The 288,358-nt window shown below is 36.7% G+C and overlaps 14 protein-coding genes across 16 annotated transcripts; 9 read left to right on the top strand and 5 right to left on the bottom strand.

The window, feature by feature from the left end:
- Positions 1-29,202: 29,202 nt before the first annotated feature.
- LOC130425008 (RNA-binding protein 5) lies at positions 29,203-44,104 on the bottom strand. The gene is made up of 24 exons (XM_056751038.1): positions 44,080-44,104; positions 43,082-43,133; positions 42,208-42,315; positions 40,388-41,915; positions 40,023-40,112; positions 37,944-38,013; positions 36,816-36,889; positions 34,675-34,746; positions 34,313-34,595; positions 34,054-34,211; positions 33,468-33,568; positions 33,226-33,289; positions 33,089-33,143; positions 32,937-33,001; positions 32,708-32,831; positions 31,644-31,741; positions 31,290-31,559; positions 31,027-31,170; positions 30,857-30,925; positions 30,427-30,657; positions 30,277-30,351; positions 30,011-30,087; positions 29,846-29,897; positions 29,203-29,740 (listed from the first exon to the last, which is right to left on the bottom strand). The coding sequence occupies exons 1-24, from the start codon at positions 44,102-44,104 to the stop codon at positions 29,648-29,650; spliced, it is 3,978 nt and encodes a 1,325-aa protein (XP_056607016.1). The 3' UTR covers positions 29,203-29,647.
- On the bottom strand, positions 43,533-62,487 carry camkva (CaM kinase-like vesicle-associated a). The gene is made up of 11 exons (XM_056749724.1): positions 62,345-62,487; positions 48,653-48,755; positions 48,023-48,154; positions 47,767-47,841; positions 47,450-47,588; positions 47,152-47,272; positions 47,000-47,075; positions 46,509-46,645; positions 46,240-46,318; positions 45,631-45,718; positions 43,533-45,531 (listed from the first exon to the last, which is right to left on the bottom strand). Exons 2-11 carry the CDS (start codon positions 48,745-48,747, stop codon positions 45,262-45,264), a joined length of 1,212 nt encoding a protein of 403 aa, XP_056605702.1. The 5' UTR covers positions 48,748-48,755; positions 62,345-62,487; the 3' UTR covers positions 43,533-45,261.
- A 12,277-nt stretch (positions 62,488-74,764) lies between these two features.
- mst1ra (macrophage stimulating 1 receptor a) lies at positions 74,765-89,928 on the bottom strand. 2 transcript variants are annotated; one of them, XM_056751560.1, is made up of 23 exons: positions 89,718-89,928; positions 89,564-89,591; positions 89,048-89,120; positions 87,619-88,882; positions 84,359-84,532; positions 83,695-83,820; positions 83,302-83,472; positions 82,375-82,535; positions 81,289-81,424; positions 81,017-81,153; positions 80,673-80,843; positions 80,278-80,371; positions 79,977-80,186; positions 78,926-79,072; positions 78,697-78,850; positions 78,502-78,591; positions 78,230-78,427; positions 78,038-78,118; positions 76,801-76,982; positions 76,372-76,481; positions 76,107-76,272; positions 75,806-75,942; positions 74,765-75,411 (listed from the first exon to the last, which is right to left on the bottom strand). In XM_056751560.1, the coding sequence occupies exons 4-23, from the start codon at positions 88,807-88,809 to the stop codon at positions 75,219-75,221; spliced, it is 4,029 nt and encodes a 1,342-aa protein (XP_056607538.1). In that variant the 5' UTR covers positions 88,810-88,882; positions 89,048-89,120; positions 89,564-89,591; positions 89,718-89,928; the 3' UTR covers positions 74,765-75,218. The 2 variants fall into 2 exon arrangements, with proteins under 2 accessions (XP_056607538.1, XP_056607539.1); XM_056751561.1 differs by having other exon boundaries at positions 89,575-89,591.
- Positions 89,929-118,476: 28,548 nt separating this feature from the next.
- Positions 118,477-125,862, top strand: ip6k2a (inositol hexakisphosphate kinase 2a). Its single transcript, XM_056750734.1, has 5 exons — positions 118,477-119,473; positions 121,227-121,440; positions 122,833-123,005; positions 124,129-124,304; positions 124,603-125,862. The coding sequence occupies exons 1-5, from the start codon at positions 119,263-119,265 to the stop codon at positions 125,143-125,145; spliced, it is 1,317 nt and encodes a 438-aa protein (XP_056606712.1). The 5' UTR covers positions 118,477-119,262; the 3' UTR covers positions 125,146-125,862.
- Positions 125,863-129,911: 4,049 nt separating this feature from the next.
- sec61a1b (SEC61 translocon subunit alpha 1b) lies at positions 129,912-134,928 on the top strand. Its single transcript, XM_056751158.1, has 12 exons — positions 129,912-130,038; positions 130,739-130,806; positions 130,897-130,962; positions 131,117-131,195; positions 131,362-131,493; positions 131,759-131,868; positions 132,392-132,545; positions 132,635-132,795; positions 132,899-133,096; positions 133,366-133,557; positions 133,669-133,745; positions 133,836-134,928. The coding sequence occupies exons 1-12, from the start codon at positions 130,032-130,034 to the stop codon at positions 134,020-134,022; spliced, it is 1,431 nt and encodes a 476-aa protein (XP_056607136.1). The 5' UTR covers positions 129,912-130,031; the 3' UTR covers positions 134,023-134,928.
- Positions 134,929-135,276: 348 nt separating this feature from the next.
- emc3 (ER membrane protein complex subunit 3) lies at positions 135,277-138,489 on the top strand. The gene is made up of 9 exons (XM_056750566.1): positions 135,277-135,379; positions 135,958-136,148; positions 136,269-136,326; positions 136,419-136,512; positions 136,598-136,702; positions 136,825-136,906; positions 136,993-137,072; positions 137,335-137,417; positions 137,589-138,489. Exons 2-9 carry the CDS (start codon positions 135,994-135,996, stop codon positions 137,715-137,717), a joined length of 786 nt encoding a protein of 261 aa, XP_056606544.1. The 5' UTR covers positions 135,277-135,379; positions 135,958-135,993; the 3' UTR covers positions 137,718-138,489.
- A 537-nt stretch (positions 138,490-139,026) lies between these two features.
- usp4 (ubiquitin specific peptidase 4 (proto-oncogene)) lies at positions 139,027-150,469 on the top strand. The gene is made up of 22 exons (XM_056750859.1): positions 139,027-139,205; positions 140,644-140,771; positions 140,948-141,078; positions 141,721-141,847; positions 142,356-142,501; positions 142,610-142,668; positions 142,848-142,991; positions 143,474-143,591; positions 143,666-143,839; positions 143,932-144,090; positions 144,244-144,468; positions 144,550-144,633; positions 144,808-144,902; positions 144,996-145,178; positions 145,270-145,490; positions 145,659-145,880; positions 147,028-147,098; positions 147,399-147,514; positions 147,651-147,800; positions 149,376-149,479; positions 149,799-149,887; positions 150,134-150,469. Exons 1-22 carry the CDS (start codon positions 139,057-139,059, stop codon positions 150,254-150,256), a joined length of 3,018 nt encoding a protein of 1,005 aa, XP_056606837.1. The 5' UTR covers positions 139,027-139,056; the 3' UTR covers positions 150,257-150,469.
- Positions 150,470-153,021: 2,552 nt separating this feature from the next.
- Positions 153,022-154,203, bottom strand: gpx1b (glutathione peroxidase 1b). Its single transcript, XM_056750336.1, has 2 exons — positions 153,910-154,203; positions 153,022-153,640 (listed from the first exon to the last, which is right to left on the bottom strand). Exons 1-2 carry the CDS (start codon positions 154,129-154,131, stop codon positions 153,290-153,292), a joined length of 573 nt encoding a protein of 190 aa, XP_056606314.1. The 5' UTR covers positions 154,132-154,203; the 3' UTR covers positions 153,022-153,289.
- Positions 154,204-155,860: 1,657 nt separating this feature from the next.
- tex264a (testis expressed 264, ER-phagy receptor a) lies at positions 155,861-209,842 on the top strand. The gene is made up of 4 exons (XM_056751402.1): positions 155,861-156,387; positions 170,814-171,035; positions 202,664-202,844; positions 208,660-209,842. The coding sequence occupies exons 1-4, from the start codon at positions 156,130-156,132 to the stop codon at positions 208,968-208,970; spliced, it is 972 nt and encodes a 323-aa protein (XP_056607380.1). The 5' UTR covers positions 155,861-156,129; the 3' UTR covers positions 208,971-209,842.
- Positions 209,843-211,162: 1,320 nt separating this feature from the next.
- Positions 211,163-244,889, top strand: grm2a (glutamate receptor, metabotropic 2a). 2 transcript variants are annotated; one of them, XM_056751277.1, is made up of 7 exons: positions 211,163-211,877; positions 213,126-213,245; positions 220,516-221,210; positions 235,642-236,479; positions 237,678-238,741; positions 243,313-243,490; positions 243,891-244,889. In XM_056751277.1, the coding sequence occupies exons 3-7, from the start codon at positions 220,701-220,703 to the stop codon at positions 243,962-243,964; spliced, it is 2,664 nt and encodes an 887-aa protein (XP_056607255.1). In that variant the 5' UTR covers positions 211,163-211,877; positions 213,126-213,245; positions 220,516-220,700; the 3' UTR covers positions 243,965-244,889. The 2 variants fall into 2 exon arrangements, with proteins under 2 accessions (XP_056607255.1, XP_056607254.1); XM_056751276.1 differs by lacking the exon at positions 213,126-213,245.
- A 1,204-nt stretch (positions 244,890-246,093) lies between these two features.
- Positions 246,094-251,926, top strand: parp3 (poly (ADP-ribose) polymerase family, member 3). Its single transcript, XM_056749650.1, has 11 exons — positions 246,094-246,661; positions 247,631-247,818; positions 247,939-248,064; positions 248,215-248,394; positions 248,499-248,640; positions 248,965-249,185; positions 249,312-249,467; positions 249,816-249,896; positions 250,462-250,639; positions 250,813-250,956; positions 251,179-251,926. Exons 2-11 carry the CDS (start codon positions 247,639-247,641, stop codon positions 251,352-251,354), a joined length of 1,584 nt encoding a protein of 527 aa, XP_056605628.1. The 5' UTR covers positions 246,094-246,661; positions 247,631-247,638; the 3' UTR covers positions 251,355-251,926.
- A 1,503-nt stretch (positions 251,927-253,429) lies between these two features.
- Positions 253,430-256,652, top strand: gpr61l (G protein-coupled receptor 61-like). The gene is made up of 2 exons (XM_056750910.1): positions 253,430-253,822; positions 254,988-256,652. Exon 2 carries the CDS (start codon positions 255,069-255,071, stop codon positions 256,353-256,355), a length of 1,287 nt encoding a protein of 428 aa, XP_056606888.1. The 5' UTR covers positions 253,430-253,822; positions 254,988-255,068; the 3' UTR covers positions 256,356-256,652.
- Positions 256,653-263,473: 6,821 nt separating this feature from the next.
- On the top strand, positions 263,474-265,589 carry cav3 (caveolin 3). Its single transcript, XM_056750916.1, has 2 exons — positions 263,474-263,766; positions 264,824-265,589. Exons 1-2 carry the CDS (start codon positions 263,656-263,658, stop codon positions 265,163-265,165), a joined length of 453 nt encoding a protein of 150 aa, XP_056606894.1. The 5' UTR covers positions 263,474-263,655; the 3' UTR covers positions 265,166-265,589.
- A 1,467-nt stretch (positions 265,590-267,056) lies between these two features.
- Positions 267,057-274,435, bottom strand: oxtra (oxytocin receptor a). The gene is made up of 2 exons (XM_056750585.1): positions 273,514-274,435; positions 267,057-267,921 (listed from the first exon to the last, which is right to left on the bottom strand). The coding sequence occupies exons 1-2, from the start codon at positions 274,433-274,435 to the stop codon at positions 267,671-267,673; spliced, it is 1,173 nt and encodes a 390-aa protein (XP_056606563.1). The 3' UTR covers positions 267,057-267,670.
- Between the last annotated feature and the right edge of the window lie 13,923 nt (positions 274,436-288,358).

Genomic DNA, 288,358 nt, shown 5'->3' with positions numbered 1-288,358 from the left:
CCCCAAAGTACATTTGACTGGATTCGCTAACGCCAGAAGCCAAGAGAGGCTTGCCAGACTTGCCATGCTACGTAGAAATTTGGCTCATAAATGTTGACTGTGAGGTCACAAGTGTGCATTTATTGGCATTTTAAAACAACTTTAAATGTGGTTTACCAATCAAAATGTAGAATCTCAGTCGCTTTGCCATACGGTTTTATATTGGATGATTATAAACTCATAATCCAAAAACCAAAGTACGTTATATTATAATGGATAGCCTAATTATAGACTAATAAGCCCAAATGAGCCGAGAATGGAAGTATTGCAAAAAAAACTGGTATGCTTCTCTACACCAAAAATGTACAACGCCTCACCATTTGATTGTGAAATGTTGTGCTTCAGCTGTCAACATTTCCAAGTCAAACAAACCACAGCGCATACGTCTGACAGATCAATCCAAAATGTTTTGACACATTCCGAACACCTACACGGAAAAATAAACACATACACCATCCAGGTACTGTGTTTAAAGCGGTGTTTGTATATGCAGCATGCTCTCTGGGTCAATAAAGGTATGTCTTTATTGACCTTGGCTGTCACTATGTTTCTAACCTTGTGTTGATAAGAGAATAAAGTGTGTGAGGTGAGGGATGTCACGGGGGAAATTCTGGAGTAATTACTGTTTGGAGGTAATAAAGCCTTGCTTTAATTCCATTTCACATCACATAATGGGCAAGTGAAGCGTAGGTGGTTGATGGGAGAAGACAGGGAGTTTGGTGCGCTGCAGGTCTCCCCCCGGTCCCCAGCCGCCAGAAGGACATGTGCAATGATTAAAGGCGTCTGATTGGGTATCTCTTAGAACAGAAACCCATCAGCAACTCATCAGGTTCTTCATCCATCTCTGTCTCTTTTGGAATAGGTCTCTGTGTATCATCCTCACTCTCTCCGTTTTGCTTTTTCGCTCTATGTCCACCCATTTTTTCTTGGTCCCATTTTCTATGTCCCACTCTTTGTCACTTTTGACTAGTATAGTAAGGAAAAAAAACTACTGAGGTAGTCAAAAGTTCCCCAGATTTGTTTGGTTTGCCACATTCTTCAAAATATCTTACGTGTTTAACAGAACAAATAAATGTATACAGATTTGAAACCACTTGAGTGTGAGTAAATGATGACGGCATTAAAACATTTTTGGTTGAATTTCACTCTGTACCTACACTGTAAAAACAAAAGTTTTTTAACAGAATTTTACTGTTATTTTTTATAGTGCATAAAAATCCCATACAATACAGCGATTTTCCAGCAGCTAGGGCATCAGAAAAAACGTTTTTCATGTAAAATTTCACATTTCTTTTGAATTTGTAGTATTTTCCCTTTTTACCATTTTAAAAGAAACATCTGAATCTACAAAATGACAAAATTCAGTAAAATTACAGCTTTTAACCGGAATATGTATGTGCACAATAAGCACAACGTATCAAATTATTTTTCTTCTTAAATGCATATTATTTAAAGACACCTAATATACAGTAAGAGACAAATAAAATTGAACTATTTTTATATTATTATAAAGTAAACATACGTTCATTACATTAATAAGAAAATTACATTACAGCCCACTGTTCATTACAATGTGCATCTCTTTTCTCCCAGAGTTTACTATATCACTATGGAAACGACGTCTTGGATTATTTAGCTAGTTTTATCATTGCGCTTCTCTTTCATCTTCAGCCAATTTAATCTTTCTGACCTCAAAGAAAAGCAGACACTTTGTCTAAAACAAAGCAGAGGGAGGGTCTCAGCGTTGTACTACTGCTGCACGCCATGGAGATAATCAGCCAGGGACGCCTTTGTTCCTCAGGAGCGATGGGGGTATCTGACTTAGCATTTCTTAAATGGCACGCATACACTGCATTACACATCTCCAAAGCATTGCTATGTACAGTATGCACAGATTTATAGCATTTAACAATGCTTTCCCGAAAAAAACTGTCTGTGAATATTGGCTACACCTGTATCGAATAAAGACTCTCTTCAGGTACATTCCAAGGTGATGTTATTAAACTTGGATGGATCAAAAGTGAGTATTTTGTAAAGGTAAACTGAAATACATTTATAGAAAAAAAATACTTTTCCAAATTTTCTACATTTTACTATCACCTAAACAAAGACTCTCAAGAATGATGTATTAAAAATCATTTAAAAAACGGTATTATGGAATTATGCTATGGAATTGAATAGAGTCATTTTGTCCTAATTTTGTGTTCAATAGAGATGTGTTCAGTGGGGTACAGATTTTTTTTAACACAGCAGTTTCTAGAGCGAAGAAAGTACAACCTTGAAGATAGCACATTTTCTCTGGGCATTGCCTTTTATTAAATCCTCACATGAGAATTGAATGTGTAAGGGACACATGATTTCCCCCTTAAATGAAAGCAAAAGCTGTTTGCCAGAAGGGATCAATATCTTGCCCTGTTTGTGTTTGCTGTCCTGCATTGCGTGAGTGGATGTCTGTTATTGTTGCTCTTTCAAAGAAAGCAACAGGCAGCAGAGGATAACTATGTTTTGATTACACAAGACTGATATCGTTGCGAAGAGAGAAGACGGAAAGAGTCACGCTATAGGCTATCGTCTCATCTGAACCAAGAGTGATTGACTTACTCGCACTGATTGGATAACATCATGCTATCTGTGCCCATGAAGATGTGCTGGCTGTACTTCAGGAGATTAGGATTACACATCGGGTGAAGAATTTGAAGACAAATTCTTTTTATTGCGAAAACTTTCTTTCATTTATTATACACGGTTCACTTTTATATCGTATTATATATTTACACATAAAACATCTGGGATTCCAAAATCAATAAGGTTTTATATAACGGTTTGGAAAAAAAAAGATATACAAAACAAGTTCTTGTATATGTAAACTTTTAGTTTTTTTCCTAGCTTGCAAAGATGCTGTTTGGTAAAATGTTTAATAAAATGCTCTGATAACACTTTTGGTTTTATACAATGGTGTAAACCAAGCCATTAAAAATAATTAAAAAGAGGCATACTTACCAAATGCCTATACATTTGTTATATTCATGTAAATATTTAATTTTATGTTTTACTCGCTAATATTGCTAAATAAAAGATTTTGTTGCATTTAAGAAAAATACATTTTCACAACCCTGATTTGATATAAAATTGTTCAATTTAGCAACCAGTGGCATGAATTAGTTTCACAGAATCCAATTCTTGACAATTTTACGGATAAGAAAATATTTTATATGAATGATACAGAAGAGGCCAAAAGCTGCACTTTCACAAAAAAAAAGTTTTATTTGTAGATACTCTCATGCAGTAATAATTTGTAGCCATTCTCCCTGGTCTTTACAAGTCTTTTTTAATATCAAATGACACTATGAAGACAACATGAATACAGTTTTTAATACATTTTTCATAATATATTTAAATAAAAGAGGACAACTTACTAAAGTTAATCACTTGTGACCGGGACTGTAAATCAATATACTGTATCGTAGTGTATTTGTTGCATATAATAATAATTAATCTATCAAACAAAAACATAATTTTATAAGTGTATTGTTAGCTTTATAAAGACTATGTCAGTAAATAATGCAAATGACTGTATGCTAATGACAATAAACCCTCCGTCTCCAAAGGTCATATGCCAAAATGACCATTCCAAAAATGTCATGGGTTCACTGCTCTACAGTCTGTGAATAACGTTCAAGTGTTAAATCAAATCAGCTTCAATCAAAGTATGGCCAAAGTAAAGCTACTAACATATCGCATAAGCACCCAAAATGCAAAATATGTAAAGACTGATATGCTCTCGGTTTTGTGACTTCTCCTAAGTGCTACAGCTCTCATCCGTCTCTTTGAAATGCTCTGTAAACACACAAACTGCAAACCATTGGAGAGTAACTTCTGCCCAAGTTCTCCAACATTAAAATGAAGACAGAATTCTCCGCTTAAATGCGGGTTGTGCATGCAACCAGAAGTCGCTGCGCAGATGCAATCGGGTCGAAAGATTAAGTTGAGTGGCTCTCTCTTGTTCTCATCTAGAGATATGATAACTAATGATATGAAAACAATATACAATCTCAGACGGCAATCTAAATTAGCGGAACAAATCAGAATTAGAACCACAGAGGCAGACGGAGCTCGGGAAAAAGGGCGATACGGCAGCCCCCTAGACATTTCAAACGCATACGCCGTCTCGAGTTTCTTGTGAAGAGGATCAGAGAGACACCACAACATGCTCATCCCTTTTCCTGCACATTCCTGCTATGCAGAGCTCATAGAGTGGCACTGCGATCCGCTTTCAGCATCAAACAAGACTGCCAACGGGTCTGTCGTCAGCTGGACTTAGCTGCAGGGCCTGAGAAACTTGATCTTCAGAGTGTTGACTGGGAGGGGTACGAGAGTGAAGAAAAGAGGAGAGTCCATTGAAACCGTAGGGGGAAAAAGAGGAACTGAGGATTGTGGGAAATGGAAGTGGCACCTACAAAAAGGTGGATAGGTTTCAGGTCGGCCGTAATATTACGGGTCACTAACACTAATAAAAGGGTCAATGAAATGACAAAGTTACACAACAGAAGAAGATGCGTCCCCGTCAACTCAAACTTGATCCCAAGTCAGTGATCCCAAGCAGAAATGACATGACACGCAGTCTAAGGACTCAACATTGGCCTTGTCATTAAGGAAGTTCACTTAGGGATTGCGGAACACATCCCGTAGCTGATTTAGGATGCTTTAGCCGATCTTATCTGACTGATCAGCTTTGAAAAGGGATAGGGAATTCGGCACACCATCTGCAAGAGGCTCCGATTTCATCACAACTTGTTGCCTGGTACTAAATAAACTCTGGCATGCTGTGTGGACATTTTATCCATGTCCAAAGGACCGCTGACCCCGGTGAGGATCATAACACCCAGGGCCCCCTCCTCTCCATAGCCTTGGAGGAACAGATTCCCTGCTTTACTTCACCATTATGCACTCAAAAGTTGAAGCTCTAGACGACAACCTCCCATTTCAGTGCTAATGAGATAACAAGAAGAACCTGCTGCCCACCTTTTTTAGGACGGGTAAAGAGAAGGAAGGTCATAGAATGACAAGTGTAGGAGCAGGTCTTATTGACACCTTACAATCTCACCTCTTTTAAAAGAGTTCACTGAATATCATGTAAAGCACATTAAAAACAGCAAGGAAGATATAAAAACTATTTGACAAAATCAAGCAGTCCTTAAGAAAGGAAGAAAGGAAGATTTGAGTTTGTAGTTGTTTCTACAAGACAAATAGATTGGATACAGTGCAATTTAAAACTTGACCAATGTCTCGAAAAAGACACCCCAGTCTGCAATAAAAGATTTTAGTATGGACCAAAAAGAAATTTGTTTGTTTGTAAATCTTACATAAAGATGCATCCTTAGAGTCAACAGTATTTTCCCCTTTTCGTTGTTTAAGATATATCTGCAATTGGATAAAGTTGAAACTTACTGTAATTTAAACATTGTAACTAAGAACTCAGATTCTCCCAAAACAAAAAATAATAACTCTCTGAGCAATTACATATTCATCTTGGAAAATAACTACATCTTATACCGCCGAAGACTCGAGAACCCACTCCAGTTTTGACTATAATCATTATTTCTGTGTGTATTGGGGCAATTCTTGTTCAAATCTCAGGAATGACATGACACAACAACAATGTGAAAGACTGAGAAAATGCAAAGACACATGACAATCAGACTTATTCCATCATCCATTAATATTTTAACTGCCCCTACATGTAAAACCATAAGTATCGTGTTGTTTAAACATGAATATGAACTTGTTTTCTTTGCACTATTTAAGGAATGCAACCATTGCATTGCTTTCATTTTTTTTACCAGTTTGTCCTATTAGAATTTCACTAGTTCACAATATGAAACAAAAATGTTACTTTTACTTATATATTTACTTAAATAATTGTAATTGTCTCTTATTCCACAGCTGTATATTAATAAAAACTGACTATTTTTCTATTGGTTGCATAAACGTATCAAGTGCTGTACAGTATCATTCCTCTTTTTCATCAAACTTAAAAATCCACATCAATTATTTAAAGTTGACCGAATCCAAGGAGACAAGAATCAATTATTTTTCTTTGTAACAGCAACAGCCTTCACCGTAGTTAGAGAAAGTAAGTCCTGCAGCATGCCATGAATTTATGATCACATAGCTGTGGAACAATCGATTGCACATAGCACTGAGATGATGAGACTAATGCAGGGTTCAGATTGAAGCCTGCCAACTGATGCAGAAGGAGAGATAGAGGTGGTGGAAAAATCGATGGCCCCCGCCTAGGTCAACTGACTTCCTCCTATAATGAACCAACCGAGAAAGCGGATAAATGAGGTGATGGAGCATCATCGCGGTGAAAAGACAAAGGAGAACCACATTCAAGTGGTTGCTTCTTTGATTTACTAAATAATGAGGGCATGATGATGTCAATCAGAAACAATTAAAAGTATAACTACATTTAAGTATATCTAAACCATTTTAGTCTATATTTAACACCCACCTAGCAACCACATAACAATGCTCATGGAAACGGTCATGCTAAATCACTATTAATACAAAAATACTCTTAAAAATGCATACATTTTTAGTGCATGAGCTAAAGCAAGTTCTACTATTTCCCTTATCATTTCATCAGTGAAAAATATCACACATGTTTACCTTATAAAATATAAGGGAGAAAAATAAAATATTGGTTGGATTCCTGGAAATAAAATGTTGCCTCACATTGTTCAAAAGCAAATTGGCTTTCTAAAGGTAAAACCACTGATAAAGGTTAGCTTTTAGAGGATTTTACTTTACCCTATACCTGACAAAATATTACTTGATTTGCAGTTATTTCACCCTTTCTAAATCAGTTCCCCCTCAAACCGCCACCACCCACCACTTCCTATTTCTTTTAATCCAAACTACACGTTTCCTCCTAGCCGTCTTCTTCCTCTCCTCTCACTGGTCTGTGACCCATCAGTCAGGCGGAGGGTCTTGGCTCCTGTGCTCATTTAGATTTTAACAGCTCTAAGTTCCCCTGACAGCTGCTGCAATTGAAATGATACATAAATAACAACAGCTGGGTGTTGCACACACACACAGTCTGGAGAAAACCTCACCATGGCCATTCAACCACGAATCCATTTGCTTCAGGCTTTCATTGGTCCAGGAGGGACAACATTTATGTGAAAGCTTTTGTTTTACCAGGTTTTCTTACAAGAGAAGCCAAATAAACTTCATGTCTATTTTTCTGTTTCTTGTAAGCACTGTTGACATGTTTTACTGGCAGGTGGAACTTCTCCGAGGACAGCTATGTTTTTTGTTATTTCTTAGTCAAAAGACGTATTGTGCCTACATTGTGCCAAAGAATACAAGTAGATGGGAATACATTTATTCATTGTTATTTAAAAAAAAACACAAAACTGAGCAAGTTATAAAACTTGCTTGAGACTTAAGATGCACCGATATATCGGCCAATAATCGGTATCGGCGTGTTAAAAACAGCCGACGTTAAAGGCAGATATATCCTGTCAATCAAAAAGGACTGGAATTGGCAATGAATGTGTTCTCTTTAAACAGAAAATGTTAAGAAACATCAACAGTTTGATGTTCAATATCAACAGTCATTATATGAATTAATAACATTCAGAAAGTTAAGAAATAGGAATTTATCAGTATGGGCAGATATCACTGAATAATCTGTATCTGTGGAGAAATGTATTATCACTGCATCTCTACTTGAGACACCATGTCAGAATCTAAGATCACCAGCATCAGCTAAAAAAGATCAGTTTAAAAAAACACATGATAAAAACATTATAAATCGAACCCAGAAAGTTATCTTTCAATCTTGGCAGTTCTTTAGTCACATCTAAAATTTGCTCCAGCTTCATACTGTCTCTCTCTTACTCCTTTTCTCATTCACTTATTCTTAGTGTAGTTGCCAAGTGGAAAACAGTATGGTCAAGTTATTTCTCTTGTGAGCAAAACTTCACTCCAAGGCTACTGACACATGAGAACAAAACCTGGAACTGGTCCGCCTGCTGTCCACCCTGGGCCCCCACAAGCCCTCAGACTCCATGGAAGCAAACAGGGGTGGACCTAAGACAGACTCCACTCATAGCTTTTTGTTTCATTAGAGAAAATGAGAGGAAAACCTCTGTAATTTCTCACCGAGTCTGAGGAAGAGAAGGAGAAAGAGGAAGAAAGATCAGCTCGGTTGGAGTTGAGCCTCACTCTTTGTCTGAATTGGGGTGGGTGTTGTTTAGAGGAGGTGATTTTAAATATCCAAACACTCCCTCCTCAAGGACTCCCTGGAAACCAAAAGCTTCTGTCTCTATCATCTCCATTCATTTAGCATCCAGTCAAGTGGTTGAATTATTTATAAAGGCACCAATGGCTTTTAATGGCTGCTTGCAAGTAGTTTGTTGAGACTGAGGGAGGCAAAAACAGACAATAACCCACTATTCTGTCATTAGTGCCTTGAGAATACATACAATGATGAACACCTCACTTAAAGGAACAATTCACCCCACAATTAAAATTCATAAGTTATTCATCTTAGAGGGTTAGTTGTCTCAAAAATTAAATAGTATCAAAATTAAACCAATGCGTTTCTTCTGTGAAACACAATTGAAGATATTTTGAGAAATGTCTCATTGGTTTTGTGTCCATATGATGGAAGTCAATGGGTGACAGTTGTGTCTTATATCTTCTAAATATTCTGTTGAAGAAAGAGTGTGGCAGGTTTGGAATGAGACTTGTATGATTTTTGTTTGTGAGCCACAAAATGAGTTTTTTGCTGTGGCATAATTTCGATCTAACAAAATCATAAGAAAAAAAGATTTTCCTTGCTTTTTTCCTTGAAGTTCTAGAAATATCTTTGAATAGGAAAATTTAGCAATCAAGCTAAAATGGATAGTTGACCCATCATTTGTTCCAAACCTCTATAAATTTCTTTGTTCTGCTAAACACAAAGGAAGATATTTGGAAGAATGTCAGTGACCAAACAGATCTCATCCCCTTTGACTCATAGTATTTATATCTCTACTATGGCAGTAAATGGGGATGAGATCTGTTTGGTAACTGTCATTGTTTCAAATATTTTCTGTTGTGTTCATCAGAACACAACATTTATATTGGTTTGGAACAATCTGAGGGCGAGTAAATCATGACATCATTTTCATTTTTGGGTGGAGGACCCTTTTAACATCATATACTCTTTTCTGTTATTGTTTAGATAAATATTTTGACTACTGGTGTGAATGGTAAAAGAACACCTTTGTTCCCTTCAAGCCAAAAACACAACAGCCTCACAGTTGCCCTCTAGCATGGTGTGCAAACAATACACAAACATGTGAAATTCAGAACCTTCATTCCTATATACTAGAGAATAAAGTGGTCAACCTGTCAGCAGACAGCACAGCTGGAGATTCATCGAACATGTAAGGCAGGCAGGCAGAAGGCCAGACAAGATCCTACAAAAAATCTTACCATTGGGAAAACCCTCTCCATTCGCTTCACTATTTTCTTCGATATGACAAAGCAAAGATGCTGGTGGATATTTGTGGGAGGTTGTAATATTTTACAACATTGATAGAGATACACAGGGGACTGTGAACAGAAAGAGAAGCCAGATGTTTTCACTCTTACAGTTACGATTCCATTCTTCTTTAAGACTAAAACAATAAATCTCAGTCTAGTTTTGGATTGGGGTACCATGTTGTAAATAACCTTCACAAATGTCTGTCTATCTTGAGCTATGGGAGAATTTCTTGGCTGAATTCTAGCCTTGAGATCTGGGCCATAAGCACAATAAACATTGGGCTTCCTCAATATCCAGATTAGTGGTTGATTGATATGGGTGTCCGTAAATGATTACATACCCCCAAATCCTAAATATGTGCTTATATCTTTGCCTCAGATATTGTGAATGCTTCATGATTCTCTTTTATGTCATAAAAGCCCTGAACCTTAGGCTGTAACTTCAGATATCATGTTAGTAACATACTAAATCCCGCCAAAAAGCTGTGGAATTTGTGAACACGTCAGCCACCGAAGCAACATGATCTGAAACTCAAAGACTTTGACAGACAACAGCTATTTTTCCATACAATAGACATTGTGCACCTCGCAATGGCTGCAAGTTGTTACAACTAACTTTGCAAACCCCCTAGTGAATATTTGTCTGTGTTAGACAGCACTCACGGCACACAACGGCCATTACTTCATTGGTGCCCTTTAGAGTTGCCTTACCCCACAGAAACATCTGGATTCTCCTTTAAAAACATATAGGTGATGGAAGGTTACAGCTTGTGTCAGGGACATACCTGTCTTCATTTCCTTCATTTTTAACCTTTACGCTTTTCTCATGTCCCCGACCCCTCATATTCATGAACTACAGGTATCTGGGTATAAGGCTGGTGATAGATCTGATATTGTCCAGATGAAACAGTTTTGCAAAATCTTGCACAAAGACAAGCACAAAAAGGCTACATTTGCAAATTTCATTCTGTATTAAAACAACTGAAACAATTCTGGATACCGTACTTTATATTTACATTTTAATGTAAACCCATCACAACCATTGAATTATTGTAACGGTGGGATGTTGTGACTTTAAGCAAATGAATAAATAAACAAACTCTATGTATATTTTAACATTTTCGAAGCAGTCACATTTTGCCCAAAATTAGCAAAATCATATACTTGCCATTTTGTCATCTCAAGCTCAAGATGGGAAGCTTTTAAAACAGTATTGAGGAATTTCCATATATGCTGGACTGATATTGCTGTGTTTTATTTATTATTTGGTCAAAGTAATAAAGAAAAGATATATATTCAATTTCAAAAATATTTTTTATAAAATATCTTTTTATATTTGTTTCCTAATAAAATAAATGAATATGTTTGCACAATTATATTTTCGTGCGTAAGTGTAATTTCAAACATTAAAACATACACCTTCAGAAAAAATATTAATATAAAAAAGATCATGAGAAACATTCTTGTCAAGTGATCCTAAACTTTTGACCCGTAGTATACCTGGAGAGAGTAAAAAGAGAGATTCTTAAATAAAGAGAATCTTAAATCTCAAATTTTTTATTATATTTGATTAAAAATGTCAACATGTTTTCAGTGTCAAATAATGTCAGTCCACACCTGCACCAAGAGGTTGCATGAAATCCCTGAATAATAGACATTTAGAATAATCAGGTTCATGAACCAATGACATTTTGGAGTGGGTGTGGCTAACCAGTGCAAAGCTACAGAAACCATGAACGTCAAGTTTGAATTTAACTTAAATTGTGTCTGGGAAACTGGCCAGTCCAGTTGACCAGTGGGAGTCCGTTTCCTAGAAGACGCTGAAGTCTACACTCTGACTTACTTTGAAACCAGCTATATGGTATAAAAATAAAGCTGTCAGTGACTAAATTGAATCAGTGTTTGGAAAATTGTTATTGAATGTTTCTAATACCAGCGTTTAGACAGAATCCTTGTAATTTAAGGCCAACCGTTCGAGCTATTTTAAAAGTATATGACTACTTACAATAAGACCAGAGCAAATTACCCTGTACAAGCAGACACACAAAAAGCCACTAGACAGTCTGGTGAAGACTGGATGTGTTGCGCAAGAACTTACTGTGCTGTGGGGGCTGTATAGTAGATTGACAGAAAGACTATTGGTTGGGCAGATTGGGGGTTGGGATGAAGACGGGGCTGATATTTGAATAGTTTGATTGAGATTCACTTCCACTTCACCTCAGTCCCCCATCCACCACATTCACAATTGCAGATAATTTCACCTTTAATAAAAAAGCAAAGCAGCCAGTAAAGATGGCCATATTTAAGGGCAGCTATGAGGGTACCGCTAATCTTTTAATATAATTAAGGATTGAAAGAAAAATAATTCTGTCTTTTCAATGTCACAAACCACAGTCGGTTTTCCAACATGCCAAATGTGCAATAAAAAGTCTAAATTATAACTTTTATTATAACAATTGTCTCATGAATCTACCGCGTCTGTTCCTCTTAAGGAATCTTCTAGGAAACATATAAAAGAAAAAATGGGATCCTAAATAAAACATCCATTGTTTCTCAGTGAAAGAGCAACCTTTTGAGCAATAACATTTTCCATGCTCAATTCATGTACTGTACATGTCATTTGTCTTGTGATAATAACCACTAAACGTGAAAGAATGTGATAACAGTACATCACAAGGTTTGAACACAGAGGTCTCGGTCTAATAAGGGTAAAGAATTGCAATGAACATCTTCAACTAAACTTCTTTTTCATAATTATATAAATACAATAGCATATTTTACTTGTTTCGTCACCTAAAATGCAAACTGTCATATCACTTTATGGCAAACCATCTATTGTATTAATGAACGCCTCTCTCAGATTGGTCCCTCTGCATCTAACCTAATTTCAGTGTACATTCTTTACAGGCTGCGTGCCTTCACAGCGGGAACACCAGGCGTGACTTTCTAGAGTATCGTGCCTCAGGATACAAACTGCACAAACGTAACATCAGTCCCATCACGACATTTCACACAAAGACATCTGGTCTCCACATGTACTTTGAACGTGAGGTTTCTTTTTTTCTTTCTTTTTTAATGGAGGTAATGACCAGGATGAACGGTTACTTAATAAGTGTTGTCATGGACAGAGCGGTATCATGGAATTCTCATCTCTTGACAGGCTGAATCATGGCAACAGCAGATGTTTTGATATAGGATTAGAAAACAGTGGGGGTGTTTGAATCTGTCACTAACTTGTTTGGTTAAAGCTGTTTTTTTTGTCGACCATTGTCTAATTTGCGTAATACATATCGTATCACATCATTATTTGGACTACAGTGCATTGAAAATTTTCATATTTAGACACATATCTTCCTATAGTTTGTATAAATTATTTGAGTATTTAGGAAATACTGTAAATCTATAAATGTGTCCTGGTGTGACAGCAAAAAATAATAATAACAGTGAAGAAACAGAAAAAACTGTGAAGATAAATCTCTCTTATGCTAGCTTATATGAAAAATAGAATACAATAAAACGGTAGTATTTGTTTTTTAGGAAAACTTCCCAAAAAAATGATGTGATTTTTGTCAAAGTTGATATGCTGTCAGTCTTTCACATTTCTGGATGACTTAAATGTCTGTCTTTTGATTTATTAACTGTTACGAGCCGGCTTTTGTACATAAGAAGCGCATAGCAACAAATCTAGTGTCTTCTTGGATAAACCTGAGCCTTCATTTCAGTGAGAAAATGTTGCCAGTGCTGCACCACGATTGCGATGTCTCTCTTTCCCGGCGCAGGGATCGCCTTCTCTTGGCATCACTCTGTACAGTGAGCGGCAGCAGCACCGTACGACAGGTGACTCGTAATTAAAATTAGTACAAAACAGCATTTCCAACAACCTGTCACTGTTATTGACTGTTTGGATATATACATATATGAGATGGTGGTCTAGTGGGTTAAACCACTGAACTGGTAAATCAAAGGTTGCTGGTTCGATCCCAGCAGCCACCACCAGTGTGTCCTTGAGCAAGACACTTTATTCCATGTTGCTCCAGGGGGATTGTCCCTGTAATAAGTGCACTGTAAATGTAAATGTAACCAAATCACTAAATATAAATATACATATGAACACAATTCGTCAGTAATATAACAATGGTTACCATGAGGCTGTGTGAAAGAACATATAGCCGATCGGCCTTTTTATTGTGAGTCGTTAGAGGATGTCGCGTCATGAACTGACACCAAAAACTGAAAAAATGTCAATGAGAACGGATTATTGTTTTAAATATAATAAGTTGATATACCCCCATGGCCGTCTTAAATCTTGAATGGCAGCCTAAGAGTTTTTTTTACATTCATTTGGTGTTGTTTCCTTGCCAATTGTGAATTTTTTTATAATGTTGATCAGTAACTGCCTTACTTATCCAATATTTAGCCTTCATTATTAGATAATCCACATTGTTTTGGACGAATGGACAAATTACTCTTGAAGTACAATCATTGACAAATACTGCCATTTATTCTTGAAAAAATGAAGATGAAAATATGAATCCGGCGAATTATGGAAGAATCTGATAGAACTGAATTAATAGGTTGGAGGTGTGGTAGTGTGTGTGCTTGAAAATGGCAGTGAGTTACAGTATGCAGGAAAAGGTCTTAATATTGTTGTTGCTGGACTAGGAAAGCATAGTTGAATAATGTGGTGTAATTCCTGTATGATGGAGGATGTGTACAGGTTGTGATATTGTCCTTCAGGTTGTGATCATAGTTGTCAATGAAATCCTGACTAAAATAGAGCACTCTATAGACTAATTTAAAACTTTATTGTTTACACGTGTGTGTATAGGGGGGTTCAAGACCTTGTGCCCAAGGACCTCTGAATTCTTAATCTGGGCCTGGTCACACCATAAAACACATGTACGTTATATTCGTAAATTTTCACGAACGGTAATCTATTAATTTGTGTTCATCAACACGAATTTCCCTCTTTTTTCTTGTCAGTCAGCATGACGTTCCATCAAAGTACTTTAATACGCGCTATTTTTCATATTTATAAATATATCAATGCAATCTGATTAAAATTCATACCTAGTTTACAAGGTGGCTCATTCGTGAGACTTCCTATTTCCTAAGATCTTATTCATATGTTTTGAATTCCTGTGAGACTGTGTTGATATATGTAAATAATATAAACATATATATACACATATACTGTATATATACACATTAAATATATGGCTACTACACTGTATTGTCACTGGCAACCAACTTCCTACATAGCTGTGTTTGTTTTACATCCCTGGCTTCACCCTGTGGTTCCTTGCCTCTCAAAAAAAATAAACAACTTGAACTCACATCAATATTTCATTTCCGTTTGTTTATTTATTTGGTAATCATCCATGTAATAAGGAAAATAATGTACAGTTAGCGGGTCATTATCACAAAATAATCCCCTCGGGGGGCCTATCTGCTTTGTATTTATTAACAACCAGTATATTATCCTTAAGAAATTATATTATTTTAGCTAACAAGACTGATCTGTCATGTACACATGTTCCATTGACATCAAATGAACAAGACTGTTTTGTAGTTCTGACATTTTTTACTAGTTAACAATATAATTATTCACTGCAATCAGTAAGCCTCCATGGAGATACTGTGTTTAATGCTTTATATAAATTATGATAATATACCTAATGCACAAGTCATGGCACAATACCACGACAACTAATAGGCTCAGACAGTGATGTTTAGCTCAATTACTATTACTTCACAAAAGCCACTGGTTGCACATTAGTGTGTGAAGACCGCTTGTCATTTATATGTTTTTAAAAGTCCCATGGATCCACAAACAGACACTGAGAGGAGATTTTTAATGTGTTCGTCAGCGTATCTCTCTTACAACCTTCTGTCATGTCCCAGCATCTAATACTGCCCAGTAGTTGACCTTGGGTGGTGACAGAGTGGGTGGAATATATTAAAAGCCCTATCGCATCTGTCAACAAGAACACTAATGAGACGCCAACAGACGGACAGACAGACATAGCGTGTACACACACACATACACACAGACACACACCTGTGAGTAATGAGACATTAATGCACAACGCAATCACTTCCAAATGTCTGTCAGGAAAAAAGAAGGCACGGTCTGGCAGGGAAGATGTGCTCTGTTCCTTCACAAGAGGAGACTGCATTATTGAGCTGCATTATCTAACTGGCACAGACTGTCTGAAAAATCACAGTCTTCCTATAATGTACATTTTTAATATTTGCGACTGTAGACACAGATGTTAACCAAATGTACAATCTTTTTGGAAGGAATAAAGCAGTATATTTTCTATTAAAATTGGTGGGTTAGAATAAGCCAATGGTTGGGTCCAAAATGGGACACACATAACCATTGGGTTCGTTTGACTTATCAATTTCAATTGTGATTCTGCTTATCGATTCTGAATCTTATCGATTCCCAGTTTTGATAACAAAGTTGTACAAAGATATCAACTTGTATGGCAATGTCGCCTGCTTATTGTCTTGTTTGCAAAACAATGCATATATTTATGTTTCTTAAAGTATGTACAAATATGATAAAAAAATAAGTGATCCTCGCCTATGTAAAACTAGCCCACATTATCCCAGAGCATGTGGTTGGTTGCCAGGATGTTGCCAAGCGATTGCTAGAGAGTTCTGAGTATTTTATAGCAAGTTGCTAAATAGGCAATTCCGTGAAAATGTCAAACTTACCATAAAAATATAATGTTTTTATCAAAGGGTTTTAATATTTTAACAGCACAGATTTCAACATTTGGTTGTTCAAATACCCATGTGAGGTATCTCTTCCAGTTTTTAAAGCTTTTGTTTTGTTTTTTGTGCATGATTACTCAAAGTCAGGTAAGTGCCATTTTTCAGAATTGTCAAATCCATAACGCTACATATTCCTCATAGATGGGCACATGAAAATTTAAATAAAGTATATTTCATGTTCTATGAAGAGGCATCCCTTCTCCATTTGTTGGGTAGGGGGCTTCAGGTTTATGCATTTCAATTCAAAGAAATCCTACAAAGTTTGCCTTTTCGCAAAACCGTGTGCTTTTTGTCACATCCATAACGCATGTTTATTTCCCTTTTTTAAATGGAAAACTTGTGCATATAGACTGAGGCTTTTCTGATGTTTAAACTCTATCAACAAGGGTTTAGTAAGATATAACAAATTTTGCTAAAAATTTTATCATCTGACCATTGTTATGCCACATCTATACTGCAAAATGTCAGCCCTAATGCTGGAATAGCCCATATGGTTTCTTACGGTATCTGTGACTAAATCACTCTTTAAACTAAAGTCAATGGATGTTTTTGCCCATATTATAAATTGCTATGTGAATGTCACAAGTCCAAAGTAAAAGCATCCAGAATAAACGCGTGGACAAATATTCAATGGGAGTTTAGAACAAACCACCAACTGTACATTAAACTGTGCATGAACTATCTAAGAAACAAAGGTGAGTAAGGGCATAAGTGTATTGTGAGAATGTTAGTGCATGTCCATGGATATGTAATGAATTGAATGTGCATGGATATGTAATATCTCTCATTGTGATGGCCTGATTAATGTTGTGGTTGACAAGATTCCACATATTACACTCTTACACTGTTCATTGTTTTCTCTAAGTGCTGTCAAATCCGCAGCAACACTCAAAGGGTTTTTACTACAAAGCCTATGGCTTAAACATGACACTGTAACTCCGTTAAAGGATACTTTAGAGCCAGTTCAGTATTTCTTTACATTACAATATTTACTTTCACGTACTTCTGTAAGCTACTCTGATAACAGTATAGAGAGTGCTGGTAACCTACGTCGCTCCTTACACAGAAATGGAAGTCAAGCATATTCCGACATCGGGAAAGATGATAACGGTAATTAGTATCCTCAGCGTCGTTCATGTGAAACAATGACAGTTGACACATAAATTGCTGTGAAGTGCAGAGCAATTTCTGGCACCCATGTCAGAACACACTTATTCATGCAGATTACAGCCGATAGGATTCATATTCAAACAGCGCAGGCATTATAAGGACTGTTTTTGGCGAGAACATGGCATCAATAGAATAGTGTTGAAAAAGGTGTGACTGCGCAGCAAACATTTGTTATAAATCGGAAAGTATTTTACCTTTTACCTTTTCCAGTAATACAATATAAACTGCTTTCTTTAAGTAATATTAATCAGATTTATTTCAATACAGGTTGTTTCAGACATATCTTCCCTGAACACGCCCCTTTTTATATTGGTTTGACAACTCCTGTCCCAAAAAGTCTGTGGATTTATTTCCCATGGATTTGGGGCAAGTTTGTCCTGCTCCTAATAATGGAAGTACTATAAAGTAAATTAAAAACTTGCATGAGATGATGATGTCCATTATGTCTAAAAAAAACGCCTGCCCACAGTTTCGCACTGTCCCTGCTAATGCCAGATCACATTTCTCTGGAAGATTTATACTGGGGCAGCTGGGCAGTCTCAAAACCTGTGATCAAAAAAGCAGTAGGTGAGAAACAGTTGTGTAACAAAATCCAAACACCCAAATCAATCCATCAGGCTTAGAAAATCGCATATAATTATCCATGAACACGACTGGGTCGAGGCGAGGGAAGGTTTAGCCGAAGCACTAACAATCCAGAGCAAACCTGATACAGGATACTTCAATTCCCATCATCCTGAGCTGAGCTTCTGTTTTCTCCATATAGCTCAAGAGTTTATTTGGATTTCCATGTTGGCGCTGGCAGCTATAGTTGCCAGAAAGTCAACATAGGATGGAGTTAATTCTCTTTTATTTAATGATTGAGCTTAATGTTCTTAAAGATTCAGTTTAATGGCAGAATTGTGAGTTCTGTTAAACTCTAAAGACAACAAGCCACACTTTGTGCTTGTTTTTGTTCAGCCAAAAATAATAGATGGATGTCGAAATACAGGGCAGGTCGGTGCACGAGACAGACTTTATCGCAAGGTCAAAGCATGTAGTTTGTGAAATTGACATGCAATATGGTGTGAAGATTAACCCTAAAGCTACTTTTAATACCCCAGCATCAATTACATGTCAGACCGCAGGCACCACACTTGACACACAGAACAGATCTGCAGCGTGAAAGGCAAAAGTGTGGCACTCCGTAGGGGTGGCCTCCAGAGACCACTCTCTCTGTTTGACGACAATGCCCAGTTCAGGTTTCCAGAACTCACTGGGAGGTCAGAACCCGAGCAGGAAAAGTGGGGTCATTACCCTCTTTTGACCCCACAGACACCTCCCTTCCCTGATCCATCAGGATCGTGACACTCACGCTGCCATTCCCACAGTCCAGAACACACACACATACGTAACAGAGAGGGAGAGTTTGACCTCTCGTTCTATTTATTGTCTTGTGGCTTATTAGCACAGGTCCAGGTGAGGTCAGCAGCTCTTGCGATTCAATGCGACAAATCAAACCAACAGAGGCATTCACATTGGAAAAGCTTTTTTATGTCATATTGAATGCTGGGGCATGCCTACTGGTGGATCAATGGGCCAATGATACTATAGAGTTATATTGATAATATATAAATAATACAATAAGACAGCAAAGACATACAAAAATAATTCAAATCAAATGCTTATTTTAGAAGATGCTTACAAGAAAATAGAAAACAAAATTTATTCTGTCAGTAGATTTAAGGTGAGTTGAAATATCTAACTTTATTTCACAGCATAAATCAAAAATCTAACTTAACACTTTAAGATTCATTAACTTGAAAATCAAATTCACAGCTTAACAAACCTCTTTGCTTACAGTTTGTGTCCTTTACAAACTTTACCTTGCAAACTAAAAACAGACTAATCAATTTAAAACCTCCATAATAAAATTTAAAAAGATATATATTTTGGGCTGTTGAGTACACAAACACTCATCAAACATAATTAGGAAAGAGGAAACGAGATATTTACTGTTCGTCAAGGCTGGGTGTCATTATATAAACAGATCTAATGTGAGAAACGTCATTCTTTAACATGTGTTTGCCTTATGAGTGATGTTCGCTAATAAATTCCTCAAATGAATTATTCATGAATCATAAAGATTACTTCTGCTAATGTTTGATCTTCAAAATTTGTGGGGTTAATGTGCAAAAACAGAACTCTGTATTTAACAATTTTCAAAAATCATGTTTATTTTGCATTCCAAATAATATTAATATTCTAATTTATATAAAACACTACATGAAAACATAATAAACCATATTTTTTTGGCAAATAAACTCTTCATTCTTTTCTACAGTACAGTCATTTATTGTCTGGAAGCATATATCATTAAGAAACAGAAAGGGGAAACATGCCCATCTCGCCAGCTTACCATTGTCTCTATGTTACTATAGCAACAATACACAGGAAATACACAGATGAACGATTCACAGAAAAATGTTTCTTCCATTCACCGCAAGAGAGGTTTTTTTGTGTACAAAACAAAGCGAAAGGCATCAGTTTATGATAGTAAATAGGAATGCCTATTCTCTATTCTTACCTAAAGCCTTGGGCTGTTGTTTCAGCAGACATCCAGTGCAATTCCTTTCAGTTGAAATAATTTACTCCAATGAAATGTGGTATTATGGTCTTATTTTCTATCTTACAGGATACAGTGTGTCCTTTCAGAGAGGCTTTGTACAGTTGGCACGGATTACAAAAAAGGCACACAAAAAACCTTGCCTAAAGAAAATCTTAGAGAAGGTGTTGTTTCGTGTGCCGGCCTTTAATTGCGGTTATCATGCCCCATTTGCAATGATTAATAGTGTGATTTTCTAAATAACTGCCAGTAACTTTACATATTATGGGGATGACAGAAGTAAATCACAGATGGATTATGGCACAACATATACAGCACACAGGGAGGGAACAACACAATCTCATTGGAATTCGTAACTATTTTACAAAGAGTCTTAATACGATCTTATTTGTGCGTTTAGTTGTTTGTGCTTAAGTGATGTTATGTTTAGGGGTGGGGCTTCAGTACTGTTTCCTTCTCATAATTGTACTTAACATTGTCTTAATTTATATGAATTAGCCACCACCTCATAAAATAGTACATATAATTCATGTGAGATCAGGTCGGAAGGAACATGCTCATAAAACATGAAAAATACCAGCAAAAGAAATGTGTAGCAAATCATATTTTTTCATATCATACATTTTTTTGGGCTGTCTAGCGATTAATCACGATTAAATCGCATCCAGAATTTACATAACGGGTTTACATACTGTATGTCTGTGTACTGTGCATTTGAATTTTGTATTTCTTAAAACATTTAAGAAACAAATTAAATATTAGTGTGAATAAACATTTACATATGCACATTGTGAAAAGTGCTTTATCAATAAACTTGAATTGAACATATAATTAAAATGATTGGCAAATATAAATAAATACATGTAAACATTTTCTAAATACATACATGTTGTGTACATGTATTTGTACAAATACTCAATTAATATGTGTTTACAAATACTAAAATCACGATTAATAGCCCTAATATTTTTATAACCATTCTAAGGAAAAGTCTTAAATGTAAAATCTAACATGAACAGCAAATAAACAATTGCATGTTACTCAACTAGAATGCTGCAGACATTTGAACCAAAACTCAACGACATCATCTTCTTCGAACAAACCATCCAAAAAGCTGATTCACTTAAATGAATCAGACTTCCCAGTTTAATAAGAAAAGTGCTCACTGTAGGATATTTGTCGCTCGACTATTAAATCCGTTTGCACAACTGCAAAGTTTAAATGTTAACTTAACAAGTTACCTTACATGAAGTAAATTCCAAATCTAAAATACAATCTAAATACAACTATCTGTCTAGACGCTTGCGTATTTCCTCATTCATGGGCAAGAGATCCCATTGACCTCCTTTGAACTGTGGGACATCGACCTAATGCATGAGTGGAAAGCAATGCATTCTTCTTTAGCACTATGGACAGCCGAAAACTAATCCTCAAGACGGTAAATTTGCACACAACGTAAGTGTGTTTGCCAGCTGTCACAAGTGACAGAAAAAGTTCACACAACAACTAAACTAAATGCAAAAGTTTCATGTTTTGGTGAACTAAATTTGAACAAAAAAACAAAACAGTTAAAGCCTTGCCCACTCTCGTCACTTCTCTAAATGACATCCAAATGCCCTTTAGCAACCCATGGCAAAGTAACATCATGGTACTCGTTTCCGTCGGCCCACAATGCCTCCGAGAGAGCAACCTGACACCAAGCTTTACATAAACAATTGTCTGCAAGTTAAATGTGTTTAAGTGTCCATTAAGAGAAAGGTAAAGCATATCCTGCAGGGGTATTGGGAGTTCTAGTACAGGACCCTAAACGAAAGGAATCATACGCTATTAAGATATAAGGTGACCAAAATAACATAGATTATCTCCTACCAAGAAAAGCTGGTAATTAGAGTGTCCTTGTGCGTCTTCTGGAGATCACTTACACAGGTTCCTCATGCTTCAAATGTTTAGCCCTCAGCTAATATTAAATATATAAGCAAGAGCGGTTACAAAGTCTAACAATGGTAAACATGGTAATCTTGGAGTTCTCTCTACAGGGGTCTTTCACTGCTGTCATCTAAACGGAGGGTAATAGTTACTGTGCATCACTCTAATGGCATGCGTAAGGGTCTGCATTCTCATGCTAAAATTGCACGCCGGCCTTTCGACCCCAAGAGAGAAGCAGAGAAACTATAATAGGCTTTTAATGGCTTCTCACTATGACAACAATTAAGAAAATAGGTAATAGAAGAAGAGTGAACATATATGCTAATTTTAGTTGGGTTTAATGTCTTCAGGTAGTAACTAAAGGTTTTAAACATTTGATTTCTCAGATGTTTGTTGCAATTTAGTTATGATATGATAGTTAGTTAATCTTACAAAATATAAACAGTAGTGTTATTTAAATCATTTACCATTTTGCAAATGTTTTCTGTGAACCTTTAGAGATATTTAATGCACAGCTACCTAATGTCTTTCTCTCAACACAAAATAAAGTATAAGAATCTGGGAGGCCTGAAGAACTTAAATATTTCATTGCAAGGTCACAGTAAAGCATGCTGACCTTTGAACCCTTAATCTCAAAATCATTTCGAACTCCGTGACAAATTTCCTTGGATCTTCAGATTTAAGAAATGCTAATGCATTTGTAACATGAAACAAAAATTGAAGGGACAGGAGGCTAAAGTGACATTTGTTAATGGTACGTGAAATAAAAATGTCTGTTACGTGTAATAAAAATATATACTTTAATCTCTTCCCCACCACACATAAGGACACTTAAAAGAATCAGTTGAGATAAAGTTGCAAATCTAAATATTTCAATAATACTTTTAGAAACAAACATTTGCCCTCCAAAATGTTTATTCTACATTTACCAGGCAGAATATGTTACATTAACTTTATGGCCAGGGAGATGGGCATGTTTTGCCAGAGAACTGGTTTGAGTGTAAACCTATTGAAGGTGATTACTTGCTATTCATTACGAGAAAGAGAACGTTCTCCCAAAGCAATCTACATTTTTTAATGAGAATTTTCAAAAATAACCGAGAGGAATAAAAGTGTTCAGTGTGAAAGGTTAGAATAACTATATCACGCCCAAACCAGCTGGAAATAATCATCATACTGTAATATAATAAAACAGAACGATCACAATATTAAAAATCTAAAATCATACCCTTTTCCTCTTCCATGGGAAAATTACAAATGGCCACAAGGCGGAAAATTTAATTACTGTATCAACCCCTCTGTTTTTGTGTAATATTAAAAAGTCTGAGAAAAACTAAAAGCAAACATGATTAAAACCAGTAAAAGCCAGAATAACTTGCAACCGATTCCATTTCCGAAAATGTTTGCTCAAAAAAAGGTTAACCCCGAAGATTGGAATTTACACTTAACCAAATATACCTGTTCATTTACCACCAGGTAGGTTCGTGCAATGTAATACACTTCCTTTAATGCATACCACAAGGGAGCAAATGTTTAACCATTCCATGCAAGCGTACTGTGGTCAAATTTCTTATGTGTAAAGTTTAGGCAATGGTCTGAAGCTAATTACGAGACGTTGCCTAAGTTTAGTGGGCGAGTGTTGTAAGCCCTTTTCATCACTTCCTTGATTCACTGCACATTTAGGGGCCCACTGTGGTCAGGCATTACCTTTTAATGCAACAGTGGGGCCCCCATGTCTCAGTCATCATTCAGTCGCACACATACACACGCTCGCGTATGTGCGCACACTGATGGGGCTTTGCCATTAGTCAGTCGTCACACCGCAGTATTGCAAAACGATTGAGCAGCTGTTTGGGACTGTGGAAGAAATGCTACCATCTGGGGTTAACCTCCAGAGCATTACCACTTCCAGAATACATACAAACCGATAGACATAAGCTAATGTACATGGAGCGGCCGGCTTCCACCAAACATCCTTAATGTAACAAAACTTTCCTGAAGGAAATGTACACGTTGTACAAGGGTTGCTACTTGCTAGAGTTTTGCGTAGCGGCCCAAGTGGAGAGATTCCACCATGGCCAAGCTGTCTACAATTTTCTGGTTCCCTTCATATAAACGTATTGACCATTTCGCAAGATGAAAGCAATGGTCCGGAGGCACTCCGGGTTTAATTTTTATTTACTTTATTTCTAAATCTTACATACATAATAAAATCTTAAACATTTTGATTTGGCTATAATGTCGTAATGGTTGTATTTTGTTCAGACGTTTGAGCATTAAAAAACGGAGACAGGAAGTTCTTCTGGACCGGCGCTGAACCAGTGATGTTTACGTTACGTCATCTACACGTAGTCAAAAAGTGTTGAAAATTAGAACAATCTGGTGTATTATTTCATACCACACAAAGTTTACAATTCAAAGTACCATGTATAAACAATAGTAGTGATAATAAAATAATAAAATCCAGCCGGGTTTTTGGTGGAGAATATGTGGCGATAGACCTAAAATTTCGATTGCAGAATATAGTACGTTAAACTAATGGAATTGAAGATGAACTTGACAGCTATATGTAGTAATATAAAATTCCTTCTTTTTAACGTTTAATGTTAATTGTTTATGTCTCTTATCAGTACCATATTGTTCTCCTGACGTATACAAGTTTTTCGTCTGCTTACTTTGCCTGGTGATCATTGGGCGACAACAATTGTCAGATCCACCGACCTTGTAAGGACATTTTAACTAGTCAGGTGGTGCGAAATTAAATCGCAAAATGGCGCCAATCCGCTATTTTAATTTGCGAAGGTAACAAAAAAAGACAGAGAAGAGGTACGATGGTCGTGAAAGTTTTGTTTACATTATATTTTCCATACAAGGAACAGTACTTCACTAGAATAACATAAAAAACTAATCTTAAAGAAAAAAACAATTGATGGTCCTAAAAGTAGCGTAGGCATCGCCATGATTGACCATCAACCAGTGTGCGCCAATTGACCAATCACCGTGAAGTAATCCAGTAAACATTTTGGGCCACTTCTTTTAATCTTTTTAATAATTAATTGCATCTAATACTTACATTACCCATGGTTTTATTTCAGATCAATTAGGCCTACGGTTTGTATAAACAGTTTTAGTAAAATTGCCTACCTAAAAACTAAATGACAAAATGCTGTAACTGTAGTAAAACCATGGTTGGTTTTCGTAAAGAAATTCTTAAGGGAAGTGTAATTCATTCAAAAAAACAGGCCTATAATGTTAGTATTAGAAGTGTTAAATGAAGAACATTTGAGAAATAACAGAAATGAAATGTCCAAGGTCCTGAGCTGCAAAAACGTTCAATTTTATCTCTGTATGCCAGTGGGTAAGACATCTCTACCCCCAGTAAATGACAGTATGACAGATTACCGACTGCAAACACATTGTATAAACGGAAGAGCGAAAAATCTATTCGTTGTTCATGTTTTCGCGAAGCCCTTTCACCCAAACTCATCCCAGTATGGCACGATGACAGACTGCATACCTTCCTACTCCCCTTTATTTTCCCGTCTCTCTCCTCCCCAATGGCACTTGTAAAAACTAGAGGGATGGTGCCATTAATCTCCTGTCAGAGAAGATTACTCTTGATTCCAAAAGGCTAAACAAGGTTAAAGGCATGCTTCACTTGCTGAAAGGCTCATGTTAACAGTCAGAACTCAAAAAGTTACTCTGTTAGCATTTATCAATTTTTAACTGAGGGATGACACTAAACTTGTCTGATGAGACAAATGTGAATGTTGACAGTGGCTGTCTTTAGTGACAAAGAGCTCTTGAATGAATGTTGAAACAAAGGCTGCATGCGGTTGGAAAAAAGGAAAGATGTTTCAACGGTTTAAATGGTTTGTGTTGCTTGACAAACAAATTACTGAGCCTTCGCTGTCTGTTTTATGCACCTAGGCTGACAGCGATATATATAAGGCCTAGGGAAAATGTTAGGATAATGAAAATCTAAAGTGCAGTCTGAGGTGAAGATATGATAAATAAGCAGTTTTACATTGTGGGATGTCTGGATGAGAAGGTAAGCAGTTGTGGAAAAAGGACTAAGAACAAAGTGCAAATTCTGATTTATGGGGAAGTCAGAAAGTGTTTCAAGTCCGCCTGATGGATGCAATAAGGCCAAATGATGATAACTGAAAAAGAAAACAAATATGTTCAAAAGAAGTGAGAAATAAATTATGAGGAGCCTGTGGAGAACGCTGCTTGCCAGCCGGTCAAAGACTTGATAAATTGCTTTACCAAAAGAAGGGATCCAAAGGTTTTGAAGCCTTCCAACTGTACACATAAACGGTCTCATGATAAGTTTTGAATTAAAAGCCCCCATTAAATCAAAGTTTGGAAAAGAGATGTGATATTTGGCAGAAAATAACACTTTTATTTTACTCTTAAATTGAGGACAAAATGATAAGCAAAAGCGAGATGTTTATTGGATACTACTGGGCATCTTTGTAAATGTTTCTTTGTTTTCAAGATGTTTTGCTCAACACTTAAATCCCACAATATGTCTTTGGCTGGTATCATACAGTTATATAAAAACTACTTAAATCAATCACCGCGAGGTTTTGTTTTAGTAATCCAAAACTAAAAAAAAATCTTGCAAGTAGCAGTTGCAACATCTCAACATTGAGGGTGGTTTAGTCAGATTTTGGTGATATAATTATGACTGCATGCTTCCTGGGATCATTTTAAGCGAAATGACCCGCAGCTGCCCATAAATCACAAGTGACTGTACACTTTTACACAATAGGCTGCTTATTAAATTTAGTTTTGTGGATATTTTGTTAGAGGTTTTTGAATGTTTGAGCTGATGGTTTGGGAAGAGAGGAAACAGTCTATTCAGTTTTGTGGACAGCTTTAGACAAAGCAGTAAAAAGTCACGTTATTTTTATTCTTGTCTTGGTGAAATTAAATTGAATAAATCAAGGAGAATAATTTGCACATCAAGAAGGTCTCCGACAGCAAGAATGCAAAATAAGAAACCATATGAAACAGGCAAAACTTAAAAGCACACATAAACGACAAAGCACAGACGAGCTTAAACAGCTACAGAAATCAAATCCCAATTCTAAACAAAATTTATGGCTTCAATTAAAAGGCTCAAATAATTGGCTTCCTTTTAATTGAATGTTTCGGCTGTGCCCTCTGACTGTGTTGTTTTTTTGAGGGCCATCACAAAGACCGGTCAGGGACCCCGTGAATCTCCCGTTCTGTGGAAGAGATAATGAGGCCCCCCGCACGTTTTCCACAGTCGGCCCGCCTGCCTCTGAGAGCTCACCCAGCACGTGCGGCGGGTACAAAACCCCAGACGCCCACTTTCATCCTCGCTGGCCCCTCTATCTCCACTCTAATGGTCCGGACTCATCTGAAGGCCAAAGGTAATTTGATTCGCTCTGCAGTAATATAATGAGCGTGGTGTTGCTGACATCTGGTCCACTAAGGTGCAAGTAGACAACAGAGAATACAATGATGGATTATAAAAATACCGGGGACTGCAAAGCCATAGACACAGTGAAGAATCTTGCCTTGCGAGCGCAGAAAATATGGCAGGACTGGAACTCCCTTAAGCCTTTGCAGACCGCTTGCGAATGCGGGGGAAAGAAGGTCAAACCATGTAAACTATAAATTGTCATTATACTTTGCTGACCAAACAGAAACATTTGGAAGATTTCTGTGTGGATGTCAGGAGGGTCCACAGTGTCCTACAAGGAAAAAAGAAAGCATTCAGGGTGGAAGAAACGGTCAGCATTTTAAAATGCGTTGAGGCAAATGGTTGAATGACATCGGTTTTATCCACAATATTATTCTATAACGCTCACATTATTTTAGCGCCAACTGTGAAGTGAAGCGAACTAAAGTCAACTAAAATCCTATGATGTCTCACACCGAGACATAGTAACTGGACCATAGACACAGAAACAGTGCAAGAAGTATGTGTGGGAACTCTGAGAAGACCCGACGTGACAAAAGTCCTTCTTTTGACAACAGACTGGAACGGACATTTGCAAGCGTTCCTTTAAGGATGACTATTTAAGAAGCAATTACAGATGACAACAACCATGAGGAGGAAGGAAAGCATGCCGACCTTTGACACGGTCTACATTATACCATGACTACAGGCAACATCTATTTACACATCAAAGCAGAATGCGATAAAACACAGAACATTAAAATTTGTTCGGTCGAGAGCAAGTGTCAAGACTCCAAATACTATGCTTAAACATTAAAGCTTTTATCTGTGACTGAAAAAAGGTTGTGGAAGATTTTTTTATGGGTTGCGCTATCCCTTTATCATATATCTGATCAATCATTTAAGTATGACTGACCGAAACAAACAGTATGAGAGTCCGTAGTCCTCTTTCAGCAAGCTTTAACTAAATGGATGGAAAAGATCAAACAGAGAATGACCAGAGGGATGCTTGTCTCTTATGATGTATAAATTCAATAGTAAATGAAACAGATATTATGTACGCAAAACTATGTTAGGCAAAGAAAACTAGCAACTGTATATCTCACGTTGGTTTAGGAGTTGTAACTTTGGTCTACTTTATATATATATTTTTTTTTAAATTGCAATTTGCCTACACAAAGCATTTTGTACACAACCTTCATCATTGTATATACCACTATATAAGAACCACATTAAATAATGAAATGAAAACAAAGAAAAGCTTAAGGAATTATTGCCAGCATTTGTGTGTGTCCATTTTTTATTGTTAAGTTTTGAGGTGTGGCTTAAAAACTGAAATAGCAATGTTTGCCATAGTTATGCACTGCCACCTAGAGGAGAGCATTAAAAACAGTCCTCAGTGATTCCTGAAAGTTCAGAGAAAATATATATCTGTCTTTATCTATTAATTTACGCCATAGGTTAATTCTGGAAAAGAAAGATGTGATAAAAATACCAGAGTATATTTCTGTTGCTCCAATAATAACACCAGTAACACTTTACAGGACTTGGACCACCAACTTCTAATGTTTATCAATGTAAACACATACCGACTGTCCTAATTTATAATACAAATTATAAAAAATATACAAAAATAGTAAATATATTGAAAATGCAAATGTGACGGAAAAGGGGTGTTACAGGTGGAAACTTCAAAAAGCAATAAAACTTCCATTTAATTAGCAAAAATACCTCAAGTTAAATACACAAAAGATAAAAATCAGCAAGACTACAAAACTACTTCGACAGCCACAATGAGACGTTTATTGACTGACCACAGTAATGTTTTTGTATTTAAGGTCCTTAAGTCATTGGACAAATGAAATATTACAAACTCTCTACATTAAAAAAAAACGATGTCAAATTAGGAAAAAAATTAAAAGCCCTGAAGAATAGAGCTACAAAATTACACATAAGAGAAAAACATATGTTTGGCTGCTTTGAAAACGTAAATTAATTTTACACAGGCACACGTCACCAAATCCACAAAATAAAATTGCAGGAATCTACATCGCTTCACAGAGAAAAGCCTGGAATAAGCTGCCAACAGTTTTTCCCCACTGTGTGTGTATTCACAAATTCCTTTGTTAACAATTTCACAGTCAGTCCAGCTCATTGAAACGTGCAAACATGGCCTTCCGAACAGCCTGTTTGTATGTGGCGTGACTCCAGACGACAGGTTCTTTTTTCTTCCGCTTTGGTAAAAAAGGGGAGAGAAAAGGGGGAGAGGTTTACAACAAAGACAAGTGTCATGCTTTAATACATCAACTAGAATGTTTCTTAAAGTGAAAGAAACTCACCTCAGTAGTTTCAAGACCTAAACCGGGTCTTTCACTGCCTTTATGAGTGTCCCTGGAAAACCAGTACGTCATGTTTAATTTACAGGTCAAGAATACATAATAGGTGTTTTTTTAAAGATTTCTCAAAACTGAAATGAATAGTAGTCAGACAAAGAATTCACATACCTTGAGCTGCCGGCCCATGTGTGTGACTGCTTTTTTCTTTTTGTTTCAGGTGGACTGTTTGTCTCCTTCACTTTCAACTAAAGGACAGAAGGGTTCAAAGGTGAGACCCCCTTAATCAAATGATATTATACTACTGCAATAAAACAATAGAGAATGTACTTATAACCAAGTAAAAAATAAAAGGGCACAAGGTGACCCACTGCACATTTAATGCTAAAGAAACAACAGAAGTTATGTTAAGTATTATATGGGACAAAGGAATCTACCTCTTTTTCCTGGTTTTCTAAAGCCTCAAGCTCTCTCTTTGACCTTTTGATTTTGAGGTGAATCTCCATATTTTGCTGAAATAAAGACCAATGTCAAAAACAGATTCTGATATGCAAAAACAAGAACTTTCAGTAAAGAAAATGCGCCACCTTGTGCAGGTCTGAGAGCTGCTGATGGCGAATCAGAGAGTCTTTATTAGGAAACTGCCTCCTGCACAGAAGACATGCCATCTTCTTCCAGTCCGTCAACCTGTCCTCCTCCTTCTCCGGCTGGCTCTTGGAGGGCCGAGGGGCATCCTGCTTCTCGTGTTTCTCGTCTTCCTCATCGTCGCTGCCTGCCGCATAGTCATCCGCCAACATTCCCAGAGAGCCCATGGGCCTCTGCCAACACACAAGCGAGGTTATTGCTTTGATCTAGAATGACACTCGCTGTAAATCTAGTTTAGTGTGGGTTATTAAATAGCCTTCATCAATCAGGGTCAAGGTGTTGTGAATGTGCGCCTTTTCAGCTGCCTGTGAAAACTGAGCCTGAAGTGAGTGTGTGTGTGTGTATCTCAAAAGGAAGGCAGTAAACTCTCACCTTTGATGCCTTTTCGTCTTTCTTTAGAGGGGCGAGAGGTTTCTTGAACAAGTCATCTGCACCGGTGACCTACATGAATGAGGGAAGTAGTATTTAAAGAAAACTAAAACATAAGAAACTCACGGACTGGATATGTAGAATTTCGAAAAAAGAACACACAGATGTCTGACCTTTCTTTCAAAGATGGCAAACGCTGCATCAGCGGCCTTGGAGGGCCTATGGTCATCTCCAGCCTTAAAAACAGGTGAAGGAGATCGGACGCTCTCCTTCTTACTGTTCTGAATCTTCGCCCAGCGCTCCATGTCCTTCATTATCTGTTAAACAGACCCATGATTACCACAAAGACCTAACATCAGTGTTTGCTTATATCATTTATCACGAGGAACACAACAGTGCCCCGAATCCATCTGCCACTATCGTGATGTAAGCGCACCTTAAATGCTGCTAAACTTTTGGGTTTCTCCTCTTTTTCCTTCTCTTTCTTTTCTGTCCGTGGGGCAGGTTCTTCCTCTGCCCGCTCTGACATTGTCCCTGTAGCCGTCTGTATTTCCTCCTCTGTGATGGTCGTGGCCATAACCTCACCAAAAGCTGCCATGGGAATGGCAGCATGAGGGGCCGGTTCATCCGAGCTTTCGACTGGGATGTAAATCTTAGAGGTCGTGTCCCAGTACAGATACTGCTGATTCTGAGCATTGTAGAAATACTACAAAAGCACATAAAAATGACAAATTAAATCTGACACTGTACTTATTTATGAGCTTAAATAAAGGGCAATTTCTTTACTCACCCTTGAATTGGGATCATAGTACAAGGTAGTCTGAGGGTCATAGTAGAAGCCAGAAGTAGCATCATAAAGAAAGGCGGACAAATCTGGATCCTCTGATCCTGTAACAAAATGACAACAAACAACCCGCATAGATGAGACATTGACAGGTAAACATTGGTAATAAAAATTATATGTTTCAAATGCACTATTGAAAACCAATAAATATTCCTTAAGCAGCACAAACTGAAGCTTCTTGGGAATGCTTCAAAATATAAAGTCATGGCCTCCATTAACATAAAACATTTATAAATGCACCACATATACAATTGAATAGCTCATACTAGTTGCGATAATTAAATTTTCCCACCAGATAAACGACATGTAAAAACACTGGTTGTACCAGTGATACTTGGGCGATCTAAGATGCCGCCCTACGCATGATGCATTTTACTTATTACCTTTTAAAATAGCGGCAATTCGGGAAAGGCAATTGCTTGAATTAATGGTGGGTTCAATATCTTTCTTAATAAAAACACAACACTATAAAGAATTTATATAAAGAATTCACATTTGCTTATATTAAACACAGACCTTACACGCGAATAATTACACCACACATCAAGCAAAAAATAAAAATGTTTTTTTTACGTTATGTAAGTTGATTAACAAAACGAGAAATCACGTTACACATTGTGTAACAAACAAATAAGGAAACAAAGAAATACATAAGAAGAGTTTGACACAAAAACGTTTATGTTAAATAAATAAGAAACGAATAAGAAAAGAATATGAAACAAAAACGTTTATTTTAAATAAATGGCAAAGCACAGGCTTTTGAAAATAAGAACAAAAGAAAATTAAAACTTAAACGGCTCTTGACAACAGTGTTTACAATTTTCTAGTACATGTTCTTTGCCAGAAAAGCCTCCGCCATTGACTTGTCAGTCAGCACTTCACTCTTCACAGATGATGATAAATCGAATTGCTGCTGATCTTTGCTGCGACACCTGACTTTAACTAAACTAAGTGATTTTCTACTATGTATCACCTGTGACACCGACTATCGCAACAAGCCTAGCTCTTACCATAGCTATATGTATCCGAGGAATCTGCAGATCCAGAGAGAGGGGGGTTAGGTAAAGCTGTAGTCTGGTGCTCTGCTGTCTGGATCGTCTGTGTTAAGGCTGGTGTCTCAGAATACATCATACCCTGCACACAGCAACAGTAAGTGACAGTCCAAAAAAAATCATCATGCCACAAACTAGGATCATGTTTCCAAGCCTTGTGCTTTAGTAATTGTTTAAAAGAATTTACCTGCGTTATGCTTGAGTTCTGCATTGCAGCTGAAGATGAGCCGATGTCCACTCCCATTGGGCCCCCTACATTCCCAGACAACATGTGAGAAGATAAGGGTTTATTTAACATAAGGTGTAACAAATAACGCATGCAGAGTTGAAGAATTATACCTTGCATGGCAGGTGCGACACCGGCTGTGTTGGGTGGCTGAAGAAAATATTGTTGCTGTCGAAATAATACAATTATTACAACAGACGTACAAACAGGACACCTGATGGCTTCATGACTTTTGACAAATATGACCTACCATCATAACATCTGGAGGGAAACCCAGCAGAGATGTTTTTGGTTTATCATTCTCCCTTTTGTAGCTGTAAAATCAAATACAAAGATATTAGAATGAGAGCTTAAACCATGTTCATACCAAGGCTGCCAACATCTGAAATATTTCCCGTTTTTTATATTAAACTTCATTTTGTGACATACATCCCTGCAAAACCACACAATGTTGAACAGCTAACCATACTGAAATGAATAACTGACACTTACTTCTGGTTCTTCAAAGGCTTGGCCACCTCAGCATATACTCTGACGCCGTCGATCATGATAGGCCGGGGATTTGTGAGTAGCTCTACCAATCGCGTTACGTGCTGTGTGCAGGTAAAAATCATGAAGTAATACACTGATAAAATCTGGGATCAGGGATGTCAACAATGAAATAATGATCGATTATTCGACTGAATTTAAACGATTAAGTCAATCGACTGTATCAAACACAAATTTCAGTAACTCTGCAATCTAATTTTTAACAATCAAACATTTAAGAGCCCACTGACTATTAAACAGTAATACACAACTTGTACTGTTGCATACATTTCTATTATGTGAATTTGATAATGTGGAGCTCTTAATATATGCTTTTTTCTTTTAATGATTATTCGATTAATAATATTCTTGAAAATGTACATCCCTTCCTAACACACCTTCAGTATCATAGGCGCATTCCCAAAACACAAAGATACACTAAAAGATGTGACTATGCTACTTTTAGGGTATAATAGTCTTATCGACTGACAGACAGGATGCAAGCAGCACATCTCTATGTTTTAGAAGAGACACACATAGGACACCATACCTCATGAGAGTCCATATCGACAAAGCAGAAGCATTTGGATCCTGGTAATTTCCCTTTAACCAGACGGACATTACGCTCATCGAGGTAAGCGTACTGATCCAGTGCTTTCAGAATGGTCTCCACGGTTGTGGTAGGCAGTATGTTCTTAATGATCATTGCTAGAAACAGATATTTTAAGAAATGATATATTGTATTCTGGGTTAACTTTTTATATAAGTTCCTACTTAGAAAATATCATCCATAGTTACTCCACACTTACTCTTGCTCTCCTTGAAGATTGAAGAGTTTGGATGTGGTGATCTCTGATGGGTCCGGTCTTCAGCTTGTTGCTCCGCCTCCTGCTTTTGTAGTTGTTGGTCCACTTGCTGTTGCCACGCTTCAGGAGTCAAATTCGAGTTTCTCTGCCACGCGCTCTGCGAAACATGGTCCTGATCAGGAATGCAAGGGGTGTTCTCCTCCACCTTCAGTGGCACTGATGGGACCGGATTCGGTAACAAACCTCCCTCGCTGACCGGGGCAGCTTTAGCTTGTTGTTCATGGTGCTACATTTAAGAGTTGAAATCATCTTTATTGAATTGCACTAAAGCATGTCAAGCTAGCATGTCCTTCAACGAAACTCACCTGTTCTTTTGCGTTTTTGTCAGGCTGGATATATTTGAGCAAAGCAGTCTTGACACCAACCTTAACAGATCCCTGGAAAAAAAGAAATAGAGTAAGTGTTTCAATGCTCATTGGACTACCCCCAAAACCAACCAACCAACCAACAACATGGAAATGATCCTTTCCAGAATGCCCAATAGACATATGTGCCCATCTAATGACAGCCATGATGACAGCCGTGTTAGAGGCAGGCTTTTTTTAAGCCCAGCTACTGGTTTTTTATAGTTGTGTTAAACTCTACTTATTTAAACACACATGATTGTGTAAAAACCGGATTCAGCTATTCAAGTTATGGGTTCAGTTATTAAGAGTTTTGTTTAAGTTAAACAAAAATCTCAACATGGTAAAATCTTTAGAATCGCCTAGGTAATCTGAATACGTAAATAAATACAACCAAAATAATACGTGTCAAAGTGTTAACAGGAAGCAGATCTAATACATGGATACTATTGCAATCCTCTCTTGTAACATCTGTCCTTTAACGACTTATCCTCAAAAATTGCTGTTTACAGATGAATAGGGTAAAATACCGTCACCTTTAGCTCAAGAACAAAGAAATTTGTGAGTAATCCAATGTGATATGATCAGCCTTATGTCTTACCCACCATCATGCAATTTTCTCAGTAATCCACATCTGCTTGCAAGCTCTGGCTGTATTTTTGTTTTATTTATTTTGTGTTTTTTCTCTAAGTGCATCACCAAGTAGAATATATATGAAGCTTTCTATAGAGGGAAATTATACAGTACGTAGTTTCAAGAAGAAATAAGCATGAAAAAGATGGCTAAATCACTCCACGCAAAATCTTTTTATATCAGGGGGTTGGGAAATAGGAAAACAATTGTGCTGATATAACCAGTACAACCACAGGATAATCAAGACTCAGCAAATACCACAAGAAATTAAACTGAAGCAAACCTCAACTTCTTACATATACTTTATTTAGGGCTGTGCCACAATTACAAACCAAGCTTTCATTAGGAAAGCCAAAGGAATACCAAAAAAAGCTCAGGGAGCCATCTTACTGTCACACTGAAATCCCCAACAAACCAACAAGTACCGGCATGAATCTTTCTAAAAACCAAGATGAAACAACCATGTAGTCGGTCAAGCTGAAGTAAGCAGGAACAGAGTTTTCAACCGGATGCATTCCTGAAAACGATGGTGGCAGAGATAAGTTTCTCAAACTCAAGATGAATAACTCAATAGGACCCGTGGAAAGATGAATAAAAGCTTTTGGGTTAATGTGGAACAGGGATGCTGAACTCAAGAGCACGGTTCCAACAAGAACACATGAAGCAGTAGTGGTGAAAGTGCAACATTTACCCTGTTGCAAGAAACTCTCCACCAACAAATAACAATTTTGCTAGAACAACCGGTTCACGAACATGGCAAAATACCCCTTTAATGCCAGCAAATATGACAGACTATGAAGAGATGCTAGATTTAAAGAAAAGTCAGAAATCTGAAGATGAAATTCTGTTAAGTCCAATGTTGAACTGCCGAAGAAAATATGCCCAGCAAGATCAGAAGGTTGTTTCACTAGATACCAACGTATCACAGAAGAATAGGACAATGGAAGAGCGTAAGAGCGCAACATCAGGAGAAAACAAAAATATTAAACTGGCGTTTCATGAAAAAATTCAACAGGCTGGTACACTGCCCTCCGAGAAGAAAATGTGTCAATGTAGTCTTTTAAATACTGTACTTGCAAATATAAAGAAAAAAAGCGTTTGGCCATCTCCTACACCATCTTACTATTCACATAGTTATGCTAAATTGAAAAAATGCCTAGAAATACAATTAAAAAAAACGGAAATGGGTTTTAAAGAGCTGTGGTTGTACACAATCACTACAAAATCTGCCATGAAATTCTTCAAAACAGATTCAACACTGCAAGCAAAAACTGAATTTCTAAGTGGCTTGTTTTAAATCAGTCATACTTAATATGTGGGACATGGGTTGTTTGCTAATTGTCTGCCGTTTTCATGAGTGCCTCTATTTTCGTTTGCAATCTAACCCACCCCTCCCCACCCACACCCCGCCCCAAGCCTTCTTTCTGTCAGGTGACAAGAGTCGTTGTAGTGCGATGAGGATGGGCCACCTGGTTGGACTCCATGAAGTGGACAGCATCCTCGAGGTTTAAAAACTCCACATAGGCCGTATCGAAGCTGTAACCTGGGAACAGCATTTGAAATACAGATGGGTTTGAGTTAGTTAATGCAAATAACTTTCAAGAGAAATAAAGGCAACGGTTCGTATCACGAGACATATGCACAATGTAGAGTTGATAAACAAGTTGATGTACAATGTGTTTTGCTGGCTAAATTGCTAATTTTCTAGCCTCATGTCCATCATAGGCACTATCTGAAATTTGAACAGGTCTCTGCAGAGCAGATTTTTTGTTATGAATGTAACAAACTATAAAAATTGTAAATGTCTTTAAACAAAGTCTAAACGTAGTATCAGAACCAAGCTAAAAATGCAACAAGTTAAATAAGCAAAGTACAAGAATTAAAGTATGAGACATTTTACATGTCTGTTGTACGTTTGTAAGAAAATAATTTAATCTATAAATCTGAAAATAATTAATCTCTATTGAACCAGCAGGTTACATAGTTCATATAACACAATAACCTTCAAATTCTGGTAAATTCCAGACATGAATTCAGTTGAGTTACAAAATCATATTGCTTTATTTACAAAACATATAAATGCATTATTTCTAAATTAACAGAGCACTAGTTCAATATCATATACCCAAAACCTGTCATAAACTGTCATATTCTCAAAAACCCTTGAAATGAAGAAGGCACTTTAAGACTTTGACTTCAGAAGCACACAATAAACAACACTCATGAGAACAAAGACAGGAACCATTTGCTGCAACAGTTTACTGTTGGTTTTGGCATCTGACTTTTTTAAAAAGGGCAAAATATTGAGAAAATCCAAATAATCTGTAAATGTTCTGAGACATCAGCACACAACACCTTTAAAGATGGAAAAATTCAACGTCCCACGCAAGAACATTTGGAATGGGGACAGGGGACAACAAGAGACCCCGTAGCATGTTCGAAATATTGATGAGCAGTTTTCTTTATAAAGCAAAAGCGATTGAGATGCAGAAAGTACAATCAATGTAAGAGAGACAGCGAGCGTAAGGTTCGGGGAGCGAATGGCGAAATATCGGTTGCGAATCGATCAGCGATGCTTGAGAAAAACAAAATCTCACCTGGCACAACGTTCCTTATTTTCATGCCCTGCATTGGCACTCCATCGCGGACTGCAAAAGCATTCAGAATCTATAAAAGAAAATTAGATATTCATCTTCAAAGCAAAATGTCAGGTACCTTGACTCACCAAAAATATTTTTTTGCATAGAAACAGACAAATTATGCAAGTTTCAGGCATGTGATCAGCCTAGGACAAAAAAGAAGGAAATATTACCCAATTCCGATTGGCAATTTTGAAAATATCAGTTCAAACTATTTTTTTTATTTTTTATTAGTTTAACAGTCAACTAAACAATATTTAATAAAATAGGTTGATGCTTAGTGCAAATATCTAATGTCAAATAAGATGGCTTTCACAAATGGCACCCCTCCAGTAGTTTATGTTAGGCCTACTTTCATTAACAGACTTCTACACACAGCCACTAGATGGTGCATCTACATTCATACAGCGTTTGGCAACCATTAATCCCCATGTGATAAATGGTATATTCAAATGCTGCATGTTGCAGTTTTTGTTCATTTAAATGTATGCATTCAGTAGAGACTTTATACAGGGTATCTGCAGGTTTCTGAGAGTTAGATTTAAGACTTTTTAAGACCTTTTTAATACCATGCAGAATGAAATTTAAGACCAATTTTATACTGAGGTCGAGGGACCAGTTCAGCTCACAGAGGAGCGGAAGCATAAAAGGTGGAGCGACGACGCTGTTTCTGTTTTGTGTGGTCAGCAGTCGTCCGCGAGGGGCTGCTGGCTTATACCTTCATTTTTGTATTGTTTTGTTTATTTTTTTTAAATTGTTGAATGTTCGCCGGTTCCCGCCTCCTTCCCATAACATCTTACTTGATTACACATACCAACAAATTTGCAAACAGCAAACAATACCACCAATTACGATCATTAACACACATTGTTTATTGACATATTGAAAGCGTGAAAGAATAATAAATTGCAAAACATAGTGCAAAGACTGACTAATCGTTAGGCAGAAAATTGACAGCCAACAAAAAAAAAACTGCACAGCAGTAACATGAGGAATGTACACTGCATGACAATAACCTGAACATTGGGTTTTTACTGTACAGATCGGTTAAACATAGTTCGAAAAATGTCCCCGACAGCATCGTTAGCGTTATAGGACTGGTGCTTTGTTACAGTATGCAGAGACCACAGTACCTCGGCTCTGAGTGTTGCGGTGGCGCCAAACGTTGTTCGGATGTCTGTTGGCGTAGAAACCGCGGTGCTTGAAGCTGATGCAGATGCCGGAGTAAGGCATGGAGCAGTGCTCAGTGGTACTGAGGAGGGCGCAACGGAACAAAACTGAGAAATATCTGGTGTTCTCCGCCAGGTTTCCGCAGCCGCTTTGTGTTTTTCGCACTGCATGTGCGTTTCCAAAGCTTTGATCCCCATTGTTCCGAGTTTTAAAACTTTCTTGCAGAATATACACCTGACTTCGAAAGCATTGCCACAAACTGGTCTTAACCACGGCGCAAAATTAGGGTTATGTAACCAGTTTTCATTATATTTACGCTTCCCCATGGTTAAAGCGAGATATTGCTTATATCCAGTCCACGCGCCTAGCAAATAACCCCGCGAATTAATGCGTTAGTTGCGGTTCCGCCTATTTTTTTTTAGAAATAGACGTAGCCTAATAGTGACATGATTTTAAAACGAAAATAAATTTTTTTATGGTGTAGGTCTGATTGGATTTTTAAGACCTTTGAAGCGCGGATTTAAGACATTTTAATGCTATTTAAGGCCTTATTTTCACATTATGGAATTTAAGACTTTTTAAGGACCCGCGGACACCCTGTTATATTAGATAGTCACTAGATTGGCCATTTGCATAGTTTCAAGCCATTAAATCACGGAAGGTCCTATTTTAGTCTCTGTATAAAGATAATGTTATAATGTTAAAGCATATCATATAGTTCATCCCCAAACCCCCACCCCCCAATTCCTTCACGATTAAAATAAATAAGTGGTCAAAAAATACGGAAATCCATATTTATATGAAAAAAATCACATCCCTGGGGTTTTTTTAAGCTTTGAAGAATCCAGTGGGAATAACCAAGCTCACCTGTTGCATTGTGGCAGTTTTGGGAATTCCAGAGATAGCAATGGTTTTTGAGACTTTATCCTGGACACCAGCACTCCTGTAATCCTGGTCCTATGTTTTAAAATCCACAAATGTTAAAAAAACCATTACAATTTCAAACCAATCTACTCATACAACCAAGTTAGAGTTTTCAATAAGCATAAGGAAGTATGCCACAGGCTGTTTAAAAATATTATACCAAGTAGCTTGTATGAAGCATATATTGAGCTCCAGAGGTAAAACACACAATTACAGAAAAGAAAGTCATAATAATATTCTGATAAAACATGTAATCTTTAAGTAAAAATGTTATGAAATAGTTATTTGCACAAAAATGAAATTTCAACCTGAGATCCAGAGTCATCTTGTCTTTGAAGTGGGTCCAGTTTGGATTCCTTTTCAACTTTTTCAGGCATGTGAAGATCATCAAGATTGTACTCATATTTTCGCCCTGAACTGGTCCGGTAATCGATATCCCTATAATCCTGATCCTGTCGTTCCGCTCTGCCATTCTGAGATTCCTTTAGACCTGATATCAAACCTTCTCTCTGTGCTCCCTGATCTGAAGCCACATCTCCGGATCCCTTAAAGCCGCGGTCGCTTCCAAAATGAGGCTTTTGATTGGGTGGGTTCTTCTCTTGGAAGAACGGAGGTTTTCCCCCTGAAGAAGGAAATCTGTCATGTTTTTTATCCCTGTCACTTGGCCAGAGTTTATCACCTTCTCTGTTTTGGACATTTACAGCGGGATCCAATGGAAGAACGGGAGGCTTCTGACTGGCATGAGTTGGAGCTCTGCCTGCGAAATCACCAGGAACATTTCTGTCCCAGTTTTGGGATTTGGAGTCTCTTTCTGAGCGAGGAAAACTGCTTTTGTCTTTTTCCTGAAAACCACCAGACTGCCTGTCTCTGAACTGAGAACGTTCTCCATCTTTTCCATGGCTAGGTAAAAACATCTCTTGAACCTCTCTGGGGATATGCGGTGACGTTCTGCTCATTGATGGAAGAGAGTCTTGGTCTCTCATACCGTGTCTGCGCCATTCTTCCGAGGATGAATTGCTTTCTCTCCCTCTAAGGCCCAAGGGATCTCCTATCGGCTTTGGGAATTCTCGGTCTCTGATGGTTGGCTCTTCGGCTCTAGTCATAGATTCTGGGCCCCCATGATCTAAGGGCATATTAGGTCTTCCCCTGACATCCATGGGCATGCCATCATTGTCTCCAAATATCTGAGGTGGATGGTCTCTAAAATCGCCAGAGGCTCCCATTCCATTTCTCATATCCATATCGGATTCAAACCTTCCCCTTGGAAGTGAAGGACCAGTTCCACGTCTCTCAAAGTCCATCATTGGTCTATCTCTGGAAGGCACGTCCATGTTGAATCCATCTATGCCGCCCATCCGTGACCTCTCCCTCTCTCTGAAGTCCCCAAAATTGTCATTTCCACCCATAGCAACCATGGCCAGCCTTCTTCGAATATCCACAGGGGGGATCCCAGGAGTGTCCATTTGAAACCTCTCCCTCATATTCATGAATCCCTCATCCTGGCCTCTCATATTACCAGCATGCATGTCTCTTCTGCCCATATCCATGGGGGACCTTGACTGCCCCATAAATCCTGGAGAGCTCTGGAGGTTGTTCCTCTGATCCATTTCAAAGCGTCTTCTGAAATTCATGTCCATTTCATCTCCAGGCCTGAAGAAGTCCCGGGGTTGCTCTCTTCCTCTGTCAAGAAAACCCATGTCTCGTCCCCTCATGTCTGGTGGGCAGTCAAACGGCCTCATGTCCATGGGTGGTCTGTCCATGTTCATCCCATCTCGACCTCTAAAGACAGGTCTCGGTCCATCTCTGCCATCAAACATGCCTCCATGGGGTTCTCCACTGCAATAAAATTAAATGCATCAGCACAATTCAATTGGTCAGCATGTTTATTGCATAAGTCCTAACAAAAAACATTTATTTATTAAAGATGACAACTTATAAACATTTTTTATAAAGTAATAAAAACCAAATAGACTAAAGTATTTCAAGAACACTTACATATCAAATTAGCTTAAAATGGTGTTATCTACAGCAATGCCATTATTACATTGCTTGTTCTTACCCACTGTACAGAAAATATCAAATACATTTTGTAAATACTTGACTCTGTTTAAGTTTTAGGAACACTTACCGAAAAGGCATCCCTCCTCGTGGACCAGATCTTGAACCATTCCACATGATGTTCCTCCTCTCCTGAAACTCTCCTTCAGCACGAGTTTCGAGTGCAGAATATGCTTTGCTGGAAAAATCAAGAACATGCTGTTTAAATAAATTTGTTATTAACTTTAATTTACCTCACTAAACTTCCGGTGGTATATGGTACTTGACTGACGAACGGTGTTTTCAAATGCAAGAAAATCCAATTTTGTTATTTGCGGAAAAACTCCACAAAGAATTAAAGTAAGCAGGCTGCGATATAGTTTTTTCGATTAACTTCACATTAACATTAACGTACCTTTCTAAACTTCCGGTTGTAACGTTATATGGTAACTTAACTTACGTTACTTGACTGACGAACGGTATATTTACAATCGCATTCTTTGTTGCATTAGCAATAAAATGCATTTTTTTATTTGTACAATAACAACTCGACAAAGAATTAAAGTAAGAAGGCTGCGATTTAGCTTTGTCGACGGATTATGACGTTATCACAGCCTGCTAAAACAATACAAAAACTGAATAGCTAAATTAAAGACGAAAAAGTCAAACTAGTATTTGAATACACCGTCATTACAAAGTCCCATAAAGTCAAACTACGAGTTTAAGTTTTCACGTCTTTATTATAAAAAATGTAAGATGTTGGTTTATATAGCTACTGTGTAACAGTTAGCACGAATGGCCCTTATAAAAGAAAGCTATCATGCTAATGTTACACGTCAAGGCATTATACAATATAATAATTAACTACATAAAAAATGCCTTAACATTCGTTTACAAAAACGATTCTGCGAAGATGATCTTTGTTTTTTCCTTTTAAAGTATGTAAATCGATTTAAAATTCTCACCTTCTTTGCCACAATCTTTTCGCACGATTTTTCTGATTTTCCCGACAAAGCGCTTAACGGAAGTAGATGCGTTGCGCAATTTCCGGTGGCTACATGCTCACGGGAGTTGAAGTCTTTATTTAAAAAAATCCAAGAATTAAATAAACAAAATATTGAATTATATATAGAAGAAAAATCAGATATATATCGAATATATATTATATAGCAAAAGTAAAAAGAGGCGTTTTATTCACCATTTACGTAAAATAAAATAACCTAATGTAAAATACCTAGGCTATACCAATCACGCAATAAAGAAATGAGACTGAATTTACTGATTTATTTACAGACTATAAATCTTCCAGAGGCTGCAAAAGAGTGCCAGTGTTAAAGTTAAGGTTAATGTTTTCATTTTTATTTTTGTATTTCTTTATGTTAACTACAACGTCTAGAAAATAACTACGGAAACGTGCACTGTTCAAAACATTTATTCTGCACATCAAGTAACAAAATACAGAAGCCACAAACAAAGACTGACACATTAGGCTGAGCTTATACAGGAAAATGAAACCTTTTCTCAGAAAATATATTTCAGTGTTTACAGAGTCTGTCATTGCATCTAAAAGAGAACCACTTAGACAGGAGAAAATTATGAATAGAGGATTTAAATATGTTGAGTACATAGGGGTCAAACAAAAATGTCTTTCTTTAAAGTTTGTTTTACAACACTGGGGTTATACACATGGTAACATTAGAACTCAGAGCAGCTATACACAAGAGGAGTATATTCAATGTAATCACAGAGATTAAAACAAACAACAAATAAATAGGCCATTATGAACACTTGTCTTGTAGCAACAATGATAATTACAGTCTAAACACATCTTAAAATATCTTTCTGCACATGGACAGGATAAACAAATTCAGTGTTTTGGCAGAAAAACAACAATTTAACACAATGTAGCTGTGAAATCATGTTGAGAATGCAAACGACCATTAATAGCAGATTGCTTGGCTACCTGTATATGAATATGGCAGAAACATCTTATAGCAATTTCACAGTATTACAGCAATATTCATATTGCTTCCAGTTTGTACTGCAAATTAATAAAACCTTCTGTAAACTTTAAGGCTTCAAAGTATCAGAAAAAAAATGAAACCATTTATATTCCGTATAAAATGCAGTGTGCAGAATACAGACGCAAGGGCAAACTCAATTAAAACAGCTACATAATTCTTGTTAGATAATAATAAAGGAGAGCAAAGGTTGATTCAACAGTATATAAACAGCAAATAAGATAATGGTTATGTGATAATATTGATAATAATGAATGGATTTTAATGAAGTGGAAGTATTACAATATATTAATATCAAAATCGTCAGCTACTTATAGTAATCATAAGACTGACCAAAAAATTATTTAATTAAATATTTTAATATAGACTGTTTCATAAGACACACGTGCCTTAACCTCCGGTATATGTTTGGATATAATATAACAATAAGTTTTGAATTCATATTAATATCTAACTGTAAATCAATTATTTTGAATTTAATCAAAACTACTCAACAGTAATTGATACTTTGCGGATGTCTACCGGAAGTTAAGTTTGGGCCACATAACGTTTGTTTCTGCTGTTGCCACTGATTCAATCTATAATAAATAATACAATATTTTAAATTATATCTAATGTTTATGTTAATCATAATATTTTATAAGCAAAGTTTAAGCATCTACTTAGATAAAAGTACAACATACACAGTTAGCTGCTTAAATATTTTTCTCTCACTGGCAGGTTTCCGGTCTGCAACAAATAATGTTTTAAATGCAATAGAAATGCTGGGGGACAGAATTTCATATTAACTGTTGAAGATAAAGTCTAATAAATGTTATCCAGTAACAGGGACATGTTATGTATAACAGCCTTTAAAAGATGACATCAAAAGTTTTGAGAAAGAATGATCTGAAACAACTTTTAACAATATAAAATTTTGAAAAATTACTGGGCTGGGACTTTACTCCTTAATGTTTCTTGGATTAAAGCATTTCTTAACAAATGAAAATGTATAATGGTGATTACGCTTCTAAGCACAATTGAACATTGCTCCACCTTTAGTTTTTTAATATGAATTTATATATATATATATATATATATATCCTTGTGTATGTGTTACTATATTTCTTAGTATCGGCATTCTATTACTCCCTGCTCTCCCCACCAGGTTGCTGGGATGTTAATATCTCTCCATTGCACCGTGCGGGAGGCAAAACATCCTCTCCGTGGGTTTCTGGGTGTTCCTGGCTGACTGGTGTACTCCGGGGAGGTACTGATGTGGCAGCCAGGGGTACAGGGGTGGTGCTGGGGGTGACAGGACCTCCTGAAGCTCCTAATGCTGGACTAGAGGCCCCAGAATCGCTATGATCAGGAGCTCTGAGCCTTTTCATCATGGTGGTCACACGAACAGCTTTCTGAATATTATAATATATCAGATTATCAGATTATAAATGCATAGAAATTGATCATTTTTTGGTTTGAGATGAACGTGAGATAGAACGAGGTCATCTCACCTTCCATTTAGCTTTAGCAAAGTTTTTCTCAATCTGAGCACACACGCCATCTTTGATATTCTTGTCTGAGGCAGCGTTTCCAGATATCCTAAACAACAAACCAGACGATTTAAAACGATTAGAATAACACCTGAGACACAATTTGTGTTTCATCTTAACAACATAAACAAACGTTACTGCGCATGCACACTTTTGTGACTGATGAACTTCCGGTACACATTCACAAAAAATAGAGTGTCTGAAGATTATTTCAGATAATAATCAAAAGAAACCGAGAAGAACCTTATAGGCTAAACTTGTCTCTTCAATATTTTGAATGGAGACTCCGATACCAAGCTCAACCGCTAGATGTCAGTGTACCATGTGGTTTCTTTAAATGCGACCGAACTACAGGACCCATTCAACAAACTGTGTCATTAAATGAACATACAACAAAATTCTACAAATCGTTTAATTCATACAATTATTATGAAGTAAAATAATAATACAAATTAATATTAACATAAATAATATAATATATAAATAGTTATGTTATTAGACACTAGCCAAAGAAAAACCGGGGTCAGGAGCGCACGCATGAAACAGTCTATATTTGAAGAGGATCTATACCATTCGTGGTTGATGGCTTCCTGTGCAGTCAGTCTTTGGTCTTGATCCACCTCCATCAAACATGCAACTAGACTTTTTGCTGCAATGCAGATGGTTGAAATGTTACAGGATTTAATTTCAAGTACAAAGTAACGTTTTATATTGTACAAAAAAAAAAATGTTGTAATCTAAAAAAGGGTGTTATGAATATTTTATTTTCTTAATAACCTTAAAGTCCTATTAAAAACTGTAGTTTAAGAAATTCTGTACCAAATATCTGTGCATCAAACCTGAATCTGAGATGTCATCCCAATAGGGTGAGTCAAACTCGTAATCCCCAGACAGAATTTTCCGAAACAGATTCTTATCATGATTGTCATAGTCGTCATCATCTGTCTCATCATAAAATGGTGGATTTCCTGACAATCTGTAAGAGATATTCAATCATTCTCTTCAGTATTCACATGTTTATGTGGGATGAAGCAAATACAAATATAACCAACAGCTGCTTATTTAGGAGGGATAACTGGGGAAATTTCATACAAACTTCACACTTACACAGTGGCAATGATGATCGTACACAATATGACTACAGAAAATGGATTGCGCATGAATTCGTAGATGACTCCAAGCATGCATCAGACACGTGACCCCCAACTCTCTAGTTCTACCAAGTGTGCAGATGGAAACATTTGTAAACAAAATGCACATCACAACATATAATAAAGATGAAACATGAAACAAATGTGAATGTAACATGACTTCAATATGATGAACTCACAGGATGTACATGATCACCCCGATGGCCCAGCAGTCCACTGGTCGACCATATCTCTGTCTGCCAACCACTTCTGGAGCTGGATACACAGACAAAAGAAATGATAATATATCCCAATATAAAGTTTAGTTATGAAATAACTGAGACAATTTTACCAAGGTATTCTGGTGTGCCACACGGTTCTTTAATGAGACCGTTTTCCAGTTTGGCCAGGTGAAAGTCGCTGATTACAATTTTTGAGTTCTTCAGGCGGTTGTAATAAACAAGATTTTCGAGCTGTTGGAGTGACAAGAACATTGTATGTGTGAGACCATCAGACTTTACAGACTCAGTGCTGAGAGACTTTATGAAATTACCTTATGAACTTTAATGAAAATGTGAAGAAGTCAGACATCTGTTAAAGTGTTGCAGTGTAATTCTATGAGGTGACCATAAGATGGAAGTATAAATCACCTTTAGGTTTCTGTGAACGATGTGAAGGGAGTGGAGATAAGCCACAGCCTCCAGCACCTGCCGCATCACATTGCTGGTGTCGCGTTCTGAGTAGTAGCCCTGGTCTAAAATCCAGTCAAACACTTCCCTGCCAGTGGCACTTAAATAAAACAAAGAAAACATTCATGAGAGTCGAAAGACGGAGACATTCATTTATGTTAACACTATAAAATGACTAAGGCTACAAAAAGCAAATGTCTTTACTAAATGTATGAATGTGCATAGAAGATATCTGTTCACACTTTTACTTAAACACACAAAAATCCCGAAGCACTTACAGTTCCAGAAAGAGGAAGTACTCTTTTCTTGTCTCAAACACATCGACCAGCTGGAGGATGTTATGATGCTTCACCCTGCGGCGAGAGAGAGGATTGAGAGAAACTGTCAATGAAAGCACACTAGAAAGAAAAAAAACGATCAAGACTGTTTGCAAAAATAAAATAATTTGCATTAGAAAGTGTTGCATCATAAATGTAACATTAGGCACCATGTGCGAGAAATAGCTGATATAAATAAACTGCACAGGAATCGTACATTTTCAAGATGAGGATCTCATTTTTGGCAGCTTTCCGGACTTTTCTCCCATCCTTCTTCAGGAACTTTTTACAGGTGTACATTTTCAGAGTGTTTTTGTCCTTTGCTCTGAATATTTCACAAAACTCCTCCCTGTTCACAGAGATGAGAAACACTTATTTGAATGATCTGGTAAGTATTTTTTCATTTATTGTGTTGGAAAATACTGTTGTTAGCGTTTGTCCTCATATAACACGACCATTAGTGAGGTTATACAAGACTGTGCACCGTAGTTGGAGTTCCAATTTATCCAAAGTTGTTCAATGGGGTTCAGTTTTGGGTTTTGTGCAGGCCAGTCAATCATTTCCTTTGGGATTCTGAAACACTCGGTAAACATTTCTTTATAGACCTCGCTTTGTGCACAGGGGCTTTGTTATATGCTGGAGGAGAAAGATTCCTTCTCGAACCGCTGCTATAACTCGAAGCACACCATTTTTCTGAATGCCTTTGTAAGTCAAAGTATTAAGAATAGAGTTTGATGGAATTCTGGGTCTTGAAATTAGAAATGGAGTGTCTATATACTTCTGACCAAAGTGAATTGCAATATTACAATAAACATAAATAGCTTAAATAAATTAGATTTATACTCACGATTTTACTACCTGTCCCAGGTCATATTTATCAGTGACCTCTGAAGGACTGTTATAATCCTTCTTCTCTCCCAATGTCAAACAGCCAAATGGCATGGCTGCTTCTGCAAACAAATCCAACAAGTTATATATAACATAAAAAATATTGATGTTGTAAGTAGTTTATGCAGTGTTCCTGTAATTTATATGATAACGCATAAAAACATGATATTATTGTTATAAACGTAAAAACAAAACATCGCTGTATCAGTCTAACTACAATAAACTCCATTATGTTCATTATTACCAAGCAAATGACCATCCATTTAATGTTGAATACAGCTGATAACTAGATCATTTTTTTTGATGTTTCCATGCATTTTAATTATGTTTTGAAAGGATGTGCGTGCGGCCTTGTGTCGATGATGGTGTGAAATATTTACTGTAATTATAAATTTTGCTTTAAAATGCCCCTCCACATTCACTCATTGACAATTGAAACGCACGCAATTTTTATTTTGCTTCCATTGAGCTGCGAGACATCACCGCGACCCTGACTGTCTTCTCCAATCCTGAGCCAAACTCAAAGAGGAAGGAATAAATTCTCATTTAACTGAGAGCAAAAGAAAGTGAGAGAGAACGAGGGGGAGAGAGATTTGGCAGGCAGCGCACTCATAAGCAAAGATGAGTAATGCCTACAATTTGTTCCAAAAGTGACAATTTTCACTAGTAGCAGGAAGTAGCTCTGTTCTCAGAACATGCAGTTCTAGTGCTTTTTATGACAGCTCTGTAAGCACGCAGAAGGAATACAGGACAACAGAGATGACACTCATTTAACAGACTAAAGTTGTTTTATTGATATAAAATAGGACAATGTTGGATTTTGAAGTCAATATGAAACAATATGAACACAACGCATTCTACTGTTCTATATTTTAAGATATGTCAGGGTACCTTTTTTCAGTTAAGGCAGCTCTAATATTTATTTAGTCTACAAACATTTCTGGGGAACTTTTGGCAACCATTGTAATTTTTCCCACTGTTATAGTCAATACAGTGGCCAAGAACTGTTTGGTTACCAGCATTCTTGTATATCCAAATAACTTTTATGTGCTCATCGAGAAACAACTCGAGTGTGTAAATGATGATAGATTTTTTATTGTCCCTTTAAACCTCATTTGTAAAACCGGGCATTAATGTTTTAATGCTACTAAGTTATTAGTAACATGAAGGTTTTAGCATTACTTTGAACTAAATCCAGACACTAAATTTCCAGGTTTGTGGTTGTGAATATCATAAAGTCTGAAAGTCTGAAACGCAGCAATAGTCCACAGTACAACACAAAACATCATCTCCACTTTGGACAGCGTTTTTGAAAACCGAACCTTTTCTATGCGGTTTGGCCGCTTGTCCTCACAAAATCATAGGTTCAGGTCATGGAAACCGATCATTTTTGAAAATTAAGAAAAAGATTTTCAGAAGCCTTGGTTGTATCGAGGGTATACATTGTCGTCACTTTCCCAAGTGAACATCACTAAAACATGGCAGAACACGGCCCCTTGAGTGGTAAAATACTCTGGTTATGGCTGGTTTCAATAGGAGGAACAAAGAAACCGGTACTGATATACGCAGTTATTTGCTTGGATTAAAAGCAATGACAGAGATCCTTACAACTTACTGTACATTGGAACCAGGTGTCCCTGGTGAAATAGCAAACATTCACGCATTTGTTTTTTTAGCAAATTGCAGCGATTCATTCGCTTTTTTCTTTCTTTATAGTCACAGGAAAATTGCACAGGTTTTACACTGTGTTGCAGGGATTATTATAAACGATTTATCAGTGGACACAATCTTTTAATTTATTAATTTGCACTTGGAACCTTTAAACAAAAATATTAAGCTCCTCTCCCCCGACTCAACAACAACTCTTCACCGCATGACGTAAGCAAAAAAAAAGGTAGGACTGACCTGACTTACAACAAACTGATTAAAAAAGGGAAGGGCAAATTAAAGTCCGACCTACATTTTTTGTAATTTCAGAAGCCGATATACTCTCAGATATACGTCACGTCAGTGAAAAGAAGTCAATGGCAACTTCCGTTTCATGGTGAATTTAAGGAAACCTCTTTCGTGCTCAATCTGTTTGTACAATCAATGACACAACAACTTTATTCCACTCTAAACAAAGTACAGATAGCCATAAACGTGATTTAATCTTTCAACCACACAGTCGACGCGACTCGCTCGACTTGACGTTACGTGCATAGGGTTGTCGTGTATAGTGAAACCCAAATTTTGGGGCCTACCGGAACCGGTGTCATGACAAGTTCTGCCCCTTGTGTGAATTGTGTCCGCTCAGGTCACAGAGTGATTCTATTGGCTAAAATAACTTATAACTTATTTTTAGCGCCTGATTGCAATTCTTACAAAATTACGATTTATGTCGCTTTCCTTTGTTAAAATGACCATTGTGGTCTTTTTCACTAAATGCTTCATAAAGTAGATGAGGCTATGGGCAGTGAAATCAAACAAATCTCGTTCTTACTGTTATTCATTTATTTACTAAAAAACAAGCATGGTAATTTTTAAATATAAAAAGTTTTTTCGTGTTAAGCAGATGTTGACCCAGAAATACTTGTGTATATATTGTATCCAGCTTTGACCCAAAAAATGTGTCTTATATGTTTTTTTAACATGACATTTTGATGCTTTTATTTTATTCAGCGTATTTAGCTTGCTAGAAGCTAACGCAGCTTCTGTTAGCCATACAACAACATATCAAGATAACGGCATTACACAAACTAAATTGGATGGATCCTAAGCAGACACCGGCATCACATAAACAAGCAATTACATATCAGGCTGGTGTCATTATGCAATACAATCGCACAACTACTACTTATTTGTCATGACACACCAATTTGCCAAGCACTTTCCACAGAACAAAGTGGCACAGCGACACTGGTTTAAATTTTCATATGCTATATACATTTTAATACAAGCAAAACTGTAACAAACTTTGACAATGTTTTATATATTAGGGCATTGAGCTTTAACAACATTTACTAACAAAGACCTGAGACGAAACCCAGCGCAACAGTTCACATCCACCTCACGCCTGTGAACTGAACTCTGCAGGCTTGATCTTCCACTGCAACTCTTTTCTTTGATGTTACAGTACAGAAAGCATCCTATTTTCTCTCCTCCACTCTCCCAGAATAGTCTAAAAAAAGCAGGAGAGTAGACTGAAGCATCATTACCACCCTGCACCATCGACCAAAAAAAGTCCATTCCTGATATCCACAGTAAAGGAGGCATTACATAAATTACAGGCTGAGGGAGAGCCTGTTTGCTTTAGCCGTCACAGGAGCACAGAGGTCTCTAATTATTCTCCCCTTGGCCTCTGTGATTGCAGCAGGCACTGGCTCATGAAGGGCAATGCATGGTAATGTGATGAGAAAAGCAGTTTAAAGTCTAAAGGGAAAATGTTTAAAACTACACATCAAGAGATCAAATTGGCACCAGTGTATTTTGCAGGCCTTCTAACATTTGGTGCGAGCATGTTCCTGCAGCCCAACTTGTAGTGTGATAACTGGGTGGATGTTAATTGCTGGCAGCCTGCATCAGAAGTCAGGATTAAGAACTGTTCAAGTGCATCAGAAATATAGAGTTTTATCCAGATGTAAAGTAACTATACTTTCCGAGCACCTGTTACCCCAAGTGAGGTGTGCAATCTTTATCTCTTTAAAGCACAGTAATGACCTCACCCAGTTTATTTAAAATTGAAGAATTGCTCACATCAGCATAGAGATATCCGATAATCTTTGTAATTTTAGGGGTCACCTGTCATTGCTCTATTTATGCCGTAGTCTAGAAATCAATTGACTTGGTATAACCCCTCGTTTGTGATAATTATGCAATCCTGCATTAGTATGTGTGTGTGGTAGCTGTCTGCGCTCTCCAAAGCTGAACATTGGGTTTGAAGCCTTGGGCATTGTTTGTCTCTCTCTGCTGAGCTGCCAGCCACGTGTACATGTGCTGTCACTCATGCTTTTCTATAAGATGTGCTGTAAAGCCTACAGTAAGCGTTCCGAACTGAACCCGCCTAGTGAGTCTAACATCACGATTTTGGCACTGCCTAACTACGAGTGATATTCGGATATTGATCTTTACATTTGTGTATACTCATTTCTTTTATATCTCAATTGTTTTCATTTAACAGTAATGAGATATAATCTATCACACAATCATTTGTATAGCTTGATTTCTACAGTTTTTTGCCTCTAAAATGTTTGGCTTGAATAAAGACCCTGGAAATCATATGTGTCTCGAGTTTTCGAATAGATCTCAACAATATTTCACACTGTGGTGAGATTTGCCAGATACTGCGATCAAACGCGAGAGATTTAATGTCATCAAATTCCCCAGAAAAAAAGATCTTTGCATATGCTATTTTATTATTTTCCAAAATAATTTGAGTTAATAAATGATTATAATAAAATATACAACCGAACAAATAAAGAGATAATTTCAAAATTTGTTTCAATTTTTCTGAATTTACTCTTTATAGGTACGTTTAGATTCGCTTAATAGGACAAGGGATAATAATCCCACAATATCAGCACAGTTGAATTGCCCATTAGGACATTTCCCAAGCCTTATGGATGACAGGGGGAGCAGTCAAGAATATGAATAGAGGAAAGGAGGTCTGAGGTTTCATTGTGTTTGGGGGATAAATTATTATAGAAATACATAGCGTATTTATAATTACCTTTCCTTGCCATTATCAGAGAGACATCTCATGAGTTGTGTGTCCAATCCTACTTTCATTACATCCATTATCCTGGATAAAAAAATGCCTTTGGTAAGGTGATGATAATGTCCTTTGTTGTGCACCTTAGCCTCATTGGGTGTTTCAGAGCTGCATCGCAAGACACCCTCAGCCAAGGGATCAGACCTCGGTGTGTGTCGCATTGTTACAAGGTCATGTGGCAGCCCATGCTGTGTCCACCCGTCTCAACCACATCCATTGGCTTCTTCTTTCCACACCGCTGGCCAGTTCTTGAATATCCTCCACTGGACCCATCCTCCGAACCCCACTTCCTGTGTGAATTAGCTCAGCCAGCTTAGTGGCTGCAGCCTCAACAACACTTGCCGATCGCGGAGACATCATATCTCAAAACAACCATACTCGCCAACCCGTTGGCTAAGGCTGTTCTAGCCCCACTGTCACCATATTGTGTCACTCTGTTTCAACCACAGCTAGTGGCTGCTTCTCTTAGCAACAGTGGCAAGCTCTATGACTACCCTCCGTTGGGCCTGTCCTCTGATCCCCAATTCCTTTAACAGCCTTGTACTGGAATTCGAAAACAAAGCCCCTGCAAGCCCACATCCACCGAGAACACTTTCCATGTCCATCCCCGATCTTCTACCTCCGCTGCCAAGTTGGCATACTGGATATTCTTTATTTCAAATGCTTCATAAATGGCGTCTTCCCAAGGTACAATCAACTCAACTATGAGAGATCGCTCTGGCGCATCTACTTGCTTCCTCTTGATGCCGAACCTCCTCCACTACCAGGTAATGTTGTTCCTTAGGTGTCGCTTTTCGCCATGTGGGTGTGGTTGATGCCTACATGCTGTCATCACAACTCAAGAGACAACTTTTCACCTCGACGAGAAATCACGTTGCGTTTTAATCTCGCAAGATCTCGTCACACCCCTACTAGTTACTGTCATTTAGTTACTGTCATATAAAAGTAATAAGTTATATTACTACTTTTGCGTTACTTTTATCAAAATAACCACAAAAGCATGACTACCCTGCTGAAAAGAAGCCACCACATGAAAATCTAATGGTTTCCATTAAAACTCCACTGGAAACCATTAGGTTATTTTAATACCTTTTTGTAGTGTGTTTTGGATATAATTTGAGTATGATGTAATGGTGTCATCAATAGAACCCAACACATACCAGTAGCGACTTTTGTTTCCATAGGCTACAAAGCCTAAAAACATGCAGGAATGAACATTTTAGCATTTGAGTGTCAAAATCTGTATCAGGAAATATCCATGGCCTACCAAGACACACATTTTTTTAAATTAAACAACATATCTACAAAAATAATACTAGCTTGACAATAAAAAAAGCAAACAATGCGCCTCAATGCGTTGTCAAGCGCCCACAGTCATTGTTTTCAGATGCATTTAAATACTCGAGTGAACAAAAATAAGAGGCACAGAAAAGGTCCATAACAATCGCTGTCAGAATCGCAAAAGTAGACACACAAAAAATCAACTGGTGAATTATGGTAGAGTTTACTAGAATGCAACCTATAGCCTGATGACATTGTAAAACGCAGAATCTCTTACTACTTACACTTTGTTTCTATTCTTGTAGAATCTGTTGCAGTCACCTTACTTGCAGATTCCAGTAACAGGAAATAGTATTATAATCTTAGCATTTGAATCACTGATTTTTTTCTCTGGGTCGGAATGTGTTTGTAAGTCAGGGGGGAGTACGTTGTTGTAACACGTTGTTGAATTGAGATTGTTACGGGTATAATATTACCCAAATTTGATTAGTTATGCGTTATATTACTGTGTTACAGCAAAACCAAATATATAATGTATGCATATAATATACTTTAATACTTTAACACTGTTTAATAATATGTCAATAAATAAATAAATTAAATGATAAAATAAGCAATTCAATCCTCTTTTGCCTTGTTTCATTCTCAGAAGTCCAAATCCTGAAACATGTATTAAGTCAGTTAACATACGCAAAGTCAAAACAAGTAAAAGCTGAAAGATATGCATTATCTATGCAGCGAGAGATCATTAAAGCTTTTCCTGTTACAATTTGTCCTCTAATTCCATTATGATGTTCAATTAGCAAAGTGCCACTTTACCATTCCTGTTCCAAATTGGCCATCAAGCCAGCGTCACCAAAAAAAGTGTTTTATCCTCTTATAAAAACTCTGTCTTGCAGCAATGAAACAAATGAAAAGATATGACATCCAATAACTGCGAGTGAACAAATGGAGACATTTATTATCAAAACACATTCATATGCATGAGGTTGTTTTTAGAAATGGGTACTTAGTAATCTAATTGATGGTGCATCATGTTGTTGTCCCTCTTATTTGGCACGACCACAACATTCGGCTGAGCATTGGCCATGAAAGCTGAAGCTTGTTTTGAATCAAATGAAATGTCTAATCATATATGACAAATGACGTATAAGCAGGGACATAAAGTGACTATTTGACAAAGCACATTGAAAACATGATTCCTCTTTGAGACATACTTAACTGTGGAGATAAAACCCTCACAAATGTACATAATGCAGGATAGGGAACCGGGAAGCTAATTTCTATATTCAGTGCATAAAATACTTCTTTACAGTAAGCTCAACACACAAATACTTGTTTATCATTCTCGCCACAGCAAGAAAAAGTGTATTTATTCTTCCCAATGACACAGTATAAATGCAAAATAAAATACAGTGGGACTCATTATATGCAGAGAAAATAACTGTCCATTCATACAGTAATATACCTCAAAGGAGGAAAAGCACACCTGCATTTGGGTTTCATTTTTTACTGAATATGAACATTCTTTTTTTAGATTTCTGAATAATAATCTTCTGTCTCTTTTCCTGTTTATCTAGACAGCTCCAACAAATGTCTTTTCAGAATGATTTCTTTCAAATAGCAATACATTCAACATTTTTAGAAAGGGAAAAGCTGAGGGATTCTTCTTACCAATTCATGAAGCTTGAATGGTACATGCTTTAATGATTGTTCTTAAAATTTGTCATTCCTCTACAGTTAATTATAAGTCGAAAATGTTCAATAATTTTTTGTATTTTGTTACTGTTTTATTTATTTATTAAAATTACTTTAAGATTCTCAAAGTTACACCTTTTAAAATTGAAACTCACTAGAACATAGGTTTCTTTAGACTATATAATAAAAGAAAAGGATGTGTTAGAAAACATGCTTACAGTACAAGACTACCAGGGGCATCATCTACCATTTTTTACTTTTTACTTTCTTACTATTGAAACCAATTTAGTTTAGGTTAATTCATTTTCGCAAAAGAGCCATTATAGAAACTATTATATACATATAAAATAGAATAATAGTTATATAATACTTGATTTATGTCCACAGACCACAGTCTCACAATTCTTTTACTCATTTGATAAGATGTCCACAGACAACTCAAAAACAGTGAAACGAACGAAATGGTCCATACAACCGGGGCTCCAAAAAAATTATTTCCATTACTTATAAACAACTTACAGGTACATTAGTCCCCCATTCAATTAAACCTCATTTTATCTATCATCTAACATAGAACAATTTTAAAAAGTGCATGTTATATATTGAATCCACACAAAATACTGTACAGCCTTTGATTCTTCTGACTTTGCATTAGGTATGTTCGACTTCTTAAAATGCTGCAGACCTATTGGTGAAAATACGCCGATCAGTAAACACCTCATGAGCGCTAACATATCTAGAGTCTTGCTAATACCTTTGTAGTTCGGTTCGTACATGGTCAAGACACTTACATTCCGACATTGAAACTCCAGTCAACCTGTATGTATGATAAGTGTATGTATGGACTTCATAGGTTCCTGACCGCAGGTCTAGTGGTGGGTTTTATAATGCGCTTGCAAGGAGAGCTGGGTTCAAATCCTGACGTACCTCTAATATATCTTTTTATTATGCAAAGCAAAATTAAATGTGTCCCCCTATGATGGACACGCATTACCTTCATATATAAAAAAGCCACTTTAAGGTTTCATAATAAACCTTGTTTCATGGGAAAAATTGCCAAAAACTTGTCACATCCAATGTTTCACCATATTGAATAATGCACAGTGTTTACAATACATCAACGCATCATCTCCAGTCTTTTCCAGCAGATGACCACCACAGGCCTGGTAGACAGGAACCTTAGGTCTTTTCAAAGTAGGAATCTTATCAAGCTGTGCCGAAACAGCACGTGCCAGATGGCTAAGCACCGCACCAAGACACGGAACAACTCCCTCTGATGTGACACCAAGGAAAATTCTGCAACGCACGATAACACTGGACCTCATTACATCTCATTATACAATAAACACTTCTTTATCCAAACTACAACACACATCTGGACTTCTTTAGTGTGATGGTCACACTAAGTGTGAAAAAAATGTTTCTTACACATCAAAGAGCACAATACGTCCTTTAAAGATGGAATGAAGCTTACCTGACTGGTACCCCGCAAGCTGGTGCCCTTAGAACTTACACCAAAATGCCTGGCGGTTCTCTGAGTAATGGCAAATTGGAAAAAATGATGTGTGTATTACGAACCCTGCTTCACACCCCGTCGGCTAATCTGTCCATTCTATTCCTTATGTTGTTTGTTACCTTGGTTACTGTCATACATGTACCAAATGCAGTGGTACAGTGCGGTCGCTTTACAACACAAGACAGGTGGGTTCAAAAGGAGTGCAATTGTTTATTATGCAGCACAGAGCAAGTACACTATTCTAAATTTGGAGACTCACGCCTGTAACTCCCAATGGCTCTTTTCGTGATGACCAAAAATCCTACATTTGTATCTGTGACCAAATACACATTTGAAGGATGATTAAAACTAATTTCTTTTTATACAACAGGAATAGAATGCCAGAATTATTGATTGAGAAGTCAAGTCGGAAACATCCAAGAAAGGGTTCAGCACATTGGAAAGTCAGAGGTGGAGCGTTTTAAAGAACCCAATTAACACAGGACTTATCTGTGTGTGTGTTTTTAAATTTTGTGCATCCTATGATGTTCATCAAATTCCCTCTACAGACTACGAGCGATGAGATTTGACACTGCATCGCACTGAGTGCTTCTCAATTAACTTCATTTCCCGACTGTTCTGGGCATGTTTCCACTGAAAAACATTGAGGGTGGATCACTTAACAACAACCACCCGCCTCATGATACCACCGTTTCCCAGGCAACAAAAAAGGAGGGAAAAGCAATAGCTTCTGGATTCCAACAGACTATAAAGGCAAAGATGTTGCTCTATTTTATTCCATGGCCTCTTTTCAAGTATTAGCTTTTGCTGCTTACAGTCACAGCTCCATAACAACGCTTCTCAAGAGAAGTTTCACATTCTCTTACATCAATTTCATTTTGCGGTATGTTAGTACTGGTATTGGGAATCTTATTGGCAAGCAAAATAATCTCAATGGTGTAAGGGATTAAAGCAAAACCCTCCTAATGCACCATATTGCTAACCTTAATCTTGTTTTTTATCAGATCTGAAAATAAAAATGAAATTTATCGTAAAATCCCAATCATAGTGCAAAATTCAGTTTTATTCCAAAACCATCTAGATTGAGATCCAAACTTGATATATAGATCATGGTGGAGGTCTAGCAACTAATAAATATATTTTTTCTTATTTAATTGTTTAGTTTCGCTATTGATAGTGATTTATTATAAGTGTGCTGTTTTTGTTTACAAATTTTTTTTAGGTATAATTCATTAACTGAAAAATACCACCTCCATGGTGCCATGGTCTTTGAATATTCCTTGAACTTGTATAAAACTAATAGCTAAGCTAATAGTCTAACAAATCCACTAACATTGTCGATAAGTCCAGCGGCATTAAACCTGCATGGAGTAAAGTCTCACCGGGTGGCAATGGAGATGTTGAATAACTGCATAAATCAAGTGGGTAGTTGAAATATTAATTACATTCCCCGTTAAATCTGCCATCGAACAGGCAGCCAATCAAATCACTACCAGTCTCTGAAACCAGAAGCAAGCACTATATTATTTACAGAAGTTATTCTGCAAGAACGAGAAAGTTAAGCAGCGTTGCCAGATCCCACTGCAAAACAAGCCAAAAAGCCAAAAATGAGCAACCACAGTTTCTTAGCGCTTTAAAAAGGCTTATCACATAAACACTTGACCAGCTTACTTAAATGTATTTTTAAAAGTTGTTCAGTTGTGCCCGCGCACATTTACACGTTATTAGGATTGGCTATACAGTGATTTATGACAGCATATATGTGACTGTTGCTTACATCACATATTCATTATATTGAAGCTAAGGGACGGAACAGGTTGAGACACTCCTGGGGACCCTTGTATGTAGGTCACAGGCCAAGTGTGTTTCCGTTTAAAAAAAGACAAAAACTGTACATGGTAATCAGCATTTTATGGTGTCTGTGCTCTCTTTCTCTCTTCCACAACAGACACGCTCATTCTTATCCACTTATTTCATATGCTTCGATGCAGCTCCAGGACATTTAGTGTCAACCGGTGGTTTTCATTTAGAGGGAAATAAAACAGACAAGATCTCACAATCTCAAATATATGCGAGCAGCATAGTAGACATTGACTGACATTGCTCCCGTGAGAAAGCTGTGTCTCCTGGCTATTGCAGTAGTAACACTGCATTAAGCTCCTGTCATATAATGTGTGGTGTAAAGGTAAAAAATGAAGGCTAAATCAGGTCAAATGCTGAATAAATGCACACAAAAATGTTCCAGTCATTTGAGATTATTGCAATCTGGAAAAGGTTGTTTTTTTAGAGATTCCACTCACAAATAGTGATTTCTAGCCGGAGTAGTATTTTATTTTAACAATTGAAACCATGACATTTTTTTAAAAATTCTCTGAAATTGTCAAGTGTTCCAAGACCCTACAAAAAGCGTTTAAACATAGTAACATTAAATACACCTTAACTAACATTAATGCATCTGCTAAAATTACAACTTTTGTATATTTATAATTTAACATTAACCAAGTAGTTTAAACATCCTATACTGTAAAGTATTGCATTCAACTGCATTTGTTAAAATTTGTTTACGCCATTTAGTAACATTTCCTCAACAAGCACTTGAAAAATAATTGCATTTGCCTCTACAATTTGCATTTGCATTCTCAAATTCTATTGTAAAGAGCTCATTCAAAGAACCTCTTAGCAGCTAATCACTGGGTCTGTTATATTTTTAGCAACTACCCTCAGAAACAGCTGGGTAAAGAAGGTCTTCTCCAAAAAAAAACATCCAAGTATTGTTGCCGGCCAGTACAGAAGTGGAGACTGGCAGGTGTATTGTTTGGTTTAGGGTGGAAGAACTGCATTGAGGGGGGTCTTATCACCTCTGGTATAGCGCGGGTGTCATCCGGGGGTGGAGGTGCAGGCCAGGTGTTATGTTATATAAAGAGATGACGGGCCTTGCTAAGAGCTTTGGAGAACAGGATGGTGTTTTTGAACAGAGGTGGTGGGTGGTGTTTTTAGCCCGTGGGTTGCATTCACACACACATACAGACAAAAACAGTGTCCGGGTTCTTTGTGCTCATCTTTTATAAGAGCCACAGAGACCAAGGACAGTTTTGCTCCTCTTGAGGCCCAAACATCATCAACTCCATCAAATGCAAAAGTGCTTGATTTTTCTTTGCATTGGCTCCTTACAACATATAGTAAATGACCCATGACAGACAACATAAAGAAACAAGTTTCTTACAAATGTACTTTTCCTTTATAAGCAATAATGCATTGAATCTAAAGCAAATAACTTAATGAGTAAAATGCATTGTGGTGAACTAACTCTATGGGAACCAGTGTCACTGACTGTTACGTAAGAAATAATTACCTCTTAAACGTTTATGTCACAACTTAATTGAGAGCATTAAAAGAATTTTACAGGTTACATAATAAAGCTTTTGTATTCTGTAAATAATCTCTTATCAAACAGCAGTTCATATACAAATATTATTGTTCGTATATGACTTTCATCAAAAAGTAAATGTTGAAATTGTTATTTGAAAACAACAGTATGTTTCCTTAAATTAGCCTGTATTAAACTTAACGTTTAACAATTTCTTTATATACTATTTAATTTAATTTGTCAAAATGAATCAGACAAAAGATCTGAGATTGGTGAATAAAATATACTGTATATTGAGGGAAAAAATGATATTGTTAAATATTGTTAAATTATTTAAGATGTAAAGGTTGTTTCTATTGTTTCATTTTGCCTAAATATTTCTGCTTTTGGATTCTCTTCTGTCAGTCTGTTCAAAAGCATGCAAACAAATTAATGAGTCATACCAGCTTGTTAATGGGTGGAATTAAGTAAATGCTATAATGTGCCAGCCTAAGGATACAGGTGGCAGGCTATGTTATATCAAAATTCACACAGAAAGCATGCATTTGTGTCTATTACTCCTCAATGAATGAAGAGAATCGGGTGTTTAACAAATAACAGGTGTCTGAATGTTGCACATTTATACACAGCATTTGTATCACCAAGCTAAAACTACAGCCAAAACTGCACCACGGTTATTAACACCAATAACATTTAATGAAGTGTTTAACTTTATTGCATTTGAAAGTGATGGGATCAGTGAATGCATAGTTTCCATATAGCCTACGCGCAGGCAAATACGTTGTTGAGGAAATCACTCCACTTCCAATTCAAACGAATTTATCTTCCTGACTAAAGTTGACAAACTTGCAGATATTTAGATATCAGTGTCAATAAACTATTGAAAGTTACCATCTAGCTTTTGCAATGCGCCACGCCACAGGTGCGTTTCTGACATAAATTTGCGTAGTCTTTCAAACAGCACATATTAACTGTACAATCAAAGTATATACCGACAACGAGACAGTTGCCACGATTGAATGTATCCAAGGAGACTTACCGGATTTATTGCGTGCTTCAAAGAAAACTCTGTTTTACCGGGGGGGTTTTAAGCGTTGAAGCCTCTCTTGAGGGTCTGCTGTTGTTAAAGCTCGTGGATCATTTGGGGCAATATTCCGCGTGCCCGCAACGCTTTGTCCGCGCTCTTCTACCCAACCCAGAAACCAGCACTCTAAACGCACGAGTAGCGCGCTCTCTCTCTCTTGCTGTCTCTCGGTGTCTCTCTACCCCAGGTAGACGTGCTGTTGTGCCGCAGCTGAAACTGCACTTTACTGTATACTCAGATTTAACAATAAGCACCACAATAATTTAGCAAAAAGGGAAACTACAGCGTATCGGGGAATGCAGGTTTGTTATATCCAAAAACGTGCACATAGAAAAGCGAAAACTCACAGGAAAAAGGGCATATATTGACTTAAATTGTATAAGTTTTCATATTTTGTCGTCTCTTGCTTGTCTTTGATAAGATATTAACCAGTTCCTGGGCCTTGACTTAATAAACTTTGCGCGTACTTTGTCCTGCGTAATCTTTGCCAAGGAAAGTATGGGTCCTTCAATCTTGTTGAATACTGTATTTTAAAAGGGCGTAATTATTTTTAGTAAGAGTTAGTAAGTTAGTTACACTTATATGCTGGAAAACAGCGGGGTTTCAAGCATAAGAGTAAATGGTACACATTAAGTGCACAAAGAAGCAGCTGCAAAATGCTCCTTTTTGACAACGTCTCCCTTAATTACAGCTGCAGGGTCTATTGCTACAGCACATAAGGGCATGTACCATCTAAAATAACGCTTAGAAACATTACTGTATGGGTGTAATTGTGGAGTGTGTGACATCTGTTTCAAACCCTTTTGGATAAAACTGTAGCTCGTTTTGACTATTCAAACCTTGTTGTTAATATCGCTCAATAATAGAATATTCTCACACCAGTGGGTTGTTCAGTGAATGAGTTGTTTTACTGCAGCCCATAATACTTGCAATCTGACTTTGTTAATTACTTTCTTATCTGTGTTGACTTTCATTAGGAATGCAGCAAGCAATCCTGTTGGTCAATTAACACTCATGTCTAGAGAGAGACCACCAACATAAGTGCAGTATAACTCAGCAAACTGCATTATAAATATAGGCAGTCTAATGTTAATGTAATGGTAAAATTGCATTCTCTTACCTGGATCATTAATCAAAAATCTTTTATGTTTTTAGTTTTCATTATTAAATAAACAATGTATATAATTATTTTAAATTGTGGTAGTAAAGATCTTTGTATACCAAAGATATATGTTAGTAGATAGAGTATATCCACATGGTAAGTAAAATCGGCATACTGTATAGCACATTGTGTACTTTTGAATTATAATCTTTATTCTTTTATTATTTCCATGCTGCTATTCATTTGATCCGTATTATTTGTTCTCTTTCTATAGTGCTGATTATATTCAGGCAGCACTTTAGATATCAAGAATTGTATTCTGACGTACACAAGCAACCTCACCATCAAAATCTGCCCTTTTGGGGGCCACAGCCTCTGTTCAAAGGAGCATTATATTTCTTTGAAATTATTTTCAATGGAGTTATTTCTTGGTATACCCTCCTTTCAGTAGAGGAGAGAAAATACAGATAAGAACAAAGGTCTGGATAAATGGCCTATTTTGGAGTGTGTTGTCATTTCATTGGGACAAATGTATCTCAAATTCTTGTCTTACTCTGACATTTTCATCTTATTCATATAGCACCAGCAGCAAACAAAATATTTTTAAAGAAGGTTGGAGAATATTCAAAGAAACTGTCCATTATTTAATTATGGTTCCTTTGTTGGTCTTAAAATATTCAAGTAGACATTTATGCAGTTTGCAGTACAATTTTATTCAAAGCAACTTGCATTCAAGAAATTAAGAGTATGTTCTTTTTCAGGGAATCAAACTCATGGCCTTGGTGTTGCTAGTGCCATAGGTGATACTTTATTGTAAATTATTCATTTCAAGTAAAATAATCTAAACAGTACAAAAAGGTAAATTAAGTTGAATTAAAATGACTTTGAAAATATAAACATTCATTGTTGTTTTAGTATTAGAATTATCTGCTTTGAAACTTATTAGTTGTGGTGCATTTTTTTAAAAAGGGAGTAAAGAGTTTAAAAAAAAAGTTTTGGCTATGAACAGCACGCTTTTATATAAACACTGTATAGGTCTGTGACGACTGAACACTTCATCTACTAATACTATAGCTAAATATTTATAACTCTTCACCCCTGGGAATAATTTATTGTGCTAGATATGTAAAGCCAGTGAGAAAGTGTTTGTGACTCAGCGGGTTGGTGAAGTCTGTTGGGGGCTGGCCACCTGTGCCATATACGAACAACGTGGGTGGACTCTGATGTGGCGCAGCAAAGTTGTTTCATTAGTGACGTGATCAACACAGACGGCAATGTGTTGGTGTGTGTGCGAATAAAAGAGACAGACACAGGGAGGAACAGTTGTTAAACTTAGAAAAATGAACAGAGTTTAACACATGACTATAAGCATGCACACCAAAATCAGCAAGCTTCCAAATCGCTATTAAAAACTAGATTGTGAAAATGTTGTGAAGTAAAAGTAGGTTTATCACTAATGAATTTAAAATGCGTTTTTATTTTTGGCCTGAACCTCTCTGTCTGTCTCTCTCTCTGTTAATTACGACGTTTGTTTAATTTAATTGGCGGGACTGTCACTTAGCAGCGACAGCCTTAGAAGCGCACGTCATCCTGAAGAAAGTATTAATGAGTGATGATTAATATTCTTATGCAACACTTTCCATTCACAACCACATTAGTGATGAATAGCAAGCACCCCAAAACACCATCAAACCTCATTAGTGTTTAAATTGCAATATATGCAGAGCATTTAATTCTAATTAATACTAAAACTAAATTACTATTTCACTTTATTATGCATGGTTGAAATAAGATTTTCCATGAAATGCCAATCAATCCAGGGTATGCCGACTCAAGACACCGAGATCCGGCAAAGAGCAAGCAGATTTGAAGAATGGATTTTTTTTGTACAAGCTCTCACTTTAGAAACCTTTACCATACTATACAAATAATTAATTTCAATCCAATTTAATTTAAACATTATGCTTGGAATCAGACAGAGAGGCACACCACTTTTTTACCCAAATATATTTTTCAAACGGTTCTCACCAATGTCAATGTTTCAAATGTTATTTGCATCATGAGTTCTTTAAAGATTATTGGTGCCCTTGACAACGATTGTCTAGTCTTATTTCTACAGGCATCATGCCAGTGTGCAGAGGGGAGCGTGAAACGTAAAAACCAACATGCCTCGGCTTGCTGGGAACGAACCGCTTCACAGTTTTGTGAATACGAATTTTGGAAGCGTTTTCAAAGCAGGCAGCAGAGATTTAGAGGCCTAACACAAAAGCATTTTACTACGAGTCCTTTGAATTGAGTTTGTGAAAAGTTCCATAAGTCTGTTTGAGGAAATAATGTATTGGGAAAGTTCAACTGATATTACATGATACCATTATGCAATATTTATCCTAGTTTATTAGATGAAAATATACATAATTTGCCTATGGATACACGATCAAATAAATAAGCAGGCCTGTGTATTCAAATGCTTATAACAATAACAGTCACCTTAGTTTGAAATTCAATGGCCTTGCTCAAGGGCACAAAGCTAATTGCATGCAATGGGGGTTCAAGCATACAATCTCTCAAAAAGCAGAACAGATTTTTAACCACATTACCACATCCTATTCAGGCCTATTCGGATAACCAGACTAATGTCACAAAAACAGTATGTTTTCTGGTTTACTATTAAACCTGAGCTCAAACCAGAACCGTAGTATGTTGCATGTGCACATACAGTATATGTGTGTTTGTGTGGGTGTGTGGAAGAGATTCAGCATCATGAGTTCAATCCCCTTAGAGCTTTGCCACTGTAGATGACAAACTCAGAGGTTGTCATGGTTACCACAACACAGATGCCCCAGTTACGTCCAGTGCCATGAAGAGTGGCACATTCTCCATCACAGTGAGATCGCTCACAAACACAAAGCGGCATGGTAAATGTTAGAAGCCAGTGTAGATATTTTGATTGACAGGCTTTTTACGTCTGGGCTGGGTTGAGATACTGCTGCCTTCACGTGCTCTCGGAAATTCTATTATTTTCACTTCAACACAGAAATGATTTATGGAACGGTGCTCTTTTTATATTTGCAGATACTTGTAATGTATTGATGCTACCAAGTCATACTTTTAATATTGCTAAATCATGACGTTCCTCCCAGGTTAAAGTGGGAATTGTCGAATTTCCGAGAGCATGTGAAGGCAGCATTAGTTACAGTTACACTAGATGAAGTCGAAAGGATGTTTCATGCTACTTTTTGGATGAATGTACAAATTGTGAAATCAAATAAGAAGCAAGTATTTTCAAAATGTATTCTCAGACATGCCTCTTCCTGTTTTTGTCATGAAGATGAAGGGCCAAACAATTGGACTGCCGAATGCACATGCGTTGCATCAGTGAATGAGGGACTTTTTAAATGAAAGATGCAAACAGAAAGAAAGCAACTTGTAGTGTGTTTGAGGGAGGCATTGTGCGTACGTGCATGCATGTCGACTCATTGAATTTTCACTTTCAAGTTTTCTGCAAATTCTGTAAAATATAGCTGGTCTCTCTGCAGACTGTAAATGTTTAATAATGTTATTTCCTACACCGCCACCTTAGCAGACCACTTCGCTAGACCACTCTCTGAAATTCAGTATATCTCCTGTGAAACCAGCGAGGAGCACTTCTGTTTGATGCTTTAGCTTTAAATATGCAGCATTGTAATATCACATACTTTGGATAATCCATAAGGATCCTAGCATTGGTGACTTATCATACATTCTGGGGAGACAGTTTGCCGGGGCTCTTTAGCACAAACTCACAATGCAGCAAAAATGTTTCCTGCACTAATTTTATAATCAATTGATACAGTAGCGTGATTTTCTGAAGAATTTTGTTGGCCATCTAACATATTCAGCGTCAAAGCTAGGTTGCCATGGTGATAAGCACAGAAACCAAATCAGAGTCCTTGGAAGATGAGTGTTTTGTGTGTGCGTTAATCTTTGGAAGCACAGACAAGGAAGATATAAGTAACAGAATTAACCATTAATACTCTATGTATATGGGCTACCGTATAACCCAAGGAGTAAACCTATATATCAGAGTTCTTAAGAGTACATACAGTCAGTGAGTATGAAAAAAGTCCTTGTCCATGGTCCTGACAGATGACGATATTTGTACCTCCTGTATGTAAGAAGATAAAACAGATACTACAGCATGTTTTATTGCAATGACAGTGTTAACTGAGAGTTTCTGAGAAAGGGAAAGAAGGAATAAGAAGAAAATAAACATTGTTTTATTTCTCTGTCAAGACTTGATCATTTTGCTTAAAGAAAGTTTTAGGAGGCACAGATTTTCCAATACTGAAATGTCTACTTTACCAGCTATAATGACAGACACTCAAAATAGCAAAATTCAATTACAATTGATTCATTTATAACATGCCAAGTCTTGCTGAGTTTTTTTAATCAAATTCCTACGATGAAACAGTATTTGTTTAACTTCACGTTTCACTTGTTTGATTACAGACTCTGCAAAAAAGTTAACTACATAAGATGTGAAATAGGCAGGACTTTACAAAACAGATTAGACAAAACAAATCAGTCAAACGATTACACAAAATGAGTCACTAATCACTTCAAAATAGTCAATGATGAACTTTTAAAAGTCCAATATGCAATTTATTTGGGTGATCTATTGACAGAAATGCAATATAATACACATAACTATGTCTTCAGAGCTGTATAAAGACCTTTCATAATGAAATGTTATGTTTTTGTTACCTTAGAGCTATTTCTATCTACATATGCCGTGTGTCTCCTTGCATGGTATTCGCCATGTTGTTTCTACTTAAGTCCCAAACTGAAAAACTGCTCTAAATGAAACGTTTCGTTAACATATTACCTCCTTCTGCAAAAAAGCAGAAACCTGACGAAATCTTAGTCATGTGTCAGCTGCCATAGTGCTTCAAAAGGGAGGTGGTGTGAGTGAACTGGAGTGACATTCTTTCAGAGTATTTTCAGGCAGATTGACCTTTTGTAAGATGACAACTCCAAAAATATCTATGCATAATTGTAATTTTATGGCTTACACTTGACCTCTGCCTTCATCTTTCCCAGATGACTGAAAAGATCATATATCATCTTTTTCTCTCTTTCCTTCCCCCCTTAATACACACAGAAACATTTATGGATATTAAGGGAAATTATTATTTACTTTATTGATTTTTAAAGATATACCAAATGTCCCTAAAAGACAATTTTGTCAAATTTAGCTCACATCTTCATCCTGAAAAACAAAACAACAACTTATGTTAAAAGACCTAAACAAACAGTTAAATAAAAATACTCTCAAACATTATTTATTCATGGCAGGTTGTGCCCAGGGACCAGACCAAAAAATAAATAAATTCCAACACATGTCTCATGGCAATAACTAATTTATGAGATGGCTAATCTAATGTACATTCATTACGATTTGCTTTGGCGCCAGTGACGTTGGGTTTAGTTGTTACGAATTCCCTTGAGATCAGGCTGAAAATTCTCCAATTCATGTACATTTTCAGAAGTTCAACTTTACACTCAAATAGTTTTGCTCATGTTACAATTTGTAAATATGGTGCAAAAAGTCCCTCCCTGACAAGAGGTGCAGTAAAAATGGATAGTAATTTACTTTTTTGTACCACAGAGCACCATAAAGCGGTGCAGAATGAGCTCAGCACAATTTTGCAGTATGCTGGGAAGAATTTTAAGCCTGCTCATTACACTCCAGATAATAAACATAAACGAAAGACCATCTACAAAACTAAAAGAAAAGTTTAAAGGAAAGCTGCTTATGGTACATGAAGGCCTTTTAAAATGAAGGTTTGCGTAGAATGTTTGCAGCTGCTAGTATGCAGCCCTCCAATGTAAAAGGTTTCTATGACTACCTCTGTCAAGAAGAAATAAAAAACTGCGGCTGTCTCATATGCTTATCTCAGGTGTATTGCATAGAACTCTGCAATATACCCGCTTTGAGCAAAAAAATAAAAGAAGAATAGCCTGGAGCACAACAACTCAACCGATGAAATCTTATAAACATAGAGCGATAGAATAGACTGAAAGAAAAGGAAGAAGAAGAAGTAAAGGAGAAAGTCTGTCAAAAGTCACTTTTGTGTTGCTGTATAATTATTTTGAAATAGCAGCAGCACAATATTAAAGAAAACAAAATAAAGTAGAGAACCTGTAAAAAGCATTATTAAGATTTTGTTGTTTGCATTATGACAATGTAAACACATAACATGAGATTAAAATGTCACACACTTGATTTAAAAAATAACAGTCTTACAACTTACTTGAAAAAAAACAAAAAAGCATAAAATGAGGATGAGAAAACAATGCATTTTTAGTGAATTATTCCTAAAAAATTCCTTTAGCTGGGACATAATCAATATGCCATGTTTAGTGACTGCTTCACATTCAATGAAAATTAAATTGTTCTCATAGTGTTTTTGAAACATAGTTATATCACAGTCCCTTGCAGATTGTGAGTCAGACCGAGGAATGAAACTGCGAAAAGAGCAACGAGACTTCCAAGTACATATGAGCACGAATGTTGTATAATGAATTTGCTAGACAAATTCAGTTCATTAAACCCTTTGATAATTTTTTTCTGTCGGATGCATCCTTTGCTTGTAGATTATTGGTCTTCGCTTTGCATTCATAAGTAGCCTCTCAGTACGTACATTAAAAGCACACATTGACCAGTAGTGTGTGTGACTAGTGTGTTCCTCATATACTATAGATGAGTGTGCACGTACGTGATCCTGCTTGTTAATGTATAGAGGAAGAAGACTAACCCGAAAACTGCATATCACATCATGATGCAAAAGAAGAGGTTTAATGCATATTATTAGAGCTGCACTTGTGTTCTCAAACCAGGCAACCCATTTCCGAGGTCAGACATTTATATGGTGACAAAGGGGCTTTGCAGAAAACTGTGTTTTAATATTTAAACCAAAGGTGGCTGCAGCACATGAAGAAATAAGATATAATAAGACAAAAACGAGAGCCAGACTCACCTAGGGGAACCCATGCTGCTCTGATATTACACTATAAAAACATATGCCAAATAGATGAACTTTAAATATCCTTTGAATCAGGTTGGGAACAGAAATAACACATAACACACAATTAAAAACAGTATCGGAATATAAAATAAATTCAACAATGAGAGATTAAAATAATTTAAGGAGACAAAGCTACGTATTTAGCAGCATCGCAGTGAGGTTAAGAACGGCTCACTCCACCACTCACATGCGTAAAAAATATTGTCTTGTCTTTACTTCTTTGCAGAAAGAGAAAACGAATTTAAGCAACATGCTCTGTAGAGCAGTTTGTCCGTTTAGGGCTACTGTAGAAACAACATTGTGAATTCCATGAAAGGGGACCCACGGTGTATGTACATAGAAATAAAAATCTAAGGCAAGGGAGTAACTTTGGTGTGAGATGTGGGGGGGCAAAGTAAATGTTTTTGATATGAATCCTATCACAAATTCAAATTACCTATGTTTTGCTTTATTTTTGATTGTTTAAATTGATTAAACATGTAACCAAAAGGTGTTTTTATTGCGTAGCAAAATTTGATGTTCATGAAGGGGGGAAATGAGAGTTTTGACTGAGAAACGGAGGAAAGCATTGCTTGTAAATCCTGAATCTGTGGTCTGAAGGAGATGCACCAGATGACTTTCTTAAATGCTTAACAAGGTTTGGCGTACCTAAACTGCGACCAGGCCCAGATTTCTATCAAGCCTTGTCATAAACACTAACTGCTGTGAAAGAAGAGTACTTATTAAACCGAAAAATTAATAAATCAAACGTTTCTTCCCCACAGAAGTCCAAGAAACACCTTAACATAGCCTACCGAAACAACACCAGGTAGAAACATAATTCTATTAGATTCTATTCAAAACCACGTGATTGAAAACAATCTTTCAGTGATCTATTTTTAGAGTGTGTATGCGATGCGCGTATCGACACAGGCAGAGTCTCTGTGTCCTGCTCGGTCCTAGTACTTCTTCGTGGTGATGACGGCGTGTGGTAAAAAACCATTACAAACTCATTTCAAAGTGAGGGGGACAGGTACAGGATTTTTAAAAGTGAGGGGGACATGTCCCCCCTGTCCCCAGTGGAAATTACGCCCCTGTTCTAAGGTAACAAACACATAACGCTTCATTATGTAAGATCTCTATTCTGAAGACATAGTTATGTATATTATTTTGCAAATTGGACATTTAAATAGAATATAACCAAGTAGTCCAATCAGTCTTCCAAATATCGAAATGGCAACTTCTGAGCATTACAGGGCTGTAGTCAGTTCCTCCTTTGTCGAGTCCAAGACAAGTCCAAGACCAGGACTAGTCAAGACAGAGTCAAGTCCAAGTCCAAAGAGGTTCAACTCCATGACAAGACCGAGTCCGACTGATCATATTAGGTCATTTCATTTACTTAAGGTATAGTAATTTCTCCAAATTCACATAAAATGCAACTTCAGATTTTCAGTCTTTTTATTGTAGTGTAACAATCACATTCTGGGCTGCCAATGAAAAATGTTCCCAATTTCAACCTGTTTATTTTTCAGTGATAACTGCATTGAATCAACATCATTGCCACAGCAATTAATGTTGAAAGAATGTAACAAACCATTTTGTAATCAGTATTTTATTTAGTTGTGTTCTTGATTCTTGTGTTTTAACATTAAGTTTTCATTGTCTGTTATAACAGTGTGCTAAAATACAATTATTAAGAGGCAGTAACAGTAACAGTTTAATTTGGCACAGTATCTTAGCGTTTTGATTGAACCAGAAAACTATTTAGTAATATTATTTCTCATACTTTTTTCTAGCTTGACAAGCATCACAAAAAGTAACCTACTCCATGAGGAAAGAGAATTAACTTAATGATAGTCAAGAGTCCACCTAAACATATATGCTTCATCAATGGTTTTGTTTGGAAGCAGAAAATATCATCGGACTCGGAGTCCAATGACTCCAAGTGCAGTTACCAACGAGTCCAAGACAAGTCCGAGACTACAGAAAAACATCTTTAGTCCGGACATACTACACCACTGGAGCATTACATAAACCTTTGGGTAGTAACATTTGAAAAAAGCATTCAAAAATGATGATTGATATATATATTTCTTCGTAACTGAACATTCCGTCACTCTCCATTTGATCAGCGGAGATCCAAATTGTTTACCTTAACAATCACTCTATTCCCACCTGTGGCCTTGAGTCTGTAAAAAGTGTTTCTTGTGGCATGGCAACCATTTTTTTTTCATTCCCATCTGCAGACATATTCAACCCAACACCATTCATGTGAATACCAATCTCTGGCCTTGTGACCTCTGAGATTTTACATAATCTCTCTAAATGTTTTGCGACAATACAGAGGAGCAGTGGAGAATGTTCTGCAGTCCTGCTCGATGGAAACACGCAGACTCAAGGTTAACTTCAAACTGAATACAGAGAGCAAGATGTCGGTGGCAAGAAGAACACAAACCTTGAAGCCAAACGCAAAATCGTGACTTTTGGAATAATACAGAGCACATCCAAGACACATACTGTACCACAAGATATATCAAATAGAATGTGCATATTTATTGATGTGATCGATGTGATAAGTTAATTATATTAATGTGGCACATCAAATTATAGACTTTGGTATTTTCCTTCATGCATCATACAAGATTAAGTCTTACCCCCCCCCCAAAAAAAGAAGCCAATATTTAACATAAACCAACATTTCCTACAACAGCTCTATCGTCCTTTTTTGTAACTTCAGTTGTGTACATTTCGGCGAAGTGCAAACGCACAAGCACACACACGCGTACAGATAAGCTTCAAAGCTGGCGAGGAGGAACACAGAGACCAAAAGATGACAGGTACCTGCTGAGGTTCTGACGTCAGAAGAAACATTCTCAATATCCTGGTTTCCGAAAAACACTAGCACTCTCAGAGACACAGTGCAGACAGAGACAAACAAATCCAGCACACCTGTGGACAAGGGGGTTTATTAGGCTCACTCACTTCATGCTGGTTTTTATTTGTCTTATCATATCTCTGGCTGAGCAATAATCAAAAGGTTCCATCATCTCTGCATAAATTTAGGAGAAATAAATACCCAGACTTTGTGTAGGCATGAAAGTGACAGATAATAAGACATCCACATGCCATTTTACAAAATGGGCATACCGAAGTTTCTTTTGTCACACAACAAGGTTTTAGACTACCACAAAAATATCATTTTACCACAAAAACTATTCATTTACATTTATATTTAGTCATTAAGTAGACACTTTTGTTCAAAGCAACTTACAAAGGAGGTAAACAATAGAAGCAATTGGAACAATTGAACATTCTATTGTGCCTGTGCACTTTATCTTTATCGGGTTCTTTGTATGTCTGGTGCATGTGAAGAATTGACAATAATTCGACGTCACTGCAGCGCTGCGCAGACCAATCTACGGATGACGTCAAAGTATCGCGGGATCGATTCAAAAAAGCATACATGACTGTTGACATTGACCAATATGAACATTGGCTAAACAGATAAGCTTTTTTATTACATTTTGAATGTCTATAACGTGCACTGGTGGATCTTAAACAAGTAGACCATGAACATTCCCTTTATTCTCCTATAAACTTGTATTAGATCTTTACAATCTGTTGTACGAACCCAGACGACAGAAGTGACTCAGCACTTCAATACACTGACATTTAAAAGTGTTGCTTTTCTTCCCATGTGTTTACTCTGACTCACTGCAGTACTTCATGGTGAACCTGAATTAAACCTGCTATTATTTCTAGAGATAGTACAGAATGACCGACAGCAGGTGTATACTGACCTCTTGTGACAGGTGGCAGGATAACAATGGAAAGTTCAGAGTGGATCTCTTTAATTGAAGGCTCTATTTGATTCAAATGTTTTCAAATATATCAACAGGACACTACGGAGAGCGAGATATCCTAGAAGAAAATTATTAGAGAACTGACTCTGTATTTGAACACATTTGAATCGAATGAAAGATACAGGATTGAAATGGCATGAGGGTAGGAAATGGCCTTTTTGGGTGAACTGTCCCTTTACACAAAATTTGTGCCATTATAGATTAACTTAGTTTAAAAGGTTCCCGTTAAAAATTATAATGGATTGTAGACATTTTTCAAAACCAAGGCAAAGCACATCTATTAAAAATAGTTGGATGAAGTATATGAAGTTGGACTGTATAGCGCTGTCCCTGTCACTTCTTAAAACGTCATGCCAAAAACATCTCCGTCATTTAAACCTATTTATTTACTTTGAACAAATAATACAAAAGAAAATACAAAATATGATGAAACATTAAACCATATGTCAAGTGTCTTTTTCCTCATTGCTATCCTTAAACAATATCAAAATATGAGCTATAACAGATGATGTTCAGTTGTTATCCAGTGTGAAATGCATTTCCATACGGTTTAAAACAAGTATAAAATAAAACTAGATTCAAGCCTTACGTTAGTTTGTGCAGAAGCCCAACAATAGTTTAAAATCCTTTAAAATACGACACCACGTGGTCCATGTGACCAACAGTAAGCAGGTTATGACAACATGACCATTTCAGATCAGCAAAGATTTTTTTTCTGTGTATTTCCTATGTCACTTACACATTATAGGAACATATGCGTTTCTGAACCCAGCAGATGAAGGCAACTATTAGACACAGTTCATTCTAGACATCTAGAGTCAGGACAGCTCTGATAGTGGAGAGAGACAGGGGTAGGGTCTCGGTAGGTCTAGATTGACATAGGTGACCTGGAGGTTGATGTAGTGCTCCCCCTCTAGACTGGAGTGGATGTTGTGAATGGTTTTCACAAGTGTGGAGAAGTCCGGTCTTCTCTCGGGCTCTGGATGCCAAGACTGGAGCAGGATGGACCACCTATAATAAAAGAGTAAATCAAAACATATATTCTGTAGTACTGTGTTGTTAATTTCTTGTAAGTATGTAGATGATTAGAAATCTACAATGTTTTGGTATTTGTTACTGGGATAACTACAAATAATTAAATTCAATATCTAAATAATGATGTTTTTACAGGGATCACATCATTGCTTTTGCAATAAGGTGCAGAATGATGTTTCCACGTATTTACATTTGTCATGTTAGTAAGTCTCTTTGAAATAGGAAGAATGCTTTTGTGTATATGTATGTTGTTAAACGTAACAATTTAACTTTGTTAAATGAGCTCTTTTATCTTCAAAGATCAACAAAAATATGATCCATTTGCTATTACTTAAATAAAAAGACATGTGAAATACATATAAAATCGTACAGGGAATCTAAGCAGTATTGTGGCTGATACAGTCGACGGCCCTGTATCAGATAGCCAGTGATGTCATAAGGGTCCACATCCGGATACGGGCTGGCCCCTCTGGTCAACAGCTCCCACATCAATACTCCAAAAGACCACTAGAGGGAGAAAAGTATACAGCGTATAACAATCTGCATTATTTCAATGTAACTTAAAGAAAGACGCATTGTACTGTATCAACCTGACATTTATTTTTTCTCTCCTGGCAATTTTATCCGGTCATGTGGGATTTCAAAAACGTTAAAAAGAAACGTTGACTTACCACATCTGATTTGGTGGTGAATTTCTGAGTCTGCAGGCTTTCTATTGCCATCCATTTGACCGGCAGCTTTGCTTTTTTAATATCTTGGACGCTATAGTATTCCTTATCATAAATGTCACGCGCCATGCCAAAGTCAGCCACCTTCACTGTGAATGACTCATCCAGCCTAGAAGAAGGTTTTGTCACGAATGTTATTATACTTCATATATGTTTACATACTTTAAATATATATATACAAGAATAAACAGATTGTTTGCCTACTAACATGCAGTTGCGTGCTGCAAGGTCTCTGTGAACAAACTTCTTGTTTGCGAGATACTCCATTCCTTTGGCAACCTGAAGGCCAAAGCCAATCAGATCCTTCACTGTGGGATTCTGAACATGACGGATAAAAAAGAATGTCACATATGAACATAAATCAGTACAAGTTATCAAAGTACTGGTGTGTTGTGGAAGAGCTTTTGAACCTTCTCATAGGAAGGAACAGAAAAAGCAAGATAAACAATATTTCGTTTTCAGTAATTATCTCACAAGTAAAAAAATAAGCTTGTTCTGTAAAGCAACATAAGTTAACATCAATGTTGGTTCGTAAAAAACCTTTCTGTCAAGCAATCATATTTTCAGCATAGGTTCTACTTTTTGCAAATAGGTAAATTTGTAGTTTTATAAACTGGCATTAAAAGATTTTGCTTACTCTCTTCTCAGAGCGGATGAAATGTCTGAGGTCTCCGTGTTTCATGTACGGCAGAACCACTACGGGAAGTCCATCACTGGGCAGCAGAATGCCCAGGAGAGACAGTACATGGGGATGGTGGAAGGCCTTCATGAAGATTCCTTCTCGTAAAAACTGCTCCACCTCCTCCATCTCAGTGATCCCTTATAAGAAATATTGGATTGGATTCAATCAACGAAATGGATTTAAGAAGAAAAATACAGCATAACATGAGGAAAGTGGTGAGAAAAACAGATACACATAATACACCATAGACAAGACTTGCAACAGGGTAAAATAATCCAGCTCCCGCAAGCAGCCATCCGTTCCAGTGCCATTACAGCACCGTTCACAGACCCGCTTGTCAGGCTAGCGGTTCAAAGCTATTGAGACATGCATCTTTCATGTTGTCCTCTTAACCAAAATGCTTGTGCATGAGTAACTTCACAATACTGTCAGCCTATGGGATTGACATGAAGCACATAGTATCATCCAAACTCATTAAAAATAAAGAAATAGTGTACCCAAAAATAAACATTCACCCTCATGTTGTACAAAACCTTTAAATGACTTTCTTCTTTGGAACCTAAAAGAATATATTGTAAAGGTCCAGTGTGTCATTTTTTGGAGGATAAAGACCTTACATAATGAAGCATTATGTTTTTATTATCTTATAAGGAGGTATTTCTATCTAGATCCACCGCGGGTCAACCTAAATGGAATTCACGATGTTGTTTCTACAGTAGCCTAAAACAGACAAACTGGGAAAGGTTAAAGTGAGCCATTGGTTGCAACCACTAGATGCCGCTAAATTTCATACACTGGACATTTAAAATATTTTGTCAATACAATGCAAGTCAAAAGGGTCCAATGATGTTGACAATAAGGTTACTAACGTTCCATATAACATCTAATTTTGTGTAAGTGACAAATGGTTTAAGAATTTAAACTTTTGGGTGAACTTTCCCTTCAAGTCTGAAAAAATTCTGTTAGTCACTCTTTCCTAACTAAAGTACGTATAAAAAAACGATATAGTCTATATAGTAAAAAACTATATATACAGTCCTCTGCACAGGACTGAAAGTTTCTGTTTGCCCACCGATGTGTGACCCTAGCTCAAGTTTAAAATGAGTTTGTGTCTGTTGGAGCAGGATAATAAATAACACATATATTTGCTAAACTATCAAAATAATACAACTCTAAAACAGTTTGGACTTACTGTTTAATGACTTGACAGCACAGTGAATCTCTTTGTCATTGTTATCAGTAAGATAGCCGTGATACACCGTCCCAAAATGACCTGAGAAAGATTGAGATGAGATGATGTGAAACAAGAATAGACAACGACTGTGTCAGTTCTTAAAAGACAGGAAGATAATGATGGTAATGAATGGACGATTGGCCAATGTACCTTTGCCGATGATCTGGTCATGCTGAATTTTAAGCTTATTTGGTGGGATCAAAACATCCTTCACCTCCTCCAGCAGACATGGTCGGAGAGAGGACATAGAGATCACCTGTGGCATCATAGGAGCTGCTGCAGAGTCCATGGACCCAGCATATGGCAAACTAGAGAAGGTCGTTCGTGAATCCCGGAAGGGTGATATACCTATAGGACACATGTTTAATGCCCATTGCATGGTTTTGTAATAGAAAAAAAGCCAAAATGATGATTTCATCAACCTCTTCTGTAATCACCATCGGGTGATCTGTCATAATTCTCCGCCGCCATGCGAGTTGAATGCATGGACAGTCGAACTTCAGCGAGGTCAGCTGTGAATCAACAAAAGGCAACACATAAGGGATAATGTAACGATAGCCTCACAGGCACACTTGTGATGTTATGACATGTAAAAAATAATGACAGAATAGACTTGCCTTTCTTCCTTTTATTCTTCTGTGCCATCACTACATAAGCCAGAGCCGCCCCAAGGCCAAGTGCAGCTATAATGCCCAGCACAATACCCACAATGTAACTATTTTTGGTAAATACCACTATGCCAATGTCATAAACCTCCCCATTAACAAACACCTGAAAAAGAGAATTAATTGAGATCGGGAAGAGCCCACATGAGTTTATTGAAGCTGAATTAAATGGATTACAGACCTTGACGGGCGCCCCCTGGCTGGGGATGGTCATATTTCTGGGAATCCTGCAAGTGATCTCATTGTCCAAAATTGTAGTCTTGCAATCCACCCCATTAATTGTCATGAAGATGTTCATGCAACCAGACACCAGTCCCAGTTTTTTTTGCTGAAATAAAATGTCTTATCATAAGAGTACAATATAATAGGGATACGTAGGGATAACTATTCATTTGAAGATCTAATAATATGGAAGATGAATCATTTAAAGACTATGATAACTCATATGAAGTCTTAAAGTTGGTGCTATATTGCAAATGTCTACACAAATTTCATAAATTTCAAATAAAAGTTTGTGTTTACGTAATATATGTCTGTTGTAACGTCTTCGTTGACCACGCCCCCGCACCAGAGTCATCTACCCGCTTCATCCGCTCCCAATCACCGGACTTTTAACTCCTGGACTACATTTCCCATCATTCACTGCACACCCCTGCATTAATTGCCCCACACCTGACTTTCATCTCACTCCACCAGAACCTCATCCCATGGACTCTACTCCCCCTTTTGTTTTGTAAGTTGTCCTGTCTTAATGTATTCTGCTCAGCATATACCATACCTTGGACTCGCTATGTAAACATGAACTTTAACTTTCTCTCTGGATGTATTTCTGTTAGATTCTGTTGTACCCGTTTAACCATGTGGATTATTGTTTTGGATTTTACGTTAACTTGGATGTTTACCTTGTTTGCCTGGAATCATTTAATCATCACCATTGACATTCTAGTTTACTTGTGGCATCATTATTCTTCTGGTGAATTGTTACATCTGTTTACTGTGCATTTTGTATTTATAAAAACATATACATGCATGCTAAATATGTATGTGTTTATTAATACAAAATGAATATCCACAGTGCACAGACATATGGTATATTATGTAAACACAAACTTTTATTTCGATTGCGATTAATCATTTGACAGCCCTAAATTGCAACAAAGAAATCTAATCTTATCCAGTAGCGAAACTTTCCATTAACAACAACAAATACTGCGCAACTGAAATATACACACGTGCAATGAGACTTCGTCCTGCCCTGGGCTGAGCACCAACACATGTCCTTCTGTTTCGAAAGGAATGGGCTCTGCATTCGGATGACAGGTGAAAGATTGAGGCATGAGTTCCTTTGCTCCATCCAGATCCACAGTGAGGATTCCACTCGACTCCTCACATGCAGGGCTCATGCACTCAATCTGTATTGGGTTCCCTTTCCCAATACACACCTGTTGAGTTAAAAAGGTCAAATGTGACGTATTCACTGTTATTAAGCATGGCTGTACAGAAACTAAAAGGTTAAAAAGGTAAGATTCTTACAGCTTGCACAGGTCTTGTGTTGTTGCCTCTGTAGTTTATGACGGGCTGGAATACAGAGTCCAAATTCTGTCCCGTGATAGTAATTTTTGATCCTCTTCATTTCAGCAAGAGTAAAAAAAGATAAAATATTAAAACTTAATCACCATTTGCATCACCTGTGTTTTTAATAATAAAAATAATCATTTTAATAAAATCTAAAAAAAAATTATGCATAACACAGCTGCTAAAAAGAATTACTTGGCATTATTATTTATATATTTTTCGTAATATTATACTATTTTACAAACTTTTTTGAGTTCTTATTATTTATTCCTACATTTAAATAGTTATCTCTCTTTTCTTGTCTTCCATATGAAACACAACAGTAAATCTATCAACACAAAATTTTACCTTACCTTCTAAACCCACAACTGGGTTTCAACCCCATCACCTCAGGATTTACCCTGTAGTTGAACATTTTGGGGGCTGAAATAGTCGATTCATCAATAACAACCTTCACTTCTACTTTAATAATCTCCTCCACACCTTCAGAGAGGCAAACTATAGACTTGCCACTGCTGGAGACGCTGTTGAGACATTAAAGGAGAGATTCTGAAAGCATGAAAATGTGCAGAAAAGATGTTGTGCATTCAGACCTTTTTTCTTTAGGGGGTGCTTACAAACTTTTAACCATGTAGTTCATTTCCAGACTGCGATTTATAACTGTTAAACATTGAAATTAATAACCTGGCACAATAACCTTTGAACAGGGCAGATTCTGTCCCCAAATCTGACAATTCTGTCCCCACCAGCATCCAGATGTTTTCCTGACAGGGTGACCAAGGTTCCCCCAATCTGGGGTCCATAGTCCGGTATGATATCTGTGATTTCTGGGGTCTGATCGGAGATGTGAGGTATAAAAAATATTTAATATCTCGCAAGACAATATTTCTGCAAATTCTGTGTATCAGACAGTCATGTAGCTGAGGTTTTTAAAAAAAAATGAGAGACAGAGAATGTACTGGTTCTTACCACAAAACTAAAGCCGTGTGTGTTTGCATCTCCAGAGATGGAGTATCCAGTTTCCACTCTCTTTTCATTCACCTCTATTGTTATATTTAAACTCTGGTCCAGTTCAGAGCCATCACTGTCAATCCGACATACAAGCCTGAGAAATGATTTAAAAAGAAATATCTTTAGTTTACATTCAGTATGTGTATACGTTTTACAATTCTCTACAGGGTTTGACTGTTGTGGTGCATGAAAAGCAAGCATTAGAAAAATCAAAAGGGATATTATTTTAGATATGTAGAAGGAAAATGTACAGTTTTCTTTTAGAAAAATGGATCAAAATATAAATGACTCATCTTGTACACAGAGGTGTAAGCAATACCTTGTTATTCATTTGGGAGACGCTTTTATCCAAAGCGACTTTCAAGTAGGAAAACATTTTGTCAACATGCTAACAGTACCGTAAGTTTACAAGGCCATGCTACTATGAGGATTAAAGCTGGAGTAAGCCATTTTTTTGCGGACATAGACACATAGACAGTTATTGGTTAGTCAAATAAACGCGGAACAGGTGTGTTTTGAGTCGTTTTTTGAAAGGATGCTGCAGTTCGGGTGGAGGCTGGCAGTTCATTCCACCACAGGGGGACCGAATGGGTAAAGGTTTTTGCAAGCGATATGGTGCCTCGCTGTGATGGAACAACCAGGCGTTGCTCATTTTCAGATGAAGATGACAGGAGGGATGTAGACCTGGAGCAGCGAGTTAAGGTAAAGGGGCAGTTCCTGTTCTAAAGGCCAGTGTCAGCGATTTAAACTTGATGCGGACGGCAACTGACAGCCAGTGAATCGAAATCAGGAGGGGTGTAAAATGGGTTCTTTTATGGCTGATTGAAAACATGACGTGCAGCTGCATTCTGGATAACTTGCAACTAAATGTTTATATGTTCAAATGTTTATATTATGTTAGTGTGTTCATGTTTTTTAAAGTGTACTAACTAAATATTAAAGGCACAAGCCCTTTGATATCTTTCACTCCAACTTCATGCTTCGATATTGTAGCTATTCAGCTTCTCAGATATTCAGCTATTGGAGAAAAATGATATTACTTACTGGGAGCTACTGCTCTTCTCTGGTATGACAGTTAAGATCCTGTTTCCCACTTTAACCTGGTGTGAGGTCTGAGTGATAGCAGGTCTGGAGGCCGACTGGAAGTCCCATCCACACAGAGTGAGCTCACTTTTACCATCGGAGGGCACTGTGCTGGGAAAAAACTGACAAGCGACAACACACAAAAATACTTGTTGTAACTAGTGATAGTTAGGAGATACTGCGATTTGTTTCCCTGACCTTAACATTAGTAAATGTTTAAATAAATGCTGAAAGCCTTGTGTTTGTTAATTGATTTTAACAAATGTGGTTAACTAATGTTAACAAAAAACTTTATTGTAGAGTGTCACCAGTTTTATATTATTTGGATGTCATAAAAATTAATGAAAATTTTGTCATCATTTACTCACCCTCTTGTCATTTAAAATGATGACAAAATTTTCATTAATTTTTATGACATCCAAATAATTTTCATTTTTGGGTGAACCATCCCTAAGACAAATGTAAACTGAGCCTATGCATGGATTTTAAATAATGCTGTAAAAGTATCTCAGATGTTTATTATTAAAAAAATAAAAAAATTGTGGTCACTGCATAAATCCCTTTGTTCTCCATATTTATCTTTTAATAACTTTTATGTTTTTACTGTACTGAACTTAGAAACAATGCATAATGAGCTTTGTCCAAACTTTTGTCATTTAACCGTATTTTTCTAACTGAATGATAAGATGGCATTCCATCTATGCATGACAGGGTAAAAGTCCAACAGGTATGGTGCTTGTTAACACAGCACTGCCCTGCCCTGATATTACGCTGAAGGCATCATATTACTAGTTCATAGTCATCACAATGATGAGATGAGACATGTAGATAGTTTATTGTGACATGTATTGCCTGTTTAGCATTATAGTCCATTGGCTATGTGTTTACCTGGGTGATAACAGGAGGGCAGGAGTTGTTACTCCACTTATTCTGACACTGTGACTCTTGAGAACAGACTCCACCGCACCAGCCACATCCCATAAACGTGGGTGCTTCTAAACACACTGAACAGTTGAGAAAGTGAGCACAGCCGGGGCCTCTGGAGGACACTTTCAGTAACTGTACACATAGAACAAATAGAAATGAACCAATTTATAATAGATCATTGTTTAAGTTAACAGAAAAATGCAGATAAATCATTTTCAGACAGTTAATGGAACATCACAAAACTGTTTTGGAAAAACTAAACCTTAAAGACTATACTGACGTCAGATACGCCTTTAAACGTATAAAATGAATGTGTACAAACTGGTGAAATGTAAATTCTGGAGGCGTACATACTTTGTTTCCAACGACAAAAAGCAGATGCTCGGTAGAAAAAACGGCAGCTATTGGTGACACTCTCTGCTCATCTTCCACAAGAGAGTAGTTGGCGAACATTATAAAGTTTGACCTGCTCAGAATGATCTGATTAAAGAAAAACAGAGAAATTTTCGTCCATTAAAATTTTAAAAGGGACAGTTCAACAATGGAACAAGAACAATTTAACTTTGAAGAAATATATATCTTGGTATCTAATACTGTCACCTGCCACACAGTGTCTGTATTTTTAATTCATTCATTTTTTTTCATGTGCTGGCTCATCAGCTAGCCTTATGGGATAGATAAGTGTGCATTTAATGAGAAATCACAGAAGACCAGTAAACTATCCGGGTATTTTTCGCCTGCTTTTTTTGGAAAACTGAGAATTTGAGCATACTGTGCTTTATGCGCATACAACTTCAGATGCAGCTTTATAACAGTACAGCTTTTATTCCATTCACTTTTATGCGCAAATAGTTGATGCAAATTTTTTTTGGGTTAACTATCCTTTTAAATAAGACCAAATGACAAATTTACCAACAGACCAAGACATAAATATTTAATCAACAATAACATTTTTCCTTTAAAGGTAAAATCTATTTACAGTGATCATCCAATAAGCAGAGCAAACATTTTTTTATACCTGAAAGAGCCTCCCATGAGCTGTGCCGATGTGCGCCACAGTTTTATTCTCAATGGTAGTGACCAGAATGGAAGTGAGGAGCACATCTTTCAGCTGCCCATTGAAGAAGTCCACTCGGTTGTAAGGTTTTGACACCATGGTGGGAAGAGCACTGCATATCATACTATCTGGATTCTAGACAAAACAGAACAAAATGTTTGTAAAGAAATAATATCCCACAAATAATCCTACATTTATTTTTACTATTATTATTTATTTATTTTTGAAAAATGTATATAGCGCTTTATTGTGTATTGCTGTGCACCCAAAGTGCTTTACAATCATATGAGGGGGCTCTCTACTCAGCCACTACCTGTGGGCAGCATCCACTTGGATGATGCGACAACATCCACAGTACAACGGCGCCAGTACACTCACCATACACAGGCTATAGGTGGTGAGGCGAGAGAGACCCAGGGTGAGGATTATTAGGGGACATTATAATGACATCACACCCAGTAAAATCGTGATGTACAATTATTGTTTTGGCTTTTTAGTCTATCTTAGAAATAACACCAATTAATTTACACTTAGTCAAGTTCACATTATCTTTATTCCATTTTATACATAATTTTTTGGTTTGTTTGTTTTTGTTGTTGTTGTTAAAGGTCATTTACTAATTTGGATAAAATTGTCTGCCAAGTGCAAAATTGTTATTTAATGTAAATATTTAACCTGTGGAGATTTGTGTTTGTGTTACGGTGATAAACAAAAAAGGAGGCAACTGCTTGTAAAATGAAGGCTGCAGACACCATCTGGCTATGATAAATTACTTCCTGCTATTAAATCTCAGACCCTGTGTGACCAAATTAGGATGACAGACACGTTCTGTCAGTAGAAGAGCTATCTGGACACTTTACATTGCAAAGCAGAGACAACAGTATGGAAGGAACTAAAGAACTGAGAACAGATGTGCGGTACTGTCTTCATCCTTATTTCTTATTGTACTTTATCCTTATCGTTATTATTTGATATCCTGAAATGGTGGAGGTGAAACTTTAAACTGTCACATCAGTTAAATATTTGATCGTATTTGATTCCCAAGGTGCACAGGGCCATTATAATTCTCAATTTAGGAAAGTCCTTTTAACATAGGAAAAAATGTAAAGACTAAAATGAAATAGCATTAGGCTTTTTTTGTTATTCTTTTACCACTCAGCATTTATTCGCCCTCATGCCATTTCAAACATGATTCTTCAACATTTTGAAGAATGTTACAAAAATATTGGTCTCTTTGTTGAATAGCCAAAAACCTTGAAACATTTATCAGAATATTTTCTTTTGCATTTCACAGGTTTTGGTCGTCATGAGAGTAAATAAATGATGACAATTTTCCCTTTTGAGTAACTTTTCCATTTCAGAGCAAATTATACAGAAATATTAGGTTATTTAATAAAAACATGAATAAAAAAACTTGTAGAAGGCCCGGAGAAGACATTCTGGCATTCTCTTTCTTTATTTCTGTTTCTAAGGGTAAAAAAAACAAACTGTTGACGTCACGTTTGATTAATCTTTGGTTTGGCTAGATGCCCGTTTAAGAACTTGAGCGATAAAGCTGAACTTAGCACATACTTCTATACTCACGGAAACAAGGGTCTAACTTAATGACGTATTAAAGTTCCTGTATGAACATGCGGTGGCTTGTATCTGCACAACAGAAACTGAGTTCATGAATTCAACAACACAACAAGGACTTCAAAATCTGCAATCACAGTACATGACAAGGCCCGGCTCCTTTGGAGTTTTCCCAGAACAAGTGCAGCTCCATATTTAAGTTAAACAAATATCAAAATTTGTATGAGTCATTTCCTGGACCTAGCTCCAGTTTCCACCATCGTAATTCTTTTATGGTTCTCTTCTTTTAATATACAACTTGTGCAATATTAAAACCAGCCATTATACTCTTTTTAATAAGATACTGTACAAAAGCTGTTCATGTGACTGTACCCTTTGAAAAGTTCCTAATATGTAACGTTTAGGTAAAGATTTATACATTTGGTAGCAAAATGTACCTTTGAGTTATTAATATGTACTCTATAGGTGCAAAAGTGTACTTTTTAAAGGGTACCACCCCAGTGACAGCTTTTTTACCTTTCTTCTGGGTGTGTGGGGAAAGATTAAAATTTAGAAAAGTTATATTTAATAACTTGTGTGTTCTACAGAAGAAATGAACACATACAGGTTTTGAAAATAACTTAGAGATTTTTTTAAGAAACTGGCTGAATCACACAAACAGACATATAAAGCCGCGGGTATACTTGACTTTCCGCCTCCGAGTCTGTCTCGCGTACAAATGCGTCTGCACAGCTTCTTGAGCATACTCATCGCGGTTTAAGCCCGCGTTCTACACATGCGCAATACAAATGAGTATGTGTGCTCTACCAGACCATCAGAGGGCAGCACTTAGTCGCGTCATTCACAGACCCCCTGCAAAATTGTGATTGAGCAAGTCATTCGCCATTGTTAACAATCCGAGCAAACAGCAAGACAACACGAACAAAAAGCAAACTGCATAGAGAACGATATGCTTCTTAGCTTACTGTTCTTGGTTTCAGCGTATAGGTTTTGTATCATGCTTCTTCGACACAGCACACTTTCAAGTGCGTGCATTGACCCCTAGTGGACTAGAGCACTTTTCTCGCGCATGCACTGTTGTATGCGTCAGGTCCGCGTGGTCTCAAAAAATGGGCTGCACACGGATGGGGTGTACGAACAATCGCGGAACTTCCTGAGGACGAAAATAACGTCATGCGCATGGATGCAGATGGCCGGACCATACTTGAAGTGAAAGTGAAGTGAAAGTGACTAATTTGTCAGTTATGGTGACCCATATCCGAGATATACCTCTGCTTTTAACCCATCCAGAGAGTAGTGAACACACGCACAGCAAGTGGTGAACACACATACACCCAGAGCAGCTATCGCTGCAGCGCCCGGGGAGCAAGTAGGGGTTAGGTGCCTTGCTCAAGGACACCTCAATCGTTACCCGCCTGACCTGAGGATCGAACCGGCAACCTTCTCGTCACGAGTCCAACCCTCTAACCATTAGGCCACGACTGCCCCGTGCGGTTTTAGTCTTAGGAAACTTAAGAGTATAACATTTGTACAGGAGCCCTTAAAAGGGAGGTCCTTGGAGGCCTCTTAAGCTTTACTAAGAAACACCAAAGTTAAGAAATAATTTTAGTGATGCATCAAAGCTTTAGGGATGAATACAAACTCACCTCATGAGGACACATTTCAAAGGGCTGAAAATGTCTCAGTCCACGTGAAAGACGCTCTGACCAATGGGAACAGCAGGCGTTGACCCCCTCTTCAATCTTAATGTTCACGTCATCTATTGGAAACACACACAAGGCCGACCGTCTGGTTGGTTTTCCCTCATTATCAGTTATGGCGAACACTCCATACAGAAACGTGCTTCCCATCTTCACTCCCAAATCTTTGGCCAGCTCATTTCCAGATGTACCAAAGTAGGCAGCTTGAACTGCGTTGTACACTATATCCCCGTTACTCCTTTTCCTTCTTTTGGGCTTAAAGCGGCATTCCAGAACTATCTCCCGATACATCCATGGCTCGGTTTCCTTGATCGGCAGGCGCCCAAGATAGGTCTGCAACCTGCCGTATGGTTTCAGTGGGCTCTCCCACTGTAAAGATACAAAATACACATATTCTGATGTGGAGAAGGTATAGATGTAATCGATGGTGAATGTGTCCTGGAATTGACGAAGAACAGTCAAACCCTTCACTTGACTGTCAAATCCGTCATCTGTAGCCAGCAAGCGGCGAATGGAAAGGGATCGCTTGTGATAAGATCCAGCTATGGTGGTATTGATGGTAGCTGCTGTGAAAAAGTATGATGAATGCCCGACTGTTACCACGCTGACTTTTGTACCCAGAGGGCTAGCGACACAGTCGGGACAATCAGAGGGCGAGTTGGAATTTTTATTGAACAAACATGTAGGGTCATTAAGTCGTCCGCCTTTTTCAAGTTCAATTAGGGTACAGACTCCATACTGAGTGCTCCCACATACGTACAAGTACTCCAAATGTTCCACAGGCTCTAAAACAAGAACCTGATTATCCGTGTCCAGTGATGTACCTGGCTCATTCCCGATGTCACAATGACAGGTCTGACAATCTGGACTGCCAAATGGCCCAGTTCTCAATTCCCATTGTTTGGTGAGCTGACCGTCCAAAGCTTCAATTACGTTTCGTGATGCCACGTAAACCTCATTGAAATTCTCGTGAACTACTATGTTCTGTATGGCGTTTGAAGTTTGGAAAAAGGAAACTGGGTAGGTTTCAGAAAAGTTCAAAGAGGTTTGTAAGATTGGAGGGCATGTTTTTAGGGCACATGTCAGATGTATCTGGAACCAGACACATTTTAACAAGGTGCCGGGGCTGATGAACATCTCCACGGTCCTGTGTGGCCTGAGGGAAGGGTTAGTTACCGCTCCTCAAAACATGTTGAGAAAACCAAGACCTCTGAATGGAGCGAAACAAATACAGATGGAGATGTTAACATGTACCTTGTGAAAATGTTGACAGAATTATGTACGAACAATCGCTGCCATTTACAGTAAGTAGCCATGTATTGTAGCCATGTATTAGCATTAATTTAAAATGTGTGGCAAAGTGAAATGGACTCACCACTTTTGTGTCTCGTAAAAGTTGTAAATTAAGTTTTCAATGAAACTTAAGAAAGCAATTCAAAGTCTTCTTGCTGCAGAAAAAAAAGAAACAAAAAAGAAATCATTACAAAATAAAATGAGAAGGCACATAAATTCTAATGTGTCAATGATTAGGAACTGTACTGACTATTTTGGCGAAACATACAACCTTGATGCTTACAAAAAAATAAAAGAAAGTAAAAAATCCGTTGTTATTTGGCAAAAACACCCAAAGAAGTGTACTTCTTACACACAAAGAAGTAAGTATCTTCTTTAACCTTATACAAAAGCGTAAAGTTCCTGTAACCAAACGAACGCCAATTGAAAACCAACTTTACGTTTGCAACAATTTTAACGCGTGCTTGCGCTGCTTCACGCAAATATGAATGACCCTATATTGAACTGAGATGTGACCTATGTCGTTAGCTTGTAACAGAAAGCCTACACATAAACATAATCAAAGTTCATATATATTTGTCTGGTATGAAAAATGTACCTGAGGCTCACCTGACTTCTCAGAAGTCCTGTGAAGTGAAAGAGTAACGTGAGTGCAGTCAAATACATGAGATTACACTCACATGTCAACTTCCACAAAAAACTCTACAGTAGACATAAAATAACAAAATTGTAAATGAAAAACGCAAACTCACAGACTGAAGAAGCCTATTGACTGGTTTCTGGACAGTTTCGACTTGTATTTGCAGGAGACTGTGAGTAGGGCAATCCAGCGTTCACGGTACACGCCTATACACCTCATGAGGAAGTAATGTTGCACAATCCCGTCCCGACCCGAGTATCCCTCAAGGGATTTACAATAATTCGCCCTTCTGTTTGTTTTAACAGCATTTAGGCTACAAACATAAAGCGCGTGTGCCTTTCATCCTCTGAATTCACGGCTTTTTCCCTGTGGCTTTTACAGACATCCTTCTCGAAAAGCTTTTCATTGATGGAATGCAGGGAATTTACTTCCCAGGTTGTCCTAAGACGAGAAAAAAAGCTTCAGTTTAATCATGCATTTAATTCACACTGGCAAGAAATAATAAAACTTTAATGTTATAAAAAAACTATATTTCACAGATCTTTGGGGTAAGAGGAGAGGGAAGCAAATGATTGATTTGCTTTCAGTGAATTTAGACTGTGTCATGTTTTTATGTACTTGCTGAGTGAATTACACTAAGAAGGATTGTAATGAATCATTCTTAGTGATTTAATTTTTCATGCTTATTTTTACATGATAGAAAACACACTTTATTTTTACACACTTTAAAATGTTTAAAAAGTGCTACACTATTGAAAAACTGTCAATTGTACAAGCAATTCAGCAGCTAGGAAAGCTATAGTGCAATGCAATAGCCTACAATACAATAGTTTTGATCTGGAATCTATTAAGAAGCGATTAAAATGGTCTTGATCCAGTGTTGGGTGTAACTAGTTACTAAGTAATTAGTTACTGTAATTCAATTACTTTTCCCTTGAAAAAGTAAAGAAAGGGATTACTCATATGTTTTCTGTAATTTAAATATAGTTACTTTACTTTTGATGTAATTAAACTAAATACTTTGCGAAATATATGCGTGTGCAATAGTGTAATTGACATCAAAATTCAAAGTCTTACTTTAAAATCAGTGCACACATTTGTAATACTTTGGTCAGTGAATAATATTATTTATTTAAAATGAATTAAATAAGCCGTTTCATGTCTATCCTTGAATCACTTAACTAATCAAGATCGATGTAGGATATAGAAAGTAATTAGTAATGAGTAACTAAATACTTTTTGGACAGAGTAATTTGGACAGTAATCTAATTACACTATTGAATATGTAATGAGTAACTAGTAATTAATTACTTTTTCAGAGTAACTTACCCAACACTGGTAATGAGTAACTAAATACTTTCTTGACAGAGTAATTTGGACAGTAATCTAATTACACTATTGAATATGTAATGAGTAACTAGTAATTAATTACTTTTTTTTGAGTAATTTACCCAACACTGTCTTGATCCTCAGTTTATTTAACTGTCATTCATAGCTAAATAATTTGCCTAAAGTATTTGGATACATTTTAAAGGAGTGTATTGTCCACATGGTGGCACCACAACCTCAAAATTTAAGCAAGGTTTTATAAATTAAGAATGCTCTTGTGTCGGTCAATTATTGGAACGCTTTTGTTTTTTATTTACTTTTTAGTCATTTGTTGCTGGCTTGTATTTAAATGAACATGGTTGATACTGATATTCTTTTTAACAGAAGTATTGTTGTAATTTGTTTTATCATTATAATGTATTATGTAGATTTCCCAGTGCTGAAACTAGAAGGAAAAGAATGGGCTACTTAAAATTGGCTTAAATTTAAATGTATCCATATACCATACACTAAAAAAAGCAAAAGTGAGCATATAAAATGTTGCCTTTACACCAACCAATAAGTACCGTATACAGTATGAAGTGTTCACATAGAATATCACTTTATTTTCATATTGGAAAAACGATCGAACAGTTTGCCTGTGGTCACAGCTTTTAAAAACAGCTTGTTTTTAAACTGGCCGTCTTGGACAGCCAACATGACAAAGGTCATCCTGACTTCCTTTTGTCTGTTTAGACTCTGTTTGTGGTCTGTTTAGACCTCTTTGGTTTGTGTCTGTTTGCCAGAACGTTATAATAGAGTTGCTGTTGAACTGAGGTCCGGTAAACCTTACTGGTCAGGAATATACGTCATACCTATTCACATTGGAGTGAATGCTATTCTCCTGCTGTCCGTCTCTTTGTGTCCAAAGGTACAACTCCAGCTTTTGAGAAAAGGGGTGATATAAGTCTATCCAAAAAAAGGCAAAAAATTGAATTAGACTTTTGTTGCTTTCAGTCAGTGTCTGTTAGTTTTGAGGGATTTTACATCCAAATGTTCTCATTAAAGGTGACACATTTGTTTTGCGATATAAGGATGTAAGATCCATTGTGCACTTAATGCTCCTTCAATCTCACATGTCAATACAACAGGTGGTTTTTAATTAACTAATCCACTAATTAAATCTGCATGAGTTCAATGAAACATGGTGGTCTATTCCGTTTGGCTAGCTCACTTTGAGCCAGTTATTTGTTTGGCTGTGCTCCCTCTGGTGAGTTGGATAGGTTTGACGTTGACCTTCTGGCTTGCATAACTGTGATTTGAACAACCACAGAAAAGACATGCATGGGCCTATTCACAATGTCCTCGTCTCTTTTGCTCTATCTCTCTCATGGTTTTAGCACTTAATATCATTGCCAAAGCAGTAGCTAGTTAGGTTCCAATTAAAGAAAAATGAAGATAACTATCTTTTCTATTACATTTCTGAAGAAAATGAGAATTGGTGTGAGACTTGGACACAATTCTTAATGACTGTAGCAATACTTTATAACACTTATGCTCTTCTTATAATTCAATTAAGAAATAAAAGTAAAAAAAGAAATAAAGTAAAAGAGGAATGCACAAAAGGAAGGCAAACAAATTGCTATTTTATTTTATTTGTGGAGCACTTTGGCAAATGGTCCCCTTTAAGATATGTGATTGCATTTATTAAACAACCTTTGAAAACATTCTTGCTTGCAACAATTTATTTTCGCAGCCCATGTATGCACATTTTCTGTCTCTTTCCGTCTCACTCACTTTTTCTCTCTCTCTTCCTCCACCCCATGACTCTTTGCACTTGGCTTGTCCAATGTTCTTGGCAGAACATCCTAATGAAAGAACATGGCAGAAGACAAGTAGAGGAAGGATAATGACAGCAGATACAGCTGAAAACGGATGATATTTTAAACCAAAAAATGTAAATGGTTACAAAACGAAGGCCTCCGTGATCTTTCACTGTAAAATATGTCCGGTAGAGTGTGATGCTATCGGGATAACCGTAGAAACTGCACAGACTCCAGTTGTTTTGACAGTTGTAGAATCCAGACTGTTTTGAAGTGCATTCGAGAAAAGCAAGAATAACCAGTCATGATACACAGCTGCTTTACTTGACCGCTATCCAGGTTCTGGGGCTTAATGTTTCGGTCTGAAACTTTTTTTGCCGTTAAATTGTTTATATTATGAGGATCCTCAAATAAAATTGTACATTATGATCCTGTATGGTGGTTTACACATAGGCCATATGCAGCAATAGTTTACATGCTTTACCACGGTTCTGTTGAAATAATACAAATAATGTCCTAATGTTTTTTGAAAACAAATAACATTAAACTATTACAAAATTAATTTATTTAAATGTGTTTGGGATGTGTTCCAGGAGGATTTAATAATGCTCTGTTGGTTCATCCACCAGACAACATCCCACCAATAGAACCCAACATAGAGACCCACAAAGACTATTATAGTGGGCATTAAAACCAACACAATTCCTTTTCTAACTATTCAATTGATTAAAATTGTTGTGATGTTTTGTCAGGATTTGGGAGAATACTAAATCTGAACAGATTAGATAGTGCGCTTAATATCCTGGAATTTTCACCACTGAAACCAAACCTGTTCTTTGAAGCCCACACGTGCTGCCCGTCCGGTTTTCTAGATGAATTTCTAAATTAAATGTTTTTAGGGTTTGGTAACCGAATTGCACACAGAAAAATGATTTTATCTGTCACAGATTCCGTTACAACATACGTTTGCATTTGTACGTTGCTGCTGCTGGCTTTACGTAAGTGCTGTCTGTTTTTCAGAATTTTGTTTTTTCAAGCTTGATCCTGTTTGTCCAAGACCTTCCTCGCAGGTCGTTATGGAAACGACAGGTCTCGCTATACTCGCTTGTCATGGGTCAAGCTCTGTGAAAAAGCCGCTAGACATGCATGATTTTCTCTTCGAGAGACGATCTAAACTGCAGAAAAGGTCAAATGTGAACGTAGCCTTTTATAGCATTTTTTATTCTACACAATAACACAGTTTTGCAACGTTTGTAATGATATTATTACGTATTGATTTCGAAACTTTATTTTAGAGGGACTTTTTAAACACAGTAGTTAGCAGTTGACAGTCATACAGTTTTGAGTTTCTTCTGTAAAATGCTGTCGAGTAAACAAAAGTGAATACCAAATGCTTTTCTGCATCAGAAGCAATGGATATTAGTTTATAATCCCTACTTGGTTGGACAAAATGGTTTCCATTGCAAATGTCATCATGACATGAACCATCATATACTAGTAGGTTGCAACCATTAATCCATCAGAATTTCTCTTATTGTTTGCATTTTTTTTATTCACTTTTATTATCACAGGTTTGACACAGGTGTACACGTAGGGGAAATCTTGCATAGTAATTTTCAACACAGAATAAACACTCCTTGCGTAGGACATTTTTTGTGTTTTAATAATTATAATAACAAATGCTGTATATTTATACGACACATTGATCTCTTTCATTTCAAAAGATGAGGAAATGCGTTTATGATATGACACTTTTACTATAATTACTATAATAAAGATTATTTTGGGGAAAATAGGGATTACTATTAAAGTTTGGCTTTTTAAAATAAAGCAAGACATTATTCATTTCATTAAAAAAGGCATAAAAATAGGTTTATAATGTGACACCATGTGGAGAGACATAGGACTATGTCTGTTGCTTTACAGAAAACAGTTATAGTAACATGAGGTAGCTACGCCTCTAGCCTAACATCACCATTTCCCCTTTTCACTTCCCTAAACACCTGCTGTGGAGGTCTTGAAATCTAAAGTACAAGTTTGAAGTAGAGTAACTCACAAAGAGTACAAAGAGTTTTGAAACAACAATTATTATGTTTTCTGCTACAGTTAATACCTTATTCTGTATTGTTTTTGCATTTATTTCATTAATGAGAATCTTTACTATTTATTTTACCAACTACATACAGATTTACTGTCGTAATCCTAGAAGTGCAAAAAATACACATCAATAATGAGATGCTCAGTTTAAATCACTTTGTTACAACATAATCCAGATTACATTACCACTCTTTCTTTCTCAACCCAAATGCGTAGGAGGACAAGCCAAGAGTTTGGGAACAGAATGTGAATGATCCTCCATTGTATTATGAGTAAAAGCCTTATTGTCTTTGCGATTCACAGAGTGAAAAATAAACTACCCACACACACACTCTCTCTCAGACTCTCAGACTGTTCACGTCACAATTATTTGATATTCTTGTGAGATTCATTAAGCTCACGCCTAGTTTCTTGACCTTGCGTTGCGTCATTTCTTTTTCTACAAACACAAAATAACTGGACTGTGTGACGCGGCACCAGTACAGCCATTGTAACATAAATCGCACGTTGCTTGAAACCAGTTGACCCTCAAAGCAAATGTGCGATTGGATGCCCAACAATGGCTAATGTTTAGTTTTGCTAAAACACGTGCGTCACTCAGAATAAACGTTTAACACCAAATGCACCCACTGACTTTAGTCTTATCATGAATAAATAATTATTTTTAGTCACTGTCCTGAATGACTAACTGTGTAGACTTTATCGAAACTGATTTGCCACAACAGATTGTATATTTTGATATCAATGTGGTTTATTTGTTTTTTTTCTTTACGGTGTTAATGATTCACTTTAGGGTCTATAGAACCTGCATGCCCATTTTCAGGCTTGAGTTTTCAGGTGGAAGTCATTGGGTTGAACCTGCCAATTCTCATGTAAACCAGATTAAATGTGTATTAAAACAGGCACTGCTTTAAAAACATTTCACCTAACATGCAGACCTTTTGTCATTTGAGAATACAAAGTTATCTACTGTAGCTACAATACTATTCAGTTCAAATGATTCCCGAGATACTTTCGCTGATATCATGGTTTGGTATATACCATGTAACAAATATGAAATAAATATGAAACGAAAAGACCTATAAATTAAGTGGTTGTTTCCAAAAAGAGAAACCAACTGTAGTTTGACTGATAATAGATGAAATGCACAATAAAAAACATGACGAGTTATCTCTTTTTGGAAATGAACTCTTCAAATGCTCTTACATCACATGGCTTCCGATAAAGTACTATTCATATAATAATTGTTGCATAAAGTGGTGACAAAGATGGCAAGTTTAAAGTGATAGTTCATATAAAAATGTCATCTGTCATCATTTACTCACCATCGTATCATCTCAGACATTCCTAAAATATCTTCTTTTGATTTCTACATAAAAAAGAGTCATACAGGTTTGAAACGACAATAGGGTGATTAAATGATGACTGGATTTTTGGGTGAACTATCCCTTTAAGCAAGCTAGTGGCTACATGTCCTAAAAAGGCCTATTAGGAGCCAGGTGCACATGTTGTACCTTATAGTAACCACCATTTTATTTTTGCAGGTAAAAACTTAAAGTCCTTTTCCATGGTCAGACGGAAAGCAGCAGTTTGTTGGATGATGTTAAAAAAAATAATTAGACAGTGGTTTTAATGCATTATAAAGCAGTCTATTTGTACAGTATGTTTAGCTGTAGCCCTCGTGCTGTCTTCAGTTTCTGAAATCCTTTACATTTATGCATTTGGCAGACACTTTTATCCAAAGCAACTTACAGAGCATTGTACAAAACATTTTTGTTTCTGACCATGTGCAATCCCCTGGGATCAAACCAATGACCTTGGCGTGCATGCGCCATGCTCTTAAGCCACAGGAAAGCCAACAATATGGAAACACAATGGCCATGACCCTAAGCCATTTAAACACACACATTAATGTGATTGTCTCACACATTTGTACATGTCTATAAAAACGATTTTGAAGGAACAATGCAAAAAGGACCACATTTGCCACGGCAAGTTAGATCCAGACAGTAACAAACTCTTTTCCTTCTTTCCAAAAGAAATAAAGACCTTCAAACCATTCAAACAGAGCTACAAAACAACAGACCGAGGCGCTCTGTTCCTCCATTATCCAGCCTTGTCTCACAGAACATCTGGTTTTGTCTTTTCGTCTAGCCTTTGCCTCACCCTGAACATTGGGAACACGTGCTGCTGCATGAATGTGGGCTTGTATGGCTCTGTTATATAAGTTTACTCCTCCTCGGTTAGCACTACTGCGGTGGCTTCGTTGATGCACTTCACTGATTCATGAATTTTTACAGGTGAATTGACAGGACGCTCTTGTTCAACGCTCCCTGAGATCAGGTTTGAAAGGATGAAGCCTGAAATTAATTCAGCATGTGAGCGAAATGCATTCATAGGAAGATAATTATCGTGACTTAAAATACACCCTGTATGCAAGCTGGATTCACATGTGATGGATTGGATAGTAATAATAGGTAGTTGAATGCAATTTACATTGGTAATTGCGGCAATTTCTTACACCGCTCATTTTTAGAAAAGGACTTGTTCTTACATAAGAACAACCACAGATTCTTTCAGCATTGGTAACTAAACTACATTGGACCCTATTGACTTCCATTGTATGAATACAAAACCACTTTCTCAGAATATGTCATTTTGTGTCCTACAGAAGAAGTCATAGACAGGTTTTCAATGACATGATGGTGAATAAATGTTGACAGAATGAAAAATTTTGGGTCAACTGTCCCTGTAATCGACTTCTTTTCACATGCGTTATTGCGGTGAGTGAATAACACAGTGCTTCCTCATTTTAAATCCTTCACTACACTTTAAATACAAAATAAAAGTAGTTGTTTCTTAATAAATACCATTAATGTCAATATATTTACACAATGAAAAGCCCAATGGGCTCAAGCAGACACTTAACATAGAAAGCTGGAATTTATACTTGTTGCCTGCCTACCATTTTAAATAATACTCAGACACTGTTTGAAGGTTTAAGGGATGCTTGCATACTGCTCACTGCATACATTAAATACTGCCTATTTGTGATCCTACCTGTGAGCAAAAGCATTTAAAGCATGTTTTTCTGTGGTTTTTTCTACGTAAGCTCATCCTTCGTAATGTGAAGAACATTCTGTGAAAATCGAATCTTGATGTCTTTAAAATCGACTGGTTAAGATCAGCCAAATATTGAAATGATAGTGAAATGAATGGCTTATATCACACTTCGAAGATCATTCTCTCAGAATTAGATTTAATAAATGTAGGTTTTCACAGGTCGCGACACATTTTATTTCATGAAATTACCAAATGTACTCATTTTCCATATACAGTATGTGTATGACAATACTGATGGGTACTGTTTATCTAATCAGACGATTTATATACAGTGCCAACTTGTACAAATGGGTTTGTAGGTGGGTGCGTTTGTTTGACTTTCTTTGTGCCCCTGTGTACCAAATGAATAAATGTAATGTAAATGTAATGTGTACCTGTCAGTGTATGTGTGTAAGTATATGCGAGTGTTAGTTTTCCCCCCCTGTGTTCCCTGGAGGTTTTGTATTACTGGGTTCTGGTTACAAAGCATGACCTTCTCTCTGTTCCATGCTAACATGTATAATTCATAGCTGACCGGGCAGGTGCCATTGACCCAGGTTTTATGAACTACACCTACTGTACAGCCAAACTGCTATTGATTAGAAATGTTACATATTGACAGAGCCAATTTTTTGTTTCTTTGGCATTAATGCCATTGTGTTTTATATATAGAGTTTCAGTTTTTTCTCAAAATATTCATGTTTAAATTGAATTGTGTAGCCCGCATTGTTTATGCTCTGAAAATGAATAATGCCTTCAATCATCATTTATAAGATTAATGATACAACCGTGAGGGTGAGGCAGTAATTTAGAATTACTCCAACATTGCATAAGAGGAGAGGTTTCCTTTCTGAAGAGGAAACCCGGACACTGGTTTTTATCTCACTTCACATGCCCTCTCTTCTGGAGTCTAAACCCTGAGCAGTGCTGTCCAGACCTTCCCAACAATCCAATGAGTCTTGGACAAAACTCAGATGACTTTCCCAAACTTGGGAGGTTGGTAATCACGTTTTAAATGATACCCGATTGTAACGCCCAGTTTAGAAATGGCCTAGGAGCATTTCAACACATGACAAAGTAATACATGCTGTGTGTAAACTCTGCAGAAAAGTTTTATTTTAACAGTAACAAACCAGAGACTTGGTTTCAAATTAAGAAACAGCCCCGACAACATGAAAACATGTACCGAATTAACCTCTCGGAATAGTGCTTTTAAAAAGGATCACAGTATTTAACCCGTAACCTCTCCACGTCATCAATTCGGATTCCTGAAAAGTTTGGAGCACACGATCCTGTTTTCTTCTCATATATGGGATGGGAGATCCACAGCAGGCAAATAGAGAAGGTGATAAGAGCCCACAGTCTGTGAACAGTTCATGGAAAGAGGTTGTGTTGTAAAATTAGCCGACTTCTCTGAATAGCTAGAATAGCACTGAGATTACGGTTGGTTTTCCATATAGTCAATTCTCAATCCTTAGAAACTTTTTCAGTGCTGTCAATACTGATTGTGTTTGTTAAAAGATAGTTTAGGTCAATGTTAGGTTTAAAACCTCAAATCTTTGGAAGTTTCACCATTTGGGTGGGTCAGCTAGGCACATTTAAAGCTGGTTTTACAAGATTGTTATATATTATACAAAATGTCAGTGGAAGCCGTTTGGGCTTGGTTTTGAGATGTCCATCAACAGTTGCTGGCTGGCTTTATTTCTTGTTGCATTTCAGTCCGTTTTTCATGCTATTTTATGTAATGATTTATATATAGTCTTACTCAATATATATAAAAATTGTCTATATTTGTCTATTGAATATCTTCAGTCTGTGTATGTGTGTGTGCGTCCCCACAAAGTAACCAATGGCAAAAAAAATCGCCTTGTGGGGCCAGATTTTGGTCAAACAGCTTGTAAAATTTTTTTAAAAAAAATTGTAATGCGTATGTTTTTTATTATGAGGGTTAGGTTTAGAATTGGAATATACAGTTTATACAGCATAAAGATCACTATGTCTGTAAAACAGTATTCTATAAATCATGCGATCAATGTATGTGTGCATGTGCACGGGTTTGACCTACTACAATTTGTTTGTGTGTGTGTGTGTGCGTGCGTTTGTGTGTGTGTGTGGGGTTTGTGTGCTTGCTTGCATGTATTGAATGTGTATTCTACCATTTTTCTTTAATTGCTGTGAGTCTCTCATTTCCTGTAATGTTGAATCCTTCTGAAGTTCGAGATCTGATCACACACACAAACACACCCACACACCCACCCACACACAAACACACACACACACACACAGTTATTTTCCAAATGATGAATGATAAAACATGGACAGCCAATCAAAATCCATTTAAATTTAAAGTGCATGTGCATAAGATTTACAACTTCAGGACACAAGCCTGGAATAAACATACTGATCTCTTGGTGTGAGCGCTAGCTGTTGTTATAGTTATCTTTATAGTTATCAATTGGTTTGAACGGTCCCTAATACCTTATTGATTGAGCATTAAATGTTTTATTTAATATTGAATTTGCATACACATAAAGCCTTACATGGCATATCAGGATCTCTATTGTTTACACCTTGTAACTTCTTACAATCTTATACACATGTACAGGCACACGGAGAGACCTGTTTTCTTTTCATAGATACAGACTGTGATAGGATGAAAGTGGAGACGGAAGGATTGTTGAATGACTGAAGAAGGGATTTTCAGGGGGATCCCGCATCTGTTTAAGTGCTTCCATTTTCTCTCTCTCTCGCTTGCTATTTAAAGTGTATGATACTTGCACTTTCCCCTCCCTTGTTAACCCATCCTTTCCTTTATCTCCTCTTACCAGTTACATTCTTAATTTAAACAAATTTGTTACGAAACATACTACTGCTTACTTTTCAGTGATGTAATTGTGCAGTTTTTACATTTCATTAAAACATGTTATAAAAAAAGGAAAACATTTAATAATCATGTTCATATTTATGTTTACTCACATGACATGAAAATTCCTGTCATGTTGGCCTGTTTTATTAAACCATGGACCCCCATGGGGGACTCTGTGATAAAAACACATGATCAGCTCAATAATATTCATTTATCTTAGTCATTCCACTCTTATTGGATACATTTGCATCACTTGCATGGCTTTGTATGGAGCTAATCTTTAAAAAACTGCTTTAAATATTTATTTTGAAAAGATAGAAAAGGCAAATATAGACAGGTTTACACACCTGGCATGAAATTAAATTCTGGCCTGTGTTTGATTATAATATTATAAAAAATATAGTATAAATACAATTTATTTTATATTTAACTAATATTATTTTTTTATACATTAATTGTAATCAATAACATTAAAACAACAGTTACACTGTGTATTCTGTGCGAATGTCTACTAGAAGTTTGGGCCGCATAAGGTCAACCTCCGCTGACACCATATATAAAGTCTCCATATAATTCAGAGGTAGCAATTTATTGAACCTTTTCATATACTGTACAAAGCAAACTTATTTTTTTTTAAATGTTTTGCTAGAAAAGTGTGCAATCTTTGCCACTTGGTTGCATATTTTGTAAGGTAATGCAATGGTGTTTGTGCTACATGGGAGCAGCAGTTCATAATACCTCAGGCTTTCTGACCTTAGGGTTAATAGAGAAGAACGGACAGGTGCGCAGGGGTGAAAGGGAGGCATTTTGTTGGATGTTTATGTGTGGGTGGCTTTGGGTGACTGATGCGTCTAAGTGAGCTGTAAGGATATTAAATCCCAGGGTTTATTCCCTATGTGTGTGCATGACCACATCGCTTCCAAATTGCTTTTTGGTGTGCCCTTTGATGGGGGTTCACCATGTTTATATTTAAACGGAACACAGACTGACACGGTAAATACTGTCTTTGGCACGGAGCGGAGGCGATCTCGGTGATAATTTCTCTTTTTTCATTTGTCATCAAACTAAAGAAACCAGTCTCTTGAACATTTATGTGTGTGTCCCTAAATTTCGCTATGAAGTAACCAATCCCAAATATTGTTGGCCTTGTGGGGCCAAATTATGGTCAAACAGCTAATGATGTTTTTTCTTCTTGCATATTTTATGAGGGTTGGGTTAAGAATTTGAAGACATATAAAATTGATACATACTGTGTTTCAAGATCACTATGTCCGTAAAACAGTGTCCCATCAAACAATGTATGTGTGTGCGTGTGCGTGTGATGAGATCTCGATCAACATTTCAGGAAATGAGAGACTCACAACAGTTAAAGAAAAACAGGAGAACACACTCGCACACACGCAAGCACACACAGAATGAAACCTGCATGTGGTTATTTTCCAGCTGATGAATGATATAACAAAGTCAGCCAATCATAATTTAAAATGCACGCGCAAAGAAGTACAACTTCAGCATGCAAGCCTGGAATAAACATACTGATCTCTTGTGATGTAACTGCACTTGTGTTTTATGTTTGTTAAGTTTTTCATTTCATTTCATTAAATTATATTATAAATAAACGAATACATTTAATAATCATATTTATGTTCACTCACATGACATGAAAAATCTGTCAGATTGGCCGGTTTTATTTAACCATGGAGCCTCATGGGGGAAGGCGTGATATATTCATGGGATCATCTCAATAATATTCGTTTATCTCAGTCCTTCCATAGTTATTGGATAATTTTGCTTGTGGAGTAAATCAATCATCCCTGTTGGGGCTTTGTAAGGTGCTAATCTTTAAAAAACGTCTTAAAATATTCATTTTGAATAGATATCAAATGTAAATATAGATGGGTTTAAATGCCTGGCCCCAAGTTAACTTCCGGTCTGTGTTTGATTATAATATAATTATAAAATATAGTACAAAAATAATAAATACAATTTTATATATATTAAGTCATTATTCATATTTTTATACGATAATTGTATTCAATTACATAAAAAAAACAATGTTCGGTTTTATATTCTGTTCGGATGTCTAGCAGAAGTTAATGTTTATTTTTGTTGTTTCTGCTGAGACCATCTATAAAGTCTCCATGTAATTCAAATGTACCAATTGGAACATATGTCCTTAAACCTTTTCAAACAATGCAAACTTCTTTTTTTTGAAATGTTTTGTTAGAAAAGTGTGCTATCTTTGCCACTTGGTTGCATATTTTGTGAGGTAATACAATGGTGTTTGTGCTATGTGGTAGCACCGGTTCATAATACCTCAGGCTTTCTGACCTTAGGGTTAAAAGAGAAGAACGGACAGGTGCGCAAGGGTGAAAGGGAGGCATTTTGCCTTTTTATCTTTTAGCAATTTTTTCATTGATCACCAAACTAAAGAAACCGGTCCGTGTCTGTAGTGAAACCTGATAAGCAATGTGTTGTTTCTCTGGTTTTCTGTTTTGGAATGATTGATTTATAATGTTGATTGCCCGCAGCATGGGACCCCCATCGCTCTTACACTGTGTTCTAATTTTTAATTGCTTGAGTAAAGACCTCACTTTTGACTCCATAGACACAATGGGAAAGCGATTGTTTTAGGTTGTGTTACAAAGAGGGGAAAGCCTGTCTATATGTTCCTGCCTTTGTGTTTTGTAAAGAATTTTCAAATGCATCAAAACATTATGCACTTAACCGGAAATATAATGAAATATTTGATCCCTCAGTTTGTTAAACTGAGTAAAAATTGTGTTAGCAATAAAGGACTAAACAAGACGCTACTGTCTGAGGAAACATTGCACAAGATAGAATGTTGACATAAGATTGAATGTTGACACTGTTTTGAAAGTATAGTACCGGGAAGAATGTGTTTAAGACTAGTGTGATACAATCTCGTACTAAACTTGTCTGTGAAGGTAATTTCCAAAGTTTCATTTTATCATTACCATGTATAGATGATAAACCTTTGTCATGATGAAAGCGAAAATACCACGAGACAAATACACCTTCAGCGGTTACATTCATTTCATCTACTTTGAACAGCAGTCAATGAACTTTACATTTTTGAAACGAAAAAAAAAAAAGATGCACATTTTACATCCTCAAAAAAGTCTTAACTTACAAACATCTAATGTAAGCGACAACCATAAACAATTTTTTGATTTGATTTTAAAAACTGAGCGATGAGAAATTATTTTGACACCCAAAACTAAGTAAAAAATGTCAGATTTTAATACATGTTGTCCATAGTCCATACAGTATGTAATTCATGTTGATTTTATAGCTCGATACTGTATGTTAGTAATTATTCAATTACTCATTATTATTGAAACCTTTTTATTTCTCCTAAAAGTAATTCTTATATAAACAGCTTTGACAAAGTTGATTGAACAAAACAGAGAACTCTCCACAGTTACAAATCTCCTGGGCATTGCGATCTGCAAAACCCATCATAACATTTTAAAGGGAACTATAGTGCATGTGTAATATTGTGTCGCAGGGAATGCAAGTATTGTTTTGTGTATGCAGTGCACATGACATTCTGTTGCTTTGCAGAAGTTCACTGTGCATGTCTGTGTGTGTTTTTTTCTGTGTGTGTACAGCATGTACAGGCACAGCCAAATCAGCCTCTGTGGGATCAGCCACGGGTGATTCATGGGTGTTGCAGTGGATAAACATGATGGACCTGACTGAGGAATCACCTGTTCTGGGCATCTCTTAACGCATGATATGTTAGTTGAGTTGATTTGTTTTGTGTGTGCTTGGTTTCTTTCGCTGAAAACTTTACTTCCTGACTGACCTCTCCACGAAAGTTTATCTTTTCTCTTATATAAAGAGGAACTCTTGAATTATTCACCCTCAGGTCGTTCGACAAGCCTATGGACACCCGTTTATCTTCGCAATACAAATAATGATAGTTTTGATGAGGTTCAGGAGCTTTATGACTCTCGCCCATACACAGCAATGCAACTGTGCATAATGTCAGTTACGTTGTTGTCTATAGCAGGGGTTTCATCCTGTGGGTTTTCAAAGGTGGGTCGTGGAAAGTCACTTGGCTTTTAAATGACACACAAAAAAAGTTTAGTCGAGTCAATGACTGGCAATCTTTGATATTTCCCATTAGATATTTGGTAATGCAGCTTAAATTTCATTAATTCTATCTTCTTGTAGAGGATGAATGTGTATATTCTCCCTATATTTCCATTTTAAAATATTTTGGTGGGTCTCAAGATAGATTATACCTGAAATGAAAATGTTTGGCATAATAAGTTCTTGACTTATTTTTATTCTTTATGTTTAATTTTAAACTGTATATACTGTGTGTGTAACTATCCCCAATATCAATGACATCATTATTCTCTCAGAAGCTAAACAGTCTCTCTTTATAAAATCACAGCTATATTTGATGTTTATCAGTACAGTAAATTTTTGACAGCTTACCTTTATTTCAAATATTTCACAGTAAACCACTGATCATTGAAATGTGAATATATGAATTTTCTTTCTTCGCTTTTGGAAAAAGGGAACAAAGGCTGTTAAAGGGGTGGTACCTTTTAAAAAGTACGCTTTTGCACCAACATTTTTTAAAGGGGTATCCTGGTGACAGCTTTTATACCTTTTTAGAGTGTGGGAAGCTCAATACCTTAAACACAAGTCTCTCTACTTTGGCCCCATTTTGTTTATTTTGGTTGGTTTTGTTATTTGTGGACAGCCAGGACTGTTGTTCAATGGACACAAGGACAGGTCAAGTATTTATAGTATCAGACATGGTCATAAAATGGATTTAAATTAGCTACTCTTGCCAGATCCCATGTAATTTGATATTGGGTATTGGAGTTATTTTGGAAAGACACAAAAGTGACAGGCTTATGGTGTAATGGGATGAATGGATCGAACAGTATTAGAAATTGCACTACGTAATTTACCAAAATCTTGATAGGACATGTATGCGATCAATGTCTCTCTTGCTTACTTCTTTAGACAGACTGGCTATGAAGATGAGTTTACTTAGGGAGAGCAGGGACGAAAGCAAAAAGTTTCAGAAAAATGTCCTTTTAAAAGATATTTATTTTAGAAAGAAATATAGTGTGGTCTAGCAACAGGGTGGTTTTTGTTCAAATGTTGAACGACTTCTGTAATTTCACTTTGAAGATAATTTGCACACGGCATTGTCCGTTGGGACGAAAGTAACACACCAATTCAAGATTCAATTTTTTTGTGTTACTCTTGTTTTTATTAAAGCGCCCTGCAACGATGTGTCATGCATTCTGACTTCTTTACAATGTTAAACGTGTTGTCTTCTCATGCTCAACATGGTCAACTTGTCAAAAACAAGTTGGGTGTATTATGTATTTTTCCTGTGCTCAATACACTCCCCAGCGATCGTACATGTTTCGGAAAGTTTTTTTTTTTTACAACTTTTCTTAGTCCCTTGTTGGATAATTCTCCCGGAAAAGCACGCGGCTCGGCGTCAGGAGAGCAGGAGAAGGAGCATGCACAGACACTTGTAAGCAGGAAAGAGAGAGAGAGAGAGAGAGAGAGAGAGAGAGCATACGTTCGCGAAGTTCAGCTGTTTGTTTGTTCACTGCATTTGGGTGATGAATCTTATATAAATGGTGGATATAATGCTGGATTTGGAGATCGTTTGAAACTGATATATGGAGCCGTCCCAGTGCTAAAAGATGGCAGACATGAACCGCATGTGGTGAGTGAAACTGATGTCTGTGTTTTGTTGACAATGGGTGCGCACATGCTTTGGTTCAGCCTACCCCTCCCCCCGCACGCGCCATATGTTTTCGGAAACAATCATAAAGCTGTATCTATCTTTTTGAAATGCAATCAAACTAAATACTCTTCGAAGATACGAAGTATGCAATACTCCTCTATAGGTACTCAAGATCAATATTAGATTGGCAGAAACCCAGTGTGTTATGCCCGCTTTTGATATAACTGACTATGAACTTGATAATATGTTACTGCAAACATAACATAAAATTTTATTTTCCTTTTAAATTTCAGTTTTATGAAAGTAACCAAAAATTAAAAGCTTTGAATTGTTTAGAAATATTTTTTGATTGGCAATATCAATCCATTTTATGACATTTTTAGCATTTCTGGACCTTACAACGATGTCAAATTCAAGTGATATTCGGGAGTTCCGTCAAGGCTTGTGTGCTGAACGTGTCATAGTTTGGAATGCAAATATAGTCAGGACTCTGTTCCTGGTTCCTGATACGCCCTGCATTGCTGCTTATATTTAGATTAAGTGGTTTGTTGTTAACATCTAATCCTATTCAGGATGAAGTTTAATGAGGAGAGGTCTGCTATCGGTTTTCAAACTGAGTTTGATTTAGTAATAGCTGATGATAAAATAGACCAAAAATTTCACATTATAGGTAACCACCCAAAGCACAACTTCAAACACAAAAAAATATCTAAATAACACATAAGCAACCACAAAACATTATTTAAAAGGAATCAAATTTCCTTTTATTTGTCCTTTATTTCATTGTGATAAATTACATGTATTCCTATCAATAGAAAGGACAGCTGTAATTCCATACAATGGGTTAAGGGATCTCATTTTGGTAGTGAAAATACAGCCCATCCTTTCTAACCTGATACTGCATAGGCCAATATTTCACTTTCTAATAATCCTGATAATTCCCTTGAGGGCATGCATATGAGAATGTAAATGACAGGCAAATGTTGGATATGGTGTTATTCTAATAACCAGTGATACTGACAAAGGCCTAATTGTGTTCAAGTGCGAATGCATTTTCTACTTGAAAGGTGTTGGATAGATGAATATTGAATGCATTTATTTGTGTTCTCTGTGGATTTTGTGTGTGTATGTGCTCTGTTTTCACGGTTGGCAGAAGTCGTGAGTCTGTATTTTTCCACTGTGCCAGCTGCAGCCCGCAGAAACTCAGCATTCTGTTTCAGGTGTGCCGTGCCTGCTGGAGTCCATCCAATCAGAGCATCAGCACCCTTTCTCAAACAATCAGCAGCCAATCAGAGCATCAGCACCCATCCCCAAAACAATCAACAGCCAATCAGAGCCTCAGCTCCCTCAGACAGCAACTTGGCTGGAGTGCAAGCAAGCGTCATGTTACTTAAACGTTTTTAGTATCCATCACATCACTGAGGCTTATCTCAGATCTACACAATCACAGGGAGAGAGGCTACACTGTTTTAAAATTGTGTAAAATAAAAAGAAGACTACATTCGATAAATGTGTGCAATTACCTGTATGTCACGTTGTAAAATAAAAGTAGTTCTTAAAGGGACAGTTCACCCAAAAATAGAAATCTGTCCAAATTGATTCACTCTTAAATCAATCATTCAGTGTTCAGCGATTGACAGTTGACATAGTAACATCAACAGCAGAAAACATCACAAGAATGTTCTCCTCCTTATTTAAAAAGAAATGTGTCTTATTTATTGTGCTCATATCATGGTAGATATACTGTATATCCTGGTTTTGACCTATCAGAACAACTGATGTTTCACATCTATTTCAACTTCTTGCATCATGCAAGTTTGTGTTCATTGGATCTGTTTACCTCTTTACGTTTTAATTATGCTTATTAGAATAAAAGCAACATGGGATGCAGTGCAGATGGATAGATGGGGAGAGAGAGAGAGAGAGAGAGAGAGAGAGAGAGAGAGAGAGAGAGAGAGAGAGAGAAGCAGTTTGTCTCCATTTGTATCTACGCACAAACACAGAAATCCCTCGATACGTTTGCACACAGACACTCTGAACCATTTTCCAGAAGGATGCTCTAGTACAATCTCCCTCAAAACACATACATACACATATGCCTCTAAATATCACTGCCTTAATAACCTATGCAGTTATACACCCTCCCACATTCTTGCAAAGTGACCTTGTAATGTTATTCTTATTGTGTGTGAAATGATATTTCAGCTTCTCCCACAAACAGGTACGGGTGCACGCACATGCAGTAAGGTCATTCAAGTTTATTACCTGAAAAATGAAAGTGGATGAATAATTGGAGTAGCCATTTTAATGTAATCAGGTTTCCATGTAAAAGTTTAAAAGCAGATCTATGGTTACAGTTTGGCTGCTCTTAAACTCACGCTGCCATATCTCTTTACGTTTGCACCGGAGACTGTTCTGAAATTCACTCTGCATGAACTCTTTCTGGGTTCACACTTTAGCCTTTTCCCCTAATTCTTGTTTACTTGGGACCAGCATCTGGCTCAAATGACCATGGTGGTTGTAGACTGCAAGTTTACAGTGCTTTATTAAAGGAACAGTACATGTAAAAAATGGAAATTCTTTCTTCATTTACTCAGCCGCAAGCTGTTCCAAATCTGATTAAATTTCTTTATATGAACACAGAGAAAGATGTTTTGAATAAAACATTTAATTCTGAAGTTCTACTTAAAATTAATATTGCTTTAAGGGAATTTATAGTCTGTTCAATTCTCTCTCCGTTAACTGTCGGAGCCCTTTTTAAGCCTTCACATGAAAACACATGTTGGAACAAAAATGGTGGTAACTCATGAAATCTAAGCACAATCATTTTAAAAAATAAACAATTACTCTCCCTACATAAATTATTTTAAAAAACACCAAAAAATCTGTATTCTAGAGTCTTAGTCCTTTCCAATGATAAATAGTTTGTCAGGATTTGATTAGAAATTACATGCACAATATTGACACAAACTTAGGTGTCCAGTATACGGAACGGGTGACAGTTATAAAAGGGAAGGGTAAACCCTACGGTATGGAATCCCACTCTCATGAATTGATTTTAAATAAAACGCACTGTGCAATATCATGTAATACGTACGTCAAAGTTTGATTTTGCATGCATACAATATGCCTATTTTTGCGTGCACATGATACACCAATTTAGCGTGTGTGTACACTCACCTAAAAGATTATTAGGAACACCTGTTCAATTTCTCATTAATGCAATTATGGTGGTGGTGTAATGGTGTGGGGGATGTTTTCTTGGCACACTTTAGGCCCCTTAGTGCCAATTGGGCATCGTTTAAATGCCACAGCCTACCTGAGCATTGCTTCTGACCATGTCCATCCCTTTATGACCACCATGTACTCATCCTCTGATGGCTACTACCAGCAGGATAATGCACCATGTCACAAAGCTCGAATCATTTCAAACTGGTTTCTTGGACATGACAATGAGTTCACTGTAATAAAATGGCCCCCACAGTCACCAGATCTCAACCCAATAGAGCATCTTTGAGATGTGGTGGAACGGGAGCTTCGTGCATCCCACAACTCTCCATCAACTGCAAGATGCTATCCTATCAATATGGGCAAACATTTCTAAAGAATGCTTTCAGCACCTTGTTGAATCAATGCCACGTAGAATTAAGGCAGTTCTGAAGGCGAAAGGGGCTCAAACACAGTATTAGTATGGTGTTCCTAATAATCCTTTAGGTGAGTGTATATTAAAGAGCAATTATTCTCATTAACCTGTCCCCTAACCAAAACCCTAAACCTAATGTTAGCGTGCGTGCATATTATAACCTCTACCCAAACCCTAAACCTATTATTTTCATTGTTTCAGTGTTTCCTCTTCTTGTACGTTTAAGAATGGCTGCTCTCCACCCAGGTGCACGCAAACATTGGCGTATCATATGCACGCCAAATCAAACTTTGGCGTGCGAATTACACGATAATCCAACAGTGTGTTATTTATACGCAATTGATGAGACCGGGTAAGGTATGGGGACACAAAATGACATTTTTTGTCCCCATGAGGAAACAAGCTTATAAATCATTTTTTCAGAATTAACTTTTTTTGAAAATCTAAAAGAGCAGAAAAGTTTGTGTGATTGTTAGGTTCGGGGGTTAAAAGTTTGTTAAAGCTTGTACAGTATATAAACCATTGGGCCTACGGAATGTCTCCATAAAACATGGAAACGCAACATGTGTGTGTGCTATCTGTGTGTGTCTGTGGGGTGTTTGAATCGGTGTGTGTGTCTGTTTTCTATTTTCACCTTTTTTGTTTTTACTTTTATAACTTTAAATGTTTTGCTTATAGTCGATATGTTTCATGTACAGCTGCACTATAAAAATAAAGTTGACTTAACCCCCATAGGAAAAATTGCCTTTATAAATTGCTTTGTTCTGTTTAACACAAAAGAAGATATTTTGAAGAATGTAGGAAAGCAAACATACTGTTTGGTTACGAGAATTCTTCCAAATATCTTTCTCTGTGTTCAGTAAAACAAGGAAATTTACACATATTCGAGGGTGAGTGAATGACGACAGAAATTAAAATTTGGGTGAACATGTTCAGAGGACCATTATATTAGCTTTTGGTTACAAATAGGAAATAATTTAGAAGAATGTAAGTCAGTATTTGGTACCTATTACAATCTAAATAGTTATGGTGAGCACATTGTATGGTGTATTCCCGGACAGTAGTGTTAATAAGTTGAGTATGTTTACTCATTCCTCATGTGAGTGTTTGGGGTATCAGCACTTTGGAATGCCCCCATTTCTCCATTTAACTGTCACCAGCCATCGTTCTCTGTCTGTCTGTATCTCTCACCTTCCGTGCGAAATTCTGCTTGAATAAATGACACCAGGTGCCTGGTTATGATCAGTCTCTCCTCGTTGACATTCTTTGGATTGTGCAATACACACATATAGACACACCATCAAGTAGTACCTTGAGTTGTATACATCTCTTCATTCAATGCCAGTCAGTCGTGCCAGAAAAATGAAGTGGGTTTCCATGAAGAACAGAAAAAATATTTTTAAAGTCTGGATAGATCTGTGGAACTCACTTCGAGCTGTATTAAAGAGATAGTTTACAATTAGATATAAATTCTGTCTTCCTTTGTTCACCCTCATGTTGTTCAAAACCTAAATAGGACTTCTTGAAACACAAAAGAAGATATTTTGAAAAATGTCTGATTTTGTTTCCAGAGAGTGGCAGTCTATGGGGTAAACGTTCTACTAAATATCTTCTTTTGTATTCCTCAGAAGATAGAAAGCCATACAGATTTGAAGTGACATGAGGGTGAGTAAATGATGAAAGAAATTTCCATCTTGGGGTGATCAAACATCATGAGCGCATTGTAAATATCAATGTTGCATACGGTTGTTAGGTGCACAGGTGGTCTTTATGAGCACAGTTGCGTGAGTTTGCCTCCCTCAGCAAAAAATGGTTCAAATGAACAGGGTCCTAGGGCTTGGCATCCACTGTGTTAGGTAACACACTTTAAAATAAGGTGCTCTCTCTGCACATTCCAGAAACCCCTCCTTGTGTCTGCGAGGACAAAGCCATCTTTCATATGTATTTAGACAGTAAAAGCACTCTCTCTGTCAAACGGCTTCAGGCAGATACCACTGCATGTTTTTAAGTTTGTTGAGGGCAGTGTGATGTTCACGGCCCCCAATAGTATTTGAAGTATTTAACATGTCAAAGATTTTTTTATAATATATTGGATTTCGGACTAGACGTCCATGTACTCTTATGGAAACTTTAATGTGGAAACTTTTGAACTCCACTATATCAAATTTTTGTGAAATATTGATTCAGGGAAAGTTATGCAGAATTAAAGAATTGGCAACTTCTCTATACACAAACACATATCTTTTAAAAATGTAACTAACAGAAACACATGCAGCATTTTTCTTACCATTTTCCAGCACAAATAGGAAAACACACACATTGTGATTATTAATTATTATTAGGGTAACACTTAACAATAATAGGCTATTAACAATGTGTTTATGGATTAGCCAACGTAGACTAACAATGAACAATACTTCTACAGCATTTGTTAATATTAATCATGTAAATTTCAGCATTTACAAATACATTATTAAAATCAAATGTTGTCACTGTTAACATTAGTTAATGCAACATGAACTAACCTGATTAACTGACATGAACTAACATGAACAAGGATTAATAAATGCTGAAAAACTAAATTGTTCATAGCTAATGTTGGCTAATGCATTAACTAAAGTTAACAAATAGCACCATATTTTAAAGTGTTACCATTAATAGATTGCTTATCTCAGCATTAGTGATGTTGCATAAGGATGGGTGGAGATCATTCAGGAAGTTCTGAGGAAGTCCAGGGCTTTGTCTAGGAGAGGATGTGTGTTAGTTCAGAGTCCAAACACCCTTAATAAAGACATCAGAACAAACTCTCACTGTTTCCGGCGTGGCTTATTATAAATCAGGTGTTAAGTGTGTCATGAACTCACTGCTTCAGAATGGGGTCCATATATACACAGATGTAAGGGATATTCTAGGTTAGATGTGTTGACATTCAAGATGGATTATTTTAGACGCCCGTGCGTGTCTGTATTACACGTGATGAATTGTTTTCATTGTGTGAACGCACATTGCTGGGAATGCAGACAGGCTTGAGGATGTCACCTGAGCAATCATCTAACAACGTCAGTCAAGAAGTCTTTAAGACATGCTTAACATTATACTTAAGTTCTACAAACGTTTATTACTATCAGATCCCACCGAGTCATTCTAAGGTTGTGTTATGACATTATGCTGCAATTTAAAAGATAATAGGAAAAGATAAAGAGGTCATTCCCGTTTTGTACTGCATGAAGCAATTCCAGTCCAGTATCTGTTGAATTTCAACAGAAACAAACCTCAGGCAGAGGTGTAAAGAGTACCTGAAAACTATACTTAAGTAAAACTTCAGATACCTTGCAGTGAAGATTACTCTATTCCAACTTACAAGTCAACAATTCCAAAACAACTTCAGTAAAAGTCTTGGGGTATCTGATGTTAACAGCAATTGAGTATTTTACTCATATTGAATGTAGTCCTCAACCTTTAAGAGACATGTCAGTAAAAAACTAGAAAAAGTTGATTCGTGAGGAGTGCACAAATCATTCTTAAATCATAAGAATACTGATCACCTCAAAGTTGCAACAAATCATGGTCGACAACATAACCTACGTCTATTACAAACACACAAGTCTCATTTAAACTCAAGTGCTCATAAGTAAACCAAACTCCTTCAAAAAGGTATCTTCAATTTAACGGATAAATAAAATAATGGTAAAATGGTAAAATGGCCATTGCAAACTGCAGTCATGTCCTCATTTCACAAATAAAGCGCCAGCGATTGACATCTACCTGATACTGCACTCGAATACACATAAGGAAGCCATGTTGACCAGTTTTAGTAAGTAAAAGCAAAATGCACAGGATTATAGTACATTCAATGCCCTGTAAATGGCAATATTAATTCTTCTGTAGCAAATATAAACTGCTGCAAATCAAGATTGGTGCCATGCAAAATGTAATCGCATTAGTCAAAAAATTTAGTCAAGTAGGGAGTAAAACTTGCAAATATCTTTAATACAAAGTAGCTAATTACATTTCCTCCGATTCTTTACACCACTGTCCTCAGAAATGACAAAAAGTCATCCAACAGCAATGCGAAAGACTGACAGAATGAAAAGACCAGACTGATCTCACAGGAATTCGCAAATATTTCACCATTTTGTCCTGTTTTTAATTGTCTGCAAAAAAAAAGCAAATAAAACATTTTAATTTGGAATTTGGGGAAAATGTTGTCACTAGATCACATATGGACATAAAATTATTATTTTAGTTAAACACACTTAAATGGTAAATTCAGAAAAATAGAATTTAGAAATAATTTTGGTCTCCTCATTTTTTCCATAACAGTATTTATGCTTTTGGGAATCTATTATAAGAGATTTGATTAAGGAAAGAAATTTTTCGTTGCCTGATTTACAAACCCATTTGGATTTCGTTTATGAGAGAGTTTCTAAAATAAGTTCCCTAACATGCATTAGAAGCAGAACATGCCAGGTTTATGAATTTATGGCTCTGCAGTTATGTAAACGATCATACACCCTTAAATCTGTATAAAGTAGTTAAGTATGTTTGCATGCCTCAGTCTCTAAATGTAGAAGCCATTAAGGCATGACACTAAACTCACACGTACGCATCGCACAAGCAGTGTCCCTTCAACAGCCTTCTAGGATTTCTGGTGTCCACCGTAAGAATGTGTGGAAACAAGAGCGCTATTATTAGGTGTCAATGTGAGGTATCGTTCTGTGACCTGTTCGGATTAGCTTTGAGCTGTCTGGTAAATAGATTTACCTTAAGCTCAGCTATTTTCAATCCAGTGCAGGATGGGTCCGTGCTGGGATTCCTGGCTAGGGGGCTGTATTGTTGTTGGGTTGGCTCATCAGTTAGATTTTGAGTATGATCTCACTCTTGTTGTTGTGTATACGCCAAAATCGATTTGTAGATGTATTTCTGTGCTTAGGAGCTCTTTATGTTGTTTTATTTTTGTCAGGATGCAGAGTTCTTGGTCCTCATGTCCAGATTTTAGGGTTAGGTCTCAAATGTAAAGTACAGCCAAAATTTTGTCAGCCGTCCTCTTGCAGTTCAGGTAAATCAGTCATCACCAGCTTATACCAATAATCCATTCTTACTGCTCCTGCCACTGTCATCACATAGACAAAATCAAGGTCATACCGTCCTCACTCAGTTTCTGTCATATGCTCATACTTAAAAACAACATTGCAACATGGTGACATTCTGGACGGGTCAAATTTTGGCCTCCCTAACTAATGGCTAAAACACATGATGCAGAATGATACTCACAAAGATAGAAGTCAACATGAACCAACGTTCACAGCCCATTTTAGTTTTTTTAGGACTGTCAAACAATTATTCGCCTCCAGAACAAAGGTTTGTGTTTACACAATGCATGTCTGTTTACTATGCATATTAATTTAACATTTATACACATACATGTAGACGTATTTAGGAAATATTAACATGTATATATTATTATTTACCCATAATCTAAATCATACCTACATTTTTATCAATTTTTATATTATTATTTTTTTCTAAAATATATGCATGTGAATGTTTTTATAAATACTAAATTAATAGGCAAAGTACACCGAACACAAACTTTTATTATGGATACGATTGATCGTGATTAATAGTTTGACAGCCCTAATTTATTTATTTTAAAAAGGATAATAAAGGGATGGAAAAAATTCACCCTCATGTCAATTCTGTTTGACTTTCTTTGACAGAACGGAAATAAATTTCAAGGATGTTGGTGACCAAACAATTTGCGACCACATTCTTTCACTGTATTGAAACAAAATCACATGAGATATCTCTCATAATGTTGTATCCTGTGCTCCACAGGAAAATTAGTCATACAGGTTTTGAAAGACATGATGGGAAATATATGATGACAATATTTTGCATTTTTATGTGAACCTTTAAATTCAAAGAAAAATCTTAATTTGATCTATCAGGAATTCTTTGAATTTTGAAAAGTGCTTTTAGAAAAATCGGTGACCTTGCGCCGAAAAATAAACTTGTTTTGGATGAAGAAAAATTATTGGATAAAAAATTATTGGTTTATCAGGAATGACGTGCACCAACTAATGCATAATAAGATTTGGAACATGTAATAAGATAGTAAATAAGGTCAATTTTTCATTTCATGTTGACTTTTTAAAACAAGTAGTCAATTCCAAAGTGGTAATTATTGCATAACATACACTGGCCTCCATGATACAAACATGTACATCACATGCATCAACCCCTGCGACTTTAACCCATTGATAGCCACTGAGAGATTAGCCCAAACTAAACGCATTAGAGTCTTACCATCTCCTTTCATAAACTGGTCTTGGCTTTTGTCTCCAACTCTTATTGGGTTACGGTGCAAGCCGTCTTCCTCGGGTCCCCTCTGTTCGTCACTGGATCACAATGTACCAAGTGCGATTGAATTAAGAGGAGTTGAGTACTGCCTTGGCATAGCAAGAATAATCCTGTTAGGACGCTGAAAGCACAGCTATCACTAATTTCAGGACCAACGCCCTCTTCTCAGATGGTCCATGATCTGCAGTGCCAAAGATCACGATGTTTCATATCTCAGTGGGAATTTTTAAAACATGTTGTTCTTTCTCACATAACTAATTAGATGCTGTTTCACACTCTCTAAGGTTTGAAATCGCTTCTGTCCTCATTTCATTGGTTCACTTGGGATCAGTGTTGTTTAAAAAATGTACATAATGTTTGTACAGCTATGAATAGCAGTATATCTGATCTGGGATGCATTTATGCAGCAGATATACTGTTTAATAATAGCAAGGATAGACCTACTCCTGAATCCATTTGGGTTCAGGGCAAAAGACAAAAGGTTGTCTGGGACTCTCGGGTTCACAGGTTGTTATACCTGAGATCACAGTGTTGGGCTACTGCGTCACTAGACTTAAAACCTCAACCACCAGTGTACCACCACCCAAATTTGCATTTGTTCCATTAATGAATAAATAAATTGGGTGTTACTGGGACATTGAAAAGAAAATGGAAACTTTTATCTCTACAGAAATCTAAAATATGTCATATATTATATATAGTATATAAATATTAGAGATGCACCCATGTATCGGCAAATAATCGGCATCGGCCGATTGAAGCAATTTTTCACACAATCGGCTATTGGTTGATAGTCCGATGATCAGGGTCGATGTATCCTGTCAATTTAAAAGAGGACAGAAAATATGCTCTATATATAGAAAATATAAGAATTAATAACATTCAGAGAGTTAAGAAATGTTACTTTAATCTTTAGAATCGATATTGGCAGATATCACTCTGAATAAACGGTTTCGGTGGAGTAATGTATTATCTGTGCACCTTTAAATAATATATATAGACAATTATATGTAGTGTTATTTCACCTGCAAATCAAAATTTTCCCATGTTTTACTCTCAAGGCATCCTGGCTGAATATGACTTTCTTCTTGAAGAATAATGCAATAATGCACTGAAGAATAATCATTTTACTTCCAAGTGGTAGAATCGGAGTGAATGGGCATCGACTTTTTGAAGCTCCAAAAAGTGAATCCATCGATCAAAGAACTGCTCAACAAAGCCCTATTCTCTTAACAACGGTCTTCTGAAGCGAATCGATGCGGAAATATCCATATTGAGAGTGCTTGCAAGATATAAACATCTATGTTAAAAATAAAGGAGAACCCTTCTTCTTTATTTATCTAATCTTTTTTATTCTCTTTTGCTATCAAACACTCTTTCTATTGACCATGGCCCATTTTTCCACAGTTGTCCTCTTGAAGGCGAGATTACGAAGAGATTAACGTCAAACCCTCTGTCTGTTGTCCAACACTAGGCCTATAGCAAAAGGTATTTCCATCAATCCAATCATGCATCAATTCTCCATACAACTTTATTCTATTTGCATATATGAATTTGATTAGGATGAATAATTCAATAATTCTGGATATTTGGATAGTTGCTGGAGATCTTGCATCATCCATCACCCGACTTGTTATTGTCAGCTACCAATTGTATATTTAAATTGACTGACATTAGACAATATGAACTACATAGCATCGATTCATTAATTTTTATACCAAAAAGCACAATACCACTTTATGTCTAGTTTCCTAGACGTTTCATCTGTCTGTGTTTGTTTTTATGTGTTTTATTTGATTCATATTCATTTATATTAATATATTAAGTGAAACATGACAGGTGGGATGGTGGGCAACTTGAAATGCTTTACCCAGGCCTGTGGCGAGGGGACCACCCATCGTCAATCTTGTTCTTGGCTCCTTAAATTTGTGACTTCTTCAAGTGTACTTGAACCGCCAGCTTTCCCATCTTTTTTATATAAACAGAATTTAATTCTAGTCTTCTTGTTCCCATTTCCCCAAATCTGCGGCCCTGGTCTGCATTTTTTCACAAGGGTGTTCCCCAGTTTGTTTCTCTTGAAATGCACACATCACCAGATACCCAAAGACATCCATATCACAGTGAGAAAAAACAGCTGAATCCAGCCTCACCCCTTCACCCAGACTGTTTTGCTTCGATGTCCTCCCTTCCCCCATCCTTCCTCACTCTTTGTTCGCGTTCTCTCCAAACACCGCTGCGTGTGCTCCGATTGGTCAGTTCGTCGCTTGGGGCGGGGCCTTCGATACACCAGTGACATTTTCCCAGTTCGGCGAGAGATTACAGTGTCAGTACAGAGTCAGACCTCACACGAAAGCGGCCGATGTCGTCCGCTTTATCCTTTTCATTTTCACCCTCGAAACCGTAAAATCACCCGTAGTGATCTTTATTAAGCGAGGAGAGCACAAGCTAGCTCATTCCCGTTAAAGAAAGAGAGGATTTGAAAACAAACATTCAGCTGTTGTCTGCCTTTTGTCGTGTTTGCCTTCTTCCTGCTTCTCTTTGTCTGGCGAAGATCACCCATTTAAAGACTAAACGAGAGCGTATCTAGAAAACGAAACAGTGAAGGATAATAAAAAAGGGTCGATCGTCTTCCTCGACCGTCTTCACGTCTTGTTGTGTCCGACTGGACCGGGAGCGAGAGTCTAATGCCCCCGGAGGATGAGCCCGGCCATCGAGGGAATGCAGACAGAGCAGCAGGGGTATTTGGGCAAAGGGGTGCTGCTTGAGCCCTTCGTACATCAAGTTGGGGGACACTCGTGTGTGCTCCGTTTCGGGGAGCAGACGATATGCAAGCCCCTAATCCCCCGAGAGCACCAGTTTTACAAGAGCCTCCCTGCGGCTATGCGAAAGTTTACACCGCAATATAGAGGTAAGTAACCATTTAACATCTTATTCCGCCTTGGAACTTGTCCGCAAATGCGTTTTCTCTTCTTTTACTTAACCATGTATCGCCTACGATGTGATATGTGTCAGAATGTATGCGTTGTCAGTATGTTTGGCTTTAAAAAACATCCTAGTTTGATGAAGGCCAGTAGTGCTTGGGTTACTGTGACCGCCGGTCTCCACACGGGGGCGCTATTGTGAAGTCGCGCTTTTATAAAGCGGTGTTTTTAGGTACTTTTCAGGTAAGTAATTCATTCAAGTTCATGAAACAAAGTCTAAATTCTGTTAAGACACTGTGCATAAGTGCCAAGGTTTTGGTGAAAGAAGATCTGATTGTGGACCTTTCTATCGAGCCTTAAACTTGAAGAGGATGGGACCAAAAGACTGTTGACAAATAAACCATAGACTGCCACCCAGAGACTGTTTTGGCTTTCAAGATTAGCTGTCATTCTTTGGGATTCACGTGGATACAAGCTCAAGCTCTTATATTATCTCTTTCCAGCATCCGTATGCTTTTTTCTGTGCTTTATATATCCTGTCTCCTGCCTTTACTCTTTACACATCAACAGCTCCGAATGCACTTTCAATGGCCTGTTTTTCCCAGGCATCTGTTCTATGTCGGATGGGGGATTGATATGAAATTATAACAGTGTTTTGACATCAAATCTCCGATCCTCTTCAGTGTCTTGAAATTATTTTTTTCCCTGGACTTTTAGAAATTGCCATCTGACTTCATGTTGAGTGCATTTGCCACTTTTCTAGATTGTTTACTGTTTTATTCTCCGTTAATGTTCTAAATGGGAAGTGGGATTTGTGACGTCAATGTTATGATAATATTTCTGAATTTCCACAATTCCCAGATTATCATTACCCCATTGCAGTGTAATTTGCATTAATTGGATGTGGAAAACACTTGTTATCTTAAAGAATAAAACAGGTTTAATTATCGTGGAAATAATGGTTAATAGTTTAGAAATAGGATTTAATCAATTTGTGCAATGTAATATACACTATTTTTCTTTTGGGCTGAAATTTCGCCTGGACATATATATTTTGAAAATAACCCTACTGTAACCCCTAAGTGTATAATTTATTTGTGAAAAACATTTTATCAAACATTGCCATTTATGACTTCTGTTCTGTTGTTCATCATACAATTTATGACAATTTTTACAAACTTTGCTGCATTTTATTCTTCATCTGATGCATTTGTTGTCCGTCTCGTATTTAAATCATGAAGTACTGTTGTTTGATCTTTGACAAATAAATAGTGTTGGTTTTATAACATGTTTAGCCTTATGTCATTTGTTTGTGGGATGTTTTTATGCTTGTGTGGTGACCGATTGGGAAAGAAACTCATATATGGTTTGATCTTGCGTAGTAATCCGTTGCAGTAAAGGCACAGCTACACGGCTGTTGTTTTTCTCAGTCTTCTCTGTCTCTCCAACCTTGAAATCTTTGTTTCATCCATTCTTTCTTTCTCTTCTTGCAAGTATTTCCCGTTGTTTGCTTATTTGTTGTGGATTGTGTGATTTCTATCAGGTTAGGAGCAGCCCGTGCTATCGGCTATAGCTTTTGTTAAAGACTGCCATGCTTTTAAGCGCAAAAATATGAGAAGTGGGTAAGAGATGTTAAAAACCTCCCAGCTTGGAACCCTGACTACTACCTGTTTGCTGATGTAAAAGATTTTACCGTTTCACCTTTGACCTTGTTCTTTTTTTGCATCTCTCTCTCTGCAGGCGAGGTGTCTGTGAGTTTCGAGGAAGATGAGGAAGGGAATTTGTGTCTTATTGCCTACCCGCTGCACAGTGAGCTCGGGCATCTGGAGAACGTGGACCTCTCGGCTGACCTGGAGCCCAAAAATAAAATGAAATGGGTCAGTAAGATGCTGCTGGACAACGAGGGCCACAGCAAAGACAGATCCAGAATTTCTAGAAAAGAGAAGGACAAAAGGTAGGTGAAGGGTTACATTTTAGCTTGCCTTTGTTCTGTTTATTGCCAGTCAAATGTATCCAAAATTTTCCAATTGTTATCATTTTACGTGGCTGATAAAAAAAAATCCAGAATACTTCTATTAAAGGAGGAACTTACGAATATATGGGCAACCTAGCAACCACATTCCAAAGCCTTGGCAACCATTCATTGTAATGTCATAGCCGGTTTTACCAGAACCACCACCATTTAGAGGTTTAGTTCCTATGTAAAAAAGTTTTGCATTTAAAAATACGTTATTTAGTTAATTTTTGCACTTTAATATAAAAGAGATTGCTTAACAAATGCAAAAAATACATTTAGTAAGTTCCAACATACTACAACTCAATCGGCCATGATAACAACTCATGTTTTGTTCCTTGTGCAAAGCTAACCAGAATCCATCCGTTTACTGGTCCGAAGTTTTAAGCCCTAGTCCCCACTAACCCACGAGTACCAATGTCCTCAGTGAAGAACATGTCCTGAATAATACTAGTCTTTGTTCTCCTGTTATAATGGCCCTGCTCAGCACATATCTGACTCACTGAGAATGTGGACGGTTACAGCATACTCGTCCTTCCGTATACTCATTGAGTGCACTGACGAAGCTCAGCTGGGCCGAACAGATGCTTTCTCAGCTGACCCATTCAAATGGGCTTCTTGAGCCAAGGTTTAGCAGGAGGTTATGTAACGGACAAAGCTTTGTGATTTTGTCTTGACCTCATAGCTACTGGGGCAGGAGTGAAAAATCTTAAGGGACAGTACACCCAAAAATGTAAACTGTCATGCGGTCGTGGCATTCCATATGCGAATGATCTTTACTTTCATAAAACAAAAGTAGGTCATTGAATGAATATCAAGTTGGGTGGATTCAATACAACGGTGGTATGTTATGACTCACTTTAACACTTCATAGAGAACCCAAGAGGTTAAGCAAGAATGTCAGGCTTGCCGGTTCTTTTCAAGGTATTGGGACAAAACTATTTATTGACACCTCTTGTGTGTTTCTTAACATACTGTCAATGATAAAATCAGGCAAAAAAGACATATATCAAAACTTTAATAGTATTGTGAGAGCAGGCTTCGGTACTACTATTTATTCATTACCTCTTAATAAATAAATTGCTTAAAGCGCTAGTTCACCCAACAAATGAAAACTCTGTCGTTATTTACTCACCCTCGTCATTTTAAACCTGTTGGAAGAAAAAGTCATACAGGTTTGAAATGACAAGTGGTCGAGTAAATGAGGACAGAATTCTCCATTTTTGGGTGAACCATCACTTTAAAGTGTTCAGACCCAATGAATGACTCTAGCTAAGAACCTGAAACCTAGTCTGTCCACTGTCTGACCCACCTCCTTCATCTTTTCTCTAGTGTAAAACGTGAGGAGGAGTTTGAACGGCTCAAGCAGGCTGAAGTCTTCTACTACAGCCTGGAGAGAAGCAACGCTTCTGGCCCTCAGCTCAAGCACAACCCATGGAGCCTCAAGTGCCACCAACAACATCTGCAGCGGATGAAGGAGAACGCGAAACATCGTAACCAATACAGTATCCTTTAACTGCCACCATTAACAATGAAGGAATGAGCTTGCTATTTTATGTACTTGACTGTAGTACCTGCTTTCATCGTTTAAATACAGCTTTATTTTTCTGTATGGAGAGCACTGAGATGTGGAGTCACTGCAAAGAGTGTCAACCACATTCAAATAAAGTGAATCGCTTTTGACTGTGTTCACATTTGACTTCTATTAAAAAAAAAAAAGTTGACACTTGCGCTTTTTTAGTTGTGGTTACAAATAGCAGACGGCAATGTTCAAAGATAGCATTTGTGCTTAGAGAGATGGTTTTCATAGGCAACCTAACGGAATTCTATTTGAATTATAAACAGAGAACGTCTTTGCAAAAACCAATCACACATTTAAAAACTACAATGCTAATTTCTCAAAAGAAATGCAATCAAACGTTATTAAAAGTGAAAATTAAACCTAGATTCATACAAAACCAGGCTCCAACGGATGTTTTGGCTGCCATTTTATTTTTTCGAGCTTGAACCTTCTCGACCAATCATGTTCCTTGTATGTTGTTATGGAAACGACAGGTCTCTGTCATTGGTTAGCTGTGAAAAAGGTGATTGAAGTATGGCGCTCTGAGCTGCAGAAAAAGACGATGGTGGGGAGAGACACTGTTTACTCCATAGGATTATAATGTAAAACGGACGCTGGCAGCTTAAAAAAAATAAGTCATATGTAAACACTGCCTTGTATGATATAAAGGAGTGACTAAATATTGTCGAGCAGTAGCCGTTAGTTATCACAGTAATATTTTGGTGTTTGTAAGTATGACAAAAAATTTAAATATAAACAGATAAAATGAAAATAAACAGGCTTCCGTGCTGCAGTGTGTATGCAGAATTGAAGCTGATCAGGTGCACCTAAGCAGGACAATACACATCACTTAGCACTGCATGTGATGCAGAACAAATGACGTCTGTTGATTAAAGGCTGTAGTTTTGTACAATTGGAAACAGAAACGCTTCTATTACTATGCAAATTGCCATTTTGAATTTCAAAAGAATTCAATCAGCATTTTAAGTCTCGCGTCATTGAAACAAAGCTTAATGTAATTCAGTGTTAAAGAAGAAGAGAATCTGTTTCCCTTAACCCAGAACCAGAATTCATCCTGTTGGAGAACCTTACGTGGCGTTACACGGTTCCATGCGTGCTGGATCTTAAGATGGGCACCAGGCAGCACGGTGATGACGCATCCGAGGAGAAGAAGGCCCTACATATCCGCAAGTGTCAGCAGAGTACATCAGCCAGTATAGGAGTGCGACTCTGTGGCATGCAGGTTAGTTATTAAAAATATTGCTGTTTTTCATATAAGTTTTTTATAATTTTTCAAAGCTAAAACTAAGATTTTGTAAAAGTATTTACATTATTATTGGTGAAGTAATAAATAGTATTTATAGTATTGCTTTATGTGTTGCCTTGCCATTTTTAAAGAAATCAAATATTTTTATCGTTAATCAACATTTTGCCACAAATGCTGCTATATCTTAACTTTTGTTGAACCCGGAACCGTACTTATTGTAATGAACCCAGCAATGGTTTATTCATATGCTAAGCCCTCTTCACTTTCCCAACAGGTCTACCATTCGGACACAGGGCAGCTTATGTTCATGAATAAGTACCACGGCCGTAAACTGACCCTGTCTGGCTTTAAAGAGGCAATCTATCAGTTCTTCCACGACGGGAGGCGTCTGAGGCAGGAACTCCTGTCACCGGTCCTGCGCCGACTGCAAGAAATGCAGGCGGCTCTGGAAGCCTGCGAAAGCTATCGCTTTTTCTCCAGCTCTCTCCTGATCATCTATGACGGAGACCCCCCGAGGTCCCGCCACTCTCCGGAGGATGGGCTCTCGGAAGAGGAAGAAGAGGAGGAAGAGGGCGGTGCTTACGGTTTCCCTCACGGCGCAGGTGCAGCTAGCGGCAGCTCCGGAGTGGTGCGACGCCTACCCAGGGCAGACAGCGGGCCAGTGGTGGACGTGCGTATGATAGACTTTGCCCATACCACGTGTCGCCATTACGGGGAGGACAGTGTTATTCACGAGGGCCAGGATAGTGGTTACATATTCGGCTTGGAGAACCTCATAACCATCATTTCCGAACTAGAAGATCACAGCACAGACTAAGCCACCGCTCAGCCCACTCCGTCCGAACTCTAGAGCAGCATGACGTAAAAATGGGAAATGCAGTTCGTCGCATTGCTTATTTCTTTCTTGCCTGAAAAGTTCAGAAGTCAGTAAAATCTCCAAGCTCCACCTGTTCACTTGTTTTTTCTTTGCTAGTTTTTTTTTTCAAGTTCACAGCGAAGGCTAACATGCAGAGGTCACGTGATCTGCTTTCACCCTGTGATTCAGTAGCTTCATTCACAACCCAACTGTGCTGTTACAATGTTTTTTTTTTATTTATTATAAAAGTTCAAACACATTGCAGGCGACGTTTCCTAAAAACTGTTTCCGATTCCATGCTCATTGTGTGAGAAAGCTCCGGAAAATATTGCCTGCTCTTGAGCGATCCTTATTGGATGAAGAAGAATAGTGGGCGGAGAAAAGGAAGACTGTTATCTGTCGCTCTGCAACAAAGTTCCTTGCACCCATTATGAAGAGAGGACTATATAGTTAGTTGACAGAGAGAGTCTATAATAGAGCTTTATTTATTTGTCATATTTCCTAAATAAACTAAAAAAAGCAACGAAAAAGCGAATGGAGACATGACTACATTCCATGTTATTAATGTTACAATAATGATAATAATAAATATTATTATTTGACATGTTCCGATACCTCTGTCTTATCTGTTGTACATGGTATGTTGGAGGAAAAATAAAACTTTTGTTTGTTCTGTTTCGATCTCGTACTGTGTGCTGCTTTGTGTATTAACACGTCGAGGCCATAGAATCATAAGGTTCTGTCTGACATGTGAGTTATTCACTTTTTTATTCTTATTCTGTGACAATTTATTAGCGTTAAGGTATGTTTTTTCGTTACGTTGTGTATATTTTTGGACCTTTTTAGATGCATATAGAACCTTATAATTCCAAGGCGATGAAGTGCTTTAAAATGTCAGGTTACAACAAATCTGTATTGGTAGCCTATTAAAAGTGCTGTTTTAAATTTTTTGGATTATCTATTGACAGAAATGCAATACAATATACATAACTGTATTCAGAGGTGTATAAAGACCTTACATAATGAAGCGTTTTGTTTTATTACCTTAGAATGAGCTATTTCTATCTACAGTATATAAGGGTCCCCTTGCATGGAATTCGCCATGTTGTTTCTATAGTAGTCCTAAATGAACAAACTGCTCTACACAGCGCGTTTCATAACGCATGACGACATCTTAGCTTAGAAAGGGAGTGGCGAGCAGTGAAGTGAGCTTATGGTTGGAATTTGCAACCTCACCACTAGATGCCGCTAAATTTCATAAGCGGGCCTTTACATTTCAGATGTATGTAATTTAATTTTAAATGGAATATCCGCACAATATTTGAAAGTATCACAATTGTTCCATATCACAATAACTGAAGCTCAAAAAAATATATAGGATCACATTTATAGCCGGTTACATTTTTAGGTAAACGCAAACGAGACTGGAATGAGACTGAATATTTATGCCCATGTTGAAGATGAACAACGATCAAAAAGAATGTAAAACATTTGGTTCGAAAACTGTCAGACTTTAATATTCAAATAGATTTTAGAATCTAAAATCATATAGTATCACTTATTGTATGCTAGACCTACTTTATTTAGCAAGTTATCACAATTTTCTGATGTCATTTGACTTCATTTGTAAAAAGGGAGTGTTTTGAATTACAAATAAAATGTATTCTATTTATTATTATCTTACCTTCGCCAGAATTTGACTAGCAAATTTTGGGGTGGCCCACATGGAAAAAAAACTGTATAACTGTATCTAGTATTCATAAATAAAGTAAATTAAATAGTATATTTTAACCAACGTTCAAAATCTTGATGTTTTTATGCATTATTCCTTTGCAATTTGGAGAGCTGTGTTCTAATCCTCTAAAACATGTGACACAAGGTGGCTTGACCAAACAACAGTTACAACCTTTTCCTCTTAACTGGCTATTTGAATATGCAGGTCCTTGACTCGGTTAATAAAAGTAATCTGAACGTTACCAAAAAGTACACTGGTTTATAAAAGTAATCTGAACGTTACCAAAAAGTGCACTGACGTATCTTTGGCAACTTTGTGTATTGTATTTAAAAAAAAAACTCCTCATGTCTTACATGCTTATTTTTCAAGCCTTTAAGCTTCCAACAAATAAATGTCTCACGCTGAACACGGATAGGTAGAGCTCCCAAAAACAACTCCTAATTGCTGGGCAACGGATGCAAAATGATGGACTTAGAGATCAGTCGGCGTTATTTGTTCTGATTGTCTGTTTAATCCTCAGTCTCCGTGGCCTGCATTGTTCCAGCGACTTGATGTAACAACATGGAATAGAGACAGTGTGCATTTATTCATGCACTAGATATGCGTGCTGTATACATGCCTAATTCTGCGTGTTTGTGTTGTCTGGGTCCATATGTGTGTGTCAGTGTAGTTCAGCATCACCCCTTATCCAGTGCACCGGTTGCCATGGCAACAGACCTGTTTGCTAATACTGAAATCTCTATGGCAACAGAAAAGTGCAATGTTTTTAGTTTCTTTCTCTGGCACTGCATATTGCCCTACATAGACTGAAATGTGTCCCATATAATGTCAAAGTTAATAGCAAATGAATTCATCTTAAGGATGTTGGAGAATTGTACTTCTTACATAATTGCTGTTGAATTACTGGTTTTGAGCGTACAGCTCGCTCATTCAGAAGAGTTACCATCTCAATGTGATTCATAGGTAGTCAGCTGTGCTCTATTTCAAATCAAAGCCTTTTATTCTGCCTTTGTTCTCCATGTTTCCAAATATACAGTAGACTAAAGTGAGAACAAAGCATTGCTCAGTTTTTCATTCGGGATTGTTTTCCAAAGAATCGTTTAGAGCTTTCAAAGTGCACACTTTCGTCCGTTTGAGATAATAAATATTTTGCAAATGGCAGAATGTGGACTTTCACAAGCATCTTTTCAGTGACACTATATTTACTTTTTGTAATACTCAATTCAGTAGCAGGGACATTTATTGAGGACACTCAATTCATTGACTTCGCCCTTTATGGTAATCAATACTTCATCTCATTGTAGTGTGTGTTTGTCATAAGAAAGGCAATTTCACAAACAATAAGACTCACTCTACTGTTATGTTTTAACAAGCTTACACATATAAATACAGCTACATTACAGTAGCAAGATCCAGAGAAAAGACACAATAAAAAATGTCATGGAGGCATTGGGAGAATCCAGCAAGACATGAATACAGAATGCCTCTGACAGCAGAGGTCATGGGTCTTGCATGTCCCTTTAGAAAAGACCACAAGAGAGGGAATGAGAGAGAGTGAACCAGGCTGAGAAAGAATTAGAAAGCTCTGCTATGACGTAAATGGCGCTCCTATAAAGCACAGAGCAGAATTTAGCTGTAGGCTGGTGTTGACTTCATTCATTGACCGCGCTGTCAACATATATTTAATCAAGCCAGCCAATTATACTGACAAGATAAACTTCCACACTATGCACACAACTAGTTTACATGTGCTGTCGTGACTTTGCCTATATTATTTAAAAGAAGACTAAATTGCTGCAACATGCTCTGTTTGTTTGAATAAAAATTATTTGGATTGACTCATAACATTTCAAACTATCTTATATTTGTTCATCGTAATGTTAAAATAGAATGTTATAGAACAATAGGATTCATATGACAACTGTAGATCAAATTTAATCTCATAATAAATTCATCATACAGTTTTCCAAATTTTATATTGACTTTTTTATATTGACCAGATTTCAACCTTGGCATAATCTTGTATAATGTAAGTCCCTGTCTTTTATAGATTCACATTCGTGGTGCAGTGAAGGGCTGAATATATTCCACTAGATTTGATGTAACATGGGTGATGTAACAATGTCTCAGGCATTTGAAATGTCTACTAACATATATAGCCTACAAAAGTATTCAGATGCACACAAATGTTTGTAGTAATCGGAAAGAGGAAACAAATAACCTTACAGAAAGTTCTGTGGTACCAAGTCCAACACAACATGGTTGCACCATAGTACCTTTTGTCACTCCTTGTTCAGTGATTTTAGTTTTTGCAATAAACTAGTCCTGTTTTTATAGCCAACAGGCCTTTCATGAAACAACAGCCTTCGGTAAGCTGATACAAGGACGCCCCCTGGTGGGTATGTATGTAAATGCTTTCCTTGGATAAATCATACGAGTGAAACATTTTCTTGTACCTTACTGTTAGGGCAGTTTTGTGGAAACACACTATTTACAGCATAAAATAAGTAATGCTTACGGATAATGTTACAAGGAAAACAAAACATCAGCTGAGACCAAGCAAAACACTAATGACAAAAGGTTTATGACCAATGGATGTATGGGGCTGAAAAGCTAAATTAAATATTTTATGTATATTACATTTTTATATTATAATTGTAATATATTATATTATTTATAAAATACAAATAGTTCATTTTGTAGATCGGGGTTTTCAGCAGCCATGGTTTACAACGCAGAGGCGACCTCTATCGTCCTTCAACGATTATTCTGAAACAACTTTGATTGGTCCTCTTTAACTAGCGCTGAGAAAAGTAACAGGCACCACATGATTCCCATTTATCGTCAGAGTTCGACCGATATTTTACATCTGATTTGTTTACCATTGAAATAAAGCCCTTATATTTAAAGCTCATATCATATTGAATACAGAATTATTAAATATGTCGAGAAGATTAACATCTATACCAATCGTAACCCCGGGCCTTAACCCCGCCCATTTTATTCTGTTTCCATTTTCTGCTCTGACTGATGACGTGTCCTGAATCCGCTCTTCATAGTTGACGGTGTCTGCTAACCGCTAAACTGAAATCGTCGTCAACAGGATACCACGATGGGCAGTAAGTCTTCTTCACAATCTTTATTCTGATACGTAACTTTATATATTATGCCGTTTAAATATCAATATTGTTGTTTGTTAGCACCAGTGCTTCATTTTTTTAATCTGGAATCCACTCTCGGTGCTACAATGTCCAAATTTGTCTCCGGTTTAATGTTACATGATTTACTGTTCGGTGAAGCTGAAACGATTTGAAACACGTCGACTTTACTTTTAGTGTGGATCATCGTTTTATTGTTTCTTTTAGATTACACAGAATTTAAAGTGAGCTGGTTAGCCAAGTAACTTTAACGTTAGTAATGGGAAGAAACCGTGTCTTTTCCCTGTTCCTAGATGTACGTTTATATGAGATTTAACGTTACGTTTTACAGCGTCTAAAACATGGCACGCATGTTTGGTCATGGGGGCAGAATATAAAAAAGGCTCCTGACGTTAAACCAGGAAATAAAATAAATCAGTTTTTCTACATTCGCGTTTTTATTTCCTTGTATTCTTGTAGTGTAGGTTTGCGAGTGTTGTTTGGCCGTAGTTACTTGTGCCGAATGATGACGTTGCAAGAGAATCAGATTCGATTCACTTGTCTGAACTCCAGAACTCCCAAAGCCACGTAGCCTGTACTATACCGAGCTCCTTGGATAGCAACATACCCACCATGAGTGCTTTATTAATATAACCTAATGAGTTTTTTCGCTCTCTTTCAGTTAAATTCTTGGAAGTGATCAAGCCATTTTGTGCTGTTTTACCCGAGATCCAGAAACCAGAGAGGAGGGTTCGTATCCATGTCAACATCAAGCATTTACTGCATTTGTTAATGTGGCACTTGAATGGTAACGTTACTAACTTTAATCTTTCCCAACAGATTCAGTTCAGAGAAAAAGTGCTATGGACCGCGATCACCTTATTCATATTTCTGGTGTGCTGCCAGGTATGTGTACGCCGATGCAAAACAGCTGTTATTGCAAACATGAAACTATTGAAGTCGCACACAATCCTTCTCGTGCATTTAGAAATCCCTCGAAGCAAACATTAACCACCATATTTGGGTGTGTTATTTTTAACCACCGATTTCTCTCCTTTAGATTCCTCTTTTTGGTATCATGTCTTCAGATTCCGCCGACCCATTTTACTGGATGAGAGTCATCCTGGCATCCAACAGAGGTGTGTATTCCTGCTACAGAAGCGTGATTTAATCAACTCCTAATGTTTGACAAATGATGAAATCTGGTTTTATTTGCTAGGTGCTTGCCTTGGCTTCTAAAACAGACCGTAACAGCCAACCATTTGTTTCACGTGGTCAGATGAAGTAATAATGTGTGTGTTTTAGGTACTCTGATGGAGTTGGGTATCTCTCCCATTGTGACCTCTGGTTTGATAATGCAGCTGCTTGCTGGAGCTAAAATCATTGAGGTTGGAGACACGCCTAAAGACAGAGCACTCTTCAATGGAGCTCAGAAACGTACGTCACCCCCTTTTATATTACCATGCTTGCTATTATCAAAGACCTCTCAGGAATAATTGATTTTGATTGGTCACTGAATTGTATCCCAGCAACTAATTTCTCCAGCTGTGCAGATTCATTTGTATCATTACACACTGTAGTCAGACTGCGCCTAAACTAACGGAAATCTAATGATGCTATATTGTGGCAACTCTTACCATCATCGCTATACTTGTTTTCCAGTAACTGTGTTCCCATTCTAACTGTGATGTCTTTCCACCAGTTTTTGGCATGATCATCACCATTGGTCAAGCTATTGTCTATGTGATGACTGGGATGTATGGAGACCCTTCAGAGATGGGTGCTGGAATCTGCCTTCTCATCATCATCCAGGTTATTTTCATTCATTCTCCTTAAACATTCTGTAGAATCTCCAATCAATTTTGTTCCTTCCAGAGCTTTATTTATGTGAACTTCTCAGTCAGGATTAGTTTTAGGCGTTGACAAGCGTTGTTAACACACACATTCCCCTAACTGGGCATTGAACCTCTGGGGTTCTATATAGGACCACACAGAACGCAATCACAAAGTGACCTCATCATGCAGCCAGGTCCTCAATCTTGTCATCTTTGTTTTGTGATGCACATTATTCTCTTGTCAAATCCTTTGCTGTTGATCAGCGAGCTTTGATGTGAAGTGAGTTGTGTGTTTAGTTGAGTAGATCAGGGCATTTCAATCCTGCTCTTGAAGAAAATGGCTCCTAAGCTTGTCAAACATTTCATCCAAAACTAAATTTCCTGAAGTGTTTGGTTTCGCTTGTAGCTAAACTCTGTAGGACGGTGGATCTCCAAAGGCAAGAAAACCTCCAGATAAGGTCATTAATGATTAATAAATATAGATTTTCCTTGTTCTCTAGTTGTTTGTGGCAGGTTTGATTGTGTTGCTGCTGGATGAGTTGCTTCAGAAGGGTTACGGATTGGGATCCGGTATCTCTCTCTTCATCGCCACCAACATCTGTGAGACCATCGTATGGAAAGCATTCAGCCCAACAACAGTCAACACTGGAAGAGGTGTGTGCTCAGGAGCTGCATTTCAGTTTTGACATTGTGATGTCAGGAATCGGTCGCATTGATTGAATCATGTTTTTGTCTGCATACAGGTACTGAGTTTGAGGGGTCAATTATTGCTCTGTTCCACCTGCTGGCCACTCGTACCGATAAAGTGCGAGCCCTGAGAGAGGCCTTCTACAGACAGAACCTGCCTAACCTCCTGAACCTCATCGCTACGGTCTTCGTCTTTGCTGTGGTCATATACTTCCAGGTCAGTGGTTAACATTTGATTAAGGTTCATTCCAAATATAATCTTAATTTAACACGTATAAAGATGCATTGAGATGCTAACTAGATTATGTGCTGTACCACAGGGCTTCAGAGTCGACCTCCCCATTAAATCTGCACGTTATCGTGGCCAGTACAACACGTATCCCATCAAGCTTTTCTACACCTCCAACATTCCCATCATCCTGCAGTCGGCACTGGTGTCCAACCTCTACGTCATCTCTCAGATGCTCTCCACTCGCTTCAGCGGGAACTTCCTGGTCAACCTGCTGGGGACTTGGTCTGTAAGTAACAATTTTGCTATTTTTGAGCAGCTTACTATTTGTTTTATTATTGTAAAGTTAGGGTAGGTGTAAATGTTAGCTGATGTAATTTATTCTAATTTTATAGTGAGATTTTCCGTAGCTGTATCCCTTCTAGCCACACCATGTTCAGGGTTGCTTGATAATCACAGACAGGTGTGCTGAGGCAGGGTTGGAGATTCCCTGGCCTAGTTGATGTGAAGAATAAATAAATTGTGCAGTTTTCAAGCATGTGTTTTTTCCATTAATAGGATTCCTCAGGCGGAGGTCCAGCACGTGCCTACCCTGTAGGTGGTCTGTGCTACTACCTCTCTCCCCCAGAATCATTCGGCACAGTTTTGGATGATCCGGTCCACGCTGTCATTTACATTATATTTATGCTGGGATCTTGCGCATTCTTCTCCAAGACATGGATTGAAGTATCTGGATCATCAGCCAAAGATGTAAGAACATTTGATTACTCTCAATTATTGGTTGTGATTGTCATGTAGGTCACCAAATCCACGTGACTTCTACACAACTGGGCTTCAGATGTACTCTTTCTTTTTATTCAGGTTGCCAAACAGCTGAAAGAACAGCAGATGGTTATGAGGGGACACAGAGAAACCTCTATGGTTCATGAACTCAACAGGTAAGGCGTTCATGTCCTTGCGAATCAGCCGCTAAATAACGTTCTGAGTTTTATCTAATAATTGCATCTGTCTTTGAAACCTTGTTTTAGGTACATCCCAACAGCAGCTGCCTTTGGAGGTCTTTGTATAGGAGGCCTCTCCGTCATGGCCGACTTCCTTGGAGCGATAGGATCCGGAACTGGAATCCTATTAGCCGTGACCATCATCTATCAGTACTTTGAGATCTTTGTCAAGGAACAGAGTGAAATGGGCAGTATGGGTGCTCTCCTGTTTTAAGACCCCATATGAGACTGAATGAATTTATATGGGTTAAGTTCTTTTTATATGAATTTGGATTTAGCAAACGCACAAATTCAATGTTGTACATCACAGATGTGCTTCCACAGTGCATCAGAACCTGACTTCACCCATAACGGCTTGCCTCGCAAGAGTTGCAGATTGGATATTGTTTCGTTTTTTTTTCTGGGGTGTGGGGGAAATGTGGCAGCTTGATATCTCATATTAAGCAGGAGAATGTAACTGTCATTAATTTCACCTTCAGACAAACCTTTTCCCATATGTCCCTTGCTAGTATCCATCTGGGATTCTGTTCTATTACAAACTAGAAATGTGTGGATTGATGAAATGTGTCCAAACTTGTACACTACACTGCAAGGTAAATACAACGTTACACCATAGAGCGCACCGATACAGTGTAAATAAAGACAGATTTTAGTCTGGAGTGATGTTGTGCACATTTGCTTCTTGTGGTTTTTGTTTGGGCTGAGTGCGTAAAAGTGTTTGTATTCAGTTGGTCTAAATGTTTGAAGAGTTGCTTGGGTTATTTGCCAACAAACTTTCATTGTATTTATGTATGATATCTACATGTCATTGTAGCCACACTATCTTTTCTTGGACCAAATGCTGCATTTACTGCCTATTAAAAAATATGCCAGTGTTATTTGGAGAGGGTATTGTTTCTATAAGAATGTATTTTTGTCTTAAACAGGCAAAAATGACTTTATTCCAAAAACATCTTCCGATAAATAGCCTGAACATATATCGCAGTCAAACAATTTGTGTGTAGGACTTTCATAACTGATACATTTCTTGTGCTAAAATAAATGTTTCAATAATTTAGGCCTGAATCATATATTGCTTTATTATGCAGTCTTATGAATAAATTGTAAACAGTTTTACTTACCTTAAGTGTGATGCGGTTTTCATTTTAATGCTATAATGCATGTTAAATAAACACTTTGCACCGAGACATTCTGGTTTCACCATGAACAAAATTAAATTACTATAAAAGTACAGTAAACAATTCTGATTACTATATAAATACTAAGTTATATGATTTTTAATTATCAATACACTGAATACTGACTTACCATGGCGTGTTTTAGATATGGAAATGTTAACGTCGTGATTTTCAATCCTGTTACAGCGGTGGACATTTTATAGTCCACTCAATGTTGTTCACACATGAAACAGTGGGTGGCGGTATTTGCATGACACGTCATATACACCATTATTGTAAAGCCACAGAAGAAACTACATATAGCAGCAGTAGTAGAATCGGAGGCTCGATGATTTGCATCATGTATTAAGGCGTTGTCGAGCTTTACGGAGATAAAGCGCAATTCGAGAGCAGGTACAAGTGCATCGAGAGAATTAATATGTGGCTCGTTTTCGCATCTGGTATCTTAAAAAGATAGCAAAACAACAGAGGAACTGTTTATATGTCAATAAAGGATGCGTCGCCGTAAGAAGCCTGAGAGAAGGTTGTTAGCCACAAGCTAACATTGGTCCAAGCACCTGCTGCTGCTTTCTTTTTGCGTTTAAAATGAATTAAAAAAAGTAGCATTAAAAACTCAAACATATTCGAGCTTGATGTTGGTAAAGTTACCTTACAATTGTAAATGGAAACTGTAAATCTACATCATAAAATTGCGAATTATTTTCATAGAATAAGCCGGGTTAACACTAGCATGTTTAGCCTGCACTTAAGGGGTCAAAGACTAGTTACAAACCAAGTATTACTATGCCAATATAAATTAAATATTGTGTTCTACAGTTTGTTCTTGGTTTACAGCTATTTAATTGATCGTTGATTCACATTAGTTTACAATAATACGTTATCTATTGGAAATGTGTTACTAGGAGTTTGTCATTAAATGATGAGCAGTAACCTCTTGTTTTTATATTTTCACTTTATATCGTCTGTCTTAGGTGGTCTATATCTCATCAGCATCCCTTCACGGAAACATGGCTGAGCCTGAGCTCCTCCTGGACTCCAATATTCGCCTTTGGGTTGTGCTGCCTATTGTATTCATCACTTTTCTGGTTGGAGTGATACGGCATTATGTCTCGATTCTGTTGCAGAGTGACAAGAAGCTCACCTTAGAACAGGTTTCAGACAGGTAACTACATTGGTGCCATCATTAGCCGGTTAAACATGATTATTGCCCAGCCCATAGGAGTTGCAATTCCCAGGATAATGTCCACTGATAAAACAATTGTGCTTTTTGTTTTGTATACAGTCAGGTTCTCATCAGGAGCAGAGTTTTACGAGAAAATGGAAAATACATTCCTAAACAGGTAAGTCCATTTTCTTTTTTGTAATATCAACAATTTTGCTTTTATCCCTAAGATTTAAGCACTTAAACTGATGTTGTTTCCTTTTAAAATAGTCTTTCTTGATGAGAAAGTTTTACTTCAATAATCAAGAGGATGGGTTTTTTAAGAAGACTAAAAGAAAGGTAGTTCCACCCTCTCCAATGACTGGTGAGTGTTATTAATTATTTCTTTCGAATCAGATTTTACCCAAGTTTGAATGAAAAAGTTAATGTAAACTTATTTGCTTATTCAGATCCCAGCATGTTGACAGACATGATGAAAGGCAATGTGACAAATGTCCTGCCTATGATCCTTATTGGTGGATGGATTAACTGGACCTTCTCTGGCTTTGTCACAAGTAATTTTTTCCAACTGTAGTTCTGCAATAGTTCTAGCCTATTCCTGCCATTCTTAGTACATTTGTTGTAAATTAACAGATAGTAGTTATAATCAGTGTTTATGAATCTGTTCTCTCCTAAGCAAAGGTACCATTTCCTCTCACACTCCGCTTCAAGCCAATGCTTCAGCAGGGAATTGAGTTGCTCTCACTAGATGCATCCTGGTTAGTGCTTTCACACACCTGTCCGATTTTTTACGTTGTTTTTTTCTCCAAAGCTCTGTATCTAAACCTTTCATGTACACCCATAGGGTGAGCTCTGCATCTTGGTATTTCTTGAATGTCTTTGGTCTCCGAAGCATGTATTCATTAATCCTTGGACAAGACAATGGTAAATAACTTGACTGGCTTTCCATATTTGAACAAATTCAGTGCTATTACTATGTTGTAAAACACATGCAGGCGTTGCTATGTCATCTCGGTGTTGTCTTAATAATAACTGTTACAAATTAAAAGCAGAAGAAAATGTAGTTGAATTGCTGTAGCTCATTTTATGCATTAAACAAACATAATATAAATATAGTTTATCTGCTGTATTGTATCACTCATTTTGGATGAAATATAAATGCATTTAATATTCTTATTTGCAACAGGTGCCGATCAGTCTCGAATCATGCAGGAGCAAATGAGTGGTGCTGCGATGGCAATGCCTGCAGACACAAACAAAGCATTCAAGGTATCTTAGATAACTAATGCAGTTTGACTTGATCCATGTTGTTCTCTGTGTTTTTAGCACTGTTTAGTAATGATGTGTAGAATATGTATACACCAAAGTACTCAAGCAGCTTTTATTAAAGTAGAATGACAAACTTCTAGACTGTTTAACTGCACTGTTTGTTATTTCTAGGCTGAATGGGAGGCATTAGAGTTGACTGACCACCAGTGGGCCTTAGAGACTGTAGAGGAGGACCTAATGAGTAAGGACTTGGACCTGACAGGAATGTTCAGCAAAGAATTGCCAACAGGCATCTTCTAAGTGCATGTCCGCTACTGAGAGGTGTGCAGGACCTCATCAAGTCAGAATGACAGTGACTTAAGTGAATCATTGGACTGGTTTTGGAGGCGACTGAGCACTTCCAATACGTTTTCTGACAGTGACTTAAGCTTCACTGCAGACATTTTGCATTTTGTGTCATATGCATGCATCATTCCATCCATTGTTTAGTTTTGCTCAGACATAACTTTCATTAAGGAAAGGTTTGTCTAAGCTTAAAGATTTGTCTATTACAACCGTACAATACATCTGTAACATTGCAGTGCCTCCTTTAGTTTAGCGTATGACCAGGTGTTCCGGAACGTATTCACCAATAATTACTGGTGTTTTTTTTCCCTTTTAACAGATTTTTTTTTTAGGTTCTTTTTGTTATTTAACTAGGATCATATGAGTGATTGGACCAAATAGGCAAAATAAGTTTTTAGGAAGATTTGTAATTATAAAAATAGGACCAGTCTTGAGACATAAATAATAAATGCTAATATACTCACTGGTGTTTTAATATATGTTTTCTTTGGTGCCAGCCATCCATCATGCAAATCAGGTTAATTAGATCATGTGTAGAAATGTATTGGCATGGTTAGTATTTATTTGACTTTTAAAAATCTTTGGTTTGGTAAAATAAAAGTTGTCAAGCACTTCTGGGAAAGTTCTAACACATTTTTTTTTCTAATATTAAACAGAGATGCAGAGTTGTTCCACCTTTAGTGAATACAATTGTTTTTTACCATTGCTAAATAAAAGCTCCACCATTAAAAAGCTATGAAATGTCATTATTTTACATAATAAGAAAATTCATTATGGTGAAAGTATGCAAGGAACATTACTGCTAAAAGCTTTGGTATTTATTATGATAAACTGTTGTCTTTTTCTGCATTTATTGAGAAGTTAAAAAAAATCCTAATGTTGCCCCAAAAATCTCAGTTGCTAACATTCATCCAAATCGTTTTGGAGGAACACATCTTTGTGTTCAACAGAACAAATAAATGTATATATAAGTTTAGAACAACTTGATAAAGAGTAATTCATAGCATAATTTTCATTTTTGGATGGACTATCCCTTTAGTGTCATGTTTTCAATACCCACGTAACCCATCATTACTCAATGCACGATTTAGACTCAAATTCTGTCTTGATATGATATAATATGCAAAGACAGTTATTTGAATAAACTTTTACTAGCCACCCGTCATTTTTCGAGTTACTCGAATGTCTCTTGGCTGATCTCGACAGGCAGGTTTGCGCGCTCCCTACATCGCTGCGCGTCCCCAGCGATATACTTCAGCGCGCCCGCGGTCACTGCGGGTTCACTCGCTGCACGATGGCGGAGGGAGGCGGACCCGAATCGGGTAATGCTTCAGACCCTGACGAGAAGCCGGTGATCGCACAGACACCCGTACCGTCCACTGAGAACCAAAAGCAGAGCATAGGGACTCTTCTGAAAACACCGCTTCGGAAGGGAGACGAGTGGTAAGAGGCTTTTTAAATGGAATCGAAAGGGAGGCACGCGTTGTCGGCACCAGGCCTACGAAACACCGGCTGCCGGAAATCTCTTCACTGGCCGGGTCTCCGGACAGCCACCCGTTCCGCTAGCAGCTACTAAATCTCTCCCATTGAAATCAACGAACCTGTAAACATTAATTGACTACATTAAGGATTTAACACCATTGTGTTGGGTTTAAACGAGGACGCTGTCTTGTAGCTAGTTAGCATAGGTTAACCAGCTTTAGCTTATCGTTTCTCTTCAGTTATCCCCGTTCTCACCGTAATGTCACCTTAATGAATAAATGACCGTCGGAGACGCTTTCATGCACGTCAGTACTACGGGTTTGTTGCACAAATGTAACTAGTAAATTGTAAGTTATCATGTATATTGCATGTCAAATAACTGATAAGTTAGCGTTATGCTTGTAAGGCACTTTAGCCAATGCTAGTTAGCCAGGCTAGTTTGCTAATCAATTAACGCTGTGTATCGTGAAGAGTTCAATTGTGTCAGACGCTAATCTCGTCTCAAAGTAAGGGTCAAACGAGACTAAAATAACGATTTAACTTCGGACTCTGATTTAAAGCGAAGTTTAAAGCACCTTAACTAGTAATTCAGCGAGTCTGTGCTTTGTCATGGCCACTGGATAACACCCAGTTACAATGTTGTTTGGCAACATGATGATTGTTTATCGCAAATAATGATTAAGTGAAGGAGTGTTTCGAATTAATAGAGATTAAAGGACAAAATGTGTGCATGTTCATGCTGTTATATCAGTAAACATGTGAAAATGTACTTTGTTTTGAAAGCTAGCTGATAGAAAAGTGAAAAGTCATCATAGGAGACATACTATTTGCTTTTGTTTTAGGCTTAAATCAGAGGAACTTGACATCTTCAGTACTTAAATCTCACTTGTATGTAAAAATAAGTGAATAGTTCTACTTTGAAATCTGTAGACTTGAAAAAGAGAAATTAATTTGATGGGATAATATTTGCCACGATCATCTTAAAATGAAGGAGATCTCTTAAATGTATTTTAAAACTTGGTTGAAACCTTTAAGGCTCCCATTATTATCTTTTTACATAAACACTTCTAGATTGCTTTCTGCGAAGCTTCTGTGCCATAACTCAAAAGTGTAAAAACTCTATGGAAAAATACATTTTTGTAACATACTGAACTGAATTTGGACTAGATTGAAGTGGAACCCTGCTAACAAGCTGACGTAGTGGAACATGTTCCAACTTTAGATGAGATTAAGAAAGACATCCTTATTGACTGTTTCTATATTAGTAGATGTGTGCGGTTGCTTTCAGGATTCCTCTTTAATTAATTCAGCCCGTCCCTAATAATTTCAGAGAAAATCCACGTACGTCATTCTTGCCCCACAGGTTAACGCACTGACTTCCCCTTGCTCCACTTTTTAGGTATTTGATTGACAGCCGGTGGTTTAAACAGTGGAAGAAATATGTGGGCTTTGACAGCTGGGATATGTACAATGTCGGAGAGCACAATCTGTACCCGGGACCCATTGACAACTCTGGGCTCTTTTCAGGTAATGAATGATGTTGTGCCTACCTTTGTTTTGCCTCATTCTTGTACATGGGGGTTGTATTTTGTGTACAGATGGATCATTCTGGGCACGCTATTAAAGATTGGATTCTGGCATTTTAGATTTTTTAATATTGGTGATTATCTGACTGAAAGCAGTGTGGCTGTTCTCTGTTACAGATAATGAATCCCAGACGCTTAAAGAACATCTTATAGATGAGTTAGATTATGTGTTGATGCCTACCGAGGCCTGGAATAAACTGGTCAGCTGGTATGGCTGTTTGGAGGGTCAGAAGCCCATCATCAGAAAGGTTACACCTCTTCCTTTTTGTACATTTATTTGTAATGCTCCTAATGCAACATTGATTTAAAATTTTACTCTCTCAAAAGGAGCTTTGAGACTCAAGTGTTTTTTTAAATGTATGCAATATTATACGCTTTTTATGTCCCCTGTATGGTAGACAGACACTAGGATCGTTAGTAATGTCTTATATAAATTGTCATTTTTGTCTTTGATAATTGCGTTGAAACATTACGCAATTAAATAAAAGGGTCACTATTATTATTTTGTGTTTGTGTATATTTAAGTGTGTTAAAGGGATACTTCAGGCAAGAAACAAAATTTCTCCATGTTTTACTCACTGTCATCCTGGCTGATAATGACTTTCCTCTTGAAGAAAAAGGCAGTCGAAGTAAAATACCACCGTTCATTTCACTTCCAAGCGGTAGAATGGGAGTGAATTGTGATAAAAAAAAATTAAACTCCAGAAATTCCTCTTAAAACAAGCCTCTCGTTCACGCGCAGCAGAGGAATAACTGAAGGATGCCTTGAGGGGGATTAAAACATGGGGAAATTTAATTTCTTACATGAAGTATCCTTTTAACGTGAGATACAGATTGATGGTTTGTTTGTCATTTTCTCATATTAAGTCTATTTTTTTTATGTTTCCCAGGTGGTTGAGCATGGGATGTTTGTGAAGCATTGTAAAGTGGAGGTGTATTTGCTCGAGTTAAACCTGTGTGAAAATGCCAACATGGATAAAGTAGTCACCTGCCATTTTAGCAAAGCGGACACTATAGGTATGAGATTCCTAATTGTAAATATTATTAAAAAAAAAAAATATTTCCTGACATAACCCGAATGGATTAATCTAAAATTTTTAAAGCTGCAGTTTTGTTGTTAAAAAAATAGTTACTAGCAAGTAGGTAAAAATCTCTGTTAAAAAATAATATTTTCATTCCGCATGCTGATTCACGCACGTATTACATCACACTCATTATAATTGTGAAATATAAAATGGGCTGTCAGTACAGTTTTGCAGGAAATTTCATTTTACTTTGACCAACGTTAAGATGAATATATTAAGTAACCTGCAATTTTAAGTTTAAAATAGCAATGGGGATATAAAGGGAAAATTTACAGATTGCAGCTTTCATTACGTTATGTTTACATCAGCAGTGAATACCAGTACAATAAGATTAGTTCGAATGGATTACACTTTGTACAATTTTTTCTCTTAAAGCTCTTGCCGGGATTGTATTAACCTCTACAGCTCCTGTTATAATATGTGAATTTCTTTTTGATCAGATACCATTGAAAAAGAGATGAGGAGGTTATTTGACATCCCATCAGAAAAAGAGACCCGGCTTTGGAATAAATATATGAGCAACACATACGAACAACTGAACAAGCTGGACAGCACAGTACAGGACGCAGGACTTTTTCAAGGACAGGTAAAACATTGTGCTACATTTACAGTTTTGGTTCTTTTGAAAACCTGACTGAAAAAGTTTTTATAAGTTCACATCATGAATCTCGTCTCTCCAATGTTTCTCCTTCAGGTGCTTGTTATTGAGATGAAGAACGAGGATGGAACGTGGCCAAGGCATGCCTATTCCAAGTGTGTACATGCAGTTGCGTTTTTTTTTAGATTTGATGTATATCTGACATTTTATGACCGAAAGGGATTCTATTCCTGAACTGTTAGAACACTGTTCTTACTAGGCATAACTCAATAAAAGTGTTTCTATTTGTAAATTGAGAATTTATTTGAGACTGTAATTCATTTGTGATTAACAGGACCAGTACTTCCACCTCTCGAAATTATACAACTTCCCCGAAACTCTCCTCCAATTCGTCTGCCACCATTTCCTCCACGATAACGAATGGGGATAGCAATAGCAACTCTGGTTTCATGCTGAACAACAGTTCATCTGGTAACAGGTCAGATCATCATATAATCTAATGTCATGATCAAGAAAGTCATTTCTTATGTCTCATAAAAACCCTTGAATTCAGACTGGAGGATCTACATTTAAAAACATTGTTAAATTGTAAAAATAGCACTGCACTTCAGTTGGAGTCATGTAACTATAAACAGCTTTTTTTTCAATTGTTTGCTTGTTGAATGACCACTGAAAAAATCCAATGCAGTCGCTCTTAAGCACTGTAAAGGTTTTGTTGGGACCACCCTTATAACACCTTTTGATAAAATGTTAAAATCAACATCCTCCCGTGGTTTGCATCATTCAGTTTGCCGCAGGTTTAGTTCCTGTCTTTGAGTGTACATGGGAACTAGAAGCGGTCTAGTTTCCAGTTTTCTGATATTGTTACTGATAGGATTTGTTGCAGTTAGTCTCACTTGAGGCTGTTCGTAAATATTTTCAAGTGCACTGTGACTTTGCTAACCCAACTTACCTTTACAGGTTGGGAAGTTACAACTCGTACAGCTCGTCCTATAGTTACAAAGAATCGGCCGCTCAGCCAGGCCTCTGTGGTCTGAGTAACCTGGGCAACACCTGTTTCATGAACTCTGCTCTCCAGGTACACACACAAAAGCTCATTCAAAGAAATCCTCACCGGGATTGCTATTTTTTTACATTTCCTTCTATTCTCAGTGCCTGAGCAACACTCCTGCACTGACAGAATATTTCCTGGAGGATCGGTACGAAGCGGAGATCAACCGGGAAAATCCGTTAGGGATGCGAGGAGAGATCGCAGAGGCGTACGCAGAACTGGTGAAACAGACGTGGCTTAGTAGGAGCAGTTATGTGGCTCCTCGCACTTTTAAAGTAAGTGCATGACTTAAGATGCTAGTTCCTATAGAGACCGAATTCTTTCCATATTAATTCATTCGCATTTCTAATATCTTCTTCCTGGACAGACCCAGGTGGGTAGGTTTGCCCCACAGTTCTCAGGGTACCAGCAACAGGATTCACAAGAGTTGCTGGCCTTTTTGCTTGACGGCCTGCATGAGGACCTTAATCGTGTTAAGAAGAAGCCTTACCTGGCCCTGAGAGATGCCGATGGACGGCCTGATGAGGTAAACCTCTTGGTTCCATCGTTCATTTAAATTCAAAGTTCAAAATAAAGTGTTGATCTAGTATTCTAATTGGTTCTTTTTTGGTGTGCAAATGACACACTGGTCCATAACTATAATGTTGTGTTATGTAAATCATGTTTTATCTCTTTGTAGATTGTTGCTAAGGAAGCATGGGCGAACCACAGGTTGCGGAATGACTCCATAATTGTAGACATCTTTCACGGCTTGTTCAAATCTACTCTGGTTTGCCCAGAGTGCTCCAAAGTTTCTGTTACCTTTGACCCCTTTTGCTACCTCACGCTGCCCCTACCCATGAAAAAAGATCGCACTATGGAGTTGTTCTTGGTCCGAATTGACCCCCAGTCCAGAGTAATGAAAGTAAGACATGTTTTTCTAATTATGTGTAGTCATAGGATTTGTCAACAATCTGGACTAAATAATGCTTTTATTTTCTTCCAGTACCGTGTCGTGGTTCCAAAAATGGGTGTAGTGGCAGATCTTTGCAGCGCTTTGGCCAAACTATCTGGAATTCCTTCTGAGAATGTAAGATTTTTATTATACCAAAATACATACTTTTTTTGTCGTTTGTGAAACACAAACCGTTTTTTCTCACAATGCAAGTAAATTGTTAACGATGCAGTTTAGCTTAAGAACAATATGGGGATTTTATACAATAATTAAAAAAAGTAAAATTCCCTGTTCCTATTTTGTCTCTAGATGGTTGTGGCAGATGTTTACAATCACAGATTCCATAAAATATACAAACGGGACGATGGTCTCAATCACATCATGGAGAAAGACGACATCTTTGTGCAAGTCGCCTTTTACGTTACCCATAATCTTTGAATTGTTTCGTTTAGGGTTGTTTTCTGTGGTCTTACTTGTTATGTCTTTTGTGGTAATAGTTACGAGGTATTGGAGGAAGACAGCGAGAGGATGAACCTGCCCGTGTACTTCAGAGAGAGGCACGCCAAGCACAGTGGAGGCTCCACTGGAACGATGCTCTTCGGTCAACCTCTCCTCATCACCGTCACGCGCCACAACCTTACTGTGGATACCCTCTATGACCGTGTGCTGGAGAGAATCGGGTCAGTTGCGTTCTTCGTTCAGAGGCCTGTTAGTCAAAAATTTGTCCTGTTGTTTCAAATCAGGTTGACTTTTTTGTTTCTGTTGTTTTAGGCGGTACGCCAAGCGCTCGCAGGGAACCGTAACAGAGAGTAAGGCGTCAGCCTCAGCCACCTCTTCTAGCAGTAGCCAATCAGCAGAATGCGTCGCTTCCGTATCCAGCATAGCACTGAGCGGGTGCAGCAGCCCAATCTCAGATGGAGCTTCCTGCAGTGCCGGATCCAATGGCAGCCACCATTCTGGAACCTCCAACGGCCCCAATGGAGTTTGTGATGGTAAGGCACTAGGAAATTTGAGATATATTTAAATAAATGTATGTGATTGTTAGCATATTAGCATTTCTGAAATTGTAATAGAAAAGACTCAACCGTTTGTTGCGTCAATGGCAATACAAGGTCTTTTTTGTGACAGCAGTTATACTTAATTCTGTTCATGTGTCTAAGGTGATGAGGAGGCCATGGACCACCAGGAGAGTCCCGAACCGGAGAACAGCCACTCAGACACTGCGGACGGAGAGGAAGACTCGGAACCAGAGAACGGACCCAATAGCAGTGGCGGAAAATCGTTCTCCAAGCCTAAACTCTTCTCTTTCAGCATGGTTAACTCGTACGGAACAGCCAACATTAGCTCTTTGCCTTTTGATGGCAATCATCTTAAACTCACAAGTAACTATCTGCTCAATACCTTCAATTAGGGCTGAACGATTAATTGCATTTGCGATTAAATCGCGATGTGATACAATGCGATTTTCTTACCACAAAGACTGCGATTAATAATGGGGATGTACAGTTTGATGCGACCCTGCTCGGAGCTGACCAGTACCATATCAAAAGCATTAGTAATTGCATGGAAAATGCGCACCATGCGGCTTTCTCCAAAAGTGGAAGATTGCTCTCTCGTGGTGACCACCTGCGAATGCGTTGCACCTTATTATTTCAGCGTCTTTGCTGCGGGTCTGTATTTGAACCATGAGCCGTGGCTGAAGAGCATGTTGCACCACATGCGTGGTGAGACTGCTTCCGGCATTTAGAATAATGAATTTGTACATTGACCTGTTTTACCATTGACTCATGCTCGACAGAGGAAACTTAAGTGTAAAGGGACTATTTTGTCTGTTTTGTGTGGATGATCCTGCGCAGTGTCAGGTATTGTGTGTGCGCTATCATTAATGTTGCCTCAAGGTGCAAGACTACTTATGTCATGCAGCACTTACACAATAACAAAAGCCAAAATGTACGATAATACATATATTAATAGTTTAGACAATCTTTAAATAAATAAGAAAAAATATATAGTAAGTTAATAGACAGTGTTTAACTGCAATCAATATGTTTTCATGTTTATTACAGCAAGCGGGTTTCCATCACTCCGGTTTTATTCGCATTTTGAAGTTTCATAAAAGAAACAGAAAATTTCGAATTAAAAACCCTTAATTCGCCAAAAAGTTTTTACGCTCGCTTGAAGTGGTTTTTCAATTCATTGCGAAAAAGGGTTAATGGAAGATGAAACGCATTTGCTGTATAAATTCCTCCAAAGACTCACAGAACTATTTCATAGTTTATCGTTAACCTTTCTAATATTGTGTTGGTCACTATGATTAATTGATTTTCTTTATTAAATAAAACAGGATGTAAGGTGCTTTTAAAATAAAAGCATATTAAACCTCAATTGCAATTTTAGTAAAAATAATCACAGTGAGATTATATTTCAAAATCGTTCAGCCCTACCTTCAACACTGAATCACACCGATTGTTTAATATGAATATGATTCTTTACAAAGTGGTAGATCCTAATAAATGTACATTTTCACAGGTCATTCTACAGTAGCTATCGATTGGGACTCGGACGTCAAGAAAACGTGCTATGATGATGATGAAGCTGAGGTTATCCTTACACTTTCATTCAAAATTGTTGTCTTTAAAATCATTGGATTTGTGTGTTGATTATAAGAAAGTAATGTAAAATCAGGGTCCACCAGACCTCGTTCAGATGAATCCCTGGAGTTTTGTCAATTTGAGCTTGCAGAACTTTACTCCCTAAAGCAGCAGAACTATGTTTTTTAATTGATTATTTGTTGACCTTTATTGTCTGTATGGTGTTAGACTAGTTGAACATTCAGCACTCTGCTACTATCCAGCCAATCCAAGTGTTCCTTAGACATTTAATATGAAGTCTCTTCTTAGGCCTACGAAAAACACGAGAGCACGTTGCACACGCAGAAGAAGAAGACCACAGTAGCTTTAAGAGAATGCATCGAGCTCTTTACTACGATGGAGACTTTAGGAGAACACGACCCCTGGTGAGAACACACTCAAGTCATAACATATCACATGACTTACTCTCCACACAGCTCTTTTTTATACATTTAGGAGTGTTCAGATGGGCAAGAGTTTTAACTTCTTTTATTTATTGGCTGATGTGTATCTCGTCTACAGGTACTGCCCCACGTGTAAGAAACACCAGCAGGCCACTAAGAAGTTTGACCTGTGGTCTCTCCCGCGCATCCTGGTAGTCCATCTGAAGCGGTTTTCTTATAATCGCTGCTGGAGAGACAAGCTCGACACTGTTGTGGACTTTCCTATTAGGTAAATACCTGCTTGACACATTGCTTGTCTGCTTCAAATTTACTAGGGTTGGGTGATGCCTACCACATTGGCATCCGACGATGCCTACAGTAAAATATGATGCGAGGGTTCGGGGTATATCAGTTTGCTAAATGGCTATCTGCCAAAACATTAAAACAATTATATCATTAAAAACTTCACATTGTACTTTTCCACTAGATATTTTCGACTTCATCTCATCAGCAATTTAGATTTTGGCATGCTCTGCAGCAGCTGACCATGTGGTTATTTCACTTTCTATTTTCGTCTCGCGTACATGTGTTCCACATCATCCAAAGCATACACTCGACTGCGGAACAGTGCGAATAGACGTGCTCGACACATGCGCAGTTTGTCTTCCCGTAGACTGACTCGGTTGTCTCAACATTTGTCTCGGGAATGTGCAGTTGTACCCAATTTGAGACCTCGCGGACGGGATATACAGATGACCGTGGACCCTTCTGATGATGAAAATTGCGTCATGCGGGCAGCGCGCTCGCACGGATGGCTGGAGTATACTATGGGCAAGATCACGATGCCTGCTCAACATTGTGATGTCTGTCAGCCATTAGCGATGGACGATGGCATCTTCTATTGGCCCAACCCTAACATTTACACCAAGTTTACACTGCAAGTGACCGATGTAGCAAAAGTAGAACTGGAATTGTTACAACAAACACAGTTGCCTTGCAGTGCAATTGGTATATACAAATAATTATTTTTTTAGTCACATTTGTTTTAGATGAGTAATTTAACAGTTCAGTCTTGAAAGAATAGTGTGTAAAATTTGTTATATTTTTAACATGGAAATCTTGATGGCAACCTGTATCCTCCTTGGAAAGTGGCATATGTTAATTTACCCACTAGATGGCACCATAGTGTCAGTTTGCATTTTGTATTAAGGAAATGTGATGTGAAATTCAGAAGGGAGTTGTACCACAAAAATGGGGCAATGGTTTGTCGTTCTATCAATGATTGACCCTTTTGGAGTTTCCTGCCAGCGTTTGGAGATCTTCAGGCTGCACTTTTTAAAAGCCAGTTTAAAGTTAAAAGATGAACTTTTGACTTTGAGAATATTCACCAGTGTAGATTTGTGTATGATGTAAACAACTAGTAGTGTAATGTAAACAGATATCTTATATTGCAACGTTGTAACTTTCTGTAAATTAAACTACAACACATTTTAGAAGTTTTGGTTTTTATGTATTTGACTGAAGTTTTTGGCCTTCATCCCGTTTTTGAGGCGTTATTTGTTAAAAGCAGTTGGTTGGCAGGTAACACAGTTGCAATAAGGAAGGTGGTGTCAGTTTCTGAGAAGCCGAATCGTAGACAAACACATCCATTGTTCATTGTGGTAAACTGATATAGAACAAAGTCCAGTACCCCAGATGTCACTGCTCGGGTTGAAATACGCAGTTAAGGCATAAAACCATTAATTCAATATATTTTTAGGTTTTGTCGATTAATTGATTGTGAAAGTAAAGTTTTTCAAAAGGAACTGAATTCAGGTACCATGTTGATATGTCAGGACATTAATGTTCACTGTTTTTCTCACAGGGACTTGAACATGTCAGAGTTTGTTTGCGACCCCAAAGCTGACCCATACGTCTATGACCTCATTGCTGTTTCCAATCATTATGGTGGAATGGGTGGTGGCCATTGTAAGTCACTCTCAGTTGTTCTCCTGTTATTTCATAACACTTAATTCCTTGTGAAATCACCAACTTCCTGTTCATGTGTCTTATCTGATTTTTTTAATGTCTTAGCCGTCAGTTTGTGGCGACAAGTTGACATTTGTCATGAATCATAGTTGTTCTTCCTTGGTTGATTAGATATAAAGCATTTGATGTGCTTCTACAGACAATGTTACATACAGTAAATCATTTGCATACGTCACTGTATGCCTTCATGGTATTGTAGCTATGGATAATTGACTTTAAAATTTCTGAGATTGGGCAATAAACTTGTTTCCTCTTTCAGACACTGCATATGGCAAGAACAAAATTGATGGCAAATGGTATTACTTTGATGACAGCAGTGTTTCTGCTGCTACCGAGGATCAGATTGTGGTGAGGCTCCTGCTTTTTATTAAAGTATATTCTGCTGCCCTTTCCGGCAATAAAATGAGTCGTAAAACAATTTCAAGGTCAATGAATCGATCTCATCAAATTTATAAACAATTGTTCTTTTCAGCTCACGACAAATAAGATACAGACTTGAACTCAAACCAAAGCGCTGTTCATAGTTTTTTGACATGTTTTTGGTAGAGTTGCATTATATAAGGATAAATATCACAATGTATGTTTTCTCCACAGACTAAAGCAGCTTACGTGCTCTTTTACCAACGCAGAGAAGCGGACACACCATCCAAATCTCCCCCCTCTGCATCACTAGGTGGAGCTCCAGAGACCCTGGATGACAACATGGACACCAACTGAGTTTCTTTACTCTTTTTAAAAAAAAAAAGAACAGGCACTGAAACAAAACTACATGAAATCAACAATGCATCAACGCACATCCCTGGCTACTTCAGTGACTATTAAAGGCTCACGAAAAGGCCCTTTGTTTTAAGCTTTATTTTAATTTTCTTTCACACATGCATCAGAGCCAAAAAAGGATATTAATAATAAATAAAGAGATTTTTAGTTTGATGTGTGACATGAAAGACATTATTCTTGGACCTTGATGCCTGCTGATAATAGAAGTGAATTTCATTTGTTTGAAATGAGGGTAAAACGGCAATATAACCTCTTTTTTTGGACGACATGAATGTTAGTTGAAATTTTGCTTAGATCTGGAAAGGGGAACTGCCTAGAAATAGACCATGTATGCAACGTTACGCTCATCTGAAATGTTTTGCCTTTTCTCTCACTAATGTTGGACTCAAGCTTTCAGCATCTTGTAACGTGCCTCCTGTGAAGAATAGATTCTCTGTGTATGAATTCTTCTAGGCCTATGGTGATGAGCACAGAGATTCTCTTTTAAGCTTTATATTTAGTATTGTCTCCATATTTTATCGATCCCATCACAAGGCAGTCTGCTGGATAAATATGCCATAAAAGTGGGTGTTGGCCTGAGACTTCTCACTCTCAAAGTTGCTCAAACTAGATGCCACAAAATGTCAGGTTGACATTTTGCCCTAAACTTTAGAAAGAGATGTTTGCTTGTGTTTTGAAGAAGATAGGAGAAGGACATTAAAATAATTTTTTGCGTTTACTAACCTGAAATAAGGTTTCTAATCTAACTGGCACTTATGGAGTGTCCAGTTTCTCATTGGGTGGTTTGTGCTTCAATGCAGAATTTGACAAGATTCGCAATGATTTTTTCTTCTAACTGGAGACAAAAAATATTAAGCCAAATGTGGTGCTAAATTTATGACACTTGAACAGGTGCATGTACACAACAGAGATTAGCATACAGTTTGGTTTAATTGGAAATCACCTTGATACAGAAACAGACATGTTATTTCTTGTAAATGTACATCGGCACATTAGCCATCTGGCTGTGGCAAAATGGGTATCATATGGCTTTACCAATGTTACAAATGCATCATTCTGCGAATAGCATAACACACAAAACCCTTTTGTCCATTACTCCAAGCATTACTGGCATGCAAATTTCTTCGTCCGCAGGATGGTAACTGTGTCATTATTTCTGTTATTTACTTTGGCATTAACAGTCATCGGTAGGTATTTACACTGATGTTGTTTGTTTATGGCAATGACAAATTAATCATCCAGCAGTTGAATTATAAATCAAGCTTTAAAATTTAACGGCAAACTAAGTTAAGATGCTTTTTAACTACCCCATTACAGCTGCCTTTCTAAAGAAGAAACATGCATTTAACTTTTGTTTGGTTGATATTTTTGTTTTCCATAGATGTACATGATCAGAATCTGGGGCACAGTACTATTTTGTGTTTTAATATTTATCATGCCAAGATGTGCAACACCAGGTTTTGATTAAGCATATTTGAATTGGAAATATAATAAAAATATTGAAGTCTGATTATACATATTGGTTTTATTTATTTTATTTATGTGTTTTTCAAGCCCAAAGTTTTCATGAAAAAAGTTGTGTTTTTGATCTACTATGATTCTGTTAATGACTATAGGTCAGTGGTTCTCACTCACCTCGTGTAGGTAGACTTCTCTCATATTTAACCAAATCAAAATGAGTGTTGTTATTCTTTTGATTGGCATATCAAGTTTTATATATTTAAGTCCTATTATACAGATTTTATAATATAAAATGTATCTAAAATGTTGTCTCTTTGATGCTGCCATCCTCAGTTTGAGAATAAAACAGATCTTGAGTAGCCAACCATTGGTTTAGACACAATCATTATTACAATTTTATTTTATAAGAATATACTAGTTATGAACAGTGTTGGGTGTAGCTAGTTATAATATATGCGTGTGCAATAGTGTAATTGACATCAAAATTCAAAGTCTTACTTTAAAATCTGTGCTCACATTTGTACTACTTTGGTCAGTTAATAATATTATTTATTTGAATGAATTAAATAAGCCCTTTCATGTCTATCCTTGAATCACTTAACTAATCAAGGTTGATGTGTAGGATATAGAAAGTAATTAGTAATGAGTAACTAAATACTTTTTGGAGAGAGTAATTTGGACAGTAATCTAATTACACTATTGAATATGTAATGAGTAACTAGTAATTAATTACTTTTTCAGAGTAACTTACCCAACACTGGTTATGAAAGCAATGAATGGAAGGCCTGAGATTCATTGACCAAAAAGTAATTTTAATCTTAAACATTTGTCGGCATTTTAATGACTCTTCTGCTGCCTTCCCTCTCCCACTGAACCATTAAAAATGTATAATATAACTTTTATATTATCCTATCTGTATAATTTACTTTATAACTCAAACGTTTCAAATAAATATTTATACTGACACAAACATGGAAATACTTGCCTATTTTGAGGGTTTGAAAAGGAAATAAAACGTTTTGAAGGAATATAGGCTTCTTGTGTGATTTAAGAAGCTGTTATACATTTAAATAACCTATTAAATTGTTTTGCAAAGCGAAATTCTACTCTCAGCCCGCACGCGCACTCTAGAGATACATTTCCATTGCGCCTCATTAATACTGAATGAAACACTTTAGTTTAGAGCACCTGATGCTGACTCACAGTATCAAAAACATGTCATCATTCAGTGAGCAAAACACAAGTCAAGGAAACCAGTAGAAAACATTTATTGGTTCACAAGGCACGTTGTGCTACATGAGCTTAATGCAACCTCTTAGTTTGAGTTTTTGCATGACATCAGATCCTCCCCACAGACAAGCATGTTTACAGGAGCATCTTCATAAAGTAAAAGTCCAAACATAGCAACATCACGCACAAGACCACAACCTGCTATTAAAACCCGTTGAGACCAATTCAGGTAATAGTATGACATGCAAATACACTAGCAACATGATCTCTAAATCCAGCATTTTATTTTGCGACGCTGAGAAGCTTCTTTATGTCTCCCTCGACGTTGCTGGTCAGGTATCTTCTGCCGTAGCGTTTGAATGGCACTCCGTCGGACGCGATGAGAAACTTCTCGAAGTTCCACGCGATGTCGTATCTGCACACGGGACTCCACACGATGAATTTTGGGTCGCCCATGAAGGCCATTGGCTCATCGCTCGGGGACGGAAGTTTCTCCTTGAGAAAAACGAAGAGAGGATGCGCGTCTTTGCCGTTCACATCGACCTTTTCCAAAAGCTGGAACTTGGGTTCGAAGCCATTCCCAGGACGGACGTACTTCAACGACATAAGGATCTCTTCGTTTTTACAGTTTTCCTATTAAAAATAAATAAGAAATGTCATGACACATAAACATTTTAGTTAATGACCTACATTGCTATTTGCAATCGTCCAACTGCATTTTAATTTTCATTAAATTCTTAAGGCGATCCTCAATTTATTAGTATTAAACAGTGAGAAGCGCATTACATATAAAGTGAGCCACACTTTAAAGAATAGGCAGGTACGTGTTGAAGTCTATTTATTTATTTAAGTTTCTGTTTATTATTACTTCTGAATATCGTGTAAAATATCTGTCATCTTACCTGAAAGCCAAACTGATTGCAGGGGACACCCAGAATCACAAGCCCTTTCTCTGAGAAGCGATCATGGAGCTCGTTCATCTGGGTGTAATCCCTGGTGGTCGTTCCTCAAAGAGATGCGACATTCTCGATGAGGACCACTTTGCCCTTTAAAGATGAGAACTTAAACTCATCGCCTGTGAGCGTTTTAGCTGTGATGTCGTAAAATGATTTCTTGCCAGCCATGTTTCTCCTTTACTGTCTTGCAGATAAAAAGTGCGAAATAAGGAAACGTCTCTGATGTCAAACATTTATCAGAGGTCAGTGTAATCTGCACTTCACAGTCACGCCCACTTTTAAAACACACCCGTAGAAGGTTAGGGAATATCACAAAAACGTTGTGTATAGTTCGTGAATAATTTTCTCTTAATATTTGATTATCTTTCTATAAACGTGTACTTTACTCTTCTATTTTTCAGATACAACGTGTGTATTTAACGCAGAAAGACATACAGGAACGTCACCAAACATTTTTAAAATATGAACAGGACGACGAATTTCACCACGCTCTCTACATTTTACAAAAAACAGGCGCGGCAAACTTCGTGACGCAAATACGCTCCTGCTCTATAGGTTATTACTGTGAAATTTGCTTATCAGTTGCGTTGGTTTGACCTGTGTTTAGTTTAGTAAGTAGCTGTTATAAAGTATCATTATGATGTGGCTGCTTTATTCTGTGCCTGCATGGTGTTTATGCGAGTCTGTACTTGTGACTGTTCTCTTGCACAGTTATTCACTTCATTACTTCAAAGTATACATTATATTACAGAGACAGGATATACAATATAGAGAATCAACAAGTTTGGTCAAACCTAAACCTTGCTTTGCTTTACTGTCAGTGGCACTTTAAAGCAGTCACATGAAAATGTTTTAAACAATTAATTTATTCAATGTAAATTATCACAATTTTTATTTAGCCAACACATTAAGATTTAATTTAAAGAGCGATTTATCGTACCGAGAGTCGAACCTCAGACATTGCAACATGGTCCATTATTCAGAGAGAATTAATAACTCCAGATGACGTTTCATCATTATTCACGCGTTGAAGGCGTTTGTTGTCTGTAACGTATTGGTCACAGACAGTATTTCAGTATGTAGGCTCATATTTGCGAAATAAGGGAAATATATGTCTTATCCTGTACGAGATCATTTCGAGTTATGAGACGCATTCAACTGTTTCTGGTCGTTCACGCCATCTAGTGGTTTAAAGACGTAGTGCATCTCTTCAGTGAATAAACGTATTTCAGTAGGCGTCTGAAGTATCATCATTCAATTAAAAATGTATGACACAATTGTGGGTTTAATTAAGATAGTTGTTATATTATCTATGACACTGTTTTCCACATCACAGTCATCACTTCGGTATTTTTCCTGTTTATCAAGTGTGCGTGCATTGTGACGATTCATTAGGAAAATATAGCACGCTGCCTCGAAGTCTGTTATTGCCTTTAATGTTTATGTTTAATGTTTTATGAGACATTTTGTTGTCTCACGTAAAATTTCTTGGTGCTTAATTCAATCACTATTATCCCGAGATAGACGTAGTGACATGAATTAAAACAGATTAAAATGTGCAGCATCTTCTGGATTACAAATCAAATCAATCAAAATTCTTAAATGTTATGTTGTACTCATATTTTAGGATGAACACAGTATTGTCAGTAAAAATAGTTTTTTTGTGTGTGTAAATGTCTTATTTGTTGTGCAAAAAAAGCACGAGTGTCAGAAATGTTGAAAGTTCCATTTCTTGACAGAAAGACCATTTGCGACAAAGTAAAGCAAATATATATAAATAAATATATACATTTAGATACATTTTACATTACTACCGTAGGCAAAAGAAAATAGAATAAAAGTCAGGATGCACTCTGCCCCTATTGGTTAGTTTGTGACAACCCCCCCGTGACTCACAGCCACATGGTACTTCCCGGAAGCAACGAGTACAGCGTTTCTGTGTTGAGGCGGATAAATAAACGCTCAGTTGTGTCAATAGAAAACTAAAGACGGGTGTAAACTGATCTCGCAGTAAAGAAACGATACTATACACATAACAGCAGATCAAAACGGGCCTGTTCGGGAAGTTGGATGGTGGACATTAGCGTGTCATCCCCGTAACGGAGAATTAGTCATACACAAAAAGCCTTTCTGTGCTTGATAACATAAACACGACAGTCGGTCAGAATGTCTGACTTTGTCATTTTTTGTCTGATTGTGTTTTTGGTCATCTGTCTCATCTTAACTCTGGTGGGCTTCGTGTTTTACACCGGTCTGCTCTCCGAAGTCGTGGTCCGAACCGGATCAGCTCCAGTGAAAAAGATCACGATCGCTTATAAGTTCAGAAAAGGATCGTACAAGGCCAGCGGAGCTGCATTCACGGAGAGCTGCAGTATCGGACCTAAACTGGCGTCTGTCGGTGTGTTTTACGATGATCCCAATCAGGTATGTCGTTTGAATGTGATTTTATGGCAAAAGTATTATGGAAGATTAAAAAGCACTTGCTGTCAAAGGTGCTTCTCCTATGGAAAGCACTGTTGCGTGACAGCGTGGGTCAACGTCTACACTGGCTGTGTTTTAACTTGGTGAGCTGTCTTAAGTGGACAACACTTTAGGCGTCATATTTGCGTTTCGACAGCAGACTGTGGTTCTGTGCATCATGCTGCGCATTTGGACATCATAGGTACTGCAGCAGGCCCGCAAATGTTACAGAATGGGTGTATTCCTGTTATGCCCAAAAATGCTCTGTTAAGATAGATCAGGTATTGAGAAACAAACAACTTTTCAGAAGAGGAATAGAAGCTCATGAAGATCAAGTCTTCAGCGTTATCATCCAAACAGGGCCGCCTTCTTCATGAATTCACTGCTGTGTGCTGTACACCTGACTGGACCTGAGGACTTTATGATCAGAGCTAGTATCACACTTTTAACTCTTTTAAAAATATTTGATCACTTACTCATCCCAATGTCATTCTTAACCTGTAGGACTTTCTGTCTTCTGCACGCAGCAGAGCACAACAAAAATATATTTTGAAGAATGTTGGTTAGTGTAACAACCTTTGCTCCATACAGGCTTTCTGTGTACAGACACAAAATCATCTAAATATATATTCCTTTGTGTAATGCAGAAGAAAGAAAGCCATACAGGTTTGGAATGATAAACAAAATTTTGTTTATTTTTTGGGTAAACTGTCTCTTTAACCCACAATGGCTTTAATCATTGATGTCTTGAAAAGAGGATGAATATAAAATGGCATGCTCATTGCTCAGCGTAAATTGTTTATAATGAACTATCCCTTTAATACGCTTTGAAAAAGGCAGAAATGTGAATTAGAACAGGTCATACTTGATGCCTTATTTCAATTATATGTACAGTCAGCGCAGCAGTTATGCAATAAGTGTGCATTAACATTTTGACAATTGGCACTGGATAATCAAGTGGGTACAGATTGAGTCAGTGACTTAGAAACCGGTCCTGCACAATGTCTTATTCTTGAATAATATAATTCTAAGTGGCAGTCATTTGAAATTGCAACCGCTTGCGATAATCTCACCTACTGGTAGGTATGGCAGAAGTAGCAGATGTTTTCCTGCCCATTTGTTCCCTCCCTGACCCACTTACATAATTTGTTACGTGGAAATTTAGGCTATTAATTTACATCGAGAAATCTCTATTGTTTAAAGAGCAAATTGAGTTTCAGGTTAACAGGTGACAGTTACATCTGTGAAACACAAGATAGTTGTGTTTTGCGTTCCGCAGAAGAAAGTAAACGGGTTTTTAGTTGACCAGAGGGCGAATAAATGGTGAGAGAATTTAATTTTTGGGTCAACCTTAAGAAAGGATCTGGATTTGGCAGGATAAGACATGTGCGATCCAGTCTTTTCTTGTGTAATAGTTTAAATATATGCTTCATGCTGTCAAATTTTAACAACATCTTACCCTAAAAAAGCAAGGAGTAATGTACAGTCAGACAGAAAACATATCTTTAAAGTGTTTCGCCTGTTTTTCTAACAAGCTTTTGGGTCAGCCAAAAACTTACGATTACACCGACTATACTGGAGTTTTGCTGCTTCAAAACTGTAGATCCTCAGACTACTAAATTATCATAATGCACTACCCCCTTAGAAGTCAACCTACCGATAGATTACTCATGGATGACATTTGGACATTAAACCAGTATGAGACAACATTTGAATCTATGACAACCTATGAATGAGTTGCTTGCCCATTTTAGACCTTCTGTTGTTTTGGGCAGACACTAGGTTGACATGCTACTCACACCAGAATAGCAAAAGGGAAAATATGAAACATGGCTAAAGTCACATGCTGGAACATCAAACACGAGGCCAAATAACACCATATAATTTCAGACAAGACTGGGAAATGTGGTTAAAAAAGACATTAGCAGTATAAAGTGAATGCCAGAGTAGCAATGCAGTCAATTCTAGACGTCTAGTGTCTGGTGAGGTGTGGCTACAGACAGGGCATGTGCTTATTTCTGTGGCAGAAATGGGTTTGGATAGGAATATTTCTGAATATCATGACCAATGCACACTCAAGTCCAACCAGTCTGTTTGTGACATTAACAGAAAAGTATTACTATATATTTAATGATACGCTTTTTAATGCATTGTTGTATGATAATGGATTTGTATGTGATATAAACGTTGTATTATTTAATGAAGGGTTGTAACTATAATTCAAAAGGATCCACTCTTAGGAATGTTTAAGTACTTTTAGGAAAAGTCATTTTAGACAAAGTGCAAGGAAAGTGCAAGAGCTTTTAGGAATGTTCAAAAAGCATGCTTTTTATTATGTCATCACTTTTTGTTGTGTAATGTTATGGTAGCATTGGTAGAAATATTCAATTTGAAATGAAATACGCAAAGTTATGTTATTTTTTATAATTATCATGATCATTATTATCATTATAATTATCAAAACAACCCAATTGCAGTTTGATTGATATAACTTGAAATGTGCAATAAAAAAGATTATTTTTTAACATTTAAAAAACAGAGTTATCTGTTTTTGGGAATGAACTCTTGATTGATTAACTGCATGTTTTCCCTCTTTTAGATTTATAGTTAACTCACTAAAACTATGGAATAACACAACTGTTATATTTAAGCATAATCTAAATTGACTAGAATTAGGGAAACACATTCCTTGCCATTTTACAAGCCACCTTCTGAGAGTCACACCCTAGGAATCTTTTAAAGTGTATTGAAGGTTTTCTCGTCTACTCAGGACTCTTATTTAGTCATCCATTAAAAAAAATAGTTTAATGATAGAAATGTATTTGTTGGCACAGCTATGTTTTTGTCACCAAAGGTAATAACGTAGATTTTGCATGCAACTTTAGACTAAATGATTTTTTAGAAGGAAATTTTAATAAGTAACACCCACTGAGAAGCAAGCAAATAATAACAAATAATATTAAATAATGAACAATTTAGTTCTGGGTTGACATTTTGTAAATTGGTGCAGTTGTAGATCCTTAGACACCAGATGGCGCTCACTGTACAGTAAAAAGAATCCCCCACAAAACTGATAATTCAAGGTCCAGTTAAATATAGGCATCTTTCACTATGCACAACAACATAACAGAATCTGTTTTAGATCCTCATCTTAATTATTTTCACATTATTAAAACATAAATTTGTCTTACTTTAACATTTTCGTAGACACTGCCACATGGCATAAGTATTAGCTGAAATTTACTTATATTTTTCAAAGGATGCCTGAATTCAATTCTCAACAAACTGGTAAAAATTTTACATAGTATACTCATAGTTGAGGTTAATATAAAATAAGGTTCTTTTCTGTTCCTGTTCATGCAGTTGATGATGTGTGTTCCATCTAGATAAATGTCTTTGATTCTGCTTTATAAATCTTTGTCTGCATAAAATAATCCTCAGGCGTCTGAAGGGATTTGTGTTTTTTCTTTGTGTAGTGATTGTGACAGGGTTGGGTTTTTGTGATTGGCACCTTCACCTTTAGTGTCCAACCAGAATTTCCCCTAAAGCTAATTAGCTTCAGATCAGACTATCATAGGCTGTCAGGGCTCTCTAGGGTCGTGTCCGGTTTTAATTGGCATAATTCTCTCTGCTTATTAGTATGATCAGCCCCACAATGGGGGAAACGGTGGTTTGGCCTGTTTCAGAAGGTCAGCTGCCAGAGGAGCCAAATTGTTCAAACTCGGCAGAGAAAATGGAAGAATTTATTCTTAAGTTAGAATGATTGTTATTCTAATGAAACTGAGAAGAGGACTATCAGCATTTTCATGAAAGAAAAATATAATTATATTGGTTTATTACTCATCTTTTTTAAGCATCTCTTTGCTGGCAGTAGTCATGAGAAAAGTTAAATAGTAATTTTACACGTAAAATTATTCCAGAAGCTGTACTAAACCAGCAGTTTTGTAGAAAAATATGTATCAACAGATGAAAAAATGACCATTTATAGGGATGAAGTTGGTCAGTGACTATGTGATGCTTGTGTCTATGTAGTTCCAGAAATACTGAGTCATGTCAGGGTTTGGGACTCTTAATTTTTTTATGTTTCGTCACCTATTGACATTGAGTTTTGTGAAGAGCTAACATGAAACCAGTTTATATAAAACTGTTAATTTATAACTGACTAGGAGGTATCTATTTTGGTGATTTATTTCGCATAGGCATGAACACTTAAAAGTATTCATATGACACGGCTAAAATGAATAGGATCATTTGTTTTAGATGTAATGCAATGTGTAAACACGTTTTTAGGTATTTTCCACATTACGTGCATATTTGTTTCTCCTCTTTGCCCCACCTGAAACCCGCAGATGTTTTACAACGCTCAATGAAAAGCGAGGTGTGCTATTATTGGCCAGTTAAACAGTTTGTAGTGATTGGTCGAATACTGTAAGCCTGTGATGGAAAAGTAACGCCTCTTACCATATAAGGAACATCAGGTTCCAAAGCAAATGTACTGACAGGTACGCCCACCTTACTTGCGTATACATTTGGGCCATCTTAGTCAACTTATACCACGAACTGAAGTAGATTTGTGAGGGTTTGGTTACACGATATGTTTCATGCAGGTTTGAGTGAGCATTTGTTGTTAGATAGAATGCATCTTTTGTTTTGACACTTTAATTTTTGCAATTGTATGTGTCTAATACATGCATGGACAGCTAATAACCCACCATAGAGACAGAAAAGCACGTATTTGCGCCATTTGACCCCTTTACGGCTGATAGTAGGGGATGCACTTAAAGTGATAGTTTACCCCAAAATGAAGATTCTGTCATCATTTACTCACCCTCTTGTCATCTCAAACATGTATGACTTTCTTTAGCAGAACACAAAAGAAGAAATTTTGAAGTAAGTTGATAACCGAACAGCACTGGCACCCATTCACTTCTATTGCAAGTAAATGGGGGCCATTTTACAACATTCTTCAAAATATGTTCTTTTGTGTTCTGTGGAAGGTCTAACAGGTTTCAAATGAGTAAATCATGGCAGAATTAGTTTTTTGGGTGAACTATCACTTTAAAAACGAATATTATGATTATTATTATTATTAGAGACATTATTATATCCATTTCATTAATTTATCTTTGTTGTATTAATACATTTTTAAAGTCCGAAGTGCTACTTTATGACCAAGTAAAGAAATACTGCAAACATATGTTAAATATAAATGGATTTAAATATAAATAGCAGGTTAAACGTTTACGGATCGAGATCTTATCTTAGACAGCACTAAAAGATACACTGTTCTAAGTTTTAAAAGTATTTACAGGATAAAACTGTGGTAAGCCCCATTCAAGTTAAACTTGAGGATTAGCAACGTCTTGTCTTTTCCCCTTCCTTCAACCTGCTGGCTGTGCCCCACACATGACAAAAGAAGCTTGCGAAATCGTCAAAATTAATTAAACAAGAGTGTTTTTCCCAGCCAGTAGCAAAATGTCCTACATCTTTGACTTTTGAAAATGCCAGTCTCCCTCTGCTGCCTTTTTAATTAGACTGATGGCGTGAACGTTGCCTCGAGCCGGGAGTTATGATTAGTTCTAGCCTGGTTGTGAGACCTAACACATGACTGATGGACATTTGCCGTGGTTCGAGGCGTTTCAGTTTAGCAGTGTCAGTCAGCTAATGAAGCTGGATTCAAGTGCACATAATGCGGACATCGCTTTTCGTGCGTATTTATCTCTGAAGCGTTCTTTCGATTCAGAAGGATGTTAACTGTTTTCAAATGATAACCTTTCAACTTTATTCCATGCATGCATGCATAAAGGAAGTTTAACCCATAACGTTAATGTTCCACAGGAACAATTTACTTCCAAACAGATCAGGAGAGTTTTTAAAGATCGGGTATCATGCTATTTCATGCATTTTGACTTCTTAACACTGTCAAACGTGCTGGCTTCTCATGCTTAACACGGTTAACTTCTTAAAGTTGGGGGGCAAAGAATGTTCTGATCTGGACTTGGGCGTTTTACAACCTTATGTGAAGCCCACTGTAAAAATCAGGGAGTTTTATTGGATAGCGATTTTAATCTGGACGAGCAGATTAATTTAGTAATTAAATCCAGCTTTTTTCAGTTCAGGCAAATTTCTAAAGTCAAGTCTTTTTTTGTCTTTTATGGATCTTGAGAGTTGTTCATGCTTTTATATCGACCTGACTGGCGTTTTGAACGAATTGGTTAAATGATTCACTAACTCAGTGGAAAACTGATGCAACCTACTGGCCGTCTTAGTTCTGCATTTAAAGTTAGCCTAATATTCCCTTTCTAAAGACTGCCATATCAATTAAATAGTTCCCACGTGAAAAATGATCTAGTGTACTTTAGTATTCACTACAGTAAACTACTTAAACTCATAAATTCTAGTTGTTTTAGTCTTATCATAGTAAATATTTAGGTATACTACAGTATTTGCTACAATTTATTTATTTACAAACAATACTGGCGGTATTTTTAACCACATTTTCTAATGATTGAGAGAGGAATTTGTGCTGTTGATTGTCTTAAAATTCCCTTTTATACAGTCATGGTAACAGTATCCCCTATCATAACTGCAAAGTTTAGAATTCTTTAACAAGTGAATAGCAGGCAAATGAAACTTGTATACATAATATTTAAGCAAATAAATGGAGACCATGGCTTGAAATTTCTCCTTAGAAGCCTCCCAGATCCATTAGTTGGTAGCATCCACCCATAAATGTATAGTTTAAAACAAGATAGTAACAATTGTACATTAATAACTTGCATGTGATGTCTGTTGTGTTTTACATAGTCACAATGGATTCATGATTTCCTGAAATCATATTTTTTAATCATAAAACAATGGCTTAAATTATATATGTGAGAGGAAAGCGATCGGATCATGCTGTCAATCCTCCTCACTGACCCTTACATTTACATTTACATTTAGCAGACGCTTTTATCCAAAGCGACTTACAAAGAGTTTAGGAGCAATACGCGATATGTCATACAGGAGCCAAAATACATTAAGTGCCAATGCAAAGTTACTGGTTTCAACAAAAGCTTGACCACTACCTGTTGAGATAAAGGGTTAGTGTTTCTCTACCATTATTTATTATCATAGCATATAGAGTAAACTAACTAACTAAACTAAACTAAACTAAACTAAACTAAACTAAACTAAACTAAACTAAACTAACTAACTAAACTAAACTAAACTAAACTAACTTAAAAAACAATTCAACGTAAGAAATAGTATTTTTCATAAGTCTGGATCCTTTTTTCGTAACAGAGATCCTATTCCTTTTATTGGCCATTCTCCCAGAAAAGCACGAACACGCGTCATCCACGGAGCAAAGACCACACCCACTCGCAAGCTAGGAAAAACAAAGAACACGCCCATGCCGCTTAATTCGGCTGACAGAAGTGGTATACTTGTGCGGCTGTTCAGCCGCGGGGTGCGTGCTCCCATAGCGACTGGAAAGAAGTATGTACGTAACCTCTCATGCGCGAGATGCACGCAAACGTCCAAATGCCTCAGTTTAGCGCATGTTTGTATAGAAAAAGTATGATAATGTAGTGCCGCGGCATAGAAAGACGATTTGAATTATATGGCACAGCATCGTGATACTACTTGGTATCGAGATACTTCAGCTGGTATAGTATCGTAATTTATGTTTATGGTACCGTGACAACCCTAATTGCAATAGTCTTAATGTGGGTATTGGTAAGGCTTCCCTCACACGTCTACAGAGTGTGCAAAATGCGGCTGTCCGATTATTAACAGGAACGCGTAAGCGAGAACACGTTACACCGATATTGGCCTCCCTCCACTGGCTACCTGTTCGTTTTAGAATCGATTTTAAGATTTTAGTTTTCAAGGCACTAAATGGCTTAGCTCTTAAATATCTCTCTGACCTAATACAGCCACATGTTCCATCCAGAACACTTAGGTCTGCAGAACAATTACTCCTAGTTTCCCCCTGTGCAAGGCTAAGAAGCAGGGGAGACCGTGCCTACGCGGTGGCAACCCCAAAACTTTGGAATAGCCTGCCTTTATATGTCAGGCAGGCCAAAACTCTTTTGGATTTTAAAACCCATCTTAATTTTTTTTTTAATTAAATTTATTAAATTAAATTTATTGTCTGGCATTTGATGCAGTATGAGACACGCTTTTTTATATATACGGTGGACATTTGTTGTAAATGAAACTTTTTATATTACCTTTGATATTTGTATTGTTTTTATTATGTCTTTACAGCACTTTGTTGAACAAGTCTGTTCTTTAAAAGTGCTTTATAACTTAACCTAACTTAACCTAACTTAACCTAACTTAACCTAACTTAACCTAACTTAACCTAACCTAACTTAACTTAACTTAACTTAACTTAACTTAACTTAACTTAACTTAACTTAACTTAACTTAACTTAACTCAACTGCATGTGTTACCTCATCTTTAAGAATTGTTTTGAATCTTTTAGTTCCTTTTAAATAGTTGAATTAATTTTCACACCCTGTTATATACTATCAAAACAACATTTGTGTTGTTATAATAAGCATTATAAATAAAATAATAAATAAGAAAATAATTAGGAGAACTTTTGGGCTATTCTAGGCACAAGCCAAGGTCAAATACACAAGCTTTTCTCCCGTGACCCTTTCCACGAAAGCTCAAATATTATCACAGGCTTCCCAAACAGAGCATTTTTGCATACTCTATTTTCTGCCCCATTAATTCTGTCCAGATTGGCCCCTATCGGACGCAGCACCTACGGTTCTCCAGAAATGATACGCCATCACTTTCAATTTCAGTCAGCATGAGAGGCTATTCAACATCTCGCGGTGGTGAATCATCTTGAGGATCCGTCAGGTTATGCATATTCATGTCGTGACCCACAAGTAGATCATCCTCAGGTGATGTTTGGCTATTTCGAAGCCTTTCCGTTGGATTTATTTATTTATATTAAACTTATGATGAGACAATAATTATAACCAATTACGTTTATTAGTTTAATGCAGTACTTCGACTTTGTACAGTCAGTTACATAAATAAAGTGTCTCTTTTTATTTAAACTAGTACAATAATGTTCTAAAAACCCAATACTTTAACCACCTCTTCAACATTCACTTACAGTGTAATCCTCGCTTGCTTTAAGGTTTCTCTTCATGCTTTGACACAAACTCTCGAGAACAACATTTGCTCTAGGTTTAACCATAAGTGTGTCACTGCTATTACTTCTTAATGTATGCATTCTAGCCGTTAGTTTCGTCTTATATTTGTATGTACGGTTGTTGGCTGTTGACCTCAATAGTGTTGTCTTGCTCATAGTGTTGCATAAAGCCTGGTTTTGTTGTGTGCACTGTAAAAATGATTGGTTTAAATGTGCTGCTTGTGAAAACATCTTATATAAAAAATATGATTGGCCATTAATTAATTAACCCGACTACATTAGATAACACCAGTGATAGTCTTTTTTTAATGGTTAGAAGTCAAATACATCTTTACCATAACAGTTGCATGCAACCACATTTGAGGACTGTTTGGTGTCTAGACGCTGAATGCTCTTCCCCTATGTGGACAGGAGTAGTGTTGAATTCTTTTTTGTAAAAAAAATCTAAAGTTTGACTTAGGGAAGACTAACTGAACTATTCATAGACCAACTAGTGAATAAAAGCTCTGTGTCTTTTTTAATCTAAATGTAATTTCAATGCCTGCAACTCCTCTAGATGGCCACCAGAGGAGTCCCTACTGTTAATTCAGTCCACTCAATGTACAGCATTATTCAAACCTGTGTCTCATAACATTACGGTCCTAAAGCTATACAAAAATTAAGAAACCACTCCAAAATCATTGTTAGATTTTCTAAATTGACTGGAAACTAGTGACAACATTTTTCATAATTTTTAAATATGTCTGGTCAAAGCAAAAAGAAGCAGATCTTGGATACCGCAAAAAAAGTTCATATTCATGTTTAAATAACATGTTTGTTATTCCTGAGGTTTGTTTCTGATTCGACAAATTAAACAAACATGGACTGGTGGGAATTGCCACAATACATGAAGAAATGTGTAATAAAGGGAAAACTTGAGATATCTCTCAATTTCTATGGCTTTATACTGTATAGTCTGTATATTATGTTCATTCGAAAATGGGACACAGAAGCTGAGTTCTATGTCAAACTAACTAAATCTTGTAATAATAATTATGAACTTGTCTGGATGATTGTATAAATTGAATAGAAGGTTTCTCAAAAGTGCTCCATCACACAAAATCACCTGCTGAGTTAATTCTGTAGGACTTGAATGAATCAAACCAGAGCAGTGTTTGTTTCTTTCAAATGACTTGGTTGGCTGGAAACCGTCTGGTTACCGCATCATGTGACTAGACTTTTGAGATCGTACAATACTGTAAACGAAATATTTCTCACTCAATATTTAAAAGTTTGGATAATACATCATTCAACAGAAATGCACAATATTATCGGCACACAGATATTATCGGCTGATATTGACTTTTAAATTAAATATCGTGCATAACTATTCAACACATGTAATACTTGCATGATGTGGTTTTAGGTAATATAATATACAAATTAACATTATGGTTACTATTTTCCTGCACTCGTTATATTTATATCTCTATTGAAAGGTTTCTCTCACGAGTTAGTTTCTTTTTAACTTTATTTTGAACTAAAATCAAACAAGTACAGCCGTACACTTTTTTTATTACATATTGATTTAAGGTTGTTTTGCAGATGCTGGAATACTGCATTCAGAATTTGTTATTGAATGTCTTTTTTTGAATAGGAGTAAAACGGATTGGCCTAAACACTCATCCATGCAGCTGAATGTGTTCATTTTGGAAGGCAGTCTGAAGATTCGCCTCTAAATTATTTATCAAGCTCTAAATGATCTGGTGCTCCTAATTTCTGCAAAATTTTGTTGATTCTGCGTCTGGTTTGTGGCAGTCGAGGTGAAGTAGGGATGCAGATGCCTGTTGGAATTTTCATGAGTCTCTTTTTGTGCCGGGTTGAGTAGCCATGTCTCTCCACAATTATGCAGATCTGAACACTTTGGGGACTCCTTTGGTAAGCAAAAAACTTGCCATTTCCCCGCTGTAGCTTAAAGAGATACTTCACCCAAAAATGAAAATTCTGTCATCATTTACTCGCATTCGAGTTGTTCCAAATGTGTATAAAATGTCTTTGTTCTGATGAACACAGAGAAAGATTTCTAGAATATGCTTATAGCAAAACAGATCTCAACCCCGATAGACTTCCATAGTAGGAAATAATCAATGGTAGTCAGAAGTGTTTGCTGTCCTACATTATTCTAAATGTCATCTTTTATGCTCAACAGAACAAAAAATTATTAAGTATTTTTTTCTACTATGTGAGTCAATGGGGGTTGAGAACAAAGAAATACACATTAGGAACAACTCGAAGGTGAGTAAATGATGATAGAATTTTTGGGTGATGTATCACTTTGGAAGGAGTTACACGTGCCTGCTCTGAACCCACCAGCGATGTGGCCCAGGGAATTCCCAATAGTCATCATAGCACCTCAGAGATGGAGTCTGGAATACGCTGTGGGACTGTGAAGATGAGAGGAGTAAATCCTTGTTACATGTCTGCTAATAAAGAATTACCACCTTTTTATTGTCGCACAGCCTTCATCTGTCAAAAAACGTGGGCCCTCGTAAGCCAAAGCACCGAATTGCTTTTGAAAATTGCCTTTCCCTTCTGTCGGTCTCCAGAGGGAATACAGAGATGAAGCCGGGCAGAGGAAGGAAATGTGCTATGTTTTAGTGGCCGTCTTTAGTATCCCAAGGGCAAAGAATGCATTTAAAGAAAGCTTCCTACATCATCCAGTTCGAATTATGAGCATGCTAATTGCTAAGCATTGGCAAGATGAATGAAAAAAACCCGTTTATGAACGCAGCTGCACGTATGACTCCGTGCCGTTTTTAGAACGGCTTTTAAGTGCGGAGAGATGCGGTGAACCCTGAATGCACTTCGTGAAGATGTGTAACACGCTGAATTGGTTCTTCTCAGCTTGTGTGGCCAGCGCAGTAACTCAAGCCAATTACGCTGAGAGAACGTGCCCATTAGATGTTGTTCTCTCCCCGCGTAGTCGAGTCCGGAGCAGCTGAAGGGCGACCTTGATCGTAAATTTGATTCGCGAAGTCTGGGGAGGGAATGTGTGTGGTAATCTTTGATTGGCAGTGTGAAAATGAGTTGGTCTGTTTGAGTGCGCTCGGGTTATTATTTGAATCGGGACTGCGTGTTCTTATTGGTCTTCATCAGTTGGGTGAATTATTTGACATAAACAGACAAACAGCAAGTGAAAGGAAGTGAATGTGCAGAACTTCTTGCTCCCAGTAATTGCCTGTTGTCTCCTGGGTGCGCTATCTGCCTGAGATTCCTGCTTTATTTACTGACAGTTGTGTAGGAAGGGAGAGATGGAGAGAGTCTTGAATACCATCATTAGTTCCCGGCTGGAGAAACATGCTTTTCCTGCTGAGTGGATGGACACAATGACGATAGAAAGACAAGAGAGCTGAAGGAGGGGATTCAGTGGATATTAAGCATTAAAGCATAACTGCAGGCGATTTTATGTGTCTTGGTGATGATTTTTGTAGATTTTGCACATTTCATTTGTTTGGTGTTTTTTTTTATAGTTTTTCCCAAATGACATAGTTGTTCCTGTTACATATCAATGTTGAAATTTAAAAAATATATTTTTTACACAAATTATCCCTTGGTTTTGATGTCATTTTCAACAAAACTAGTAATTATTCTATATATTTATGTACAGTTTACAAAAGCATGATTGCATGAAAAAGAAAATAATTACTGCACATTCTTTTCTGTTTTGTATTTCCCTAAGTAGCTTTTTTGACCAAACAGATGTTTAGGTCTCAACACAATAATTACAGAATTTAAGAATGTTCAAAAGTTTTTAATACTGTGCAGTTTTATCTGGATAATTAACTACAAATTCTTAATAGCTTGTCCAGTGCTGTAAAAAAAGATTTCATATTTTAATTATTCAATTATTTAATATATGAATTAAAAATAAGTATGTAATATGTATACATAAATATTTTTGCAAAAACTTTTAACTCCATTATTTTGGAATGAATAAATCATGTCAACGTGATTGCATAAAAAAGAAAAGAACCATTGCACAATTTTTCTGATAAGTATTTCCCTGAGTAGCTTTTTTTACCAAATAGATGTTTAGGTAACAACACACGACACAATAATAACAGAATTTACCCCCCAAAAATCTAAAGTTTTTAATTCTGTGCAATGTTATCTGGATAATGAACAACAATTATTAAATAGCTTATCCAGTGCTGTAAAAAAGATGTAATAATTTAATTAAGTTATTTAATATATTAATTTTAAATTAGTATGTAATATTTAAACATAAATTTGTTTGCAAGAATTCATTTTTTAGGAGTTCAAAATTCATATTATTTATTATGTTATCTTGTTTTTATTGCGTTTTTCTTTTGAAAAAAAATCATGATTTTTGAAAATGTGTAAAAAACATGGTTATCTGTTTTTTTTCAAATGATTTCTTCAACCAAATAATTATATAATAATTATACGCATATTGAAGTCACATGAAATATAAATATGATAAGAGAAAGTAAAGAAAATAAAAGTAAATATCACTTATAAGTGTTTTTGCATACTTTGTTGTCAAGCTCTTAACATTGCCCGTAATTAAAGAATCACCCAGATAAAATTAGCCCAGTGTCAGTTCTTTGTAACTGCATAGTGTTCTATGCTGTCAACCTGTAGAAAAAGATAATCTTATCAATGCTCACCAGCACTGACACACAGCAATCTAGCTGAATAACGGATGTTATCAGTTCTTTCACCGTACTGTGCGAACAGAAGAACACATGCTAGATAGGTAATTACACATGACAACTTAATAAATGCCTTAATTGTTTTGTCATTAATGTTTTAGTGGACGGCAAGCTCTACTGCACATGTGAGAAACTGTTTAAACAGTCTTAGACAAGATATGTTAATCTCAGTTGTTGGTAGAGATTTCTAGAATCATTGAGACAGTGCAAGAGGTCAGACCGATGAAGGGATAACAGTGCTGTTAGTTTGTATTTGAAGACTTTGTTCTGCTTTGAATATTTCAGTCTCCTACACTTGCATTTGTTTGATACTTGATTTTTCATTTACATGTTTATGTGTCTTATGTGTGATATTTAAAAACACATGAACTATAATTAATCTCGGGAAATATTACATGATCACTTCAAATCAACTGGATTAATGTGGATCAAGAATAGTTATTACATGTCATTTTCATATGAGTAAATACCCTTTTTCATATTCTTTCGCTCTCTTTCTGTGTGTTAGACCCATTCAGATGAGTGCCGGTATGCGGTGGGCAGCATACTGAGTGAAGATGAGCAGAAACCTGATGAAGAACTTCAGCGCCTGTTTGAGAAGTTAGGCTACAAGATCATCTCCTTCCCAGAAATCACCTGTGCTGTTACCTCTTCGTTTCCCAACAGATGCTCTCTGTCCCCCGTCTGTGCAGCATATAGAGTCTACCCTGAACTCGAACAGTATGTAAAGGTAGCAATTCTATTTCCTTTTCAAAAATATTCAAGGCTGAATTACAGATTTATTACAGAATTCGTAATACCAGTAACAAATAATTGCGCCTCCTAAGTGCAGGCATTCTGTACACATCTGTATATTTTCTTTAAAATCCTTTTATTTTCAAAGTAATACGTTTTAAATGGGCAGATTTCTTTTTCCGTGAATTTGTAATTATAGCCCAAGGTACTTTACACACCCAAAGACCGCTGGTCAATATCTGGCCCATATGTAATGGAAAACATGCAGGAATGTGTAGGGACCATGTGATTTAATGGGAGGAAGTGCCTTTATAACTCGTGAATGGACAGATAACTGCATAGAGGTGAGCTGAAGATGCTGTTAATGAGGTCAGTTTGTGTAAGCTTGCTGTCTGCCATCTCTCAGTAGGAGTTCTGTGTAGTTTGCAGTTCTGTGAGTTAATGTGATGGATGGTGTGCTGCTCACCATGTGTTAACCTAATGAAGAGAAGCACTTGTGAAAATGTGAGATGTATTCGTTTAGATAGTGTTCCCTTTTCCGGTGCTTAAAAGACTCCGTGTGATAACACTGTGCACAAAGTGGTTGTATTTGTGAACCGTAAATGTATTTACTAACAGTGAGCGATATAGTTTTTCAGCATTTATTAAAGGGCTAGTTCACCCAAAAACTCTAATTCTGCCATCATTTAGTCACCCTCAGATTGATCCAAAACCTTTATAAATTTCAAAGGAAAAACAGAAAGGAAGATATTTGGAAGAATGTCAGTAATCAAACAGATCTCATTCCCAATTGACTCCTATAGTATTTATTACTATATAACTATATAATAATTCATTATTATTTTATTAACTTTTTATAGTGTTTAAGATAAATACCAATGGTTTTAGGTCAGATATCAACATTTGGTGTTTTAAATACCGATGTGAAGTATCACTTAAGCTTTTTAAAACAGTTTTCCATGTTCGGTTAAGTAAATTGTCACATCCAAAGGGAATGGTCACATCGATAAACGTCCTTATTTCTCATAAATTGGCACATGAAAACTTAATTTAAACTATTTTCGTTTCGATAAAGGGCCATCCCGTCTCCATTTGTGGGGTATAATTGCTTCTGGTTTGCACATATGTGAACCATGGGTCTTATGGGTCAATTGGGTCAATGGGTCTTATGGGTCAACTTTTCGAAATTGAGATGTTTACATCATCCGAAAGTTAAATAAACAAACTTTCTATTGATGTATGAGTTGTTAGAATAGGACAATGTCTGGTGGAGATACAACCGTTTAAAACTCAGGAATCTGAGGGTGCCAAAAAATCAAAATATTGAGAAAAATGCCTTTGAAGTTGTTAATCTGAGGCACTGTAGCAGGCCATCCCCTGACAAAAAGAAAGTTTTTATATATTTACGGTAGGAAATTTACAAAAATATCTTCATGGAACATGATCCTTGCTCAACATCCTAATGATTTTTGGCATAATGAAAAATTTATAATTTTGGCCATACAATATATTTTTGGCTTTTACTAAAAATGTATCCTTGCTCCTTAAGACTGGTTTTACGATCCATGGTCACATATTAATTCACAGAAATCATCCAAAGTGTGTCCTTTTTGTATAACATCCATACCACATGAACTTTTCCTTCTTTTAAAATAGAAAACTCGCGCACTGATCAATCTTTTTCTGATGTCTGTTAACACTCACAACAGTAAATGCTGAAATTAAGATTAATAAGAATAAATCAGGTAAACATTTTGTTCATTTTTAGTTCATGTTAGTTAATGCATTGACTATTTGTTAACAAATACAACCTTATTGTAAAGTTTTTGCTGTTCACAGTATTGATTCTTTATCCCAGGGGGTTGCCAGTTCCAAAGGTTAAAGATTGTTGATTTATATAATTTAGATAGAAGCAGAAGTATGTTATTGTTTACAAAATACATTTTACCTGGCAACGTATTGCTTGATCAGTATCAGAAAACCCCCAGAAGGTTGGAAATGCACATTAGGTTATCAATATGGCGAACACAGCCAAAACTGGCTGTGATATTGGCGTGACAGTCTGTCCTTGATGCCGTGCCGGCACAGGGGCCAAACAGCCACAGAACAGTCTGCAGCAGATGCTCACTTATTTCCCTTGATGAAAGCGACTTTTCTATCTACGTAATATCCTTAACAGAAGGATTTTCTGTGGTTAAACCATCAGTTTGTGTTTCCCATACACTGTACGATATTTAATAAACTGCACTCACAAAAATACTGAATGGATGCAATTTTTGTTACTTTCTTGAATTCATTTTAAACTCAAAGCACAATGCAGTAACAGGTCACTGTACAGTGGGACAAGAAGTCCCTAGATATTGACTAAAACTATGACGTAAGAACAGCGAAACCTACCAATTTCACTTGTTCACCTACTCTTGCCTCTCTTTCTCTCACTTTTCTCTCTCTTTTTGTCTCTCTCTGCAATTCACACAAGCAACACACACACACACACACTCTTCTTTTCTGACCTGGTGTGTCGGGGGGCTTATTAACAACAGTGCAATACTTACATGACCAGTGTTGTGTGGGAGTGAGCTCAAGATGTCTGTTGCATTATGGGATTGCATGAGTTTGAAATGCAATGTATATGGAGTGGCAGTGTACAAAGACAGCACTGAGAAGATGAATAATGAAGAGAGATTTATGCGCGTGTTGTGTGTGTAGGTAGAGACATTTCCTTACAATGATTTATTGAATAGACACTGGCAGTGGTTCAGACTTTGAGACTGGCCATTACTTTATTGTGGAACTACAGTGAGAGATCCTGCCGTACACCCACCACTTCCACACAATACATGTGCTATATTTACATTTAGAAGACACTTGTTTGAAGTCATCCACAACCCTGAGAGAAATCGTCACTCAAATGATTGATGTGTCTGTATTTTCATTACAAAACTGCGTTACTTATTGTTTCTGTACATGTACAACTTTGAGCATATGTTTTTGCAACCTTTACAGGGGGTCCAAGTGAGATAATGTGATTAGTTAGTGATTTGAAAACAAACAAACAACAAAAAACTTTTACCACATTCAGCAAATGATTTTCGACATACACTTGAGTACAAGAGAGATGTGACTAGAACTAAAATTATTAAAAAACAAACGACAACAAGAATGTTTTTTCAACTCTTACACTGGGTTCCAATTTTTTTGGTATAAAGAAGATTTTTACAACATTCAGGAAATATTTTTGCAAGATAAAGTCATTAGTGATTTTTAGTCATTTAAAAACATACGTACTTTAACATACTTGAAATAACTTTGTTTTATGTTACATTTTATTAAAATGAAGAAATTATTTTCCAGCATAAAACATTTTAGTCAAGTTTATAAATAGATTTTTTTTAAATGTATTTTCTTGATTCCATGTTTTTATTTATTAAATCTGCAATTTGTAACTTTATCTTCTCTATCTCAGTCTGAAACATTAAATTGCTGTTTACTTTACATACATTTCCTTATGTTATTCAAATGCGGAAATTAAGTTTCAAGCATAAAACTTTTTTAGTCAAGGTTATAAATAGATTTTTACAAATTTGGGATTTTCTCGATTTCCAAGCTGCAATTTGTAACTTTTTTTCTTTATCGCCATCACTTTCTGAAACATAAAATTGCAGATTACTTTATATACTTTTTTTTGCGTTATTCAAATTTCCTGCATAAAATATTTTATTCAAGTTTATAAATAGATTTGTACAAATTTAGGATTTTCTCAATTCCAATTTTTGGTAGCACTTTATTTTACAGTCCTGTTTCCCATCTACAGACTTTGTATTTATGACAGTAAATATTATAACTGAGTAATAACTAGGTACTAAACCTGAACCTATCCCCTTAAACCTATCTTTCTCCCATGTAGTTCCTTTAAATTACCCAGTACTTTCATAGGTAAGTACACTGTACACTAGGTACACGTACTGTAAAATAAAGTGCATCGCAATTTTTTATTTCTTAAAGCTGCAAATTAGTAACTTTCACTTCTTTACCACCATCTCTGTCTGAAACATAAATTTGTTGATTATATACATTTCTTTGCGTTAACTTCCTGCAAAATCACACCTGACCGCTCAATTTATAAATCATTGTTATGAGCTTCAGATTGATGTAGGGTAAAAGACCATTTGAACTTTGTTTTATGTACTTGATCAATAACTGTTTGTATTTTTTAATTATTTTACTTAATGATGAGGAATAGAACATTCCCCTCCTTTAAGAATATTTCCAAAGTAGTTCTACAGTAGCATGTATGCATTTCTCTCTCCCACAGAGACGACATGTGTTGGGCTCATGTTGATTCTCCGCCAAGCGTGGGGAGGTGTGGTCTCTTGCGGCGTGGGTCAAACACTGAACCTCCCAGTGCCAAACATAACCTAGATTTCTCTTTATATGTGTCCTCTTCATTGAGCTATCCTCTTTATTTATGTTCCTCATTGGCTTCACTTTTCTCTATATTTTCCTTTCTCTCAATTCACTTTTGGTATCATTCTTCTATAAATCATATGTCCACCCTCCTTCACTAGTAGACACAGACACATTCTCCAAGAGGCCGGGCCCTTTCTGAAGATGATAAACATGTACATGCGCACAGACCATCTGTTAGACAGTGTGGGGGCAGAATCTCCTGCACCCACATAGTAGCTCACGCCAAAGAAACGCTGCCAAAACAGAAGATTTGGGCAGTCCCATTACACTGTAACAGGGATTTCATGTTGCATGTGTATTTTCAGTGCGTGTGGGTATGTGAGTAAGCCGTAACAGGGGATTGAAAGTGTGTTTCCAGACAGTCACCGCTGACTGTTGGCGGATTGAGTAAACCTGTTGAAAGGGTGAGGGATTAAAATAGGAATGATGAACCATTATAGATGTAATTGCCTGAACCTCAACAAAAATCCCATAATGCAATTCTGCACATGTGCTCTTTTATGCAGTTTATTGGAGCGACCTGATTGGACATGACCAAATAAGACCAATATAGCGTGAGTATGGGGACTATATGTTAAAACAATGAAAACCGTAGTGGTGTAGTGGTGACATGTAGTGGTGTAAAATAACACATTAGTAAAAATGAAACGAAATTCAGCATTTAAAAGTAAATCAAAAAATGAAGATAATCAAAATATAAATATTAATATAATATATTCTATCTATATGTATGCACGAGCAGTTTTCATTACACAGTCATACGTGTTAATAATCTCCAGCAAAGCTATCTCGAGATGACTCCACCCACTTTCCAGTTACCTGAACGACACTGATTTCCTGTTTCCCTCTGGTCCAATCAGCTTATGAATAATTCAGGTGTGTCCTTCCTCATACTCTTTGATGTTATTATTTGTTGAATTAAACATGGAAAATTGGTTGTGGTTGTACTTGGCATTAATATTGAATGACCTTTTCACTGTGTGGGCAGCTGGAAAGGATGTGTGGTGAATTCGAGGGGTAAAAAATGAATCGAATGAAAAGATGACTGAAATCAAGTGACACGTCTTGAGAAATACAATTTCAAAAGTTAATACTTTTACGTCACTTTTTACTTTTGTAGCATTTTTTTCTTTGTGAGGTCGTGCCACATGTACGTGTACCAGAAAAATCACGTGCTTCTCCACTCCTGTCATGATACGATGGTCTGTGTCGTATGGTAATACCATTGCACTGAATAAGTATAACGTACATATACCAAGGTTTGGTGCACATGTTCAAAACACTTATTGCTTTACTGTCATGTTATTTAACTGAATTTCTTTACACTCATTACACTCAAGTTGATTTTTACACACACTGTACACTTGCATTGGAGAAAGAGATATCGCTTTCCACCAAGGCTGGCATTGAAACTATTGCCCAAAAAGACCTAATTCTGTCTCCAAATGTCCCTGATAAATTGCTTGTGTCTATTTCATGTCACAGACCCCTAAATTGTTGTATAAATACTGTGGGGTGTAAACATATGATACACAATACTGCGTTTGCGGTTGTATTACGGTATTTGACAAAAAAGAAACTGACAAAACATTAACAATTATTAGTAATATTTATTATGTTGTTGTATTTACAAAATTCAAGGTTTAGTTCAACCATCTCTATGCTAACTAATAAAATGGAATAGATCTGTAACAGAAAAATAAGCAGAAATTATCTTAAAATTGAATAGCTCACCCATTTAACCTATATAAGGTGCGTGGCCATTTAAATGACAAGTGGTTTCAGCAACCAGGCGCCTCAGTTCCAACCACCTCCCGCATCTTTGCCCATTTTTGATTATCAGGGAGTGAAGCCCTGCTAAGATGGCTCCGCCCACTTTTTGCCTCGAAACAGCTACTCAGAAACCTAAGCTTGATGTCCCGGACACAACATCCATGTTTTATACAGTCTATAGTTATTGACCACATACTTAATGAGAGAACGGAAGAGAGCATATAGCATGTATAGAAACTGATGACCACATGGTGTATCTGGCCCCTTTAGAGGTGATATGGGTGGGTGGGGACAGACAGACCGTTAGAGCTCTTTGATGCTCACAGGTAGCTCTGAATCTTTAATGAGACTCTAACATAAAACCCCTTTACCACGACATGCTTTTTTTCTTTTCCCTGACCGATCCTGGTCTCTCTGGCATCAACATCTAATTTACATATTTACAGAAATAGTCAGACTAACCTTTAATAAGTAGTGCTATTATGTAACATGCACTTTACCTTGCTAGAAAGGAATTGCTTTAATACTAAATATCTGTCCAGACAGGAAATTTGTGGACAAATTGTTTTTAGCTGTTTGCTGAGCTTAAGTATAATGCCTGTCACAAAGTAGAGGCATTTTCCACACAGCACTCCGAAAATTGCTCACAGCACCTGTAATACCAGATTTAAGCGGCAATCTGTCTCACCTGACCACTTGTGATCACTTCAACCGAGACGGATGTTGATAGCGAGTGTGTATGTTTCTTCTCCTCTAAGCGTAAGTGTATGTTGCAGAAATAGACTCAAGGCGGTCTGTTTCCAAGCGCTCAGCAGAAATGATCTGCAGCATTTTGTTGTCTTTCTGCATAGACAAGAGAGACGGTTCTTACATTGGGCCAATGAGTGAGTTTCAGTGAGTCAGATAGACAGATAGTCGATGACCTAATCAGTGAACGAGCCAGTTTGTGTGTGCGTATGCATTCTTGCGAAGGTATTCCAGATATGGATTCTTCATAAATAATCCTGTATTCTGGAAGCATGCACATACAGTGTTGTCATTGGCTCATATTGTCTGTTTACCTGAAACGCTAAAGCCTGAATCAAAATCAAAGATGTGGCCAGCAGTGACCCATGGTGTGCTTTGTAGTGAAAGCTTAAGATCCTGTGTCTGGATATGTTCACAATACTTTCTTCTTGAGGTTATGGAAAGTTCAGCAGAAGACTCCTTCAGGCTAAAGTGATTTGTTGGATAAAAAAATAGTAACTCGATCTTAATAAAGTACAGTTAGAGACTCAAGTTCCAAAGTATTAATAATAGTAAATATTAAATATATTTTGGATTAAATTAAAGCTAAAAACGTCTGTAATGGAATTTTGGTTCTATATAATGAATCCAAAGAACTTCATGATATTTCATTTTTGTATCATGGTATTTAAATTCCCATTCCCAATATCCCATTATTATTTACATAAGGTACTAATGGGGTATTTTTTATTCTTTCTTTTACCCATTTTTCTTACCCCTGGCTCTTCATTTTTGGTTTTATCAGTTTACTTTATTCTGTATTTTTATTATTATTTGTCTTAGACCTTTTTTCCAGTTATTAGATCACACTTTCTACTTTATTATTTGATGTCTCAGTCAATTTACTACTTTCAAGGCTCTTTTTGTGCATTTCTTCTATGATATTATAATTTGCACGCCTCAAAAAAATGAGTGACCATGTTCCCCTGAAATGAAGTAAAAACAGCTTGCAGCAGTTTCTTTAGGAAACCCCCTGTCATGTCCTACTCACATTCATAGTGTTTCAAACTCTGTATGACTTTCTTTCCTCTGTGGAACACAAAAGGCAACATGACAGCCTCAGAAAAGAATACAGACTAAGGCTGTCAGTTTTTAACATTTCATTTTTTGTGTTTGCACAGTATAAATAATACAGGTTTGGAACAACATGAGAGTAAGAGGCAAGTAAGAGATGCACGATTTTCTTTAGGGGATCTATCACTTTGAGCTTAGAACACGATAATGGCTGAAAATAATAATGTTCAAGCATGTTGAGAATGAGATGTGTTAGATTGTGACCCACGCGGCTTTGCCTGGAGACCAATTCAGGGACTGTAAGAAGATTGTGGGATTTGTGTTAACAACACATCCCATTTACTATCTCCTGTGCGGAGGTGATAAGTTGATGCGGGTGACGGATGATACCCAGTGGGAGTCTGCTTTAGGGGTCAGGCCAACACTCCCTTTTCTCACATTTGTAGAGCACAAATTGGTGTCAGCGTGGTAATTCTGGCCCCCAAAATTCATCCAAATCAACAAACACATACTCATGCATGTCATGTTATAGCAAAACCAATTTTAGTAGTTTAAAGGTACAGTTCAACTAAAAATGTGTTATCATTTACTCAAGTGGTTCCAATTCAGTGAAAACGTCTTTGTTGAACACATAGAAGGTTATTTGGATGAATGCTTGTAACCAAACAGTTTTTGGTCACCATTGACTACCATAGTAGGAAAAATTACAATGGTTGCCAAACGTGCCCAGCACTGTTTGCTTTCCTAGATTCTTCAAAATATCTTATGTTTTCAGTAGAGCAAAGAAATATACAAAAGCAATTTTTCCTACTATGGTAGTCAATGTTGGTCATTCTTCCAAATATCTTTCTCTGTGTTAATCAGAACAGCGCAATTAATACAGATTTGGAACAAATTGAGGTTGAGTAAATAAATAGACTTGTTCTGCTTGACAGTTTTTCTAGAAAGTGTTTTTTTATTTTCCAAATAAAAAGAAGAAAATAGGATTCAGGTTTTTCACTGTTATTTTTCTGAGTATAAGCATATCTGTAGCACTGGGCTGTTTTGAAAAGCAGGTTGGTCTTGTTGGCTGTATGCTCAAGGCTGTTTACAGAAATGTACCATTTTAATACTATTAGTACCATGGTAACACCGTTTTATGTTTTTTCTTACCACTAATTTACAAACATTCACTTCCCTAATTTCTCAGTACCATTGTTTTACCTTCCAGTTCACAATGGTCCCACCACATTTGGCACACATCTGTTTTGAGAAAGATAAGCCAACTCTGCCTAATTATTGTCTGTCTGTTTCTTAAAGCTTGACATCTGTGTCCTCAGTTTAGTTCTTTGAGGCCATTGTGTGATTTAGTTCTGGTGAGATCAATAGGCCTTCAGACAAATGCATGTGATTGAAGTCTGAGCGTTCACTTAATCATCTTTTATAGCATTGGCGGGACTTAAAAATGCAAGACCATAATGCTCTTGCAATGTTCCTTAAAGGGATACTTCACCCGAAAATGTAGATTCTGTCATCATTTACTCACCTTCGAGTTATAATCTGTATACATTTCTTTGTTCTGATGAACACAGAGAAAGATATTTGGAAGAGCCCCATTGACCACCATAGTAGGAAAAAATACATCGGGAGTCAAAAGTGCTCCAGGACTGATTGCTGTCCTACATTCTTCAAGATATCTTCTTTTGTGTTCAACAGAACAAATAAACTATAAAGTATTTTTTTCCTACTATGTGAGTCAATGGGGGGCAAGATCTGTTTGGTTAAAGAATTCTTCCAAATATCTTTCTCTGTGTGACTGTGCATCAGAACAAATAAATATATACAGATTTCGAACAACCTAGAGTAAATGATTATAGGTTTTTCATTTTTGGTCGAAGTACCCCTTTAATGCATGTTAAACTTCTCAGGTCGTAGATAAATAAGATTCACTGCTGCGGTGTTTCCAAATGACCACAAACATTTTTATGTGTGTGGCTAGTTGTTGTTGGATAGATTAACTTATAAAATGATATTATAAAGTACTATGTGATCAAATAAGTTGATGTAAAAGAATACAGATAAAATATTGATATACAGTCCGAGAACACTCAAAATTATGATTTGACTCACTTTTGCCATGTTGTAAAATTGTCCCCGACGCCCATTTAATATCCATAATAAGCCTTCACACAGCGCTGTCCATCATCAAAGATATTTAAAGAGACATAAATCACATCCCAATTTGCTTAACTATAGTCATTAAAGTCCAACACACAGGGCCGGTGTCCCAGCGCCGCAAAGAAGTGTTTTTTTTCACATTCAGATTAGTGAGCGGGCCAGTGGTATTTCGGGCTGTAATTGTTCACTATGGGGGGGTAGAAGTTTAGGACATCGGTCAAGCAGAGAAGATCTTAGGTACACGATGGCGGAGATGGGCGGAAATCACAGGCTTCCCAACCCGTAATTTAACAATGCATTTCTGCAGTGTGATTTTCATCTTTAACAATTAAACTCAGACTTTAAAATGAAAGGCCTGGAAAAAGGGTTTTTATCGCACAGTAAAATTGAATTTGCTTCATGCTTTGACCTCTCCAGCACAAAAAGAAATGAATATATTGTACAATTATAAATCAGGACATTAAAATTAAGCTACCAAATATATAGTTAAGATACATCCCTATGTGGATGATAGCATTGTTTGGTGTTATAAAGTATGCATTTAAAATATAAAAATAAATAGCGTTTTAAAGAGCAACTGTGATGACTAATGCCTTTTAATTAAAACTAAATGTTATTATTATGTTCTTTTGTGTACTGTATTGATGCAAAAATATCATATGACTTGTTAATAATATTTATTTATGGTAATACTCATGAAATGACATTAACCGGTTTTATATTCATATTCTAAAGGTTTTACATATATTTCAAAAACCTTTATTCATGTTGTACAAATTGTAAGTTTCTGATAAGATGATTCGTGTTTTCTCTTGAATGTGTTTGTGTGCAGGCACTGATTGTACGATATTGATTAAAACCTGTGACCCTGCGGCTTCCCCATCAGATGCTTTTGTTCTCTGTTATGCTTGGAGGAGAGAAGAGGTGGACTTTCATCTTCAGATTGCCTTGAATATGAGGGTGTTTGTTCAGCATCTTGTTTGGTTTTGTGGATGATGTGTAGGCAGTGTGTTGGTTTGCTGCATTGTTATGAGGCACAAAGCCCAACAATGCAAGTTGTGGTGTTACTGAGGCACTTGATTTAATCTTGAAGACCAATTGAATATGTTTTTGTAGCGGCAATATTTGCCGAGCCCTAATCTAATCTGTGTTGCAGCGATCACCGGCGACTGGAATTAATAGAAGCGATTGAGTGGAGATGATAGTGAGATCATTTAGATGTGTGTCTGCATGATCGATGTTCATTAGAGGAAACATGGAGACTCCTGTGACCTGGCGGGAATCCCATTTAAAGTTTCATCGGAGCATCAAATGGTCCTTTTTTTTGTCTGTGGAACACAAATTATTTTAAAGAATGCAGACGCTGTTCTTTGTTATTTCATAAATCAATATTTCTTGCTGTGGAAAGAGCTAACAGGGAACAATCTCAGAACTTTTGTTAACGTTCTCTTAAAGTTTTCACAAAGATAACAAAAACATTCCTGCAGTATTGTAAAAAGAGTGTGTTCCATTGCTTAACATTCTAAAAACGTTGATTTAAAAATGTTGTTCTTATGTTGTTAGTAGATTGTTTAAATTTAATGGAAAATGTTAGCCAAACGCTCTAAGGACATTTTTTATTAGTTTGGGTTTGGAACAACATGAGGGTGAGTAAATGCTGACGATTTTATTTTTTGCTTTTTTAACCATCCTTTTATTCATCCATGGACCTGAACAGTATTTGTCAGACGAAGTTTGGCAGTATTTGTCAATCCTATGTAAAGACCTGTGGACCAAACCTGCTATTACTGTCTCACTGCCTATTTCTCTTTGTCAGTCTTCAATTACTGTTGTCGGAAATCAAACAGAAACTAAAAATACCTATTCTTGAAAATTCGAGCCAGTGTTTATTTACGAGTGATGCGTGCCACTTTATTCAAAGATAAAATATGTACTCCTTTTTCAGAGTCAACCGCAAGTAAGCCACTATCCATATAAACTATATAGAACAACTGTCTTTAAAACCATACAAAAGTATCAGGTATAAATTTGACTTAACCAGACAAAACCGTTCAAAATTCAAATGATGTTCCTTTTCTTTATTGAGCGCATGGTCATTATTATTATTAAGTTGACAAAGTTCAAAAGAATCTCTCCAGTGTCCTGTCTATTCCCTCCATATCAGATCTATTCTCGCTGTACCCTTACAGGGGTTCAAACCCTCCCTCACGCCTTACTATTCCATCTCTATTCACCTATTGCTCTTGCAGTTCTCGTGTCCCTGTGGTCTCTGAGGAAAACTCTTTATGTGTTTGTCAGGCTTTAGCATTGAAGAGCTGCCGAGGCGGCCATTTTGTTTTTAACCGGGTTTAGTTAAATCGTTGCGTAGTTTAAATATAGATTCATTCTCATCAATGTGTCTTTTTTGCAGCATTTCGAAGTGTTCAATCTGCCAGCACCTCTCTGTAGACATCAAGCCTGTCTACAGAAAGAGAAAGGTGAATTCAAATGCTATCAGTTATGATGTTTTGAAGCGACCTTTTCAACAGCATCGAGGCAGTTTGATGCGTTTGAAGCTAGATACTATTGTGGCACTGTGTGCAGTGGGAGAGCGCTCTTTTTGTTCCTGTGTCCAATAGGATGAACCTTAAGGTCCCATATGAATCCTTAGTGAGTCTAATAGAATAATAAAGTAAAGCTATGCTCTTTTGCTTTGGGGTGAGTTGTTGCTAAGGCATCATCTTCAAAGATGTTCCTTAGCATCTCATGTTTTTATATGCAAGAAGCATTCTGTTTGAACGATCACTCCAATTGTTATACAATTTTTATAATTCTCATCATCAAACGTCAGATCTAAACACAAACATTTTATAAATATTTAATGCTTTGGGGGAATAACATGCATGCAGAATCATAATTGTCTTGCTATTTATAAACATTAAGCGTTTTCCGAGATAGCACTGTACGTCTGCTAAATGTCTGGAGATCTGGAAAACATCTACTTTGTAAAAACATCATATAAACGTCTTAGAAAAAGCAGGATTGCGTTTCCTGATATTGAAATATCGATATTGTAATTCCTGATATTGAGGGTTTTGCAACTCAAAGGTTTTGGTGTATTCAAGTGGTGTTTGCTTGGGAAAGAGATGTCACATGACATCTGACAGGAAACGTCGTGCAGATGTAAATGCAGACATCAAATAGATGTTTCCCAGATGTATGTGTGCTTTTAGGGATGTTAGATGATAAAATCTTAAACCAAGTTCATTGCAGTAAATTCTGGGATTGAATGGGATGTTACCTAGAATTTGATAGTGTATCATTGTCACCTGCTGTTTGAAATTTTCGTTTTGTCCATAGCACTCCTTTAATGTGGCTTAAAATTCCGCCTAGGTAGGCAGCTCACTAGATTTTGGAGCAGAGCTCCAGTGTTCTGAGGATCACCTACAGGTCAAGTTTCACATAGAGACAGAACCACTTGCTGTTATAAATCGAAAGAAAAAGATAGAAACGAGAGAAGAAGAGCATAATACAAAGGAAAGATAAACGCTGAAGATGTCAGTCGTTCGGAATAAGAGCGCAGAGAGAGGCTTGAACTGCTTTTGCTGTTGCATCCCTTCAGGGCGAGACATTGGAAATCTCACAGCATTGCACAGCTTGTCCTCTGTCTGCCTACTGGGGCTGAGATTTATCCACCTGAGTGCCGCCGGTCTCCTCAGCTCATAGGAGCGGAAGGAGTGTTTTAACACAGCTAGCTTCATTTTGCGAGCGGCTATTGATTGGCACAAATCCATGTCTGACCACTCCCACTTTATCACTCACCAGCTAAAGGCACTCCTGTGTTGACTTGAGGCCGCCTAGGTGGGCCCTGGACCCCCATAAAATTAGTTTTTCGAATTCAGTGATAGGGACATCAGAGTTCAGTTTTTTTTGTGTGGTTTTGGGGTATTTGGGTGGGCATCAAGCTAAATGCAAACCTCTAAAGTAGTCTCTTCTCGGCGAAAGTTGCAGTTCTGAATCTAAAATTGGACATTTACGTGATTCGTTTTAATCTGAATCGTTTTTTTTCTGCTCTCGAGTGCCTGAAATGTCCAGCACCTGGATTCGTTTGGCCAACCAAAATTTGTTGGTCCTTGGGTCAACTAGAATCACGCGTTCTAAACATGATGTTTGCGCCTGAAAGGGACGACTGCGAAGTGTCTGTCAAAGAGAAAATGGCTAGATATTTATTATTCAGGTCTCCCATGTGATGGAAAACGGTTATGTTATGAGAGACAGTTGCTAGTCTCCCTTTAGAATTTCCACTTCTAGAACTGTGCCCTTCTGACTTGGGTGCAATTGGTATTGGTCTGAAGTTTCAGTTGCAGAAGCTGTGGTTTACAGATGATATTTATTCTTTATGTTGAGACCGATCAATTTGCTTCATAATACGTTAATATGTCGTCAGGAGCTGCTGGGATTACTTTTGTATTTCTTGTTTCTGCTTTTTGGCCTTTCTTTTTTATGAAAACACTTATAACTCGCAAAAATGCACTTTATCTCTCTTAATAACTCTCTTAACATCAGTCCCGCTCTTTATTTTCTCAAACGTGCATGTTTTAAAATGCAGGATTGTCACCTTTTTTCACCTCTTCCGAGTTTTGCCGGTCTGTTAATGATATGTTAATGATATTATTATTGTTTGATTTTTTTTCATCTCTACGCTACATGAGATATAACAAATTTAAATAATGCCATCGACCCACAGACCTACATCCACCCGCCCCTCCATCGTCCATAAAGACTGTTAAATCTTGGGCTTGACTGTAGCGGTTAATGCGCAACAGTTAATGTGAAAGCGTGTCAAAGATCTATTAACACCCTCTGTTGTTGGATGGGAAAGGATTAATGTGAGTTATAGTCATGTGGATTACCGCGAAACAGACATCTCAATCGATAGATGGTTTTATGATGTTGATGGTTGTTTAATTTGTCGCGTTCCCGGGCGAGGGAGTGTGCAGCCTTATGTCGAGGGTGTTGAGCTATGCTAAAATGCATTTTGTGGTGTGTCGATGGAGGTGAGTGATTTCCAGAGAGGAGACGGAGGTAAAGAGGGGATGTGGGAACAGAAGGAGGACAGGGCCCAGATGGATGATCTCAAACTAAGTCAGAGGAAAGACTGAGGGAGATGGAAGGAGGACGTTTTAAGATGCCGGTTGTAAATTATGTGAAATGAAAATTAATTATGAAGCAAGGCAAGGTCTTCAGATTCCCACAAGATGCTCAATTATTATTCTGGTACCGTTAGTGGAGTCAAGAAATTTCTTATGTTCAGAAAATCTGATGTTGAGAATTGTTGGTTACCTTTTTTAAACGTTTTGCACCTTAAGAAATGAATACTCAAATATTAGACAAATGGCAAGTATCAACACCCGAAAAGAGATGAAAAAAATTATAATTATTAGCTGACCAATGTCTAAAGCCTCAGGATGGTTATATAATGCATTTGAGGAAAAACATTTAAGTGTATTGTTAAAACTAAAGTTCACCCAAAGATAAATATTATTTAATAATTTTCTCAACCTTGTGTGATTTTACACCTGCATGACTTTCTTTCTTCTGCAGGACACAAAAGAAGATTTTTTTAAAGAATGTCGGTGACCAAACAACACTGGTCCCCATTGACATCCATTGTATTTACACAAAACCAATGAGGCTTTTCTTTAAATATCTTCTTTTGTGTTCCACAGAAGCAAGAGCGAAACTGGTTCTAAATGACAAAAGGATGAATAAATGATGACATCATTTTATTTTTTGTGAAGTGTGCTTCATACGGTCCTTATTATTTATCCAATTATGCTGTGGTTATAATATCTTTAAATTCAGTTGATTTCAGTTCAATTTATAAAATATCCTTCAACCAAGAATGGCTGAAATGAATTATATGTAGATAAAGACCCACCCCAATATAGCTGTATTATTAACCCCATTTGATATCCTGTCACTTAGAACTAAATAAGTTTTTTCCTTATGACAGGACTATGTGTAGATCAGCCAGTGAGAAAACCATTGAGGCATTTCAAACACCACGTTCGTGTCACTGGCCTGTGTTACTGCTGATGCGCTGCAGAGATGTGCATATGCATCAATGGAAATCTCATCAACCCCCAGCCAGCCAACAGCATAGCCAATACTTACATGACCAACACCATCTCACCCCACTGGGAGTATAATTTTCTCCTAGTGGCATAAAGAAAAGGCGTAGTAATCTAACCCATATTACAACCTGTGCCTTTTATTTCTTTCTTTCTCACACACTCGATCGCACACACGAACACACAATAGGATGAACTTTTATAATGAGGTAGCATTGCTGTATACTGGGCTCTAATTGTTATTGGTGCACTAATGATGGGGATAACATTTCCATTTGCTAGAGTCACACATCACGGAACAATTATCAATCTTCACCCTTGAATTTCTCTGTCTCTCTTTGCCTCTTTCATGTTACGTCCCCTGCATGTGTGCGTAATGTACTTTATCTCCCAAATGGAACATTGATGCTATTGGTGTTAAAGTATAACCCTTTTGTCATTTCAAACCTGTACGACTTTCTATTTTACGCAGAACCCAAAAGAAGGTATTTTGAAGAATGTTGTTAACATATACATGTCTCCATACAAAATAAGTGAATGGATGCCGGCACTGTTCGGTTTCAAACTTTCTTCAAAATATCTTCTTTTGTGTTCTGCGGAAGATAGAAAGTCATATATGAGTGAGTAAATTATGATTATTTTTGGGTGAACAATCACTTTAATAATGACAATTAAATGACATCTTGTGTTGGAACAGAATAATTCTTGAGCCATTGAAAACACCTTGCAACAACCTAGCAACCACCCTGAACCCCCTAGCAACAGGATAAAAAATGCGGCAACAGGCACTCAGGACATGTTAAAAAACAAATTACAAGCATCTTAGATCGCTGTGCCATCATAGCAGCACATATCCACAAAAAAAATTGTTTCTAGCAGCAGTGTTACATCGCGACACACATTCCCGGTTCGGTGTGCGGTGCTTTATACTGAAGGGGTTTTTATGTAGTCAGTCGCATTTGTTGAATTGCTTCTTTTAGTTAACACGCTACTTGTGTGTGTGCGCGTGTGCCTCGAAGGACACAGCAAAGCACTCTACTCCTCTCACTCACCTCCTTTCCCTCAATCCCTTGGATTATCAAAGAATTTTGTCTCCATGGAAAAGTGATGCTCAGATGAGACGGTTGCCCCGGCAACAGGCTTACTTAAGCCAGGCCTCTGGATAAAGAGAGAAGTACAGCTAAACTGACTCAAAACTCAAGACAGACAGTTTATTACACACCTCGCTATGGCACTCTGCATTAGTCACCAGTAAAGTACCTGCTACATTTTTGCATGCATGTGTCCATAAATGAGAGCAGGACAAGCCTCAGGCCTGGAAACAGACAATACGTCCACAGTAGGGATGCACCGGTATAGAAATGAATAGTTGATATAGACAGCAGTTAAAGGTCCAATATGTCATTTTTTGGAGAATCTATTGACAGACACGCAATATATTGTACAATGAGGTGTTGGTTGCAATTTGCAACCTCACCACTAGATGCCGCTAAATTTCATACACTTGACCTTTAAAGGGATACTTCAGCCAAAAATGAAAATTCTGTCATCATTTCATCACACTCTTGTCAGTTCAAACCTGTATGAATTTCTTAACTTTGTCAGCAGAATACAAAACAAGATATGTTGAACAATGTTGGTATCTGAACAATGGCAGTACCCATTTGTTTTGTGTCCATACAATAGAAGGAACCAGCGTTCTTCCGAATTTTCATTTTTGGGTTAACTATTCCTTTAATTTTGCTAATTTAAAAATATTTTCTGTCTATTATAAAAACATTTCCATGTACATACTGTTGCTAAATACTTATAAAGTTAATATTTAAACTACATAATTCTTATTTGTTGAGACATCATTTGATTATTTATGGGTGCATGCGACCATATTTACTCCCAAGCTGCAAATGCATTTAGATGAATTGAAAAACAATCTTGATATGCTAATTTATTTTTAAACCGATTACTTAGTATTACTTAGGCAGTATTGACTGATACCAAGATAATAACCGATATGCTGCATCCCTACCAGCCCACATCAACCTTTGTATATCAGTGTACTCGATCTTCCTAATAAAAAATGCAATACATTTTCGAGAAATCTTTGTCAGCCATTAAGTGCAATTGCAACGACCATCTTACCCTCCTCTTCCCATATTTATGCTTGCTGGCTATCTGAATGGATGTCATTTAGGACATTTTGATGATTCTGAGAAAAAGTAAGCAAGGACTCTCCTGGGTAGCTCTTTGAATTTTTGCAGACTAGCCTGACAAGCAGCATGAAGTATATTATCAGCCTCCCAACACTAGCACACCCAAACATATACTCCCTTTATTCACATTTAGCTAATGCACTCCGAGGAAAATATGGCACAGTCCCTGTGTTTGACAGTATTTTGGCTCTCGTTTTTTCCACAGGTTTTAAAATTGCACTCTGTCATCAATAGCTTGCTTATTTTCCTCTCAGCCTCAGGCCATGAAGTTCTGGCCACAGCAGCAGAAGGACTCGCTGGAGCATCGGATGGGGACTGAGGTTCAAGTAGTTTTTTTGACCCGCGTATTCCTTTCCTCACCCCTCCATTGCTGACAAAGCTCCCTCGTGGCCCAATAGGGAACTCCAAACCCAATTAGCAAGGTTTTTTTTACAGTTGCAGAACAGGCCAAGCTAACAAAAAAATACATAATACCATTGTTTAGATATTAATGAGTTGCTTCGGGCTGTTTCTGTATATATGTTTTCTAGCTCCTGTGGTGCTGGATTTGGCACCGCACCAAAAGATTTTGGTTTATATAGGGTGTTGAATTTACTAGCACACATCTAACTTGGTCTGTTCCTATAGCTCAGCTGGTACTGTTGATGATGCGCCAACAGGCTTTGTGCAAAAAGGACCCACATTGGGAAAATTATGTCGGAATAAAAGCATCTGTCAAATGCATGTAAACAATATACTGTAACTCTTTCCTACCCGATGAAGCAGAACAAAAAAGATGATATTTTGTAGAATGTTGGTAACCGAACCATGGGGGAACCCATTGACTTTCATTGGTTTTTGACTTGCATGTTCGTTTACCAATATTCTTCAAAATATCTTTGTGTTCTGCAGAAGATGGAAAGATGGAAAGAATCTTGGATGAACTAGTTAGTTCTTGTTTAGGATAACTAAACAAGAACCAAAACAGCGCAAATAAAAACCAGAAGAATCTGTTTTGAGTCACTGTGTCCTGTAAATGTTTAGATGTGTCACTTCGGTGCTTGCCGCAGAAGTTCAAGCATGCCAAGAGTTCCCGTCCGAAACATTTATATTCAGTATTTCTCTTACAGCATGCGGTTGTGCATCGTCTTTCTTTTTTTATTGAAATTCAGGTGAACCCCAGAAAAACTCTTGGTTACACAAAGAACAGTTGCCACCTTTTAGAGACTGTGAGTTTTGCCTGTAGACAAAGTGTTGGAGCACAACACAATGATGTTCAGTTGGGTCTCCGTGTTGTGTGGAGTTACTGGGCCTGTTTTGATTATTACTGGTTGAGTGTATAAACTCCCTCATATTTTCGATTCGTCGTGTTAAAGAAGCTTGTGACAGGAAATCATTGGAAGGATCGATAAGTGGGTTGCCAGATTGAGTGTTATATGCAGTATATGGGAAGCAGTACAGCTGTATTTGAAATATATCTCTTTGATCCTTATTTTGAGCTAGATTTACTTTACTTGGATACAAAAATGTATCACATAACTTGTTCTGCGCTGTTGGTGGTATGGATTATGCCATTACTTTTTTCTAATCGTAAAGATTTTAGAATTTTGCCTGGCAGACAAAAAAGGCAACCCTGAAAACAATGGGAAAAGTAATGATTGTTGCCACGCCTTTTACTTTTATAACCACAGGTCTATATAAATGACTGGAATGCTCATGACGTCATTGCACTGAAGCTACCGCGCCGCCATGTTGGTATGCCCAATCGTTCTATTAAATTAATAGGGAATTACCACATATTAATGATAAAACAGTAACTTACCAGTCCTTGTTTTTGTATCTTAAGTCTCACAGACATTCTTACAACGCAAATGTCTTGAGGATGTAAATGGTTTATTATTCAAAGTAGGGAATTTTCCAATCTTATTACATATAGAGTGAGTTCATTTCATTACAGTAGGGTACATATCATATCAACAGACTAACAAGACACCTCAACATATGATAAATGTGCTGATTATGAAATCTAAATACAGATAAATACAGGCTGTATATGTTCTTAAGTCGTGAAGCTTTATTTCTAATCATTTACAAATGTGCCATTCCAGCAGTGTGCAATACACCTATTGCGCGCATAATAAGCTGTTTATTCTAGATCGTCATTTTGACTGTAAGTCAATGGCGCTCTTTGTCATTTGGGCATACCAAGATGGCGGCGCGAGCACTTACAGTAGCTTCAACTCCTGCCGTTGGTTTAGCGTTCCAGGTGGAATTTTTCGTGTAACGGTCCTCCAATATGGTACTGTGTACAACTATACAGGAAAACAGGCTCTTAACAAAATGGTGAAATAAGTGTAAAAAGTGTACAAACTCTTAATTCAAATAACTGCCCTCTCTCTCCCTCTCTCTCTCTCTCTCTCTCTCTCTCTCTCACACAAACACTTTCTTGAAATCACAGTCATTAGTGCAGGAACAGTAGTTAGATTCTGAGAGTCGTTGCAGCTGTGAAGACAGTAAATACAGACTATTAGTGGTGTCTTAGTTCTCTTTGCACTAACAGTTGCCGGTCCGAGGTGAACTAGGGTCCAGGTGCAGGGTCACAAGGGGTCAGAGGGCTTAATCCTGAATGTAGACTTTACTTCACTTTTAGTTTTCTGTGTTATTTTATATATAGAAAGACACTTATCTAAAAAAATGAGAGCATATAGTTTTCTGTGTGCTGTAGGAAACCACAGAAAAAGCCCCAACTGAATATTTTTATTTAGATATTACTTTATCAGTTTTCCCTTCTGCAGTTTACCACCATTACTCCCTACAATCACAGTCAGAACCCCCCCAGAGTATCCAACCAGAATCGTTTTTTTGTCTCCAGGAATTATGTTTTGTCTCTTTCTGTTACTGTCATCATCTCGTCGTCCCGTGGCTCTTATAGCTCAGGAAAAAATCAATCCAGACGTCTCAAGTGTTTAAATAATCAATCTACAATTGAACACTGTCCTTGCCCCAGTTTGCACACTGAAACTGAAGAATTTATCTTGGTTAGAGAGAATAAGATACTTTCTTAGTAATAAAGACATAAAAATCACTACACTTTTTTGTGAAATTGATAAACTGATACCACAAGCATTCGTTCCTGTACAATGTTTGCGTGAGCATCTGACTGAATGCTTACGATTAGTTATAAAAGTGTATAGTAAAATAGTTTTATTTTTAAAATAGTTTGTTTTCTTATGTTGTGTCACTTTCATCAAATCACAAAAGAAAACACAGTAACTTGCCTTTGAACAGACAGCTTGGAAAATGTTAGATTTGGACCCGAATTTGGATTTTTGAGTAATAAAATGAGATAGATAGCCAATGATAAAGCATTTGACACCTGTGAGGAGTAACAGTCTGTACCTGCTGTATGTTGATTGTTTATGGCTGTCAAGCAGCTATTTCTTCTGTTTGTTCTCCATCCTTGTCGTATCTGTCACATCACCTGAACCTGACGGCCCCTGTAGAACATATTCTGATACATTTTCCAGCCTCTGCACTTAACTGTTCATTCTGTATGGTGATGGACTGTTGTTGGCTTGTCTACAAGCGAAAAATGTGTGTTTTCTACCGTTGGCAAGCATAAATGGATTTTTAATGAGCAGTTTCCACATACCATAGTGTATGTTAGGAACTTGCTGAGCTGTATATATAGGGTGTGTGTGTGTGTGTATATATATTTATACTGTATAAATATATATTCACTGCCCGTCCAAAAAAAAGTCACCACCTGGATTTAACAAAGCAAATAGGTAAGAGGCTCCTATTTGATTGGAGGTCAAGGTTCGACAACTTTATGTGCCCAAAGAATGAGGTCAGCTTACTACCTGAATATACTGAATGACCTGGTTATTCCATTCAAGAGTTTTTTCTTCCCTGACAGCACGGGCATATTCCAAAATGACAATGCCAGGATTAATGGGGCTCAAATTGTGAAAGAGTGGTTCAGGGAGCATGAGACATAATTTTCACACATGGATTGGCCACCACAAAGTCCAGACCTTAACCCCATTGAGAATCTTTGGGATGTGCTGGAGAAGACTTTGTGCAGCGGTCCGACTCTCCCATCATCAATAAAAGATCTTGGCGAAAAATGTGGACAGGAAAAAATTCTGGACATGGCAGAAGCTTATCAAAACTATGCCACAGCGAATGTGTGCCGTTATCAAAGCTAAAGGCGGTCCAACAAAATATTAGTGTGTGACTACATAAATGTGTACATGTGAACATATGTACATAAAAACTGTACATATATGGGCAGATGTTAGGATTATGTGTTAAAAACCCCGAATTATCTATTAAATTGTTTGTTGATTTATTGGTTGATTTATTTATTTATTAGTTTGTTTGTTAGTTATTACTATTAATGCATAGTTAAGTGCAATTTTAAGTAAATATTTGACATTCTTTTATTCTCATAAATATATAAATAGTGACAAATATTATGATTGATTAAATGTCATGATGATTATTATTATTATTAAAATTATTAGTGCTATTTTTATATTATTATTATTATTTGTTAAATGCTTGTGTGAAAACAGGATGAAATTCATAACTGCTTCACCAGATTGAGCTGTTAGTGGAAAATATGCTTAATTATTATGAAAACAATGTCACGATGCTAAATATATGTATTTTCACTTTAGGGTGAAATGTCCTCAACATTCTTTTTTGTAAAAACATTGAAGCCTGTTAGATCAGTGTTGATTGGATACTTTCTCCACCAGCTCAGCTAATCGATTTACGACTTCTGTGTCAAGTCGGGCACCGGCGTCAACTAAGTCCTCACAATTACTGTTTAACGAGAAATGTGGCGTATTGATTGCCGGGGTACAAACGACGCACGCATACACCCACACAGATACACACTTCACAAAGGCGCACGTTGTCCCTCGTGTGTTCATTTGTTCGCTTCCGAAAAAAGAAAACTTTCAGAAGTCCGCCACTGGTTTGGACATGCCCACGCGGATGGAAGGGGGGGGGATAAAGGTGTTGTCGTGTAAGATAAAAATACAGCCCTCTTATGTAGCCTGCGACCACAAGGGACAGTCTGAATTGAACAGCACCAGAGGTGTGAAATGGAGTTTGCTTCTGTTCTCACAGATCCGTGTGTCTGGAAGCGTGTGCGAGCTCGTGACAGCATAAAGTAAATAGGCTGGGGAGGTAGGGCTCCGGGGACTGTCCGCAATTGTCACTGTGATTTGTGGATGTATTAATTCCTGCATCTATGTGTTGCCCAGGGATCCTTGTAAGAAACCGTTGGTCTAAGAATAGGCATGTAAATCTGTTTTTAGCCCGAGAGTTTACAAGCAAGGATGATCGGACCCTGCGTCCGAAGCTTGTGGGCAAAGGAAATCTGCATGCTGTTGAGATGGTCTTGAAGCTACTTCCTGTCACTCTTTATACCAGACTTAATCTGCCCCTATCATGCTTCAACTATTTGTCTCTTCCTCTCTCTGACCTCTGTCTCATTATTTCATGGACTGTCGGCCTCGTTGGTTGTCTCACAAGTAGATGAGAGTGCTGTCAGTTGCTGTTCTCTTGTCTTAGAACGCTTGCAGGTTACCGTTAGGCTTCTTCTCACTCACTTTTGAAAGGCACATCCGGTCTCTGTTTTTGATGCTCAACTCGTCTTCTATTTCCTACGGTTTATGATTTGATAACTATTCATATGGTAAAGACTTTTATGCAATGCAGCTTGCCATGTACAACCCATCAGTAAGATTTAAACCTGTATCCAAAGGGACTTACAGTGAATTCATGGTCCATATTTGTTTAATTCATGTGTTTCCTGGGAATTAAACTTTTTTTATATAATGAATAATATTATTTTAGTGTCCTGAGATAGGCGCAGGCTCCCCGTGACCCGAGGTAGTTCGGATAAGCGGTAGAAAATGGAAAAATGGATGGATTATTTTAGTGCTGTCACATTAACTCACATTAAATTCCAAAATAAATGTTTTTGTTTATACAGTATTATATATGTGCATGACATGTATATTTATATGAATGTACAATGCATATATATAGCACATATTTACATAAATGTATGAACATTTATATATAAATATAAATTACATTATGTAAAAATATAAATGTATATTACTCATAATACTAAATGATATACATACTGTATATATTGAAACACAAACAATATTTTGAAAACAATTCATTGTGTTATTTGATTTGAGAGCACTATTATTTGTACTATTATTTCATCGAGTGCTTAAATGTATTATTTAAATAAAATGTAATATTCTTTGAATCTACTATATAGCATTTTGTGTGCTATGCATGTTTATAAGTGATATATAAGGAGTTTATTTGCAAAAAAACATGTTTTTATTATGTTTTCATGTTTTGTTTTGTTATTACTACTCAATCAAAATTACAAAACTACAGTTTGTTGATTTTAATCGGCATGCACAAAAAAAAACCATGATTTTTTTTAACATTTTAAAACAGAGTTTTCTGTTATTGCAGATGAACTCTTCATATGATGATTCATTTTACATTTTCATTAAAACAAAATGTTGGTAGTGTCACATGAACAATCAGTCAGAAATTACACTGATTTCACCCTCACAAGCCCTCTGTGCACATAACATAGCAGTTCTTGGTTTATGTCAAGTTAAAGGTGTCAAGTAATGGCTTGCTATTCAGTTCAGAACATGAGCAACTGAGCTGTTAGTGAGTCATTAAACCAGTTCAGATCGATAGCTCATGGGTTTTCTGACAGATTTCCATCCCATTTGAAAATCTTTGAATAAATCATTTATTTCTGTCCTCCAAGATGTTAGGTTATATAAAATTACCATGAAAACAACTTTCATGATTATTTTTAAAATACTAAATTAAAATAAACTCTCCTCCCTTTTTCATACTTTATGAAATACATACTTTATGCATTTTTATTCGTACTTCCTGTCTTGACTTCACATTAATTTTGTCATAGCTGGGAACGTTTAGGAGAGCAGGTGGGTTGGAGTTGTTTAAAGGAAATACAGGTCCAATGTGTCATTTATTGGAGGATATATTGACAGAAATGCAATTTAAAAGGCATAACTATTTTGTCTGAGGTGTATAAAGACCTTACATAATGAAGCGTTATATTTTTATTACATAAGAATGAGCTATTTCTATCTACATCAACCATTGGGGTGGAATTCGCCATGTTGTTTCTACAGTATCCCTAAACGGAAAAACTGCTCTACAGAGCACGTATCGTTACCATGTTATCTCTTTTGGCAAAACATTGCTGATGTAGGTACAGTATGTAGATACAGTATTTATGAATGTGTTAATTATAGGAGCAAAAGCATATTGTTTTAATCGGACTGCTTTAAGACCTGTTAGACATGTGGCTATTGAAAAAATAAAAAAATAAAAGCAGCTTTTCACTTTTTAAAAATTATTATTTTACTTTTTTTTTTAAATTTATGAATGCATTATAATTGTGTAACCGTGGTTATTCATCAGACTATAATCGTACCAGCAAATTCAATAAACGTTGCATCCCTAGTGCCGATACACTATTTAGTTTAAAATTTGCAACAAAAAATAACATGTATATTAATTAGTTTGTAAAGACAATGAGTAGTTATTACAATAGTAGCACTTTGTCAAATTTTCAGCAATGAAACAGATTTGTTGCATGAAAAATTTGGGTATATTGTCTCACATGCTCCTTGTCAAAGTTCCATTGCTGTGTTTGTTTTATGCATACATTCAAGTCTGATTGAGCTGAGAACAAGCATTGGGGATGTGCTTACCTGCAAGTGTTCGCATTCTGTTTGTGGGAGGAGATGATTTCATGGAGCAGCTGTCTGAAAGAACAAAGTCACGACATTTCCCTGGAGTATTGCCCTTCTGTCACGCTCTTCCTCGCCTCTTCCCTCTCGCTTTTCCTCTAAGGCTTGTGCAGAAAATTGTATGGTGTGTTTATTGAAATCGGTTTGTGGTGTCTGGGAAATTGTTCCCTTGTTTAAACGTCATTAAGAAGGATTTTCTGACTTTATACTACATACATTCTAAACCTGAGAGAATTGAACTAAATCTTGTTCTAATATGTAATTTTTCTGAAAGCATAGATCCCAATAAGATACCTGTACATCATTTGCTACCACATGAATAATCAGTCAAGTCAAACGATGTGTTTTTACTCATAAAGATTTTATCAAATGCATACTAGACATGTTTGTCAAGTGATTTGGTTTCTGAACGTTGTTAAATGCTTAATGAACTTTAAAAAAACAGATCTTAAATAGATTTTAATTCTGCTAACTAGCTCTTAAGAAAACGTTTGTAGTCACGGCTGGAAAAAACAATTAGACTCCCTCAATTGCTAATTGGTGCATTGTAATCAATTAAGTGTTCCTGTCTTCTCTCTTTATGGGTTTCTGGCCCTCCATTTCACCTCCCAGCAGTAATTATATGCTATGTAAACTTTTGCATATACTGTACAGACTTTGGGCCAGATTTACTGAACAGGGCAAAAAAGCGCCGTGGGAGTTCCATGGGAGTGGAAACTTCTGCAGGTGATTTACAAACAAGGAGCACATTAAAAAACCAACGGGTGCAAACCTTAGTAAAGTTAGTAAAAATCACCTTGCCTGATTAATTTAAATACTTTCAAAAAAGTTGCTTATGCCAAAAGAGGCTTATGTTCTGCCGCAAACTGTTATTAAATCTGGCCTATATTATCCAAAAGAATACAACATTTTTACATACAACGCCTTTATTGATGCTTTGTGGGCTGTTTGAAATTAAAATTAAAAAAACGCTTTTATTTCATTTGGCAACACACACCACATTGTAATGTTTCTATACACTAAAAATGCGGGGTTGTTTTCAACCCATGGTTTGTCAAAAAGGACGCACCTAAGCGTTGGGTCAAATCAATTAAAATACACAAACCTGAAGCAAAAATACCCAACAAATGGGGAAGGGATGCCTCTTTTTTAAAATGTATATGCCTATTAATGAAGAATATGTACCGTTATGGATGTGACAATCCTAAAATAAAACCAAAGCTTTAGAAACTTGACGAGAGACCTCACGTGGGTATTTGAACCAGCAAATCTTAATATCTCTGGTTTTAGTAAAGTAAACCCTTTGGTTCACATGTATCAGATCGTCACATGTATTAGATTGTGCTACACAAGAGACAGATTGATCTATAAAGCAGTAATTGGCCCGAACTAAGTTAAATCGTGGCGAGAACACAAGGATCCATCGGTAGACATCGACCTTCTTCACACAAATCTCACCTGTCGATGGGGAATAAACAGCCTTTTATCTCTATGACTTTCTATTGAAGTCTTGTTTCAGCAAGTGTACAACTTGTGTAGACTTTTACTAAATGATATGCCAATAAACATTCAGGAAAGAGTCAGAGGCAAGGCACGGTTAGCAAGGGGTGCTAACTCGGGTGGTGCAGGTTTAAGTGTGTCATTTTTTGGAGGATCTATTGACCAAAATGAAATATAATATGCATAACTATGCCTTCAGTGGTGTTTACAGACCTTACATAATCAAGCGTTGTGTTTTTAGAATGAGCTATTTCTATCTATACACCCCGCGGTCCCCTACCATCGAATTCCATGATGTTTCTATAGTAGCCTTTAACAGACATTCGCTCTACAAAGCGCTTTTTGTAAATATTTTGGCAAAGAAGGAAAACGTGACGACATCTTTGTTCTGTGTCAGACACTGTAGTGCTTCGAAAGGGAAGAGGGGGTGAGTTGTTGGTTGCAATTCACAACCTCACCGCTAGTGGCCGCTAAATTTCATACACTTGACGTTTAAGTAAACCAGCAAACATCTTAGGCTGGTGTAGCTGGATATCTATGGCTGGCAAAATACTGAAGAACTTTAGACTGGCTAAACAAAGTTTTACAGATAAAACTGGCACATCAATTACATTTTATTGCATAAGAACATAAACAACACACCTACCGTCTCATCACGATTTGGAAGCAGCATTTGTGCACCTTGTCTGCCACAGGGTAAGTGCTGGGTAATGTTCGTGCCTTGTTCAGGTCTGAGGGGGTGGTTTCTTTTACAAAAGGGCAAAATTGAAAATGGGACATCATCCTACCGTAATTAAAAATGTTCATGCCGGAATACTTTCAATTAAAGGGGGTCTTGTTAATCTGCCGAGTAGTTATTTATTTATTTTCTCTGATTGAAGGTAAATTAAATATTCTACATAAGATAAAAGCTCTGAGCGATAGAGGGTGCTGTACCTGTCAGATGTTATATATGCACGGATGGCATAATGTGCGTTCAGCATTATACAGGTGCACTAACAAACATCATCATATTGTAATCACTCACATCATAATATTACATCAAATATTTACTGTAAAAATAATTTCTTATCTTTAGCATGAAGGTTTCTTTTAAGCCAGTGTCCAATGTTGACCTGCTGTATAATAAAACAGTTAATAATAAAAAAGTAGACTTGCATTGTAGGAAAAAAATAAAAATTGTACCTTTGACATCGACATCGACTTAACAATGTTACGACAAAGATTTTCTGTCCTTTTTATACCCAATATGCATGCTGTGTAAATATGCTTTGCTTTATTTTAAATCTCACAATAGGGAGTTACATGGCACGCTTGAGAACCTTCACAATGTTTCTTTTTAGAACCAACTGTATGTTTATAAACATAAAAAGTGAATATTAGGTACATTGACGTGTACTTAGGTTTGATGCTTTTAAAGTGGGGTTCGGAAGTATGGAGCTAATAGTAAATACACTTATACATTTTCTGATTTAATACATTTTTTATGAGTATACATTCGAGCTGGCAAGTGATTCATGTCATCCCAGCATGGCTTGAAACTGTTCCAAAGAACATCTTGTGTGATTCAATGGAAGAAAATAGACCTGACCTTTTGTGCAAAGAGGTTAACGTGGTCTAATTCTGCTTGCTTTGTTAGTGAAAAATTGAAATTATATATTATTGCCATAATTTTTCTATGTCTAACATTTAACAAAATTCTGAACGTTTCTTTCTTGATTAAAGATTTTATTATTAATCTTATTTATTATCTGTTATTTAGGACCCCAGTGTACACATACGCTTCCAAAACAACACTGGTAAAATGACAGTGGAGGAAAGTTACAGACAGATCTGTGCAGATTTTCTTATTGTTCTCACTTTGTTTTCATGGAGATGGAGTGGGTCGTCTTTTTATTTTTCTCCCGTGCTCATTATCTCTCCAAGTTCAAGGAGATGTGCCTTCATTTGCATGTCGGGCCCCTAAGGGATGAAGTCTTTTTGTGTATCAGGTGATTCATACCGCTTAGCATATGCTTCTTTTACAGAGGATAAGAATAAAATCAGTCAATTATCTGCGAGGAAGAGAGTGTTTAAAACACCTTCAACTGTTTTTACTTCCTTTTCTTTAGCTTACTTAACTGTCACTTTCCTCAAACATATGCATATATAGTTTTTTTTGTTTCTTTAAGTAAATATGTGATGAGAATTGTTTAAAAACTCCTTACTTTTACTATTTTCCAAAAACTTTGATACATCTCTTTTCATATTCTACTATTTCGTATTTATATTCAGTATCTCAGAATGTAAACTGTGTGTGTGTTTTCCTGTGACGTCTTTACACACCAAAATAGTGTTACTGTATTCAAACAAATCTCTCCGCATGAAAACGTAGCACAATTATAAAAGCGCAATTCTATCCTAAGGGCCTGCTTGACGCAAACATATATCTAGATAAATTCATATATATATCTAGAGTGATCCTCAGTAGTACAAAACGGTGTTACAGTCCTTGATTGATGAGTTGCATTTTTATTACTGTTCATTTTAAATATGTTTTGCACGTATGCTGGTACTTTAGCGAGACATTAATGATGTTTTATGACCGCTCATATTCTTCCCTTCTCGGTCTATTTGTTATATAGGGTCGTTATTTGAATGTATCCTGAAACAATAAAGAACTGATTACGCATTACACACAAGCTTTATGATATACAGTACTGCAAAAATAAATCCGAGATGCATGCAGATGCACGATGTTGGGTCAAGAATGAAAGGAATAAATAAAGATTTAACAGTCAAGCATGATAAGTGTAAGTGGCTCATTTGCATCTAAATTCTATTGACCCTTGTTAGAAGTTTAACAATGGTGCTAGAAATGTTTTATACGAACAACACTCCCAAATGACTTAACCTTAGCTGATTTTGTCACGGCTGACGGTTTTATTTGCGTAACAGTCTGATGAGCTTTCAGCTTTCGCATTGTTCTTCTAGATCATTACAGTGGCATTTGCTCTCATCCTTAATGAGGCCACTTCATTAAAAGCAAGCTAATTGGTGTAAACTCCTGCCTAGTCTGGTTCTAAAGTTGTCATAGGGCTGGTGTGTTTGATCAAGAAAGGTCTGACCTGATCTTGATTCTAATGAGGTGGGACATCATTGAAGGTCTTTTGCAGATGTGTCATTCCATTCTTAGAAAAAATGAATGAAAATAATTAGTGCTCTGTGTATTAAAGAGCAAATAACCAGGTGTCACAGTGAATTCTTCATTCCATAGCTTGTTGTTTCTATAGTTACAGTATGTTGCTTCAGTATTTCAGTAGACGATTTTAATATTCAAGTTCTGTTAGCCAAGTTGGTTGAAATCTCTTTGAATCGAGTTTAGAAAGGTTCACTTATGATGTTTTCCTATAGCTCAGTCGGGAATTCCATCGATTCCCATGGAACACATATATAAAAAAGGTATAGATTAAATGCACAGTAAGGTGCTTTGCATAAGCGTCTGCCAAATGACTAAATGTCATTCTGTTTTGTAATTGTTTTTCTCATCCTGTCCTTAAAAAAAACTTTTTATTTGTTCTCTTTTGTAAAACAAAATAGGAGGTATTATTTTGTAGATTGTTTATAGATGTAACATGATGGCACGGAGTAAATGATAATTTAGTTTTTTTTTTGTTGAACTGTCCCTTTAAAAATTCAGCCGAAGCTTTAACTGTTCATAAGTTGTCTTAAAGCAACGCACAGGGCCGAATGTAAACTTGTTGATCAATTTTCCATTGTTTTCTTCTGCAGGAAAGGAGTCTGAATGCACACCCTTTCCTTGAGATATGCAAAGGAGATCTGATCCATTACATGTGCCCTCTGGAGAAACAAGAAGACTTCTTTGTCCCTGAACTTCTTGAGAAAAAGACAACTGAGGACATGGAGGAAACGGTGGAGCACAAAGATGATAATGACACAGAGTCGGGGGCAGGTATGTTACTATACTCAGTGAAAGCACAATATTTTTGTGCTTTGGGGTTTGAATTTTCATGAATTTTTAAACTCAAGCTCACCCACATGACGTTTATCATGTTTCAGGCCCCCCGGCGTATTTGGAACTCAAATAAAGATATTTTGGGACATCCGGGAGATTTCCAGGCCTCCTCATAGACATCATGGTTATAGTTGTAGTCAAGGGACAGAAAAGTACTAAAGACATTGTTAAATTGCTCCATCCGTTTATAGTGGCTCAATTAATTTTTTTTGAAGCGAAATCTTCGGCCTGGAGATCTCTCGGTTGTCACATAAAATATCTTTATTTATGTTCCGAAGATGCAGGCAGGTCTTAAAACATGTTGAACGTCATGTGGGTGAGTAAAAATTAACAAAATTTTGATTTTGAGATGAACTTTTCTTTAAAAAATTAATAACATCACACTGTGTGATATTTTAGCATCTTTTTGTGTTGATTGTGTGCTAAATTAAATATAATTCAATACATTAAAAAGGACAACATAATGTTGAGTTTAAAGTTAAGTAACACAAATTGTGTTGTTCTTAACTAGACACAGAGATGTATTCAGTTAAGAAAAGATTGTTTTGTTTTTAGCAAAAGATTTTAGAAAACGTCAAAAGTAGCGATGCACCGATATGTAAATTTGACTGAAAATTCTTGAAGCCGATAACCGATATATTGGCCGATATACCGTACTTAAATATTAAAATAACATATTCTGAGACTGAAAATTATTTTTTCCTCTGAAAATCATACAACCGAGCCAAATTTACACCAATTCAAGATTCTTTAACTTTTAAACTTTTCTGGCATATGGTTTATTTATTACATTTGTGATGTTCTCTCATAGCAACCCAGAAATTGGTTCTCAATAGCCATAAGTCTAACTAGTCTCAAGACAGACAGCATTTAGACAGCAGTCGGCTTTAAACAATATGCTTTTGTTCCTATAATTCACATATTGATAAATATCTACATACTACACCAACAATGTTTTTCTAATAGCCGTAAGTGTATGATCATGACAAAGACAGAACTGTGAATTTTAACCGATACTGATATGGCCGATAATTTATCGTGCATCCCTAGTTAAAAGTTTTTCTGTTGCCACACAACAAAAATATTAAACACCAAAATCCTTAAAATAATATAAACGGTTGGTTTAATAATTTATATTTAATTTAAGTAATGTATTACATTTTGATCAAGTTTTCATACTAAGTATGATTTAAAGTGTTTTGTTCTAAATACAATTCTGCATTCTTAAGTCTCTTAGAATGTAACCTTTAATACATAGACATGCATAACACATTTACATTCATACATTTGGCAGACGTTTTTCAAATGCAGTGCATTCAAGGTATAGATGTTTTTTTTATCTGTAATATCCCCTGAGTCGAACCCACAGCCCACTGCTTATGCAACACTCTTGTATTCTTGTATAGTTACTGAGATACTGTATAAATAACGTCATAATGTCATTGCCACATTCAATCTTGAGTTCTAGAGTCGGCCCTCATTAGACTTTGTTAGCAGATCAGATCTCTAACCATTAACCTAATTCCAAAAGTTATAAATCTGTCAGTACTTCACTACACAAAATCGCTGTGCTTGCACCTCAGGCTGGGTCAGCTGTCATCCTGTAAGATCCATGCAGCAACACACATCAGCTACATTAAACCGACGTGCACTTGCATACATGCCTTCATAAAGACTAACACTTTGTCGTGATGTTGTTACTTATTTCACGTCGACAGGCTCTGTGCCACGGAGATAAAGGAAACAGCGTGGCTCAGTTGCAGCCGTTGTAGTTCACAATTCACTCTGTGGTCAGTAAAACAGATGGCTGTGAAGATTATTGATGATAAGGTCCGTAGGCTGTTTTCTGCCATTGTATGCACTTGTGTGTGTTTGTGTGTGCCTTTAGCTCTCTTAATTAAAGGGCGTTCAATCACATCCTCTCAGCTGGATCTGACAAGTGCAGGTTGTGAATCAAGCTGCTTCATTTCGGGGATTGCAAGACAGATCTCCCTCCCTCTCACTTTCTCTCTTCCACTTGCTCTCTCTTCTTCTCTACCCGCTGTAGGTGTTTTGTCTTGAAGGTACTTTAACCTAAACTGATGGAGTTTATTTAGCTATTAAGAAGTTTGTCTGCCTGGAGGGTGCTCTTATTTCAATGCCATTTCGACAGGTGCCATGTTTATTAACGCTAGAAATTGCCATACGCAGTTATTTAATGTAAAATGTAGGTTAGGAAAAGTGTATTAATCTGCGAAGATAATTCTGTATTACCATTAGTGTAAGTAAACCTGTTGTACCTTCTGATTATTTTGTATTACATGGACTAAAACAAATGACTGAAGATTTTCTTTAAATAATAATAATACAATTTAAGATGACATTAAAGATCAGCTGTTGAAAAGTATTACAACCTTGATAAAATGTAAATGTAATTTACAGAATTAAATAGTCATAATATGTAAAAAATATGGTGGAGGTACTGAATCACATTGGCACGTAACTGGTATTTTACGAAGGATGTTTTCCAAACTCCAAAGTACGTAGTTAGCTGTTCGGTTACTTACTTAAACGTGCTTATACTTATTATATGTATATTATAATTTAATTATTTCTTTTGTGGATATTGTCATATACACCCCCACACACTGTACACACACAGCTTTAAAGCTCACCTTTTCTCTCTCTCTTTCTCTTGCTCACTCACTCCTCTCATACCTATAATTACCCACTCCTGTACTCCTTAAAAATCCCTTTCCTCTGAACCATTTTACTGAAAAAAATCCTTACAGCTCGGTTAACAATCCCACTGGACCCAATTTAGAAACTAATTCAAGCAAATGGGATTTAAGAGGCTTTCCAAGGAAAGAAGGGGTTCACATTTGTTCAGATTTTAAACCGATTCCAGAGGCTGAAAGTAAGGCAGGTTTTTCTGGATTGGAAGTTCCCCCTTATTATGTAGATGTATTTCAATTTTAGCCAAATCAATCCACACGGGTGACTAAGTCATCAAACAGCAATGTGAAAGACTGACAGCATGTCAAGACACATGAAAACTGTGATAAGACCACAGTTGCACATAAAATAAAATACTAAACTTTTCCGAAGTACATGTACAAATATTACTGTTGTATTGCTTAAAATATGAACTTGTTTTCTTTAGAGTGTTTGACTTCTGAAAAGTACAGAGCATATGTTTGTTCTCTTTGACCTGTTTCTCCAGTGTTCATTTTCTGCAAATAAATGCAAAAAGGAAGGGATTTTTATTTGAAATTTAGGAAAATATTGAAAAAAAATGATCAAAAAGGATCACTTGTATCTTAACACATAGGCTACCTCTAAATAGTAAATTCAGAAAAACTAAAACTAAGTGTGAAATGGTCTCTTAATTCTTTCTACTGCTTTATATTTATATTATATTCATCCTCATTTTCTGTATGCTATTTATTGACCAAACATAAATGACACTGGGAATGGTCATAGAGTCAAATTTTCCATGTCAGTCCCTTGTGTGTCTCTTGTGGTGGCTCAGGCAGGCCAGAATCTGTCTAGAACTGAAAGCGATAATGACAATGGGGTGAGTTATTAAGGCCAGGGACGTGATTAGGAAAAATGTATAGTGCTTGTGAATTAATGACACTCACATAATGATCCCATGTGACCATTCTCCGATGTGCCAATGATCTTTGAGGTGTCAACCAAACTGTGAACACTAGAGCTAATTCGAGTGCCACAGCGCTCAAGAGAATAGTATACATTACAATGGGAAGGACATGTAGAGGCAAATTCATCAGGGCCAGAAGAACTCAGTCTAATCTTAGCCGTGCCCTTTTGGGTTTTTAAAAGGTTTCTCACGGGCTGAGAGCTTATAATTAGTTGTAGTGACTTGGGCTAGTTTGGGAGGAAACGGCCGCAACACATGGAGGTTTAAAATAAAAGCATTGGGGAACAGTCCTTGATTAAGTCCACGTGTCAGTATTATTAGCGTTATAACATTAGATGTTAAAGTCGCAGTGATGAGTTGTTCTTAGGCACGACTCGTACAATTTTTTTTTATATTATTAAATAATAATCTATATCACGGAGTAAATATATATGCAACTATTTTAAAAATAAGATTAAATGTTTCACGTTTTAACAAATAGATCCACATTTCGTAGTTATTGTTTGTTTAACTGCATAGCCTCTTTCACCAGACGTTTATTTTTGTTTTAAAAAGATCATTCATTCTGGCTTAAGGGGGATGGTTTGTTTCAACTGAATGACATATAAGCATATCTATGTGATTGGCAAACTTAAGGTGTGTTGTGGCACCTAATGGGGTTTGAAAAGGTTCTCTCCTCTCTTCTGCTGCTGCGTGCAAAGAATCAAAGCTTAATTGAGATGATTTATCTAATATGTTTAGTTGGCTTTTAGTTTACTTTTTATTACTTATGTATTTTTATTATTTAAAGGCACGTTTTTTACATGTGATTGCAGGTATAATCCTTTAAATTACACCATAGAATGAGATCCTAGGCTTAAAATTTTGTTGCAGGATGTTTGCAACTCCATGCTTTTATTGTGTCATTCAACCTACATGTTCTCTCTCTTTATGTTCACCTTTCCTTTTCTCTAACTCTTTTTAAACGTAGAATTTATAAAAAATGTACAGCACACAAACCGTTTAATTAAAAAATCTATTGGACAAAAATAGAGACACCTAAAAAGCAAACACCAGCCTTTGCCCTGTTGCGCATGTTTGTGCTTTGTGACCACTTAACTAGCTGTTAGTCCTCCTTTAGGAATTTCTTGTGTTTTCTCAATCGAATCACAGGTGTTTACCAAACTTCCACCTTTATTTCAGAGTTAAATATTTGAATTCTCTTTGGAGGCATTTTTAGTTTGGCACAAATGCCACCTCGGGGGGTTGTTTTAGCTCATATTTAGCTTTTTGGCAATTATAACTCTCACCTGGTGCGTTTCACGTAACAGCACAGCTTCTTGCAATTATACTGCTGTTATTAAATGACTATTACCCTCTGATGCTGAAACGTGCCATTAAAGGTCCCCAACGGCTATCAGTGCTAACAGCGGGACTTTAAGCTGCCATTTCATATTCTTTAGTTTGATAGTTTTAATTTCCTGAATGTTCCTCAAGCTTATTTATTATGTACTTTTAATGATAATTTATGTTCATGTCGAATGTTATCCTCATGGTTTTAAAGTATCTTTGTGAGTAGCTGCAAAAGAAGATTGTGAATAAAAAATGTATTTATATAAATATTTATTTATATATATATATATATATATATATATATATATATATATATATATATATATGTGACCCTGGATCACAAAACCAGTCTTAAGTAGCATGGGAACATTTTTAGTAAAAGACCAAAATACATTGTATGGGTCAAAATGATCCATTTTTCTTTTTTGCCCAAAATCATAAGGATATGAAGTAAAGATCATGTTACATGAAGATATTTTGTAAATTTCCTACCTTAAATATATAAAATCTTTACTTTTGTGAGTGGATGTCCTGCCACAGTGTCCCTGAATAAAAACTTCAATTCAATGGCAATTTTCTCTATACTTAGATTATTTTGCACTCTCAGATTCCATAGTTTTAATGGTGGTCCTATTCTAACAACCCATACATCAATAGAAAGCTTATTTATTCAGCTTTCAGATTATAACATCTCAATTTAAATAAATTGACCCATAAGACTGGTAAATGGTAATTGTTTTATCTGAAATGTGTTCATTTTTATACTTATTGTTTCAGGTGAAGAATTAAGACCAGAGTCATGCTCTGTGATCCAGAAAGTGGTTGAAGAGAGCAGGGATGTGGCGGAGGCCCCGTTGCTGGAGGGCACCCATCACGGCTTGACTGAGGAAGAGGGTCAGAGTGAGGATGGGGACCAAGGGGGCAAGGGGTCCTGCGAGTCAGTAGGTAGTGGGTCTTCCTTTGAAGAACTGGACATGGAAGCGGAAGAAGAGAAAAAGAGTGATCCCGATGAACCGGCAGAAGAGGAAAACTATAATGGACAGCAGAAAATCATAGAGGGAGGAACAGTGGAAAACAAGGAGGAATAAGTTGGGATAAAATGTATCAAAGAGAATTTGGGTGAATGATGTGCACTTTGTTTGTGTGTGCATATGGATGTTTTAAATAATCAGCGTTTTTTCTCTTTGTGAACGTTTATAAAATGAATCCCTAAATACCTGGAAATGTACACCCCCACAACAAACAAATATGCCTTTTAAAATGTCTTTATTAAAGACCTAACCTAACCTTTGTTTGGCCTGCTATTTATTATCTGGCTTTGTATTTATTTCTAAAAAAAAAAGTATTTTGTTTCTCCATTGTCTTTCATTCCATGGTAATCATTAACCATATTCCGGCAGGGGGTTAGTCATGAAAATTATGTAATACCATTAGCACTATAAACAAGGCTTAATCAAATCTTTTTATTTCATTAACAAGTCCTAGAGATGATGTATTCGGTAATGTTAGGGGTCAAAACAGGAATAATTGTGTGTATGAATTCTATTGCTTTAGAATAAATATCAAGCAGAGTCAATGCAGCGGGCATGTTGTTATTTGCAATTTATTGTTGTTTTATTCATTTTCATTCCATTTTTCTGTAACCTGCATGAATTTGTTCTGTAGGTTATTTAGAAGGAGAGCCAGATATTTAAACAAAGAAATGAAGTATATGAAGAAAAGATGAGTATGCCAGTATATATTTTCTCTGTCTTTGCTTTTTATTTTTCTATAAACATGTTTTTTTTCTTTACTTATGTCATAAGTCTTGTTGTGTCGGAATGTTCAAATATCATTTATATCATACAGTCACTTCCTCTTTTAGTACTGATATGTAATCTCTCTGGTAACATTTTGTTGGTGGGTTAATCAGTCACATTGTTATTCTGCAAGAAAGTAAAGCAAGAATATGTAAATCAAATGTGTGTGCGTTTGTGTTATTGCTTTAACTTCAACAAGTCCAATTACAAAATTCACTAACTTTGTACTTGATTTGCTGAGGGAACACATAGCCGTCTTCCTCATGCATGCTAAAAGGGCACCGATAGTGTCTCACCACCCATTTAAGCCTCATTAACATGTACGTTCTGTGTTATTCTCTATTGTAGTGTAGCAATTTACCTTGAACTTTTCTTCAGTTGATATGTAAGTGTGTGTCATTGACAATAAAGATCAATAAAAGTGCAATATCTCGAGAGCTCCAGCAGGTTTCCCATCCTCTGAACACTCAGCTTATTGAGGAATAGAAAAGGAAGAGCATTGAAATGACCCAGTGTTTATTTCTCAGCAGGGACTCTCACGGTTCTAGTTGGCCAGCTGCCATAACAACCTCAGACACTGTGGGAGATAAGTGGACACGAGTATTTAGCATGAAAACTCGGAAGAGGATGCAAGCATTTTTAGGTTAGGCGAGATTTTTCTTGACTTTTTTAACTATGCTTATTACACGGCTCGTTGGAATGCTTGATTCTGATTGGTCAGTCACGACATGTGCAGGTTCGTTATTCCCAGATAACAACCTCTCAAAACTAATAACACACGGAAACCCGAAAGCACCAAACATTTTGAGAGTTTTTTTGGGGGGAAATTTGAATATAAATATGTCTTTTAATAACTTATATGACATTATTTTTTACAATGATTCAACCAAATTGCCTGTTCGTGACATTTGAACATCGTTTCTTACCTTAAAACCGAAAGTAAACGGCTTTTCCTCGCGGAAGGTCGGCATTCGGTAAAAATTTGCTAATCAAATATTTCAAATTCACATTGTCCATTTTTTTCTCATGTGCCAAGTAGCCGTGTAATAAGCGGGATTATGTACAAGCAGCCGGCTGTTATCGCGAAATAAGTCACTTCAGTGTGATACAAGACACTCCGATGGTGCCGGGGCTTACTTCTGCGATAACAACCAGCTGCATGTACATTATCCCTTACATAATACAGCTGTTACGGTCCACTAACTAGAATGAAATAACAAGATATTTCATAAAATGCACTGAAACATTTATGTTAACAATTTGTATGCACAGATAGTATGATGCAATTATGTTTTTATCTAAACTATACTGTATATATGCTATACATTAGGTTCGGTTGTTTTATTTAGCCTGAACGTGACTGTGGCTCAACGTGTAATGGTCAACAGTCTATGTTCATTTAAGAACATCCTCACGGGACCTTGCACGTCCTCCTCGCATCATGTTAGAACTTGTCCACAGAGCAAAATGACATTGATTCTGATGTGCGATTCTGACAAGCCAACCTTAATATACTGGCGTTGGAGACTGGGGTTCGGCCAGTTAAACAAAAACCGAACCACGCTGACGTCTTACTGCACATTTACATGTTGCTCTCAGATAGGTTTTTGATTCAAGTTTTTTTCGGGACTCTTCATAGTTCATCATAGCGCGATTATACAATCGGACACCGATTCTGTTTACGCGTTTGTAGATTTCACTTTCTGTCAATGGTCTCTACTATTGAAAGGCGTCTAGAGTGCGTTATTTTTCTTTCAGTATTCAGTATTTTGTGTACAAGGGTTAGCGTTTAAAACTAAGTGCAAAAAGGGATAGCACCGAATATGTTTCAACGCATTGCAATACTTTAAAAACTTCGCGCGTGTTTGAACTTCGAGTGTTCTTTATCATTTTAAGGTAGCCTATAGAGTCGAGTGCTGGAAATCTTAAGGAATCCAATGACGCGCACGTCACCTTTTCAGCACCACGGACAGTTCCAGACGCGCACAGCGTCTCATAGGAGAGCGCTCAACGCAAACTTCACCCAATGAATGAAACGTCTACTGCTGGAATTCAGTCACATTTCAAAAACAGAAACAGAGTAAATCGAAAGTCTCAAGGATACGAAGAAAATACACGGACTTTATAACCTTTTGTCTTCAAAGGTATCTCCTTGGAATTTGTCGATGTGAGGTGAACACTGACAGTACAGGGCAGGTAAGAACATTATCATCTGAACCTTATTATATGTTAGTCTGAATGTGCCATGTGTAAATTATATATATCGTTCAGTGCAGCAAATGTAGACGTTTCAAGCAGGGTAATACCACATGTATTGCATGGACACCTGACAAATCGAGCATTCTCCACGAAATGTGGTCTTTAAATAAAAATATAATTCAGCCTTTTGCCAAAATAGTTTTTGAAGCGTTTAGAAACTACAGTTAGCCTACATTATCTAGAGAAAGATCACATCAGATAAATAAATGCACAGGTGATATCGCATATTGCTTTGAATAGGAAAGCACTCCCGCGCTGGGGTGTGTCAGTGGATAAAGAAAACATCAACGTAGTATTTTTATTTCGGATAACCGCAAATTCAACAGTTTCCCTAGAAGAAAAGCAGTTTTGTTCTCGGAATAGTTCCAAGTTGACACTTGACAAGTTCGTATAGTTTATGTGACAAATCGTATTAAAACAACTTTATAATGACGCTTAGTGTCAGAATGATCCAAGCCTTCGTCTCATTCATTCACATCATTATTGAATGGCGAGATGCAATGAAATCTTCAATTCTTTACGTCCACAACGTGTTTTCCTTACACAAATCTTATTTGTTTATTGTGTAGTGTATGTAAGGGGTTCGTGACTGTAAAAATGTGTAGCATGAACAGTTGTCTCATTCATTTTCATAATTTCCAGAATAGAAGTGCGCTTTGATAAGCTACATCGGTGCATTGGCTGTATCCCCGATGTTTCTTTTACACCATTCGAGTGCCTATGTTTGCTCGCGCATCACGTACTTTGACACACGGTGATTTCTGTTCTCTTGACTAAACACGTGTCCTGTTATCGTTGCTTTTCCATTTACAAAACAATCCTTAATAAATTGTAAAAGTAAGTCGTATGTGTTCGCTTACTCTCAGTTTGATCACGTTTATACTGTCTCCTTAAAGGAGGCATGCGATTTAACATCTCTGTAGATCCCGCCTTTTCGCAACTATTTGCATAATATAGTAAACGATGTTAAAGTAAATGCACTAGCCTGCACTAAATGCAGTTAAAGAACATAGCCTACACGCATGTTGGCGATTATTTGTGGGTATTTGGAGAAGCTTTTGGCGAGCAGAAGAGCGTGAAAGGTATTTGGTTTGTTTAAATAATTTAAAGTCGCGCGGCACACGCTCTTATATTTTTCTGTGAAGACCTGCGCGGGAAAGATTTGCGACACACAACTCTCCTCAGTCCTAACAGAGCCAGTTTTACCTGTGACAGCGGACAATAACGAAACACCTCAAGGAAAATGAGGGAGCGAACGAGTCAGATCTCATGACGTGGAGAGTCCATATTTAAAGCTTCGTACTGGTATGTAAAAGCCTTCTTATTACATTACCGCAGTCATTGAATCTTAATTCAGAATTGCTAACAAAGTTTAACTCAGAGACTGCTTAACCTGTGCAACAAGTACGATCTTTCTTTAAAAGGGACACAATCTTGACTGGATAAATCACAGAAGACAGGCAGAAAAATAGATTAAGATTTCCTGAGATTAGTTACCCCATGTGAGTGACTAATGGATTATTATGATAAAATATCTATATTGTATAAATATGAACACTGTTTTGGTGGTGCCATCAGTGAGTGTTACAAGAAATAAGTGTTGCTAAGCAATTAAATCATAATATATTTAGGATAGGTAGGTCAGCTCAGAACCCACAGTAGGCTACCACATTAATGTGCTAAAGTTAATACAATATTAAGCGTATTTACACCAAACAGTTTGTTAGACTGAAATTAAATCTTGCACTATTAACTAAATGAAGATTCCTGGTCATATTTTGCATGTTTATTCTAAATAAATGTTTAAAAAAAATGTTTTGTAATCTAGTGGCATTCAGGGTACATGTAGTCTTTGCCAACAGAACACATTCTGAGGACCAGTAAGATGCAAATGTTTTCCAAAATGATACGAAACGCCCACTTTTCATGAGAAAGTCCCATCCTATATGTTTAATCTCTGGAGATGGTGTTTCACTCAGATATCTGGCACATCTGAAATTTACGGAAACAAAGGGTTATAGATGTTACAGCTGGGAAGCGTTGTCTCTCTCTGTATTTGCCTGTATTTGCAAGACAAAGGGCATGACAGTTGAGCTTATGTTTTCATTAAAGAGATATCTATCTAAATTACATCTTTGTCCCATAATCACATATCATTTCATTTATCTATGATTAATAGACATGGCTGCATGACAAGACTGTTTCATTCTTTTTATTACCCAATACTATAATTGGTTTTCTGATGGATGAAAATAATCTGCTTCATTTTAATGATCATCCCAGATGGTGATGATTCTGCATTTAATCCCATATCAATAATTATATTGGAGATTGATTTAATACTGATTCAATGATCTTTCCTCTCCAGGGTTTCATCATGTACAGTATACTGTACACCATATAACAGCAGAAGTAGTTCACATCAATCTCTACATTTGTGAAAAACAACTGAACTTTATCTTTTAGCGGTGATGCTTCCATGTTCCAGTAATGTCTTCATGTAAAATATATTAGGTAATAAAAGAAGATGCTGCGATACTCTGGAATGCATCGTGAACATTTCATAACAGATGGTGTTTCTTGCATGCGTTTGATAAAAGACCTATGGAGAAACTGTATGTCTGCAGATCCCAAGAGATCACACAGACAGGAGAATCTGTCTTGTGCATCTGTGCAAAAGCTACAAAAAACAAGAACCAAAGGTAGACACATAGTGACATTTCATCACAGCTGGTGTCCCTTTTTTGTTCTATTTCCGACAGTGAAATGCACGTTTCTCAAGTTCCCAAGAGTATGTGTCAGAGAAATGTATGTGACACATTAGTTTCTCACTAATGTGTTTAAAGGGAGAAGGGAAATCCTGTGGACATAAATAATGTACAAGTTTGGAATGGGAAGGGGAGACCATGTAGAATCCAAGAAATAAAAGCTCAGCCATTCCTGCTAAAGCTAAACATCTTTTTGTTGGTAAAAGATACAGGAATTAGAGATAAAGACTGAAGGAGGAAGAGAGACATATACACTAGGCCTTAATAGGATTCTATTATTAATTGTTATTTTTATATATCAAAATGACCGTTGAACATTTAGAACTTGCAATTATAGAAATATATGAACTTACATTATTAAAATTCAAACTAGACCTATCTTTGTTCGTTGGAGCTGAAGAATCTCTAAATCTTTTGCCAGGTCAATTTCACAATGGTTTAGAGGTGGAGGGATTTGATTGACAGCATTTTAATGGTTGTTTTCTGCATGCTGCACTGAATTAATATAATTTCAATTTCCTTGCCTCTTGTTATGATCTCATAATTAAAATATAATCATATGAAAAGGTCAACAGGCTCATTCTCTCAATGTAATCAAATATTTAAAGGAGAGATGTTTCATCATGTCATACTGTAGCCAAAGTACAGCAGAATTATCTTGATATCCTATATAGAATCAAATAATTGCAAGTGTTTACATTTTTCTACATGCATTCTCTTTATTAAGTCAATATGTTTTGTGCCTGGCACAAACAGTGCTCAGCAGAAAAGATAGATATAAAATGGTAAAATTACAGTTACTTTGTGCATGTTCTGTTTACTAGAAGGACAGTTCACCCAAAAATAAAAATTCTTTCATCATTTACTTACCTTCGACTTGTTCCAAATCTGTATAAATTTCTTTGTTCTAATGAACACCGAGAACGATATTTGGAAGAATGCTTTTAACCAAACAGTTCTTGGCCACCATCTTCAAAATATCTTACTTTTGTGTTCAGCAGAACAAAGAAAATTATAATGCATTGTTTCCTACGATGGTGGCCAAGAACTGTATGGTTACAAGCATTCTTTGAAACATTAAATTTTTCGGTGAACTGTTCCTTAAAGCTTTAAATAGTTAAGAGGTGTACAATTATACACTGTACAGAATGCAATGTTAGCAGCACGATTATTTGTTTTTTTAACAAAAATTATTTGTTATATTGTTTCAACAATGTCAGAAAGTTTTTAATGCCTGTAGCCTTTTCTAGTAGTCATTCTTAAGGGTCCTTTAAAGTGCGCTGTAAAGTACCATGAAATGCTTGTTGATGAAGTGCCGGCTCAAAGGGCCCCAAATAAGGTGTTCAAAATGTCATCTGGAACGCGGCCACCACCTCTATGAGTGATTATCAAATAACGTGCCTGCTGGGTTGTGGCATTACTCGCCCTTAGAGCTGTTAGGATTGGATTTGTGGTTTTGGGGCTCCATATTAAAAAGACATTTGTCAGCTTGTCGAAAGCGCTCTGCTTTCCAGCGATTAGCAGGAAATTAAGTTGTAATTCTCTTCTTTATTGTTTTCGGCTTCATCTTTGCCAGGGAGGACTTGGCACAGCTGAAGCCCAAATAGGCAGGGCTCTAAGAAACTGTGTGTAATGTGAATTTATCGAATGGTTAACTTTGGGACATGGAATTTAAATGTAGGCATTTGGAATTCAGCACTCACATTTGAAGCGATGAGTGATGTGTGCCACTTAAGATATAGCAACAGGTCGTTCACACGAGGGCAGGTTGTCACAGAGGAGCTCGGATTGCTTTTTTGGCTTGATGTAAAATCACGCAGCCAAACAGCAGCGTAGACAATCCGCTTTCCAGAAATTTCCCTTTTGTCATCCATAAATGTGGTTTAAGGGTGGACCTGAAGTTCATTTACATAGTTTCTCCTCTTTAATCAGTTCAGTTTTTTTGTTGAAGTGGCCGGTATGGGTTTCGTTTCGTGGGCCTGCAGTTACATAAAGATGACCTATCTTCTAGATGCGCTATTACCATATTCATGCCCTCTCTTTGCCAGCACGAGATTGAAGATACTGAAATGGATTAACACGTCGTGGGGGTCTGCACGAGTCCTCCTCCTCCTCTGTAATGATGTTCTTCTTCCCGTTATTTGCTTTTTCATCTCCCCACGGGCTCTTCCGGCCACTCCTGGTTTTTGCTTCTTCACACTACGTGGATGGAGCGGTCCTGAAGACTGGCAAAAGCAGCATCAAATTGAAGAGGCCATCTGTTGAAGCGGAAGATATAAGCAAATAGTGCCGAAGGAGTATAGAGGAGAGAGATAAATAATTGGACTTGTATTCAGGCAAATTTATGGGGCTTTAATTGCCATGTATTTACATAATTTGAATAAATGTAAATGTAATATTCAACTCGAGTGCGAATACACTGCGGTTACAGTGAATTGATGTAACTTTAGTGTAAATATGAAGTTAGCAGAGACGGCTCTGTAAGTGGAGATGAATTAATTGCATGGCTTAAAGTCAACATGAAAAAAAACATTTATTTATTCATTTGTTAAAGCGATTTAGGAATGTTACACAACATGCCAAGAAAGGCATTTGACTTCATGAACTGTTACATAGACACACTTTTCAGGATCTAATGAATTTCCAGTGGACGCAACCAAGTATACATTAAAATAAATACATTATGGAAGTAAAAACACATTGCAAATACTATTTTTGTGTATACTTGGAAGCTTCCCTCATTGTGGAAAGCAATTGTTAAGGCTTATAAATGTTGTAATCCTGTTAAAAGCTGATAAGTGCTGAAAATCTTTTACTTTCAAAAAACATAACAGCCATTACAATTGTTATGTTTTATATTTTTGACGAAATCTATTTAAATAATAATCTTGTGAAATCATATACACGAAAACAGGAGATTTTGTCTGAAGTAAACAAGGAACGTATAGTACATCCAAGCTGAATCCGCCTTTGTTCTTTCCCACATTACTTTGCATTGGACAGAGTAGATTTCAATCACGACTACTAAATGTGTTTTCGAAACATTTATATTATACCACATGCTCCAATCCACGAATGACTTGAATTCAACACCTTTCATTCACAGCGCTCTTACTGCTGTTAGAATGTCAGGAATTACTTAAAAGGTTATCATCCGATAAATCAGTTCTGTTGTGAAGAACCGCATCTCAAATGATCTTTATGGTTCTGAAGAGATTTGAGCATTAATCCTTAAAAGTTGCCGTTCAGGAGATGTATGTCGTAAAAAAGATATAGCCAATTTACACCAGCTTTGCGAGAATTCCCAGAAGGCCTCCACTCCTCCTAGCAGACAAGATTGGCCCTTTAAACCTCGCTCACTCTCGCTCTTTTCCTTTCACTCTTGTCTGGCAAGTTTCCATGGAAACAAAGGGAGAAGACCCTAATGAGTAAGTTTGTGTCTCACCTAGATGAACACATATATTGTTGCGATATAGGCACAGTCATATTCCTTTCTTGTGCTGGTCATTTGGAGAGTTTTGTTTGGCTGTGGGCAGATATTTTGAAGGGACTTGTAACACATATTAGGGACATCTATAAGACTATTTTTAAAGGTCCAGTGTATGAAATTTAGCAGCATCTAGCGGTGAGGTTGCAAATTGCTACCAAGCGTTCACTCCCCCCTCCCTATACACCTCTAATGGAATTTTTAACATCTGTTGTATCACAAGTCAGACTTTACTGAAATGTGACCATTTAAAGTACACTGTAGAGCCTTAGTAAAAGTCCCAGTTAATGCTTAATTTGAATTTATAGAGGTAGAAAAATACAATAAATAGACAAGAGAATGTTTAAATTAGGGAGGCACGATATATTATCGGCCATATCAGTAAATTATCATTTTTAATGTTATCGGAATCGACAAATTTTATGCCGAAATATTATAGCCGATTAAATTATAAATAATTTCCTGTGGTTAAACTTCTTCAGCTGCATGCTACTCACAGTTAGAATACAGTGCAGTACTATCTTTCTGTGGTGATCATTCCCTTATTGCTATTAGCAAAACATTGTTGATGTAGGCATAGTATTTATGAATGTGTAAATTATAGGAAAAAAGCATATTGTTTAATGTTTGTCTATTGGTTACCTTGCTGTCTGCTGTGAATGTTTTCAAATAAAAGCAGTTTCCACTTTTTGCCTTTTGTTTTAGTCTATGGGAATTTTTTATTAATATTTTGATACTATATATCGGCCATATTTATTGGTTATCGGCTTCCAATATTAAAGAATTACAGGTCAAAATGTTCATATCGGTGCATCCCTAGTTAAAATTAATCGCATTTGATCATGTTCCTATTGACTGGCTGTTCCAAGACCCCATACAGAAGGAATGTAACATATTTGTAGTTAGAATGAGTTGATGAATGTTATCAGAATTAAATATCTCAAAGTTCATTAAAATATTTCAATGTAATGCTTGTTTGAGAATAACACAGCTTTCTCCTATCTCCCTAAAACAAACAAGATTTATTTTCTTGAGTGTATTGTGGTTCAGTGAAACATTTTGGTATACAGTAAAAATAAAGTAATAGTAAAAAATAATCCTATCACACAATGTCTTCTCGCACTCCAGGAGACTAGGCTACAAGCCCTATAATTACTGTATATCATTCACAGCATCTGAAAACTCAACTCAGCACCTCCTAGTATGTGTGAGATTAGCATGCATGCTTCAAGTTTGTGCACGCCAGGGATCTTTTATAAACCATTCTTCTTTTTCATTACAGTATTGTGTTCCTAAGCATTAGGTTTGATTATTGGCGAATCAAATGATCATTTAACTAAAGTACAAACAGTAATAGTTATGAAATGGCCACACTATGAAATAAAAATTTGTTGTTTTATTTTGTCAAAAACATAGCTATGAGATTTCCTTCGCTTCTAAGGTCTGTCTTTATGTTTTCGTGTGGCAGCTGTTGGCTTATAAGCCGTCTGATAGTGATCCTCTACATGAATTCAGGCGAGCTAGCTTTACACTACAATGATCACACTGTCCCTTGAGCGCAAAACCTAACACGCACACACACACACACACACACTTAAAACACTCAAACACACAGATGAAAAAATCCCTCAATGGAGTATGGCCAGAAGGGAAAGGGGTCCGTGGGGAGCCCATACTTCAGCCTTGTGAGCAACAAATCCAGGGGTCTATGGAAAATACAGAGAAATTCCCAGACAGGCAGAGAAATTCAGAACAAACAAAACGTGGATAATTTAACAACACAACAAGCCAAACTGGAGTCCCCCAGTTGATGACGTACTGTATTTGTGCTGTTCATTCAAAGTAAAGAATAATTCAGACACTAATGGTGCTGTTTTCTGATCAGTTTTTATTGTAACTGCTGTATTGACATGCTTTAAAAAAGCAGTTTAAATAAAAAATCTGATTTTCCTAATTGTATTGCTGATACAGTCTGACAATTTACTTCTCACATGCGTTGTTTTATGTATAAATGCCACCATAAACATTCGCAGAGGATTCACACATGCCTCAATATTCACTGACCCTAGAACAGCCTCTGCTTATATAAGCATTTGCTTGATGTAAAATAATGCACATATTTGCTTAACAAATCTTTATTCTGACGTATTGTGTATATGTCCCCAAGCTTATTCTACACCCAAACGCATATCCGACCCATTGCAACCAGAAATATAATCCAGAAAGAACTCTTAAAGTTTAAACAGACCCATTGGCAAATGTAAGACTGCAATTGTTTTATAATGCAGCTTCTTAAACAATCTCTCTGTTTGATTCGCAGATCGTGATCACTAACAAGCGGGAGATGGAAACGACACTCGAGTTTGCCCACTCTTGCTTACAAGCAAACTGAAAATACTAAAGTCTTCCCTCAGCACGTCTCAAGCACCCATCCTTTCCAGCAAGCGAAAGGAGCAGCGACTGCTAAACAGGTATTGACCTGTAAAGCAGAGAACTTTGCACACCATGGCCCACAGGTTAGCTCATTTTAGAGGTCACGGCCCATCGTGGCCCCTTCATCTCACTCTACTGCTGCTTTTATTGGCCAGGACACCTCAAGCTTTGGCTGTCCCTGGTTACAACACTGACATTTCCAAGAAGGAGATCATAATCGAAGGTGACTTAGTGATCGGAGGCCTGTTTCCTGTTCACCAAAAGGGAGAAGGGGCTCAGGACTGTGGCCGTATCAATGCTCACAGAGGGATTCAGAGACTGGAGGCAATGCTGCTAGCCCTGGACGAGATCAATCGAGATGATCAAATTTTGCCGGGGGTCACTTTAGGTGCCCACATTTTGGACACTTGCTCTAAAGACACATATGCGCTTGAGCAGTCGCTAGAGTTCGTGCGCGCATCGCTGACGAAAGTGGACGATAGCGAGTACACGTGCCCGGATGGATCCTATGCTATCCATGATGACGTTCCACTCGCTATATCGGGTGTGATCGGAGGTTCCTACAGTGATGTGTCCATACAGGTATTTATGTTTCTTATTTTAGAATCTATTGGCAATCAATCGCATATCATGTCACGCTACGGGCCTCATTTTCACGATCTAAGCACATGGTCTAAAGCGCAGGGAGCATTTGCAGGGCGTGTTCACCTTTGCTAGTTTAACGACGGGAAAACAGTTGGCGGTCCCTGGCGCATGGTCTAAACACGTTGTCCAGATTCTATAATAAGTAATGGATGTTTTTTGGGTGTAACGTGCCATAAACAAATAAGATCTGTCATTCCCTTTAAGAGCCAGTTGCTAACGCCATGGCGGATTCGCTATTTTCACGGCGCAATTTGCAATAACAAAGACTGGACGCTTCTCCTGAGAGGAAACACATCTGCTTGTGTGTGAGGTTAAAGCGCATGAGCAGATCATCTACATGATTGGCAGGATTTTTATCTTTATGTACACAATAATAATCTTTTACGTTGTAATCCATTTATTTTTATATTTGGTATGTTTGTGTGCTGCTGCGCTTCCCTTTGTGTAAAAAGTATACTTTAGACTTTAGACCAGGGTTAAGTTGGAAAGATTACACTTTAACTTTAAATTGAACACAACAAGATTTAGATCTCAGTGTTTTTCTGTCGGTTTATATGTCGTTTAGTAAGACAATTTCGCAGTCATTTAATGAGATAAAGCAAAGCACTGTGGTGTCTGGATACCTGTCATCCATATGTTCAACCCATCCAATTTTCTGCCAACCATGTGGCGAATCTCTGTCTTTCCTGACGCTCTCCGGCAGACGTTCTGCAGATGTTAGCTTTAAGGAATGAAGACAGTGACAGCTTGATCATGCTCCACACATATCTGCTGTCTGAGGTTTTCAATATGAAGGAGAGAGAGACTGAGAAATGCTAATTAGAAAAAAACAACAACATTGATTTGTTACTAAATATCTGGATGGAAGTACCCAAATTCTAGTGAAGCATTGTGATTGAGACTGCTCTTATTTCCTACACATATTCCTTAAAAATCTAGTTCTTGCATCAGTTTGAATCATTTTTGACAGATAATTAGATGCTTTTTTAATAAATGCTTTTTTATTTATACTCCTGATTATATATTTAAAAATAAATGGATAGTTCACCCCAAAATTTTAAGTGACATCATTTACTCAAGTTTTTTTGAAGAAAGTTGGTAACAACGCAGGTCCCCATTCACTTCTATTGTATGGGCACAAAACCAATGCAAATGAATGGGTACCAGTTAACCAGTTAGCTTCTTTTGTGATCTGCTTAAGAAAGAAAGTCATACAGTGTTGAAATGACAAGAGGGTGAGAAAATTATGAAAATAAAATCACTTTTGGGGAACTATTGCTTTAATATTGCTTTCCTGTGGCTCAGTGGTTAGAGCATGCACTAGCAATGTCAAGGTCATGGATTTCATCCCAGGGGATTGCACATAGTCAGAAACAAATGTATGATACAATGCAATGTAAGTCGCTTTGGATAAAAGCTTCTCCCAAATGCATAAATGTAATGTAGATGGAGAATTCCATGAAAATGTCAACCTTACCATGAAAAAAATACGTTTTTACAAGCGTTTTCTACTATGCTTAACATTTGGTTAATGTGAGATCTCTCTTCAAATTTGTAAAGGGTTTGTTTTGTTTTTAGTGCATGATTTTTCACAGTCAGGTAAGTGCCATTTTCAGGATTGTCACACCCATAACGCCATATATTCCTCATAAATGGACACATGAAAATGTATATAAAGTATCTATTTTATGTTCTATAAAAAGACATCCCTTCTCCATTCATTGGGTATTATTGCTTCAGGATTGTGCATTTTATTTTATAGAAAATAAAGTTTATCGTCTCCCAAAAACCGCATCCTTTTTTGTCACATCCATAACTTCATAGACTGACATTTTTGATGTTTAGACTCCATCAACAAGGGTTCAGTAAATTCAAAACAGATGGTTCAATAAAATTGCAACAAATTCATTCTTTAGGCATATTTATGTCCATAACGCAAGATGTCATGTCCATAACGCTGGAATTGACCAAATGTAAATATTAAAATCAGTGGCAGTAAGATGGTTGTTGTAGTGAGTATATGACTCACTCTGTGAGATAGAAACAGATAGAGAAAAGCATATTTTTCTTAAGATTTCAGGAGGATAATTACTGCAGTGGCCGTGCAGGGACATGGAATGCATTAATAATGCAGAAAAACTGACTGAGAGGACGAGAGAAAGTGAGAGAGAGATATGTGGAAACAGTCAAACAGAAATTTCCCTTTATCACTGTATAGAAAATCCATCACTTTCCTGTTTCATATTTTCTCTATAGTTTTCTTTCCTTTTTATTTTATCTTTTCCACACGAGGCATCTTTTGCATTTAGGGCAGCCAAGTGGTATTCTCTTTAAAGGGCTGGTTTGGGTGAGAATCATCTTGTAGCTGTCTCTTCTAAAGCACGTCAAAGGGGAATCCCTGAACTGTGCCATTTTATGTCAGAAATGTTTAGTGCTTTTTTCGTAATACAAATACACTTAGATTTGTTCAGATACCTTTACTTTTCTGATATTTGCGTTGTTTGCTGATGACATAATTATTATTTTTAGCCATAATACGTTTTAATTGTTTCCGTACTACAGATAAAGCATTAATTTCTTATTTAGAGTTTTTTTTCTGCTATTGCTCTCTGTCAAATTTTTCTTGTCAAATGTATTATTTTATGATCAAGCAGAGAAGTTTTACAAAACTACACCTTTCCAGCAGTGCACCATATTGATTTTATCAGAAAAAACACGCATCAGAGCATGTGTATCTTAGAAATCCGACTGTGTGAATTTCATGAGAATTAATTTAAAATAACAGTGTTGTAGTTTCCTTTCAGTTAGAATGAAAGAGAGGGCGCTAAAGCCCTGATTTCTTAATGTGTAAATAATCCACACATTATACTGAATATGAAAAACATACGAAAAACATTCTGTGTTATTTTTAATAACATTGAGTCACTGAGGGACGAAACCAACCCATTCGGTTGTCAAATTACTGTTTTTTTTAACCTAAAATTCGGGGTTGTTTTAACCCAGTGTTGGGTCAAATAAAAACATTTTCATGGGTTAATTTGTCGCTTTTTGACCCAAAGCTGGATTGAAAATATACATCCGCAGAAAAAAATTAAGAGAGCATTTCAAGATGAGTTTGTATGTTTTTAAAATGTACTTTTTGTATGTTTAGGAAAAATTATAATTTTGGTTTCATTATATGAACTACCAACAACATTTCTACCAAATTTCAAATAAAAAATATTGATTCTATTTGAAATTAATTGCAGAAAATGAACACTAGAGAAACAGGTCAAAATAACAGAAAATATGAGTTTTTTTCAGACCTAAATTATTTTTAAGCAAAAATCACTTTTAAACAACAAAACAGTAATATTTGGACAATATTTTTTTATGGGATAACCTCGATGAGTGAATGTCACCAAAGGTTTGTTTTGTTGGAATTCAACAGACACTGGACTAGAATGGATGCGATACATCTAGAAATTCTGATAAAATATATTTGAATGGTTTCTTAATTTTTCAACATGTGTTGCTGAATATTTGCAAACATTTCAGAAACAGTGTATCGCTGAGAATGAGGACAGGGTAAAGACTTGGCTGACAGCAGACTTGAGACACTATTAGCTGTTTGGAGTCCAATGAAACAGGCAGGAGGTTGCTTCAGACTTTTAGATGTTCCTGTGTTAAGACCTCACTTTTCTTTATTGGTTCCTGTCCCCATGGAGTGATAAAATGGGGGACGTTGACAGCACACAGACAAAGCTAAAGAAGCTTTTAGGGCGGGAGAGAGAGTGACGGACTGAAAGAGAGAGAGTCTGATGATGGAAATGTTATTTTGGTTGAGGTTGGTATGTGGGGCTTCTCTCATAAAATCTGTATTTGCCTGGTAGCTATTTATGAAGGTGCTGTTCCAAAGTGTCTCCTCAAAAGCATAGCCCCAACACACGAAATCTGAATCATGTATCATCTGTTTGACAGAACATCAGAGCTAGATGGATGTCTTCTGGTTTACAATGCAATGCGTGCATATTTGCATTGTTTTGTAGGTATCGGCTACAAAGAAAGCGTAGGGTTTGGTTAGTCGTGTAACTAAAGTGATGGTGAAAATGTACTTTATTCCATTAATTAAGACCTTTTAAAAACAAAATAACTATTTTTATCGGTTGCAGTTGCACATTAACATGCATTACATGCATTAATGTGATATTGCCATTAGTTTAGTCATACCTTTTGTTCAAAACAAAATACAATGTTCTCCTACGTCCTAGTTATACTCAGCTCTTGGATTTCCTCCATCTCTTGTTCTTGTTTGTTCCCTTGAAAGAGAGGAAAAAAGACGTCCATAAGACATGGCTTTGTTTGTTGCTGAAGTTTGCTCACACTCTCTTATGTATGTTTCATATCACGTTCGTAAAATCAAACTTGAATTGCACTGAATTATTGATCCGTAGGCAGGAAACGATGCTCTTGGTCCTATTGTCTGATTTTCTTTCCTCGTCATCTTCAGTCTGCTATAACATTATAACATTATTTTTCAGACCAAATGGTGTCTGAATGTCACCCAAACTAGGTTTTTATTTATTAGCTGTGTTATTAAATGCATAGTTCACCCAAAAATCTGTAACCAAACAGATCACATCCACCATTTACTGCCTTAGTAGGGGAAATAAATACAATGGGAATCAATGTTGGATGAGATCTGTTTGGTTACTGACATTCTATCAAATATCTTCCTACGTGATTATCAGAACCGAATACATTTGGGTATGTAAATGATGAAAGAAATTTCATTTTGAGGTGAACCATCCCTTTAACAGAGAGATATTACCAATGGCTCGTATGTGCGGTAAGTATCGCATCAAATGATTGAAGGGTACTTGGGGAGATTCCCAAATGTCTTTATTGTGCTCCTGACTGCAGCAGTGAGAAGGGTCTGTTGTTTGGGTGTCTGGAATGTTTAATGAATTTTCTGGCTAGTTCTGATGTGGATATCTTGCAGTTTAGGTAGAACACCCCTGGTGATGTATTCTGTCGACCTCACCACCCTGCTGTGTTATGCCGCTCTTGTACCGCGCATCAATATTGTCTGACAAAATGTTCTCTATAGAACACCTGGAAAAGGGTTTCAGTGTCTTGGGGTCCATTATGAACTTCATGAAGGTTAAAGGGTTTCTGATTAAACTTGTATGTGTGCCATACCAAGCGTTGAGCATGTGAACTATAAAGTCCTTAAAGATCACTGTTACCTCTGGGAACACAATTATCATGTAAGAGATCTTCTCACTATTCATTCATTCTCAGCACTTTGGTCATGAGGAATTTTTTGGAAAATGTCGCCCTGACACCATGGCAGTCTCTTTATCTTTTGGTTGACCTTCTAGTTATTTTCTGTTGTACAATGCAATTGTGTGTGATCAGTATTGAACAACTGTATGTATTGGCTTCGAATACATTGGCTTGTTGGAATTCTTGTTTCTGTGCCAACTCTTAAAACATTCATTGTGATCTTAAAAGGATAGTTCACACAAAGATAAAAATTCTCTCATCATTTTCTCAACATCTTGTCATTTCAAACCTGTATGGCTTTCTTTCTTCCGCAAAACACAAAAGAAGGGATTTTGAAGAAAGTTGTTAACCGAACAGCACTGGCACCCATTCACTTCTATTGTATGGATACAAAACCAATGCAAGTGAATGGATGACGGCGCTGTTGCGTTAATAACACAATGTGCTTTTTTGGATAAAAGCATCTGCTAAATTATTACATGTAAATGCAAAAGTTGAATGAGTGTTGATAATGTTTGTCTTCTCTATTTCTGAATTATTTCCCTGAGCTTGCTAAAGAACCACGGATGTATTGTGTTGAGCTTTCAGTCCAGTAGACTCTTCAGTGGGCTGGTTTTATGAACTGAGACAAATGTAAACTTGGTACAATAGTGTGCCAAAGGATCTGGATGTACTCATGTACGGTGCTCACAGGCTGTGTTTACTTGTGTTTTCTGACAGTGAGTTTAATTTAGTACAGCTGATGATTCACCACACTCAAGTGACTCACATTGTTAAACAGAGATTTACATTTATGCATTTGGCAGACACTTTTATCCAAAGCAACTTACATTGCTTTATCCTATTCATTTTACATAGGCATTTGCAATCCCCTGGGATCGAACCCACAACCTTGGCTCTATCCAATGAGCCACAGGAACGCTAAGAGATGCAGAGATGCAGGTTTAGCAGAATTGTAATTGGTTTCTTTTGTAAATCTTTCCCTAATGTTCGTAAGTTGTTTGCATGTGCAAATTTAGTCAAAATATTTATACCACTTTTTTCCATTCAAACCAATCCAAAGATGTAATTAACACAAAACGACCACACTAAAAGGAATAGTTCACCTACAAAATGAAAATGATGTCACCATTTAATCACCCTGTTGTCATTTTAAACCTTTGTGACTTTCTTTCTTCTAAAAAACATAAAAGAAGATATTTTGAAAAATGTTGGCATCCAAAAACCTTTGGTTGCCGTTTACTTCCATTAAATGGACACAAAACAAATGCATGTCAATGGGGAGAAATGATTTTCTGTTACCAACTTTTTTTTAAAGATCTTCTTTTGTGCTTTGCAGAAGAAAGAAAGTCATACAGTATAAGTAGTAAATAAGTGTGTAAATAATGACAGAATTACAGTTTTGAAGGTGAACTATTTCTTTAACTAACATGACTTTTTTTTACTTGAGCATGTCTCTGCTTATAATTATGGCTCTAATGTAATTTAACCTAATGATAACCAAGTAAGATTTAGCTTTTTATCTGACAAAATGCTCAAACATGTACTGTATGTTAATTGTTGCCTGCATTTTGTAATCAGACCAAGTAACATGTAGCCAGAGGGCTCTTTAGTGATTGATTCACGCTGGCAACAACAGATCTATATAGTGAATCAGAATGCTTAGATCCGTGTAGCTGATAATGGTGCAGTGCACAGTACAGACTGCAGAAAAAACAAGCCAGCAATTTCTGCAAATAAACCTCTCTGAAATGTAATTAGCCAATAAACAAATATGTATGAACAAAAAGAAAATAAGTGGGTTGTTATCATAGACTGTTTAAAACATGGATGTGGTGTCATTGACGTCACCTGTAGGTTTCTGAAGAGTAACTTTGAAGCCTAAAGTGGGCGGAGCCGGTTCCTCGCCATCTATGCAGTGTGTCATTCCAGGATATAAAAAAAAGGGAAAAAAGGCAAAACGTGGGTTTTTGCAACCCCCCAACTAGATGACGCTGTATTTCATACACTGGACCTTGAAACAAAATGTTACCCTGGTTAGATTCTTTTGACACACTAAAGCCAGATTAGACTTCCCAATTTAAATATTTAAGAAGTTGTTAAGAGTACAGTCATGGTGGCTAGTGACTTTGATGCCACCTAAAGGGCTCAGAAAAGGGAAGACCTTGTCTGGAAGAGAGAGAAGATGAGCAGAGAGTCTCTCCATAGGCTGGGATGAAGGATCAGAGTTAGATTAGAGAGATCCTCTCCTCTCTTACAGGGTCACACTTCCACCTGACCAAACACATTCGCAGCTGTTGCCTGGCAACCAAACTCTTCAAAATCCCGCTTGTGGAATTCTCCTCCTCTGATGTACAGGCAAACAAAGCCGTTCCAGAGATGTCACAGCAGTATTAGTTTACCACTGTTTAACATTCATATCATTCACTGTCACGCTAATATTCTCATTGTCCCTGTCGGAGATGTCGTTGTTCATCATTATCATCATTAACATTGATGTCATTTTCATAAATATTATCGCATTTATCCTAATTTTGCTTCGGCACGTATAACATTTCCTGTACCAGGGGTGTTTTTATAGATGATATGAAGATGTGTTATACCAGTATAGGTCTCTCAAGGACAGATGAGCTTTTTATGTTTGAAAAGTTGTCTACATTTTGAAGAATGTTCGTAACCGAACAGCACAGTCACCCATTCACTTCTATTGTATAATCACATAACCAATCCAAGTGAATAGTTGCTGTCACTGTTTGGTTTACAACATTCTTTAAAATATCTTCTTTTGTGTTCTTGCAGAAGAAAGAATGTAATACAGGTTTGAAATTACATTTATAGGGTGGATAAATGATGACAGAATTTTTAATTTTTGAGTAAACTATCCCTTTAAAACAATCTTTTTGTAAATTAAGGTGCACAATTGTTGTTAGTTAAAAAGGTTTTTGAATTTTTGGAAATTAAATGTGATTTCAGTAAAACTTGTCTTCGTGTCCTGCATTCTCCTCTCTCAGGTTTTGCTTGCTCTTCTTTGTTATTATTAGAAATTTCAAGTAACAATCATAAACACAAAACTTTATCTTTACATCAATCTCTATACCCTATTTTCTCACACTCTTCAATTTACTCTCTTTCCCTAGGCTGTAAACTGCAAAGTACCATATCATCACTGTTGGGTGGAAACCTTGTATCAAAACTGCTACTTTTCAGAAAACAGACAAAACTTTCCAAAACCCACAAAAAAATATGAAGATTGCCTCCTAGCAAGGATTTAAGAAAAAAAATCATAAAACATAGAGATATGAGGTTTCCACTCGACAGCGACGATATTCAATCCTGGTAAAGTGTGTTTTATTACTTTCCCTCTACTTTGTGTATTCAAACATATTTCATAAAGTAACACTTTCTGGTTAGGGAACAAATTGCTTTGTATAGTCAGTGTTGTGTTGTTGGCAGAGTGTAATAATCTCGTACTGCGGTTACAATGTGTGACATTAGAAGTTAAAAGAGCATTGGTGAGTAAAAATGTGTGGGAGAGTAAATGGATAGTCTGCCCATAAATAAATAGATGAATCAATTAATTTTTTCGCTGTCAACAGATGTGTCATATATATACGGTATGAATATGTTTATTATACACTATTATAGTTTTTTGCAGTTGTTACTGTAACCATAAGCATCATTGACTGTACGTCTCGCCACTATTTGATGTTGCCTTTTAATAGCTCACGGTAAGGATGTGTACAGATGCAACTTTTTAGATGGCTTTAGTGGCTTATAAGTAGCACGAAGTGCCGGTCTGGTGCTGGAATTTGTTTTTTTCAGATGTTTTGTTTGTTTGCAGCTCTGTAAATTTCAGTAAAATCACAAAACAAAATACACACAAATGTTCATAGAGCAGGAATTTTAACAGTGTAGTGAATTAATGATAAGTGGTTTGAAAAAGGTTCATAAAAAACAAACCGCTTTGCTCTGAATGTGCCTTTATGCCCTGTTGCTTCTGTTAATTGTATAATATTGGGAGCCAAAATCATGAATTTCTAGACTTCAAGTCATTGAACCTAGAAATACTTTAATATTCAGAGTTACCTTTAACTCGGATTGGGTCTAGTTTGAGCAGAAGCCACCAGATACCTGCAAACAAGGTTACTGATAATCATACCCTATTCTCCGTCTATTTCTTTATTTTACTATAAATCTTCATTTCTGTGTTTTTTTTTTTGGCTCTCGATCATGTAAAATATGTATAATATCAATTTGAAGGCAGCTCATATATATTGATTGATAGTTGACAGCAGGTTGATGTTAAACAGATGTCTACGTGAATTTGAGCGACAGCCGGCATATGAGTTTTTATAAGAAGGGAGATGTATATTGACGCGAATCCACGACGCATGGCAAACATGCCTGCTCGTGTTCCCTCTGATCAAGAGCCCTCCTCTTTCCTAGAATGATTAATACACATAACAGCAAACTCTTCTGCCTTCAAATCCACATTGCTGGTAATTTTCTTAATTAAATCCCAGGCCGAAGGCAGATTCTGAGCATCACCGCATTATGAGAAAGGGCATGAGCTCCATATCTAATGTGTTTAAGTCACACAAAGCCATTGTGGAAGCGACTCATGAATAATCAGCGCTAATCAATTGGATTGAAATACTCATGGAAATATGATTGAAATGACTGTTGAGAGCATTACGCTTGTAGTGTAACTGATTTGAATTCGGAAACCTTTGAGGATCTTTTTGTTTGTGCGCTGCCAACTGCCTCTACAGTTTTATTTCGTAATCTTATTAATCCATACTGGTTCTTGCTAATTACTATCGCTCATACTGTGTTTTTGCGCAGACTTCTTTGCGTTATCCATCTGAAGGTAAAAGGTTATCCACCATGAAAAAAAGGGGACACTTTTTATATTTTATGAAATATCGCTGTAATTTCAATGATTTATCCACGCAGGTCATTATTTCCTCTTTATAAATTCATGTGCCTTAATAATATTTGATAAAAAACAATAGCTGGGACTCGACTAGCATGCTTCCAAATGGCAGCAATCAAAAGAATTCCCAAAGGATAAAATCAAACCCTGCACTACATTTTCGTCATTCCATTCACACAGATATACGTCACGTTCTAGACGAAAATATCCCCACAGCTTTGTTTCATGCTGACTTTGAGTGTGGCTTTGTTTCATTGTCCCCTATTTTTTTTTTTAATTTTGACAAGCATCGCTCAAAATTGCTTCTGACAATGTAAACTATTATTTTTCTTCCTTACAAAAAAGTTCTTGGAGAACAGCATTCACTATAATATTAAAATTATATGTAATATTTAAGCTCTGTATAGAGCCAGAGGAGAACTGCCACCGCCCTTGCCTGCTGAGCCAGTTTTTTTCCCTACACTATTAAGTTTTTGTTCATTGCCCTTGGCTCGCTCACTCTGGGCCTAAAGAGAAAAGCATTGAAGCATTAAGAAAGTTTTACTGAAGTGCTCAACAGGGACTCTAAGACAATTAAAACACTACAGTATTATCTCTGTGAAGTTGTATTGAAACCTTTGTATTGTGAGAGCACAAAAATGACTTTACTACAGATGGTTATACCATGAAAGTTTCATAACTACCGTAATACTGTATGAATACTATTCCTGATGTATTTACAAGTTACTTAAACGAGTATCACAGTATTGCCAATGTAATGGTTATGGTAAAGGAATAGATCCACCACAATAAAAAATCAGTCATCATTTACTCACCCTCATGTCATTCCAAACCTGTATGACTTTCTTTCTTCTGCAGTATACAAATAATATATTTTGAAGAACAATGATAACTGAACACCCTTAGCCCCATTGACTTCCATTGTATGGACACAAAACCATTGAGACATTTCTCAGAATATCTTCTTTTGTATTCCACTGACGAAAGAAAGTCATACGTGTTTTAAACAACATGAGGGTGAATAGATAATGAGAATATTTATTTTAAGGTGAGCCGTCTCTTAACATTATAAAGATTGTAACTCAGTTGGTAGAGCATTGTGTAGAGCAATGCAAAGGAAACACACAGGGTTCATGTGAACACGCATATTCATAAAAATGTATAGCTTGAATACAATGTAAGTCACATTTATGCAGATGTCAATAAAGTACAATACTCTGATACTTTTATTGAGATTTTTAACTTCTTTACAAGTTAGAAAGTGTCTACCTTAACACATCTGTCACACTATAGATTCAGTGAGACAAAACTGTTTCATGAAAACCATATACTGTACGTTCACCCGGGAGACAGAGCATGCTTCATAAAAATGTCTTTCATTGCATAGTGGGAGGCAGCTTTCTATTGCAGTGCAGGAGAAATGCCATCAGTCACATACTGAGCAATATCCAATTTAAAAAAACTAGATCTTAATAAAAAAAGAAATATATATATATTTTGGACACCTGTGTACTTTAGCACAAATAGATGCAAACATGAAGCTCGTACTAAGCTGACAAATGAATAATAGAATGCTTTTTAAATCTAATTTAGGAGCAAATTAGAAAATGTACTATAATTAAGAGGTGATAAGAGCATAGACTATAATTTGGATAATTATAGTTTTATTTCTGTAATGCCTATGAATTTGTTTTGCTTAGACACAAATTGTATTCATATTAGCGATGTAAAAATGTTTTCATCAGCACAGGAAACTCTCTTGATTTTACCTATTTCTTGTCAGTCCTTTAGTTTGACATCACAGCAAAGACGTTCCGTAAATTTAGAGCACGCTGAAATGTTAAATAGTTTAAACTCACTGAAAGAAAATAATATATCTAACACAGATTGACAGTCTGGATTTGTTACAGAACGTGGGTTTTAGGGTAATATTATGTGACATTGAATTGCATGACTGATCTGAAAGGAGAACAGAAACTCTGGGGAAACAAAATAACACCATTAACCTCTTCTCAAAGGCACCCTTTCATTCCCGACTCTGCTGTTTCTATAGCAACGGATATCAAAAATGTATGCCGAACTTTTTATGTATCTGTTCGAGAACGACATTCGAAAAGCTGGTGTATTAGATGACACTGCGATGCATTAACAACCATGAAAAAATTGCTCTTCGACGCATTCCTGAGCTAGTGCACTTTCAATAACTAGAGCAGCAGGTTCTCTAGTAGCATGTAAAGATGGGTAGCATTGAAAATCGGTGAGTAGCTGTTTAAGTAAATGTACAAGAGGTCAGGAATTTAAATGAATAATTTGTGTTGGCTTTTCTTTGAAAGGAGACTGTTCTTGAGTCTGGTGGTTGTGAAGGGCTGCTGTTTTATAGAAGTCCCTGTGAACTGGAAGTTGCGTTAATTTTTGCTTCCATTGACTTCTGGAGAAAATTAGTTGGCGTGGCTTGCGTTTTCACTGCAAATGAATTTGATGTGTTAAAACAGCTGTTGCATTTTGAACTGAAACTGGCTGCAGACTGACAGTTGAAAGGGAGGAGTTAACAGATGCTCCGCCCAAGCCGTCTAATTTACGTCATGATGGATAGTTATTTCAGGGAAGTGGATTATGAGCGTACATGAATTTTAAAAAGAAAATGACCCACAGTGATAAGCTATTTACTGTAAATACTGCAATATTTAGTGAAAAAGTAAGAACTGTATTTTTTTTTCTTCTGGACTTTAATGGTTACAAAACAATGGTTGCTAATCTCTCTATTTGTCTAGTCATTACTTTTTCCCTACAATTTCCCTTTGCAAATGCAAATTGTACAACCTTACCTTGCTGATTTTTGTTGCTGTAAGTGATTATGGATTTAATGACACTCATAGATGATTTATTTAGCCACATAAACAACTGATAACTGCCGCAACACTGTCTAAAACACTACAGAGACGCCCATGTGAGGGGTCGAGAGGTTATCAATATTTCAAAGTGTTGCGCTAAAATGTACATTTAAAATATTTTTCAGAACAAGAACTCTGACTACCATTAAAAGTAAATCAGAAGGCAAAACGTACTGCATTGGGTCGATGTGCATTCAATGTTTTATTTGACCAATTTGTATTCAGTCTTCATTTATCTACCCTCAAATTGTTTCAAATGTATACATTTCTTTGTTCTTATGAACACAGAAAAAGATATTTGGAAGAATGCTTGTAACAAAACAGTTCTTGGCCACCATTGACTGCATTAACAAAGTATTTTTCCTACTATTGTCAACAGGGTCAAATAACTGTTTATTTACAAGCATTCTTCCAAATATCTTTCTCTGTGTTAATAAGGACAAATACATTTAAACAGATTTAGAACAACTCGAGGGTGAGTAAATGATGACAGAATTCTTATTTTTGGGTGAACTGTTCCTTTAAGGGACTGGCCCTTTTTTAAGTCGGATGACAATAACATGTAATGCAATTATACAGAACAATCCTAAAGAGCTTTTTTATCTGCTGCTGGTGTCTTCGTGCAGACTTTCTCTTAGGCTCCTGATGATCTGCTTGAGGCAATCTGCAGCTAGACTCCATTTCATGTCAACTGAGACACACTCACACAGAGCTTGAATAAGAAAAATCGTAGATTTGCAAAGTGAAGTGACTTGCTGTGCAATATAATACAGATCTAGCGCTCCAATTCCTTCAATACCCTATAATGAACTCTATGTACTGTTAAGTAAAGTTAATGAGGTTTAGGGCTGTTGGAGTTTAAGAATAAGTAAGAGAGTGCAATATGAGTTATGGTTTCAAATGTAAGATGTCTGTATCAGGTAGAGGACCCCTGCCTGATCTCAAACTCGAATTTTTATTTATTGTGAGAATGAGAACGTGAGGTGTCATCAGGGTTCGCAGATGATAGAAGTGTGAAGAGAGATTCGTAGTAAGCAGGATTCTAAGAATCCGGCGATAAATACCCTAATTTGGTATGTTGAAGTAATCACATTCTCACGCACATTTTGAGAATGTACATGTGTTAAACTGTTTGTTAATTGTTGTTTTTTATTCTGTATATTACGTAACAATACAGTAATCTGTGATCCAACTGTGATTTTAATGAGAATCTTTCTGTTTTTCTATAGTTTAGAACTACAATTCTCACAGTATTTCATTTGTTCATTCTCAGGTGGCCAACCTCCTGCGTCTTTTCCAAATCCCTCAGATCAGCTACGCCTCGACCAGCGCAAAACTGAGCGACAAATCCCGCTACGATTATTTTGCACGAACCGTGCCGCCCGACTTCTACCAGGCCAAAGCCATGGCCGAAATCCTGCGCTATCTCAACTGGACGTACGTCTCCACTGTGGCCTCAGAGGGCGATTACGGCGAGACAGGCATCGACGCCTTTCAGCAGGAGGCTCGAGCTCTGCAAATCTGTATCGCCACTTCAGCCAAGGTCAGCCGCTCCATGGACCGCTTCAGTTATGATGGGGTCATCAGATCTCTGCTGCAGAAGTCCAACGCGAAAGTAGTGGTCCTCTTCACTAGAAGCGAAGACGCCAGGGAGCTCCTGGTCGCTGCGAAGCGCATGAACGTCTCTTTTATCTGGGTGGCCAGCGATGGATGGGGAGCGCAGGAGAGCGTGGTGAGAGGAAGCGAGAGTGTGGCAGATGGAGCTTTTACTATTGAGTTGGCTTCCTATGCCATCCCAGACTTTACCTCGTACTTTACGAACCTCAATCCATACAACAACACGCGGAACCCGTGGTTCAGAGAATTCTGGGAAAATCGCTTTCAGTGCAGTCTGCACGACATCGGCTGCGGGAAGCATTCGCTCCGAGATGGCAAATTCGAGCAGGAGTCCAAGATCATGTTCGTGGTGAACGCTGTGTACGCAATGGCCCATGCCTTGCATAATATGAGACAGGCGGTGTGTTTGAATAACACAAAAATCTGCAGCGCCATGAAACCAGTAAATGGGAAGAAGCTGTACAAGGACTTTATCTTGAAGACGAAGTTTGATGGTGAGTTTTAATTTTTGTAGCCACAAATTCTATCATTTAATTTAAATGCATTATATACAGGCGTAGAAAACATTTAGATACCATTTCAAAGAAAAGATTTACAGGTCTGTGTTTAGGTAAAAATATAATTTTGTTTCATTCTGTGAAATACTTGCAATATTTCACCCTAATTTTAAATCAAAATATTTTCTATTTGCATTCATTTATAGAAAATGAAAATGGAAAAACAGGTCAAAATAACAAAAAAGATGCTCTGTTTTTTTTAAACCTCAAATACAATGAAATTCCATTTGACAACTGATGGTTCATTCACACTGGTGGAAAAAGATGTATTTAATGTTTTTCAACACCACCCTTCGTGCTCTTATTTGGCTTTGCCTGGTTAGTAGATTGTATTTTGTACCAGATGACCCCACCAGTATGCAGATTTATTATAATCTCAAACTTTATGCTTATGGATTTTACGTTTTACATAATCCTGCATAATTATATTATATTATTACCCAAAGATGAATAAGGTTAACGTTCTGTGCGCACTTACAAACACTGGTTTTGTGTTCACCAGTATGCCTTAATTTAATTAAATCTATTCTTTGTTTAGTCACCAAGTCAATTTGAAAGATAAATGGATTTTGAGGTTCTCCCATGGGAGAAAAAAAAACTAATGCAAATAGATACATAAATCCAATATATAACCTGTGTGCTTCTAAATGACTTTTGATCAAGTTTCATTATGATGCATTAGGCTTATTCGTCTCATGCTAGCGTTTACCATAAATTATATAAAAACTACAAGCTAGTTAGTAATCACAACCTGCGATATATATATTAAACATCTGTGCCAAACGGTCTTGTATTAAGAAAATAACAGAAGTCTGTCACAGTCCAACAACAATTTTGAATCAACATCTTCTTGCCATCCAGCTGTTTTTTGGTTGATGTTCTTCCAAGAATGCCAAATTGCATCATAGAAACCAGACAATGTATCAACCTCCCGACCTCAATTATGCAAATGTATCGTTTGCACCTGAGACCAATGCGTCTGCAAACCTGAGGAAATGTGGGCTAGGCTTACGTAAAAGGTCCCTCTGGGATGCACATTTTCTCTGCTTATAAAGAAAACGACTTTGCCGCTGAGAAACAATTAAATGATGTGTTGCCAAGACTGTTAATAAATGTTTATGATTTGTGTCTGCAGCTCCGTTTCGGCCTGCTGATACAGAGAATGCTATTCACTTTGACACCTATGGAGACAGCCTGGGTCGCTACAACATCTTCCATTATCACAAAGAGAACGACAAGTATGTGTATCGAAAAGTGGGGTACTGGGCTCAGAGTCTAAGTCTGAACACGAGCTCCATTCCATGGGAAAGCCAAGGGGCACCCACCTCCCAATGCAGTGACCCTTGCAAGAAAAATGAGATAAAGAGCATGCAGCCCGGAGACGTCTGCTGCTGGATATGCATTCCTTGCCAGCCGTTTCAATACCTCCAGGACGAATTCACCTGTGCGGTTTGCGGTTTCGGAGAGTGGCCTTTAGATAATCTGACAGGCTGTTACGACCTACCCGAGGAGTACATTCACTGGGAGGACGCCTGGGCTGTTGGACCGGTCACCATCTCATGCCTCGGGATCCTCTGCACGCTCTTCGTGATCGGCCTCTTCCTAAAGCACAACGAGACTCCAGTGGTGAAGGCCAGCGGACGTGAACTGTCCTACATTCTTCTTCTTGGTGTCCTGCTTTGCTACTCCATTACCTTCATCTATATCAGCAAACCCTCAGCCGTGGTGTGCACGTTACGACGGCTCGGCCTGGGCACGTCCTTCGCCGTTTGCTACTCCGCATTGTTGACCAAGACCAATCGCATCGCTCGAATATTCAACGGCGTTAAAGACGGAGCACAGAGGCCACGGTTCATCAGCCCCGCCCCGCAGGTGGCCATCTGTGCTGCTCTGATCTCCTGTCAGCTGCTGGTAGTGGTGGTCTGGCTTCTGGTTGAGGCTCCGGGGGTGAGAAAGGAGGTCAATCCTGAGAAAAGAGACGTGGTGACGCTGAAGTGCAACAGCAAGGATTCAAGCATGCTGTTGTCTTTAACATACAACTGCATCCTCATCATCCTTTGTACCTTTTACGCCTTTAAGACTAGAAAGTGCCCAGAGAACTTCAATGAGGCCAAGTTTATCGGCTTCACCATGTACACCACGTGCATAATCTGGCTGGCTTTCCAGCCCATCTTCTACGTTACCGCCAGTGACTACAGGGTAAGTAAATATGAACAGTACAATACAACCATGGTAGCAGTACATGTATGTCAATACTTCAAGTAATTGGATACTTCTGTTGGATAATTTTGTTATAATTTATTCACTCTCATGATATCCATGATGTATGGTATATACTTTTGTTTGTTCAAACACAAGCGAATAACTTAACACAAAATAGCTTCATCCTATGAGAGACAGAATAGAAAAGCAACACCAAAAGCACATCCATCATTGAAGTTATCCAGATGACACCAGTGGTTTAATATTTGGCTTCTGGGAAACAAAACATTTCGGAATTTAAAAATGTAAGCCTATTTAGTCGTAAATATGACGCATGTCTATTGCAAATCAAATATGGCGACATAACAATAATCTCATAATCTCAAAACACACTTGATAAAACAAGTAAGATTTAACCCATTTTACATCCTAAAACTACTTCCAAAGATGTATATATATTTATATTTAAGTTTGTGAAAGAATGTAAACTTCTTATGTCCCCTTGTCTAAACAATATTCTACGGTTGAAGAGTCTAGTCGACTGAACACACAGAGTTTCAGGCCTGGAGACAAAGTTTGACACAGACACAAGTGCTTGTTCAATCAGAGTCCAAAGTTTATTGTTAAGGACTAATACTTATAAGCTTGCATCAGGAGGCGTCATATAAAACCACCAAAACAGTGGAAAATCACCAGACTTTCTGTTTAGTCTTTCCTCCTGAACAATCAGATATGATTACATATATAATATTACAATAACAAAACAATTGTCCATAGGCATCATTAGGAACCTTGATATGTAGAACAACAGATACTTATATCAACATAAGACAGCATAAGACATGATACAACTTTCACCGAGGTTAAACAACAAGAAAGTAAGGCACATCTTATGTGAATAGAAGCTAATATTAATAGGAATGCATACGAATGAATACATATGATATATGAACTTTGTATTAAACACAGATGCAATATTTGTAGAGGACAGGACGAAATCCAGATTCTCACAGTATGCATTTTTGGATTTTAACCATTGGAGCGTTGAAAAGTGTACGTTATACCAGAATCGAGCTGGGTAGTTAGAAAGTAAAGGGATTTGAGACATCAACCAAAAATTACAATTGTTTGAGAGGTGAAGAAGGTTATTTGATTATAATATCAAGATTATGAAAACATTTTGGTTACATTAACAAGTTAATAATCTGCAGTTTGGACAAAGTTTGGCCAGGTACCGTGTATTTTTTCCAATACAATTTCACAGGATTTCGTAACTGTTTCACGAGGTGGATAATTTGTATGAATTGTACAATCTTATCCCTACGTTTTAATACATTATACTTCCGCAAGGTTTGGGCTTCAGTTTTGCCTTTCGGTATATAATAATATTCGGTAATAAAAATCATACAAATTTTAAATGAATTAGCCACCTCGTAAAATAGTCACATAGATTTTTCCTCCACCAACAACAGTAATTTCAAAAGGATGATTTTAGAGAGGGAATATAACAAAACACTTATTCGTAACTATTTTACAAGGGGACTTTTTACAATATATGTGACCCTGGACAACAAAACCAGTCTCAAGTAGCATGGTAACACTTTTAGTAATGGCCAAAAAATACATTGGAGGGGTAAAAATTACAGATTTTTCTTTTTGCCAAAAAACATTAGGATATTAAGTAAAGATCATGTTCCATGAAGATTTTTTATAAATTCCCTACCGTAAATGTATGAAACTTTCTTTTTGTTAGTGGATGGACTGCTACAGGGCCTCAGATTGAACAACTTCAACTTTTTGCACCCTTAAATTCCAGTTTTGTAAACAGTTGTTGTTCCGGCAGATAGTGTCCTATCCTAACACATATATAAAAACATATATGACCTAAAACATATATAAATAGAAAGCTTATTTCTTCAGCTTTCAAACGATGTAAAAGTCTCAATTTTGAAAAATGTACCCTTAAGACTGGTTTTGTCGTGTATGGTCACATATATGAATTTTGTGTGATGCACAAGCAGATCATTCTAAAACATACAAATAGGATCCTAAAAATTCATACAAATTAGCCACCTCGTAAAATAGTTTTTATTTGCCCTACGATTGTGTTGGATGTGTCAACTTTTACAAAACAAATAGCTTGTTCTAGACAGCTTTATGCTTCTCTTTAAAACCCCACCAGTTGGATTTTCTGGTCTGAAATGCCTTGAAGACAGTTACGCTTTCCCTGGGTGTTCTGTATAACAATATAATTTCTTTGAGAAGTAAATCTTGTGCCTGGGGATAATACAGCTCTCCTGTGGGAATAACTACATAGGCTGTTTCAAATCACACCGCACAGACAATGACAGCGCGGAATATTTTTTCATCATTTAGATAATGAGCCTCTCTTATAGCCCTTAATCACTTTCCAGCACTGACTTTTTAGCATACACAATTTCCCTGAGAGCACAAGAGTTTCCTGATTGATTTTCCTTTCTTTCGGTACCTGCCGATTCAGATGGCGGATACAGAAATCTCTTTGATCACCTGTCTTTTTTGCACTGATGAAAGGAGAGCCGCACATTTCATGGGGCTCAAAAGCCGTTCAATGTAGAACAAAGGAAGTGGGATGTTTCATCCTGGCAAATGACTAGCCTATGAAAACATTTCATTCAATTGATTCGAGTATCCTTCAGTCAAGTGCCAAGAGAAATACTATGAAAAAGTTAAAATCTGACATTTTAAATATTTTTATACTTTGATGCATACATTATTCGCAATAAATAACTAAATGTTTAAAATATGATAGTTTTATTTTAAAATATGTACATTTTTTAAAACATAGTATGTGTAGAAAACCATTGTGTTTAGAGGTTCATCTTTATTAGTTTAACAGAGAAAAATTAACAAATATATAAGACAATTGGACAACTTAAAGGTCCACTGTAAGGAATTTAGCAGCATCTAGTGGTGAGGTTGCGAATCGTTTTTGCTTCTTTGCCAAAGAAGATAACGTATTTACGAAATGCTCTCTGTAGAGCAGTTTGTCTGTTTGGGTACTGTAAAACATTGAATTCCATGCAAGGGGACCTGCGATGTATGTAGATAGAAATAGCTCATTCTAAGGTAATAAAAACATAACGCCTCACTATCTAATGTCTTTATACACCTCAGAATGAAATATGTGTATCTGATATGACGCACCACTGATGACAGGAAATGTATTGCATGTGGCTGCTCCAGTGAGCTATATGTTATGGAGGTGTTATGGCTGCAGGGAGCTTCTGCTAGGGTCAGTTCAGCATCATCCATTAACAGCGAAAGAAAGAAAAGATAGCTGACAGAGTTGAAGCGAGAGAGGGGAATCTCCCTCAGTCCTGATTGGACGAGACTTCACTTTCTTCTCTCATTTTGTTTGCGTGTGTGAGGTGATGTGTTAGAACACGGAAAGTTGATTCCCAGCTGCGGCCCGTGCTCCGAAAAGAAGGTGTACCTTTGAGACGGAAAGGCTATAACCCTGTTCATCTCGCAAAAAATAATTTTGGTTTCATTATTTCTGTTTCTCACCAACCGTCTGGAACATTGATATGCTTGAGAAAAAGCACATGGGGCTGGTAAGATTTATTTGATAAATATTTGATATGCCTCTCAGAAACAAGACATAAATCACCAATGCGCACATTACATGCAAGCGGCATCAGTGACCAAGATCAAGATATGAATCTCGTATTTGAAAAGTCAGGATGCTGATCTTTAGAATCAGATTTGTCCGTGCATTTGAATGTTTATATGCTTGTTTGTTTGTTTAGTTAGGTTGTCTGTGTACACCATGTCAGCCATTTTTTTAGGCGTTTTGCCCAATAAATGTGAATTTGGGAGGAAACACTGAATGCAGATCAGGCAACAACACCCATTCAGCACAGAATTCTATATGAACAGTGCATGTTTATGTAGACAGAAGCAATGCATACTGTGAAAAGAGACAAGACCTTTCTAGGTATAGTTTTCTTTGTGAATGATGCATTATTTAAAGCACTTTGGTTTATTCTGAAGCATTGCTGCTCTCACGAAAAAACTGTTCAATTCAATAGAAAGGAAACATTTTTTCCTCAGGTATTTCATGTTTTCATACAGTTATTTATCAAGGTTACATTGTAGATTTTCTAAAACATGACCTAATGACTGCAGTTGAATTTTTGTGTTTAGAATGAACAAAATAAAAATATATTGCATTTTGGGAAATTGCTCACAAGCAAATGGCTTTGGTTGCCATGGAATGCATGTATGAAATATCTTGAATACATTTCTGATAAATCAAATGTTAAATCATACACAACAAACAACATGTTCATTTTGATAAATCCTCTAAAAATGTTATTTGTTGATGCTCGTTTCGAAAGCGTGTATAAGTATGCGGAGGATTGCTCATACACACTTCACATTTTTGCAGATCTATTTTTAACCACATAGGCTTTGGAAACACATTAGAATCAAGTTAAATAAAAACAAATGTGACCAAATGTAAAACTCAACAAACCGACTCGATTTTATTTTAAACTGATTTGTGTGGGATTCATGTCTTGCAGGTACAGACCACTACCATGTGCATCTCCGTGAGTCTGAGTGGCTCAGTAGTGCTGGGCTGCCTCTTCGCTCCCAAGATCCACATCATCCTCTTCCAGCCCCAGAAGAATGTCACCACACACAGAGTGGCCACCACCCGATTCAGTGTGACCACTGGTCCAGGCTCTAGCTTCTCCCAAGGTACAGTCTTATTTACATATGATCTCCATCTTCTTCTTTATCAGCATCATAGATGCACTCAAACACAATCTATGGATCAAGCGTGTTGACGGATTGTAAAATGGTGTCAACATCGCAAATATCGACCAGGTATGTTTGAATCAGAGTCTGAAATGAAAGATATTGATCAAAGTGTTCTGAAGCCTACTGTATAGTACAGTTGTGCTGTTGTGTGATTGTGAGTTATAGTTATATATATAGAATAGTTCAACCCAAAATCATAAGATCTGATACTTAAATATGTTTTTGTAATGCAAAATATAACATTTTTAAGATTTTGGGGTGAAATCTGACATAGATTTGGTAAGAAAAGGTGATGCTTGATGCTTGAATAACATTTTTATTATCATTGTCTTCACAGCCTCAGCCTCCAACATTGTGCCTACGGTATGTAATGGCAGAGAGGTAGTGGACTCGACTACATCTTCACTCTAAGAAACCTGTTTGTTTGGCAAATGTGGTATACAGATAAATCACTAGTAATGAAAACAAGTGTTTGCTAATGTTGAGGAGGCTATTCAGAACAAAGATGGCCTGTTATGTTGTTCTCAACGTGCTGGGAGTACAATATCCCATTTTGTTTCTCTCTTTCTCGCTCTCTCTCTCTGACTAGTTAGATAATATCAGTGGGATACCAGTTTAAATTCTGTATACCAGTTCTTTTTATCGAAACAAAATATGAAGTATTGTTTGAGATATGGAGTTAAAATGTAGTAAATATGTTTAAAGTATTATGTACAGGTTGTTTTTAATGTAGATTTATGGTGATTCTGGTTTGTGGTCTATACTGTAATTTATGTAAATACATTTATGTAAAATGTGTTTTATATGAATATGAGGAGTCCTGATTCATTTTACTATTGGTGTCCCTTTGATTCTCTTATGGGAGGTTATATTCTTTTGATTTTCTACAAATGCATTCATGGTGTTTGAACAGAAAACAGCAAACAGAAAACTTCCCACAAGGGGGCAAAACAAAGTTCAGGATAATCTAAATAATAAATCCAAAAACAAGGGAAGCAGGAACAAGGTAATCCAGACACGAAGTAGCAACAGGTAATAACGAACACGAAGTATTAACACGGAGTAACTATTAAGTACAATGAACCGACCAACAGCAAGGGAATTGCACAATTGCACAAGTCTCCACACAAGACGAAACATACACACACAAGACATGATATTGTCACACCTCCTTCCCCAAGGCCCGAATACTCCTGACTGGAAGGACAGGACCGTGACAGTACCCCCGCTCCAAGGGCCGATCTCCGAGCGGCCCAAGGGTAAAAAGATCAGCGGGACAAGATGGACAAAAACGAAGACAGACACCCCACAGACAAAACAGAACATACAAGGGGGAGGGCTGACAATACAATGAAGGGATTGGGGTTGGACAATAAGAAAAACATTTAATTCTGTCCCATCACAGCTTGAACCCAAACTTTAATTGTAGGGTAAAAAGGGCAAAGCAGCTGAAAAGTAGAAAACCCATGTGTCACGGTCCTGTCCTTCCAGTCCTCAGTATTCGGGCCTTGGGGATAGAGCCGCGACAATATCATGTCTTAGAGAATTAAAACTACAAAGACATTTATCCATTTTCTTGCAAGCAAATACAATGCAAACAAATTTCCAAATCAACTACACAGGGGCAATGGCACCGAACAAAAATTCATTGTTCATTGTCTCCCTCTAGAGGATTTAAATACTCATTACGTCATTTAAATAAAATAATGTTGAACCATCTAGTACAGGTGACAAATAAACGTGCCATAAATTATTCTTACTTGTCCCATGTTTACAATGTCATATTATTACCCATAACTCACTTTTAGGCTACCATAACTCATAAAATGTAAATAAAAGCAATTATTGCACTATGAATCTAATGGGCATAGAATAGTATTTTTTAAACACGATATCATAGTTCTATCATCTGTCTCCTGCATTGTTCACACATGCAGACCATTCATAACCTAAGTGACAATAAGGATATAATGATGAACAAGGAGCTGAACACTTAATCATGTGTGTCAAAACGAGAAAGGGGAAATTGTCCTGTCAACGAGGATACATTAATGTTTTGAGACGGTTATATTTGCAGTCATCTTCTGCCTTTATGTTTCATCTTTTATAATGGAAAGAACTGTTGCTGAAGTGGTGGAACTGGAGGACTTTTCAGTTTATGCTTGAACTTCACTCAGATCTGACCAATCACAAAGAGCCATTTGTAACAAAGCCAGTCTTTCCTGTTAACTTACAGGACACATGTACAACTTTAAAAGTCTTACCGGTCAATTGGCCTTGTTGGTTAAATCAGTGAATTGACAATGAGTTACTAGTTTCATTATATTACAAAAACATATATTTTGTGCTTATACATGTATAGTTCACTCAAAAATCGTAATTTACTCACCCTCAGGTTGTTTCAAAGCTGTATTCATTTCTTTGTTCTGTTAAACATAAATAAAGATATTTGGAAGAATAGGAATTTTTTAGGAGGAATTTTCAGTTCTGGGACATCATTCACTGCCATAGCAGAATTGTTTTTTCTATATTGTTGTTCTGTTTAAATATTTTGAAGAATTTAGGAACTCACCTTTGACTACAATTTTTTTTTCCTGCTAGTCAATGATGTCTCATAATTGAAAATTGCCTTTTATACAGGTATGAAATGACAAGGACGAGTAAATGATGGCAAATCACATTAATGTGTCCTTGAGAAAGTATAATTGCACAAATCAGTATAAAGGTATAAAAAGTAACACATTTTTTAAATAAGGTTCAGAGTTTCTTTTAGGGTCTGCTCTACTTGAAGGCACAATGTATATTTTTTTGTTAGAAATATTTCGCTGTAAAAAACCTATTTACAAAATAGAGTTTCACTTTGCCTTTTTACTTGTTTAACTTTTCAAATTGTAAACTCAAATACAATTATATTTTTAATGTACAGAGGTAAAAATAATCTTTCTTAATAAGAAACTATGGTTACCATATCAACGGTTTATTTTACAAAAGATGAGGTCGGGGGTGTGTCTATAATATGACGTCGATCCTTCAGTAATCCCGGAAATCAGGCTGCAGATTTTAGTCTTGAAGTGAATCTGCAAACTTTAAAAGCACTACATCAATCAGGTAAGTATCGTTTCGTCTGTTTGAAAATAAAACATAAAACCATTTCAAGCTATCAAAATTCTCTTAAAATCTGTGCTACGTAACTATAGCTGCCTGTGACATTTACGTCAACACATAGCTTTGCGCTAACGCCATAATTCACTTACCCTTGAGAATCACTGCGTCACTGGCACAGTTTAAGATTTATAACATATCAATATCTCAAGAATACTTTCTAGTTAATAAAAGAGTTTTATGTTTACAAGACACGCCCGCGTGACTTTCTATACAGAATTTCAATGCTGCAAAGCTCTGATAGGCTGCCATGAAATGACGTCACTTACAGTAAAATTAAAGACATGCACAATCTTTTAACACGTGTAAACATTCTTAGTAGTCTGTAACCTTATAACCTGCCTGAAATAGATTTTAATAGTTGTTTTGTTATAGGTATGGTCATGTCATGTAGTTTTTAGTGAATATAACATGGTACTTCTGTACTATTACTTATACAATTACCATTTAAAGCATTCTTGTTGCATTTGTGATAATGTCAAATTAATGTCTGTAATTTTACATTTCATAAATAAATTGTTTATTGATTTTTATTATATATTATTTCATGCATGTCCTTAAATAACAGGCCTCTCTTAATATAACTTTTTTTGTGGATATTCCAAAAGACTAGTATTGGTCTATGTTATGTATATAAATGGTCACCAGCATTACCAATGCAATTATAAATCATGATTGGAGAAAGGATAGAAAATATAGAATTTCTTAGTGTTTCGTAGAAGTAATGACCAATAGTAATGTTGCTGAAGCAAATTTAAACCAATGTTTACTTAAAACATAGTAGGCCTATACTTATTCACACCCGTGTTTGTTTGTGTATAATATCTTCGGAAACTTCTGAAATAACTTCTGAATTTTAAAATACACCTCGTACAAATATGTGTTCGTTTTAAATCGATGTTTTAAAATGGGAAGAAATCAGGATGGCACCAAAGAGAAGGGCAGCATCAAGTGCAAAAGCAAGAGTAAAGAAGATAAAAGAGGAACCTGAAGCTACACCAAAAGACAAGTTCACCTCCGCCAAAGATGCACTGAAGGCAGCAGGACTGCAGGCTAAGAGCACGAGGAACCCAGACAGTTTCTGTAATTTATCAGGCGCTGTGGTAAGAGCAAACAAACAAACATATTATTGCTGCAGTGTTTTATTTTCGTTCCCAATGAGTTTAAAAAATCCCTGATTATTTTGTACCCTTATTCTTAACGTTTTTGTTTTATCCCAATAGGTTCACGAAGATTATGACTGTATGCTAAACCAAACCAACATTGGAAATAACAACAACAAATTCTATGTAATCCAAGTCTTGGAGTGCGATGGGAAGCACTATTGTTGGACAAGATGGGGAAGAGTGGTTAGTTTCCTTCTTTTCTTTAGCAGAGAATTTTGCTTAGAAGTTGGAAACGTACCTTCCACAGGAAACATTAGGAGACAGCGTACATTTCCTGAGTTTCATTTACTGTAAGTGTAATAATCCACAGGTTTCTTTTCTGATCGTTTCTAGGGAGAAGCAGGACAGAACAATTTAGCGGTTGCAACAAATGCTGATGCAGCCATCAAAAACTTTGAAAAGAAATTCAAAGACAAGACCAAGAATAACTGGAGTGATCGAGAAAACTTTGTCTCACATTCAGGAAAGTACACATTGATAGAGGTAGATGGAGACCAGGACGCAGAAGTGAAGGTAATTTACATCCATTTTGGCAGCATTTGATCAACGTATGACTTTCTAACCAAGGTGTCAACTTCATGAAAGATTACTAATGTATTTTTAATTTCTCCTTACAGGTGGATACAGTAGACAGCGGAGGTGTAAAGAAAACCGAACAACACGTTCTGCCTTGTACGCTGGAAGAGAACACTCAAAGGCTTATTAAATTCATCTTCAACAATGACATGTTCAAGGAAGCCATGACCAACATGAACTTGGGTGTGCTTGAAATTCACTCCTCTACATCTATCATAGTTGAACTAACTTAACTGTAAAAGCTAGTTCTTATGTTCCTTTGAATAGCCATGTCTAAGAACCATGTAACTGTGTTTTTATGCCTTATCTTTGATTGTTGTGAAAACTAAATTCTATCACAAAACTCTGAAATAGAGTGCTTATGGGTAGATTTCCATTTCACATGCAATTCTAAAGGCCACCGGGAGTTTTAAAATGAACTGTCAACTAAACTGGCAGACACAAACAGAGCATCTAACACTTGTGCAAGTATTTTATGGAGTTTCGTCTCATGTATTTTTCTCTCAGATATTAAGAAGATGCCACTGGGGAAACTGAGCAAGCTGCAGATAGCCAAAGGCTTTGAGGCTTTGGAGGAGATTGAATTAGCGATCAAGAACGGGCAGCAGTACAAGTTAGAAGATCTCACCTCCAAGTTTTTCACCAAAATTCCTCATAATTTTGGCCGCAACAGACCGCCTGTGATCTCTGATGACACTGTGCTTCAGAGCAAGAAGGAAATGCTTCTGGTGAGATACACAGGAGCTAGAATGACTACACATCAGTTTTTATGAATAGTTGGGGGAGTGTGGCTAAGTGTCACAGTTTTGGGGGCTTTGGATAAGAATGACCAAAATCCAAATTATTTTTTGCAGGTCCTCGCAGATATTGAGATCGCCCAGAGTCTCAAAGCTGAATCTGAGAAAGCCAAGGATGAGATGGTGGACGCAGTGCCTCATCCGATAGACCAAAATTTCCAGTCTCTCAAATGCAAACTTACCTTAGTGGATAAGAAGTGCAAAGAATATAAGGTTTCCATTAAACTAATTATATTTTGATCCGAACCTGAATTACTTTCTTACTCCTGCAAACACAAAATAAGATATTTTATAAAACATTGGTAACTAAACAATGTTGACCCTCATTGACTTCAATTGTTTGGATGAAAATGGACATTTCTCAAAATATCTTCTTTTGTGTTCTGTTGTTGAAACAGTCAAGTAGAAAAACATGAGGGTGAATAAATGATGACAGAAATTTTATTTTTGGGTGAACTGTCCTTACATAGACTATATTTGGTAATTTTCTATATGTAGGTTTGTTAAAGTTATTTCACATGTGAGTTTTATTAACAAATTAATTTTTCTCTTGGTTTAAAGATTATTGAAAAATACCTAAAAGCCACCGGACAACCAGAACTGACTTTGATTGACGTCTGGGAAGTTGACAGAGATACAGAGGTACATTAAATCACATTATTTAAAAGTTGAAGGTCCAGTATGTCATTTTCAGTTGACAGAAATGCAATATATTACACATTACTATTTCTTCAGAGGTGTATAAAGACCTTACATAATGAAGAGTTATGTTTTAAATTCCTTTAGATGAGCTATTTTTATCTATATCCTTCGGCAAAGAAGCAAAAACGCAACATCATTTTAATCCTGTGTCATCCACCATAGTGCTTTGAAACGAAGGGATGGAGTGAGCTGTTAATTTGCAACCTCACCTCTAGATGCTGCTAAATTTCATACACTGGACCTTTAAGCTTTTAAAAGCTAATGCACAAGAAATATTCAGATCATTCTTGTACAAAATATTAAAAGCGTGTTTAAATGCTGAAAGCAAAATGCCAAAAGTAAACAGTAAAAGCTTAAAGAAATAACAAATATTTGAGTTTCTATTAAACCTTATTTTATTTCAGAGCAACAGTGAGTTCCCAGCTTCTGTGGGACTTATTATCATCATAATGAATTCCTTTGTGTGTGTGTGCGTGTCTATGTGTGTATGCATTTGCACGTGTAGGCTGAGTCCTTCAAGGAAAATGATGCTTTGGAGAACCGGAAGTTGCTTTGGCATGGAACAAATGTGGCTGTTGTTGCAGCCATTCTGAAGAGTGGCCTTCGCATCATGCCCCATTCTGGTGGAAGAGTGGGCAGGGGAATCTATTTTGCCTCTGAAAACAGCAAATCAGCGGGATATGGTGAGGAACGGTGCCTTCTTTGCATCCATATAGACCTCCGATTGAAAAACACATTAGAAACACACAAAAGGGGATACAATACGGCAACACGATTCGCATAAGCTTGTTATTGTGGTGAACACTATTGACGGGCCTTTTTTTTCAATCTTTGTCTTTCTGTTCTGTGTTTGCAGTTCGTCCGTCCAACAAAATTGGGATCATGTTTCTAAACGAAGTTGCTCTGGGAAAAGAGCACACCATCACAACAGATGACTACAGCTTAAGGAAGCCTCCTGCTGGCTATGACAGTGTAGTTGCACGCGGACAGCAAGAACCAGGTTTTTTTTTCATATTTAAAAGCAATGTACTTACTAACTTTGCAATGTAAAATCAGTACTGCCTACAATTACATTTATTTGTAAACATGAATTGTTGCAAAAATATTTGGACATAATTTATTCATATTGGTTCATTTACATTTCTACACACAGTATTTATTTTCCATCTTGCATTTTGTGTAGATTACCATTCATTTCTGTTTGACCATGTTTGTTTTTTAGATCTCTCAAAAGATGTCTTCATTGAGCTTGATGGTAAAAAGGTGGCTGTTCCTCAGGGCAATGTTGTAAAACAGCCGCAGTTTGAAGGAAGTGGTTTCTACAATAGTGAGTATCTCATCTATAAGGAAAGCCAGTGTCGCATCCGATACCTCCTGGAGCTGAAGTTCCCATATTAAAATAAATAGTAGCTAAATATATTGGCACTTATGAATCCCACCTCTGTTGTGCGGTTGCACTTTCGTCATAGAGCGGTTAAATGTTAAGTTTTGATTATTGCTATATACTTTTTTTTATAGAATAAAGGATTGGTTAAATTCAGGGTGGAAATACGGTTCATTTGGACGGTTGATGCTCATTTGTTTGAAGGGACTTTAAGTTAGTAAACATTTATTTCCTTGTACATGATCATTTAAAAGAAATAAATAAGATTGTGTATGATAATATTGCACTCTGACACATTTAAAGTGAAGATTGATATAGCTTTTTTATATAAGTTTATGTTTTTACCCTGACTGCAGACTACCATGAAGGGTAGCAAATATTTACACATTTAAACACTGTTAAAATGTTGTATATGCAATATTTAAAGCAAGATTATATTTCTGTGAGATAGCATGTCATTCTGCTTAGGTTTGATTGGCTCGTGTTGGCTCTTATTTTGGAAAAAGAATGTCTTTGTGAAAATCTGTCCTCTTTTAAAATTCAAACTTCTGTCAACTGTTCCTCATTAAAGTTTAATTTGCACTAATTCATGCAAATGTATGTGCTTGCAAGCTGCTCAGACATTGTGACAAATATGACATATGAAGGAAATGATTATATAAACCCTTTTGAACGTTTAAACAGTAGTTTAACGCCCTTCTAAATAAAAATTGTTGCATTGTGATAGCAAAAAATATTTTTTTCAATTTTATTTTTTTCACATATGGTTAGGATTATAAAAAAATTACATTACATGTCACTTCTTAAATGTCAACATGCTTTGAATCCTATTTGATCTACAACAAACATTTTCCTTAGATGTGCATGTGTATCATCCCTCCTTGTTTCTAGCTTTTATTACATGCTGTACATGCATTTGTTGTGTATTGTTTCAAGAGTAAGTGGATCATGCAAACACAATCTCCCTCTCCATGTTGAAGAACAGCAGAATTCTTTAGTCACCACACATGCCCACTTAATAGAGCTTGCCAACACAGTTATACTGGAAATCCTATATTATTCAACCCTGGCAGGCTGACACCAAGTTATCAGCATGTTCCACTCACCTCATCGCCTCAAATGATTTATATTTATCTTTCATCGCGGTCATTACAGTATTTGCAGCGTAATAAACACATGGCATACAATTTTTTTTACCACTGGAAAGGCTTCTTATTCAAAAATTATTTTAAGGTTCTGATTTAGTTTGTCCTATGATATCCCCTATAATGCTAGTATATTAAGTAATAATATATTCCTAATAATAAAGTATATTTTTAGTATATCAAGGCAATTAAGATATTTTGCAAGTAAAGTATTCCAGAATTATGTTGATAATGTTTTTACTAATTTATAATATTGTGTTCAATATTTTCTTGTAATTGAGTAAAGAGAGTGACTTCTATAAATTGTATCAATATATCTCATGATTCATTTTACTGTAATGGATTGAAAAACAAGCATTAAGAAATCAATATTTTATAGGAAAGTGTAAAACAGTTATAGAAACTTCTATTTACATAAAGCAATTTGAAAACCGAATCTAAATAATAATGACAAAATATTTTTTACTTAACGTGAAATGTGACCTCATCTATTTTTTAAACCAAACCAGAATGTTGTCCCTTACAAACCCACAAATATCTCTAAAAAAGCTCAGAATTTCATCTTTAAAACATACCACAAAAAAATCACAATTAAACAAATCTCTGTTAGACTGCTACACAGAGGAATGAATTACCGTGTCTCAAGAGGTCATGTTCAATCATTTGGATCCATGTATTTTGCGTAAATGTAAATCTCGAATTCGCTGAATTTTTGGTTTGAAAGGGAATAAGTTTAAATTAACACTATTTCAAAGTTTCGTGCTGCGAGCATGCATCACATCCACACCAAAACAACAAATCTATGGCCAGGCTACAATGGGTCATTACAACATCATTGAGGTGTGCAGTAGGACCCAGGGGATGGCTGCCACTCTACAGCACAGAGGACTATGTGTCTGTTTGAAAGAGGAAGAAAAAATCAAACAGATACAATGTGTGACAGTCACAGCCCTCCACAGAACTGGACACAGATAGCATCCTATCGGATTCCGGCTTAACTGGGTGTGAAAATGGAAGGGCAGGTGGGAGCGACTCCTTCAACTTTCAGATAGAAAGAAAAACATAAAGGCACCTGTTTGAACTTTAACTTGAGCTCTAAGGAATCAACAAGGTGCTTTTATTGGATGATAACACTTTCGAAGCATCATGAGCCACTTTGGGTGTTCAACTCACCTGAGATGTGGAAGCATTGGCCTCTTGTAGGACTGCACTCCATGAGAAGAAATACAAGGATGTCTGCAGGTGTAAGATTTGTGCTTCACGGCAGGTTTCCACAAAAACAGGTTCTTATTCAAAACGTGACTGGAGACTCATCAGAAGAAAGCTATAAATTGCAGGTAAGAAAAATCTAATTGTCTTGCACAACATTTTAGGAATAATAAAGAAGCACAGTATGACCTGACATAACAGCATTTAATTCATTTCATTTAGTGAAAGACATGTTCTTTAATTTCTATTAATGTGAGAAAAGTTCACATGATTGCTGGTAGGGGGATGGGGGGATGACTGGGGGCTGGGTGTTGTGGGGAGGTCACAGCACACAGTCAGGTATGAGTCATATGTGACTCCCTCTGACCAGAAACAACAACATTCAAGTTGTCCTCTAAGTTCATTGATCTTTAAAGATCATCAACCTGAGCGTGCGATAACATATTACACTCATGTAGGGTGAAAACGATTTGTCAAGGAAGGACAGGATGTTGTGCTCTCATTAGCATATAAAGAGACCCGGTGAGTATGCAGAAAAACTAGGGGAGGTATTCCACGAAGGGTCAAGAGACAGGAAGTGGGTTCGGGGAATGATCAGGTCGTTTATAGAAGCGGTCTGCATTTCATAGAAAAGCAATGGGTGATTTTGAAAGATTTTCCAGATGCGTTCCATATAGGGGTTTAACAGAATGTTTTTATATACGGACCAAAAAATATGGACAAACCCAACTGTTGGGTTACACCTGCCTTTAATTGTAGAATCTGTAATGTTAATAATTGAATAAAAATGAGGGTTTTTTGTATATTTTGATGAAATGCTCACATTTTTATATGGGGGCATTGATTTGAAAAAAGATCCAGAAATCATTGGTAAAAACATTAAAATAACTGAAAAACATTATTTTCATGTATTTATATTGCATTTGTATTTATATATTTTTTTATCACATATGGAGATTCCTTAGGTAAATATAAAGCAACAGTCGGGTTTCCATATTTTATTCAACCATGGGTTAAAACTAGCCAGCTTTTCTCAGAGTCCATCCATTCGTGAAGTGATGTTACATGTAAATAAAAATAGCAAACAATAATATATATTAGGTGAAGGAATTTTCCATATTGATTTGTTTAAAGCTGTTTCAGCTGAATTTTTTATTTAGCATTGCATAACCTGTGCGGAGATGGTGCAAATATCAAAAAGAAATATTGGACATTGTACTGGCCTAATTTTATTAGAATTTTTCTTTGTTTGTTTTTAACAATGTATCATTAAATCTTATCTTTCCCTCTCAGAGATGATTTCAATACAAACGGCTGAAAAGCAAATGACATTTCATCACGGAGAAGGCTAAATCTATCTCAATCCTCTAAAGCATGGAGAAAACAGTGCCAGGTCTGATGCTCGGTCTCCTGACCACTCACACAACTCCAAATGATACCTTGGGCCAACGGAGCACGACCAAGCCAACCCCTCCCAGCATGGAGGAGGTTATCCATTCAGAAACACAGGTCAAGGATCTTATCGGGCTGTTTTGCATGGTGACCCTCAATCTTGCAGCACTACTGGGCAACAGTGGAGTGATGGTGGCCATCGCCCGGGCCCCTCATACGAAAAAATATGTATTCGTTTGTCATCTTTGCTCAGTTGACTTACTTTGTGCTATATTGCTGATGCCTCTTGGGATTATGTCAAGTTCTCCTTTCTTCAACACTGTTGCATTTACGGTTCTGGAGTGTCAGGTGTACATCTTTTTAAATGTGTTCCTCATCTGTGCCTCTATTTTAACTGTGACCGCCATCAGTATAGAGCGCTATTACTACATCGTACACCCCATGCGCTACGAGGTGAAGATGACTTTAAACCTTGCTCTTGGTGTTATGGTTTCCATCTGGGTAAAATCCATCCTTTTGGCTTTGGTGACACTCCTCGGTTGGCCAGCGTATGGAAACCAGAGCTCAATCGCAGCAGCTCATTGCTCTTTACACTGGAGTCACAGTCGCCTCAGGAAAGTTTTCGCGATTCTCTTCAGCATGTTTTGCTTTTTAATTCCTGCCATCGTGATCTTCGCCGTGTATTGCAACGTGTATAAAGTCGCACGAACGGCTGCCCGTCAGCACGCCCCGATTCCCACCTGGGTAGCCAACCAAGCCAAGCGTCGCTCTGATTCCATCAACAGTCAGACCACCATCATAGCCACCACCCGTAGCCTGCCCCAACGATTGTCTCCAGAGCGAGTTTTTGGGGGCGGTAAGGCTGCGATCACCTTGGTTGTCATTGTAGGTCAGTTTTTAATATGCTGGCTCCCGTACTTCAGTTTTAACCTGTATATGTCCATCGCCACTCCACAGCAGAGCCCAGGAGACATTGAAGAGGCTGTCACTTGGCTAGCGTACTCCTCGTTCGCTGTGAATCCGTTCTTCTACGGTCTTCTGAACAGACAGATCAGGGAGGAACTTATAAAATTAAGAAAATGTTGTGCCAGTAGACCCGTAGAACTTCGGGCCACCAGTCACGAAGGTTCCCTCCAGGAGAACTTTCTTCAGTTTTTGCAGAGGACCAGCAGCACGGCTGAGACCACCAGACCTAGTTGTGGCAATACTAGTCCGAGCAACACTGTGGACCAGGGTGCCAGGTTACCAGGTCAGATCCCAGAGGAATGATGAGTAAAATGCCAATGAGAGAACGTTTTTGTATGTACGTGAATTAAATGTCTTTTTGAATTCATGTAAAGTCGTGCGATTCCAAACAACTGTAAATATGCTTCATCATTTTGGAAAGCCAGAATGCGTCATGCATTCCCAAAAAAATCTGAATATCAGACCAGTTAGGTCATTGGACCAGTGTTATCTTTTGTAATCTATTTACTAGAATTCACTGTTATGGTTCCCACGCATTAGTAAATTATCAAATGTATCCGTTTTTTAAATATACATATATTTATTTTTTCATTAGGTAATTCAGACTTCACTTTCAATTAATATTCAGTTGTTATTATAAACACCATTCATGCTCAATAATTTGTATGTTCATGGTTTTATTAATAAAAATGTTTTTTGGTGAAAATAATAAACATTTTCTTGCAATTTACTGATTGTTTTTTCACACCTTCGTAAGTAGCATCATAAGGCCTAAAGCACTCTGAGAGGAAAAACCTTCTCTGTGTTTCTGAAGGCACTCTGATGTTTGTTGCTAATTGTGCTCTTGTAACCATGGAAATGTGATGAGACAGGGACTTGCATAGCAACAGGGTGTCTTTGAGCATGGGTCTAGCAGATTGGCTGAAATAAAGGCTTTCTTGGAAGCTACAGATAATGATCACAGTCTGTCAATTCCTGAGGTTAGTACTGAGAAGAATTTTGTACAGTTTGTGCAGGTATCACATGTATTTCTGTAATAACAGAACAATTCTCCTAGCCGATAGAAATAAGTAATTGAATATTATTAGTGTGCGATGCAAGTGCTCAGAATGAGATAACTGGGTGTGATTTTATGGCCATGGCTTTGCTGTGCATGAATTTAACAAACAGGACACAGAAAGTTGTCCTCGACATGCTTGGCGACATGATTTTCCTCAGTCAAATGGATTTTTACACACAAATGATTTTTGCTGCTTGTCCAATTTGATTAATTTAAATAAGTTAAATCAACATATTTTTTACAATTTTGTCACAACTTGATTTTTTCATGTTCAGTTATGTAACTTAATCCATTCAAGTTGGCACTACATAAATGATATGTGTTGTGTTAACATATAATTGTTAAAAATTCCCAGAATGCTTTGCACAAGATTGCAAGTGTTGTTTTATGTTTTTTCAGTAAATAGAAACACTTGTTAGGGTTTAATGTTCATTTATCTTTGAGAGTTACAGGAGTTTGTTATTTTTTCATTTTTTGTGGTACCATTGTTTAGAAAAGCGTTGCCTTTGCTTAGGTAGTGGGCGGTTACATTTATTTATTTTAATATCTCTTAAGCTCAGTTGACCTTATATCTTGTTAGATATATAAGAAATTGTTTTGTCACAGTAACACTAAAACAGTAAAACACTTGTTGAGAACATTAAATGAAAATATGAAACTTTAATGTATAGAAATCATGTTTGATTAAGAAACATAAATTCGTCAAATTGAACATGTTGAAATTATGCTGAGTAAACATAACTTTATTATGTGCAACTGATGTACATCATTTTTTGAAATTTTATAATTTTCATTATCTTTTCAGTTCAGGATAACACTAACAGTTGCAATTGATTTATTTAATGCTAGTGCTGTGCTGTGATGGAACTGGGTGTCCATATAAAGCACACAGACAGACTGCTTTACATCAAATTTATGTTGTACAGTTTTATGACTAATCTTGCTTTCTCTAAAGTAATTTGATATTGAAATCTGACCAGAATATGTTCTTGAAAGTTTTGTGACAACCACACGATTGTGGTTTTTACCCCCTTTTTTTGCTTTAATAAAAAAGAGAATAACTAAAGAATTAAGAATTTCTGATGATCACGTAAGGAAAAATGATTGAAACCAGAAGCTGGAGTAGCTTGATTCAACCATGCTGCAGATAAGCTTCTGCTTCAAAACAGGTCTTTTCTATTAGTGATCCAATAAAGAGTGACCTGGTCTGGCACTTTCAAACAATGAGATGAGCCATGGACTATATGAGGAGGAGGAGGAGGAGGAGAGAGAGAGAGAAAGAGAGAGAGAGAGAGAGAGAGAGAGAGAGAGAGAGATACAGCATGATTAGAGATGCAAAAACTAGAGAGTCACAGACATGATCAAAACAAAGCCAGCAAAAAATAGATCCTGAAAGGATTTAGACATGATGTGAAGATTAAAGGAAAATTATTAGGGGGTTGGAAAGGGGAAAGTGTGGTCAGCCAATCAGCAACAGACCCCTCCTCCTTTCAAATAGAATATAATGAGATGCATGCTTTAAACAACATTGTGTGGTTCAAATGGCTCTTGGAAATGAGCTCCACGTTTTTAATTACACTGTAATATTTAATTGATACACACAAAAAAAGTACAAGTATGCCTTAATGTAAACTAATCATCAAGATCAATTCCAGTTTTTGATTTTCAGAAAACAGATGTTTTCAATTTTAGCCATTTTGTCAATCCGTCCTATTACACAGCAGATTTGAGCCTCATCTATGCGATTATGTGAAGTGAGGTGAAAATTGAGCATCACAGAAATAAAACATAATCGGAGTCTCTGAGATGAGATGTCACCCAATTAAAGGAGGTAATATTGATAAGGATCATAGAGTTCTGGATTTATTAGAGAGAAATTCATCACCTTATGAATTTCTGGATGGTCAGCCAGGGGAGATTTACAGCTCCAGCTCTCAGATAAATAAAACACACACAGACAGTCAAGGCTGACAGTGGTTATTAATACGGGCTGTGGAAGATGAAGATGTCTTAATAGCTCTAAAGAAGTAGACTGTTTTGTGACGAAAACAGCAAGCAACAGTTTATGAACAAGGAAATGTAACAAAACAAGTTGGCCTAAGATTGGTAAAATCTTTGCATTTAAATCACAGCCACAAACATGGCTCCCACTCTCAGTATTTCAATTTATTTATTTATGATATTTTCAATTTTGTCGGTTTATGCAAATGGAGCTAAATAGTTTTCTATAAATGGTACAAACAAATTGTTCACATATATCATGTACACATGTCTCCTTGAGGTCATAAGGTGGTCAACGAGGTCAAAAGAGGTGGGTCATTGACCTTTTTTAAATCACATGATTTTGTGTAGAAGTGCTATCAAATGCACATTATCTCAGACGAAGAGCTCTGCAATTGTCTGCAATCTCCTCCCAACTTTGAATGGTTCATGTTTGAAATCTAATAAAAATATTTACCCATCCAACCCATTTATTCTCATTTTAAAAGCCTCTGTCATGTCCTAAATCAAACCAGTCACTTCTTTCTATCAGCTGTGCACATGGTTGTGTTTCTGCTATTTCTCACCTTGGTGTAGACTTTATCCCTATTAGGAAAAGCTTTGAGCTGAGACTCTCACTTTATCCACATTTAGCCTGTAAGACAACCCCACACATATACTACTGCACAGCATGGATCATGGAGCACATTCAGTAGACTTGACTATAGATATAGAAATAACACAGGAGGGGGAGGTGGCTTTAGTCTCGTATCAGCATGACATTAATCCAAATGATGCTCCTGGTGTTACAGAAGAAAAGCAAACAGGAGCACAGCACGATTCATTGGCTGCTCACAATAACACAAAAGCTGCCATTAATGGACGAGACCAATAGGGAATCAAAAAGACCCTTGAGGTAAGTCATACAATCAATATGGCTTGCACATGTGAATGGCTTGCTGGTCTTTTCAGGTCAACAGACATTCATGTCTATACTGATAAGTGGTTTCCTAACTGATGGTAGGAACAATCCTGTATGGTCTTTTGTTCTCCGTTTAGATGCATCATAATTCATAAAGTCATGATTGTGTACATAGTTGAAGTTGAATTCAATTTTTGTAATGACACACCTTGAAGTCTTGACTAATGAAAAGTGTACAGTAAATTGAATACATGTCACAATGCTTTGTTAGAAAAATTAAGTGTTTTTTTAACATCTGTTTTTAAAAATGTGTTATTATCTATGGCATTTCAGTAGAATAAAGTCATGAAACAAAAGCAAACATTTTAAACAATTGTATCTTTATTCTTCATAAATTTCAACTAATGAATGATGAACTGTAAAAATGTATGAACACATAAAGAGTTTATTTGAAAAAACGGATCATGTTATCATGTTTTTATTGTGCTAGAAATATTATTTTGACATTATTAATTAATCAAAACAACCCAACTGCAGTTTGATTGATATTAATTGGGACATGATTTTTAAAAAATGTTAAAAACTTAGTTTTGCAGTTAAACTCATCTACACATGTGCCAATCTAACATTGATAAAAAATGCTATATCATTTAAAATAAGATAATACTTATTATGCAATCTTCATTTCACTACTGTTTTACAAAGAACCGTAAACATCCACAGAACCTTCCTGTATATATTTAAGAATCTTTTGGAATCAAAAATGGTTATTTTACTATATGTCACTGCTGCAAAGAATGCTTTACAACTGATTGATAGGATACCTCCAAACAAATAGAAAAAACCGTAAAGACAATCTTGGTTCAGACTGTTATGCAACACTGCCCTCTTATGATGTACACCTAGTACTGCACAACGACAAGAATTTTAAACAGAACGTTTTACATTCTACTGTTTGTAGAACATTTTCACCATACATCATTTATAATTGTAGTATTCATGGCAATAATATATACACTTTTACATGAAATTATTATTTTGAGTAACGTAAGATTGCAGATAAATAGAAAATATACTTTAGGTCTTTAAACCTCATATTTCTATATTTCTTCTAGGATAAAGGCAATGCAGTATGTTTTGACCTTCCAACTATAATTCACTTAGTTATCTTGGCAGGTTACCTTTGGTCATGTTTTCTCTGGTGACCTTTGAGGACGTGATAGGAGAACCGGCATCAGTGAGGAGCTTTGATAGGGTGTGTCTGTCCAGTCATGCTCTGTTTGATGTGTCCAGAATCTGGTTTTAACGCATCACTTCCCTGCTGCTTGCAGTCCCAGAGCCGGCAGGTATTGTGTTTGCTCTGCTCAGCTAGTGAATCACTGCTATGTGAAAAACAATAAAAAACATTCTTTCTCTATTTTAATTTCTTCTATTTCAACCAATTATACCATATCAACTATCCAATGGGCAGATATAAAATCATGCATTCCCCTTTATTTATCATTTCATACATTTGAATGCCTTGGTTTTACATTTATGGTCGTTGTTCCTGGAGAACAAATTATTGACAAGCATTTTTGAAATTCAATGCAAGATTTGTAAATAAAATCAATGTATTAGTTACAGAGGCTTGTTACTCAAAAGAAACATTCAAACCTATTACAGTCCAAAATATATGAAACTGTATCATGTATTTTCAAGTGTAAAAGAGAACCAATGCTTATGTCTTTCGATGATAGTTTCCAGTTCTTGGTAATAAACCTATTCTGGGTAAAGGTGGTGTGGCACAACATGCTGGACATCGCAATCTCTCCCTTCTGCCAATGTTCTTCTGGGAGGTGCTTGTTTATCAGGACCAGTTTGGCCAAATATGGTGAACCAGTAAAAATATAAATAAAAGCAAATTATTTATTGATTAAAAATGCAGTATATTCCTCACATGCTTATAAACTACATGCTTATAAAACATGTTTTTTAGGGTATTTCATTATTAGGTTTCCTTAAATCATAGTATAAAATGTATGTAATTTAAAAGACAATGCTTGTGATTGTACTGTAAAATGTTTTAAAAATGTATATTAATATACTATGTACATTGTTTTTATTTTACATTTAAATAACTGTTTTTAATAGCTTGGCAAACAGTATATACATCAATTCAATACTTTTCAAGTTTATACAGCGCTTTTTGCAATGTTGCATTGTTTTAAACGTTTATGTAACATAAGCACTCTCCCATCGAATAAATGGAGAAAAACCTCTAACTGTAGAGGCACTAAAATACACAGTCCTCAAAATGGCAAGCCATAGTGCCTGTAACATAGGCATCAAAAAAGGCATTTCAATACAGCAACCATTTTCAAAAGGACCTTCAACTTGCACATTAAAATATCTTTCCGCCTTAAATTCCATACTAAATGTAAATCAGTTATTGTTAGCACCTTACTAGTACAAAGCAGAGCTGCGGGGGGATCTGAGCTAAGTAAAGACAAGGGTAGTTCTGTCTCCAAAACAGTCCCACAGATACAAAGAGAACATCGCATGTCTGGGTGGGGTATTTTTGTACTGAACCCACCCCAGTTCACAGAAGGCTGACAATATTTCTCTAATTGGTAGAAAGAGCGACCGCACACACCTCTGGCACATTCCCAGTGTTATATTTATATGTTCGATGCATTTTGAAGGGATATTCAAATATCCTAGTGCCATCTGTTACAATGTAGATGATGTCAAGTAACAGCAGAACTAATCAAATAAACTGGAACTACTACAGAATTATTATTTGTGCTAAAGTTATAAGAAAATTAAGGCCTTAAGGCATTCATGTTTAGCTAAACAAACTATGTTATTAAATATATTTTTTTAGTTCAAAACTTTATTTATTTTGCAGTTTACTTTCACAGTAATTAATAAGTAAGAAAGACGCTGGCACGGGTACCGATATCGTTCGCTTTTACAAACATTCTTCAAAATATCTTCTTTTGTGATCTGCAGAAAACAATGACACAAGTTTGAAATGACAAAAGGGTGAGTAAATGATGATGAAGTTTTCATTTTTTGGTTTGAACTATCCCTTTAAGGACAAAATGTCATAGTATTATAGCACACTTGCGTTTGTACATTAAACAATCAGGTTGTAGTAACCAACAGTATAAAACGTCTCATTGGCTTCTGTCAAAGCAGAACACGACACAGGCCTTGTGAATCAGCTTCCAAAGCGACACTTCACAGTGGAAATTCATGCCACTGTGTAACTCCTGCTTGGCTGACCCCACAGCCGTGTGTGAAATGTGACACAGCCCCTGGTTTCGTGAGGTGGTTTGACTGAGTCTGACTTATGAGCTGTGTGGGGCAAACTAGGTAATGGGTGGGGGTAGACTAGAGGAGGGGTAAAATACAGTGTGGTGAGACAGCTCATGTGTGAGAGAGAGACCCTTCTTTAGACAGGAGCTGGCCGGTGCAGCTGTCCCTAGCATACCAGGCGTGTCATCAGTCCAGAGATTTGAGAATTAAGAGGAGCTAGGCACTGCAGAGCCACTCTCACAGCTTTCCTTTGGTTGGTTGACTTACGGTCCTTCCTTTAAAGCCTTCTGTAAAATTATTCTCCAAATCCAACTTGTTTTGGGCCGGGGGCCCCCAGTATGGCGGACCAGTACAATACCAACGAGGTAAAAATCCTGAAAGACAGTCACACCAAAGAGATCGACTTGATCAACAGGGACCCCAAGCAGATCAATGAAGATGTTGTGAAGGTATGAGATCTTCATGTTTTGCATTCAAATCTGTTTGTTGATACTTTCAACTTCCCTGTTGGGTTTGTTGCATTATTCAAAATAATGTGAATTCAATTGGACGTCAGTCCAAATTTGCTCAGAAACGGATCAATCGCGCAAATGCAATGCATCGATACAGTGTGAGCAGATCTTTAAACCTTACAGGCAGAAATGCTTGCGTGCGAGCAGCACAATACTGTTGGCTGGCATGATCCAAAAATAGCTCCAAACCCATTCAAAGTGCCAGGAGAGACATATACTATCCATATTTATAGAAGGAGATAAAAGGGTGTGTCAAACTATAAGACATATTAGCTTCCATGTGCTTCAGTAAGTTACTGCATCTGCTGCAAGACACGGTAAATTATGCAATTGGTTGACAATTGAATTACATAAAACATGAATTATAGTATGGCATTCATTCTTTGACTTTAAATGTAACAACAATCTGTTTGTGTGATTGATATGTTTGATGGCATTACGTTCATGAGAATAATTATACTTCCATATTAAGAAGTGGAACTATAACAGTACAGTCCCAGTGGGAATGTGAGAAAAGCTTTTGGACATCTAGATAGCTCACAGTGACATGTGTTTTTTCTCATCTCTCATTCATTCATCTGTGCGTTGCGTATGTATAGATGTCATTGAAGATTTGATACATTTGTGTCAGATTTGAAATGGCAAAAACATGGTAAATAAATAACTTATTAATAGCTCTTCTAAAGCTCTCCGGTTGTTATGACTTTGAAGCTAAAATAAGCAAGGTGCCAGACTGCCACCTACTGATGTCGGAATTTTGATATCAAATGTCACTTTTGGCGGAGTTAATCATCACCCATTTTAGAAGCAACACTGCCTGCTATGTTTTATTGTTGCCATTGACTTTCAATTGCTCGACATGTTAAGATATAGGTTAGGAAGGGACAGTTCACTGAAAAATAAACATTCACCCTTTCTGACTTCTGCATAAGAAAAAAGTCATGCAGATTCGAAATGATATGATCATTTGTTTTCTCTGCTTTCTCAATTCAAGGTTGATTTTGAGGATGTGATAGCCGAACCAGATGGCACCCACAGTATGGATGGAGTCTGGAAGGCCAGCTTCACCACCTTCACCGTCTCCAAGTACTGGTGCTATCGCATACTATCAGCTGTCTTCGGCATCCCAGTGGCGCTGCTGTGGGGCTTTTGTTTCGCCTGCATTTCCTTCTGCCACATTTGGGCTGTCATGCCCTGCATCAAGAGCTGTCTGATCGAGACCCAATGCCTGAGCCGAATTTACTCTCTCTGCATCCACACCTTCTGCGATCCCTTGTTCGAAGCACTAGGGAAGATATTCAGCAGCGTTCGGGTGGTGTTACGCAAAGAGGTTTAGATTTATCAGAGCGATGTCAATGTTTACTTGTTTTGCCCTTGGTGGAAAATGCTTTATTTTACAAAGATTTAATTGTGGTTCAGGCGGTTAGGTTTTCAAGTCCATTTAAACAGCTAGAAGGACTCTGGGGAAAGATGAGTTATTATGAAATGTATACTGCCCCCTGTCGATATGCATGGTCAAACTACAATAGTTTTTCTCAGTATGTACTGGACTTTGGGAGCAATTGAGGAGTAGTTCAGAGAAATGCAGGTGATGAAATGACATTCTCACTGCAAATGTCTTATTATCATAAATCATAGGGATTCTCTCTGTTGTCAGATTTTAAAAAGGAATGTTTCATGTGTGATATTTTTATCATGGCAATATGTTTTGTCAAATATATTGTGTACAACTGCTAATTAAACAGGATTTTAAACATGAATGGTTTGGCAATGTCTTTTATATTTTTCAGTGTTATATTTTCTGTCTAATTTATTTTTTGTTTTAAAAGATCACATGGTTTATTTCAGCTTATAATTCCTGACATATCAATATATCAAATGTAATATATTATCTCTTAATATATATGAGATGTTATAGCGAATGGAGAAGAAACAAGTCTGGCTAGAAAGTATAAATAAAAAAATTAGAGATCTCAAATGATTGCATCCAGAATAAAAGTTTGTGTTTAGATAATAAATGCCGGTGTACTGTGAATATTATTTTTGTATTAATAACACATACACATACAAGCATATACTTCAGAAAAATAAATAAAAACACATAATTTCATTTATTTGTAAATATACTCCGTAAATAGACATAAATATTTTCTAAATGTGTCAACATGCATGTGTATGTTTTTCTGTTTATAAAAAGGAAATAATAATATGCAATGTACAGAGAAATATATTATCTAAACATAAACTTTTATTCTGGATGCGATTAATCACTATAACTATAGTTATATAGTTTTTGGATTTATGAAACCAACTAGCTGGAACATCAAATTTCACAACCCAGATACGACAGACTGATGCTACAAACAAAAACCTTGTTATTGAAGTATTTCACATTTTCTTAAACTGAAATAAAAATCTGTTTCATTTATTTGATTTTAACAACTAGCTGATTAATATTTAAGTTGGAAAAAACATGCCTTATTATATGGTACTCCACTTATCAAAACATTTACTCACAGTTAGACATATTAACACATACAATTTATTTAGATAAATAAAACCTACAGCTACACATACAGTATCAAATGTAAATAGACGGTATATTTGAACAGGAGGCAAAACTCAGTAGTTTTATATGTTGAAAGTGACCCTTAAATATTGTAAAATAAATATCTTCAGCTGATAATGCTGCCTTGATTTTTTTATATTTTCTGTTAAATTAGATATTAAACAACTTTATTAAATTTATTTGACCTATGTTGTGAACAAACATTTTTTTCTTTAGAATATTTCATAAGTTTTCACAACAAATGTTTTTAGAGCAACATAAGAAAAAATATCAATGTTATCTGGAATAAACATTTGAATCGTATTGATTACACACAGTCTCTTCAGACGGACCAAATGAGAGAATGAGAGAATAAACAGTTCCTAACCTCTATAAACCAGCATTGGGGTTTTTGTCGTACACTATTTAGTTACAATACTGGAGAAATCTATTTGTGCAAATAGCTGTGGACCTTGACAGGAAAGTGTGTGTGTAAAATATGAAAGAACAGTATTGACATGAATGTTAATGTCTTAAAATAATGCGAAGTCATTTTTTAAAATAAACAAAAATTCAAAGCAACTGTTTGTAATTGGAGATTATACAGAACATAAGATACGGTAGAAGTTCAGAATCTGCAGCGGCATTCACATCTTGTTTTTATCCAATGTCCTTGTTCTAAATCCACATGTGCATTGTTCTGCACACTGACCAAGAGTTCCCAGTATCATTATACAGTAATATGATCCTGCAGAGCCATCGCCGGAGGAAACTGGGAACATTGGGAACTGGGAACATTGTCTCATGCCCTGTGATGAAGTGGGGGTCTGCCGCAAAGGTTCTCTACCCAAAATTGTTTTCCCAGGGCCTGTGAAGTTTCCTCTTCAGTTATGAACTTTTCACTTATGCACTGTAACCAACTGGAGAATCTGACTTCTCCGGGCGATTTCTGTAATACAAACCAAAGCGCTGGAATATGTTTCAGTTATACATTTTCTGGTTCACCTGAACCTGAACTTTTTTTTATATCGCACAAATGTCCTGCTGTAATGTCTAAAAGGATAATACATTAAGATATGGAAGTATTTACTCTTGATGATTTTGTCACTTTGGATTCATCTGGACATGTTTCAACAAATTATGTGAGATAATTCCCAAAAGTATTCACAACGACTGAAGCAAATTGATTGTGAAATGCAGCTTCAATTAAAGTCTTCTCTTGTCAGTTTCTATTTGGGGATTCCTTTATCTGGCTTTCAGAAGTGTCAGAAACGGTTCAGAGGTATATCTGGCTTATGTGACAGACGTCTGAGTAATGCTCCTTTGGCTGCTGGTACTTTTGATCACGTAGGTGGAGGAGTTGCTCTTACGGGACTCGTGCTCTGGATCATATCGGCTTTGAGAGGACTTCAGATAGAATGTGGAGCAGCAGAACAGATTCTGCTTTAGGTCGTGGAATAGATGTCCAGCGAAAAACATGTAGATCCAAGGGTTACAGCAACTGTTTAGACTGGCCAGTAACATGGAGATGATAAACGGCATTGCTGTGAAGAAAAAGAAAAAAACAGCTTTTGAACAAGCAGATATGAACTTTATTTTACACAAATACAAAGGGTGAATCAACTTTAACTGTATATTACCTCCATACTGTATTATGTCATTTAGTAGTGACATTTACTTCAGAACATTAACGCACAATTGCAGAGCTCTAATTTGACATGCCATTTTTAAGATTAATGGCGTATGCCGGTGCCCTGTATTTCACCTCACAGAAAAATATCAATCCCTCAAATTATTTTGACTTAAATCTGGGAAAGTTAAAACAGGATTTCATTGGGTGGTCATGCACATTCCTTCTTTTTCAATGTGATTCTTTTAACATTAAAATGATTTTGTCAAAATCAATCATTACAGAGTCTATCACTACTGTTATTTATCTTTAAAATGCAGATTGGAAACACTTTCTATCATTGAGCACAGTGACCTAAGCGCAGAAGTCTTCACTCAGACTTGTAGGCATATCCATACATGGTGTGCCATTGAAAATATATTGATGCCAGCCAGACATCTAAAGCATGTTTTCCCATGACATTATAAAAACAGTGTTTTGGACTGTTGCGCAGTCAGTAGAATGTGTTGTCAGTAAGTTTCGCTTATCATCTTTGAGATCTTTTAGAAACAGGTCTGGGGGAGTGATTATACAATGGTTATGACACTATATTTATGAATTACATAGACACTTTTATATAAAACAATTTACAAGTATACAGCTTCATGCTGTAAAACAATATGATAAATCATAACTTCGCCTTGGAATTATAAGGTTCTATCTGCAGTTCTGAGATATCGACCAAGTTTTTGCATTCCATCTGACTTTGTAGATAAAACATTTTGTCTACATCACATCATGTAAATAATTGTCAAAGTATAAGAATTTGTGAATAGCTTGTTTATTTTTTATGTCAATTAGAGCCTTAATTCCAGGCGACGATATGACAAAAAACTGTTAAGTTGTTTATGCTGTTAGTTTCTATAACATACTTTAAATCTTCTGCTCAAATAAAATTTCAGTTATGCTTTGTACTGACCCTAGCAAAGGAAAAAACATATTATCCATGTGCAGAGACCATATTTACTTTTGAGGCAAACAATATCGCAAATCTAAAATTCAAAACACACAAAAAACCCAGAACAAAGAATAAAAAAAGAATAAAATTGCAAGATGCTGGCATGGCTTTGCAATTTCTGTCAACTTGGGCATCCCCTAAACACAGTTGTTTGTATGCAAACAGGAAAAGATAACCCAGCAGGCGACTGTAATCGAAGGTCTGATCAGAATTTTGGTGGTGAGCAGAATGGGGCAGCACTTTACTTTTAATGTGACATGTCTATTGTAATACAGATGTGTTTCTTCTATGAATATATTCTAAAAGAGAGCATGCACAATACTTTGTTTGGGTGATCTAATGCTCGAAGGATGATGGGATCTGATCAAAAACATATTGGATCTCATTTTTTAAACCTTCATGAACTTACACAGTGGTGCATTTTTTAAAGAAATTTTGAGATTTGGATTCCCAAACTGTTTACAAGACCGTCTTTAAAAAGCAATTGGTTGTTAAAGTGGTGGTGCACATCAGGTTGTTAAAGCCCCATGTTGATGTTTACTGTAGCTCTACGTAAACACACCTAAACCCGCTGATAATATCTTTGGGATTACGTGCAAATGACATCAGGTGTGTTGAGCCGGGTTGGAATGACATACTGCTGGCCTGGGGACCTCCAGGAGCAGTGTTTGACATGACAGGTCTAGATGGTGGACCAGCTTTTTTCTCAGTTTTCCAAAAAGTGAACTTAAAAACAGAGAACTGTTCTCTGCTTAACCAGGAAAGTCTTGGTTAATATGGTGGCGACTAGTATTAAAAACAAGCATATGTTGAAGAACCGCTACCATTTAATTTACAAAATGAGCAATGGAGACAACTAAATGAGAAGAATGTAATGTGCAATTAAAACAATCTGTTAATGAAGCTTTGAAGAAGGACAGTTAAAATATCAGATTTTGACTTCATGATTATAATGGTCAAAAGAATTTATCATAATAGAATTGCGATATATAATCAAATTATTCTTACTTTTTTCAAATTATTCTTTAATGTTGTGTTTTCCCTTTTTGGGCCAGATATAAAAATATAAAGACAAAAAGCTGGGTTTGACTTTTTAGCTTAACACGGGAAAGAGATTGGGTTTACAAATGATGCAGTATGCAATAAGCTTAGATGGAGCTTTGAATCATGTATATCGTTTTATTTAGCTGCCTCCTGTTTGTGCTGAGCACACAGAACACAAAACAAGAACATATCTGGCTGCTATGGAACGTCAGCAATTTGATTAATGGAAATTGAAAGGACGAACGTAATGTTCTTTATTATAAGGCTGTTTCTGGATAGCTGGTCAAGTGTTTAGGAGGCAAAAAACAAAACCACAAGTGCTTCTGATTGCAGTACAGACCCTTAAGTAAGATTTACAGCTAAAGAGGACATTTAGCTGTGGCTCCTCTAGTGAAGCATGATATAAGAAGAACACAAACTGGCAAGTATATATTTTAAATTCTAAGGTTTCTAGCAAGTAAATAAATGTAATATGAATGTAAAATAATACAGAACAAATTGGTAGCAAAAGTGTCCCTGGAGGAGAGTCCCTCAACTCAAAACCATTTTTTATGTTAAACCTTTTAGGAGCCCTGTGTCAGTGAGTATTACCAATACTTAAAATGTTTATTCTGTCTGATCCTAAATATCCCAAAAAATTAAGATTAAGATTTGTATTGTTTAAAAAAGTGGAAACTTGGCTGTTTTATATTGTAATTCCAGATATCATGGATATCAAAAATAAGCTATTGGTCAAACAGGCAATGATACTGCCAAACCTTTTACAGATAGAGTCTGTGTTTTAACTTCTGTGTTTTAACTTCTTGTATCATATATTTTGTATTTTTCTGGCAACAATGGTCTAGGCTATAAGAAACTGATTTAATTTCACACATTTTAGGAAATGTGGTAATGTCATTACATTTGGTTATGTTGTACATTGGTTAGGTGTTTTTCCTACCTGTGTGTTATGTGAACTTACTATATTGAATTTTGTTTTGCAGTGAAATCATTTATCCCTGAAACAATAAGTATACTGATCATTCGAATAATATAAGACAGCATTACACGGCTCATTTGAATGCTTGATTCTGATTGGCCAGTCGTGACATACCCAGGGTTGTTATTTTCAAATAACAACCACTCAAAACTAATAACACCCAGTAACCCAGATGTTGCAAATCATTTTGAGAGGGGCAGTTTAATATCATTCAAAAATTAACTTTAAATGTCTTTTAATAACATGACATTATATTTACAAATTTTGTAACTAATTTGCCTGTTCGTGACGTTTGAACGTTGTTTCTTACTTTAAAACCGATATTAAACGGCTTTTCCTCGCGGAAGGTTTGCATTCGGTTAAAATGAGCAAATAAAATACTTCAAATTCACATTTTAGGTCCAGCATTTTTCTCATGTGGCAAGTACCCGTGTAATAAGCGGTATGATGCACCAGCAGCTGGCTGTTATCACGAAATAAGGCCCGATAGTTTGATCAGGACCTAACGCGAATATTTCACATTTTATCTACAAATGAATGTAGAAACAACACGTTTCTTTAACAGCATCATTTTATAAATGAAAGCCAACATTCTAATATGATTGGCATTGCATCTGATGTCTTTATTAAATATATATATATTTTTCTACTCAATCCCATTGTCTAACAGCTAGGAAATATACAGAAAATAAATAAAGTTTTCAAACACTTTACAGCTAAATACATGAAATACAGAATAATCTTCACTAAATCTATAAAATCACATTAATTTCTTCTTTTCTTTAGTTTTCTTTATTAATAGTGACAGGAGTCACGTTTAAGAACGCGCCGCTTTAAGATCTGCCCTGTTTTCACTACCCTTTGCATTAATCTAATACTTTATTTAACTCGTTGAAGACTGTGATTGAGAAAATACAAGACAAAATGTGCTTTCTGACATAATCTTGTGAATTTTGTTCAGTCAAGCACGAAAGAGAAGTTAATATTGCGCTGTCTGATCTATTCTGTCGCATGATTTAGCGGCGGCCATGTGTTCACCAGACGGGACCGCTGTTGCTTTTTATTATGTTATCATGTCTTTATTATGTTTTACAGTTAGCTGTATTTTTTTGTGATTATTGCCTAAATATATACATATATATTACCTCTATGCATAAATCAATTGCTCGAGCAAATTATCTGATCTTATATATAATAGCCACAGTCATGTCACAACTTCATCCTTTATCAGCACTGTCCATTTCATCAGGGTTGTTTGGATGGTGTGATTTCTCATGCAGTCCTTCTGAATATTAATGTCTCCCAGAGGCTGATCTGTATGACTCCACCGTTACATTGAACTACATCTGTATAACTAAAACACAAACGTGGACTTTTTATCCCCTTGTTTGCTTTAAATCATAAATCTCTGTGAGATGGTGGTCTAGTGGGTTAAACCACTGAACTGGTAAATCAAAGGTTGCTGGTTCGATCCCAGCAGCCACCACCAGTGTGTCCTTGAGCAAGACACTTTACTCCATGTTGGTCCAGGGGGATTGTCCCTGTAATAAGTGCACTGTTAGTCGCTTTGGATAAAAGCGTCTGCCAAATGACTAAATTATAAATTATTAAAATTATAAATAGCTTGTTTGGTTCTCTGTTAGAGAGAATATTTATTGGATCCATCAAACATTTAGATTTAGGGTTAGCAAAAGTAATTTGCTTCTTTTTAAAATATGTCTGATGAAGACCCTATATACAGCATATCTTGTATGACCATACTGTGAATTATGGTCACAGGGAACGTTTTACAGAAAGATTACTTTTTTTCTAAGAACCTTTTAACACTACAAAATATATTTTAGTGCAATAGGAAGATTGCATGGATGTAATAGGTCCTAAGTGCCAATACAAATCTTTAACAGTGTATTTTTTTCAATAAACTCTTAGGCTTAAAGACAAAATGGTAGTTGACAATAAATGTATCAGTCAGTACACTGTATACGACTTAAAAACCTTCCAATGGAAAACAGTTACGTTTTATGCCCTTTTTGTTGGAAGTTGTGTGGTCAGAATATTTTTATAACTGCTAATGTCTTGACACATGATTGCAACGACCAAAATGACTAAACACCCTGACAAATGGATTACAAACAATAATACTTTGGATGCTAAACTGTTGTAAACGAACTGTATATTACCTCTAAGCCATTTAGTACCAGGGATATTTACAGTAGGCTACATAAATGCATGGTTGTAGAACTGATCCTTGACAAGCCATTTGTAAGATTAATGGCATAGACTGGTGTCCTTTATTTCACCCCACAGACAAAAATTACAATGGACTTCATAACTTTCTTTCACTCTAAAATTATTTCAAAGCGTGTTTTATTGATGCCACAAATTTGACCAATCCAAATTGAATAGCCAGCCTCTCTATACATCTACACATCAGCTGCTTGTGCGCAAAAGCAAAAAAAATAATCAGACCTTGGCAAGAAACTTACCTTCTCTCGGTGCTTCTGGATCCCAAGCAGACCACATCTGCACGGAGAAAAACGGTGTCCAGCACACTATATAAGCCACGACAATAACAAAAGTCATTTTAACCGTGGTGATCTTGGCTTTGGAAATGAGCTTGACGCTGCTGACCCGCGCGACCGCGTGGCATTTGGATGCAGTAGGTGTGAGAGTGATACACTGACCCCTCTTAGTTTTCCTTTTAAAGTTTTGCCATATTTTAAAGCTTATCATTCCGTAGCAGACACTCAGGATGGCCACCGGAATGATATATATCGTCAAACTAATCCAAGTAATGTAGGCTTTGGCTCCCCAAGGCTGCACGAAATCTCCCCAGCAGTCATATACTCCATCACCCATCTCCCTTAAGGAGAATATATAAACTTGTGGGATGCTTAAAAGTAAGCTTAGTGCCCACGAAACAATCACATAACAACGATCCTTTCGTCTGTGTAAGGAACGAAGGGGCTGACAGATCGCCATACATCTGTCTATAGACATCAGTACCAACATGTAGGTGGATGCGAACATCCCAACGGTTTGCAAATATTTCACCAATCGGCAAAGCAGGTCTGGTCCATAAAACCGAAAAGTGATGTCCCAGATGAGTTGAGGGAGAACCTGGAACACGGCAACCACGAGGTCTGCGATGCTCAGATGCTTCATGAAGTAATACATGCGGGACTGACTGTGCTTGGTTGTGTGGATAGCGATGAGGACGCACAGGTTCCCAGCGAGCGCCAGGAACAGCACCAGCGCCAGCACGCTGACTTCGACTTTGGCCACTTCTTCATTTCTCATCAGGAGATTCGCCGTCTGGTTCACACCGTACGTGCTGTTTTCGACGCTGGAGTTCTTTAATGACTCGTTCAAGGACCAAAAGTCTTGATCCATGAGAATGTCCTCCATGGTGCCAAAAGCACACGACTACTTAACAAATGTATTAATAGATCTGCTTTCTTTACGCATAACCAGCTTTCAATTGAACAGGTTTCACGCAGGCTATTTGGAGACCCAGGTAGAAAACACTTACTGCATGGTGTTCCTTTCAACCATTAATATATCCTACAAAAAGTATATGAAGGTTATTTTAGTGTAAGACATACAATTCACATTTTGCAAGAGGTGATGACCAAAAAAATTGGTTTATTTGTTTAAAGTACACATTAAACAGCACATACACAATTATTTAAACACTGTAATTTGCAAAAAGACAAAATTAGAAGATCAATTTAAGATATTTATAAAAATATTAAATGATTTATAATAATATGAATTGGCAGGTGGGCTACTTACAATTTGATCCATTTTAGCAGGCATTCCATCTGTGCGTAAAGGACTCAAAGCTGGACTCAAATCTGGAGAACCCTCCTTTTCTTTCACTCAGCTCGCACTGAATGGACCGCGTCACAATATCATCCACTTATACATCTTCTCAATGGATCTCCATTAAAACTTCCCACTAACATCCACTAGGGGTCCATGTGCGCTATTGCAAATCTGTAGGTTCCTCTATTTCAGTCTAACAGAGCCCGAAGCGAGGACATTTTTTAGCTGCCTTTAAATTTGTCACTGTATTTGACTTTTATAGTCACAAGCCTGTACGTGCATAGTAGTGTACACATTAAAATATGTATCAAATATTTATATTAATAAATAATTGTACTAATACAGTTAAAATAATGTTAATATATTTTATTAATAGCCTACATGTGATTCAATATTGAGCAAGCATACAAACCCTTCCCAAGAATTTTTAATAATTAAAATAGATATAAAGCAAAAAAGCATATAAAAAGCAAATACGTAATCCAGCATTTGAAAACCAATTGAAGTTATTTTATGTGATTTAATTTATTCTACAAATTAATGGTTGAAATCAAACTTTTTTTTGACTTTTTATCTCGTAATTACATTTTAAGGCTTATAGGTCACTTATTGCTATACACATTTTAGGCAGCTGGTCACATTTGGAGTATGTCTTAAAATGACTTACGCACTATATTACACTCCATCAAATGAAAGCCAGAGTCATGATATGCGTCAGCCTTTCTAAGTGGATACACACTGCATACCAGGATCTAGAGAATCTCAGAAAGTCAACAGGCTTCTAAGGAAACCAAAAGAATGACATTAACCATCATAGAATATTTAATGAATTAAATTAAGCAAATTAAATTAAATTGATTGCAAACATTAAAACTTGTCAATGTCAGATCATGTGTTTCTCATAATCTAGCATGAAAAGCCCTGACATATCTGTTCTTTAAACCGTATGCTTTCTAAAAACCACAGTTGCCAAGAGTCCTTGTCTCTAGATAACGCTATAAATTCACTTCTTCAAGGGATCCGACCCTAAAAGTGTTGCAGACGGACAATAAGATCACCAGATCGTCATTATAGATAGTCACTGTGCACTATGCTGAATATCACATTTTGCTGTGATCCTACAACATCCAACAGTGCAATATTCTCACTGAGGATGATATCCAAGCAAATGAATGAAGCTCCGCAAAATCGGCTAACATGATGAGTGGCATGGAGTGATTTACACCTGTGAAATCCCATGGGGCCAAAGTAAGGAAACAGTTTGTTTGCTTTTAGTAAATCCAAGAATGAAATGCTAGCACATGTTTAAAAAGTGCCATCACAGCCACTGAACATTTGATTGAAAGCAAAAAGTGTTCCGTTGAATGGTGAATTCAATTATACATTTCTGAACATGCCTGGTGGAAGTAAATGCCAAATTTATTTGTTGGAATCATGTACATATACAGATACAGAATCGAGTGGTTCAAAGAATTAATTTCACAGTGCAGAGGCGAAGAGCTGTAAATTACACCTGTCAGTCCTCATCAATGCCTCCTGGTGCTCAATGCCAGAGTCACGTAGCTTTTGAATGTGGTTTGCAATTAAAATTGCATGCACAGATTACCCTCAAGACACTTGACATTGTTGCTGTAGCAATGCAATATGATGGGACTGAACATGTGCAAATAAGGTTATTGGACCTCAGTAAGACTTGTCGGTTACATAATAACAGTACATACCAAAACATACACAAGCTCATATCTCCTTCAAATAAGGGTTCAGACTGCAGTCACTGCCGGTAATCACTGTTTTTATCTTCAAAAGCAGTCCAGGTACTTCTATAGAAAATATCAAGACATGGCTGACCCTATTGGAGACGCATTCTTCTGGTTTCACCATTTATTTACAAGAGAGCTCTCAAAAGCAGTGGGAGGATGAGAACCCAGACTAGAAACTTTGAAGAGAATGTTCCCACATGTCTGCTTGTTGAAGAGGTATTTTGTATTAGCGGCGATCCTTTAATATCCTCATTCAAGGATTGGTTATACTTTTTTAATGCTATGAAAAATAGTTGTTATTACGTGAATGATATTACTAAATCATAACCACTGACAGGTTTTATTTTACTGGTTCTTCACTATCCACTTGGTGATTTCTATTAGCATTGAACAGTAAAGCAGTTTTTTAATATTACCTCTGGCACAACTTCACCATAATTTGATTTTTACATCACGTTCCCTTTAGCAAGTCGTAATTGGAGTAAGTTAACACACTCATTTAAAGACTAAATTTATGGCATAAAAATGTAAGTTATATGTGTCAGAGGGTTTATTTTTACAATATGTGGTTTTCCTGAATGAAAAACTATTTAAAGTACATGAAATACAGAAGATCCAAAATTAAAGAGATGATTTAAACATGAACATGCATATGGCAAAATTATTTAGCTGGAAGTAAACAATTAGTTGACAGCTGTTCTTGACCTTGTGAGATGACACCAGAAAGGTTATCCGTTAGATTAAATATAATGCTGGTGTAAATTGAACTGCACCACCAACAAATCAAGTAAGGATAAATAAGGAATTCATTGTTTGTGACAGCTTCGTGGCACATTTTACTTTATTCAAATTTTGTTTATTCAATAATCAAATAGAATGACATTATAGCATGTGAACTGGAGACTGACTTTGAATCTACCTTCACACAAACAGATGTGTACACAGGGACACAGTGAAATCAAGACAGAGAGAGAGAGAGAGAGAGAGAGAGAGAGAGTTGCAGGTCACATTATTGAAATGCAGCTCTGTCCTTGAAATGAAAGCTAATGCAGGTGTACAGATGGGCTTTCCATTTTGTCTAATGGAGAACATAGGCCTGAGAATTCAGACTCATATTGTCCTCATGTGCTGATTGTGGGCTATATTTAGACTTAAATGGTGAGGAAAGCATCACCAGAGCAATTATTATCATAAAGATTAAGATTAAGTATTATCACAAGATTAAATAATTCATTTTAATTAAGATATACAGTATCATTGGGCAGTTTAATTTACTGCAAAATCTAAAACGTAATGTAAAATATTTTTTTTTTTAAATCAAAGAGCTGACGTAAAAATGTAAACAAATTGGCTTTTAAAGACTTGGAATATCAAACATTTGGTCATTTTTATGTAATTTTTAAGTTCAGAGCAATGTGAAGCCGAATCACAGAATTTCCTTTTGTTTTGTTTTGTGAGATTTAGTTATTTCACAACTATTATACCATTGATAACCATTTATTTTTGTCATATATTAAATCTCAAACGGTGGTTTGCCGTCTTATAGGTTCTGTTCATATTGCATTTTAAAGTAATATTAATATTACTTTTCACACAACAGCACTGAGACATTTGCAAAGTGACACTGTGTTTCAGATGTTTAAAACTAATACAATAAAAATGCACAAAAAAGCAAATAAACATTAGACCAAGTGAATAAATATTTACAGCATGTTACTTGTTTATCTAACGAGATATCAATGTGAATAACTTTTATCATTGATTCACAGATCATGAACCTTGTATCTCACGTACCTTCTGTCGATCTGTTCAACACTTGTGGAATGATCTGCTCGCTGCTACAACATCAGTAGATTCTGTAGCTATCCTTACGCATCGGCTGAAAACACATCTCTTCTGTCAGCACCTGACCGATTAGTTCTGACTTCTATTTCTTCTCTACTCTTTCTATCTTTAAAAAAAAACTTAGCCTTGTATGTGGTAGGTTATATGATGCCAGTTTTACTGCACGTTTGCTTCTATTATTTACCTCATTTGTAAGTCACTTTGGACAAAAGCGTCTGCTAAATGACTAAATGTAAATGAAAATAACTAATGAAATTATGGTGCTAGTAGGACCTTATTCTAGGAATGCATGGAGAGATGCATTCTGGTATTTTTTTTCTTTGGCAACACTGTTCTTCTCAAGATTAACAATAAGACAGTAAGCAGAATGTTTATAAACATAGAACACATCAAAAGAGAGCCCCAGGGTCAACAGCTTACATGCATACACTTAAGTCAGGCCTCAATTCGAAAGGAATGAGATTTTCAGGCCAGTGTTCATATTACTGCAAATCACCAGTAAATGAAACAAACACAGGGTAGTTCAGACTTTGGCAAGTGTTTCCAAACGTAGCTGACAGAAAGCCGTATATGGAATGAGATACCATCACTTTCTTCTCTCAAGGGATATATTTTAATATTTGCTTTGACAGCACTGACATAAGATAAAAATGACCCAAGGGAAAATATGAGGGCTTGTTCTCAAACAAAATTCGATCATTTTAAAAGAGTAATAGCCATTTCTGCAAGAAAAGGTACGAATTGAGTGAAAACATCTCATGCAGAAACATCTTGAAATCAATCCGTAAAAGGCACTTTGAAATTGCCAAGGCCATTGAAATCTGATTGTGTTAGAGACGAGATTGTAACAAGCGTAATCTGAGGCCAAAATAACACAGTTTGTATGAGATGTAAAAGACCTAGCACATTACATTTTTAAAACAAATCCAGCCAAAATATCAGTGATAACAAAAACAGCTCGTACTTAGCAATGAGATCTCATCGCAATACCGTACTTTGTTCACACTATTAACTATTGCATCAATAACTCCTAATGTTTATAGAGTAGTTTTTAGTTTAAGGTAGGATTAAAGGATGTAGAATAAGGCTATACAGAAAAATGCATTATGTGTTTCATACATACAACCAATACGCATATTAATAAGCAAGTAGTTAATGGGAAATTTGTGTACCTTGCTATAAAGTGTACATAGACATTTTACTACAAATATTTTATGTTACAAATTGAATTATGCTCAAAGGACAAAATATTAAGACACAGAAATATCCCAAATCTGGGTGTAATGGAGTATGTGTTGGAGGTGTGGGAATTAGTGTAAAAATTGTGTTTTTCCTGTAACTTTTTAAACAAATTGAGTTCATCCCAGCCTAATTAGTCTCATTTACTTGAAACAAATTTAATCCTCTTAGTGAACAAAAAGAACGTATTAGCCTGTCAGAGGAAAACGGAGCAAGAAAGAGAGTCTACTCAGATGCTGGGTCCCTTGGGTCTAACTTTGGTTGAATTGTTTTTCTCACGACAAAGCAAATCTTGGGTTTTTCATGAACATACAATTCCTGGGGTTATTGTCTTCTAGGTTGATAGATGATTATGTATATGTTATTTATTCATTTAAAACCATGTATGATTTCAGGGCAAAAGTCAGGGGCATTTTAAGTAGTGCATGTTTGCTTGGAATCATCTTAATATTTAATGTACTGTCTAAAATTGGAATAAACCGACATGGAGGTTAGTTAGACTATCTAATTGTTTTTTTAATTTTCTTTTCATACTGAATTATGCATCTTAAATCTTTAACAGTTTAAAGTTTGTTAGACTATTCACATATTTTCATAATAGCATGAAACACTTATCTTACGTGCAACAAGAAACATGTTGTTTCCTAACATGTGTAATGTGTTAAGAAACCTTGGGGGACATAGAATGGAAAAACATGATATTTTCTTTCAGTCATTTGAGGAAACTAAAGCTCTCACCCTTGAAAACATTTTCTTCATTTTTTTGGATTTAGCTGCGGTATTATATCTGGTCAGTGTGCTACGGGGTAGATTTTGTAAAAAATCTTTTAGAAGTGTCCTGAGGATCATACCGATATAGAAAGAAGCATTTTGAGTCGGCCTGACACACAATTAGATGTGAGAGGGTCATGGATCCATAAATTACCAATCTGTAATTACTTACACAAAACCTGTATTCTGTTATCTCTTATGTAGAAAAAAGAATTTTAAAAATATAATAAAGATAGTCTATTCCTCACTGTAGATCACCGGTACATCACCGTTTGACCTCGACCTTCAGCTTAATCATGAAAATTTGAATAGGTTAAACTGTGGCATCAGACGAGCTGCGTCTGGTGCGCAAGTGACATGGGTTATAATTATGCCTTTTTTGGTCCCCTTTGTACCTTGAGAGATGATGAGCTGTCATGGTAAGGCAAGAACGGTGTAACATTTTTTTAAATGTGTAGTTATGGGTTTGGAATGGAAGAGGATAACAAATAACAAAATTTTCCATTTTATCAAAACTTTCTTCAAGCATGGGAGATATGTGAAACAGCATTCGTATCCGACTTGGACAGCCTTATTTATGTATGCTCAGCATTATGAAGTGTGTTTGGCATTCCAACAAGGTGAATGACACCATTCACATTTGGTATGCACCCTCTGACACATGCTCCTGCATAATTTATAGAGTCAACAAAGAAAAAAACAGGAAGGAAAAACAAGGAAAAATGCACAGGAGAGACACATAAACACACGCAGAGAGAGAGAGAGAGAGAGAGAGAGAGAGAGTGAGTGAGGGCACACAGAGCAAGGAAGAGGGCGGTGACCTTTTGGGAGAAACCATGCTTGATTATTGTTGCATTGTGACTCTCTCATACCTGCTAAAAAAATGAAGCAGAGAAGAGTAAATGTCAAGGTTATTTACTGAGGGTCTAAGATCCCTGTGATGTTAGAAAACATTGAAATGTTAGAAGAAACACAGGTTTTCAATAGAGGTCTTACAATAATTAAGCCCGTGAGTATTGTTAAAGTCCACGGTTGGTATATCAAGCATTGTGATGGTATGTCCCTGTGAGAACTTAACTGATTAAATGTTTCCCAGATATGAAAGAAGAATGAGTTAAATGTAAAGTGTGTTTGCTTATTCTATTTATTTATTTTGTGCTTTATACCTCAAGATGAAACAAGACCTATGAGGTTATGACTGTGTTAGTTCAATATACAATCTCATTTTGAAACTTAGAGACTTCAGGATGTTTCTTTTTAAAGGGGCAGGTCTGTTTTACAAAGTAAATGCAGTAAGGTGCTCTCTATGACTTTCTGGCTAACCACAGCCCAAGCTTTTAAACAAATAGGAAAAGTTCTCTCAACGGCATAATTATTTTCTCTCAGTTATGTCATTCCAGTAATGTTATGGGTAAGTATTTTACAAGATGGCTAATTCACATGAATTCATTCAAAACATACGATTAGTAGAAAAAAACTAGAGGCCAGTGTTGGGTTAGTCACTCTGAAAAAGTCATTAATTACTAGTTACTAATAACATATTTACTGTAGTTAGATTACAGTACAAATTACTCTCTCCAAAAAGTATTTAATTACTCATTACTAATTACTATCTATATTCTCTATCGACCTTGATTAGTTAAGTGATTCAAGGATAGACATCCATAAGGACTCTTAATTCATTCAAATAAATAATATAAAACTTCATGAAGCACTCTTATTAAGTGACTAAAGTTTTACAAATGTGATAAAGTTACATTAATACCTGTATTTTAAAGTTAGACTTTGAATGTTGATGTCAATTCCACTATTGCAAACACATATATTACACAAAGTATTTAGTTCAATTACATCAGAAGTAACTGTAATTAAATTACGGGGAAAAATAAGAGTAATCCCTTACTTTACTTTTTTAAGGGAAAAGTAATTAATTACAGTAAATAATTACTTACTAACTAGCTACACCCAACACTGCTGGAGGCCCACCCCTAAACTGAAAGCCGGTCATACTAAAATGTATGAATTAGATTTGTAGGAATTTGCCACCACTCTTAATATTAAAATGTAATTACTTATTACCAATTATTTTCAATATCCTACATCAACCTTGATTAGTTAAGTGATTTATGGATAAACATGAAACAGCTCTTTTAATTCATTCAAATAAATAATATAAAACTACATAAATTAGTTTTATTAACTGACCAAAGTATTACAAATGTGAGAATATTACATTAATGCACAGCATATAAAGCTATGACTTAAATTTTGATGTAAAATTCCATTATTGCACACAGTATTTAGTATTACACAAGTATTACACAAAGTATTTAGTTTAATTACATTAGAAGTAACTAATTAAATTACAGAAAAAAGTAGAATAATCCCATAGTTACTTTTTTAAAGGAAAAGTAATTTAATTACAGTAAATAATTACTTAGTTACACCCAACACTGCATTCATTGACATATGAAACCTTTCATTTCACATCATGTCAATATGTAACAATTCTTGAAATGCCATCATTGCAAGTCGGATTTCTTGGAAGACGTGACTAAAGTGTCAGGTTTAAATTGGTAATGGCTCATGTTCTTATCAATTATCAAGTAATGGAAAGATGGCCTTTAAATCAATTTCCCGTTCCAAAATAATCTTTTAAAAGGTTTTTGTGATGAGATGAGGTGTTGGGTGTTTCAAATAACCAACTAACATCTCTGGCAAAAAAGTTTTTGTTATAGCCAGAGCTTTATAATGCTATCTTTTTAAGGCACTATACAAACCTTTTGAAGGAAGCTGAACAAGAACCGTCAAGAGAAGCAAAGGTCTTATAATAAATGTAATGATATTATTTATATGTTATTCAATATGCTGGATAGAGAATATTAAATAGCCAGTAAAACGTTTTAATTTTAGGAAAATGTCTAATTTTGTTTCTATGTGATGTTGTTCAAACCATTCTTATATACATTTTTTGATGGTTTGATATTTTGCACGGGTGATAACATTTCTAATAAATCTCGTGTCTTGTAACATTAATGGTTAAATATAATTAAACAATGATTGTGAATACTTATTTTTGTGTGATAATCTTTGGATGAGTCAATTTATATTTTTAGTAGTTTAGTAATTTGAATATGCATTAAGACTAATCAGGTCCACAGGAACATAACTGTGCTGTAATTGAGTCATTTATTGAATATTCTGCCCATTTTACTTCAGATCCTGAGGCTGTCTTCTGGTGAGAAGGAAGCTATTAAAATCTACCATCAGTGTAACTATTAGTCTAAAAATACCTCCTCCAGGTTATAAATTTCTCCTCTACTGAGGTAAGATTTCTGGCCACTGTTTTCTGAAAACATAATGAAGTATTTACAGTCTCTCGATAATTCACCAATTGGGCTTCTGGAAACTTTGTGTTTGAAGTATGACTGAAGAAAAAAAGAAATTGATCCCATTGTGCTCTTAGCCTACAGGGGAATTTATCAACCGCATGAGGCAATATTCTACATTTTATTTCTTGAGAAACTGGCTTTCTCAGATGCTGGAATATTGGCAGTGAATGCAAATGATGTCTATTAATGCGGCTCAAATGTCGACCTGATAATGCTGCTGCAGTGACGCAGGATAGCGGCATTCACAGGAACACGTCAAAGCTTTCCTCATTTGCACCAACACTTTAGTCATTTTCATTTTATGACTTGACACTTCTATTGTACCAGAGGTGTGATAATACTCTATTAATACTCCATGAGGAGAAATATTACTGTAAATCACGGTGACATTTGGCTGACATGTTTTTGGCCAGTTGTGGCATAATCGGCTGCTGTGACGTTTGTTCCCCTTTCATTACTTGGACAAGTCAGATACTATAGGCAGATTTTTTTGCAGCAAAAGCAATTGTTATTCAGAGGCCACTGCAAGCCAGAGGAACTAATTAAAATGTATAAAATTAAGATCTTTAGATTCTGGACAATGTGCTCATTGCAAAATGTTGCTTAAACTCAAAATATGATGTGGTTCGAGTATTAATGTATTTACTATATGAAGTCATTCAGAAAATAATCCCAAAATGGACAAATCTGTCATCATTTACTGCACCCTCTTGTCATTTGTTTTTGTTTCTTTCCGCAGATCACAAACAAAGATATTTTGAAGAAAGTTGATACCCGAACAACGCAAGCACATATTCACTTCTATTGTATGGACCGAAAACCAGTGCAATTGAATGAGTGCCGTTAACAGTATTTTTCAAAATATCTCCTTTTGAGCTGTGCGGAAGAAAGTCCTACGGATTTGAAAGGAAAAAAGTGTGACTAAATAATGACAGAAATTTCATTTTTGGGTGAACTATCATTTGAAGTATCTGAATCAGTATATGAAGAGTTCGGTTCCAAAATGAGATAACTCCGTTTTGAGAAAAATTCAAAAATCATGTTTTTTACTGTGCATTCCAATTAATATCAATTAAACTGTGGTTGGTTTGTTTTGATTTAAGCCATAAAAAACAAAAAAACAAAACATTTTGGAACAAAACTCTTCATATAGACCAAATAGCACTGTTGCCAAATACTCTCATGGTTGCCAAACCTGCTTAAAATCTCCCATTTCAAAATATTGATGCAGCTATGTAATTATGCATTCAGTTTGGACAATAGCCATGTCAAACAAAACAAATGTGCCTGTAATTATTCAAGGATTCTCCAGTTTTCTCTTGAGAGACGTGACAAATTTGAAATGTTGCCTGAACCCTCACAGAGAACTCAATAAATCAACAAGCAGCACACAGCTGTATGAAAGACAATGATATAAACATTTTTGATTCATAAACGAGCATGATGCTGATGAATCTTTAGTGGATTGCCTGTACAGCCTGAATGGACTGCTAAGTAGGAATCAACATGAGAGCATTCGGCTCCAGAGAGATCGTAAAGGACATTTCAGACTGCCGATAAACAGCTCATCTGGTATCTGAAGGTACAGTCGTAAAGTTTAGCATAGTTCTAGTAAACAGTTCATAGTAATTACAAAAAATCTGTAGCCTATGTATATGTTGTTTTTCTCTTTCAATTTATTCATATCTGTCTTTACACTAAAATAAATCAAGGTTCGTTTTTGTTAACTAGCTGGGCTGCCCTGCCCATCTGGTGTCAAGATGTGTGTGCATTTTCCGCTGTATGCACTCAGTTGGTTGTGCTTCAGGAAATCAATCTGCTTGGGAAGTTGCTTAGGAATTAGTTTGATGAAACTGTAAACTAAAATAGAGGATTAAGAAATTCTGGGGGTCTTCAAATTGAAAGAAAAATATATAAAAACAGAGGAACGAAAGCTAGGTATATAACGGATCAACATCATAAATCGACTTCCTGTAGTGCACTAGGTAGAGAATTATGGTGGCAACACAAAGGTCATGGGTTCAATCCCAGGTATCACACATACTGATTAATGATTAGCAAGGTCTAACGATCTAATTTAAAGGTCCATCTTATGTCATTTAGCAACATCTAGCTGGGATGTTGCAAATTGCGACCAACTGCTCACTTCACCTCTCCCTTTCGAAGCATGGCGGTGGCTGACACATTGCTATGATATTGTCACGTTTTCACATTTTTTGCCGAACATTTTTTACGAAACTTGCTCTGTAGAGCAGTTTGTCCATTCAGGGCTACTGTAGAATCAATATGGCAAGTTCCATGCAAGTGGACCCGGGATGTATGTAGATAGAAATAGCTCATTCTAAGGTAATAAAACATAACGCTTTACTATGTAAGGTCTTTATACACCTCTGAAGACAAGCTATGAACATTAGGTTGGATTTCTGTCAATAGAGTCTCCAAAACAATTACACACAGCTATAATGTTAAAAATGAAAACAGGGCTCCCTGTTTACACCATACGACAACTGAACAGTCACACTGCGGCACAGAGACACGAAAGCAAATAACCTGAAAGGAGAAGAAACCGAACAGGCAAGATAACCTGTAAATGGTCCTGCATCAGCAGTTATCACATGTTGTTCTCAACTCCCGGCAGGCTGGTTTGTTTTCAATTTCTCAAGGCCATCTGGAGGCAGAAGAAGAGATTGAGATCATGTTGGAAGTAACAGACTCTGGTGTACTCTGGCAGTGTCCACATCTCCTCCAACTAATGTGGCTTATGGGACTCGTGCCATATATCCCACAGCAACACAACAGAGATGACAGAACGTATTGTACACAGAGCACAAATTAAAAGCAATTGTTGGTCCATAAAGGTTATTTGGCTTTTCTGATATAGACAAATAAGGAGAAAAAACAAGCTTGTATGTGCATGCCGTGATGTTTGATATTGCGCGATATTAACATTTGCAGTTTGTCTAGTTAGATAAATATGCTCAAAACTTGATAATACTGATGAACATTATGCATTAATTTATCGGACACTTTTATCCAAAATTGCTGGGATACCAACGGACTCAAACAAGGAGTTCACCCAAAAATAAAAATTTGGTCATTATTTACTCAAACTTAATCCCACACACTCAAGTTGTTAAAAACCTCTTCACATTTCTTTGTTTAATTAACAACAAAAACTATGAAACTACCATAGTTAAAAAAAAATTAGAATTTTGTTTTAGTTCTGTTGAACACTGAAGGGAAGATTTTGAAGAATTTAGGAAAACAAACCATTCTGGGGAACTTTTGAGTATACAATTTAGATTTTTTTCCCCCATGGTAGTCAATGGTGCCTCAGAAATCTCAGTTGCTAACATTTTTCTAAATATTTTTCTTTAGGTCTAAAAGAACAGATAAATGTATACAGATTTGTAACAACTTGAGGTTGAGTAATTCTGATTCACTTGTTACACCTGACATCATAGGCCACCGTTTCTGGGTCCAGACGCTTTGGTGCAAACGTAAATAAATCAGATGACAGACATAAACAAACAACAATTATAAACTTTTACGGTGTGATGAAAACTACCAAAAATCACAATCCTAACCCTTGTCTCAGTACCAAAATCTCAGATGACCAGACAGCATGAGCCTGGAGACTGTAAGATACATCTTGAGTTTATAAAAGCTTTAACATGTGATATGAATAAAAAGTGCTAATGATATTCTTTCCATCATGATATGACGAACAGATAATAAAGCTTGATTTAGCAACAGAAAGATAAAGAACCTTTTTGTAATTCCAAAAACAAAAATAAAAAAATGACAGAAATAGACTGCAAATTCGGGTGTAAAATAACATGAAAAACATGTACATACGTAAATGTTATTTTTTCTTTCTTCTGGCATCACAGCAGCTGGAATATTACATTTTTTATGGGATTTTTTACAGTGAAATGCCACAGACAAAACCAAGGAGATCTGGAAGCATTTTATTTTTCAGCTAAGTAAAGATCGCACAATAATACCAATGTATTCCCCCTTCAATATTCTCAGCAGTGAACCAGCAGCATGTTCTCGAATGAGCAAAGCAAATCAGTACACGGTTCATCCTGCACCTCACCAGCTGCTGTTTGTTTCAATTTGTGCTTTTATGAGCCGATCAAGACCTCTGTGAGTTTATGTGTACAACCACCTGCTTCTCTGTAAAACGTATCAATCCCATTCAGGTGTGAGATAAATCAATGTGATATTGTGCAAATGATTAACGGGAACTCTGTGAGAACATTATGACCACGGCTGCGTCTGATGATAGCAAGATGTCAAATGGTGCATACTGTACATAATGTTTGCTTTAGGGAGAAAAACAGAATGTTGTTGTTAATTGCTACTAAGATATACGCCTCATGTTTACAGATTACTTGATGTTTAGCTGCAAATTGATGTTCCTGATATGCATTACTGCCTGTAAAAGTGGATGCAATATTTACTTAGGTCTTTGTATTTAAAAATGACAC

This window comes from Triplophysa dalaica, chromosome 6 (genome assembly GCF_015846415.1).
Source record: "Triplophysa dalaica isolate WHDGS20190420 chromosome 6, ASM1584641v1, whole genome shotgun sequence".
NCBI classification, from domain to species: domain Eukaryota; kingdom Metazoa; phylum Chordata; class Actinopteri; order Cypriniformes; family Nemacheilidae; genus Triplophysa; species Triplophysa dalaica.
This window is presented reverse-complemented; position numbering and strand designations above follow the sequence as displayed.

Bases quoted from the DNA above. Each gene is read 5' to 3' on its own strand.
- LOC130425008 (XM_056751038.1), bottom strand. From the start codon at position 44,104: ATGTTTCTGCCATATTCATATACAG. The intron at 41,916-42,207 runs GTAAGTGTTCCT...ATTTTATTGCAG, and splicing joins CGAGGAGGGATGCCTTTTCG to TGGAGAACCCCATGGAGGCA. The intron at 30,352-30,426 runs GTGGCGCATTTT...TCTTTATTTCAG, and splicing joins AGCTCTCAGACCTGCACAAG to CAAAATATGGAGATTCACCT.
- camkva (XM_056749724.1), bottom strand. From the start codon at position 48,747: ATGCCATTTGGCTGTTTGACATTGGGAGAGAAGAAGGATTATAACAGT. The intron at 47,842-48,022 runs GTACGATTCCTG...CTCTCGCCGCAG, and splicing joins GAGATCCTCATCTTGAAAAT to GGTGAAGCATCATAACATCC. The intron at 47,273-47,449 runs GTGATTTATACT...TCACTCCAACAG, and splicing joins TCGTTCACAGAAACCTAAAG to CTCGAAAATCTTGTTTATTA.
- mst1ra (XM_056751560.1), bottom strand. From the start codon at position 88,809: ATGTTCATCAGCCCCGGCACCTTGTTAAAATGTGTCTGGTTCCAGATA. The intron at 80,844-81,016 runs GTTATTGTGCCA...ATGTCTCAACAG, and splicing joins AGAATCTGCCCTGTTCAAAG to CGTCTCCAGCAGTGGCAAGT. The intron at 78,592-78,696 runs GCAAGTCTATTC...GTTGATTCACAG, and splicing joins GAAGAATAAAAGGAAGAAAG to CTGACCTCGCTGAAGTTCGA.
- ip6k2a (XM_056750734.1), top strand. From the start codon at position 119,263: ATGAGCCCGGCCATCGAGGGAATGCAGACAGAGCAGCAGGGGTATTTG. The intron at 119,474-121,226 runs GTAAGTAACCAT...CTCTCTCTGCAG, and splicing joins GTTTACACCGCAATATAGAG to GCGAGGTGTCTGTGAGTTTC. The intron at 121,441-122,832 runs GTAGGTGAAGGG...TCTTTTCTCTAG, and splicing joins AGAAAAGAGAAGGACAAAAG to TGTAAAACGTGAGGAGGAGT.
- sec61a1b (XM_056751158.1), top strand. The intron at 130,807-130,896 runs GTTCGTATCCAT...CTTTCCCAACAG, and splicing joins TCCAGAAACCAGAGAGGAGG to ATTCAGTTCAGAGAAAAAGT. The intron at 132,796-132,898 runs GTCAGTGGTTAA...GCTGTACCACAG, and splicing joins CTGTGGTCATATACTTCCAG to GGCTTCAGAGTCGACCTCCC.
- emc3 (XM_056750566.1), top strand. From the start codon at position 135,994: ATGGCTGAGCCTGAGCTCCTCCTGGACTCCAATATTCGCCTTTGGGTT. The intron at 136,513-136,597 runs GTGAGTGTTATT...TTGCTTATTCAG, and splicing joins TCCACCCTCTCCAATGACTG to ATCCCAGCATGTTGACAGAC. The intron at 137,073-137,334 runs GTAAATAACTTG...TATTTGCAACAG, and splicing joins AATCCTTGGACAAGACAATG to GTGCCGATCAGTCTCGAATC.
- usp4 (XM_056750859.1), top strand. From the start codon at position 139,057: ATGGCGGAGGGAGGCGGACCCGAATCGGGTAATGCTTCAGACCCTGAC. The intron at 141,848-142,355 runs GTATGAGATTCC...CTTTTTGATCAG, and splicing joins TAGCAAAGCGGACACTATAG to ATACCATTGAAAAAGAGATG. The intron at 147,099-147,398 runs GTTATCCTTACA...GTCTCTTCTTAG, and splicing joins ATGATGATGATGAAGCTGAG to GCCTACGAAAAACACGAGAG.
- tex264a (XM_056751402.1), top strand. From the start codon at position 156,130: ATGTCTGACTTTGTCATTTTTTGTCTGATTGTGTTTTTGGTCATCTGT. The intron at 156,388-170,813 runs GTATGTCGTTTG...TCTGTGTGTTAG, and splicing joins TTTACGATGATCCCAATCAG to ACCCATTCAGATGAGTGCCG. The intron at 202,845-208,659 runs GTATGTTACTAT...TTATTGTTTCAG, and splicing joins TGACACAGAGTCGGGGGCAG to GTGAAGAATTAAGACCAGAG.
- grm2a (XM_056751276.1), top strand. From the start codon at position 220,701: ATGGCCCACAGGTTAGCTCATTTTAGAGGTCACGGCCCATCGTGGCCC. The intron at 236,480-237,677 runs GTGAGTTTTAAT...TTGTGTCTGCAG, and splicing joins CTTGAAGACGAAGTTTGATG to CTCCGTTTCGGCCTGCTGAT. The intron at 243,491-243,890 runs GTACAGTCTTAT...TTGTCTTCACAG, and splicing joins AGGCTCTAGCTTCTCCCAAG to CCTCAGCCTCCAACATTGTG.
- parp3 (XM_056749650.1), top strand. From the start codon at position 247,639: ATGGCACCAAAGAGAAGGGCAGCATCAAGTGCAAAAGCAAGAGTAAAG. The intron at 247,819-247,938 runs GTAAGAGCAAAC...TTATCCCAATAG, and splicing joins GTAATTTATCAGGCGCTGTG to GTTCACGAAGATTATGACTG. The intron at 250,957-251,178 runs GTTTTTTTTTCA...TTTGTTTTTTAG, and splicing joins ACGCGGACAGCAAGAACCAG to ATCTCTCAAAAGATGTCTTC.
- gpr61l (XM_056750910.1), top strand. From the start codon at position 255,069: ATGGAGAAAACAGTGCCAGGTCTGATGCTCGGTCTCCTGACCACTCAC.
- cav3 (XM_056750916.1), top strand. From the start codon at position 263,656: ATGGCGGACCAGTACAATACCAACGAGGTAAAAATCCTGAAAGACAGT. The intron at 263,767-264,823 runs GTATGAGATCTT...TCTCAATTCAAG, and splicing joins TCAATGAAGATGTTGTGAAG to GTTGATTTTGAGGATGTGAT.
- oxtra (XM_056750585.1), bottom strand. From the start codon at position 274,435: ATGGAGGACATTCTCATGGATCAAGACTTTTGGTCCTTGAACGAGTCA. The intron at 267,922-273,513 runs GTAAGTTTCTTG...TTTTCTTCACAG, and splicing joins TCCAGAAGCACCGAGAGAAG to CAATGCCGTTTATCATCTCC.